Consider the following 288,358-nt stretch of genomic DNA (forward strand, 5'->3'; position numbering starts at 1 on the left):
CCTCTTCAAACGTGAGTCCGACAAGGCGAGGAAGGGCCTCTGGACGTTTAGCAGCCCAAGACCGTTTTCTTAGCAGTCTATTGGGGGCGCCTCCCACTAGGAAGAAGACATAAACCCGGACAGGGGACAGGGCCCTGGTGACGGCCACGGGGGATCGTACCGACCCCGACTGCTCGGAGGCTGCAGTGTAGACATCGGCTCCCAGGAGGTGTCGTCCAGAGCACCACATGGGTCCCTGAGGCGTTCACCTGTGGTGACAGGAGCTGCCCTAAGCGGGACAGTGCGCGTGCGCAGACGCCACCGCGCACAGAGGACACGCGGTCCGCTCCGGGCTGTCAGCCGCGTCCCCGCAGCCGCCGGTGCGCGGCGCTCAGAGCCGAGGACGGGAAGCCGCGGTCGCGGGGTGCGCTCTCCGTGGCGCCTGCTGGTGGCCCTGCCTGCAGCTGCCGCCCACAGGCCGCCCGTCCCGCCCGGGGACAGGAGCGCACGACCGCCTGCTCTCCACTCCCTGCTCCCGCCCCTCTGCGGCCGATGACAGCGGGTTCCAGCGACACGACGGATTCCCACGGGCGCTCCAGGTCGGTGCAAGGGGTCCGCGCTGACGAGGCGCCGAGCACAGCCGTGAGGGGGACCCGCGTGGGCTGTCGTCGGCCGACGGTCCTGGCGGTTCCTCGGCCCCAGGCTGGCAGGCACAGTCCGCGGCGTGACAGTCCTGACCGCGGAGCCGTGTGCTATTAAAGCCACACGGTCACCACGAGCGACGGTATCTTGTGTACCTTTTCAAAACTGAGTTTTCTATTCTATGCCTTTACTCAACGGTAGGAAATATAGAATTAGTAATTTATGAAATTGCGTAAAAAATGTCAATTGTTATTTATATATAAACAAAATTTATAGATTTATTTGGAAGAATTTATATATTTTCCCTACTTCTTTTCTCATCTATGAACATGTACATCTCTTCATTGTCTTCAGTTTGTTCGTTTTTTCAATAACATTTTACACTCAGTGTTTAGAAATCATGATTGTAAAAGTGCACCCTAATTATTCATGCAAACCTTATGAATGAAAATTTGGGGAGTTTCCAACCCTTAGTAATAGGTATTGTCATATTACCAATCTTGTCGACACCTCACCTTATAATTTTTCAAGGATACATTTGATATAGATTCCTGAATATTGGGTTACAGTGTAAAATAGTAAATATACAAGTATAATTTTGCTAAATTTTGCGAGTTTCTGCTCCTTATGGGCTCTACCATTGGCATTCCACCACAGTGTATTATAATACCTGTATCCCCACAGTCTCACTAACAAGTTTGTTATCAAAAAATTAAATTTTGCAAATCTAATAGGTGAAGTCTTGTATTTCAATATATTTTAAATGTCTAGTTCTCTATGAGGGATTTTAAGCACCTAATTAAGTATTGATGCCAATTTAAATTTCCTTTTGTGTTATTAGATTGTTCATATATTTTGTTCATTTTTATTTCATTTTGTTGGTCATTTTCATCTCATTTTTTCACACATCATTGTATTAGTGATATTATCCTATTTTAAGAGGTTTTTTGTTTTTCTGTTTTTTTAAAATTGAAACATTATTGATCATCCATTTTAAGTATTATAGCTTGTAATTACTTTTTGTCGTGTCCTTTTGACCTAGTTAGTGGCATTTACCTTTTGTTGGAGTTTCTTTGCTTTCTTAATTGCTGCTATGCCATCCATGTTAACTGCTGCTACATTAGTAGCAGCATATTTTCACCAGTGATTTGAAATGCTATCTTTCTTAAATACTAAATTTCTATAAATCTTGGGTATCTCTTTGAATTCTCCATTCTTTTTCATTAGGTTTTATATTTACTTATAAACAAATTCCATATGGTCTTGATAATGAAGTATTTATAAAAAAAAATTTTCGATCTCTGGTAGACTTACCCCTCCCTTTTGATTTGTTTCCTCATTTGTTTCTGGTGAACGATTAATGTTTCATCAACATTTTATAATCATCTTATTTTGTTCTAGGTGAAGAAACAAATGAGACTATTTTTAATGTGATCATGACACACGTATAAAGTAATTTAGGAGAAAATAAAATCCTTAGAATCATGTGGCATTCTGGCCAAGAAAATATCTCTGGCATTTCTCTATCGTTTGTGGATGTATGTTTTAAGAGTGTTCTAATGCATAAATCACATAGTTAAACAGGCTTTGTCGAGTTCTTGTTAGCTGTATGCCAAATATTTTAACAATTTTGTGGCTATTGAAAATGGAATCTTGATTTGTGTAATGGAATCTAGATAGTTATTGTTATTACATAAGACATTTATTAATTTTATAAGTGAATTTTTCTAAATCGCAGCATGTAAATTTTATTTTAGTAAGTCGTCTTGTTTGTAATAGGTTTTTAATTAATTCTTTTTGATTTTCTAAATTCACAATACATACACATAACCCATTTTTCTCCATCTTGAGATATACAAATACGTATGGTCAAATCTTATTTTATCTAGTGTTTTGATATTTATGAGTCTTACATTTTATCAAAAGTAGTTTTGGCTTCTGTGAAAATTATTATGTGTTTTTCTTTCTTCTAATGCTTAATACTTTTGCAAAATATTGAAGTTAGTAATTCATCTCAAATTTAATTTTGTGAACGGTACCTAGCAAAAGCATAACTGGATTCACTTTCCAAATAAATAATATTTCAATCTCTGTAATGATGAAGTGCTTTCCCCTAAGTAATCTGAATCCTTTCCACATATACCCGAATTTGTTTCAAAATTCAAACTTTTACTCCACTGAACTATTCGCTTATTCTTTGCCAATCTCATTCACTTTCAAGTATGTTCCTTTGCAATACATTTTATTAGACGGAGCAAATTTCCTCTTTGTTTTTATTATTATTGTTCTTCTTATGTCTGGAACATTTGGGGGCCATTTTTGCACGTAATTTTTTTTCATATTGACTTTGAGGTTATTTGACAAGTCCCCTAAACATCACTCTTTGGAATTTTTCAAGTTTAGATTTATTGAATCTATTGATTAACATAGGTAGAATACATATATATGTGGCGTAACTTCCTAGCACCAGTGCTGCCCGGCACATGGACACACGTGGGCTGTTTGGGAGGAGCTTCTGCGTGGCTCCTGCGACTGGGGTATCAATGAACACTTCTCCTGGGGCATCCGCTGGGACCTCTTCTTCCTTCATTCTCACAAGAGCTGGTCGTCATCAGACATACAGACCTGCCCATCTGATGGGGCAAATGCTATCTAAATAGTGAGCAAATTTCTGTGCATAATCATTAGGGAGGCCGCGGATGTCTGACATTTACTGGCCATATGAATTGTTTCCCTGTGGAACTGCAGGAATATGTCCTTTGTCCCTATGGATAAATGAGAACTCTTTGTACAACTAGGATGCATACTACCCTTTCTCTGCCCATGGAGAATTTTCCAGTCAGGGGTTTGTCTTTTCACCTGTTGACATTATTCTGGTTTTTGTTTGGACCAGGAAAAGTCAGCATTTTCCTCAGTGGCTTCTGGCTCTCTGGTCTTTCAAAAGTAGTTCCTATTTCAAGATTATGGCAATAATAACTATCAGGGCTTTGTGTTTCCACATAGAGTCTTTGATTTTTCTGTAATTTTCCTCTTACTAAAAACATAAAATGAAAATTAATCAGATCTTTCTCATATTATGAGGCCAGGTACAAAAGGCCACATAACATATAACTTTAATGATAGGTACAATCCACGATAGGTACATTCACACACACAGAAAATGGAGTGGTAGTCAGGGACAGGGAGAGGCGGGATGGGGAGTGACAGCTTAATGGCTACAGATTCGATGAAGCTGTTCGATCACTAGATGGTGGTAAGGGTGGCGCCATATTAAAAATGTACTTAATGCCACTGAATGGTAATTTTGAAAATATTAAAAACACTTTATTTTATACAAGGGATATTATTGAAAATAAAAGACGAAAAAATTTGAGGAGATGCAGGACTCAGACAAAAATGAGGAGAAGCACAGCGTCAAGGAAGGGCAAGAACAGATCTGGAGTGGGGACTGGTGAGGGTGTTTGTCGGAGCTCTGGAGCCAGGGCTTCCCTGGGTGCTGTTGTTTCTTCTAATTCTTCTGATGTTTCAGGAACGGTTATGTCAGGTTGCTCTAGCTCTACCTCTGGATCTTGATCTTTCTCCTCCTCTTTCTCTTGCTCTTTCTCCTGATCTTTCTCTTGATCTTTCTGTTGCTCCTGCTCTGGATCTTGCGTCTGATCTACCACTTGCTCTGGATCTTGTTCCTGCTCTACCTCTTGCTCTGGATCTTGTTCCTGCTCTACCTCTTGCTCTGGCTTGGGCTCTGGATCTTGCTCTCGCTCTGCCTCTGGCAGTGGAGGTGGAGCTGGAGCTGGAACTCAAGCCGAACATGGCAGCAGCTCTTGGGGCAGTTGTTCAGCCTGGGCGGAAGCTGGAACTGGAGAGACAACAATTGAAAATATCAATGTGAGTTTCTATGTCTCATCCAATGACACTGTCTTTCTAGAAGCCCAAGTCCAGAGACCCAGCCTCAGGAAGTCTCCCCACACTGCAGAACACTGTATGATTGTTCTGAGTACTCAGTGCCTCTGTCCCCAGCCTGCTTCTGGAAACTCTGCTCTGTGTGGCCCAGCCCAGGCCCCTCCCCAAACCCGCACGGGCACCCACCCTCTTCCTCCTCACCCTCAGTCTCTGCCTCACTAGGCTGCAGGTGCTCCGGCTTCTCCAGCTGCGCCAGAAGAAGATCAGCCTTACGCTCCACCTCTGAACCTCGCATACTGATATGTACATAGGCCGGAAGAAACTTCAAAGAATGAAATTCAGGAGGCTCATGGAAATCAGTGGAATAGAATTCCAGCCAGATCTTTAAGACAGAGGACATGGCACTGTGGGAGACAGTTGGGCAACAGCATCAGAGGCCTGGCCTATCCCTCTATGCTGCCCTCCCAAGGCTCCCCTGAGTGAGCTGCAGTCTTGTACGCTCTGCCCGTGCCTGTCCATAGACCAGCCCGTCCAATGTCCACCCCCAGTATGGCAGTTCAGGCACAGATGGGCCTGGCAGCCAAGGAGGGGCTGGCAAAAGCCTCCATGGGAGGAGCCTTCAACCACTGATGTGACCACGTTTCCCTTCTTCAGGGAAACCTGACAACCTCCTCTGTCTGTGTCACTGCCCCATCCCTGCTGGAATGACCTGTTCACCCCAGCAGGGTGCTATCTGCTCTGGGCATTACTCACAGTCACACAGGAGGTGTCCAGCAATATCTGATAAATGAGGAAACAGAGGGATTCGCTGCTCCCCTGGCCTACCCAGGGCCCTTGGAAAAGCCCAAACTTGAGCTCACACGTGAATGTACTGCCCAAGTGTCTGCATGAAAATCTGCATATCCTTTTCCCAGTGACAGCAATCTCTTGGCCCTGACCACACTCTGCACCCTCAGCACCAGCTGAGCATCCCCATGGAGGCTCCAGCCCCGAGTGTCAGCGGGATGCTCTGCACACCTCCTGCTCTGGCTCAGCACGGGCTCTGGGGGTGTGGGCAGGGCTGGGTGGGAGGGCGTGGGGATGGATTCTCTCTGGGTTCACTCTGCTCTCCAGCCTCTCGCACACCCTACGGTGCCTGGGACCACATCCCCAGCCGTCTTGACTCCTTTCCCTGCAGGGAAAGCCTTGAGCCCTCAGCCCTGTAGCAGGAATCATAAGATGTGTGAGAGCCAGAGTTCTGCCAGCCCCCCACCCACAGGCCCCCGCAGAACACACGCAGTTGTGTGGAGATGGGAGCCCCTCCTTCTGCACCTAAACTCCACTTACCATTTTAGCTGCTCCAGGGATTCGCCATCCCCGTCACAATCAGAAATCATGTTTCGATACTTAGAAGAGGTAAGGAGTGTGTCAAATCTACCATATGGTGGCACTACTTGCTTCTCATGTCTACTGTGACTGTCTCACCTCTGACTGGAATGGAAGCCCAAGAGGGCAAGGAATGCAGTCTCCTCGCTTCATTGGATTATGGTCAGTGCCCAGAAAGTGACTGCACATAGTGTGGCTTCACGTATCATTGTTGAAGGAATGAACCCCAACCAACTCCTCCCAAGATATCTGGGTGCACCTGAAGTCGCTCTGCCCCCCTCTGGTCTCCCTGCTTTGAATACACCCAGAAGCCTACAGATAGAATCTCATATTTCCTGTAAAAAAGTGAAAACAGTGAAGCCCAAGTCAACGAGGTCAGTGAGGGGGTGACAGAGACTTCCTCGTGGGGGTGTCAGGAATCCTGAATGAGGACGACCGTGGCCCCTCCAGCAGACCTTCCACAGGGCTGGACTCAGGAGCAGCACTTTCCATGGGGGACCCACTGGAGCTTGTTCCTGTGACCACCCACTGAACACAGGAGGACACTGAGGCTCAGAGGGGTGTGGTGACAGTCCTAAGACTCACAGCTTGGAGGCGGCCAGTGACACTGTGTGAACCATGGCCTGAGTGCTCACCTGAGGAAAAGCAGGTGCAGCACATGCCGGGGACTTGCAAAGTTCTTGTAGCTTGACAGAAACAGGTGGACATAAGATTGGTCACCACCCAAGACAGCAGGCACCAGGTGCTCCACCCGCTTCTTCAGGGTGCGTGCCGGGACAGGCCACACCATGTGGGTGGCATCCGAGCTTAATGAAGATGTGTCTTCACTCTAGGACAGGACAGGGGAGAGATTCACAGTGACAGCACCATGAATCCCAAGGAGGGCAGGGGCTGGAGGCCAGTCTTAACCCCAGGGAGGACATGAGAAGACAGACTGAGGGCCCAGGGTTAATGTACAGGGTGGTTGTTGCCACCCCGGCAGTCCCCGTTCACCCTTCTGCCAGACCTGAGGTGTGAACACACCAGGACCAGCAGGTTTATAAACCCCCCACCCTCTGCCCCTGCCCTGGGAGGGTGTCCCATGTCCCCGTTTCCACACACTCAGGAGGAGGGGGTGCGGTCAACCAGGGAGGCTCATAGTGCTTGCCTGGCCTTGCCCAACCTCCTCTGGGCCACCTGATATTACCTTTGGGGACCTCTTCCCAGACGGCCACAGGGGTCGAGGGCGAGGGCTGAACCAGGGCCAGAAGCATTGGACAAGCCTCCCAGCACAGGGCTTCCTGGGGTTACGGCCCCGGGACCTCGGGATACACCACAACATCTCACTCTGCCTGTGGCCAAGCGAGCTGGGGAAGGGGCTGTGTATAGAATGTGAGTGCCAGGTTACCGAGTTCCGAGTTCTGTTGGGGTCTGTCATCAAGGAAGTGAAGTCACTTCCTGATACCTCATTTCCTGAGCCCATCCTCTGTGTACAAGACTGCAAATGCCCCTCTGGGTACCTGTCTGCTGACCCTCCTTCCCCATGAACTCTCTCTATTGCCCACCCTTCCACCAACACTGCCTGACCACACCCCTGTGCAAGGCCTGGGTGCAGCCAGCGTCACAGCATTGAGGAGATACACGTAGGTTCATCCCCAGCTCCTGCTTCTTATCACTTTATGTGACCCTGGACAAGCCATTGTCACTCTCATGACCTCCCCAGTCTCCCCTTTTGCACAGTGGGGATCTTTCTAGCATCTTCTTCCTAGGGATGGCATCAGACATGTGTGTGAAAACATCTCTGAAACCTATGGCCGGTGTCACATGCAGCGAATAAACAAGAGTAGAGATAAAATCCACGACGGTGTGGAAGGTAGCATGGAATACGACCAACGACAGGTCTGGTTCCTGTCATATAATCTTGAAAATGTCACTTTTGCTCTTGGTCTGTTTTCCCTGTCTGCACCATGCGACAGTTGGAATTTCGTGCATTCACATACTGCTTTCCTCCATAAAACCTCACAATGGCTTCGTGTGTATTTAGGTTTGGACTCAAGTGCCACATCTCTGTCTGTGTGGTTGGGGACTCCTCAGGGGCTCCCAGTGGTCCCCACCATCTGCTGCACACATCCTCACGTAATCCCCTGCCCTGCAGTGTGGACTGGACTTAGTGACTCACTTCTAACCAATACAGGATCAAAAGTGAGAAGGTGTCACTTTCTAAATGTCATTGTAACACGCCTGTCTCTAGAGTCTTGTGCTCTGTCTCCTCTGTTCTCTCTGTTTGTATCCACCATATGCCAAGCATGGTGCCGAGAGCTGGAGAAAGAGCTGATTCAGCTGCACCCTGGCTTGGGAGATGATCCCAGGATAAGAAAGAGGAGAAGACGTGCTATCGAGTGCCTGACATTCTAAGAGAGGAAAGTGATCTACGAGGCCATCAGAATATTCTAGATTAGGAAACTACCTGAAGATGGTAGGAAATGAACACCATTTGCAGAGAAGAACCAGAGGCGTTTGGCTCATTATGATGACAGCAACATGTAACTGATGTGTAAGATGTAAGTAAGTAACAAATATTATTGACAAATTCAAATCCTATTTTCAAAATCATTGAATGGCCAGGATAAGTGCTCATGTTCAATGCAAACATAACTAGAATTGAGGAAGATTCCATTTTTGGAATAACTTTATATCTCCATTAGATGAAAGTATGCAGATATGTTCAGCAATTCTTTTCAAATGGAATAAAATATCCATTGTTGACACAATCAGGATTCCACCCCCATACTTTGGCTTCACACCCCATTTTCTTTACACCAGACACACATCCATTGCTGTGATGTAGATCCATTGCTGTCAACACTATCCCAGCCCACAGCCTACTGGTCCTGGGAGACAGCAACTCTATCACTATATTGTGTGCAGAATCCAGGAAGGGCCTAACACGGGGGCTCCATAAATACTCCCTGAAGTGCTGCACTTGAGAAGAGTCTATGATTTGATTACCTGGTGCTCTACCTACACATGTTATCACTCTGCATTATGTCATGATCCTTAGTCCCCCTCACCTGACAGTCAGCAACCCAGGAGCAGAGTCTACACCTCGGTCTGCCCCTATTCCAGGCCTCCAGCGCAGCACCTGCAAGTAATAGTTGCCAAGTACTGATGAATGAATTGTCTGGAAACATGTGAAACAGGATTCATCAAGAATACCCAGATGGAAGGTCACCATGAACATGCTGCCTGATAACCTGCCAGCCCTTCAATTCTGTCTGCCGACCACTTCCTTCAGCCAGGAACTGCCTGGGCACAAAGATTTCCCAGAGTCACCATCCTGCCTTGACTTCTGCTGTTCACTTTATCTTCCTTGATTATCCTACTTACTGTGGATTTCTTCACTCTCAGTCTCAGGGGACACCTCTGAACCTCTAAGGTAGCCCACTGGGTCTTCCTTCTCTGGCCAACACATTCCTCTTGCTTCTGTGCATGGCCTTGATAGCAGTGTCACAGGCAATCCCAGGAAACTGACACCCCAGCATGCTGACCTTGGGCACCCGCACTAGTCAAGGGAGCCCTCTCCCCTCATCTTTTGCAGAATCCCCCTAGGAATAGGGGATGCAGATACGTACACATGTGTAGGGAGGAAAGGGGGTCTCATGACATCTTAGCTAGAAGATGATTACAAATTTCTTTAACATTAGTAGAGAATTATGGTTCATTTGTCCTGGCATGAAACTGAATGAGAAAAAAATCTGTGAAAAATTCTGACACCCATAACAAAAGAAATGATCCAAAGAATATGACCATCGAGGTGCTTTTCTTTTATGTTTAGGACTATCATTTAAAAATGTGGTATAGAGGAGAATGTCAACAATATTGGGGGAGGCTCTGGAATGAGGCTGAGTAGAAAATGGACAATAGATTCCTTTTTTGAGAATTGATAGAAGCTATTTTGCAGAAAGTGTCAAATGAGCTTGACTTTTAAAAACGAAGAGCATTAAAGCTAGTAAGTTTAGTGGAAAGTAGATGATATTTGGGAGAGGGGTGACGTGTTAAGTTACAAGAGGCAAAGAAATGGAAAGAACACATGTTTTGCAAAGGGATAAATCATTCCTGTAAAACATCAGAATTGGAGTTTTCTTGCTGTTCTTTTTGTGCCTATGTAGTATCTTCTTTCTGCTGTAACTTCCAACTTGGGTTCTAGGCACTCTGTGTATGTGTGTGTTTACAAGAGAGAAATTGATAAACCTTAGTAAGCCCTAGAAAATTCTAGAGGTCTGAAAGAAACAGATATTTTTCAAGATTATTTAATTAAAAAGCAAAACAAAACAAAAACAGTGTCATCTGCTGCTAGTAGGTAAAATATATGATCATATTGGAATCTTTGTGTGTGTGTGTGGCTGGCCAATATAGGGATCCACACCCTTGACCTTGGTGATACGAGGCTGTGCTCTAACCAGCTGAGCTAACAGCCAGCCTATACATGATCATATTGGAATAATATGCAACAGAGAGATACTCTGCTGCTATGGAGAATAAGCTGATTGCAAGGATAAAAGATGCTCACAGATAAGGCAAGGGTAGGCTTTTTGTCCCCCATTGTGGAATAGTACAGGGAACAATGCAAATGTATTGAGGCTGTTAATTCCAAGTCATGGGAGGGAAATTAAAATGATGACTCTGGAAGAATAGTTTCAAATATCAAGGAGTTTGAGGCAGGTGATCAATTTAGTGAAATGACAATTGCTTTAGGAGAGGCTGCTTCTTTGAAAGGATTGATACATACAGCAGGGCAAGGGAGGTGACTTTGCTGCTAAGTTTTTAATATTGCTATGAGTTTTAACTTTAAATATATTTGTGACTTTGCATGTAGCTCTGAATTTTGAGTGTCATAATTACTTAAGAATCTTTTATGGATTTGATTACTATAGCTATCACTGTAATTTGATGAGGTTTTAGAACTACATTCCATTTCTAATTTTGGTTTTATTATTTCCAAGTGCCAAAATACTTAACACAGAACCACCTCTTATTCTATAATAAAAAGGAATGGAGACAAGTTATTCAGTTGAAAAAAAATGACTTTTTTTTTTTTTTAAAGAAGACCGGTAAGGGGATCCTATCCCTTGATGTGGTGCTGTCAGCACCGCACTCTCCAAGTGCGCACGGGCCGGCCCTGCTCCATGGTAGTTTTAGCTGCTTCCCTCCTTTCTTCTCAGAATTTTCATTTTCCCATGTTCTCCTGGAAAACGTCAACCCTGCTAACGATTAAAACCCTTCACATCTGTCTGTCATGGTGTGGATTGGCTCCCAAGCAGAAGACTCAGGGCCTCTTTGAACTAGGACTTGCATTGACTTCAACTCAACCAAGCTGAGGCGCCGATCTTGTGATTACACTTAGCCTGTGCTAGCAATGGAGAGAAATGAAGTGAAAAGTGCCTATGAGATGCGAAGTCAAACTTGTCACGTTCCTAGTCCCCTCTCTGGGCTTCTCTCCATCTTCAGCTCCACCTCACTGTTTACCCCTTAAAGAAGCCAGATGCTCTCTAATTCGTATATCCACGAAACACTTTGTTTCAAATAACGGGTATTAAATGACTATTTGTTGGAAGTTCTGTATCCTAAATTTGTAGGTGTCCTTTATGTGACTGACGATGGCATGAATACCTAGTGTTAACAGTCTTTGGTGTGCTCAGCATTAAGATCTGTTAGGATTTGTCATGGAAACTTGTAAAATTAAAAAAAAATCCAAATGCATGTCATCTGGCCTTGGAGTCCAGTTCTTCAGTACACACTCTGCTGATTTGGGCACCTCAGTCAAGAACCCAGTCAAAGAATCTCACAGAGTCACCCACAGGCCACGAAGCCACAGCACACGAGCAAGACTTTCCCGTGCTGCCCTGTTTACCATGAGCAGATGCCAGGGGCCCCAGATGTTTCAGCAAATCCTCTAGTTTCAGCAAATCCTCTAATATGAAAAAGGCCAAAGCAAACAAACAAAAAAGGAAAAAGCGAATTGGAAGTAATAGAGATCATGCAAGGGAAACAGAAAATACCATTAACTTCCTCAGAGTTATAGGAGAGAAACTGTTGGACTTACTGAAGAAGAACAGACATTGTTAAAGTAGAAGAGGGAGAAGATGAATCAAATAACCAGGAGGTCATTTAGAAATTAAAAATATAACTGTTGAAATTTTTGTTTGTTTGTTTTGTGTGTGTGTGAGTGACAGTTAAGGGGGTTGTAACCCTAGGGGTGGTGTCGCCCACACCGCGCTCAGCCAGTGAGCACACCGGCCATCCCTATGTGGGATCCGAACCAATGGAAGCGCCGCTGCGCTCCCACCGCCGCTCTCTCCCGAGTGCCGCACAGGGCGGCTCATAAGTGTTGAAATTTAAATTAGAAAACAACTCACTAGAAAGATGAGAAAATAACACAAGGGAAGCCTGATTAGATCAAAAAAACAAAAGGATAACAAGAAAGATACAATTGAAAGAAAAGCATATAAAAGTAAAAAGAGTAAAAGGGAAAGAGAGAGAGAAAACGGAAGTGCGAGTCCGGCAGAGCCAGTGTCTGAACAACACGCGCTCCAGGAAGAGCCGCGGAGTTGGGCAGGAGGAGAGAACCGTGGGAGAAAGGAGGAAGGGACAGGTCCCGGAAGTCCCCAGAGGTCCCCACGTGGAGAGTGACGATGGGTCCACACGCCGCCCCCACACTGGGGAAGCACAGGGGACACCGTGTCAACTCTGCGTGTGGGGGTACAGGGGACGGATCCTGCGGAAGAGCCTCAAGAGGGAGATGACAGGGGAGTCCGGCCTTCAGCGTCTCGTGCAGAGTCGGTACCGATCTCCGCTTTTCCTCTTCAAACGTGAGTCCGACAAGGCGAGGAAGGGCCTCTGGACGTTTAGCAGCCCAAGACCGTTTTCTTAGCAGTCTATTGGGGGCGCCTCCCACTAGGAAGAAGACATAAACCCGGACAGGGGACAGGGCCCTGGTGACGGCCACGGGGGATCGTACCGACCCCGACTGCTCGGAGGCTGCAGTGTAGACATCGGCTCCCAGGAGGTGTCGTCCAGAGCACCACATGGGTCCCTGAGGCGTTCACCTGTGGTGACAGGAGCTGCCCTAAGCGGGACAGTGCGCGTGCGCAGACGCCACCGCGCACAGAGGACACGCGGTCCGCTCCGGGCTGTCAGCCGCGTCCCCGCAGCCGCCGGTGCGCGGCGCTCAGAGCCGAGGACGGGAAGCCGCGGTCGCGGGGTGCGCTCTCCGTGGCGCCTGCTGGTGGCCCTGCCTGCAGCTGCCGCCCACAGGCCGCCCGTCCCGCCCGGGGACAGGAGCGCACGACCGCCTGCTCTCCACTCCCTGCTCCCGCCCCTCTGCGGCCGATGACAGCGGGTTCCAGCGACACGACGGATTCCCACGGGCGCTCCAGGTCGGTGCAAGGGGTCCGCGCTGACGAGGCGCCGAGCACAGCCGTGAGGGGGACCCGCGTGGGCTGTCGTCGGCCGACGGTCCTGGCGGTTCCTCGGCCCCAGGCTGGCAGGCACAGTCCGCGGCGTGACAGTCCTGACCGCGGAGCCGTGTGCTATTAAAGCCACACGGTCACCACGAGCGACGGTATCTTGTGTACCTTTTCAAAACTGAGTTTTCTATTCTATGCCTTTACTCAACGGTAGGAAATATAGAATTAGTAATTTATGAAATTGCGTAAAAAATGTCAATTGTTATTTATATATAAACAAAATTTATAGATTTATTTGGAAGAATTGATATATTTTCCCTACTTATTTTCTCCTCTATGAACATGTACATCTCTTCATTGTCTTCAGTTTGTTCGTTTTTTCAATAACATTTTACACTCAGTGTTTAGAAATCATGATTGTAAAAGTGCACCCTAATTATTCATGCAAACCTTATGAATGAAAATTTGGGGAGTTTCCAACCCTTAGTAATAGGTATTGTCATATTACCAATCTTGTCGACACCTCACCTTATAATTTTTCAAGGATACATTTGATATAGATTCCTGAATATTGGGTTACAGTGTAAAATAGTAAATATACAAGTATAATTTTGCTAAATTTTGCGAGTTTCTGCTCCTTATGGGCTCTACCATTTGCATTCCACCACAGTGTATTATAATACCTGTATCCCCACAGTCTCACTAACAAGTTTGTTATCAAAAAATTAAATTTTGCAAATCTAATAGGTGAAGTCTTGTATTTCAATATATTTTAAATGTCTAGTTCTCTATGAGGGATTTTAAGCACCTAATTAAGTATTGATGCCAATTTAAATTTCCTTTTGTGTTATTAGATTGTTCATATATTTTGTTCATTTTTATTTCATTTTGTTGGTCATTTTCATCTCATTTTTTCACACATCATTGTATTAGTGATATTATCCTATTTTAAGAGGTTTTTTGTTTTTCTGTTTTTTTAAAATTGAAACATTATTGATCATCCATTTTAAGTATTATAGCTTGTAATTACTTTTTGTCGTGTCCTTTTGACCTAGTTAGTGGCATTTACCTTTTGTTGGAGTTTCTTTGCTTTCTTAATTGCTGCTATGCCATCCATGTTAACTGCTGCTACATTAGTAGCAGCATATTTTCACCAGTGATTTGAAATGCTATCTTTCTTAAATACTAAATTTCTATAAATCTTGGGTATCTCTTTGAATTCTCCATTCTTTTTCATTAGGTTTTATATTTACTTATAAACAAATTCCATATGGTCTTGATAATGAAGTATTTATAAAAAAAAATTTTCGATCTCTGGTAGACTTACCCCTCCCTTTTGATTTGTTTCCTCATTTGTTTCTGGTGAACGATTAATGTTTCATCAACATTTTATAATCATCTTATTTTGTTCTAGGTGAAGAAACAAATGAGACTATTTTTAATGTGATCATGACACACGTATAAAGTAATTTAGGAGAAAATAAAATCCTTAGAATCATGTGGCATTCTGGCCAAGAAAATATCTCTGGCATTTCTCTATCGTTTGTGGATGTATGTTTTAAGAGTGTTCTAATGCATAAATCACATAGTTAAACAGGCTTTGTCGAGTTCTTGTTAGCTGTATGCCAAATATTTTAACAATTTTGTGGCTATTGAAAATGGAATCTTGATTTGTGTAATGGAATCTAGATAGTTATTGTTATTACATAAGACATTTATTAATTTTATAAGTGAATTTTTCTAAATCGCAGCATGTAAATTTTATTTTAGTAAGTCGTCTTGTTTGTAATAGGTTTTTAATTAATTCTTTTTGATTTTCTAAATTCACAATACATACACATAACCCATTTTTCTCCATCTTGAGATATACAAATACGTATGGTCAAATCTTATTTTATCTAGTGTTTTGATATTTATGAGTCTTACATTTTATCAAAAGTAGTTTTGGCTTCTGTGAAAATTATTATGTGTTTTTCTTTCTTCTAATGCTTAATACTTTTGCAAAATATTGAAGTTAGTAATTCATCTCAAATTTAATTTTGTGAACGGTACCTAGCAAAAGCATAACTGGATTCACTTTCCAAATAAATAATATTTCAATCTCTGTAATGATGAAGTGCTTTCCCCTAAGTAATCTGAATCCTTTCCACATATACCCGAATTTGTTTCAAAATTCAAACTTTTACTCCACTGAACTATTCGCTTATTCTTTGCCAATCTCATTCACTTTCAAGTATGTTCCTTTGCAATACATTTTATTAGACGGAGCAAATTTCCTCTTTGTTTTTATTATTATTGTTCTTCTTATGTCTGGAACATTTGGGGGCCATTTTTGCACGTAATTTTTTTTCATATTGACTTTGAGGTTATTTGACAAGTCCCCTAAACATCACTCTTTGGAATTTTTCAAGTTTAGATTTATTGAATCTATTGATTAACATAGGTAGAATACATATATATGTGGCGTAACTTCCTAGCACCAGTGCTGCCCGGCACATGGACACACGTGGGCTGTTTGGTAGGAGCTTCTGCGTGGCTCCTGCGACTGGGGTATCAATGAACACTTCTCCTGGGGCATCCGCTGGGACCTCTTCTTCCTTCATTCTCACAAGAGCTGGTCGTCATCAGACATACAGACCTGCCCATCTGATGGGGCAAATGCTATCTAAATAGTGAGCAAATTTCTGTGCATAATCATTAGGGAGGCCGCGGATGTCTGACATTTACTGGCCATATGAATTGTTTCCCTGTGGAACTGCAGGAATATGTCCTTTGTCCCTATGGATAAATGAGAACTCTTTGTACAACTAGGATGCATACTACCCTTTCTCTGCCCATGGAGAATTTTCCAGTCAGGGGTTTGTCTTTTCACCTGTTGACATTATTCTGGTTTTTGTTTGGACCAGGAAAAGTCAGCATTTTCCTCAGTGGCTTCTGGCTCTCTGGTCTTTCAAAAGTAGTTCCTATTTCAAGATTATGGCAATAATAACTATCAGGGCTTTGTGTTTCCACATAGAGTCTTTGATTTTTCTGTAATTTTCCTCTTACTAAAAACATAAAATGAAAATTAATCAGATCTTTCTCATATTATGAGGCCAGGTACAAAAGGCCACATAACATATAACTTTAATGATAGGTACAATCCACGATAGGTACATTCACACACACAGAAAATGGAGTGGTAGTCAGGGACAGGGAGAGGCGGGATGGGGAGTGACAGCTTAATGGCTACAGATTCGATGAAGCTGTTCGATCACTAGATGGTGGTAAGGGTGGCGCCATATTAAAAATGTACTTAATGCCACTGAATGGTAATTTTGAAAATATTAAAAACACTTTATTTTATACAAGGGATATTATTGAAAATAAAAGACGAAAAAATTTGAGGAGATGCAGGACTCAGACAAAAATGAGGAGAAGCACAGCGTCAAGGAAGGGCAAGAACAGATCTGGAGTGGGGACTGGTGAGGGTGTTTGTCGGAGCTCTGGAGCCAGGGCTTCCCTGGGTGCTGTTGTTTCTTCTAATTCTTCTGATGTTTCAGGAACGGTTATGTCAGGTTGCTCTAGCTCTACCTCTGGATCTTGATCTTTCTCCTCCTCTTTCTCTTGCTCTTTCTCCTGATCTTTCTCTTGATCTTTCTGTTGCTCCTGCTCTGGATCTTGCGTCTGATCTACCACTTGCTCTGGATCTTGTTCCTGCTCTACCTCTTGCTCTGGATCTTGTTCCTGCTCTACCTCTTGCTCTGGCTTGGGCTCTGGATCTTGCTCTCGCTCTGCCTCTGGCAGTGGAGGTGGAGCTGGAGCTGGAACTCAAGGCGAACATGGCAGCAGCTCTTGGGGCAGTTGTTCAGCCTGGGCGGAAGCTGGAACTGGAGAGACAACAATTGAAAATATCAATGTGAGTTTCTATGTCTCATCCAATGACACTGTCTTTCTAGAAGCCCAAGTCCAGAGACCCAGCCTCAGGAAGTCTCCCCACACTGCAGAACACTGTATGATTGTTCTGAGTACTCAGTGCCCCTGTCCCCAGCCTGCTCCTGGAAACTCTGCTCTGTGTGGCCCAGCCCAGGCCCCTCCCCAAACCCGCACGGGCACCCACCCTCTTCCTCCTCACCCTCAGTCTCCGCCTCACTAGGCTGCAGGTGCTCCGGCTTCTCCAGCTGCGCCAGAAGAAGATCAGCCTTACGCTCCACCTCTGAACCTCGCATACTGATATGTACATAGGCCGAAAGAAACTTCAAAGAATGAAATTCAGGAGGCTCATGGAAATCAGTGGAATAGAATTCCAGCCAGATCTTTAAGACAGAGGACATGGCACTGTGGGAGACAGTTGGGCAACAGCATCAGAGTCCTGGCCTATCCCTCTATGCTGCCCTCCCAAGGCTCCCCTGAGTGAGCTGCAGTCTTGTACGCTCTGCCCGTGCCTGTCCATAGACCAGCCCGTCCAATGTCCACCCCCAGTATGGCAGTTCAGGCACAGATGGGCCTGGCAGCCAAGGAGGGGCTGGCAAAAGCCTCCATGGGAGGAGCCTTCAACCACTGATGTGACCACGTTTCCCTTCTTCAGGGAAACCTGACAAACTCCTCTGTCTGTGTCACTGCCCCATCCCTGCTGGAATGACCTGTTCACCCCAGCAGGGTGCTATCTGCTCTGGGCATTACTCACAGTCACACAGGAGGTGTCCAGCAATATCTGATAAATGAGGAAACAGAGGGATTCGCTGCTCCCCTGGCCTACCCAGGGCCCTTGGAAAAGCCCAAACTTGAGCTCACACGTGAATGTACTGCCCAAGTGTCTGCATGAAAATCTGCATATCCTTTTCCCAGTGACAGCAATCTCTTGGCCCTGACCACACTCTGCACCCTCAGCACCAGCTGAGCATCCCCATGGAGGCTCCAGCCCCGAGTGTCAGCGGGATGCTCTGCACACCTCCTGCTCTGGCTCAGCACGGGCTCTGGGGGTGTGGGCAGGGCTGGGTGGGAGGGCGTGGGGATGGATTCTCTCTGGGTTCACTCTGCTCTCCAGCCTCCCGCACACCCTACGGTGCCTGGGACCACATCCCCAGCCGTCTTGACTCCTTTCCCTGCAGGGAAAGCCTTGAGCCCTCAGACCTCTAGCAGGGATCATAAGATGTGTGAGAGCCAGAGTTCTGCCAGCCCCCCACCCACAGGCCCCCGCAGACCACACGCAGTTGTGTGGAGATGGGAGCCCCTCCTTCTGCACCTAAACTCCACTTACCATTTTAGCTGCTCCAGGGATTCGCCATCCCCGTCCCAATCAGAAATCATGTTTCCATACCTAGAAGAGGTCAGGAGTGTGTCAAATCTACCATATGGTGGCACTACTTGCTTCTCATGTCTACTGTGACTGTCTCACCTCTGACTGGAATGGAAGCCCAGGAGGGCAGGGAATGCAGTCTCCTCGCTTCATTGGATTATGGTCAGTGCCCAGAAAGTGACTGCACATAGTGTGGCTTCACGTATCATTGTTGACGGAATGAACCCCAACCAACTCCTCCCAAGATATCTGGGTGCACCTGAAGTCGCTCTGCCCCCTTCTGGTCTCCCTGCTTTGAATACACCCAGAAGCCTACAGATAGAATCTCATATTTCCTGTAAAAATGTGAAAACAGTGAAGCCCAAGTCAACGAGGTCAGTGAGGGGGTGACAGAGACTTCCTCGTGGGGGTGTCAGGAATCCTGAATGAGGACGACCGTGGCCCCTCCAGCAGACCTTCCACAGGGCTGGACTCAGGAGCAGCACTTTCCATGGGGGACCCACTGGAGCTTGTTCCTGTGACCACCCACTGAACACAGGAGGACACTGAGGCTCAGAGGGGTGTGGTGACAGTCCTAAGACTCACAGCTGGGAGGCGGCCTAGTGACACTGTGTGATCCAGGGCCTGAGTGCTCACCTGAGGAAAAGCAGGTGCAGCACATGCCGGGGACTGGAAAAGTTCTTGTAGCTTGACAGAAACAGGTGGACATAAGATCGGTCACCACCCAAGACAGCAGGCACCAGGTGCTCCACCCGCTTCTTCAGGGTGCGTGCCGGGACAGGCCACACCATGTGGGTGGCATCCGAGCTTAATGAAGATGTGTCTTCACTCTAGGACAGGACAGGGGAGAGATACACAGTGACAGCACCGTGAATCCCAAGGAGGGCAGGGGCTGGAGGCCAGTCTTAACCCCAGGGAGGACATGAGAAGACAGACTGAGGGCCCAGGGTTAATGTACAGGGTGGTTGTTGCCACCTCGGCAGTCCCCGTTCACCCTCCAGCCAGTCCTGAGGTGTGAACACACCAGGACCAGCAGGTTTATAAAACCCCACCCTCTGCCCCTGCCCTGGGAGGGTGTCCCATGTCCCCGTTCCCCACACACTCAGGAGGAGGGGCTGCGCTCACCCAGGGAGGCTCATAGTGCTTGCCTGGCCTTGCCCAACCTCCTCTGGGCCACCTGACATTACCTTTGGGGACCTCCTCCCAGACTGCCACAGGGGTCGAGGGCGAGGGTTGAACCAGCGCCGGAAGCATTGGACAAGCCTCTCAGCACAGGGCTTCCTGGGGCTACGGCCCCGGGACCTCGGGACACAGCACAACATCTCACTCTGCCTGTGGCCAAGTGAGCTGGGGAAGGGGCTGTGTATAGAATGTGGGTGCCAGGTTACCGAGTTCCGAGTTCTGTTGGGGTCTGTCGTCAAGGAAGTGAAGTCACTTCCTGATACCTCATTTCCTGAGCCCCTCCTCTGTGTACAAGACTGCAAATGCCCCTCTGGGTTCCTGTCTGCTGACCCTCCATCCCCATGAACTCTCTCTATTGCCCACCCTTCCACCAACACTGCCTGACCACACCCGTGTGCAAGGCCTGGGTGCAGCCAGCGTCACAGCTCAGAGGAGATACACGTAGTTTCATCCCCAGCTCCTGCTTCTTATCACTTTATGTGACCCTGGACAAGCCATTGTCACTCTCATGACCTCCCCAGTCTCCCCTTTTGCACAGTGGGGATCTTTCTAGCATCTTCTTCCTAGGGATGGCATCAGGCATGTGTGAGAAAACATCTCTGAAACCTATGGCCGGTGTCACATGCAGCGAATAAACAAGAGTAGAGATAAAATCCACGACGGTGTGGAAGGTAGCATGGAATACGACCAACGACAGGTCTGGTTCCTGTCATACAATCTTGAAAATGTCACTTTTGCTCTTGGTCTGTTTTCCCTGTCTGCACCATGCGACAGTTGGAATTTCGTGCATTCACATACTGCTTTCCTCCATAAAACCTCACAATGGCTTCGTGTGTATTTAGGTTTGGACTCAAGTGCCACATCTCTGTCTGTGTGGTTGGGGACTCCTCAGGGGCTCCCAGTGGTCCCCACCATCTGCTGCACACATCCTCACGTAATCCCCTGCCCTGCAGTGTGGACTGGACTTAGTGACTCACTTCTAACCAATACAGGATCAAAAGTGAGAAGGTGTCACTTTCTAAATGTCATTGTAACACGCCTGTCTCTAGAGTCTTGTGCTCTGTCTCCTCTGTTCTCTCTGTTTGTATCCACCATATGCCAAGCATGGTGCCGAGAGCTGGAGAAAGAGCTGATTCAGCTGCACCCTGGCTTGGGAGATGATCCCAGGATAAGAAAGAGGAGAAGACGTGCTATCGAGTGCCTGACATTCTAAGAGAGGAAAGTGATCTAGGAGGCCATCAGAATATTCTAGGTTAGGAATCTACCTGAAGATGGTAGGAAATGAACACCACTTGCAGAGAAGAACCAGAGGCGTTTGTCCATTAAGATGACGGCAACATGTAACTGATGTGTAAGAGGTAAGTAAGTAAGAAATACTATTCACAAATTCCAATCCTATTTTCAAAATCATTGAATGGCAGGGATAAGTGCTCATGTTCAATGCAAACATAACTAGAATTGAGGAAGATTCCATTTATGGAATAACTTTATATCCCCATTAGATGAAAGTATGCAGATATATGTTCAGCAATTCTTTTCAAATTGTATAAAATATCCATTGTTGACACAATCAGGATTCCACCCCCATACTTTGGCTTCACACCCCATTTTCTTTACACCAGACACACATCCATTGCTGTGATGTAGATCCACTGCTGTCAACACTATCCCAGCCCACAGCCTACTGGTCCTGGGAGACAGCAACTCTATCACTATATTGTGTGCAGAATCCAGGAAGGGCCTAACACGGGGGCTCCATAAATACTCCCTGAAGTGCTGCACTTGAGAAGAGTCTATGATTTGATTACCTGGTGCTCTACCTACACATGTTATCACTCTGCATTATGTCATGATCCTTAGCCCCACTCACCTGAGAGTCAGCAACCCAGGAGCAGAGTCTACACCTCGGTCTGGCCCTATTCCAGGCCTCCAGCCCAGCACCTGGCAAGTAATAGGTGCCACATACTGATGAATGAATTGTCTGGAAACATGTGAAACAGGATTCATCAAGAATACCCAGATGGAAGGTCACCATGAACATGCTGCCTGATAACCTGCCAGCCCTTGAATTCTGTCTGCCGACCACTTCCTTCAGCCAGGAACTGCCTGGGCACAAAGATTTCCCAGAGTCACCATCCTGCCTTGACTTCTGCTGTTCACTTTAGCCTCCTTGATTGTCCTACTTACTGTGGGTTTCTTCACGCTCAGTCTCAGGGGACACCTCTGAACCCCTAAGGTAGCCCACTGGGTCTTCCTTCTCTGGCCAACACATTCCTCTTGCTTCTGTGCATGGCCTTGATAGCAGTGTCACAGGCAATCCCAGGAAACTGACACCCCAGCATGCTGACCTTGGACACCCGCACTAGTCAAGGGAGCCCTCTCACTTCATCTCCTGCAGAATGCCCCTAGGAATAGGGGATGCAGATACGTACACATGTGTAGGGAGGAAAGGGCGTCTCATGACATCTTAGTTAGAAGATGATTACAAATTTCGTAAACATTAGTAGAAAATTATGGTTCATTTGTCCTGGCATGCAACTGAATGAGAAAAATCTGTGAAAAATTCTGACACCCATGACAAAAGAAATGATCCAAACAATATGACCATCGAGGTGCTTTTCTTTTATGTTTAGGACTATCATTTAAAGATGTGGTATTGACGAGAATGTCAACAATATTGGGGGAGGCTCTGGAACGATGCTGAGTAGAAAATGGACAATAGATTACTTTTTGGAGAATTGAGAGAAGCTATTTTGCAGAAAGTGGCAAATGAGCTTGACTTTTAAAAAAGAAGAGCATTAAAGCAAGTAAGTTTAGTGGAAAGTAGATGATATTTGGGAGAGGGGTGACGTGTTAAGTTACAAGAGGCAAAGAAATGGAAAGAACACATGTTTTGCAAAGGGAAATATCATTCCTGTAAAACATCAGAATTGGAGTTTTCTTGCTGTTCTTTTTGTGCCTATGTAGTATCTTCTTTCTGCTGTAACTTCCAACTTGGGTTCTAGGCACTCTGTGTATGTGTGTGTTTACAAGAGAGAAATTGATAAACCTTAGTAAGCCCTAGAAAATTCTAGAGGTCTGAAAGAAACAGATATTTTTCAAGTTTATTTAATTAAAAAGCAAAACAAAACAAAAACAGTGTCATCTGCTCCTATTAGGTAAAATATATGATCATATTGGAATCTTTGTGTGTGTGGCTGGCCAATATAGGGATCCACACCCTTGACCTTGGTGATACGTGGCTGTGCTCTAACCAGCTGAGCTACCAGCCGGACTCTACATGATCATATTGGAATAATATGCAACAGAGAGATACTCTGCTGCTATGGAGAATAAGCTGATTGCAAGGAAAAAAGATGCTCACAGATAAGGCAAGGGTAGGCTTTTTGTCCCCCATTGTGGAATAGTACAGGGAACAATGCAAATGTATTGAGGCTGGTGATTCCAAGTCATGGGAGGGAAATTAAAATGATGACTCTGGAAGAATAGCTTCAAATGTCAAGGAGTTTGAGGCAGGTGATCAATTTAGTGAAATGACAATTGCTTTAGGAGAGGCTGCTTCTTTGAAAGGATTGATACATACAGCAAGGCAAGGGAGGTGACTGTGCTGCTAAGTTTTTAATATTGCTATGAGTTTTAACTTTAAATATATTTGTGACTTGCATGTAGCTCTGAATTTTGAGTGTCATAATTACTTAAGAATCTTTTATGGATTTGATTACTATAGCTATCACTGTAATTTGATGAGGTTTTAGAACTACATTCCATTTCTAATTTTGGTTTTATTATTTCCAAGTGCCAAAATACTTAACACAGAACCACCTCTTATTCTATAATAAAAAGGAATGGAGACAAGTTATTCAGTTGAAAAAAAATGACTTTTTTTTTTTTTTAAAGAAGACCGGTAAGGGGATCCTATCCCTTGATGTGGTGCTGTCAGCACCGCACTCTCCAAGTGCGCACGGGCCGGCCCTGCTCCATGGTAGTTTTAGCTGCTTCCCTCCTTTCTTCTCAGAATTTTCATTTTCCCATGTTCTCCTGGACAACTTCAACCCTGCTAACGATTAAAACCCATCACATCTGTCTGTCATGGTGTGGATTGGCTCCCAAGCAGAAGACTCAGGGCCTTGTGGGGAGCCGCCCACACTATGCTGTAACCGCCATTACAACATGGCGCTGACTTCCGACAAGTCACTAGACTAGAGCGCGCGCTGGGAATTCCCCTACCTCCGATCTCTTCCTCTCCCGTGGCGTCATCTGGGCTGATGGCGCCACGCCAATCAGGGAAGGACACGTCCTAAGCGAGGGACTGAATGCTATATAAGGGGATGGGTTTTCGTTGTTCGGGGTCTCCGCCCTAGTTGCTTGTGCACTGCCTCTCAAGTTGCATTAAAGCTTTACTGCAGAAGGATCCTGTGTGTACCGCGTCTTTCTTGCTGGCGAGAGAGCTGCGCGGGACATCTGGTGCCGAAACCCGGGAACTTGTGTCATCTTCAGCACCCTCGGAGACCCCTTGGCAACGAGGAGGATTCAGAACTGCAGGGAGGTAAGCTCAGAAAGGTATGCTTGTCCCCAGCTTGGGATTGGACCCGTCACTTCTGTGAAAGAAGCGGTTTGTGTTACGATAAGCCGCGGTGCCTCTCCAGTAAATTAAGTTCCCCCTGTAGATAAAGGGGCATTATGGGATCCACACAGTCCACTATTTCTGCTTTGGATGCAGTACTGAGTCAACGTGGAATTAAGGTGGGGAACTGCGTCCTTAAGAATTTTGTGAAAGAGGTCGACCGGGTAGCTCCATGGTATGCTTGTTCTGGCTCCCTAACCCTGACCTCCTGGAACAAACTGGGCAGAGACCTCGATCGCAAATATCTCGAAGGGGACCTGAGACCTGGCACCAAGACAATATGGAAGTTTGTTAAGAACTGCTTAGAAGATGAGGGCTGTAGGCTGGTGGTGACGGAGGGACAAAATACTTTAGAGGAAGTTCAGGACAGCATGTCAGAATCTGAGCGAAGTGAGAGGATGGGTACCCGCAAGAGGAGAGACGTCTCCTACAAGGAAAAGGACCCTCCCGGTGAGTCTACAGACAAGGGAGTGAAAACGGAAAAAGGACCTCCCGGTAAGTCCGCAGACGAGGGAGTGATTTATAACCCGAGTGAGGTTCAAAAGAAAAGGGGGGGCCCTTACCCTGTGGAGGATTTAGAGGCCTTGAACATAGGGGAATCAGACTCTGACTCCCTCGACTCTAGTGAGGAATCAGATCTAGAGGAGGAAGCCGCTAGATATGAGGAGGAAAGGTATCACCCCGATGGGTGGAGGAGGCCCTTTAGGAAGCAGGAGAAGCGGCCGCCCCCAATGGCTCCCGCACGAGCTGCGCCTTCAGCACCTCCACCTCCTCCCTATGAGGGGCGCTCCAATCCTCTTTCTTTTCTTCCTGATAAAGTGAGGAGAAAGGTGCAAGCCGCCTTCCCAGTTTTTGAGGTGGAAGGCGGAGGGCGAATCCATGCCCCTGTTGAGTACAGCCAAATCAAAGATCTTGCCGAGGCAGTTAGAAAGTATGGGGTAAATGCCAATTTCACTGTAGTAATGTTAGAAAGATTTGCCGGCGCCGCCATGACACCTGCGGATTGGCAAATGCTGGCTAAAGCTGCCCTTCCTACAATGGGCCAATACATGGAATGGAAGGCGCTATGGCATGAGGCGGCACAGGCTCAAGCCAGGGCAAACGCTGTCGCGTTGACCCCTGAGCAGCAGACTTGGACTTTTGATATGTTAACAGGCCAGGGCCAATTTGCCGCTGATCAGACAGCCTTCCCATGGGGTGCTTATGTTCAAATTTCTAGCACTGCCATCAAGGCTTGGAAGACGCTCCCCAAGAAAGGGGAAGCCTCTGGGCAGCTCACAAAAATTATCCAGGGACCTCAAGAACCATTTTCAGATTTTGTAGCTCGCATGACAGAGGCAGCAGGGCGTATTTTTGGAGACCCTGACCAAGCTGCACCTCTTGTTGAACAACTTATTTTTGAACAGGCTACACAAGAATGTCGAGCAGCTATAGCCCCGAGAAAAAATAAAGGGTTACAGGATTGGCTCAGAGCATGCCGAGAACTTGGAGGTCCCCTTACCAATGCAGGGCTGGCTGCCGCCATCCTACAGTCACAGAGACCATTGAGGCAGGGGATGAACAGGAGAACCTGCTTCAAGTGCGGCCAGGTGGGACATTTAAAGAAAGATTGTCCCGCCCCAGATAAGGACAGGGTGTCCCTTTGCTCCCGTTGTAGCAAGGGGTATCATAAAGCTAGTCAGTGCCGCTCCGTCAGGGACATCAAGGGGCGACTCCTCCCGCCACCTGAGGACCAACACAAGATGGATTCAAAAAACGTGAGGGTGGGCCCACGTTCTCAGGGCCCTCAAAAGTATGGGAACAAGGTGGACAGAGGCCAGGGGAAAGGGGAGAAAGTCCAGTCAGAAGACACACAAGAATGGACCTGCACGCCTCCTCCGACTTCTTATTAATGTCCCATATGGGCATTCAGCCGGTCCCCGTTCAACCTATTGATCCTTTGCCAACTGGGACAATGGGCCTCATACTAGGCAGAGGCTCACTTACCTTAAAAGGTTTAGCTGTTCATCCAGGTGTGGTCGACAATGACCACTCTGAGGTTCAAGTCTTGTGCTCATGTCCAGAGGGGGTTTTTTCCATAAGTGAGGGAGACAGAATTGCACAGCTTGTCCTTCTCCCTGATGATACTCCCCCCGGGATTGATAGGGGGAAGATGGGCTCCTCTGGAACAGACTCTGCTTATCTGGTTCTCTCCCTCAAAGATAGGCCTAAATTAAAGCTAAAAGTAAACGGGAAAGAATTTGAGGGCATCCTAGATACGGGGGCTGACAAGAGTATCGTGTCCTCTTTCTGGTGGCCACGGTCCTGGCCCACCACAGCATCTTCACATACTTTACAAGGCCTCGGGTATCGATCCAGCCCCATAATCAGTTCTACCGCCTTGTCTTGGGAGACGCCAGAAGGACAAAAGGGACGGTTTACCCCCTATGTATTGCCTCTCCCAGTTAATCTCTGGGGAAGAGATGTTTTGCAAAACATGGGCTTTGTATTGTCAAATGAATATTCCCCACAGGCCCAACAGATGATGCAAAACATGGGTTATAAGCAGGGAGGAGGCTTGGGACGCAGAGAACAAGGCAGGATCGAGCCGATTTCCCCCTCCGGTAATCCCGGCAGACAGGGCTTGGGTTTTTCCTAGGGGCCATTGAGGGCTCGATGCCCATACCGTGGCTTACAGAGGAGGCGGTGTGGGTTCCTCAATGGCCTCTGTCCTCTGAAAAACTGGAAGCTGCCACGAGATTGGTGGAGGAACAATTACAGCTCGGTCATCTAGAGCCTTCTGTCTCCCCCTGGAATACCCCTGTTTTTGTCATCAAGAAAAAATCAGGGAAGTGGAGACTCCTCCATGACTTGCGAGCCATTAATTCGCAAATGCGCCTGTTTGGTTCAGTACAACGAGGTTTGCCCTTACTCTCCGCCTTGCCAAAGTCATGGAGAACAATAATTATAGATATTAAGGATTGTTTCTTTTCCATTCCCTTGTGTCCAAAAGATAGACAGAGGTTCGCATTTACTCTGCCAGCCACTAATCATTTGGAACCTGATAGAAGATTTCAATGGAGAGTTTTGCCACAAGGCATGGCCAACAGCCCCACTATGTGTCAATTATATGTTCAGTTGGCACTTGAACCCATTAGGGAACAATTCCCAACTTTGATTCTAATCCACTATATGGATGATCTTTTAATGTGTCATAAGGATTTAGAAGTTTTACAGGCCGCATATCCCCTTCTTTTTAAGACTTTAGGATGCTGGGGGCTTCAAGTTGCCACAGAAAAGGTTCAGTTTGCGGAGATTGGCTCGTTTCTAGGAACGGTCATCTACCCTGATAAAATAGTTCCTCAGAAGCTGGAAATCCGTAGGGATAATTTGCATACCTTAAATGATTTTCAAAAATTATTGGGAGATATAAATTGGCTGCGGCCATTTTTAAAGATCCCTTCTGCTGAGTTAAAACCTTTATTTGATGTCCTGGAGGGGGATCCACATATTTCCTCTCCGAGGAGTTTGACTCCAGCAGCTATTCAAGCCTTACAAATTGTTGAGAGTGCCTTACAAAATGCTCAATTACAGCGCATAGATGATGCCAAGCCCTTTGATTTATGCATTTTTAAAACATTTCAATTGCCCACTGCAGTTTTGTGGCAAGATGGACCCTTGCTATGGGTTCATCCCAATGTGTCGCCAGCCAGAGTTATCTCTTGGTTCCCAGATGCAATTGCTCAGCTTGCACTCCGTGGGTTGAAGGTAGCCCTTACCCATTTTGGAAGGGAACCCAAAATTTTAATAGTGCCTTATACAATGAATCAGGTCCAAGTGTTAGCTGCCACTTCTAACGACTGGGCGGTGTTGGTCACTTCCTTTGCTGGGCTGATTGACAATCATTATCCACGACATCCGATTTTACAGTTTGCCTTGAATCAACCTATTGTGTTCCCACGCATAGTGTCTCAAGAACCACTTGCGAATGGGACTGTAGTGTATACAGATGGATCAAAGACGGGCGTAGGTGCCTATGTGGTTAATAATGAGGCTTTTTCTAAACAGTATAATGAAAAATCACCTCAAGTTGTAGAGTGCTTAGTGGTGCTCGAGGTCCTTATCACCTTCCCAGGCCCGATTAATATTGTATCAGATTCCTCCTATGTGGTTAATGCAGTTAAGATTCTTGAGGTGGCGGGATTAATTAAGCCCTCCAGCAAGCCTGCCCGAATTTTTCAACAAATTCAACACATTCTTCTCAACAGAAAATTCCCTGTGTTTATAACACATATTAGAGCTCATTCGGGCCTGCCTGGTCCGATGACTCAGGGAAATGAGCTAGCAGATCGGGCTACTAGAATGGTTGCGGTTGCCCTATCATCCAGGCTAGATGCAGCCACAAATTTTCATTCAAAATTTCATGTGACGGCCGAAACTTTACGCCGTCGATTTGCCTTAACCAGAAAAGAGGCTAGGGAGATTGTTACTCAATGTCAAAATTGTTGTCAGTTTCTGCCCACCCCGCATGTTGGCATTAATCCACGTGGGATCCAGCCACTGCAAGTTTGGCAGATGGATGTGACACATGTCCCCTCCTTTGGGAGGCTTCAGAATCTGCATGTCTCGGTAGACACATGTTCAGGTGTTCTTTTTGCTACTCCATTAACAGGAGAGAAAGCCTCACATGTTATCCAACATTGTCTGGAGGCATGGAGCGCTTGGGGCAAGCCCAGGGTGCTAAAAACAGATAATGGACCGGCCTACACTTCTCAAAAGTTTAAACAGTTTTGTCATCAAATGAATGTGACCCACTTGACTGGTTTGCCTTATAATCCTCAAGGACAAGGCATTGTGGAGCGTGCTCACCGCACGCTCAAATCCTACCTCATAAAACAAAAAGGGGGACTTGAGGAGTCATTGCCCCCAGTCCCGAGAGTCGCTGTTTCTATGGCGCTCTTTACCCTTAACTTCCTAAATCTTGATGCACACGGCCATGCGGCCGCTGATCGTCATTGTTCAGATCCTGACCGACCTAAAGAACTGGTAAAGTGGAAGGATGTTTTAACGGGACAATGGAGAGGACCGGATCCTATCTTGATAAGATCCAGGGGAGCTGTTTGTGTTTTTAAACAGGAAGAAGAAAACCCCTTCTGGGCTCCAGAAAGACTTACCAGGACAATTCTGGGACCGACACAGGATGACAAGACCAGAGAGATGGGAGCCCCCCCTGATCCTGTTGATATTGACCCTGACCTTGTTTGCGACGGGGGAACCACGCTGGGGAATCCTGTCGGTGTTCCCTCTACCGATGCCAATTCACCATGATGCAAAATTGTTCCCTCGATTTTTTAGTACCAATAGAACCTTAGATTTGCCTTATTTACCTATGGATGAGGAGATAGCTAGTATTGGGGGGAATAGGAATTTTACTCTTGATGGCAGCCTATGTTTTTTGATCGTTTCTAACCGATCTACAGACGAGGCTCCTTGTATAAAACTGTATAACCAAACTGCAGCATGGTTTGATTTCCCAACACAGTCAGCCTCAGCCAATGCCACCTGGATATCAGGAATTTGGCCCGCCTTCGAGCCAAAGGGGAACAGCAGTAGCGTTCCCTCACAGGCAAAATGGGCCCCATATTGCTTGGGATCCAGAGTAGCAGGGGACACCCCGCCCTGGACGGGCTGCCAGTCTAAAAAGACGGGGTGGGCAAGAAAAGATAAATTTACCTTTTCACCTTATATGGGTACTATGTATAATGAGACCTCTCCAGGCTACAATTGGACATATCAAAATCCCTTGATGGCGACCCATACCAACCCATTTGATGTATGGTTGTTGTGTGGGGTGAATGGTAGTTGCACGGATCTTTCCCCGTTTGCCTTTGTTAAGGGGGGAAGTTGGGGGAATGCTACCTTTAAATTCAATACTTCTGACATCTTTGAATCCTCTGTGTCCATCATAGAGTCTGGGAAAAATGTGTCTGTGCCGCCAACACCAGTCTGCCTTTATCCCCCCTTTGTGTTTATTCTAGTCAATATAACGGTGGAGGAGAGTCAAATTGCTTGCAACAATGATACCTGTTTCTATGCACAATGCTGGAATGCTACGCTGTCTAATCAGTTGTCTCAGTATCTTTCAGGAAATTGGACAGGAGACTTTGATGCGCTGATGGACCAGCTACGTTCTGCCATTGTGTCCGTGAATTCAACAAGAGTGGATGCCTCCTTCGCTGATGGACTGTCCTCCTGGATTGGAGCCGCCGTGTCCCACTTCAAGGAGTGGGCGGGAGTAATTGGGGTTGGCATGCTTCTTTGTGGTGGAATTGTGCTCTTACTATGGTTGGTCTGCAGATTGACAACCCAGATACGGAGAGACAAGGTGGTTATAGCCCAAGCGCTTGTAGCTCTAGAGCAGGGAGCCAATCCCGATATTTGGCTATCCATGCTCAGGAAATAAATTTTACCAACTCCCCCTTTTTTGTTTTTCTTCCTTTGGCTGGCCTCCCTGAAAGTTGATCAGCGAAGTTCGCCCTTGCTCGTATTGGCCTCATCTTTCAAAGTCCACTCCAGTAGATCCCGAGACGGGCAACTTCCCCCAGAAGTGTACCGACCTAAGACATGGTGCCCGGTGGCGATAGGGTTAACCTGTGACGGGTAAGGTCATAGTCTGAGACGGGTCGACCTAAGACAGGACTGCTGGTGAAACAATTTTGTGGCCATTAAGCTTGTACCAGCCTCTTTATAATAAAGAAGGGGGAGGTGTGGGGAGCCGCCCACACTATGCTGTAACCGCCATTACAACATGGCGCTGACTTCCGACAAGTCACTAGACTAGAGCGCGCGCTGGGAATTCCCCTACCTCCGATCTCTTCCTCTCCCGTGGCGTCATCTGGGCTGATGGCGCCACGCCAATCAGGGAAGGACACGTCCTAAGCGAGGGACTGAATGCTATATAAGGGGATGGGTTTTCGTTGTTCGGGGTCTCCGCCCTAGTAGCTTGTGCACTGCCTCTCAAGTTGCATTAAAGCTTTACTGCAGAAGGATCCTGTGTGTACCGCGTCTTTCTTGCTGGCGAGAGAGCAGCGCGGGACAGGGCCTCTTTGAACTAGGACTTGCATTGACTTCAACTCAACCAAGCTGAGGCGCCGATCTTGTGATTACACTTAGCCTTTGCTAGGAATGGAGAGAAATGAAGTGAAAAGTGCCTATGAGATGCGAAGTCAAACTTGTCACGTTCCTAGTCCCCTCTCTGGGCTTCTCTCCATCTTCAGCTCCACCTCACTGTTTACCCCTTAAAGAAGCCAGATGCTCTCTAATTCGTATATCCACGAAACACTTTGTTTCAAATAACGGGTATTAAATGACTATTTGTTGGAAGTTCTGTATCCTAAATTTGTAGGTGTCCTTTATGTGACTGACGATGGCATGAATACCTAGTGTTAACAGTCTTTGGTGTTCTCAGCATTAAGATCCGTTAGGAATTGTCATGGAAACTTGTAAAATTAAAAAAAAAATCCAAATGCATGTCATCTGGCCTTGGAGTCCAGTTCTTCAGTACACACTCTGCTGATTTGGGCACCTCAGTCAAGAACCCAGTCAAAGAATCTCACAGAGTCACCCACAGGCCACGAAGCCACAGCACATGAGCAAGACTTTCCCGTGCTGCCCTGTTTACCATGAGCAGATGCCAGGGGCCCCAGATGTTTCAGCAAATCCTCTAGTTTCAGCAAATCCTCTAATATGAAAAAGGCCAAAGCAAACAAACAAAAAAGGAAAAAGCGAATTGGAAGTAATAGAGATCATGCAAGGGAAACAGAAAATACCATTAACTTCCTCAGAGTTATAGGAGAGAAACTGTTGGACTTACTGAAGAAGAACAGACATTGTTAAAGTAGAAGAGGGAGAAGATGGATCAAATAACCATGAGGTCATTTAGAAATTAAAAATATAACTGTTGAAATTTTTGTTTGTTTGTTTTGTGTGTGTGTGAGTGACAGTTAAGGGGGTTGTAACCCTAGGGGTGGTGTCGCCCGCACCGCGCTCAGCCAGTGAGCACACCGGCCATCCCTATGTGGGATCCGAACCAATGGAAGCGCCGCTGCGCTCCCACCGCCGCTCTCTCCCGAGTGCCGCACGGGGCGGCTCATAAGTGTTGAAATTTAAATTAGAAAACAACTCACTAGAAAGATGAGAAAATAACACAAGGGAAGCCTGATTAGATCAAAAAAACAAAAGGATAACAAGAAAGATACAATTGAAAGAAAAGCATATAAAAGTAAAAAGAGTAAAAGGGAAAGAGAGAGAGAAAACGGAAGTGCGAGTCCGGCAGAGCCAGTGTCTGAACAACACGCGCTCCAGGAAGAGCCGCGGAGATGGGCAGGAGGAGAGAACCGTGGGAGAAAGGAGGAAGGGACAGGTCCCGGAGGTCCCCAGAGGTCCCCACGTGGAGAGTGACGATGGGTCCACACGCCGCCCCCACACTGGGGAAGCACAGGGGACACCGTGTCAACTCTGCGTGTGGGGGTACAGGGGACGGATCCTGTGGAAGAGCCTCAAGAGGGAGATGACAGGGGAGCCCGGCCTTCAGAGTCTCGTGTAGAGTCGGTTCCGATCTCCGCTTTTCCTCTTCAAACGTGAGTCCGACAAGGCGAGGAAGGGCCTCTGGACGTTTAGCAGCCCAAGACCGTTTTCTTAGCAGTCTATTGGGGGCGCCTCCCACTAGGAAGAAGACATAAACCCGGACAGGGGACAGGGCCCTGGTGACGGCCACGGGGGATCGTACCGACCCCGACTGCTCGGAGGCTGCAGTGTAGACATCGGCTCCCAGGAGGTGTCCTCCAGAGCACCACATGGGTCCCTGAGGCGTTCACCTGTGGTGACAGGAGCTGCCCTAAGCGGGACAGTGCGCGTGCGCAGACGCCACCGCGCACAGAAGACACGCGGTCCGCGCCAGGCTGTCAGCCGCGTCCCCGCAGCCGCCGGTGCGCGGCTCTCAGAGCCGAGGACAGGAAGCCGCGGTCGCGGCGTGCGCTCTCCGTGGCGCCTGCTGGTGGCCCTGCCTGCAGCTGCCGCCCACAGGCCGCCCGTCCCGCCCGGGGACAGGAGCGCACGACCGCCTGCTCTCCACTCCCTGCTCCCGCCCCTCTGCGGCCGATGACAGCGGGTTCCAGCGACACGACGGATTCCCACGGGCGCTCCAGGTCGGTGCAAGGGGTCCGCGCTGACGAGGCGCCGAGCACAGCCTTGAGGGGGACCCGCGTGGACTGTCGTCGGCCGACGGTCCTGGCGGTTCCTCGGCCCCAGGCTGGCAGGCACAGTCCGCGGCGTGACAGTCCTGACCGCGGAGCCGTGTGCTATTAAAGCCACACGGTCACCACGAGCGACTGTATCTTGTGTACTTTTTCAAAACTGAGTTTACTTTTCTGTGCCTTTACTCAACCGTATGAAATATAGAATTAGTAATTTATCAAATTGCGTTAAAAATGTCAATTGTTATTTATATATAAACAAAATTTATAGATTTATTTGGAAGAATTGATATATTTTCCCTACTTATTTTCTCATCCATGAACATGTACATCTCTTCATTGTCTTCAGTTTGTTCGTTTTTTCAATAACATTTTACACTCAGTGTTTAGAAATCATGATTGTAAAAATGCACCCTAATTATTCATGCAAACCTTATGAATGAAAATTTGGGGTGTTTCCAACCCTAAGTAATAGGTATTGTCATATTAACAATCTTGTCGACACCTCACCTTATAATTTTTCAAGGTTACATATGATATAGATTCCTGAATATTGGGTTACAGTATAAAAGAGTAAATATACAAGTATAATTTTGCTAAATTTTGCGAGTTTCTGCTCCTTATGGGCTCTACCATTGGCATTCCACCACAGTGTATTATAATACCTGTATCCCCACAGTCTCACTAACAAGTTTGTTATCAAAAAATTAAATTTTGCAAATCTAATAGGTGAAGTCTTGTATTTCAATATATTTTAAATGTCTAGTTCTCTATGAGGGATTTTAAGCACCTAATTAAGTATTGATGACAATTTAAATTTCCTTTTATGTTATTAGATTGTTCATATATTTTGTTCATTTTTATTTCATTTTGTTGGTCATTTCCATCTCATTTTTTCACACATCATTGTATTAGTGATATTATCCTAGTTTAAGAGGTTTTTTGTTTTTTTGCTTTTTTTAAAATTGAAACATTATTGATCACCCATTTGAAGTATTATAGCTTGTAATTACTTTTTGTCGTGTCCTTTTGACCTAGTTGGTGGCATTTACCTTTTGTTTGAGTTTGCTTTGCTTTATTAATTGCTGCTATGCCATCCATGTTAACTGCTGCTACATTAGTAGCAGCATATTTTCACCAGTGATTTGAAATGCTATCTTTCTTAAATACTAAATTTCTATAAATCTTGGGTATCTCTTTGAATTCTCCATTCTTTTTCATGAGGTTTTATATTTACTTATAAACAAATTCCATATGGTCTTGATAATGAAGAATTTATAAAAAAAAAATTTTCGATCTCTGGTAGACTTACCCCTCCCTTTTGATTTGTTTCCTCATTTGTTTCTGATGAACGATTAATGTTTCATCAACATTTTATAATCATCTTATTTTGTTCTAGGTGAAGAAACAAATGAGACTATTTTTAATGTGATCATGACACACGTATAAAGTAACTTAGGAGAAAATAAAATCCTTAGGATCATGTGGCTTTCTGGCCAAGAAAATATCTCTGACATTTCTCGATCGTTTGTGTATGTATGTTTTAAGAGTGTTCTAATGCTTAAATCACATAGTTAAACAGGCTTTGTTGAGTTATTGTTAGCTTTATGCCAAATATTTTAACAATTTTGTGGCTATTGAAAATGGAATCTTGATTTGCGTAATGGAATCTAGATAGTTATTGTTATTACATAAGACCTTTATTAATTTTATATGTGAATTTTTCTAAATCGCAACATGTAAATTTTATTTTAGTAAGTCGTCTTGTTTGTAATAGGTTTTTAATTAATTCTTTTTGATTTTCTAAATTCAAAATACATACACATAACCCATTTTTCTCCATCTTGAGATATACAAATACGTATGGTCAAACCTTATTTTATCTAGTGTTTTGATATTTATGAGTCTTACATTTTCCCAAAAGTACTTTTGACTTCTGTGGAAATTATTATGTGTTTTTCTTTCTTCTAATGCTTAATACTTTTGCAAAATATTGAAGTTAGTCATTCATCTCAAATTTGATTTTGGGAACGGTACCTAGCAAAAGCATAACTGGATTCAATTTCCAAATAAATAATATTTCAATCCCTGTAATGATGAAGTGCTTTCCCCTAAGTAATCTGAATCCTTTCCACATATAAAAGGAATCTGTTTCAAAATTCAAACTTTTACTCCACTGAACTATTCGCTTATTCTTGGCCAATCTCATGCACTTTCAACTATGTTCCTTTGCAATACTTTTTATTAGATGGAGCAAATTTCCTCTTTCTTTTTATTATTATTGTTCTTCTTATGTCTTAAACATTTTGGGGGCCATTTTTGCACATAATCTTTTTTCATATTAACTTTGAGGTTATTTGACATGTCCCCTAAACATCACTCTTTGGAATTTTTCAAGTTTAGATTTATTGAATCTATTGATTAACATAGGTAGAATACATATATATGTGGCGTAACTTCCTAGCATCACTGCTGCCTGGCACATGGACACACGTGGGCATTTTGGTAGGAGCTGCTGAGTGGCACCTGCGACAGGGGTATGTATGAACACATCTCCTGGGGCATCTGCTGGGACTTCTTCTTCCTTCATTCTAACAAGAGCTGGTCGTCACCAGACATACAGACCTGCCCATCTGATGGGGCAAATGCTATCTAAATAGTGAGCAAATTTCTGTGCATAATCATTAGGGAGGCCGCGGATGTCTGACATTTACTGGCCATGTGAATTGCTTCCCTGTGGAACTGCACGGATATGTCCTTTGTCCCTATGGATAAATGAGAACTCTTTGTACATCTAGGATGCATACTATCATTTCTCTGCCCATGAAGAATTTTCCAGTCTGGGGTTTGTCTTTTCACCTTTTGACATTATTCTGGTTTTTGTTTGGACCAGGAAAAGTCAGCATTTTCCTCAGTGGCTTCTGGCTTTCTGGTCATTCAAAAGTAGTTCCTATTTCAAGATTATGGCAATAATAACTATCAGGGCTTTGTGTCTCTACATAGAGTCTTGATTTTTCTGTAATTTTCCTCTTACTAAAAACATAAAATGAAAATTAATCAGATCTTTCTCATATTATGCGGCCAGATACAAAAGGCCACATAACATATAACTGTACTGATAGGAACAATCCACGATAGGTACATTCACACACACAGAAAATGGAGTGGTAGTCAGGGACAGGGAGAGGCGGGATGGGGAGTGACAGCTTAATGGCTACAGAGTCGATGAAGCTGTTCGATCACTAGATGGTGGTAAGGGTGGCGCCATATTAAAAATGTACTTAATGCCACTGAATGGTAATTTTGAAAATATAAAAAAACACTTTATTTTATACAAGGGATATTATTGAAAATAAAAGACGAAAAAATTTGAGGAGATGCAGGACACAGACAAAAATGAGGAGAAGCACAGCGTCAAGGAAGGGCAAGAACAGAACTGGAGTGGGGACTGGTGAGGGTGTTTGTGGGAGCTCTGGAGCCAGGGCTCCCCTGGGTGCTGGTGTTTCTTCGAATTCTTCTGATGTTTCAGGAACGGTTATGTCAGGTTGCTCGAGCTCTACCTCTGGATCTTGATCTTTCTCCTGCTCTTTCTCTTGCTCTTTCTCCTGATCTTTCTCTTGATCTTTCTGTTGCTCCTGCTCTGGAACTTGCGTCTGATCTACCACTTGCTCTGGATCTTGTTCCTGCTCTACCTCTTGCTCTGGATCTTGCTCCTGCTCAACCTCTTGCTCTGGATCTTGCTCCTCCTCTACTTCTTGCTCTGGCTTGGGCTCTGGATCTTACTCTCGCTCTGCCTCTGGCAGTGGAGGTGGAGCTGGAGCTGGAACTCGAGCCAAACATGGCAGCAGCTCTTGGGACAGTTGTTCAGCCTGGGCGGAAGCTGGAACTGGAGAGACAACAATTGAAAATATCAATGTGAGTTTCTATGTCTCATCCAATGACACTGTCTTTCTAGAAGCCCAAGTCCAGAGGCCCAGCCTCAGGAAGTCTCCCCAAACTGCAGGACACTGTATGATTGTTCTGAGTACTCAGTGCCCCTGTCCCCAGCCTGCTTCTGGAAACTCTGCTCTGTGTGGCCCAGCCCAGGCCCCTCCCCAAACCCGCACAGGCACCCACCCTCTTCCTCCTCACCCTCAGTCTCCGCCTCACTAGGCTCCAGGTGCTCCGGCTTCTCCAGCTGCGCCAGAAGAAGATCAGCCTTACGCTCCACCTCTGAACCTCGCATACTGATATGTACATAGTCCAGAAGAAACTTCAAAGAATGAAATTCAGGAGGCTCGTGGAAATCGGTGGAATAGAATTCCAGCCAGATCTTTAAGACAGAGGACATGGCACTGTGGGAGACAGGTGGGCAACAGCATCAGAGGCCTGGCCTATCCCTCTATGCTGCCGTCCCAAGGCTCCCCTGAGTGAGCTGCAGTCTTGTACCCTCTGCCCGTGCCTGTCCATAGACCAGCCCATCCAATGTCCACCCCAAGTATGGCAGTTCTGGCACAGATGGGCCTGGCAGCCAAGGAGGGCCTGGCAAAAGCCTCCATGGGAGGAGCCTTCAACCACTGATGTGACCACGTTTCCTTTCTTCAGGGAAACCTGACAACCTCCTCTGTCTGTGTCACTGCCCCATCCCTGCTGGAATGACCTGTCCACCCCAGGAGGGTGCTGTCTGCTCTGGGCATTACTCATTGGCACACAGGAGGTGTCCAGCAATATCTGATAAATGAGGAAACAGAGGGAGGCGCTGCTCCCCTGGCCTACCCAGGGCCCTTGGAAAAGCCCAAACTTGAGCTCACACGTGAATGTGCTGCCCAAGTGTCTGCATGAAAATCTGCATATCCTTTTCCCAGTGACAGCAATCTCTTGGCCCTGACCACACTCTGCACCCTCAGCACCAGCTGAGCATCCCCATGGAGGCTCCAGCCCCGAGTGTCAGCGGGATGCTCTGCACACCTCCTGCTCTGGCTCAGCACGGGCCCTGGGGGTGTGGGCAGGGCTGGGTGGGAGGGCGTGGGGATGGATTCTCTCTGGGTTCACTCTGCTCTCCAGCCTCTCGCACACCCTACGGTGCCTGGGACCACATCCCCAGCCGTCTTGACTCCTGTCCCTGCAGGGAAAGCCTTGAGCCCTCAGCCCTGTAGCAGGAATCATAAGATGTGTGAGAGCCAGAGTTCTGCCAGCACCCCACCCACAGGCCCCCGCAAACCACACGCAGTTGTGTGGAGATGGGAGCCCCTCCTTCTGCACCTAAACCCCACTTACCATTTTAGCTGCTCCAGGGATTCGCCATCCCCGTGACAATCAGTAGTCATGTTTCCATACCTAGAGGAGGTCAGGTGTGTGTCAAATCTACCATATGGTGGCACTACCTGCTTCTCATGTCTACTGTGACTGTCTCACCTCTGACTAGAATGGAAGCCCTGGAGGGCAGGGAATGTAGTCTCCTCGGTTCATTGGATTATGGTCAGTGCCCAGAAAGTGACTGCACATAGTGTGGCTTCACGTGTGATTGTTGAAGGAATGAACCCCAACCAACTCCTCCCAAGATATCTGGGTGCACCTGAAGCCGCTCTGCCCGCCTCTGGTCTCCCTGCTTTGAATACACCCAGAAGCCTACAGATAGAATCTCAAATTTCCTGTAATAATTTGAAAACAGTGAAGCCCAAGTCAACGAGGTCAGTGAGGGGGTGACAGAGACTTCCTCGTGGGGGTGTCAGGAATCCTGAATGAGGACGACCGTGGCCCCTCCAGCAGACCTTCCACAGGTGCTGGACTCAGGAGCAGCACTTTCCATGGGGGACCCACTGGAGCTTGTTCCTGTGACCACCCACTGAACACAGGAGGACACTGAGGCTCAGAGGGGTGTGGTGACAGTCCTAAGACTCACAGCTGGGAGGCGGCCTAGTGACACTGTGTGATCCAGGGCCTGAGTGCTCACCTGAGGAAAAGCAGATGCAGCACATGCCGGGGACTGGCAAAGTTCTTGTAGCTTGACAGAAACAGGTGGACATAAGATTGGTCACCACCCAAGACAGCAGGCACCAGGTGCTCCACCCGCTTCTTCAGGGTGCGTGCCGGGACAGGTCACACCATGTGGGTGGCATCCGAGCTCAATGAAGATGTTTATACACTCTAGGACAGGACAGGGGAGAGTTACACAGTGACAGCACCGTGAACCCCAAGGCGGGCAGGGGCTGGAGGCCAGTCTTAACCCCAGGGAGGACATGAGAAGACTGCCTGTGGGCCCAGGGTTAATGTACAGGGTGGTGGTTGCCACCCCGGCAGTCCCCGTTCACCCTCCAGCCAGACCTGAGGTGTGAACACACCAGGACCAGCAGGTTTATAAAACCCCCACCCTCTGCCCCTGCCCTGGGAGGGTGTCCCATGTCCCCGTTCCCCACACACTCAGGAGGAGGTGCTGCGGTCACCCAGGGAGGCTCATAGTGCTTGCCTGGCCTTGCCCAACCTCCTCTGGGCCACCTGACATTACCTTTGGGGACCTCCTCCCAGACTGCCACAGGGGTCGAGGGCGAGGGTTGAACCAGCGCCGGAAGCATTGGACAAGCCTCTCAGCACAGGGCTTCCTGGGGCTACGGCCCCAGGACCTCGGGACACAGCACAACATCTCACTCTGCCTGTGGCCAAGTGAGCTGTGGAAGGGGCTGTGTATAGAATGTGGGTGCCAGGTTACCGAGTTCCGAGTTCTCTTGGGGTCTGTCGTCAAGGAAGTGAAGTCACTTCCTGATACCTCATTTCCTGAGCCCCTCCTCTGTGTACAAGACTGCAAATGCCCCTCTGGGTTCCTGTCTGCTGACCCTCCATCCCCATGAACTCTCTCTATTGCCCACACTTCCACCAACATTGCCTGACCACACGCGTGTGCAAGGCCTGGGTGCAGCCAGCGTCACAGCTCAGAGGAGATACACGTAGGTTCATCCCCAGCTCCTGCTTCTTATCACTTTATGTGACCCTGGACAAGCCATTGTCACTCTCATGACCTCCCCAGTCTCCCCTTTTGCACAGTGGGGATCTTTCTAGCATCTTCTTCCTAGGGATGGCATCAGGCATGTGTGAGAAAACATCTCTGAAACCTATGGCCGGTGTCACATGCAGCGAATAAACAAGAGTAGAGATAAAATCCACGACGGTGTTTAAGGTAGCATGGAATACGACGAACGACAGGTCTGGTTCCTGTCATACAATCTTGAAAATGTCACTTTTGCTCTTGGTCTGTTTTCCCTGTCTGCACCATGCGACAGTTGGAATTTCGTGCATTCACATACTGCTTTCCTCCATAAAACCTCACAATGGCTTCGTGTGTATTTAGGTTTGGACTCAAGTGCCACATCTCTGTCTGTGTGGTTGGCGACTCCTCAGGGGCTCCCAGTGGTCCCCACCATCTGCTGCACACATCCTCACGTAATCCCCTGCCCTGCAGCGTGGACTGGACTTAGTGACTCACTTCTAACCAATACAGGATCAAAAGTGAGAAGGTGTCACTTTCTAAATGTCATTGTAACACGCCTGTCTCTAGAGTCTTGTGCTCTGTCTCCTCTGTTCTCTCTGTTTGTATCCACCATATGCCAAGCATGGTGCCGAGAGCTGGAGAAAGAGCTGATTCAGCTGCACCCTGGCTTGGGAGATGATCCCAGGATAAGAAAGAGGAGAAGACGTGCTATCGAGTGCCTGACATTCTAAGAGAGGAAAGTGATCTAGGAGGCCATCAGAATATTCTAGGTTAGGAATCTACCTGAAGATGGTAGGAAATGAACACCACTTGCAGAGAAGAACCAGAGGCGTTTGTCCATTAAGATGACGGCAACATGTAACTGATGTGTAAGAGGTAAGTAAGTAAGAAATACTATTCACAAATTCCAATCCTATTTTCAAAATCATTGAATGGCAGGGATAAGTGCTCATGTTCAATGCAAACATAACTAGAATTGAGGAAGATTCCATTTATGGAATAACTTTATATCTCCATTAGATGAAAGTATGCAGATAAATGTTCAGCAATTCTTTTCAAATTGTATAAAATATCCATTGTTGACACAATCAGGATTTCACCCCCATACTTTGGCTTCACACCCCATTTTCTTTACACCAGACACACATCCATTGCTGTGATGTAGATCCATTGCTGTCAACACTATCCCAGCCCACAGCCTACTGGTCCTGGGAGACAGCAACTCTATCACTATATTGTGTGCAGAATCCAGGAAGGGCCTAACACGGGGGCTCCATAAATACTCCCTGAAGTGCTGCACTTGAGAAGAGTCTATGATTTGATTACCTGGTGCTCTACCTACACATGTTATCACTCTGCATTATGTCATGATCCTTAGCCCCACTCACCTGAGAGTCAGCAACCCAGGAGCAGAGTCTACACCTCGGTCTGGCCCTATTCCAGGCCCCCAGCCCAGCACCTGGCAAGTAATAGGTGCCACGTACTGATGAATGAATTGTCTGGAAACATGTGAAACAGGATTCATCAAGAATACCCAGATGGAAGGTCACCATGAACATGCTGCCTGATAACCTGCCAGCCCTTCAATTCTGTCTGCCGACCACTTCCTTCAGCCAGGAACTGCCTGGGCACAAAGATTTCCCAGAGTCACCATCCTGCCTTGACTTCTGCCGTTCACTTTAGCCTCCTTGATTGTCCTACTTACTGTGGGTTTCTTCACGCTCAGTCTCAGGGGACACCTCTGAACCCCTAAGGTAGCCCACTGGGTCTTCCTTCTCTGGCCAACACATTCCTCTTGCTTCTGTGCATGGCCTTGATAGCAGTGTCACAGGCAATCCCAGGAAACTGACACCCCAGCATGCTGACCTTGGGCACCCGCACTAGTCAAGGGAGCCCTCTCCCCTCATCTTTTGCAGAATCCCCCTAGGAATAGGGGATGCAGATACGTACACATGTGTAGGGAGGAAAGGGGGTCTCATGACATCTTAGCTAGAAGATGATTACAAATTTCGTAAACATTAGTAGAGAATTATGGTTCATTTGTCCTGGCATGCAACTGAATGAGAAAAAATCTGTGAAAAATTCTGACACCCATGACAAAAGAAATGATCCAAACAATATGACCATCGAGGTGCTTTTCTTTTATGTTTAGGACTATCATTTAAAGATGTGGTATTGAGGAGAATGTCAACAATATTGGGGGAGGCTCTGGAACGATGCTGAGTAGAAAATGGACAATAGATTACTTTTTGGAGAATTGAGAGAAGCTATTTTGCAGAAAGTGGCAAATGAGCTTGACTTTTAAAAACGAAGAGCATTAAAGCAAGTAAGTTTAGTGGAAAGTAGATGATATTTGGGAGAGGGGTGACGTGTTAAGTTACAAGAGGCAAAGAAATGGAAAGAACACATGTTTTGCAAAGGGAAAAATCATTCCTGTAAAACATCAGAATTGGAGTTTTCTTGCTGTTCTTTCTGTGCCTATGTAGTATCTTCTTTCTGCTGTAACTTCCAACTTGGGTTCTAGGCACTCTGTGTATGTGTGTGTTTACAAGAGAGAAATTGATAAACCTTAGTAAGCCCTAGAAAATTCTAGAGGTCTGAAAGAAACAGATATTTTTCAAGTTTATTTAATTAAAAAGCAAAACAAAACAAAAACAGTGTCATCTGCTCCTATTAGGTAAAATATATGATCATATTGGAATCTTTGTGTGTGTGTGTGGCTGGCCAATATAGGGATCCACACCCTTGACCTTGGTGATACGTGGCTGTGCTCTAACCAGCTGAGCTACCAGCCAGACTCTACATGATCATATTGGAATAATATGCAACAGAGAGATACTCTGCTGCTATGGAGAATAAGCTGATTGCAAGGAAAAAAGATGCTCACAGATAAGGCAAGTGTAGGCTTTTTGTCCCCCATTGTGGAATAGTACAGGGAACAATGCAAATGTATTGAGGCTGGTGATTCCAAATCATGGGAGGGAAATTAAAATGATGACTCTGGAAGAATAGTTTCAAATGTCAAGGAGTTTGAGGCAGGTGATCAATTTAGTGAAATGACAATTGCTTTAGGAGAGGCTGCTTCTTTGAAAGGATTGATACATACAGCAAGGCAAGGGAGGTGACTGTGCTGCTAAGTTTTTAATATTGCTATGAGTTTGAACTTTAAATATATTTGTGACTTTGCATGTAGCTCTGAATTTTGAGTGTCATAATTACTTAAGAATCTTTTATGGATTTGATTACTATAGCTATCACTGTAATTTGATGAGGTTTTAGAACTACATTCCATTTCTAATTTTGGTTTTATTATTTCCAAGTGCCAAAATACTTAACACAGAACCACCTCTTATTCTATAATAAAAAGGAATGGAGACAAGTTATTCAGTTGAAAAAAAATGACTTTTTTTTTTTTTTAAAGAAGACCGGTAAGGGGATCCTATCCCTTCATGTGGTGCTGTCCGCACCGCACTCTCCAAGTGCGCACGGGCCGGCCCTGCTCCATGGTAGTTTTAGCTGCTTCCCTCCTTTCTTCTCAGAATTTTCATTTTCCCATGTTCTCCTGGACAACTTCAACCCTGCTAACGATTAAAACCCTTCACATCTGTCTGTCATGGTGTGGATTGGCTCCCAAGCAGAAGACTCAGGGCCTCTTTGAACTAGGACTTGCATTGACTTCAACTCAACCAAGCTGAGACGCCGATCTTGTGATTACACTTAGCCTGTGCTAGCAATGGAGAGAAATGAAGTGAAAAGTGCCTATGAGATGCGAAGTCAAACTTGTCACGTTCCTAGTCCCCTCTCTGGGCTTCTCTCCATCTTCAGCTCCACCTCACTGTTTACCCCTTAAAGAAGCCAGATGCTCTCTAATTCGTATATCCACGAAACACTTTGTTTCAAATAACGGGTATTAAATGACTATTTGTTGGAAGTTCTGTATCCTAAATTTGTAGGTGTCCTTTATGTGACTGACGATGGCATGAATACCTAGTGTTAACAGTCTTTGGTGTGCTCAGCATTAAGATCCGTTAGGAATTGTCATGGAAACTTGTAAAATTAAAAAAAAATCCAAATGCATGTCATCTGGCCTTGGAGTCCAGTTCTTCAGTACACACTCTGCTGATTTGGGCACCTCAGTCAAGAACCCAGTCAAAGAATCTCACAGAGTCACCCACAGGCCACGAAGCCACAGCACACGAGCAAGACTTTCCCGTGCTGCCCTGTTTACCATGAGCAGATGCCAGGGGCCCCAGATGTTTCAGCAAATCCTCTAGTTTCAGCAAATCCTCTAATATGAAAAAGGCCAAAGCAAACAAACAAAAAAGGAAAAAGCGAATTGGAAGTAATAGAGATCATGCAAGGGAAACAGAAAATACCATTAACTTCCTCAGAGTTATAGGAGAGAAACTGTTGGACTTACTGAAGAAGAACAGACATTGTTAAAGTAGAAGAGGGAGAAGATGAATCAAATAACCAGGAGGTCATTTAGAAATTAAAAATATAACTGTTGAAATTTTTGTTTGTTTGTTTTGTGTGTGTGTGAGTGACAGTTAAGGGGGTTGTAACCCTAGGGGTGGTGTCGCCCGCACCGCGCTCAGCCAGTGAGCACACCGGCCATCCCTATGTGGGATCCGAACCCGTGGCAGCGCCGCTGCGCTCCCACCGCCGCTCTCTCCCGAGTGCCGCACGGGGCGGCTCATAAGTGTTGAAATTTAAATTAGAAAACAACTCACTAGAAAGATGAGAAAATAACACAAGGGAAGCCTGATTAGATCAAAAAAACAAAAGGATAACAAGAAAGATACAATTGAAAGAAAAGCATATAAAAGTAAAAAGAGTAAAAGGGAAAGAGAGAGAGAAAACGGAAGTGCGAGTCCGGCAGAGCCAGTGTCTGAACAACACGCGCTCCAGGAAGAGCCGCGGAGTTGGGCAGGAGGAGAGAACCGTGGGAGAAAGGAGGAAGGGACAGGTCCCGGAGGTCCCCAGAGGTCCCCACGTGGAGAGTGACGATGGGTCCACACGCCGCCCCCACACTGGGGAAGCACAGGGGACACCGTGTCAACTCTGCGTGTGGGGGTACAGGGGACGGATCCTGCGGAAGAGCCTCAAGAGGGAGATGACAGGGGAGTCCGGCCTTCAGCGTCTCGTGCAGAGTCGGTACCGATCTCCGCTTTTCCTCTTCAAACGTGAGTCCGACAAGGCGAGGACGGGCCTCTGGACGTTTAGCAGCCCAAGACCGTTTTCTTAGCAGTCTATTGGGGGCGCCTCCCACTAGGAAGAAGACATAAACCCGGACAGGGGACAGGGCCCTGGTGACGGCCACGGGGGATCGTACCGACCCCGACTGCTCGGAGACTGCAGTGTAGACATCGGCTCCCAGGAGGTGTCGTCCAGAGCACCACATGGGTCCCTGAGGCGTTCACCTGTGGTGACAGGAGCTGCCCTAAGCGGGACAGTGCGCGTGCGCAGACGCCACCGCGCACAGAGGACACGCGGTCCGCTCCGGGCTGTCAGCCGTCCCCGCAGCCGCCGGTGCGCGGCGCTCAGAGCCGAGGACGGGAAGCCGCGGTCGCGGGGTGCGCTCTCCGTGGCGCCTGCTGGTGGCCCTGCCTGCAGCTGCCGCCCACAGGCCGCCCGTCCCGCCCGGGGACAGGAGCGCACGACCGCCTGCTCTCCGCTCCCTGCTCCCGCCCCTCTGCGGCCGATGACAGCGTGTTCCAGCGACACGACGGATTCCCACGGGCGCTCCAGGTCGGTGCAAGGGGTCCGCGCTGACGAGGCGCCGAGCACAGCCGTGAGGGGGACCCGCGTGGGCTGTCGTCGGCCGACGGTCCTGGCGGTTCCTCGGCCCCAGGCTGGCAGGCACAGTCCGCGGCGTGACAGTCCTGACCGCGGAGCCGTGTGCTATTAAAGCCACACGGTCACCACGAGCGACGGTATCTTGTGTACCTTTTCAAAACTGAGTTTTCTATTCTATGCCTTTACTCAATGGTAGGAAATATAGAATTAGTAATTTATGAAATTGCGTAAAAAATGTCAATTGTTATTTATATATAAACAAAATTTATAGATTTATTTGGAAGAATTGATATATTTTCCCTACTTCTTTTCTCATCTATGAACATGTACATCTCTTCATTGTCTTCAGTTTGTTCGTTTTTTCAATAACATTTTACACTCAGTGTTTAGAAATCATGATTATAAAAGTGCACCCTAATTATTCATGCAAACCTTATGAATGAAAATTTGGGGAGTTTCCAACCCTTAGTAATAGGTATTGTCATATTACCAATCTTGTCGACACCTCACCTTATAATTTTTCAAGGATACATTTGATATAGATTCCTGAATATTGGGTTACAGTGTAAAATAGTAAATATACAAGTATAATTTTGCTAAATTTTGCGAGTTTCTGCTCCTTATGGGCTCTACCATTTGCATTCCACCACAGTGTATTATAATACCTGTATCCCCACAGTCTCACTAACAAGTTTGTTATCAAAAAATTAAATTTTGCAAATCTAATAGGTGAAGTCTTGTATTTCAATATATTTTAAATGTCTAGTTCTCTATGAGGGATTTTAAGCACCTAATTAAGTATTGATGCCAATTTAAATTTCCTTTTGTGTTATTAGATTGTTCATATATTTTGTTCATTTTTATTTCATTTTGTTGGTCATTTTCATCTCATTTTTTCACACATCATTGTATTAGTGATATTATCCTATTTTAAGAGGTTTTTTGTTTTTTTGTTTTTTTAAAATTGAAACATTATTGATCATCCATTTTAAGTATTATAGCTTGTAATTACTTTTTGTCGTGTCCTTTTGACCTAGTTAGTGGCATTTACCTTTTGTTGGAGTTTCTTTGCTTTCTTAATTGCTGCTATGCCATCCATGTTAACTGCTGCTACATTAGTAGCAGCATATTTTCACCAGTGATTTGAAATGCTATCTTTCTTAAATACTAAATTTCTAGAAATCTTGGGTATCTCTTTGAATTCTCCATTCTTTTTCATTAGGTTTTATATTTACTTATAAACAAATTCCATATGGTCTTGATAATGAAGAATTTATAAAAAAAAATTTTCGATCTCTGGTAGACTTACCCCTCCCTTTTGATTTGTTTCCTCATTTGTTTCTGATGAACGATTAATGTTTCATCAACATTTTATAATCATCTTATTTTGTTCTAGGTGAAGAAACAAATGAGACTATTTTTAATGTGATCATGACACACGTATAAAGTAATTTAGGATAAAATAAAATCCTTAGGATCATGTGGCTTTCTGGCCAAGAAAATATCTCTGGCATTTCTCTATCGTTTGTGGATGTACGTTTTAAGAGTGTTCTAATGCATAAATCACATAGTTAAACAGGCTTTGTCGAGTTCTTGTTAGCTGTATGCCAAATATTTTAACAATTTTGTGGCTATTGAAAATGGAATCTTGATTTGTGTAATGGAATCTAGATAGTTATTGTTATTACATAAGACATTTATTAATTTTATATGTGAATTTTTCTAAATCGCAGCATGTAAATTTTATTTTAGTAAGTCGTCTTGTTTGTAATAGGTTTTTAATTAATTCTTTTTGATTTTCTAAATTCACAATACATACACATAACCCATTTTTCTCCATCTTGAGATATACAAATACGTATGGTCAAATCTTATTTTATCTAGTGTTTTGATATTTATGAGTCTTACATTTTATCAAAAGTAGTTTTGGCTTCTGTGAAAATTATTATGTGTTTTTCTTTCTTCTAATGCTTAATACTTTTGCAAAATATTGAAGTTAGTAATTCATCTCAAATTTAATTTTGTGAACGGTACCTAGCAAAAGCATAACTGGATTCAATTTCCAAATAAATAACATTTCAATCTCTGTAATGATGAAGTGCTTTCCCCTAAGTAATCTGAATCCTTTCCACATATACCCGAATTTGTTTCAAAATTCAAACTTTTACTCCACTGAACTATTCGCTTATTCTTTGCCAATCTCATTCACTTTCAAGTATGTTCCTTTGCAATACATTTTATTAGACGGAGCAAATTTCCTCTTTGTTTTTATTATTATTGTTCTTCTTATGTCTGGAACATTTTGGGGCCATTTTTGCACGTAATTTTTTTTCATATTGACTTTGAGGTTATTTGACAAGTCCCCTAAACATCACTCTTTGGAATTTTTCAAGTTTAGATTTATTGAATCTATTGATTAACATAGGCAGAATACATATATATGTGGCGTAACTTCCTAGCATCACTGCTGCCTGGCACATGGACACACGTGGGCATTTCGGTAGGAGCTGCTTTGTGGCTCCTTCGACAGGGGTATCTATGAACACATCTCCTGGGGCATCTGCTGGGACCTCTTCTTCCTTCATTCTCACAAGAGCTGGTCGTCACCAGACATACAGACCTGCCCATCTGATGGGGCAAATGCTATCTGAATAGTGAGCAAATTTCTGTGCATAATCATTAGGGAGGCCGCGGATGTCTGACATTTACTGGCCATGTGAATTGCTTCCCTGTGGAACTGAAGGAATATGTCCTTTGTCCCTATGGATAAATGAGAACTCTTTGTACAACTAGGATGCATACTACCCTTTCTCTGCCCTTGAAGAATTTTCCAGTCTGGGGTTTGTCTTTTCACCTTTTGACATTATTCTGGTTTTTGTTTGGTCCAGGAAAAGTCAGCATTTTCCTCAGTGGCTTCTGGCTCTCTGGTCATTCAACAGTAGTTCCTATTTCAAGATTATGGCAATAATAACTATCAGGGCTTTGTGTTTCTACATAGAGTCTTTGGTTTTTCTGTAATTTTCCTCTTACTAAAAACATAAAATGAAAATTAATCAGATCTTTCTCATATTATGCGGCCAGATACAAAAGGCCACATAACATATAACTGTACTGATAGGAACAATCCACGATAGGTAAATTCACACACACAGAAAATGGAGTGGTAGTCAGGCACAGGGAGAGGCGGGATGGGGAGTGACAGCTTAATGACTACAGAGTCGATGAAGCTGTTCGATCACTAGATGGTGGTAAGGGTTGCGCCATATTAAAAATGTACTTAATGCCACTTAATGGTAATTTTGAAAATATTAGAAACACTTTTTTTCTACAAGGGATATTATTGAAAATAAAAGATGAAAAAATTTGAGGAGATGCAGGACACAGACAAAAATGAGGAGAAGCACAGCGTCAAGGAAGGGCAAGAACAGATCTGGAGTGGGGACTGGTGAGGGTGTTTGTGGGAGCTCTGGAGCCAGGGCTCCCCTGGGTGCTGGTGTTTCTTCTAATTCTTCTGATGTTTCAGGAACGGTTATGTCAGGTTGCTCTAGCTCTACCTCTGGATCTTGATCTTTCTCCTGCTCTTTCTCTTGCTCTTTCTCCTGAACTTTCTCTTCATCTTTCTGTTGCTCCTGCTCTGGATCTTGCGTCTGATCTACCACTTGCTCTGGATCTTGTTCCTGCTCTACCTCTTGCTCTGGATCTTGTTCCTGCTCTACCTCTTGCTCTGGCTCTTGCTCCTGCTCTACGTCTTGCTCTGGCTTGGGCTCTGGATCTTGATCTCGCTCTGCCTCTGGCAGTGGAGGTGGAGCTGGAGCTGGAACTCGAGCCAAACATGGCAGCAGCTCTTGGGACAGTTGTTCAGCCTGGGCGGAATCTGGAACTGGAGAGACAACAATTGAAAATATCAATGTGAGTTTCTATGTCTCATCCAATGACACTGTCTTTCTAGAAGCCCAAGTCCAGAGTCCCAGCCTCAGGAAGTCTCCCCAAACTGCAGGACACTGTATGATTGTTCTGAGTACTCAGTGCCCCTGTCCCCAGCCTGCTTCTGGAAACTCTGCTCTGTGTGGCCCAGCCCAGGCCCCTCCCCAAACCCGCACGGGCACCCACCCTCTTCCTCCTCACCCTCAGTCTCCGCCTCACTAGGCTCCAGGTGCTCTGGCTTCTCCAGCTGCGCCAGAAGAAGATCAGCCTTACGCTCCACCTCTGAACCTCTCATACTGATATGTACATAGGCCGAAAGAAACTTCGAAGTATGAAATTCAGGAGGCTCGTGGAAATCGGTGGAATAGAATTCCAGCCAGATCTTTAAGACAGAGGACATGGCACTGTGGGAGACAGGTGGGCAACAGCATCAGAGGCCTGGCCTATCCCTTTATGCTGCCCTCCCAAGGCTCCCCTGAATGAGCTGCAGTCTTGTACCCTCTGCCTGTGCCTGTCCATAGACCAGCCCATCCAATGTCCACCCCCAGTATGGCAGTTCTGGCACAGATGGGTCTGGCAGCCAAGGAGGGGCTGGCAAAAGCCTCCATGGGAGGAGCCTTCAACCACTGATGTGAGCACGTTTCCCTTCTTCAGGGAAACCTGACAACCTCCTCTGTCTGTGTCACTGCCCCATCCCTGCTGGAATGACCTGTCCACCCCAGGAGGGTGCTGTCTGCTCTGGGCATTACTCACTGGCACACAGGAGGTGTCCAGCAATATCTGATAAATGAGGAAACAGAGGGAGGCGCTGCTCCCCTGGCCTACCCAGGGCCCTTGGAAAAGCCCAAACTTGAGCTCACACGTGAATGTACTGCCCAAGTGTCTGCATGAAAATCTGCATATCCTTTTCCCAGTGACAGCAATCCCTTGGCCCTGATCACACTCTGCACCCTCAGCACCAGCTGAGCATCCCCATGGAGGCTCCAGCCCCGAGTGTGAGCGGGATGCTCTGCACACCTCCTGCTCTGGCTCAGCACGGGCTCTGGGTGTGTGGGCAGGGCTGGGTGGGAGGGCGTGGGGATGGATTCTCTCTGGGCTCCCTCTGCTTTCCAGGCTCTCGCACACCCTATGTTGCCTGAGACCACATCCCCAGCCGTCTTGACTCCTGTCCCTGCAGGGAAAGCCTTGAGCCCTCAGCCCTGTAGCAGGAATCATAAGATGTGTGAGAGCCAGAGTTCTGCCAGCCCCCCACCCACAGGCCCCCGCAGACCACACGCAGTTGTGTGGAGATGGGAGCCCCTCCTTCTGCACCTAAACCCCACTTACCATTTTAGCTGCTCCAGGGATTCGCCATCCCCGTCACAATCAGAAATCATGTTTCCATACCTAGAGGAGGTCAGGAGTGTGTCAAATCTACCATATGGTGGCACTACTTGCTTCTCATGTCTACTCTGACTGTCTCACCTCTGACTAGAATGGAAGCCCAGGAGGGCAGGGAATGCAGTCTCCTCGGTTCATTGGATTATGGTCAGTGCCCAGAAAGCGACTGCACATAGTGTGGTTTCCCGTATGATTGTTGAAGGAATGAACCCCAACCAACTCCTCCCAAGATATCTGGGTGCACCTGAAGCCGCTCAGCCCGCCTCTGGTCTCCCTGCTTTGAATACACCCAGAAGCCTACAGATAGAATCTCAAATTTCCTGTAAAAATGTGAAAACAGTGAAGCCCAAGTCAATGAGGTCAGTGAGGGGGTGACAGAGACTTCCTCGTGGGGGTGTCAGGAATCCTGAATGAGGACGACCGTGGCCCCTCCAGCAGACCTTCCACAGGGCTGGACTCAGGAGCAGCACTTTCCATGGGGGACCCACTGGAGCTTGTTCCTGTGACCACCCACTGAACACAGGAGGAAACTGAGGCTCAGAGGGGTGTGGTGACAGTCCTAAGACTCACAGCTGGGAGGCGGCCTAGTGACACTGTGTGATCCAGGGCCTGAGTGCTCACCTGAGGAAAAGCAGGTGCAGCAAATGCCGGGGACTGGCAAAGTTCTTGTAGCTTGACAGAAACAGGTGGACATAAGATCGGTAACCACCCAAGACAGCAGGCACCAGGTGCTCCACCCGCTTCTTCAGGGTGCGTGCCGGGACAGGAGAAACCATGTGGGTGGCATCCGAGCTCAATGAAGATGTGTCTTCACTCTAGGACAGGACAGGGGAGAGACACACAGTGACAGCACCGTGAACCCCAAGGAGGGCAGGGGCTGGAGTCCAGTCTTAACCTCAGGGAGGACATGAGAAGACAGCCTGAGGGCCAAGGATTAATGTACAGGGTGGTGGTTGCCACCCCGGCAGTCCCCGTTCACCCTCCAGCCAGACCTGAGGTGTGAACACACCAGGACCAGCAGGTTTATAAACCCCCCACCCTCTGCCCCTGCCCTGGGAGGGTGTCCCATGTCCCCGTTCCCCACACACTCAGGAGGAGGGGCTGCGGTCACCCAGGGAGGCTCATAGTGCTGGCCTGGCCTTGCGCAGCCTCCTCTGGGCCACCTGACATTACCTTTGGGGACCTCCTCCCAGACGGCCACAGGGGTCGAGGGCGAGGGCTGAACCAGCGCTGGAAGCATTGGACAAGCCTCTCAGCACAGGGCTTCCTGGGGCTACGGCCCCGGGACCTCGGGGTACAGCACAACATCTCACTCTGCCTGTGGCCAAGTGAGCTGGGGAAGGGGCTGTGTATAGAATGTGGGTGCCAGGTTACCGAGTTCCGAGTTCTGTTGGGGTCTGTCGTCAAGGAAGTGAAGTCACTTCCTGATACCTCATTTCCTGAGCCCCTCCTCTGTGTACAAGACTGCAAATGCCCCTCTGGGTACCTGTCTGCTGACCCTCCTTCCCCATGAACTCTCTCTATTGCCCACACTTCCACCAACACTGCCTGACCACACCCCTGTGCAAGGCCTGGGTGCAGCCAGCGTCACAGCTCGGAGGAGATACACGTAGGTTCATCCCCAGCTCCTGCTTCTTATCACTTTATGTGACCCTGGACAAGCCATTGTCACTCTCAAGACCTCCCCAGTCTCCCCTTTTGCACAGTGGGGCTGTTTCTAGCATCTTCTTCCTAGGGATGGCATCAGGCATGTGTGAGAAAACATCTCTGAAACCTATGGCCGGTGTCACATGCAGCTAATAAACAAGACTAGAGATAAAATCCACGACGGTGTGGAAGGTAGCATGGAATACGACGAACGACAGGTCTGGTTCCTGTCATATAATCTTGAAAATGTCACTTTTGCTCTTGGTCTGTTTTCCCTGTCTGCACCATGCGACAGTTGGAATTTCATGCATTCACATACTGCTTTCCTCCATAACACCTCACAATGGCTTCATGTGTATTTAGGTTTGGACTCAAGTGCCACATCTCTGTCTGTGTGGTTGGCGACTCCTCAGGGGCTCCCAGTGGTCCCCACCATCTGCTGCACACATCCTCACGTAATCCCCTGCCCTGCAGTGTGGACTGGACTTAGTGACTCACTTCTAACCAATACAGGATCAAAAGTGAGAAGGTGTCACTTTCTAAATGTCATTGTAACACGCCTGTCTCTAGAGTCTTGTGCTCTGTGTCCTCAGTTCTCTCTGTTTGTATCCACCATATGCCAAGCATGGTGCCGAGAGCTGGAGAAAGAGCTGATTCAGCTGCACCCTGGCTTGGGAGATGATCCCAGGATAAGAAAGAGGAGAAGACGTGCTATCGAGTGCCTGACATTCTAAGAGAGGAAAGTGATCTAGCAGGCCATCAGAATATTCTAGATTAGGAAGCTACCTGAAGATGGAAGGAAATGAACACCATTTGCAGAGAAGAACCAGAGCCGTTTGGTCCATTCTATGCCTGTACTCAACCTTATGAAATATAGAATTAGTAGTTTATCAAATTGCGTAAAAAATGTCCATTTTTATTTATATATAAACAAAATTTATAGATTTATTTGGAAGAATTGATATATTTTCCCTACTTATTTTCTCCTCTATGAACATGTACATCTCTTCATTGTCTTCAGTTTGTTCGTTTTTTCAATAACATTTTACACTCAGTGTTTAGAAATCATGATTGTAAAAATGCACCCTAATTATTCATGCAAACCTTATGAATGAAAATTTGGGGTGTTTCCAACCCTTAGTAATAGGTATTGTCATATTAACAATCTTGTCGACACCTCACCTTATAATTTTTCAAGGTTACATATGATATAGATTCCTGAATATTGGGTTACAGTATTAAATAGTAAATATACAAGTATAATTTTGCTAAATTTTGCGAGTTTCTGCTCCTTATGGGCTCTACCATTGGCATTCCACCACAGTGTATTATAATACCTGTATCCCCACAGTCTCACTAACAAGTGTGTTATCAAAAAATTAAATTTTGCAAATCTAATAGGTGAAGTCTTGTATTTCAATATATTTTAAATGTCTAGTTCTCTATGAGGGATTTTAAGCACCTAATTAAGTATTGATGCCAATTTAAATTTCCTTTTGTGTTATTAGATTGTTCATATATTTTGTTCACTTTTATTTCATTTTGTTGGTCATTTCCATCTCATTTTTTCACACATCATTGTATTAGTGATATTATCCTAGTTTAAGAGGTTTTTTGTTTTTTTGCTTTTTTAAAAATTGAAACATTATTGATCACCCATTTGAAGTATTATAGCTTGTAATTACTTTTTGTCGTGTCCTTTTGACCTAGTTGGTGGCATTTACCTTTTGTTTGAGTTTGCTTTGCTTTATTAATTGCTGCTATGCCATCCATGTTAACTGCTGCTACATTAGTAGCAGCATATTTTCACCAGTGATTTGAAATGCTATCTTTCTTAAATACTAAATTTCTAGGAATCTTGGGTATCTCTTTGAATTCTCCATTCTTTTTCATTAGGTTTTATATTTACTTATAAACAAATTCCATATGGTCTTGATAATGAAGAATTTATAAAAAAAAATTTTTCGATCTCTGGTAGACTTACCCCTCCCTTTTGATTTGTTTCCTCATTTTTTTCTGATGAACGATTAATGTTTCATCAACATTTTATAATCATCTTATTTTGTTCTAGGTGAAGAAACAAATGAGACTATTTTTAATGTGATCATGACACACGTATAAAGTAACTTAGGAGAAAATAAAATCCTTAGGATCATGTGGCTTTCTGGCCAAGAAAATATCTCTGACATTTCTCTATCGTTTGTGTATGTATGTTTTAAGAGTGTCCTAATGCTTAAGTCGCATAGTTAAACAGGCTTTGTTGAGTTCTTGTTAGCTTTATGCCAAATAATTTAACAATTTTGTGGCTATTGAAAATGGAATCTTGATTTGTGTAATGTAATCTAGATAGTTATTGTTATTACATAAGACATTTATTAATTTTATATGTGAATTTTTCTAAATCGCAACATGTAAATTTTATTTTATTAAGTCGTCTTGTTTGTAATAGGCTTTTAATTAATTCTTTTTGATTTTCTAAATTCACAATACATACACATAACACATTTTTCTCCATCTTGAGATATACAAATACGTATGGTCAAACCTTATTTTATCTAGTGTTTTGATATTTATGAGTCTCACATTTTCTAAAAAGTAGTTTTGGCTTCTGTGGAAATTATTATGTGTTTTTCTTTCTCCTAATGCTTAAAGCTTTTGCAAAATATTGAAGTTAGTAATTCATCTCAAATTTAATTTTGTGAATGGTACCTAGCAAAAGCATAACTGGATTTTATTTCCAAATAAATAATATTTCAATCCCTGTAATGATGAAGTGCTTTCCCCTAAGTAATCTGAATCCTTTCCACACATACCAGAATCTGTTTCAAAATTCAAACTTTTACTCCACTGAACTATTCGCTTATTCTTTGCCAATCTCATGCACTTTCAAGTATGTTCCTTTGCAATACATTTTATTGGGCGGAGTAAATTTCCTCTTTGTTTTTATTATTATTGTTCTTCTTATGTCTTGAATATATTGGGGGCCATTTTTGCACTTAATTTTTTTTTTCATATTAACCTTGAGGTTATTTGACAAGTCCCCAAAACATCACTCTTTGGAATTTTTCAAGTTTAGATTTATTGAATCTATTGGTTATCATAGATAGAATACATATATATGTGGCGTAACTTCCTAGCATCACTGCTGCCCGGCACATGGACACACGTGGGCATTTTGGTAGGAGCTGCTGTGTGGCTCCTGCGACAGGGGTATCTATGAACACATCTCCTGGGGCATCTGCTGGGACCTCTTCTTCCTTCATTCTCACAAGAGCTGGTCGTCACCAGACATACAGACCTGCCCATCTGATGGGGCAAATGCTATCTGAATAGTGAGCAAATTTCTGTGCATAATCATTAGGGAGGCCGCGGATGTCTGACATTTACTGGCCATGTGAATTGCTTCCCTGTGGAACTGCAGGAATATGTCCTTTGTCCCTATGGATAAATGAGAACTCTTTGTACAACTAGGATGCATACTACCCTTTCTCTGCCCTTGAAGAATTTTCCAGTCTGGGGTTTGTCTTTTCACCTTTTGACATTATTCTGGTTTTTGTTTGGACCAGGAAAAGTCAGCATTTTCCTCAGTGGCTTCTGGCTCTCTGGTCATTCAACAGTAGTTCCTATTTCAAGATTATGGCAATAATCACTATCAGGGCTTTGTGTTTCTACATAGAGTCTTTGGTTTTTCTGTAATTTTCCTCTTACTAAAAACATAAAATGAAAATTAATCAGATCTTTCTCATATTATGCAGCCAGATACAAAAGGCCACATAACATATAACTGTACTGATAGGAACAATCCACGATAGGTAAATTCACACACACAGAAAATGGAGTGGTAGTCAGGCACAGGGAGAGGCGGGATGGGGAGTGACAGCTTAATGACTACAGAGTCGATGAAGCTGTTCGATCACTAGATGGTGGTAAGGGTTGCGCCATATTAAAAATGTACTTAATGCCACTGAATGGTAATTTTGAAAATATTAGAAACACTTTTTTTCTACAAGGGATATTATTGAAAATAAAAGATGAAAAAATTTGAGGAGATGCAGGACACAGACAAAAATGAGGAGAAGCACAGCGTCAAGGAAGGGCAAGAACAGATCTGGAGTGGGGACTGGTGAGGGTGTTTGTGGGAGCTCTGGAGCCAGGGCTCCCCTGGGTGCTGGTGTTTCTTCTAATTCTTCTGATGTTTCAGGAACGGTTATGTCAGGTTGCTCTAGCTCTACCTCTGCATCTTGATCTTTCTCCTGATCTTTCTCTTGCTCTTTCTCCTGATCTTTCTCTTGATCTTTCTGTTGCTCCTGCTCTGGATCTTGCGTCTGATCTACCACTTGCTCTGGATCTTGTTCCTGCTCTACCTCTTGCTCTGGATCTTGTTCCTGCTCTACCTCTTGCTCTGGATCTTGCTCCTGCTCTACGTCTTGCTCTGGCTTGGGCTCTGGATCTTGATCTCGCTCTGCCTCTGGCAGTGGAGGTGGAGCTGGAGCTGGAACTCGAGCCAAACATGGCAGCAGCTCTTGGGACAGTTGTTCAGCCTGGGCGGAATCTGGAACTGGAGAGACAACAATTGAAAATATCAATGTGAGTTTCTATGTCTCATCCAATGACACTGTCTTTCTAGAAGCCCAAGTCCAGAGTCCCAGCCTCAGGAAGTCTCCCCAAACTGCAGGACACTGTATGATTGTTCTGAGTACTCAGTGCCCCTGTCCCCAGCCTGCTTCTGGAAACTCTGCTGTGTGTGGCCCAGCCCAGGCCCCTCCCCAAACCCGCACAGGCACCCACCCTCTTCCTCCTCACCCTCAGTCTCCGCCTCACTAGGCTCCAGGTGCTCCGGCTTCTCCAGCTGCGCCAGAAGAAGATCAGCCTTACGCTCCACCTCTGAACCTCTCATACTGATATGTACATAGGCCGAAAGAAACTTCAAAGAATGAAATTCAGGAGGCTCGTGGAAATCGGTGGAATAGAATTCCAGCCAGATCTTTAAGACAGAGGACATGGCACTGTGGGAGACAGGTGGGCAACAGCATCAGAGGCCTGGCCTATCCCTTTATGCTGCCCTCCCAAGGCTCCCCTGAATGAGCTGCAGTCTTGTACCCTCTGCCTGTGCCTGTCCATAGACCAGCCCATCCAATGTCCACCCCCAGTATGGCAGTTCTGGCACAGATAGGCCTGGCAGCCAAGGAGGGGCTCGCAAAAGCCTCCATGGGAGGAGCCTTCAACCACTGATGTGAGCACGTTTCCCTTCTTCAGGGAAACCTGACAACCTCCTCTGTCTGTGTCACTGCCCCATCCCTGCTTGAATGACCTGTCCACCCCAGGAGGGTGCTGTCTGCTCTGGCCATTACTCACTGGCACACAGGAGGTGTCCAGCAATATCTGATAAATGAGGAAACAGAGGGAGGCGCTGCTCCCCTGGCCTACCCAGGGCCCTTGGAAAAGCCCAAACTTGAGCTCACACGTGAATGTGCTGCCCAAGTGTCTGCATGAAAATCTGCATATCCTTTTCCCAGTGACAGCAATCTCTTGGCCCTGACCACACTCTGCACCCTCAGCACCAGCCAAGCATCCCCATGGAGGCTCCAGCCCCGAGTGTGAGCGGGATGCTCTGCACACCTCCTGCTCTGGCTCAGCACGGGCTCTGGAAGTGTCGGCAGGGCTGGGTGGGAGGGCGTAGGGATGGATTCTCTCTGGACTCCCTCTGCTCTCCAGGCTCTCGCACACCCTATGTTGCCTGAGACCACATCCCCAGCCGTCTTGACTCCTGTCCCTGCAGGGAAAGCCTTGAGCCCTCAGCCCTGTAGCAGGAATCATAAGATGTGTGAGAGCCAGAGTTCTGCCAGCCCCCCACCCACAGGCCCCCGCAGACCACACGCAGTTGTGTGGAGATGGGAGCCCCTCCTTCTGCACCTAAACCCCACTTACCATTTTAGCTGCTCCAGGGATTCGCCATCCCCGTCACAATCAGAAATCATGTTTCCATACCTAGAGGAGGTCAGGAGTGTGTCAAATCTACCATATGGTGGCACTACTTGCTTCTCATGTCTACTCTGACTGTCTCACCTCTGACTAGAATGGAAGCCCAGGAGGGCAGGGAATGCAGTCTCCTCGGTTCATTGGATTATGGTCAGTGCCCAGAAAGCGACTGCACATAGTGTGGCTTCACGTATGATTGTTGAAGGAATGAACCCCAACCAACTCCTCCCAAGATATCTGGGTGCACCTGAAGCCGCTCTGCCCGCCTCTGGTCTCCCTGCTTTGAATACACCCAGAAGCCTACAGATAGAATCTCAAATTTCCTGTAAAAATGTGAAAACAGTGAAGCCCAAGTCAATGAGGTCAGAGTGAGGGGGTGACAGAGACTTCCTCGTGGGGGTGTCAGGAATCCTGAATGAGGACGACCGTGGCCCCTCCAGCAGACCTTCCACAGGGCTGGACTCAGGAGCAGCACTTTCCATGGGGGACCCACTGGAGCTTGTTCCTGTGACCACCCACTGAACACAGGAGGAAACTGAGGCTCAGAGGGGTGTGGTGACAGTCCTAAGACTCACAGCTGGGAGGCGGCCAAGTGACACTGTGTGATCCAGGGCCTGAGTGCTCACCTGAGGAAAAGCAGGTGCAGCACATGCCGGGGACTGGCAAAGTTCTTGTAGCTTGACAGAAACAGGTGGACATAAGATCGGTAACCACCCAAGACAGCAGGCACCAGGTGCTCCACCCGCTTCTTCAGGGTGCGTGCCGGGACAGGAGACACCATGTGGGTGGCATCCGAGCTCAATGAAGATGTGTCTTCACTCTAGGACAGGACAGGGGAGAGATACACAGTGACAGCACCGTGAACCCCAAGGAGGGCAGGGGCTGAAGGCCAGTCTTAACCCCAGGGAAGACATGAGAAGACAGCCTGTGGGCCCAGGATTAATGTACAGGGTGGTGGTTGCCACCCCGGCATTCCCCGTTCACCCTCCAGCCTGACCTGAGGTGTGAACACACCAGGACCAGCAGGTTTATAAACCCCCCACCCTCTGAACCTGCCCTGGGAGGGTGTCCCATGTCCCGGTTCCCCACACACTCAGGAGGAGGGGCTGCGGTCACCCAGGGAGGCTCATAGTGCTGGCCTGGCCTTGCGCAGCCTCCTCTGGGCCACCTGACATTACCTTTGGGGACCTCCTCCCAGACGGCCACAGGGGTCGAGGGCGAGGGCTGAACCAGCGCTGGAAGCATTGGACAAGCCTCTCAGCACAGGGCTTCCTGGGGCTACGGCCCCGGGACCTCGGGGTACAGCACAACATCTCACTCTGCCTGTGGCCAAGTGAGCTGGGGAAGGGGCTGTGTATAGAATGTGGGTGCCAGGTTACCGAGTTCCGAGTTCTGTTGGGGTCTGTCGTCAAGGAAGTGAAGTCACTTCCTGATACCTCATTTCCTGAGCCCCTCCTCTGTGTACAAGACTGCAAATGCCCCTCTGGGTACCTGTCTGCTGATCCTCCTTCCCCATGAACTCTCTCTATTGCCCACACTTCCACCAACACTGCCTGACCACACCCCTGTGCAAGGCCTGGGTGCAGCCAGCGTCACAGCTCGCAGGAGATACACGTAGGTTCATCCCCAGCTCCTGCTTCTTATCACTTTATGTGACCCTGGACAAGCCATTGTCACTCTCAAGACCTCCCCAGTCTCCCCTTTTGCACAGTGGGGCTGTTTCTAGCATCTTCTTCCTAGGGATGGCATCAGGCATGTGTGAGAAAACATCTCTGAAACCTATGGCCGGTGTCACATGCAGCTAATAAACAAGACTAGAGATAAAATCCACGACGGTGTGGAAGGTAGCATGGAATACGACTAACGACAGGTCTGGTTCCTGTCATATAATCTTGAAAATGTCACTTTTGCTCTTGGTCTGTTTTCCCTGTCTGCACCATGCGACAGTTGGAATTTCATGCATTCACATACTGCTTTCCTCCATAAAACCTCACAATGGCTTCATGTGTATTTAGGTTTGGACTCAAGTGCCACATCTCTGTCTGTGTGGTTGGCGACTCCTCAGGGGCTCCCAGTGGTCCCCACCATCTGCTGCACACATCCTCACGTAATCCCCTGCCCTGCAGTGTGGACTGGACTTAGTGACTCACTTCTAACCAATACAGGATCAAAAGTGAGAAGGTGTCACTTTCTAAATGTCATTGTAACACGCCTGTCTCTAGAGTCTTGTGCTCTGTGTCCTCAGTTCTCTCTGTTTGTATCCACCATATGCCAAGCATGGTGCCGAGAGCTGGAGAAAGAGCTGATTCAGCTGCACCCTGGCTTGGGAGATGATCCCAGGATAAGAAAGAGGAGAAGACGTGCTATCGAGTGCCTGACATTCTAAGAGAGGAAAGTGATCTAGCAGGCCATCAGAATATTCTAGATTAGGAAGCTACCTGAAGATGGAAGGAAATGAACACCATTTGCAGAGAAGAACCAGAGCCGTTTGGTCCATTCTATGCCTGTACTCAACCTTATGAAATATAGAATTAGTAGTTTATCAAATTGCGTAAAAAATGTCCATTTTTATTTATATATAAACAAAATTTATAGATTTATTTGGAAGAATTGATATATTTTCCCTACTTATTTTCTCCTCTATGAACATGTACATCTCTTCATTGTCTTCAGTTTGTTCGTTTTTTCAATAACATTTTACACTCAGTGTTTAGAAATCATGATTGTAAAAATGCACCCTAATTATTCATGCAAACCTTATGAATGAAAATTTGGGGTGTTTCCAACCCTTAGTAATAGGTATTGTCATATTAACAATCTTGTCGACACCTCACCTTATAATTTTTCAAGGTTACATATGATATAGATTCCTGAATATTGGGTTACAGTATTAAATAGTAAATATACAAGTATAATTTTGCTAAATTTTGCGAGTTTCTGCTCCTTATGGGCTCTACCATTGGCATTCCACCACAGTGTATTATAATACCTGTATCCCCACAGTCTCACTAACAAGTTTGTTATCAAAAAATTAAATTTTGCAAATCTAATAGGTGAAGTCTTGTATTTCAATATATTTTAAATGCATAGTTCTCTATGAGGGATTTTAAGCACCTAATTAAGTATTGATGCCAATTTAAATTTCCTTTTGTGTTATTAGATTGTTCATATATTTTGTTCACTTTTATTTCATTTTGTTGGTCATTTCCATCTCATTTTTTCACACATCATTGTATTAGTGATATTATCCTAGTTTAAGAGGTTTTTTGTTTTTTTGCTTTTTTAAAAATTGAAACATTATTGATCACCCATTTGAAGTATTATAGCTTGTAATTACTTTTTGTCGTGTCCTTTTGACCTAGTTGGTGGCATTTACCTTTTGTTTGAGTTTGCTTTGCTTTATTAATTGCTGCTATGCCATCCATGTTAACTGCTGCTACATTAGTAGCAGCATATTTTCACCAGTGATTTGAAATGCTATCTTTCTTAAATACTAAATTGCTAGAAATCTTGGGTATCTCTTTGAATTCTCCATTCTTTTTCATGAGGTTTTATATTTACTTATAAACAAATTCCATATGGTCTTGATAATGAAGAATTTATAAAAAAAAATTTTCGATCTCTGGTAGACTTACCCCTCCCTTTTGATTTGTTTCCTCATTTTTTTCTGATGAACGATTAATGTTTCATCAACATTTTATAATCATCTTATTTTGTTCTAGGTGAAGAAACAAATGAGACTATTTTTAATGTGATCATGACACACGTATAAAGTAACTTAGGAGAAAATAAAATCCTTAGGATCATGTGGCTTTCTGGCCAAGAAAATATCTCTGACATTTCTCTATCGTTTGTGTATGTATGTTTTAAGAGTGTTCTAATGCTTAAATCGCATAGTTAAACAGGCTTTGTTGAGTTCTTGTTAGCTTTATGCCAAATAATTTAACAATTTTGTGGCTATTGAAAATGGAATCTTGATTTGTGTAATGTAATCTAGATAGTTATTGTTATTACATAAGACATTTATTAATTTTATATGTGAATTTTTCTAAATCGCAACATGTAAATTTTATTTTATTAAGTCGTCTTGTTTGTAATAGGCTTTTAATTAATTCTTTTTGATTTTCTAAATTCACAATACATACACATAACACATTTTTCTCCATCTTGAGATATACAAATACGTATGGTCAAACCTTATTTTATCTAGTGTTTTGATATTTATGAGTCTCACATTTTCTCAAAAGTAGTTTTGGCTTCTGTGGAAATTATTATGTGTTTTTCTTTCTCCTAATGCTTAAAGCTTTTGCAAAATATTGAAGTTAGTAATTCATCTCAAATTTAATTTTGTGAATGGTACCTAGCAAAAGCATAACTGGATTTTATTTCCAAATAAATAATATTTCAATCCCTGTAATGATGAAGTGCTTTCCCCTAAGTAATCTGAATCCTTTCCACACATACCAGAATCTGTTTCAAAATTCAAACTTTTACTCCACTGAACTATTCGCTTATTCTTTGCCAATCTCATGCACTTTCAAGTATGTTCCTTTGCAATACATTTTATTGGGCGGAGTAAATTTCCTCTTTGTTTTTATTATTATTGTTCTTCTTATGTCTTGAATATATTGGGGGCCATTTTTGCACTTAATTTTTTTTTCATATTAACCTTGAGGTTATTTGACAAGTCCCCAAAACATCACTCTTTGGAATTTTTCAAGTTTAGATTTATTGAATCTATTGGTTATCATAGATAGAATACATATATATGTGGCGTAACTTCCTAGCATCACTGCTGCCCGGCACATGGACACACGTGGGCATTTTGGTAGGAGCTGCTGTGTGGCTCCTGCGACAGGGGTATCTATGAACACATCTCCTGGGGCATCTGCTGGGACCTCTTCTTCCTTCATTCTCACAAGAGCTGGTCGTCACCAGACATACAGACCTGCCCATCTGATGGGGCAAATGCTATCTGAATAGTGAGCAAATTTCTGTGCATAATCATTAGGGAGGCCGCGGATGTCTGACATTTACTGGCCATGTGAATTGCTTCCCTGTGGAACTGCAGGAATATGTCCTTTGTCCCTATGGATAAATGAGAACTCTTTGTACAACTAGGATGCATACTACCCTTTCTCTGCCCTTGAAGAATTTTCCAGTCTGGGGTTTGTCTTTTCACCTTTTGACATTATTCTGGTTTTTGTTTGGACCAGGAAAAGTCAGCATTTTCCTCAGTGGCTTCTGGCTCTCTGGTCATTCAACAGTAGTTCCTATTTCAAGATTATGGCAATAATCACTATCAGGGCTTTGTGTTTCTACATAGAGTCTTTGGTTTTTCTGTAATTTTCCTCTTACTAAAAACATAAAATGAAAATTAATCAGATCTTTCTCATATTATGCGGCCAGATACAAAAGGCCACATAACATATAACTGTACTGATAGGAACAATCCACGATAGGTAAATTCACACACACAGAAAATGGAGTGGTAGTCAGGCACAGGGAGAGGCGGGATGGGGAGTGACAGCTTAATGACTACAGAGTCGATGAAGCTGTTCGATCACTAGATGGTGGTAAGGGTTGCGCCATATTAAAAATGTACTTAATGCCACTGAATGGTAATTTTGAAAATATTAAAAACACTTTATTTTCTACAAGGGATATTATTGAAAATAAAAGATGAAAAAATTTGAGGAGATGCATGACACAGACAAAAATGAGGAGAAGCACAGCGTCAAGGAAGGGCAAGAACAGATCTGGAGTGGGGACTGGTGAGGGTGTTTGTGGGAGCTCTGGAGCCAGGGCTCCCCTGGGTGCTGGTGTTTCTTCTAATTCTTCTGATGTTTCAGGAACGGTTATGTCAGGTTGCTCTAGCTCTACCTCTGGATCTTGATATTTCTCCTGCTCTTTCTCTTGCTCTTTCTCCTGATCTTTCTCTTGATCTTTCTGTTGCTCCTGCTCTGGATCTTGCGTCTGATCTACCACTTGCTCTGGATCTTGTTCCTGCTCTACCTCTAGCTCTGGATCTTGTTCCTGCTCTACCTCTTGCTCTGGATCTTGCTCCTGCTCTACCTCTTGCTCTGGCTCTTGCTCCTGCTCTACGTCTTGCTCTGGCTTGGGCTCTGGATCTTGATCTCGCTCTGCCTCTGGCAGTGGAGGTGGAGCTGGAGCTGGAACTCGAGCCAAACATGGCAGCAGCTCTTGGGACAGTTGTTCAGCCTGGGCGGAAGCTGGAACTGGAGAGACAACAATTGAAAATATCAATGTGAGTTTCTATGTCTCATCCAATGACACTGTCTTTCTAAAGCCCAAGTCCAGAGTCCCAGCCTCAGGAAGTCTCCCCAAACTGCAGGACACTGTATGATTGTTCTGAGTACTCAGTGCCCCTGTCCCCAGCCTGCTTCTGGAAACTCTGCTGTGTGTGGCCCAGCCCAGGCCCCTCCCCAAACCCGCACAGGCACCCACCCTCTTCCTCCTCACCCTCAGTCTCCGCCTCACTAGGCTCCAGGTGCTCCGGCTTCTCCAGCTGCGCCAGAAGAAGATCAGCCTTACGCTCCACCTCTGAACCTCTCATACTGATATGTACATAGGCCGAAAGAAACTTCAAAGTATGAAATTCAGGAGGCTCGTGGAAATCGGTGGAATAGAATTCCAGCCAGATCTTTAAGACAGAGGACATGGCACTGTGGGAGACAGGTGGGCAACAGCATCAGAGGCCTGGCCTATCCCTTTATGCTGCCCTCCCAAGGCTCCCCTGAATGAGCTGCAGTCTTGTACCCTCTGCCTGTGCCTGTCCATAGACCAGCCCATCCAATGTCCACCCCCAGTATGGCAGTTCTGGCACAGATGGGCCTGGCAGCCAAGGAGGGGCTCGCAAAAGCCTCCATGGGAGGAGCCTTCAACCACTGATGTGAGCACGTTTCCCTTCTTCAGGGAAACCTGACAACCTCCTCTGTCTGTGTCACTGCCCCATCCCTGCTTGAATGACCTGTCCACCCCAGGAGGGTGCTGTCTGCTCTGGGCATTACTCACTGGCACACAGGAGGTGTCCAGCAATATCTGATAAATGAGGAAACAGAGGGAGGCGCTGCTCCCCTGGCCTACCCAGGGCCCTTGGAAAAGCCCAAACTTGAGCTCACACGTGAATGTGCTGCCCAAGTGTCTGCATGAAAATCTGCATATCCTTTTCCCAGTGACAGCAATCTCTTGGCCCTGACCACACTCTGCACCCTCAGCACCAGCCTAGCATCCCCATGGAGGCTCCAGCCCCGAGTGTGAGCGGGATGCTCTGCACACCTCCTGCTCTGGCTCAGCACGGGCTCTGGAAGTGTCGGCAGGGCTGGGTGGGAGGGCGTAGGGATGGATTCTCTCTGGACTCCCTCTGCTCTCCAGGCTCTCGCACACCCTATGTTGCCTGAGACCACATCCCCAGCCGTCTTGACTCCTGTCCCTGCAGGGAAAGCCTTGAGCCCTCAGCCCTGTAGCAGGAATCATAAGATGTGTGAGAGCCAGAGTTCTGCCAGCCCCCCACCCACAGGCCCCCGCAGACCACACGCAGTTGTGTGGAGATGGGAGCCCCTCCTTCTGCACCTAAACCCCACTTACCATTTTAGCTGCTCCAGGGATTCGCCATCCCCGTCACAATCAGAAATCATGTTTCCATACCTAGAGGAGGTCAGGAGTGTGTCAAATCTACCATATGGTGGCACTACTTGCTTCTCATGTCTACTCTGACTGTCTCACCTCTGACTAGAATGGAAGCCCAGGAGGGCAGGGAATGCAGTCTCCTCGGTTCATTGGATTATGGTCAGTGCCCAGAAAGCGACTGCACATAGTGTGGCTTCACGTATGATTGTTGAAGGAATGAACCCCAACCAACTCCTCCCAAGATATCTGGGTGCACCTGAAGCCGCTCTGCCCGCCTCTGGTCTCCCTGCTTTGAATACACCCAGAAGCCTACAGATAGAATCTCAAATTTCCTGTAAAAATGTGAAAACAGTGAAGCCCAAGTCAATGAGGTCAGAGTGAGGGGGTGACAGAGACTTCCTCGTGGGGGTGTCAGGAATCCTGAATGAGGACGACCGTGGCCCCTCCAGCAGACCTTCCACAGGGCTGGACTCAGGAGCAGCACTTTCCATGGGGGACCCACTGGAGCTTGTTCCTGTGGACACCCACTGAACACAGGAGGAAACTGAGGCTCAGAGGGGTGTGGTGACAGTCCTAAGACTCACAGCTGGGAGGCGGCCTAGTGACACTGTGTGATCCAGGGCCTGAGTGCTCACCTGAGGAAAAGCAGGTGCAGCACATGCCGGGGACTGGCAAAGTTCTTGTAGCTTGACAGAAACAGGTGGACATAAGATCGGTAACCACCCAAGACAGCAGGCACCAGGTGCTCCACCCGCTTCTTCAGGGTGCGTGCCGGGACAGGAGACACCATGTGGGTGGCATCCGAGCTCAATGAAGATGTGTCTTCACTCTAGGACAGGACAGGGGAGAGATACACAGTGACAGCACCGTGAACCCCAAGGAGGGCAGGGGCTGAAGGCCAGTCTTAACCCCAGGGAGGACATGAGAAGACAGCCTGTGGGCCCAGGGTTAATGTACAGGGTGGTGGTTGCCACCCCGGCAGTCCCCGTTCACCCTCCAGCCAGACCTGAGGTGTGAACACACCAGGACCAGCAGGTTTATAAACCCCCCACCCTCTGAACCTGCCCTGGGAGGGTGTCCCATGTCCCGGTTCCCCACACACTCAGGAGGAGGGGCTGCGGTCACCCAGGGAGGCTCATAGTGCTGGCCTGGCCTTGCGCAGCCTCCTCTGGGCCACCTGACATTACCTTTGGGGACCTCCTCCCAGACGGCCACAGGGGTCGAGGGCGAGGGCTGAACCAGCGCTGGAAGCATTGGACAAGCCTCTCAGCACAGGGCTTCCTGGGGCTACGGCCCCGGGACCTCGGGGTACAGCACAACATCTCACTCTGCCTGTGGCCTAGTGAGCTGGGGAAGGGGCTGTGTATAGAATGTGGGTGCCAGGTTACCGAGTTCCGAGTTCTGTTGGGGTCTGTCGTCAAGGAAGTGAAGTCACTTCCTGATACCTCATTTCCTGAGCCCCTCCTCTGTGTACAAGACTGCAAATGCCCCTCTGGGTACCTGTCTGCTGATCCTCCTTCCCCATGAACTCTCTCTATTGCCCACACTTCCACCAACACTGCCTGACCACACCCCTGTGCAAGGCCTGGGTGCAGCCAGCGTCACAGCTCGCAGGAGATACACGTAGGTTCATCCCCAGCTCCTGCTTCTTATCACTTTATGTGACCCTGGACAAGCCATTGTCACTCTCAAGACCTCCCCAGTCTCCCCTTTTGCACAGTGGGGCTGTTTCTAGCATCTTCTTCCTAGGGATGGCATCAGGCATGTGTGAGAAAACATCTCTGAAACCTATGGCCGGTGTCACATGCAGCTAATAAACAAGACTAGAGATAAAATCCACGACGGTGTGGAAGGTAGCATGGAATACGACTAACGACAGGTCTGGTTCCTGTCATATAATCTTGAAAATGTCACTTTTGCTCTTGGTCTGTTTTCCCTGTCTGCACCATGCGACAGTTGGAATTTCATGCATTCACATACTGCTTTCCTCCATAAAACCTCACAATGGCTTCATGTGTATTTAGGTTTGGACTCAAGTGCCACATCTCTGTCTGTGTGGTTGGCGACTCCTCAGGGGCTCCCAGTGGTCCCCACCATCTGCTGCACACATCCTCACGTAATCCCCTGCCCTGCAGTGTGGACTGGACTTAGTGACTCACTTCTAACCAATACAGGATCAAAAGTGAGAAGGTGTCACTTTCTAAATGTCATTGTAACACGCCTGTCTCTAGAGTCTTGTGCTCTGTGTCCTCAGTTCTCTCTGTTTGTATCCACCATATGCCAAGCATGGTGCCGAGAGCTGGAGAAAGAGCTGATTCAGCTGCACCCTGGCTTGGGAGATGATCCCAGGATAAGAAAGAGGAGAAGACGTGCTATCGAGTGCCTGACATTCTAAGAGAGGAAAGTGATCTAGGAGGCCATCAGAATATTCTAGATTAGGAAGCTACCTGAAGATGGAAGGAAATGAACACCATTTGCAGAGAAGAACCAGAGCCGTTTGGTCCATTCTATGCCTGTACTCAACCTTATGAAATATAGAATTAGTAGTTTATCAAATTGCGTAAAAAATGTCCATTTTTATTTATATATAAACAAAATTTATAGATTTATTTGGAAGAATTGATATATTTTCCCTACTTATTTTCTCCTCTATGAACATGTACATCTCTTCATTGTCTTCAGTTTGTTCGTTTTTTCAATAACATTTTACACTCAGTGTTTAGAAATCATGATTGTAAAAATGCACCCTAATTATTCATGCAAACCTTATGAATGAAAATTTGGGGTGTTTCCAACCCTTAGTAATAGGTATTGTCATATTAACAATCTTGTCGACACCTCACCTTATAATTTTTCAAGGTTACATATGATATAGATTCCTGAATATTGGGTTACAGTATTAAATAGTAAATATACAAGTATAATTTTGCTAAATTTTGCGAGTTTCTGCTCCTTATGGGCTCTACCATTGGCATTCCACCACAGTGTATTATAATACCTGTATCCCCACAGTCTCACTAACAAGTTTGTTATCAAAAAATTAAATTTTGCAAATCTAATAGGTGAAGTCTTGTATTTCAATATATTTTAAATGCATAGTTCTCTATGAGGGATTTTAAGCACCTAATTAAGTATTGATGCCAATTTAAATTTCCTTTTGTGTTATTAGATTGTTCATATATTTTGTTCACTTTTATTTCATTTTGTTGGTCATTTCCATCTCATTTTTTCACACATCATTGTATTAGTGATATTATCCTAGTTTAAGAGGTTTTTTGTTTTTTTGCTTTTTTAAAAATTGAAACATTATTGATCACCCATTTGAAGTATTATAGCTTGTAATTACTTTTTGTCGTGTCCTTTTGACCTAGTTGGTGGCATTTACTTTTGTTTGAGTTTGCTTTGCTTTATTAATTGCTGCTATGCCATCCATGTTAACTGCTGCTACATTAGTAGCAGCATATTTTCACCAGTGATTTGAAATGCTATCTTTCTTAAATACTAAATTGCTAGAAATCTTGGGTATCTCTTTGAATTCTCCATTCTTTTTCATGAGGTTTTATATTTACTTATAAACAAATTCCATATGGTCTTGATAATGAAGAATTTATAAAAAAAAATTTTCGATCTCTGGTAGACTTACCCCTCCCTTTTGATTTGTTTCCTCATTTTTTTCTGATGAACGATTAATGTTTCATCAACATTTTATAATCATCTTATTTTGTTCTAGGTGAAGAAACAAATGAGACTATTTTTAATGTGATCATGACACACGTATAAAGTAACTTAGGAGAAAATAAAATCCTTAGGATCATGTGGCTTTCTGGCCAAGAAAATATCTCTGACATTTCTCTATCGTTTGTGTATGTATGTTTTAAGAGTGTTCTAATGCTTAAATCGCATAGTTAAACAGGCTTTGTTGAGTTCTTGTTAGCTTTATGCCAAATAATTTAACAATTTTGTGGCTATTGAAAATGGAATCTTGATTTGTGTAATGTAATCTAGATAGTTATTGTTATTACATAAGACATTTATTAATTTTATATGTGAATTTTTCTAAATCGCAACATGTAAATTTTATTTTATTAAGTCGTCTTGTTTGTAATAGGCTTTTAATTAATTCTTTTGGATTTTCTAAATTCACAATACATACACATAACACATTTTTCTCCATCTTGAGATATACAAATACGTATGGTCAAACCTTATTTTATCTAGTGTTTTGATATTTATGAGTCTCACATTTTCTCAAAAGTAGTTTTGGCTTCTGTGGAAATTATTATGTGTTTTTCTTTCTCCTAATGCTTAAAGCTTTTGCAAAATATTGAAGTTAGTAATTCATCTCAAATTTAATTTTGTGAATGGTACCTAGCAAAAGCATAACTGGATTTTATTTCCAAATAAATAATATTTCAATCCCTGTAATGATGAAGTGCTTTCCCCTAAGTAATCTGAATCCTTTCCACACATACCAGAATCTGTTTCAAAATTCAAACTTTTACTCCACTGAACTATTCGCTTATTCTTTGCCAATCTCATGCACTTTCAAGTATGTTCCTTTGCAATACATTTTATTGGGCGGAGTAAATTTCCTCTTTGTTTTTATTATTATTGTTCTTCTTATGTCTTGAATATATTGGGGGCCATTTTTGCACTTAATTTTTTTTTCATATTAACCTTGAGGTTATTTGACAAGTCCCCAAAACATCACTCTTTGGAATTTTTCAAGTTTAGATTTATTGAATCTATTGGTTATCATAGATAGAATACATATATATGTGGCGTAACTTCCTAGCATCACTGCTGCCCGGCACATGGACACACGTGGGCATTTCGGTAGGAGCTGCTGTGTGGCTCCTGCGACAGGGGTATCTATGAACACATCTCCTGGGGCATCTGCTGGGACCTCTTCTTCCTTCATTCTCACAAGAGCTGGTCGTCACCAGACATACAGACCTGCCCATCTGATGGGGCAAATGCTATCTGAATAGTGAGCAAATTTCTGTGCATAATCATTAGGGAGGCCGCGGATGTCTGACATTTACTGGCCATGTGAATTGCTTCCCTGTGGAACTGCAGGAATATGTCCTTTGTCCCTATGGATAAATGAGAACTCTTTGTACAACTAGGATGCATACTACCCTTTCTCTGCCCTTGAAGAATTTTCCAGTCTGGGGTTTGTCTTTTCACCTTTTGACATTATTCTGGTTTTTGTTTGGACCAGGAAAAGTCAGCATTTTCCTCAGTGGCTTCTGGCTCTCTGGTCATTCAACAGTAGTTCCTATTTCAAGATTATGGCAATAATCACTATCAGGGCTTTGTGTTTCTACATAGAGTCTTTGGTTTTTCTGTAATTTTCCTCTTACTAAAAACATAAAATGAAAATTAATCAGATCTTTCTCATATTATGCGGCCAGATACAAAAGGCCACATAACATATAACTGTACTGATAGGAACAATCCACGATAGGTAAATTCACACACACAGAAAATGGAGTGGTAGTCAGGCACAGGGAGAGGCGGGATGGGGAGTGACAGCTTAATGACTACAGAGTCGATGAAGCTGTTCGATCACTAGATGGTGGTAAGGGTTGCGCCATATTAAAAATGTACTTAATGCCACTGAATGGTAATTTTGAAAATATTAAAAACACTTTATTTTCTACAAGGGATATTATTGAAAATAAAAGATGAAAAAATTTGAGGAGATGCATGACACAGACAAAAATGAGGAGAAGCACAGCGTCAAGGAAGGGCAAGAACAGATCTGGAGTGGGGACTGGTGAGGGTGTTTGTGGGAGCTCTGGAGCCAGGGCTCCCCTGGGTGCTGGTGTTTCTTCTAATTCTTCTGATGTTTCAGGAACGGTTATGTCAGGTTGCTCTAGCTCTACCTCTGGATCTTGATATTTCTCCTGCTCTTTCTCTTGCTCTTTCTCCTGATCTTTCTCTTGATCTTTCTGTTGCTCCTGCTCTGGATCTTGCGTCTGATCTACCACTTGCTCTGGATCTTGTTCCTGCTCTACCTCTAGCTCTGGATCTTGTTCCTGCTCTACCTCTTGCTCTGGATCTTGCTCCTGCTCTACCTCTTGCTCTGGCTCTTGCTCCTGCTCTACGTCTTGCTCTGGCTTGGGCTCTGGATCTTGATCTCGCTCTGCCTCTGGCAGTGGAGGTGGAGCTGGAGCTGGAACTCGAGCCAAACATGGCAGCAGCTCTTGGGACAGTTGTTCAGCCTGGGCGGAATCTGGAACTCGAGAGACAACAATTGAAAATATCAATGTGAGTTTCTATGTCTCATCCAATGACACTGTCTTTCTAGAAGCCCAAGTCCAGAGGCCCAGCCTCAGGAAGTCTCCCCAAACTGCAGGACACTGTATGATTGTTCTGAGTACTCAGTGCCCCTGTCCCCAGCCTGCTTCTGGAAACTCTGCTGTGTGTGGCCCAGCCCAGGCCCCTCCCCAAACCCGCACAGGCACCCACCCTCTTCCTCCTCACCCTCAGTCTCCGCCTCACTAGGCTCCAGGTGCTCCGGCTTCTCCAGCTGCGCCAGAAGAAGATCAGCCTTACGCTCCACCTCTGAACCTCTCATACTGATATGTACATAGGCCGAAAGAAACTTCAAAGTATGAAATTCAGGAGGCTCGTGGAAATCGGTGGAATAGAATTCCAGCCAGATCTTTAAGACAGAGGACATGGCACTGTGGGAGACAGGTGGGCAACAGCATCAGAGGCCTGGCCTATCCCTTTATGCTGCCCTCCCAAGGCTCCCCTGAATGAGCTGCAGTCTTGTACCCTCTGCCTGTGCCTGTCCATAGACCAGCCCATCCAATGTCCACCCCCAGTATGGCAGTTCTGGCACAGATGGGTCTGGCAGCCAAGGAGGGGCTGGCAAAAGCCTCCATGGGAGGAGCCTTCAACCACTGATGTGAGCACGTTTCCCTTCTTCAGGGAAACCTGACAACCTCCTCTGTCTGTGTCACTGCCCCATCCCTGCTGGAATGACCTGTCCACCCCAGGAGGGTGCTGTCTGCTCTGGGCATTACTCACTGGCACACAGGAGGTGTCCAGCAATATCTGATAAATGAGGAAACAGAGGGAGGCGCTGCTCCCCTGGCCTACCCAGGGCCCTTGGAATAGCCCAAACTTCAGCTCACACGTGAATGTACTGCCCAAGTGTCTGCATGAAAATCTGCATATCCTTTTCCCAGTGACAGCAATCTCTTGGCCCTGATCACACTCTGCACCCTCAGCACCAGCTGAGCATCCCCATGGAGGCTCCAGCCCCGAGTGTGAGCGGGATGCTCTGCACACCTCCTGCTCTGGCTCAGCACGGGCTCTGGGTGTGTGGGCAGGGCTGGGTGGGAGGGCGTGGGGATGGATTCTCTCTGGGCTCCCTCTGCTCTCCAGGCTCTCGCACACCCTATGTTGCCTGAGACCACATCCCCAGCCGTCTTGACTCCTGTCCCTGCAGGGAAAGCCTTGAGCCCTCAGCCCTGTAGCAGGAATCATAAGATGTGTGAGAGCCAGAGTTCTGCCAGCCCCCCACCCACAGGCCCCCGCAGACCACACGCAGTTGTGTGGAGATGGGAGCCCCTCCTTCTGCACCTAAACCCCACTTACCATTTTAGCTGCTCCAGGGATTCGCCATCCCCGTCACAATCAGAAATCATGTTTCCATACCTAGAGGAGGTCAGGAGTGTGTCAAATCTACCATATGGTGGCACTACTTGCTTCTCATGTCTACTCTGACTGTCTCACCTCTGACTAGAATGGAAGCCCAGGAGGGCAGGGAATGCAGTCTCCTCGGTTCATTGGATTATGGTCAGTGCCCAGAAAGCGACTGCACATAGTGTGGTTTCCCGTATGATTGTTGAAGGAATGAACCCCAACCAACTCCTCCCAAGATATCTGGGTGCACCTGAAGCCGCTCTGCCCGCCTCTGGTCTCCCTGCTTTGAATACACCCAGAAGCCTACAGATAGAATCTCAAATTTCCTGTAAAAATGTGAAAACAGTGAAGCCCAAGTCAACGAGGTCAGTGAGGGGGTGACAGAGACTTCCTCGTGGGGGTGTCAGGAATCCTGAATGAGGACGACCGTGGCCCCTCCAGCAGACCTTCCACAGGGCTGGACTCAGGAGCAGCACTTTCCATGGGGGACCCACTGGAGCTTGTTCCTGTGACCACCCACTGAACACAGGAGGAAACTGAGGCTCAGAGGGGTGTGGTGACAGTCCTAAGACTCACAGCTGGGAGGCGGCCTAGTGACACTGTGTGATCCAGGGCCCGAGTGCTCACCTGAGGAAAAGCAGGTGCAGCACATGCCGGGGACTGGCAAAGTTCTTGTAGCTTGACAGAAACAGGTGGACATAAGATCGGTAACCACCCAAGACAGCAGGCACCAGGTGCTCCACCCGCTTCTTCAGGGTGCGTGCCGGGACAGGAGACACCATGTGGGTGGCATCCGAGCTCAATGAAGATGTGTCTTCACTCTAGGACAGGACAGGGGAGAGATACACAGTGACAGCACCGTGAACCCCAAGGAGGGCAGGGGCTGGAGGCCAGTCTTAACCCCAGGGAGGACATGAGAAGACAGCCTGTGGGCCCAGGGTTAATGTACAGGGTGGTGGTTGCCACCCCGGCAGTCCCCGTTCACCCTCCAGCCAGACCTGAGGTGTGAACACACCAGGTCCAGCAGGTTTATAAACCCCCCACCCTCTGCCCCTGCCCTGGGAGGGTGTCCCATGTCCCCGTTCCCCACACACTCAGGAGGAGGGGCTGCGGTCACCCAGGGAGGCTCATAGTGCTGGCCTGGCCTTGCACCGCCTCCTCTGGGCCACCTGACATTACCTTTGGGGACCTCCTCCCAGACGGCCACAGGGGTCGAGGGCGAGGGCTGAACCAGCGCTGGAAGCATTGGACAAGCCTCTCAGCACAGGGCTTCCTGGGGCTACGGCCCCGGGACCTCGGGGTACAGCACAACATCTCACTCTGCCTGTGGCCAAGTGAGCTGGGGAAGGGGCTGTGTATAGAATGTGGGTGCCAGGTTACCGAGTTCCGAGTTCTGTTGGGGTCTGTCGTCAAGGAAGTGAAGTCACTTCCTGATACCTCATTTCCTGAGCCCCTCCTCTGTGTACAAGACTGCAAATGCCCCTCTGGGTACCTGTCTGCTGACCCTCCTTCCCCATGAACTCTCTCTATTGCCCACACTTCCACCAACACTGCCTGACCACACCCCTGTGCAAGGCCTGGGTGCAGCCAGCGTCCCAGCTCGCAGGAGATACACGTAGGTTCATCCCCAGCTCCTGCTTCTTATCACTTTATGTGACCCTGGACAAGCCATTGTCACTCTCAAGACCTCCCCAGTCTCCCCTTTTGCACAGTGGGGCTGTTTCTAGCATCTTCTTCCTAGGGATGGCATCAGGCATGTGTGAGAAAACATCTCTGAAACCTATGGCCGGTGTCACATGCAGCTAATAAACAAGACTAGAGATAAAATCCACGACGGTGTGGAAGGTAGCATGGAATACGACGAACGACAGGTCTGGTTCCTGTCATATAATCTTGAAAATGTCACTTTTGCTCTTGGTCTGTTTTCCCTGTCTGCACCATGCGACAGTTGGAATTGCATGCATTCACATACTGCTTTCCTCCATAAAACCTCACAATGGCTTCGTGTGTATTTAGGTTTGGACTCAAGTGCCACATCTCTGTCTGTGTGGTTGGCGACTCCTCAGGGGCTCCCAGTGGTCCCCACCATCTGCTGCACACATCCTCACGTAATCCCCTGCCCTGCAGTGTGGACTGGACTTAGTGACTCACTTCTAACCAATACAGGATCAAAAGTGAGATGGTGTCACTTTCTAAATGTCATTGTAACACGCCTGTCTCTAGAGTCTTGTGCTCTGTGTCCTCAGTTCTCTCTGTTTGTATCCACCATATGCCAAGCATGGTGCCGAGAGCTGGAGAAAGAGCTGATTCAGCTGCACCCTGGCTTGGGAGATGATCCCAGGATAAGAAAGAGGAGAAGACGTGCTATCGAGTGCCTCACATTCTAAGAGAGGAAAGTGATCTAGGAGGCCATCAGAATATTCTAGATTAGGAAGCTACCTGAAGATGGAAGGAAATGAACACCATTTGCAGAGAAGAACCAGAGCCGTTTGGTCCATTCTATGCCTGTACTCAACCTTATGAAATATAGAATTAGTAGTTTATCAAATTGCGTAAAAAATGTCCATTTTTATTTATATATAAACAAAATTTATAGATTTATTTGGAAGAATTGATATATTTTCCCTACTTATTTTCTCCTCTATGAACATGTACATCTCTTCATTGTCTTCAGTTTGTTCGTTTTTTCAATAACATTTTACACTCAGTGTTTAGAAATCATGATTGTAAAAATGCACCCTAATTATTCATGCAAACCTTATGAATGAAAATTTGGGGTGTTTCCAACCCTTAGTAATAGGTATTGTCATATTAACAATCTTGTCGACACCTCACCTTATAATTTTTCAAGGTTACATATGATATAGATTCCTGAATATTGGGTTACAGTATTAAATAGTAAATATACAAGTATAATTTTGCTAAATTTTGCGAGTTTCTGCTCCTTATGGGCTCTACCATTTGCATTCCACCACAGTGTATTATAATACCTGTATCCCCACAGTCTCACTAACAAGTGTGTTATCAAAAAATTAAATTTTGCAAATCTAATAGGTGAAGTCTTGTATTTCAATATATTTTAAATGCATAGTTCTCTATGAGGGATTTTAAGCACCTAATTAAGTATTGATGCCAATTTAAATTTCCTTTTGTGTTATTAGATTGTTCATATATTTTGTTCATTTTTATTTCATTTTGTTGGTCATTTCCATCTCATTTTTTCACACATCATTGTATTAGTGATATTATCCTAGTTTAAGAGGTTTTTTGTTTTTTTGCTTTTTTAAAAATTGAAACATTATTGATCACCCATTTGAAGTATTATAGCTTGTAATTACTTTTTGTCGTGTCCTTTTGACCTAGTTGGTGGCATTTACCTTTTGTTTGAGTTTGCTTTGCTTTATTAATTGCTGCTATGCCATCCATGTTAACTGCTGCTACATTAGTAGCAGCATATTTTCACCAGTGATTTGAAATGCTATCTTTCTTAAATACTAAATTTCTAGGAATCTTGGGTATCTCTTTGAATTCTCCATTCTTTTTCATTAGGTTTTATATTTACTTATAAAAAAATTCCATATGGTCTTGATAATGAAGAATTTATAAAAAAAAAATTTCGATCTCTGGTAGACTTACCCCTCCCTTTTGATTTGTTTCCTCATTTTTTTCTGATGAACGATTAATGTTTCATCAACATTTTATAATCATCTTATTTTGTTCTAGGTGAAGAAACAAATGAGACTATTTTTAATGTGATCATGACACACGTATAAAGTAACTTAGGAGAAAATAAAATCCTTAGGATCATGTGGCTTTCTGGCCAAGAAAATATCTCTGACATTTCTCTATCGTTTGTGTATGTATGTTTTAAGAGTGTTCTAATGCTTAAATCGCATAGTTAAACAGGCTTTGTTGAGTTCTTGTTAGCTTTATGCCAAATAATTTAACAATTTTGTGGCTATTGAAAATGGAATCTTGATTCGTGTAATGTAATCTAGATAGTTATTGTTATTACATAAGACATTTATTAATTTTATATGTGAATTTTTCTAAATCGCAACATGTAAATTTTATTTTATTAAGTCGTCTTGTTTGTAATAGGCTTTTAATTAATTCTTTTGGATTTTCTAAATTCACAATACATACACATAACACATTTTTCTCCATCTTGAGATATACAAATACGTATGGTCAAACCTTATTTTATCTAGTGTTTTGATATTTATGAGTCTCACATTTTCTCAAAAGTAGTTTTGGCTTCTGTGGAAATTATTATGTGTTTTTCTTTCTCCTAATGCTTAAAGCTTTTGCAAAATATTGAAGTTAGTAATTCATCTCAAATTTAATTTTGTGAATGGTACCTAGCAAAAGCATAACTGGATTTTATTTCCAAATAAATAATATTTCAATCCCTGTAATGATGAAGTGCTTTCCCCTAAGTAATCTGAATCCTTTCCACACATACCAGAATCTGTTTCAAAATTCAAACTTTTACTCCACTGAACTATTCGCTTATTCTTTGCCAATCTCATGCACTTTCAAGTATGTTCCTTTGCAATACATTTTATTGGGCGGAGTAAATTTCCTCTTTGTTTTTATTATTATTGTTCTTCTTATGTCTTGAATATATTGGGGGCCATTTTTGCACTTAATTTTTTTTCATATTAACCTTGAGGTCATTTGACAAGTCCCCTAAACATCACTCTTTGGAATTTTTCAAGTTTAGATTTATTGAATCTATTGGTTATCATAGATAGAATACATATATATGTGGCGTAACTTCCTAGCATCACTGCTGCCCGGCACATGGACACACGTGGGCATTTCGGTAGGAGCTGCTTTGTGGCTCCTGCGACAGGGGTATCTATGAACACATCTCCTGGGGCATCTGCTGGGACCTCTTCTTCCTTCATTCTCACAAGAGCTGGTCGTCACCAGACATACAGACCTGCCCATCTGATGGGGCAAATGCTATCTGAATAGTGAGCAAATTTCTGTGCATAATCATTAGGGAGGCCGCGGATGTCTGACATTTACTGGCCATGTGAATTGCTTCCCTGTGGAACTGCAGGAATATGTCCTTTGTCCCTATGGATAAATGAGAACTCTTTGTACAACTAGGATGCATACTACCCTTTCTCTGCCCTTGAAGAATTTTCCAGTCTGGGGTTTGTCTTTTCACCTTTTGACATTATTCTGGTTTTTGTTTGGACCAGGAAAAGTCAGCATTTTCCTCAGTGGCTTCTGGCTCTCTGGTCATTCAACAGTAGTTCCTATTTCAAGATTATGGCAATAATCACTATCAGGGCTTTGTGTTTCTACATAGAGTCTTTGGTTTTTCTGTAATTTTCCTCTTACTAAAAACATAAAATGAAAATTAATCAGATCTTTCTCATATTATGCGGCCAGATACAAAAGGCCACATAACATATAACTGTACTGATAGGAACAATCCACGATAGGTAAATTCACACACACAGAAAATGGAGTGGTAGTCAGGCACAGGGAGAGGCGGGATGGGGAGTGACAGCTTAATGACTACAGAGTCGATGAAGCTGTTCGATCACTAGATGGTGGTAAGGGTTGCGCCATATTAAAAATGTACTTAATGCCACTGAATGGTAATTTTGAAAATATTAGAAACACTTTATTTTCTACAAGGGATATTATTGAAAATAAAAGATGAAAAAATTTGAGGAGATACAGGACACAGACAAAAATGAGGAGAAGCACAGCGTCAAGGAAGGGCAAGAACAGATCTGGAGTGGGGACTGGTGAGGGTGTTTGTGGGAGCTCTGGAGCCAGGGCTCCCCTGGGTGCTGGTGTTTCTTCTAATTCTTCTGATGTTTCAGGAACGGTTATGTCAGGTTGCTCTAGCTCTACCTCTGGATCTTGATCTTTCTCCTGCTCTTTCTCTTGCTCTTTCTCCTGAACTTTCTCTTGATCTTTCTGTTGCTCCTGCTCTGGATCTTGCGTCTGATCTACCACTTGCTCTGGATCTTGTTCCTGCTCTACCTCTTGCTCTGGATCTTGTTCCTGCTCTACCTCTTTCTCTGGCTCTTGCTCCTGCTCTACGTCTTGCTCTGGCTTGGGCTCTGGATCTTGATCTCGCTCTGCCTCTGGCAGTGGAGGTGGAGCTGGAGCTGGAACTCGAGCCGAACATGGCAGCAGCTCTTGGGACAGTTGTTCAGCCTGGGCGGAATCTGGAACTGGAGAGACAACAATTGAAAATATCAATGTGAGTTTCTATGTCTCATCCAATGACACTGTCTTTCTAGAAGCCCAAGTCCAGAGTCCCAGCCTCAGGAAGTCTCCCCAAACTGCAGGACACTGTATGATTGTTCTGAGTACTCAGTGCCCCTGTCCCCAGCCTGCTTCTGGAAACTCTGCTCTGTGTGGCCCAGCCCAGGCCCCTCCCCAAACCCGCACAGGCACCCACCCTCTTCCTCCTCACCCTCAGTCTCCGCCTCACTAGGCTCCAGGTGCTCCGGCTTCTCCAGCTGCGCCAGAAGAAGATCAGCCTTACGCTCCACCGCTGAACCTCTCATACTGATATGTACATAGGCCGAAAGAAACTTCAAAGTATGAAATTCAGGAGGCTCGTGGAAATCGGTGGAATAGAATTCCAGCCAGATCTTTAAGACAGAGGACATGGCACTGTGGGAGACAGGTGGGCAACTGCATCAGAGGCCTGGCCTATCCCTTTATGCTGCCCTCCCAAGGCTCCCCTGAATGAGCTGCAGTCTTGTACCCTCTGCCTGTGCCTGTCCATAGACCAGCCCATCCAATGTCCACCCCCAGTATGGCAGTTCTGGCACAGATGGGTCTGGCAGCCAAGGAGGGGCTGGCAAAAGCCTCCATGGGAGGAGCCTTCAACCACTGATGTGAGCACGTTTCCCTTCTTCAGGGAAACCTGACAACCTCCTCTGTCTGTGTCACTGCCCCATCCCTGCTGGAATGACCTGTCCACCCCAGGAGGGTGCTGTCTGCTCTGGGCATTACTCACTGGCACACAGGAGGTGTCCAGCAATATCTGATAAATGAGGAAACAGAGGGAGGCGCTGCTCCCCTGGCCTACCCAGGGCCCTTGGAAAAGCCCAAACTTGAGCTCACACGTGAATGTACTGCCCAAGTGTCTGCATGAAAATCTGCATATCCTTTTCCCAGTGACAGCAATCTCTTGGCCCTGATCACACTCTGCACCCTCAGCACCAGCTGAGCATCCCCATGGAGGCTCCAGCCCCGAGTGTGAGCGGGATGCTCTGCACACCTCCTGCTCTGGCTCAGCACGGGCTCTGGGTGTGTGGGCAGGGCTGGGTGGGAGGGCGTGGGGATGGATTCTCTCTGGGCTCCCTCTGCTCTCCAGGCTCTCGCACACCCTATGTTGCCTGAGACCACATCCCCAGCCGTCTTGACTCCTGTCCCTGCAGGGAAAGCCTTGAGCCCTCAGCCCTGTAGCAGGAATCATAAGATGTGTGAGAGCCAGAGTTCTGCCAGCCCCCCACCCACAGGCCCCCGCAGACCACACGCAGTTGTGTGGAGATGGGAGCCCCTCCTTCTGCACCTAAACCCCACTTACCATTTTAGCTGCTCCAGGGATTCGCCATCCCCGTCACAATCAGAAATCATGTTTCCATACCTAGAGGAGGTCAGGAGTGTGTCAAATCTACCATATGGTGGCACTACTTGCTTCTCATGTCTACTCTGACTGTCTCACCTCTGACTAGAATGGAAGCCCAGGAGGGCAGGGAATGCAGTCTCCTCGGTTCATTGGATTATGGTCAGTGCCCAGAAAGCGACTGCACATAGTGTGGTTTCCCGTATGATTGTTGAAGGAATGAACCCCAACCAACTCCTCCCAAGATATCTGGGTGCACCTGAAGCCGCTCTGCCCGCCTCTGGTCTCCCTGCTTTGAATACACCCAGAAGCCTACAGATAGAATCTCAAATTTCCTGTAAAAATGTGAAAACAGTGAAGCCCAAGTCAACGAGGTCAGTGAGGGGGTGACAGAGACTTCCTCGTGGGGGTGTCAGGAATCCTGAATGAGGACGACCGTGGCCCCTCCAGCAGACCTTCCACAGGGCTGGACTCAGGAGCAGCACTTTCCATGGGGGACCCACTGGAGCTTGTTCCTGTGACCACCCACTGAACACAGGAGGAAACTGAGGCTCAGAGGGGTGTGGTGACAGTCCTAAGACTCACAGCTGGGAGGCGGCCTAGTGACACTGTGTGATCCAGGGCCTGAGTGCTCACCTGAGGAAAAGCAGGTGCAGCACATGCCGGGGACTGGCAAAGTTCTTGTAGCTTGACAGAAACAGGTGGACATAAGATCGGTAACCACCCAAGACAGCAGGCACCAGGTGCTCCACCCGCTTCTTCAGGGTGCGTGCCGGGACAGGAGACACCATGTGGGTGGCATCTGAGCTCAATGAAGATGTGTCTTCACTCTAGGACAGGACAGGGGAGAGATACACAGTGACAGCACCGTGAACCCCAAGGAGGGCAGGGGCTGGAGGCCAGTCTTAACCCCAGGGAGGACATGAGAAGACAGCCTGTGGGCCCAGGGTTAATGTACAGGGTGGTGGTTGCCACCCCGGCAGTCCCCGTTCACCCTCCAGCCAGACCTGAGGTGTGAACACACCAGGTCCAGCAGGTTTATAAACCCCCCACCCTCTGCCCCTGCCCTGGGAGGGTGTCCCATGTCCCCGTTCCCCACACACTCAGGAGGAGGGGCTGCGGTCACCCAGGGAGGCTCATAGTGCTGGCCTGGCCTTGCACCGCCTCCTCTGGGCCACCTGACATTACCTTTGGGGACCTCCTCCCAGACGGCCACAGGGGTCGAGGGCGAGGGCTGAACCAGCGCTGGAAGCATTGGACAAGCCTCTCAGCACAGGGCTTCCTGGGGCTACGGCCCCGGGACCTCGGGGTACAGCACAACATCTCACTCTGCCTGTGGCCAAGTGAGCTGGGGAAGGGGCTGTGTATAGAATGTGGGTGCCAGGTTACCGAGTTCCGAGTTCTGTTGGGGTCTGTCGTCAAGGAAGTGAAGTCACTTCCTGATACCTCATTTCCTGAGCCCCTCCTCTGTGTACAAGACTGCAAATGCCCCTCTGGGTACCTGTCTGCTGACCCTCCTTCCCCATGAACTCTCTCTATTGCCCACACTTCCACCAACACTGCCTGACCACACCCCTGTGCAAGGCCTGGGTGCAGCCAGCGTCACAGCTCGCAGGAGATACACGCAGGTTCATCCCCAGCTCCTGCTTCTTATCACTTTATGTGACCCTGGACAAGCCATTGTCACTCTCAAGACCTCCCCAGTCTCCCCTTTTGCACAGTGGGGCTGTTTCTAGCATCTTCTTCCTAGGGATGGCATCAGGCATGTGTGAGAAAACATCTCTGAAACCTATGGCCGGTGTCACATGCAGCTAATAAACAAGACTAGAGATAAAATCCACGACGGTGTGGAAGGTAGCATGGAATACGACGAACGACAGGTCTGGTTCCTGTCATATAATCTTGAAAATGTCACTTTTGCTCTTGGTCTGTTTTCCCTGTCTGCACCATGCGACAGTTGGAATTGCATGCATTCACATACTGCTTTCCTCCATAAAACCTCACAATGGCTTCGTGTGTATTTAGGTTTGGACTCAAGTGCCACATCTCTGTCTGTGTGGTTGGCGACTCCTCAGGGGCTCCCAGTGGTCCCCACCATCTGCTGCACACATCCTCACGTAATCCCCTGCCCTGCAGTGTGGACTGGACTTAGTGACTCACTTCTAACCAATACAGGATCAAAAGTGAGATGGTGTCACTTTCTAAATGTCATTGTAACACGCCTGTCTCTAGAGTCTTGTGCTCTGTGTCCTCAGTTCTCTCTGTTTGTATCCACCATATGCCAAGCATGGTGCCGAGAGCTGGAGAAAGAGCTGATTCAGCTGCACCCTGGCTTGGGAGATGATCCCAGGATAAGAAAGAGGAGAAGACGTGCTATCGAGTGCCTCACATTCTAAGAGAGGAAAGTGATCTAGGAGGCCATCAGAATATTCTAGATTAGGAAGCTACCTGAAGATGGAAGGAAATGAACACCATTTGCAGAGAAGAACCAGAGCCGTTTGGTCCATTCTATGCCTGTACTCAACCTTATGAAATATAGAATTAGTAGTTTATCAAATTGCGTAAAAAATGTCCATTTTTATTTATATATAAACAAAATTTATAGATTTATTTGGAAGAATTGATATATTTTCCCTACTTATTTTCTCCTCTATGAACATGTACATCTCTTCATTGTCTTCAGTTTGTTCGTTTTTTCAATAACATTTTACACTCAGTGTTTAGAAATCATGATTGTAAAAATGCACCCTAATTATTCATGCAAACCTTATGAATGAAAATTTGGGGTGTTTCCAACCCTTAGTAATAGGTATTGTCATATTAACAATCTTGTCGACACCTCACCTTATAATTTTTCAAGGTTACATATGATATAGATTCCTGAATATTGGGTTACAGTATTAAATAGTAAATATACAAGTATAATTTTGCTAAATTTTGCGAGTTTCTGCTCCTTATGGGCTCTACCATTTGCATTCCACCACAGTGTATTATAATACCTGTATCCCCACAGTCTCACTAACAAGTGTGTTATCAAAAAATTAAATTTTGCAAATCTAATAGGTGAAGTCTTGTATTTCAATATATTTTAAATGCATAGTTCTCTATGAGGGATTTTAAGCACCTAATTAAGTATTGATGCCAATTTAAATTTCCTTTTGTGTTATTAGATTGTTCATATATTTTGTTCATTTTTATTTCATTTTGTTGGTCATTTCCATCTCATTTTTTCACACATCATTGTATTAGTGATATTATCCTAGTTTAAGAGGTTTTTTGTTTTTTTGCTTTTTTAAAAATTGAAACATTATTGATCACCCATTTGAAGTATTATAGCTTGTAATTACTTTTTGTCGTGTCCTTTTGACCTAGTTGGTGGCATTTACCTTTTGTTTGAGTTTGCTTTGCTTTATTAATTGCTGCTATGCCATCCATGTTAACTGCTGCTACATTAGTAGCAGCATATTTTCACCAGTGATTTGAAATGCTATCTTTCTTAAATACTAAATTTCTAGGAATCTTGGGTATCTCTTTGAATTCTCCATTCTTTTTCATTAGGTTTTATATTTACTTATAAACAAATTCCATATGGTCTTGATAATGAAGAATTTATAAAAAAAAATTTCGATCTCTGGTAGACTTACCCCTCCCTTTTGATTTGTTTCCTCATTTTTTTCTGATGAACGATTAATGTTTCATCAACATTTTATAATCATCTTATTTTGTTCTAGGTGAAGAAACAAATGAGACTATTTTTAATGTGATCATGACACACGTATAAAGTAACTTAGGAGAAAATAAAATCCTTAGGATCATGTGGCTTTCTGGCCAAGAAAATATCTCTGACATTTCTCTATCGTTTGTGTATGTATGTTTTAAGAGTGTTCTAATGCTTAAATCGCATAGTTAAACAGGCTTTGTTGAGTTCTTGTTAGCTTTATGCCAAATAATTTAACAATTTTGTGGCTATTGAAAATGGAATCTTGATTTGTGTAATGTAATCTAGATAGTTATTGTTATTACATAAGACATTTATTAATTTTATATGTGAATTTTTCTAAATCGCAACATGTAAATTTTATTTTATTAAGTCGTCTTGTTTGTAATAGGCTTTTAATTAATTCTTTTGGATTTTCTAAATTCACAATACATACACATAACACATTTTTCTCCATCTTGAGATATACAAATACGTATGGTCAAACCTTATTTTATCTAGTGTTTTGATATTTATGAGTCTCACATTTTCTCAAAAGTAGTTTTGGCTTCTGTGGAAATTATTATGTGTTTTTCTTTCTCCTAATGCTTAAAGCTTTTGCAAAATATTGAAGTTAGTAATTCATCTCAAATTTAATTTTGTGAATGGTACCTAGCAAAAGCATAACTGGATTTTATTTCCAAATAAATAATATTTCAATCCCTGTAATGATGAAGTGCTTTCCCCTAAGTAATCTGAATCCTTTCCACACATACCAGAATCTGTTTCAAAATTCAAACTTTTACTCCACTGAACTATTCGCTTATTCTTTGCCAATCTCATGCACTTTCAAGTATGTTCCTTTGCAATACATTTTATTGGGCGGAGTAAATTTCCTCTTTGTTTTTATTATTATTGTTCTTCTTATGTCTTGAATATATTGGGGGCCATTTTTGCACTTAATTTTTTTTCATATTAACCTTGAGGTCATTTGTCAAGTCCCCTAAACATCACTCTTTGGAATTTTTCAAGTTTAGATTTATTGAATCTATTGGTTATCATAGATAGAATACATATATATGTGGCGTAACTTCCTAGCATCACTGCTGCCCGGCACATGGACACACGTGGGCATTTCGGTAGGAGCTGCTTTGTGGCTCCTGCGACAGGGGTATCTATGAACACATCTCCTGGGGCATCTGCTGGGACCTCTTCTTCCTTCATTCTCACAAGAGCTGGTCGTCACCAGACATACAGACCTGCCCATCTGATGGGGCAAATGCTATCTGAATAGTGAGCAAATTTCTGTGCATAATCATTAGGGAGGCCGCGGATGTCTGACATTTACTGGCCATGTGAATTGCTTCCCTGTGGAACTGCAGGAATATGTCCTTTGTCCCTATGGATAAATGAGAACTCTTTGTACAACTAGGATGCATACTACCCTTTCTCTGCCCTTGAAGAATTTTCCAGTCTGGGGTTTGTCTTTTCACCTTTTGACATTATTCTGGTTTTTGTTTGGACCAGGAAAAGTCAGCATTTTCCTCAGTGGCTTCTGGCTCTCTGGTCATTCAACAGTAGTTCCTATTTCAAGATTATGGCAATAATCACTATCAGGGCTTTGTGTTTCTACATAGAGTCTTTGGTTTTTCTGTAATTTTCCTCTTACTAAAAACATAAAATGAAAATTAATCAGATCTTTCTCATATTATGCGGCCAGATACAAAAGGCCACATAACATATAACTGTACTGATAGGAACAATCCACGATAGGTAAATTCACACACACAGAAAATGGAGTGGTAGTCAGGCACAGGGAGAGGCGGGATGGGGAGTGACAGCTTAATGACTACAGAGTCGATGAAGCTGTTCGATCACTAGATGGTGGTAAGGGTTGCGCCATATTAAAAATGTACTTAATGCCACTGAATGGTAATTTTGAAAATATTAAAAACACTTTATTTTCTACAAGGGATATTATTGAAAATAAAAGATGAAAAAATTTGAGGAGATGCATGACACAGACAAAAATGAGGAGAAGCACAGCGTCAAGGAAGGGCAAGAACAGATCTGGAGTGGGGACTGGTGAGGGTGTTTGTGGGAGCTCTGGAGCCAGGGCTCCCCTGGGTGCTGGTGTTTCTTCTAATTCTTCTGATGTTTCAGGAACGGTTATGTCAGGTTGCTCTAGCTCTACCTCTGGATCTTGATATTTCTCCTGCTCTTTCTCTTGCTCTTTCTCCTGATCTTTCTCTTGATCTTTCTGTTGCTCCTGCTCTGGATCTTGCGTCTGATCTACCACTTGCTCTGGATCTTGTTCCTGCTCTACCTCTAGCTCTGGATCTTGTTCCTGCTCTACCTCTTGCTCTGGATCTTGCTCCTGCTCTACCTCTTGCTCTGGCTCTTGCTCCTGCTCTACGTCTTGCTCTGGCTTGGGCTCTGGATCTTGATCTCGCTCTGCCTCTGGCAGTGGAGGTGGAGCTGGAGCTGGAACTCGAGCCGAACATGGCAGCAGCTCTTGGGACAGTTGTTCAGCCTGGGCGGAATCTGGAACTGGAGAGACAACAATTGAAAGTATCAATGTGAGTTTCTATGTCTCATCCAATGACACTGTCTTTCTAGAAGCCCAAGTCCAGAGGCCCAGCCTCAGGAAGTCTCCCCAAACTGCAGGACACTGTATGATTGTTCTGAGTACTCAGTGCCCCTGTCCCCAGCCTGCTTCTGGAAACTCTGCTCTGTGTGGCCCAGCCCAGGCCCCTCCCCAAACCCGCACATGCACCCACCCTCTTCCTCCTCACCCTCAGTCTCCTCCTCACTAGGCTCCAGGTGCTCCGGCTTCTCCAGCTGCGCCAGAAGAAGATCAGCCTTACGCTCCACCTCTGAACCTCGCATACTGATATGTACATAGGCCGAAAGAAACTTCAAAGAATGAAATTCAGGAGGCTCGTGGAAATCGGTGGAATAGAATTCCAGCCAGATCTTTAAGACAGAGGACATGGCACTGTGGGAGACAGGTGGGCAACAGCATCAGAGGCCTGGCCTATCCCTTTATGCTGCCCTCCCAAGGCTCCCCTGAATGAGCTGCAGTCTTGTACCCTCTGCCTGTGCCTGTCCATAGACCAGCCCATCCAATGTCCACCCCCAGTATGGCAGTTCTGGCACAGATGGGCCTGGCAGCCAAGGAGGGGCTGGCAAAAGCCTCCATGGGAGGAGCCTTCAACCACTGATGTGAGCACGTTTCCCTTCTTCAGGGAAACCTGACAACCTCCTCTGTCTGTGTCACTGCCCCATCCCTGCTGGAATGACCTGTCCACCCCAGGAGGGTGCTGTCTGCTCTGGGCATTACTCACTGGCACACAGGAGGTGTCCAGCAATATCTGATAAATGAGGAAACAGAGGGAGGCGCTGCTCCCCTGGCCTACCCAGGGCCCTTGGAAAAGCCCAAACTTGAGCTCACACGTGAATGTACTGCCCAAGTGTCTGCATGAAAATCTGCATATCCTTTTCCCAGTGACAGCAATCTCTTGGCCCTGACCACACTCTGCACCCTCAGCACCAGCTGAGCATCCCCATGGAGGCTCCAGCCCCGAGTGTGAGCGGGATGCTCTGCACACCTCCTGCTCTGGCTCAGCACGGGCTCTGGGGGTGTGGGCAGGGCTGGGTGGGAGGGCGTGGGGATGGATTCTCTCTGGGCTCCCTCTGCTCTCCAGGCTCTCGCACACCCTATGTTGCCTGAGACCACATCCCCAGCCGTCTTGACTCCTGTCCCTGCAGGGAAAGCCTTGAGCCCTCAGCCCTGTAGCAGGAATCATAAGATGTGTGAGAGCCAGAGTTCTGCCAGCCTCCCACCCACAGGCCCCCGCAGACCACACGCAGTTGTGTGGAGATGGGAGCCCCTCCTTCTGCACCTAAACCCCACTTACCATTTTAGCTGCTCCAGGGATTCGCCATCCCCGTCACAATCAGAAATCATGTTTCCATACCTAGAGGAGGTCAGGAGTGTGTCAAATCTACCATATGGTGGCACTACTTGCTTCTCATGTCTACTCTGACTGTCTCACCTCTGACTAGAATGGAAGCCCAGGAGGGCAGGGAATGCAGTCTCCTCGGTTCATTGGATTATGGTCAGTGCCCAGAAAGCGACTGCACATAGTGTGGTTTCCCGTATGATTGTTGAAGGAATGAACCCCAACCAACTCCTCCCAAGATATCTGGGTGCACCTGAAGCCGCTCTGCCCGCCTCTGGTCTCCCTGCTTTGAATACACCCAGAAGCCTACAGATAGAATCTCAAATTTCCTGTAAAAATGTGAAAACAGTGAAGCCCAAGTCAACGAGGTCAGTGAGGGGGTGACAGAGACTTCCTCGTGGGGGTGTCAGGAATCCTGAATGAGGACGACCGTGGCCCCTCCAGCAGACCTTCCACAGGGCTGGACTCAGGAGCAGCACTTTCCATGGGGGACCCACTGGAGCTTGTTCCTGTGACCACCCACTGAACACAGGAGGAAACTGAGGCTCAGAGGGGTGTGGTGACAGTCCTAAGACTCACAGCTGGGAGGCGGCCTAGTGACACTGTGTGATCCAGGGCCCGAGTGCTCACCTGAGGAAAAGCAGGTGCAGCACATGCCGGGGACTGGCAAAGTTCTTGTAGCTTGACAGAAACAGGTGGACATAAGATCGGTAACCACCCAAGACAGCAGGCACCAGGTGCTCCACCCGCTTCTTCAGGGTGCGTGCCGGGACAGGAGACACCATGTGGGTGGCATCCGAGCTCAATGAAGATGTGTCTTCACTCTAGGACAGGACAGGGGAGAGATACACAGTGACAGCACCGTGAACCCCAAGGAGGGCAGGGGCTGGAGGCCAGTCTTAACCCCAGGGAGGACATGAGAAGACAGCCTGTGGGCCCAGGGTTAATGTACAGGGTGGTGGTTGCCACCCCGGCAGTCCCCGTTCACCCTCCAGCCAGACCTGAGGTGTGAACACACCAGGTCCAGCAGGTTTATAAACCCCCCACCCTCTGCCCCTGCCCTGGGAGGGTGTCCCATGTCCCCGTTCCCCACACACTCAGGAGGAGGGGCTGCGGTCACCCAGGGAGGCTCATAGTGCTGGCCTGGCCTTGCACCGCCTCCTCTGGGCCACCTGACATTACCTTTGGGGACCTCCTCCCAGACGGCCACAGGGGTCGAGGGCGAGGGCTGAACCAGCGCTGGAAGCATTGGACAAGCCTCTCAGCACAGGGCTTCCTGGGGCTACGGCCCCGGGACCTCGGGGTACAGCACAACATCTCACTCTGCCTGTGGCCAAGTGAGCTGGGGAAGGGGCTGTGTATAGAATGTGGGTGCCAGGTTACCGAGTTCCGAGTTCTGTTGGGGTCTGTCGTCAAGGAAGTGAAGTCACTTCCTGATACCTCATTTCCTGAGCCCCTCCTCTGTGTACAAGACTGCAAATGCCCCTCTGGGTACCTGTCTGCTGACCCTCCTTCCCCATGAACTATCTCTATTGCCCACACTTCCACCAACACTGCCTGACCACACCCCTGTGCAAGGCCTGGGTGCAGCCAGCGTCCCAGCTCGCAGGAGATACACGTAGGTTCATCCCCAGCTCCTGCTTCTTATCACTTTATGTGACCCTGGACAAGCCATTGTCACTCTCAAGACCTCCCCAGTCTCCCCTTTTGCACAGTGGGGCTGTTTCTAGCATCTTCTTCCTAGGGATGGCATCAGGCATGTGTGAGAAAACATCTCTGAAACCTATGGCCGGTGTCACATGCAGCTAATAAACAAGACTAGAGATAAAATCCACGACGGTGTGGAAGGTAGCATGGAATACGACGAACGACAGGTCTGGTTCCTGTCATATAATCTTGAAAATGTCACTTTTGCTCTTGGTCTGTTTTCCCTGTCTGCACCATGCGACAGTTGGAATTGCATGCATTCACATACTGCTTTCCTCCATAAAACCTCACAATGGCTTCGTGTGTATTTAGGTTTGGACTCAAGTGCCACATCTCTGTCTGTGTGGTTGGCGACTCCTCAGGGGCTCCCAGTGGTCCCCACCATCTGCTGCACACATCCTCACGTAATCCCCTGCCCTGCAGTGTGGACTGGACTTAGTGACTCACTTCTAACCAATACAGGATCAAAAGTGAGATGGTGTCACTTTCTAAATGTCATTGTAACACGCCTGTCTCTAGAGTCTTGTGCTCTGTGTCCTCAGTTCTCTCTGTTTGTATCCACCATATGCCAAGCATGGTGCCGAGAGCTGGAGAAAGAGCTGATTCAGCTGCACCCTGGCTTGGGAGATGATCCCAGGATAAGAAAGAGGAGAAGACGTGCTATCGAGTGCCTCACATTCTAAGAGAGGAAAGTGATCTAGGAGGCCATCAGAATATTCTAGATTAGGAAGCTACCTGAAGATGGAAGGAAATGAACACCATTTGCAGAGAAGAACCAGAGCCGTTTGGTCCATTCTATGCCTGTACTCAACCTTATGAAATATAGAATTAGTAGTTTATCAAATTGCGTAAAAAATGTCCATTTTTATTTATATATAAACAAAATTTATAGATTTATTTGGAAGAATTGATATATTTTCCCTACTTATTTTCTCCTCTATGAACATGTACATCTCTTCATTGTCTTCAGTTTGTTCGTTTTTTCAATAACATTTTACACTCAGTGTTTAGAAATCATGATTGTAAAAATGCACCCTAATTATTCATGCAAACCTTATGAATGAAAATTTGGGGTGTTTCCAACACTTAGTAATAGGTATCGTCATATTAACAATCTTGTCGACACCTCACCTTATAATTTTTCAAGGTTACATATGATATAGATTCCTGAATATTGGGTTACAGTATTAAATAGTAAATATACAAGTATAATTTTGCTAAATTTTGCGAGTTTCTGCTCCTTATGGGCTCTACCATTTGCATTCCACCACAGTGTATTATAATACCTGTATCCCCACAGTCTCACTAACAAGTGTGTTATCAAAAAATTAAATTTTGCAAATCTAATAGGTGAAGTCTTGTATTTCAATATATTTTAAATGCATAGTTCTCTATGAGGGATTTTAAGCACCTAATTAAGTATTGATGCCAATTTAAATTTCCTTTTGTGTTATTAGATTGTTCATATATTTTGTTCATTTTTATTTCATTTTGTTGGTCATTTCCATCTCATTTTTTCACACATCATTGTATTAGTGATATTATCCTAGTTTAAGAGGTTTTTTGTTTTTTTGCTTTTTTAAAAATCGAAACATTATTGATCACCCATTTGAAGTATTATAGCTTGTAATTACTTTTTGTCGTGTCCTTTTGACCTAGTTGGTGGCATTTACATTTTGTTTGAGTTTGCTTTGCTTTATTAATTGCTGCTATGCCATCCATGTTAACTGCTGCTACATTAGTAGCAGCATATTTTCACCAGTGATTTGAAATGCTATCTTTCTTAAATACTAAATTTCTAGAAATCTTGGGTATCTCTTTGAATTCTCCATTCTTTTTCATTAGGTTTTATATTTACTTATAAACAAATTCCATATGGTCTTGATAATGAAGAATTTATAAAAAAAAAATTTCGATCTCTGGTAGACTTACCCCTCCCTTTTGATTTGTTTCCTCATTTTTTTCTGATGAACGATTAATGTTTCATCAACATTTTATAATCATCTTATTTTGTTCTAGGTGAAGAAACAAATGAGACTATTTTTAATGTGATCATGACACACGTATAAAGTAACTTAGGAGAAAATAAAATCCTTAGGATCATGTGGCTTTCTGGCCAAGAAAATATCTCTGACATTTCTCTATCGTTTGTGTATGTATGTTTTAAGAGTGTTCTAATGCTTAAATCGCATAGTTAAACAGGCTTTGTTGAGTTCTTGTTAGCTTTATGCCAAATAATTTAACAATTTTGTGGCTATTGAAAATGGAATCTTGATTCGTGTAATGTAATCTAGATAGTTATTGTTATTACATAAGACATTTATTAATTTTATATGTGAATTTTTCTAAATCGCAACATGTAAATTTTATTTTATTAAGTCGTCTTGTTTGTAATAGGCTTTTAATTAATTCTTTTGGATTTTCTAAATTCACAATACATACACATAACACATTTTTCTCCATCTTGAGATATACAAATACGTATGGTCAAACCTTATTTTATCTAGTGTTTTGATATTTATGAGTCTCACATTTTCTCAAAAGTAGTTTTGGCTTCTGTGGAAATTATTATGTGTTTTTCTTTCTCCTAATGCTTAAAGCTTTTGCAAAATATTGAAGTTAGTAATTCATCTCAAATTTAATTTTGTGAATGGTACCTAGCAAAAGCATAACTGGATTTTATTTCCAAATAAATAATATTTCAATCCCTGTAATGATGAAGTGCTTTCCCCTAAGTAATCTGAATCCTTTCCACACATACCAGAATCTGTTTCAAAATTCAAACTTTTACTCCACTGAACTATTCGCTTATTCTTTGCCAATCTCATGCACTTTCAAGTATGTTCCTTTGCAATACATTTTATTGGGCGGAGTAAATTTCCTCTTTGTTTTTATTATTATTGTTCTTCTTATGTCTTGAATATATTGGGGGCCATTTTTGCACTTAATTTTTTTTCATATTAACCTTGAGGTCATTTGACAAGTCCCCTAAACATCACTCTTTGGAATTTTTCAAGTTTAGATTTATTGAATGTATTGGTTATCATAGATAGAATACATATATATGTGGCGTAACTTCCTAGCATCACTGCTGCCCGGCACATGGACACACGTGGGCATTTCGGTAGGAGCTGCTTTGTGGCTCCTGCGACAGGGGTATCTATGAACACATCTCCTGGGGCATCTGCTGGGACCTCTTCTTCCTTCATTCTCACAAGAGCTGGTCGTCACCAGACATACAGACCTGCCCATCTGATGGGGCAAATGCTATCTGAATAGTGAGCAAATTTCTGTGCATAATCATTAGGGAGGCCGCGGATGTCTGACATTTACTGGCCATGTGAATTGCTTCCCTGTGGAACTGCAGGAATATGTCCTTTGTCCCTATGGATAAATGAGAACTCTTTGTACAACTAGGATGCATACTACCCTTTCTCTGCCCTTGAAGAATTTTCCAGTCTGGGGTTTGTCTTTTCACCTTTTGACATTATTCTGGTTTTTGTTTGGACCAGGAAGTCAGCATTTTCCTCAGTGGCTTCTGGCTCTCTGGTCATTCAACAGTAGTTCCTATTTCAAGATTATGGCAATAATCACTATCAGGGCTTTGTGTTTCTACATAGAGTCTTTGGTTTTTCTGTAATTTTCCTCTTACTAAAAACATAAAATGAAAATTAATCAGATCTTTCTCATATTATGTGGCCAGATACAAAAGGCCACATAACATATAACTGTACTGATAGGAACAATCCACGATAGGTAAATTCACACACACAGAAAATGGAGTGGTAGTCAGGCACAGGGAGAGGCGGGATGGTGAGTGACAGCTTAATGACTACAGAGTCGATGAAGCTGTTCGATCACTAGATGGTGGTAAGGGTTGCGCCATATTAAAAATGTACTTAATGCCACTGAATGGTAATTTTGAAAATATTAGAAACACTTTATTTTCTACAAGGGATATTATTGAAAATAAAAGATGAAAAAATTTGAGGAGATGCAGGACACAGACAAAAATGAGGAGAAGCACAGCGTCAAGGAAGGGCAAGAACAGATCTGGAGTGGGGACTGGTGAGGGTGTTTGTGGGAGCTCTGGAGCCAGGGCTCCCCTGGGTGCTGGTGTTTCTTCTAATTCTTCTGATGTTTCAGGAACGGTTATGTCAGGTTGCTCTAGCTCTACCTCTGGATCTTGATCTTTCTCCTGCTCTTTCTCTTGCTCTTTCTCCTGATCTTTCTCTTGATCTTTCTGTTGTTCCTGCTCTGGATCTTGCGTCTGATCTACCACGTGCTCTGGATCTTGTTCCTGCTCTACCTCTTGCTCTGGATCTTGTTCCTGCTCTACCTCTTGCTCTGGATCTTGCTCCTGCTCTACTTCTTGCTCTGGCTCTTGCTCCTGCTCTACGTCTTGCTCTGGCTTGGGCTCTGGATCTTGATCTCGCTTTGCCTCTGGCAGTGGAGGTGGAGCTGGAGCTGGAACTCGAGCCGAACATGGCAGCAGCTCTTGGGACAGTTGTTCAGCCTGGGCGGAATCTGGAACTGGAGAGACAACAATTGAAAATATCAATGTGAGTTTCTATGTCTCATCCAATGACACTGTCTTTCTAGAAGCCCGAGTCCAGAGGCCCAGCCTCAGGAAGTCTCCCCAAACTGCAGGACACTGTATGATTGTTCTGTGTACTCAGTGCCCCTGTCCCCAGCCTGCTTCTGGAAACTCTGCTCTGTGTGGCCCAGCCCAGGCCCCTCCCCAAACCCACACAGGCACCCACCCTCTTCCTCCTCACCCTCAGTCTCCGCCTCACTAGGCTCCAGGTGCTCCGGCTTCTCCAGCTGCGCCAGAAGAAGATCAGCCTTAGGCTCCACCTCTGAACCTCTCATACTGATATGTACATAGGCCAAAAGAAACTTCAAAGAATGAAATTCAGGAGGCTCGTGGAAATCGGTGGAATAGAATTCCAGCCAGATCTTTAAGACAGAGGACATGGCACTGTGGGAGACAGGTGGGCAACAGCATCAGAGGCCTGGCCTATCCCTTTATGCTGCCCTCCCAAGGCTCCCCTGAATGAGCTGCAGTCTTGTACCCTCTGCCTGTGCCTGTCCATAGACCAGCCCATCCAATGTCCACTCCCAGTATGGCAGTTCTGGCACAGATGGGTCTGGCAGCCAAGGAGGGGCTGGCAAAAGCCTCCATGGGAGGAGCCTTCAACCACTGATGTGAGCACGTTTCCCTTCTTCAGGGAAACCTGACAACCTCCTCTGTCTGTGTCACTGCCCCATCCCTGTTGGAATGACATGTCCACCCCAGGAGGGTGCTGTCTGCTCTGGGCATTACTCACTGGCACACATGAGGTGTCCAGCAATATCTGATAAATGAGGAAACAGAGGGAGGCGCTGCTCCCCTGGCCTACCCAGGGCCCTTGGAAAAGACCAAACTTGAGCTCACACGTGAATGTACTGCCCAAGGGTCTGCATGAAAATCTGCATATCCTTTTCCCAGTGACAGCAATCTCTTGGCCCTGATCACACTCTGCACCCTCAGCACCAGCTGAGCATCCCCATGGAGGCTCCAGCCCCGAGTGTGAGCGGGATGCTCTGCACACCTCCTGCTCTGGCTCAGCACGGGCTCTGGGGGTGTGGGCAGGGCTGGGTGGGAGGGCGTGGGGATGGATTCTCTCTGGGCTCCCTCTGCTCTCCAGGCTCTCGCACACCCTATGTTGCCTGAGACCACATCCCCAGCCGTCTTGACTTCTACTTGCTTCTCATGTCTACTCTGACTGTCTCACCTCTGACTAGAATGGAAGCCCAGGAGGGCAGGGAATGCAGTCTCCTCGGTTCATTGGATTATGGTCAGTGCCCAGAAAGCGACTGCACATAGTGTGGCTTCACGTATGATTGTTGAAGGAATGAACCCCAACCAACTCCTCCCAAGATATCTGGGTGCACCTGAAGCCGCTCTGCCCGCCTCTGGTCTCCCTGCTTTGAATACACCCAGAAGCCTACAGATAGAATCTCAAATTTCCTGTAAAATTGTGAAAACAGTGAAGCCCAATTCAACGAGGTCAGTGAGGGGGTGACAGATACTTCCTCGTGGGGGTGTCAGGAATCCTGAATGAGGACGACCGTGGCCCCTCCAGCAGACCTTCCACAGGGCTGGACTCAGGAGCAGCACTTTCCATGGGGGACCCACTGGAGCTTGTTCCTGTGACCACCCACTGAACACAGGAGGAAACTGAGGCTCAGAGGGGTGTGGTGACAGTCCTAAGACTCACAGCTGGGAGGCGGCCTAGTGACACTGTTTGATCCAGGGCCCGAGTGCTCACCTGAGGAAAAGCAGGTGCAGCACATGCCGGGGACTGGCAAAGTTCATGTAGCTTGACAGAAACAGGTGGACATAAGATCGGAAACCACCCAAGACAGCAGGCAACAGGTGCTCCATCCGCTTCTTCAGGGTGCATGCCGGGACAGGCCACACCATGTGTGTGGCATCCGAGCTCAATGAAGATGTGTCTTCACTCTAGGACAGGAAAGGGGAGAGATACACAGTGACAGCACCGTGAACCCCAAGGAGGGCAGGGGCTGGGGACCAGTCTTAACCCCAGGGAGGACATGAGAAGACAGCCTGTGGGCCCAGGGTTAATGTACAGGGTGGTGGTTGCCACCCCGGCAGTCCCCGTTCACCCTCCAGCCAGACCTGAGGTGTGAACACACCAGGACCAGCAGGTTTATAAACCCCCCACCCTCTGCCCCTGCCCTGGGAGCGTGTCCCATGTCCCCGTTCTCCACACACTCAGGAGGAGGGGCTGCGGTCACCCAGGGAGGCTCATAGTGCTGGCCTGGCCTTGCGCAGCCTCCTCTGGGCCACCTGACATTACCTTTGGGGACCTCCTCCCAGACGGCCACAGGGGTCGAGGGCGAGGGCTGAACCAGCGCCGGAAGCATTGGACAAGCCTCTCAGCACAGGGCTTCCTGGGGCTACGGCCCCGGGACCTCGGGGTACAGCACAACATCTCACTCTGCCTGTGGCCAAGTCAGCTGGGAAAGGGGCTGAGTATAGAATGTGGGTGCCAGGTTACCGAGTTCCGAGATCTGTTGGGGTCTGTCGTCAAGGAGGTGAAGTCACTTCCTGATACCTCATTTCCTGAGCCCCTCCTCTGTGTTCAAGACTGCAAATGCCCCTCTGGGTACCTGTCTGCTGAAACTCCTTCCCCGTGAACTCTCTCTATTGCCCACACTTCCACCAACACTGCCTGACCACACCCCTGTGCAAGGCCTGGGTGCAGCCAGCGTCACAGCTCGCAGGAGATACACGTACGTTCATCCCCAGCTCCTGCTTCTTATCACTTTATGTGACCCTGGACAAGCCATTGTCACTCTCATGACCTCTCCAGTCTCCCCTTTTGCACAGTGGGGATCTTTCTAGCATCTTCTTCCTAGGGATGGCATCAGGCATGTGTGAGAAAACATCTCTGAAACCTATGGCCGGTGTCACATGCAGCTAATAAACAAGACTAGAGATAAAATCCACGACGGTGTGGAAGGTAGCATGGAATACGACTAACGACAGGTCTGGTTCCTGTCATATAATCTTGAAAATGTCACTTTTGCTCTTGGTCTGTTTTCCCTGTCTGCACCATGCGACAGTTGGAATTGCATGCATTCACATACTGCTTTCCTCCATAAAACCTCACAATGGCTTCGTGTGTATTTAGGTTTGGACTCAAGTGCCACATCTCTGTCTGTGTGGTTGGCGACTCCTCAGGGGCTCCCAGTGGTCCCCACCGTCTGCTGCACACATCCTCACGTAATCCCCTTCCCTGCAGTGTGGATTGGACTTAGTGACTCACTTCTCACCAATACGGGATCAAAAGTGAGAAGGTGTCACTTTCTAAATGTCATTGTAACACGCCTGTCTCTAGAGTCTTGTGCTCTGTCTCCTCTGTTCTCTCTGTTTGTATCCACCATATGCCAAGCATGGTCCCGAGAGCTGGAGAAAGAGCTGATTCAGCTGCACCCTGGCTTGGGAGATGATCCCAGGATAAGAAAGAGGAGAAGACGTGCTATCGAGTGCCTGACATTCTAAGAGAGGAAAGTGATCTAGGAGGCCATCAGAATATTCTAGATTAGGAAGCTACCTGAAGATGGAAGGAAATGAACACCATTTGCAGAGAAGAACCAGAGCCATTTGGTCCATTCTATGCCTGTACTCAACCTTATGAAATATAGAATTAGTAGTTTCTCAAATTGCGTAAATAATTTCAATTTTTATTTATATATAAACAAAATTTATAGATTTATTTGGAAGAATTGATATATTTTCCCTACTTATTTTCTCCTCTATGAACATGTACATCTCTTCATTGTCTTCAGTTTGTTCGTTTTTTCAATAACATTTTACACTCAGTGTTTAGAAATCATGATTGTAAAAATGCACCCTAATTATTCATGCAAACCTTATGAATGAAAATTTGGGGTGTTTCCAACCCTTAGTAATAGGTATTGTCATATTAACAATCTTGTCGACACCTCACCTTATAATTTTTCAAGGTTACATATGATATAGATTCCTGAATATTGGGTTACAGTATTAAATAGTAAATATACAAGTATAATTTTGCTAAATTTTGCGAGTTTCTGCTCCTTATGGGCTCTACCATTGGCATTCCCCCACAGTGTATTATAATACCTGTATCCCCACAGTCTCACTAACAAGTTTGTTATCAAAAAATTAAATTTTGCAAATCTAATAGGTGAAGTCTTGTATTTCAATATATTTTAAATGCATAGTTCTCTATGAGGGATTTTAAGCACCTAATTAAGTATTGATGCCAATTTAAATTTCCTTTTGTGTTATTAGATTGTTCATATATTTTGTTCATTTTTATTTCATTTTGTTGGTCATTTCCATCTCATTTTTTCACACATCATTGTAGTAGTGATATTATCCTAGTTTAAGAGGTTTTTTGTTTTTTTGCTTTTTTAAAAATTGAAACATTATTGATCACCCATTTGAAGTATTATAGCTTGTAATTACTTTTTGTCGTGTCCTTTTGACCTAGTTGGTGGCATTTACCTTTTGTTTGAGTTTGCTTTGCTTTATTAATTGCTGCTATGCCATCCATGTTAACTGCTGCTACATTAGTAGCAGCATATTTTCACCAGTGATTTGAAATGCTATCTTTCTTAAATACTAAATTTCTAGGAATCTTGGGTATCTCTTTGAATTCTCCATTCTTTTTCATTAGGTTTTATATTTACTTATAAACAAATTCCATATGGTCTTGATAATGAAGAATTTATAAAAAAAAAAATTTCGATCTCTGGTAGACTTACCCCTCCCTTTTGATTTGTTTCCTCATTTTTTTCTGATGAACGATTAATGTTTCATCAACATTTTATAATCATCTTATTTTGTTCTAGGTGAAGAAACAAATGAGACTATTTTTAATGTGATCATGACACACGTATAAAGTAACTTAGGAGAAAATAAAATCCTTAGGATCATGTGGCTTTCTGGCCAAGAAAATATCTCTGACATTTCTCTATCGTTTGTGTATGTATGTTTTAAGAGTGTTCTAATGCTTAAATCGCATAGTTAAACAGGCTTTGTTGAGTTCTTGTTAGCTTTATGCCAAATAATTTAACAATTTTGTGGCTATTGAAAATGGAATCTTGATTTGTGTAATGGAATCTAGATAGTTATTGTTATTACATAAGACATTTATTAATTTTATATGTGAATTTTTCTAAATCGCAACATGTAAATTTTATTTTATTAAGTCGTCTTGTTTGTAATAGGCTTTTAATTAATTCTTTTTGATTTTCTAAATTCACAATACATACACATAACACATTTTTCTCCATCTTGAGATATACAAATACGTATGGTCAAACCTTATTTTATCTAGTGTTTTGATATTTATGAGTCTTACATTTTCTCAAAAGTAGTTTTGGCTTCTGTGGAAATTATTATGTGTTTTTCTTTCTCCTAATGCTTAAAGCTTTTGCAAAATATTGAAGTTAGTAATTCATCTCAAATTTAATTTTGTGAATGGTACCTAGCAAAAGCATAACTGGATTTTATTTCCAAATAAATAATATTTCAATCCCTGTAATGATGAAGTGCTTTCCCCTAAGTAATCTGAATCCTTTCCACACATACCAGAATCTGTTTCAAAATTCAAACTTTTACTCCACTGAACTATTCGCTTATTCTTTGCCAATCTCATGCACTTTCAAGTATGTTCCTTTGCAATACATTTTATTGGGTGGAGTAAATTTCCTCTTTGTTTTTATTATTATTGTTCTTCTTATGTCTTGAATATATTGGGGGCCATTTTTGCACATAATTTTTTTTCATATTAACCTTGAGGTTATTTGACAAGTCCCCTAAACATCACTCTTTGGAATTTTTCAAGTTTAGATTTATTGAATCTATTGGTTATCATAGATAGAATACATATATATGTGGCGTAACTTCCTAGCATCACTGCTGCCCGGCACATGGACACACGTGGGCATTTCGGTAGGAGCCGCTGTGTGGCTCCTGCGACAGGGGTATCTATGAACACATCTCCTGGGGCATCTGCTGGGACCTCTTCTTCCTTCATTCTCACAAGAGCTGGTCGTCACCAGACATACAGACCTGCCCATCTGATGGGGCAAATGCTATCTGAATAGTGAGCAAATTTCTGTGCATAATCATTAGGGAGGCCGCGGATGTCTGACATTTACTGGCCATGTGAATTGCTTCCCTGTGGAACTGCAGGAATATGTCCTTTGTCCCTATGGATAAATGAGAACTCTTTGTACAACTAGGATGCATAGTACCCTTTCTCTGCCCTTGAAGAATTTTCCAGTCTGGGGTTTGTCTTTTCACCTTTTGACATTATTCTGGTTTTTGTTTGGACCAAGAAAAGTCAGCATTTTCCTCAGTGGCTTCTGGCTCTCTGGTCATTCAACAGTAGTTCCTATTTCAAGATTATGGCAATAATAACTATCAGGGCTTTGTGTTTCTACATAGAGTCTTTGGTTTTTTCTGTAATTTTCCTCTTACTAAAAACATAAAATGAAAATTAATCAGATCTTTCTCATATTATGCGGCCAGATACAAAAGGCCACATAACATATAACTGTACTGATAGGAACAATCCACGATAGGTAAATTCACACACACAGAAAATGGAGTGGTAGTCAGGCACAGGGAGAGGCGGGATGGGGAGTGACAGCTTAATGACTACAGAGTCGATGAAGCTGTTCGATCACTAGATGGTGGTAAGGGTTGCGCCATATTAAAAATGTACTTAATGCCACTGAATGGTAATTTTGAAAATATTAAAAACACTTTATTTTCTACAAGGGATATTATTGAAAATAAAAGATGAAAAAATTTGAGGAGATGCAGGACACAGACAAAAATGAGGAGAAGCACAGCGTCAAGGAAGGGCAAGAACAGATCTGGAGTGGGGACTGGTGAGGGGGTTTGTGGGAGCTCTGGAGCCAGGGCTCCCCTGGGTGCTGGTGTTTCTTCTAATTCTTCTGATGTTTCAGGAACGGTTATGTCAGGTTGCTCTAGCTCTACCTCTGGATCTTGATCTTTCTCCTGCTCTTTCTCTTGCTCTTTCTCCTGATCTTTCTCTTGATCTTTCTGTTGCTCCTGCTCTGAATCTTGCGTCTGATCTACCACTTGCTCTGGATCTTGTTCCTGCTCTACCTCTTGCTCTGGATCTTGTTCCTGCTCTACCTCTTGCTCTGGATCTTGCTCCTGCTCTACGTCTTGTTCTGGCTTGGGCTCTGGATCTTGCTCTCGCTCTGCCTCAGGCAGTGGTGGTGGAGCTGGAGCTGGAACTCGAGCCGAACATGGCAGCAGCTCTTGGGACAGGTGTTCAGCCTTGGCGGAATCTGGAACTGGAGAGACAACAATTTAAAATATCAATGTGAGTTTCTATCCAATGACACTGTCTTTCTAAAAGCCCAAGTCCAGAGACCCAGCCGCAGGAAGTCTCCCCACACCACAGAACACTGTATGATTGTTCTGAGTACTCAGTGCCCCTGTCCCCAGCCTGCTTCTGGAAACTCTGCTCTGTGTGGCCCAGCCCAGGCCCCTCCCCAAACCCGCACAGGCACCCACCCTCTTCCTCCTCAACCTCAGTCTCCGCCTCACTAGGCTCCAGGTGCTCCGGCTTCTCCAGCTGTGCCAGAAGAAGATCAGCCTTACGCTCTACCTCTGAACCTCGCATACTGATATGTACATAGGCCGAAAGAAACTTCAAAGAATGAAATTCAGGAGGCTCGTGGAAATCGGTGGAATAGAATTCCAGCCAGATCTTTAAGACAGAGGACATGGCACTGTGGGAGACAGGTGGGCAACAGCATCAGAGGCCTGGCCTATCCCTCTATGCTGCCCTCCCAAGGCTCCCCTGAGTGAGCTGCAGTCTTGTACCCTCTGCCTGTGCCTGTCCATAGACCAGCCCATCCAATGTCCACCCCCACTATGGCAGTTCTGGCACAGATGGGTCTGGCAGCCAAGGAGGGGCTGGCAAAAGCCTCCATGGGAGGAGCCTTCAACCACTGATGTGAGCACGTTTCCCTTCTTCAGGGAAACCTGACAACCTCCTCTGTCTGTGTCACTGCCCCATCCCTGCTGGAATGACCTGTCCACCCCAGGAGGGTGCTGTCTGCTCTGGGCATTACTCACTGGCACACAGGAGGTGTCCAGCAATATCTGATAAATGAGGAAACAGAGGGAGGCGCTGCTCCCCTGGCCTACCCAGGGCCCTTGGAAAAGCCCAAACTTGAGCTCACACGTGAATGTACTGCCCAAGTGTCTGCATGAAAATCTGCATATCCTTTTCCCAGTGACAGCAATCTCTTGGCCCTGACCACACTCTGCACCCTCAGCACCAGCTGAGCATCCCCATGGAGGCTCCAGCCCCGAGTGTGAGCGGGATGCTCTGCACACCTCCTGCTCTGGCTCAGCACGGGATCTGGGGGTGTGGGCAGGGCTGGGTGGGAGGGCGTGGGGATGGATTCTCTCTGGGCTCCCTCTGCTCTCCAGGCTCTCGCACACCCTATGGTGCCTGAGACCTCATCCCCAGACGTCTTGACTCCTGTCCCTGCAGGGAAAGCCTTGAGCCCTCAGCCCTGTAGCAGGAATCATAAGATGTGTGAGAGCCAGAGTTCTGCCAGCCCCCCACCCACAGGCCCCCGCAGACCACACGCAGTTGTGTGGAGATGGGAGCCCCTCCTTCTGCACCTAAACCCCACTTACCATTTTAGCTGCTCCAGGGATTCGCCATCCCCGTCACAATCAGAAATCATGTTTCCATACCTAGAGGAGGTCAGGAGTGTGTCAAATCTACCATATGGTGGTACTACTTGCTTCTCATGTCTACTCTGACTGTCTCACCTCTGACTAGAATGGAAGCCCAGGAGGGCAGGGAATGCAGTCTCCTCGGTTCATTGGATTATGGTCAGTGCCCAGAAAGCGACTGCACATAGTGTGGCTTCACGTATGATTGTTGAAGGAATGAACCCCAACCAACTCCTCCCAAGATATCTGGGTGCACCTGAAGCCGCTCTGCCCGCCTCTGGTCTCCCTGCTTTGAATACACCCAGAAGCCTACAGATAGAATCTCAAATTTCCTGTAAAAATGTGAAAACAGTGAAGCCCAAGTCAACGAGGTCAGTGAGGGGGTGACAGAGACTTCCTCGTGGGGGTGTCAGGAATCCTGAATGAGGACGACCGTGGCCCCTCCAGCAGACCTTCCACAGGGCTGGACTCAGGAGCAGCACTTTCCATGGGGGACCCACTGGAGCATGTTCCTTTGACCACCCACTGAACACAGGAGGAAACTGAGGCTCAGAGGGGTGTGGTGACAGTCCTAAGACTCACAGCTGGGAGGCGGCCTAGTGACACTGTTTGATCCAGGGCCCGAGTGCTCACCTGAGGAAAAGCAGGTGCAGCACATGCCGGGGACTGGCAAAGTTCTTGTAGCTTGACAGAAACAGGTGGACATAAGATCGGTAACCACCCAAGACAGCAGGCACCAGGTGCTCCACCCGCTTCTTCAGGGTGCGTGCCGGGACAGGCCACACAATGTGGGTGGCATCCGAGCTCAATGAAGATGTGTCTTCACTCTAGGACAGGACAGGGGAGAGATACACAGTGACAGCACCGTGAACCCCAAGGAGGGCAGGGGCTGGAGGCCAGTCTTAACCCCAGGGAGGACATGAGAAGACAGCCTGTGGGCCCAGGGTTAATGTACAGGGTGGTGGTTGCCACCCCGGCAGTCCCCGTTCACCCTCCAGCCAGACCTGAGGTGTGAACACACCAGGACCAGCAGGTTTATAAACCCCCCACCCTCTGCCCCTGCCCTGGGAGCGTGTCCCATGTCCACGTTCCCCACACACTCAGGAGGAGGGGCTGCGGTCACCCAGGGAGGCTCATAGTGCTGGCCTGGCCTTGCCCAACCTCCTCTGGGCCACCTGACATTACCTTTGGGGACCTCCTCCCAGACGGCCACAGGGGTCGAGGGCGAGCGCTGAACCAGCGCCGGAAGCATTGGACAAGCCTCTCAGCACAGGGCTTCCTGGGGCTACGGCCCCGGGACCTCGGGATACAGCACAACATCTCACTCTGCCTGTGGCCAAGTGAGCTGGGGAAGGGGCTGTGTATAGAATGTGGGTGCCAGGTTACCGAGTTCCGAGATCTGTTGGGGTCTGTCGTCAAGGAAGTGAAGTCACTTCCTGATACCTCATTTCCTGAGCCCCTCCTCTGTGTTCAAGACTGCAAATGCCCCTCTGGGTACCTGTCTGCTGACCCTCCTTCCCCATGAACTCTCTCTATTGCCCACACTTCCACCAACACTGCCTGACCACACCCCTGTGCAAGGCCTGGGTGCAGCCAGCGTCACAGCTCGCAGGAGATACACGTAGGTTCATCCCCAGCTCCTGCTTCTTATCACTTTATGTGACCCTGGACAAGCCATTGTCACTCTCATGACCTCTCCAGTCTCCCCTTTTGCACAGTGGGGATCTTTCTAGCATCTTCTTCCTAGGGATGGCATCAGGCATGTGTGAGAAAACATCTCTGAAACCTATGGCCGGTGTCACATGCAGCTAATAAACAAGACTAGAGATAAAATCCACGACGGTGTGGAAGGTAGCATGGAATACGACTAACGACAGGTCTGGTTCCTGTCATATAATCTTGAAAATGTCACTTTTGCTCTTGGTCTGTTTTCCCTGTCTGCACCATGCGACAGTTGGAATTGCATGCATTCACATACTGCTTTCCTCCATAAAACCTCACAATGGCTTCGTGTGTATTTAGGTTTGGACTCAAGTGCCACATCTCTGTCTGTGTGGTTGGCGACTCCTCAGGGGCTCCCAGTGGTCCCCACCGTCTGCTGCACACATCCTCACGTAATCCCCTTCCCTGCAGTGTGGATTGGACTTAGTGACTCACTTCTCACCAATACAGGATCAAAAGTGAGAAGGTGTCACTTTCTAAATGTCATTGTAACACGCCTGTCTCTAGAGTCTTGTGCTCTGTCTCCTCTGTTCTCTCTGTTTGTATCCACCATATGCCAAGCATGGTGCCGAGAGCTGGAGAAAGAGCTGATTCAGCTGCACCCTGGCTTGGGAGATGATCCCAGGATAAGAAAGAGGAGAAGACGTGCTATCGAGTGCCTGACATTCTAAGAGAGGAAAGTGATCTAGGAGGCCATCAGAATATTCTAGATTAGGAAGCTACCTGAAGATGGAAGGAAATGAACACCATTTGCAGAGAAGAACCAGAGCCATTTGGTCCATTCTATGCCTGTACTCAACCTTATGAAATATAGAATTAGTAGTTTCTCAAATTGCGTAAATAATTTCAATTTTTATTTATATATAAACAAAATTTATAGATTTATTTGGAAGAATTGATATATTTTCCCTACTTATTTTCTCCTCTATGAACATGTACATCTCTTCATTGTCTTCAGTTTGTTCGTTTTTTCAATAACATTTTACACTCAGTGTTTAGAAATCATGATTGTAAAAATGCACCCTAATTATTCATGCAAACCTTATGAATGAAAATTTGGGGTGTTTCCAACCCTTAGTAATAGGTATTGTCATATTAACAATCTTGTCGACACCTCACCTTATAATTTTTCAAGGTTACATATGATATAGATTCCTGAATATTGGGTTACAGTATTAAATTGTAAATATACAAGTATAATTTTGCTAAATTTTGCGAGTTTCTGCTCCTTATGGGCTCTACCATTGGCATTCCCCCACAGTGTATTATAATACCTGTATCCCCACAGTCTCACTAACAAGTTTGTTATCAAAAAATTAAATTTTGCAAATCTAATAGGTGAAGTCTTGTATTTCAATATATTTTAAATGCATAGTTCTCTATGAGGGATTTTAAGCACCTAATTAAGTGTTGATGCCAATTTAAATTTCCTTTTGTGTTATTAGATTGTTCATATATTTTGTTCATTTTTATTTCATTTTGTTGGTCATTTCCATCTCATTTTTTCACACATCATTGTATTAGTGATATTATCCTAGTTTAAGAGGTTTTTTGTTTTTTTGCTTTTTTAAAAATTGAAACATTATTGATCACCCATTTGAAGTATTATAGCTTGTAATTACTTTTTGTCGTGTCCTTTTGACCTAGTTGGTGGCATTTACCTTTTGTTTGAGTTTGCTTTGCTTTCTTAATTGCTGCTATGCCATCCATGTTAACTGCTGCTACATTAGTAGCAGCATATTTTCACCAGTGATTTGAAATGCTATCTTTCTTAAATACTAAATTTCTAGAAATCTTGGGTATCTCTTTGAATTCTCCATTCTTTTTCATTAGGTTTTATATTTACTTATAAACAAATTCCATATGGTCTTGATAATGAAGAATTTATAAAAAAAAAATTTTCGATCTCTGGTAGACTTACCCCTCCCTTTTGATTTGTTTCCTCATTTTTTTCTGATGAACGATTAATGTTTCATCAACATTTTATAATCATCTTATTTTGTTCTAGGTGAAGAAACAAATGAGACTATTTTTAATGTGATCATGACACACGTATAAAGTAACTTAGGAGAAAATAAAATCCTTAGGATCATGTGGCTTTCTGGCCAAGAAAATATCTCTGACATTTCTCTATCGTTTGTGTATGTATGTTTTAAGAGTGTTCTAATGCTTAAATCGCATAGTTAAACAGGCTTTGTTGAGTTCTTGTTAGCTTTATGCCAAATAATTTAACAATTTTGTGGCTATTGAAAATGGAATCTTGATTTGTGTAATGTAATCTAGATAGTTATTGTTATTACATAAGACATTTATTAATTTTATATGTGAATTTTTCTAAATCGCAACATGTAAATTTTATTTTATTAAGTCGTCTTGTTTGTAATAGGCTTTTAATTAATTCTTTTTGATTTTCTAAATTCACAATACATACACATAACACATTTTTCTCCATCTTGAGATATACAAATACGTATGGTCAAACCTTATTTTATCTAGTGTTTTGATATTTATGAGTCTTACATTTTCTCAAAAGTAGTTTTGGCTTCTGTGGAAATTATTATGTGTTTTTCTTTCTCCTAATGCTTAAAGCTTTTGCAAAATATTGAAGTTAGTAATTCATCTCAAATTTAATTTTGTGAATGGTACCTAGCAAAAGCATAACTGGATTTTATTTCCAAATAAATAATATTTCAATCCCTGTAATGATGAAGTGCTTTCCCCTAAGTAATCTGAATCCTTTCCACACATACCAGAATCTGTTTCAAAATTCAAACTTTTACTCCACTGAACTATTCGCTTATTCTTTGCCAATCTCATGCACTTTCAAGTATGTTCCTTTGCAATACATTTTATTGGGTGGAGTAAATTTCCTCTTTGTTTTTATTATTATTGTTCTTCTTATGTCTTGAATATATTGGGGGCCATTTTTGCACATAATTTTTTTTCATATTAACCTTGAGGTTATTTGACAAGTCCCCTAAACATCACTCTTTGGAATTTTTCAAGTTTAGATTTATTGAATCTATTGGTTATCATAGATAGAATACATATATATGTGGCGTAACTTCCTAGCATCACTGCTGCCCGGCACATGGACACACGTGGGCATTTCGGTAGGAGCCGCTGTGTGGCTCCTGCGACAGGGGTATCTATGAACACATCTCCTGGGCATCTGCTGGGACCTCTTCTTCCTTCATTCTCACAAGAGCTGGTCGTCACCAGACATACAGACCTGCCCATCTGATGGGGCAAATGCTATCTGAATAGTGAGCAAATTTCTGTGCATAATCATTAGGGAGGCCGCGGATGTCTGACATTTACTGGCCATGTGAATTGCTTCCCTGTGGAACTGCAGGAATATGTCCTTTGTCCCTATGGATAAATGAGAACTCTTTGTACAACTAGGATGCATACTACCCTTTCTCTGCCCTTGAAGAATTTTCCAGTCTGGGGTTTGTCTTTTCACCTTTTGACATTATTCTGGTTTTTGTTTGGACCAAGAAAAGTCAGCATTTTCCTCAGTGGCTTCTGGCTCTCTGGTCATTCAACAGTAGTTCCTATTTCAAGATTATGGCAATAATAACTATCAGGGCTTTGTGTTTCTACATAGAGTCTTTGGTTTTTTCTGTAATTTTCCTCTTACTAAAAACATAAAATGAAAATTAATCAGATCTTTCTCATATTATGCGGCCAGATACAAAAGGCCACATAACATATAACTGTACTGATAGGAACAATCCACGATAGGTAAATTCACACACACAGAAAATGGAGTGGTAGTCAGGCACAGGGAGAGGCGGGATGGGGAGTGACAGCTTAATGACTACAGAGTCGATGAAGCTGTTCGATCACTAGATGGTGGTAAGGGTTGCGCCATATTAAAAATGTACTTAATGCCACTGAATGGTAATTTTGAAAATATTAAAAACACTTTATTTTCTACAAGGGATATTATTGAAAATAAAAGATGAAAAAACTTGAGGAGATGCAGGACACAGACAAAAATGAGGAGAAGCACAGCGTCAAGGAAGGGCAAGAACAGATCTGGAGTGGGGACTGGTGAGGGGGTTTGTGGGAGCTCTGGAGCCAGGGCTCCCCTGGGTGCTGGTGTTTCTTCTAATTCTTCTGATGTTTCAGGAACGGTTATGTCAGGTTGCTCTAGCTCTACCTCTGGATATTGATCTTTCTCCTGCTCTTTCTCTTGCTCTTTCTCCTGATCTTTCTCTTGATCTTTCTGTTGCTCCTGCTCTGGATCTTGCGTCTGATCTACCACTTGCTCTGGATCTTGTTCCTGCTCTACCTCTTGCTCTGGATCTTGTTCCTGCTCTACCTCTTGCTCTGGATCTTGCTCCTGCTCTACGTCTTGTTCTGGCTTGGGCTCTGGATCTTGCTCTCGCTCTGCCTCAGGCAGTGGTGGTGGAGCTGGAGCTGGAACTCGAGCCGAACATGGCAGCAGCTCTTGGGACAGGTGTTCAGCCTTGGCGGAAGCTGGAACTGGAGAGACAACAATTTAAAATATCAATGTGAGTTTCTATCCAATGACACTGTCTTTCTAAAAGCCCAAGTCCAGAGACCCAGCCGCAGGAAGTCTCCCCACACCACAGAACACTGTATGATTGTTCTGAGTACTCAGTGCCCCTGTCCCCAGCCTGCTTCTGGAAACTCTGCTCTGTGTGGCCCAGCCCAGGCCCCTCCCCAAACCCGCACAGGCACCCACCCTCTTCCTCCTCAACCTCAGTCTCCGCCTCACTAGGCTCCAGGTGCTCCGGCTTCTCCAGCTGTGCCAGAAGAAGATCAGCCTTACGCTCTACCTCTGAACCTCGCATACTGATATGTACATAGGCCGAAAGAAACTTCAAAGAATGAAATTCAGGAGGCTCGTGGAAATCGGTGGAATAGAATTCCAGCCAGATCTTTAAGACAGAGGACATGGCACTGTGGGAGACAGGTGGGCAACAGCATCAGAGGCCTGGCCTATCCCTCTATGCTGCCCTCCCAAGGCTCCCCTGAGTGAGCTGCAGTCTTGTACCCTCTGCCTGTGCCTGTCCATAGACCAGCCCATCCAATGTCCACCCCCACTATGGCAGTTCTGGCACAGATGGGTCTGGCAGCCAAGGAGGGGCTGGCAAAAGCCTCCATGGGAGGAGCCTTCAACCACTGATGTGAGCACGTTTCCCTTCTTCAGGGAAACCTGACAACCTCCTCTGTCTGTGTCACTGCCCCATCCCTGCTGGAATGACCTGTCCACCCCAGGAGGGTGCTGTCTGCTCTGGGCATTACTCACTGGCACACAGGAGGTGTCCAGCAATATCTGATAAATGAGGAAACAGAGGGAGGCGCTGCTCCCCTGGCCTACCCAGGGCCCTTGGAAAAGCCCAAACTTGAGCTCACACGTGAATGTACTGCCCAAGTGTCTGCATGAAAATCTGCATATCCTTTTCCCAGTGACAGCAATCTCTTGGCCCTGACCACACTCTGCACCCTCAGCACCAGCTGAGCATCCCCATGGAGGCTCCAGCCCCGAGTGTGAGCGGGATGCTCTGCACACCTCCTGCTCTGGCTCAGCACGGGCTCTGGGGGTGTGGGCAGGGCTGGGTGGGAGGGCGTGGGGATGGATTCTCTCTGGGCTCCCTCTGCTCTCCAGGCTCTCGCACACCCTATGGTGCCTGAGACCTCATCCCCAGACGTCTTGACTCCTGTCCCTGCAGGGAAAGCCTTGAGCCCTCAGCCCTGTAGCAGGAATCATAAGATGTGTGAGAGCCAGAGTTCTGCCAGCCCCCCACCCACAGGCCCCCGCAGACCACACGCAGTTGTGTGGAGATGGGAGCCCCTCCTTCTGCACCTAAACCCCACTTACCATTTTAGCTGCTCCAGGGATTCGCCATCCCCGTCACAATCAGAAATCATGTTTCCATACCTAGAGGAGGTCAGGAGTGTGTCAAATCTACCATATGGTGGTACTACTTGCTTCTCATGTCTACTCTGACTGTCTCACCTCTGACTAGAATGGAAGCCCAGGAGGGCAGGGAATGCAGTCTCCTCGGTTCATTGGATTATGGTCAGTGCCCAGAAAGCGACTGCACATAGTGTGGCTTCACGTATGATTGTTGAAGGAATGAACCCCAACCAACTCCTCCCAAGATATCTGGGTGCACCTGAAGCCGCTCTGCCCGCCTCTGGTCTCCCTGCTTTGAATACACCCAGAAGCCTACAGATAGAATCTCAAATTTCCTGTAAAAATGTGAAAACAGTGAAGCCCAAGTCAACGAGGTCAGTGAGGGGGTGACAGAGACTTCCTCGTGGGGGTGTCAGGAATCCTGAATGAGGACGACCGTGGCCCCTCCAGCAGACCTTCCACAGGGCTGGACTCAGGAGCAGCACTTTCCATGGGGGACCCACTGGAGCATGTTCCTTTGACCACCCACTGAACACAGGAGGAAACTGAGGCTCAGAGGGGTGTGGTGACAGTCCTAAGACTCACAGCTGGGAGGCGGCCTAGTGACACTGATTGATCCAGGGACTGAGTGCTCACCTGAGGAAAAGCAGGTGCAGCACATGCCAGGGACTGGCAAAGTTCTTGTAGCTTGACAGAAACAGGTGGACATAAGATCGGTAACCACCCAAGACAGCAGGCACCAGGTGCTCCACCCGCTTCTTCAGGGTGCGTGCCGGGACAGGCCACACAATGTGGGTGGCATCCGAGCTCAATGAAGATGTGTCTTCACTCTAGGACAGGACAGGGGAGAGATACACAGTGACAGCACCGTGAACCCCAAGGAGGGCAGGGGCTGGAGGCCAGTCTTAACCCCAGGGAGGACATGAGAAGACAGCCTGTGGGCCCAGGGTTAATGTACAGGGTGGTGGTTGCCACCCCGGCAGTCCCCGTTCACCCTCCAGCCAGACCTGAGGTGTGAACACACCAGGACCAGCAGGTTTATAAACCCCCCACCCTCTGCCCCTGCCCTGGGAGCGTGTCCCATGTCCACGTTCCCCACACACTCAGGAGGAGGGGCTGCGGTCACCCAGGGAGGCTCATAGTGCTGGCCTGGCCTTGCCCAACCTCCTCTGGGCCACCTGACATTACCTTTGGGGACCTCCTCCCAGACGGCCACAGGGGTCGAGGGCGAGCGCTGAACCAGCGCCGGAAGCATTGGACAAGCCTCTCAGCACAGGGCTTCCTGGGGCTACGGCCCCGGGACCTCGGGATACAGCACAACATCTCACTCTGCCTGTGGCCAAGTGAGCTGGGGAAGGGGCTGTGTATAGAATGTGGGTGCCAGGTTACCGAGTTCCGAGATCTGTTGGGGTCTGTCGTCAAGGAAGTGAAGTCACTTCCTGATACCTCATTTCCTGAGCCCCTCCTCTGTGTTCAAGACTGCAAATGCCCCTCTGGGTACCTGTCTGCTGACCCTCCTTCCCCATGAACTCTCTCTATTGCCCACACTTCCACCAACACTGCCTGACCACACCCCTGTGCAAGGCCTGGGTGCAGCCAGCGTCACAGCTCGCAGGAGATACACGTAGGTTCATCCCCAGCTCCTGCTTCTTATCACTTTATGTGACCCTGGACAAGCCATTGTCACTCTCATGACCTCTCCAGTCTCCCCTTTTGCACAGTGGGGATCTTTCTAGCATCTTCTTCCTAGGGATGGCATCAGGCATGTGTGAGAAAACATCTCTGAAACCTATGGCCGGTGTCACATGCAGCTAATAAACAAGACTAGAGATAAAATCCACGACGGTGTGGAAGGTAGCATGGAATACGACTAACGACAGGTCTGGTTCCTGTCATATAATCTTGAAAATGTCACTTTTGCTCTTGGTCTGTTTTCCCTGTCTGCACCATGCGACAGTTGGAATTGCATGCATTCACATACTGCTTTCCTCCATAAAACCTCACAATGGCTTCATGTGTATTTAGGTTTCGACTCAAGTGCCACATCTCTGTCTGTGTGGTTGGCGACTCCTCAGGGGCTCCCAGTGGTCCCCACCATCTGCTGCACACATCCTCACGTAATCCCCTGCCCTGCAGTGTGGATTGGACTTAGTGACTCACTTCTCACCAATACAGGATCAAAAGTGAGAAGGTGTCACTTTCTAAATGTCATTGTAACACGCCTGTCTCTAGAGTCTTGTGCTCTGTCTCCTCTGTTCTCTCTGTTTGTATCCACCATATGCCAAGCATGGTGCCGAGAGCTGGAGAAAGAGCTGATTCAGCTGCACCCTGGCTTGGGAGATGATCCCAGGATAAGAAAGAGGAGAAGACGTGCTATCGAGTGCCTGACATTCTAAGAGAGGAAAGTGATCTAGGAGGCCATCAGAATATTCTAGATTAGGAAGCTACCTGAAGATGGAAGGAAATGAAGACCATTTGCAGAGAAGAACCAGAGCCATTTGGTCCATTCTATGCTTGTACTCAACCTTATGAAATATAGAATTAGTAGTTTATCAAATTGCGTAAAAAATGTCAATTTTTATTTATATATAAACAAAATTTATAGATTTATTTGGAAGAATTGATATATTTTCCCTACTTATTTTCTCATCTATGAACATGTACATCTCTTCATTGTCTTCAGTTTGTTCGTTTCTTGAATAACATTTTACACTCAGTGTTTAGAAATCATGATTGTAAAAATGAACCCTAATTTTTCATGCAAACCTTATGAATGAAAATTTGGGGTGTTTCCAACCCTTAGTAATAGGTATTGTCATATTAACAATCTTGTCGACACCTCACCTTATAATTTTTCAAGGTTACATATGATATAGATTCCTGAATATTGGGTTACAGTATTAAATAGTAAATATACAAGTATAATTTTGCTAAATTTTGCGAGTTTCTGCTCCTTATGGGCTCTACCATTGGCATTCCACCACAGTGTATTATAATACCTGTATCCCCACAGTCTCACTAACAAGTTTGTTATCAAAAAATTAAATTTTGCAAATCTAATAGGTGAAGTCTTGTATTTCAATATATTTTAAATGCATAGTTCTCTATGAGGGATTTTAAGCACCTAATTAAGTATTGATGCCAATTTAAATTTCCTTTTGTGTTATTAGATTGTTCATATATTTTGTTCACTTTTATTTCATTTTGTTGGTCATTTCCATCTCATTTTTTCACACATCATTGTATTAGTGATATTATCCTAGTTTAAGAGGTTTTTTGTTTTTTTGCTTTTTTAAAAATTGAAACATTATTGATCACCCATTTGAAGTATTATAGCTTGTAATTACTTTTTGTCGTGTCCTTTTGACCTAGTTGGTGGCATTTACTTTTGTTTGAGTTTGCTTTGCTTTATTAATTGCTGCTATGCCATCCATGTTAACTGCTGCTACATTAGTAGCAGCATATTTTCACCAGTGATTTGAAATGCTATCTTTCTTAAATACTAAATTGCTAGAAATCTTGGGTATCTCTTTGAATTCTCCATTCTTTTTCATGAGGTTTTATATTTACTTATAAACAAATTCCATATGGTCTTGATAATGAAGAATTTATAAAAAAAAATTTTCGATCTCTGGTAGACTTACCCCTCCCTTTTGATTTGTTTCCTCATTTTTTTCTGATGAACGATTAATGTTTCATCAACATTTTATAATCATCTTATTTTGTTCTAGGTGAAGAAACAAATGAGACTATTTTTAATGTGATCATGACACACGTATAAAGTAACTTAGGAGAAAATAAAATCCTTAGAATCATGTGGCTTTCTGGCCAAGAAAATATCTCTGACATTTCTCTATCGTTTGTGTATGTATGTTTTAAGAGTGTTCTAATGCTTAAATCGCATAGTTAAACAGGCTTTGTTGAGATCTTGTTAGCTTTATGCCAAATAATTTAACAATTTTGTGGCTATTGAAAATGGAATCTTGATTTGTGTAATGGAATCTAGATAGTTATTGTTATTACATAAGACATTTATTAATTTTATATGTGAATTTTTCTAAATCGCAACATGTAAATTTTATTTTATTAAGTCGTCTTGTTTGTAATAGTCTTTTAATTAATTCATTTTGATTTTCTAAATTCACAATACATACACATAACACATTTTTCTCCATCTTGAGATATACAAATACGTATGGTCAAACCTTATTTTATCTAGTGTTTTGATATTTATGAGTCTTACATTTTCTCAAAAGTAGTTTTGGCTTCTGTGGAAATTATTATGTGTTTTTCTTTCTCCTAATGCTTAAAGCTTTTGCAAAATATTGAAGTTAGTAATTCATCTCAAATTTAATTTTGTGAATGGTACCTAGCAAAAGCATAACTGGATTTAATTTCCAAATAAATAATATTTCAATCCCTGTAATGATGAAGTGCTTTCCCCTAAGTAATCTGAATCCTTTCCACACATACCAGAATCTGTTTCAAAATTCAAACTTTTACTCCACTGAACTATTCGCTTATTCTTTGCCAATCTCATGCACTTTCAAGTATGTTCCTTTGCAATACATTTTATTGGGTGGAGTAAATTTCCTCTTTGTTTTTATTATTATTGTTCTTCTTATGTCTTCTTATGTCTTCTTATATATTGGGGGCCATTTTTGCACATAATTTTTTTTCATATTAACCTTGAGGTTATTTGACAAGTCCCCTAAACATCACTCTTTGGAATTTTTCAAGTTTAGATTTATTGAATCTATTGGTTATCATAGATAGAATACATATATATGTGGCGTAACTTCCTAGCATCACTGCTGCCCGGCACATGGACACACGTGGGCATTTCGGTAGGAGCTGCTCTGTGGCTCCTGCGACAGGGGTATCTATGAACACATCTCCTGGGGCATCTGCTGGGACCTCTTCTTCCTTCATTCTCACAAGAGCTGGTCTTCACCAGACATACAGACCTGCCCATCTGATGGGGCAAATGCTATCTGAATAGTGAGCAAATTTCTGTGCATAATCATTAGGGAGGCCGCGGATGTCTGACATTTACTGGCCATGTGAATTGCTTCCCTGTGGAACTGCAGGAATATGTCCTTTGTCCCTATGGATAAATGAGAACTCTTTGTACAACTAGGATGCATACTACCCTTTCTCTGCCCTTGAAGAATTTTCCAGTCTGGGGTTTGTCTTTTCACCTTTTGACATTATTCTGGTTTTTGTTTGGACAAGGAAAAGTCAGCATTTTCCTCAGTGGCTTCTGGCTCTCTGGTCATTCAACAGTAGTTCCTATTTCAAGATTATGGCAATAATAACTATCAGGGCTTTGTGTTTCTACATAGAGTCTTTGGTTTTTTTCTGTAATTTTCCTCTTACTAAAAACATAAAATGAAAATTAATCAGATCTTTCTCATATTATGCGGCCAGATACAAAAGGCCACATAACATATAACTGTACTGATAGGAACAATCCACGATAGGTAAATTCACACACACAGAAAATGGAGTGGTAGTCAGGCACAGGGAGAGGCGGGATGGGGAGTGACAGCTTAATGACTACAGAGTCGATGAAGCTGTTCGATCACTAGATGGTGGTAAGGGTTGCGCCATATTAAAAATGTACTTAATGCCACTGACTGGTAATTTTGAAAATATTAAAAACACTTTATTTTCTACAAGGGATATTATTGAAAATAAAAGATGAAAAAATTTGAGGAGATGCAGGACACAGACAAAAATGAGGAGAAGCACAGCGTCAAGGAAGGGCAAGAACAGATCTGGAGTGGGGACTGGTGAGGGTGTTTGTGGGAGCTCTGGAGCCAGGGCTCCCCTGGGTGCTGGTGTTTCTTCTAATTCTTCTGATGTTTCAGGAACGGTTATGTCAGGTTGCTCTAGCTCTACCTCTGGATCTTGATCTTTCTCCTGCTCTTTCTCTTGCTCTTTCTCCTGATCTTTCTCTTGATCTTTCTGTTGCTCCTGCTCTGGATCTTGCGTCTGATCTACCACGTGCTCTGGATCTTGTTCCTGCTCTACCTCTTGCTCTGGATCTTGTTCCTGCTCTACCTCTTGCTCTGGATCTTGCTCCTGCTCTACCTCTTGCTCTGGCTCTTGCTCCTGCTCTACGTCTTGCTCTGGCTTGGGCTCTGGATCTTGATCTCGCTTTGCCTCTGGCAGTGGAGGTGGAGCTGGAGCTGGTACTCGAGCCGAACATGGCAGCAGCTCTTGGGACAGTTGTTCAGCCTGGGCGGAATCTGGAACTGGAGAGACAACAATTGAAAATATCAATGTGAGTTTCTATGTCTCATCCAATGACACTGTCTTTCTAGAAGCCCGAGTCCAGAGGCCCAGCCTCAGGAAGTCTCCCCAAACTGCAGGACACTGTATGATTGTTCTGTGTACTCAGTGCCCCTGTCCCCAGCCTGCTTCTGGAAACTCTGCTCTGTGTGGCCCAGCCCAGGCCCCTCCCCAAACCCGCACATGCACCCACCCTCTTCCTCCTCACCCTCAGTCTCCGCCTCACTAGGCTCCAGGTGCTCCGGCTTCTCCAGCCGCGCCAGAAGAAGATCAGCCTTACGCTCCACCTCTGAACCTCTCATACTGATATGTACATAGGCCGAAAGAAACTTCAAAGAATGAAATTCAGGAGGCTCGTGGAAATTGGTGGAATAGAATTCCAGCCAGATCTTTAAGACAGAGGACATGGCACTGTGGGAGACAGGTGGGCAACAGCATCAGAGGCCTGGCCTATCCCTTTATGCTGCCCTCCCAAGGCTCCCCTGAATGAGCTGCAGTCGTGTACCCTCTGCCTGTGCCTGTCCATAGACCAGTCCATCCAATGTCCACTCCCAGTATGGCAGTTCTGGCACAGATGGGTCTGGCAGCCAAGGAGGGGCTGGCAAAAGCCTCCATGGGAGGAGCCTTCAACCACTGATGTGAGCACGTTTCCCTTCTTCAGGGAAACCTGACAACCTCCTCTGTCTGTGTCACTGCCCCATCCCTGTTGGAATGACATGTCCACCCCAGGAGGGTGCTGTCTGCTCTGAGCATTACTCACTGGCACACAGGAGGTGTCCAGCATTATCTGATAAATGAGGAAACAGAGGGAGGCGCTGCTCCCCTGGCCTACCCAGGGCCCTTGGAAAAGACCAAACTTGAGCTCACACGTGAATGTACTGCCCAAGGGTCTGCATGAAAATCTGCATATCCTTTTCCCAGTGACAGCAATCTCTTGGCCCTGATCACACTCTGCACCCTCAGCACCAGCTGAGCATCCCCATGGAGGCTCCAGCCCCGAGTGTGAGCGGGATGCTCTGCACACCTCCTGCTCTGGCTCAGCACGGGCTCTGGGGGTGTGGGCAGGGCTGGGTGGGAGGGCGTGGGGATGGATTCTCTCTGGGCTCCCTCTGCTCTCCAGGCTCTCGCACACCCTATGTTGCCTGAGACCACATCCCCAGACGTCTTGACTTCTACTTGCTTCTCATGTCTACTCTGACTGTCTCACCTCTGACTAGAATGGAAGCCCAGGAGGGCAGGGAATGCAGTCTCTTCGGTTCATTGGATTATGGTCAGTGCCCAGAAAGCGACTGCACATAGTGTGGCTTCACGTATGATTGTTGAAGGAATGAACCCCAACCAACTCCTCCCAAGATATCTGGGTGCACCTGAAGCCGCTCTGCCCGCCTCTGGTCTCCCTGCTTTGAATACACCCAGAAGCCTACAGATAGAATCTCAAATTTCCTGTAAAATTGTGAAAACAGTGAAGCCCAAGTCAACGAGGTCAGTGAGGGGGTGACAGAGACTTCCTCGTGGGGGTGTCAGGAATCCTGAATGAGGACGACCGTGGCCCCTCCAGCAGACCTTCCACAGGGCTGGACTCAGGAGCAGCACTTTCCATGGGGGACCCATTGGAGCTTGTTCCTGTGACCACCCACTGAACACAGGAGGAAACTGAGGCTCAGAGGGGTGTGGTGACAGTCCTAAGACTCACAGCTGGGAGGCGGCCTAGTGAAACTGTTTGATCCAGGGCCCGAGTGCTCACCTGAGGAAAAGCAGGTGCAGCACATGCCGGGGACTGGCAAAGTTCTTGTAGCTTGACAGAAACAGGTGGACATAAGATCGGTAACCACCCAAGACAGCAGGCACCAGGTGCTCCACCCGCTTCTTCAGGGTGCGTGCCGGGACAGGCCACACCATGTGGGTGGCATCCGAGCTCAATGAAGATGTGTCTTCACTCTAGGACAGGACAGGGGAGAGATACACAGTGACAGCACCGTGAACCCCAAGGAGGGCAGGGGCTGGAGGCCAGTCTTAACCCCAGGGAGGACATGAGAAGACAGCCTGTGGGCCCAGGGTTAATGTACAGGGTGGTGGTTGCCACCCCGGCAGTCCCCGTTCACCCTCCAGCCAGACCTGAGGTGTGAACACACCAGGACCAGCAGGTTTATAAACCCCCCACCCTCTGCCCCTGCCCTGGGAGGGTGTCCCATGTCCCCGTTCTCCACACACTCAGGAGGAGGGGCTGCGGTCACCCAGGGAGGCTCATAGTGCTGGCCTGGCCTTGCCCAACCTCCTCTGGGCCACCTGACATTACCTTTGGAGACCTCCTTCCAGACGGCCACAGGGGTTGAGGGCGAGGGCTGAACCAGCGCCGGAAGCATTGGACAAGCCTCTCAGCACAGGGCTTCCTTGGGCTACGGCCCCGGGACCTCGGGATACAGCACAACATCTCACTCTGCCTGTGGCCAAGTGAGCTGGGGAAGGGGCTGTGTATAGAATGTGGGTGCCAGGTTACCGAGTTCCGAGATCTGTTGGGGTCTGTCGTCAAGGAGGTGAAGTCACTTCCTGATACCTCATTTCCTGAGCCCCTCCTCTGTGTTCAAGACTGCAAATGCCCCTCTGGGTACCTGTCTGCTGACCCTCCTTCCCCATGAACTCTCTCTATTGCCCACACTTCCACCAACACTGCCTGACCACACCCCTGTGCAAGGCCTGGGTGCCGCCAGCGTCAAAGCTCGCAGGAGATACACGTAGGTTCATCCCCAGCTCCTGCTTCTTATCACTTTATGTGACCCTGGACAAGCCATTGTCACTCTCATGACCTCTCCAGTCTCCCCTTTTGCACAGTGGGGATCTTTCTAGCATCTTCTTCCTAGGGATGGCATCAGGCATGTGTGAGAAAACATCTCTGAAACCTATGGCCGGTGTCACATGCAGCTAATAAACAAGACTAGAGATAAAATCCACGACGGTGTGGAAGGTAGCATGGAATACGACTAACGACAGGTCTGGTTCCTGTCATATAATCTTGAAAATGTCACTTTTGCTCTTGGTCTGTTTTCCCTGTCTGCACCATGCGACAGTTGGAATTGCATGCATTCACATACTGCTTTCCTCCATAAAACCTCACAATGGCTTCGTGTGTATTTAGGTTTGGACTCAAGTGCCACATCTCTGTCTGTGTGGTTGGCGACTCCTCAGGGGCTCCCAGTGGTCCCCACCGTCTGCTGCACACATCCTCACGTAATCCCCTTCCCTGCAGTGTGGATTGGACTTAGTGACTCACTTCTCACCAATACAGGATCAAAAGTGAGAAGGTGTCACTTTCTAAATGTCATTGTAACACGCCTGTCTCTAGAGTCTTTTGCTCTGTCTCCTCTGTTCTCTCTGTTTGTATCCACCATATGCCAAGCATGGTGCCGAGAGCTGGAGAAAGAGCTGATTCAGCTGCACCCTGGCTTGGGAGATGATCCCAGGATAAGAAAGAGGAGAAGACGTGCTATCGAGTGCCTGACATTCTAAGAGAGGAAAGTGATCTAGGAGGCCATCAGAATATTCTAGATTAGGAAGCTACCTGAAGATGGAAGGAAATGAACACCATTTGCAGAGAAGAACCAGAGCCATTTGGTCCATTCTATGCCTGTACTCAACCTTATGAAATATAGAATTAGTAGTTTATCAAATTGCGTAAAAAATGTCAATTTTTATTTATATACAAACAAAATTTATAGATTTATTTGGAAGAATTGATATATTTTCCCTACTTATTTTCTCATCTATGAACATGTACATCTCTTCATTGTCTTCAGTTTGTTCGTTTTTTCAATAACATTTTACACTCAGTGTTTAGAAATCATGATTGTAAAAATGCACCCTAATTATTCATGCAAACCTTATGAATGAAAATTTGGGGTGTTTCCAACCCTTAGTAATAGGTATTGTCATATTAACAATCTTGTCGACACCTCACCTTATAATTTTTCAAGGTTACATATGATATAGATTCCTGAATATTGGGTTACAGTATTAAATAGTAAATATACAAGTATAATTTTGCTAAATTTTGCGAGTTTCTGCTCCTTATGGGCTCTACCATTGGCATTCCACCACAGTGTATTATAATACCTGTATCCCCACAGTCTCACTAACAAGTTTGTTATCAAAAAATTAAATTTTGCAAATCTAATAGGTGACGTCTTGTATTTCAATATATTTTAAATGCATAGTTCTCTATGAGGGATTTTAAGCACCTAATTAAGTGTTGATGCCAATTTAAATTTCCTTTTGTGTTATTAGATTGTTCATATATTTTGTTCATTTTTATTTCATTTTGTTGGTCATTTCCATCTCATTTTTTCACACATCATTGTATTAGTGATATTATCCTAGTTTAAGAGGTTTTTTGTTTTTTTGCTTTTTTAAAAATTGAAACATTATTGATCACCCATTTGAAGTATTATAGCTTGTAATTACTTTTTGTCGTGTCCTTTTGACCTAGTTGGTGGCATTTACCTTTTGTTTGAGTTTGCTTTGCTTTATTAATTGCTGCTATGCCATCCATGTTAACTGCTGCTACATTAGTAGCAGCATATTTTCACCAGTGATTTGAAATGCTATCTTTCTTAAATACTAAATTTCTAGAAATCTTGGGTATCTCTTTGAATTCTCCATTCTTTTTCATTAGGTTTTATATTTACTTATAAACAAATTCCATATGGTCTTGATAATGAAGAATTTATAAAAAAAAAATTTTCGATCTCTGGTAGACTTACCCCTCCCTTTTGATTTGTTTCCTCATTTTTTTCTGATGAACGATTAATGTTTCATCAACATTTTATAATCATCTTATTTTGTTCTAGGTGAAGAAACAAATGAGACTATTTTTAATGTGATCATGACACACGTTTAAAGTAACTTAGGAGAAAATAAAATCCTTAGGATCATGTGGCTTTCTGGCCAAGAAAATATCTCTGACATTTCTCTATCGTTTGTGTATGTATGTTTTAAGAGTGTTCTAATGCTTAAATCGCATAGTTAAACAGGCTTTGTTGAGTTCTTGTTAGCTTTATGCCAAATAATTTAACAATTTTGTGGCTATTGAAAATGGAATCTTGATTTGTGTAATGGAATCTAGATAGTTATTGTTATTACATAAGACATTTATTAATTTTATATGTGAATTTTTCTAAATCGCAACATGTAAATTTTATTTTATTAAGTCGTCTTGTTTGTAATAGGCTTTTAATTAATTCTTTTTGATTTTCTAAATTCACAATACATACACATAACACATTTTTCTCCATCTTGAGATATACAAATACGTATGGTCAAACCTTATTTTATCTAGTGTTTTGATATTTATGAGTCTTACATTTTCTCAAAAGTAGTTTTGGCTTCTGTGGAAATTATTATGTGTTTTTCTTTCTCCTAATGCTTAAAGCTTTTGCAAAATATTGAAGTTAGTAATTCATCTCAAATTTAATTTTGTGAATGGTACCTAGCAAAAGCATAACTGGATTTAATTTCCAAATAAATAATATTTCAATCCCTGTAATGATGAAGTGCTTTCCCCTAAGTAATCTGAATCCTTTCCACACATACCAGAATCTGTTTCAAAATTCAAACTTTTACTCCACTGAACTATTCGCTTATTCTTTGCCAATCTCATGCACTTTCAAGTATGTTCCTTTGCAATACATTTTATTGGGTGGAGTAAATTTCCTCTTTGTTTTTATTATTATTGTTCTTCTTATGTCTTGAATATATTGGGGGCCATTTTTGCACATAATTTTTTTTCATATTAACCTTGAGGTTATTTGACAAGTCCCCTAAACATCACTCTTTGGAATTTTTCAAGTTTAGATTTATTGAATCTATTGGTTATCATAGATAGAATACATATATATGTGGCGTAACTTCCTAGCATCACTGCTGCCCGGCACATGGACACACGTGGGCATTTCGGTAGGAGCTGCTGTGTGGCTCCTGCGACAGGGGTATCTATGAACACATCTCCTGGGGCATCTGCTGGGACCTCTTCTTCCTTCACTCTCACAAGAGCTGGTCGTCACCAGACATACAGACCTGCCCATCTGATGGGGCAAATGCTATCTGAATAGTGAGCAAATTTCTGTGCATAATCATTAGGGAGGCCGCGGATGTCTGACATTTACTGGCCATGTGAATTGCTTCCCTGTGGAACTGCAGGAATATGTCCTTTGTCCCTATGGATAAATGAGAACTCTTTGTACAACTAGGATGCATACTACCCTTTCTCTGCCCTTGAAGAATTTTCCAGTCTGGGGTTTGTCTTTTCACCTTTTGACATTATTCTGGTTTTTGTTTGGACCAAGAAAAGTCAGCATTTTCCTCAGTGGCTTCTGGCTCTCTGGTCATTCAACAGTAGTTCCTATTTCAAGATTATGGCAATAATAACTATCAGGGCTTTGTGTTTCTACATAGAGTCTTTGGTTTCTTCTGTAATTTTCCTCTTACTAAAAACATAAAATGAAAATTAATCAGATCTTTCTCATATTATGCGGCCAGATACAAAAGGCCACATAACATATAACTGTACTGATAGGAACAATCCACGATAGGTAAATTCACACACACAGAAAATGGAGTGGTAGTCAGGCACAGGGAGAGGCGGGATGGGGAGTGACAGCTTAATGACTACAGAGTCGATGAAGCTGTTCGATCACTAGATGGTGGTAAGGGTTGCGCCATATTAAAAATGTACTTAATGCCACTGAATGGTAATTTTGAAAATATTAAAAACACTTTATTTTCTACAAGGGATATTATTGAAAATAAAAGATGAAAAAATTTGAGGAGATGCAGGACACAGACAAAAATGAGGAGAAGCACAGCGTCAAGGAAGGGCAAGAACAGATCTGGAGTGGGGACTGGTGAGGGGGTTTGTGGGAGCTCTGGAGCCAGGGCTCCCCTGGGTGCTGGTGTTTCTTCTAATTCTTCTGATGTTTCAGGAACGGTTATGTCAGGTTGCTCTAGCTCTACCTCTGGATCTTGATCTTTCTCCTGCTCTTTCTCTTGCTCTTTCTCCTGATCTTTCTCATGATCTTTCTGTTGCTCCTGCTCTGGATCTTGCGTCTGATCTACCACTTGCTCTGGATCTTGTTCCTGCTCTACCTCTTGCTCTGGATCTTGTTCCTGCTCTACCTCTTGCTCTGGATCTTGCTCCTGCTCTAAGTCTTGTTCTGGCTTGGGCTCTGGATCTTGCTCTCGCTCTGCCTCAGGCAGTGGTGGTGGAGCTGGAGCTGGAACTCGAGCCGAACATGGCAGCAGCTCTTGGGACAGGTGTTCAGCCTTGGCGGAAGCTGGAACTGGAGAGACAACAATTTAAAATATCAATGTGTGTTTCTATCCAATGACACTGTCTTTCTAAAAGCCCAAGTCCAGAGACCCAGCCGCAGGAAGTCTCCCCACACCACAGAACTCTGTATGATTGTTCTGAGTACTCAGTGCCCCTGTCCCCAGCCTGCTTCTGGAAACTCTGCTCTGTGTGGCCCAGCCCAGGCCCCTCCCCAAACCCGCACAGGCACCCACCCTCTTCCTCCTCAACCTCAGTCTCCGCCTCACTAGGCTCCAGGTGCTCCGGCTTCTCCAGCTGTGCCAGAAGAAGATCAGCCTTACGCTCTACCTCTGAACCTCGCATACTGATATGTACATAGGCCGAAAGAAACTTCAAAGAATGAAATTCAGGAGGCTCGTGGAAATCGGTGGAATAGAATTCCAGCCAGATCTTTAAGACAGAGGACATGGCACTGTGGGAGACAGGTGGGCAACAGCATCAGAGGCCTGGCCTATCCCTCTATGCTGCCCTCCCAAGGCTCCCCTGAGTGAGCTGCAGTCTTGTACCCTCTGCCTGTGCCTGTCCATAGACCAGCCCATCCAATGTCCACCCCCACTATGGCAGTTCTGGCACAGATGGGTCTGGCAGCCAAGGAGGGGCTGGCAAAAGCCTCCATGGGAGGAGCCTTCAACCACTGATGTGAGCACGTTTCCCTTCTTCAGGGAAACCTGACAACCTCCTCTGTCTGTGTCACTGCCCCATCCCTGCTGGAATGACCTGTCCACCCCAGGAGGGTGCTGTCTGCTCTGGGCATTACTCACTGGCACACAGGAGGTGTCCAGCAATATCTGATAAATGAGGAAACAGAGGGAGGCGCTGCTCCCCTGGCCTACCCAGGGCCCTTGGAAAAGCCCAAACTTGAGCTCACACGTGAATGTACTGCCCAAGTGTCTGCATGAAAATCTGCATATCCTTTTCCCAGTGACAGCAATCTCTTGGCCCTGACCACACTCTGCACCCTCAGCACCAGCTGAGCATCCCCATGGAGGCTCCAGCCCCGAGTGTGAGCGGGATGCTCTGCACACCTCCTGCTCTGGCTCAGCACGGGCTCTGGGGGTGTGGGCAGGGCTGGGTGGGAGGGCGTGGGGATGGATTCTCTCTGGGCTCCCTCTGCTCTCCAGGCTCTCGCACACCCTATGTTGCCTGAGACCTCACCCCCAGCCGTCTTGACTCCTGTCCCTGCAGGGAAAGCCTTGAGCCCTCAGCCCTGTAGCAGGAATCATAAGATGTGTGAGAGCCAGAGTTCTGCCAGCCCCCCACCCACAGGCCCCCGCAGACCACACGCAGTTGTGTGGAGATGGGAGCCCCTCCTTCTGCACCTAAACCCCACTTACAATTTTAGCTGCTCCAGGGATTCGCCATCCCCGTCACAATCAGAAATCATGTTTCCATACCTAGAGGAGGTCAGGAGTGTGTCAAATCTACCATATGGTGGTACTACTTGCTTCTCATGTCTACTCTGACTGTCTCACCTCTAACTAGAATGGAAGCCCAGGAGGGCAGGGAATGCAGTCTCCTCGGTTCATTGGATTATGGTCAGTGCCCAGAAAGCGACTGCACATAGTGTGGCTTCACGTATGATTGTTGAAGGAATGAACCCCAACCAACTCCTCCCAAGATATCTGGGTGCACCTGAAGCCGCTCTGCCCGCCTCTGGTCTCCCTGCTTTGAATACACCCAGAAGCCTACAGATAGAATCTCAAATTTCCTGTAAAAATGTGAAAACAGTGAAGCCCAAGTCAACGAGGTCAGTGAGGGGGTGACAGAGACTTCCTCGAGGGGGTGTCAGGAATCCTGAATGAGGACGACCGTGGCCCCTCCAGCAGACCTTCCACAGGGCTGGACTCAGGAGCAGCACTTTCCATGGGGGACCCACTGGAGCATGTTCCTTTGACCACCCACTGAACACAGGAGGAAACTGAGGCTCAGAGGGGTGTGGTGACAGTCCTAAGACTCACAGCTGGGAGGCGGCCTAGTGACACTGTTTGATCCAGGGCCCGAGTGCTCACCTGAGGAAAAGCAGGTGCAGCACATGCCGGGGACTGGCAAAGTTCTTGTAGCTTGACAGAAACAGGTGGACATAAGATCGGTAACCACCCAAGACAGCAGGCACCAGGTGCTCCACCCGCTTCTTCAGGGTGCGTGCCGGGACAGGCCACACAATGTGGGTGGCATCCGAGCTCAATGAAGATGTGTCTTCACTCTAGGACAGGACAGGGGAGAGATACACAGTGACAGCACCGTGAACCCCAAGGAGGGCAGGGGCTGGAGGCCAGTCTTAACCCCAGGGAGGACATGAGAAGACAGCCTGTGGGCCCAGGGTTAATGTACAGGGTGGTGGTTGCCACCCCGGCAGTCCCCGTTCACCCTCCAGCCAGACCTGAGGTGTGAACACACCAGGACCAGCAGGTTTATAAACCCCCCACCCTCTGCCCCTGCCCTGGGAGCGTGTCCCATGTCCACGTTCCCCACACACTCAGGAGGAGGGGCTGCGGTCACCCAGGGAGGCTCATAGTGCTGGCCTGGCCTTGCCCAAACTCCTCTGGGCCACCTGACATTACCTTTGGGGACCTCCTCCCAGACGGCCACAGGGGTCGAGGGCGAGCGCTGAACCAGCGCAGGAAGCATTGGACAAGCCTCTCAGCACAGGGCTTCCTGGGGCTACGGCCCCGGGACCTCGGGATACAGCACAACATCTCACTCTGCCTGTGGCCAAGTGAGCTGGGGAAGGGGCTGTGTATAGAATGTGGGTGCCAGGTTACCGAGTTCCGAGATCTGTTGGGGTCTGTCGTCAAGGAAGTGAAGTCACTTCCTGATACCTCATTTCCTGAGCCCCTCCTCTGTGTTCAAGACTGCAAATGCCCCTCTGGGTACCTGTCTGCTGACCCTCCTTCCCCATGAACTCTCTCTATTGCCCACACTTCCACCAACACTGCCTGACCACACCCCTGTGCAAGGCCTGGGTGCAGCCAGCGTCACAGCTCGCAGGAGATACACGTAGGTTCATCCCCAGCTCCTGCTTCTTATCACTTTATGTGACCCTGGACAAGCCATTGTCACTCTCATGACCTCTCCAGTCTCCCCTTTTGCACAGTGGGGATCTTTCTAGCATCTTCTTCCTAGGGATGGCATCAGGCCTGTGTGAGAAAACATCTCTGAAACCTATGGCCGGTGTCACATGCAGCTAATAAACAAGACTAGAGATAAAATCCACGACGGTGTGGAAGGTAGCATGGAATACGACTAACGACAGGTCTGGTTCCTGTCATATAATCTTGAAAATGTCACTTTTGCTCTTGGTCTGTTTTCCCTCTCTGCACCATGCGACAGTTGGAATTGCATGCATTCACATACTGCTTTCCTCCATAAAACCTCACAATGGCTTCGTGTGTATTTAGGTTTCGACTCAAGTGCCACATCTCTGTCTGTGTGGTTGGCGACTCCTCAGGGGCTCCCAGTGGTCCCCACCATCTGCTGCACACATCCTCACGTAATCCCCTGCCCTGCAGTGTGGATTGGACTTAGTGACTCACTTCTCACCAATACAGGATCAAAAGTGAGAAGGTGTCACTTTCTAAATGTCATTGTAACACGCCTGTCTCTAGAGTCTTGTGCTCTGTCTCCTCTCTTCTCTCTGTTTGTATCCACCATATGCCAAGCATGGTGCCGAGAGCTGGAGAAAGAGCTGATTCAGCTGCACCCTGGCTTGGGAGATGATCCCAGGATAAGAAAGAGGAGAAGACGTGCTATCGAGTGCCTGACATTCTAAGAGAGGAAAGTGATCTAGGAGGCCATCAGAATATTCTAGATTAGGAAGCTACCTGAAGATGGAAGGAAATGAACACCATTTGCAGAGAAGAACCAGAGCCATTTGGTCCATTCTATGCCTGTACTCAACCTTATGAAATATAGAATTAGTAGTTTATCAAATTGCGTAAAAAATGTCAATTTTTATTTATATATAAACAAAATTTATAGATTTATTTGGAAGAATTGATATATTTTCCCTACTTATTTTCTCATCTATGAACATGTACATCTCTTCATTGTCTTCAGTTTGTTCGTTTTTTCAATAACATTTTACACTCAGTGTTTAGAAATCATGATTGTAAAAATGCACCCTAATTATTCATGCAAACCTTATGAATGAAAATTTGGGGTGTTTCCAACCCTTAGTAATAGGTATTGTCATATTAACAATCTTGTCGACACCTCACCTTATAATTTTTCAAGGTTACATATGATATAGATTCCTGAATATTGGGTTACAGTATTAAATAGTAAATATACAAGTATAATTTTGCTAAATTTTGCGAGTTTCTGCTCCTTATGGGCTCTACCATTGGCATTCCACCACAGTGTATTATAATACCTGTATCCCCACAGTCTCACTAACAAGTTTGTTATCAAAAAATTAAATTTTGCAAATCTAATAGGTGACGTCTTGTATTTCAATATATTTTAAATGCATAGTTCTCTATGAGGGATTTTAAGCACCTAATTAAGTGTTGATGCCAATTTAAATTTCCTTTTGTGTTATTAGATTGTTCATATATTTTGTTCATTTTTATTTCATTTTGTTGGTCATTTCCATCTCATTTTTTCACACATCATTGTATTAGTGATATTATCCTAGTTTAAGAGGTTTTTTGTTTTTTTGCTTTTTTAAAAATTGAAACATTATTGATCACCCATTTGAAGTATTATAGCTTGTAATTACTTTTTGTCGTGTCCTTTTGACCTAGTTGGTGGCATTTACCTTTTGTTTGAGTTTGCTTTGCTTTATTAATTGCTGCTATGCCATCCATGTTAACTGCTGCTACATTAGTAGCAGCATATTTTCACCAGTGATTTGAAATGCTATCTTTCTTAAATACTAAATTTCTAGAAATCTTGGGTATCTCTTTGAATTCTCCATTCTTTTTCATTAGGTTTTATATTTACTTATAAACAAATTCCATATGGTCTTGATAATGAAGAATTTATAAAAAAAAATTTTCGATCTCTGGTAGACTTACCCCTCCCTTTTGATTTGTTTCCTCATTTTTTTCTGATGAACGATTAATGTTTCATCAACATTTTATAATCATCTTATTTTGTTCTAGGTGAAGAAACAAATGAGACTATTTTTAATGTGATCATGACACACGTATAAAGTAACTTAGGAGAAAATAAAATCCTTAGGATCATGTGGCTTTCTGGCCAAGAAAATATCTCTGACATTTCTCTATCGTTTGTTTATGTATGTTTTAAGAGTGTTCTAATGCTTAAATCGCATAGTTAAACAGGCTTTGTTGAGTTCTTGTTAGCTTTATGCCAAATAATTTAACAATTTTGTGGCTATTGAAAATGGAATCTTGATTTGTGTAATGGAATCTAGATAGTTATTGTTATTACATAAGACATTTATTAATTTTATATGTGAATTTTTCTAAATCGCAACATGTAAATTTTATTTTATTAAGTCGTCTTGTTTGTAATAGGCTTTTAATTAATTCTTTTTGATTTTCTAAATTCACAATACATACACATAACACATTTTTCTCCATCTTGAGATATACAAATACGTATGGTCAAACCTTATTTTATCTAGTGTTTTGATATTTATGAGTCTTACATTTTCTCAAAAGTAGTTTTGGCTTCTGTGGAAATTATTATGTGTTTTTCTTTCTCCTAATGCTTAAAGCTTTTGCAAAATATTGAAGTTAGTAATTCATCTCAAATTTAATTTTGTGAATGGTACCTAGCAAAAGCATAACTGGATTTTATTTCCAAATAAATAATATTTCAATCCCTGTAATGATGAAGTGCTTTCCCCTAAGTAATCTGAATCCTTTCCACACATACCAGAATCTGTTTCAAAATTCAAACTTTTACTCCACTGAACTATTCGCTTATTCTTTGCCAATCTCGTGCACTTTCAAGTATGTTCCTTTGCAATACATTTTATTGGGTGGAGTAAATTTCCTCTTTGTTTTTATTATTATTGTTCTTCTTCTTATGTCTTGAATATATTGGGGGCCATTTTTGCACATAATTTTTTTTCATATTAACCTTGAGGTTATTTGACAAGTCCCCTAAACATCACTCTTTGGAATCTTTCAAGTTTAGATTTATTGAATCTATTGGTTATCATAGATAGAATGCATATATATGTGGCGTAACTTCCTAGCATCACTGCTGCCCGGCACATGGACACACGTGGGCATTTCGGTAGGAGCTGCTGTGTGGCTCCTGCGACAGGGGTATCTATGAACACATCTCCTGGGGCATCTGCTGGGACCTCTTCTTCCTTCATTCTCACAAGAGCTGGTCGTCACCAGACATACAGACCTGCCCATCTGATGGGGCAAATGCTATCTGAATAGTGAGCAAATTTCTGTGCATAATCATTAGGGAGGCCGCGGATGTCTGACATTTACTGGCCATGTGAATTGCTTCCCTGTGGAACTGCGGGAATATGTCCTTTGTCCCTATGGATAAATGAGAACTCTTTGTACAACTAGGATGCATACTACCCTTTTTCTGCCCTTGAAGAATTTTCCAGTCTGGGGTTTGTCTTTTCACCTTTTGACATTATTCTGGTTTTTGTTTGGACCAAGAAAAGTCAGCATTTTCCTCAGTGGCTTCTGGCTCTCTGGTCATTCAACAGTAGTTCCTATTTCAAGATTATGGCAATAATAACTATCAGGGCTTTGTGTTTCTACATAGAGTCTTTGGTTTTTTCTGTAATTTTCCTCTTACTAAAAACATAAAATGAAAATTAATCAGATCTTTCTCATATTATGCGGCCAGATACAAAAGGCCACATAACATATAACTGTACTGATAGGAACAATCCACGATAGGTAAATTCACACACACAGAAAATGGAGTGGTAGTCAGGCACAGGGAGAGGCGGGATGGGGAGTGACAGCTTAATGACTACAGAGTCGATGAAGCTGTTCGATCACTAGATGGTGGTAAGGGTTGCGCCATATTAAAAATGTACTTAATGCCACTGAATGGTAATTTTGAAAATATTAAAAACACTTTATTTTCTACAAGGGATATTATTGAAAATAAAAGATGAAAAACTTGAGGAGATGCAGGACACAGACAAAAATGAGGAGAAGCACAGCGTCAAGGAAGGGCAAGAACAGATCTGGAGTGGGGACTGGTGAGGGGGTTTGTGGGAGCTCTGGAGCCAGGGCTCCCCTGGGTGCTGGTGTTTCTTCTAATTCTTCTGATGTTTCAGGAACGGTTATGTCAGGTTGCTCTAGCTCTACCTCTGGATCTTGATCTTTCTCCTGCTCTTTCTCTTGCTCTTTCTCCTGATCTTTCTCTTGATCTTTCTGTTGCTCCTGCTCTGGATCTTGCGTCTGATCTACCACTTGCTCTGGATCTTGTTCCTGCTCTACCTCTTGCTCTGGATCTTGTTCCTGCTCTACCTCTTGCTCTGGATCTTGCTCCTGCTCTACCTCTTGCTCTGGCTCTTGCTCCTGCTCTACGTCTTGCTCTGGCTTGGGCTCTGGATCTTGATCTCGCTTTGCCTCTGGCAGTGGAGGTGGAGCTGGAGCTGGAACTCGAGCCGAACATGGCAGCAGCTCTTGGGACAGTTGTTCAGCCTGGGCGGAATCTGGAACTGGAGAGACAACAATTGAAAATATCAATGTGAGTTTCTATGTCTCATCCAATGACACTGTCTTTCTAGAAGCCCGAGTCCAGAGGCCCAGCCTCAGGAAGTCTCCCCAAACTGCAGGACACTGTATGATTGTTCTGTGTACTCAGTGCCCCTGTCCCCAGCCTGCTTCTGGAAACTCTGCTCTGTGTGGCCCAGCCCAGGCCCCTCCCCAAACCCGCACAGGCACCCACCCTCTTCCTCCTCACCCTCAGTCTCCGCCTCACTAGGCTCCAGGTGCTCCGGCTTCTCCAGCCGCGCCAGAAGAAGATCAGCCTTACGCTCCACCTCTGAACCTCTCATACTGATATGTACATAGGCCGAAAGAAACTTCAAAGAATGAAATTCAGGAGGCTCGTGGAAATCGGTGGAATAGAATTCCAGCCAGATCTTTAAGACAGAGGACATGGCACTGTGGGAGACAGGTGGGCAACAGCATCAGAGGCCTGGCCTATCCCTTTATGCTGCCCTCCCAAGGCTCCCCTGAATGAGCTGCAGTCTTGTACCCTCTGCCTGTGCCTGTCCATAGACCAGCCCATCCAATGTCCACTCCCAGTATGGCAGTTCTGGCACAGATGGGTCTGGCAGCCAAGGAGGGGCTGGCAAAAGCCTCCATGGGAGGAGCCTTCAACCACTGATGTGAGCACGTTTCCCTTCTTCAGGGAAACCTGACAACCTCCTCTGTCTGTGTCACTGCCCCATCCCTGTTGGAATGACATGTCCACCCCAGGAGGGTGCTGTCTGCTCTGGGCATTACTCACTGGCACACAGGAGGTGTCCAGCAATATCTGATAAATGAGGAAACAGAGGGAGGCGCTGCTCCCCTGGCCTACCCAGGGCCCTTGGAAAAGACCAAACTTGAGCTCACACGTGAATGTACTGCCCAAGGGTCTGCATGAAAATCTGCATATCCTTTTCCCAGTGACAGCAATCTCTTGGCCCTGATCACACTCTGCACCCTCAGCACCAGCTGAGCATCCCCATGGAGGCTCCAGCCCCGAGTGTGAGCGGGATGCTCTGCACACCTCCTGCTCTGGCTCAGCACGGGCTCTGGGGGTGTGGGCAGGGCTGGGTGGGAGGGCGTGGGGATGGATTCTCTCTGGGCTCCCTCTGCTCTCCAGGCTCTCGCACACCCTATGTTGCCTGAGACCACATCCCCAGCCGTCTTGACTTCTACTTGCTTCTCATGTCTACTCTGACTGTCTCACCTCTGACTAGAATGGAAGCCCAGGAGGGCAGGGAATGCAGTCTCCTCGGTTCATTGGATTATGGTCAGTGCCCAGAAAGCGACTGCACATAGTGTGGCTTCACGTATGATTGTTGAAGGAATGAACCCCAACCAACTCCTCCCAAGATATCTGGGTGCACCTGAAGCCGCTCTGCCCGCCTCTGGTCTCCCTGCTTTGAATACACCCAGAAGCCTACAGATAGAATCTCAAATTTCCTGTAAAATTGTGAAAACAGTGAAGCCCAATTCAACGAGGTCAGTGAGGGGGTGACAGAGACTTCCTCGTGGGGGTGTCAGGAATCCTGAATGAGGACGACCGTGGCCCCTCCAGCAGACCTTCCACAGGGCTGGACTCAGGAGCAGCACTTTCCATGGGGGACCCACTGGAGCTTGTTCCTGTGACCACCCACTGAACACAGGAGGAAACTGAGGCTCAGAGGGGTGTGGTGACAGTCCTAAGACTCACAGCTGGGAGGCGGCCTAGTGACACTGTTTGATCCAGGGCCCGAGTGCTCACCTGAGGAAAAGCAGGTGCAGCACATGCCGGGGACTGGCAAAGTTCTTGTAGCTTGACAGAAACAGGTGGACATAAGATCGGTAACCACCCAAGACAGCAGGCACCAGGTGCTCCACCCGCTTCTTCAGGGTGCGTGCCGGGACAGGCCACACCATGTGGGTGGCATCCGAGCTCAATGAAGATGTGTCTTCACTCTAGGACAGGACAGGGGAGAGATACACAGTGACAGCACCGTGAACCCCAAGGAGGGCAGGGGCTGGAGGCCAGTCTTAACCCCAGGGAGGACATGAGAAGACAGCCTGTGGGCCCAGGGTTAATGTACAGGGTGGTGGTTGCCACCCCGGCAGTCCCCGTTCACCCTCCAGCCAGACCTGAGGTGTGAACACACCAGGACCAGCAGGTTTATAAACCCCCCACCCTCTGCCCCTGCCCTGGGAGGGTGTCCCATGTCCCCGTTCTCCACACACTCAGGAGGAGGGGCTGCGGTCACCCAGGGAGGCTCATAGTGCTGGCCTGGCCTTGCCCAACCTCCTCTGGGCCACCTGACATTACCTTTGGGGACCTCCTCCCAGACGGCCACAGGGGTCGAGGGCGAGCGCTGAACCAGCGCCGGAAGCATTGGACAAGCCTCTCAGCACAGGGCTTCCTGGGGCTACGGCCCCGGGACCTCGGGATACAGCACAACATCTCACTCTGCCTGTGGCCAAGTGAGCTGGGGAAGGGGCTGTGTATAGAATGTGGGTGCCAGGTTACCGAGTTCCGAGATCTGTTGGGGTCTGTCGTCAAGGAGGTGAAGTCACTTCCTGATACCTCATTTCCTGAGCCCCTCCTCTGTGTTCAAGACTGCAAATGCCCCTCTGGGTACCTGTCTGCTGACCCTCCTTCCCCATGAACTCTCTCTATTGCCCACACTTCCACCAACACTGCCTGACCACACCCCTGTGCAAGGCCTGGGTGCAGCCAGCGTCACAGCTCGCAGGAGATACACGTAGGTTCATCCCCAGCTCCTGCTTCTTATCACTTTATGTGACCCTGGACAAGCCATTGTCACTCTCATGACGTCCCCAGTCTCCCCTTTTGCACAGTGGGGATCTTTCTAGCATCTTCTTCCTAGGGATGGCATCAGGCCTGTGTGAGAAAACATCTCTGAAACCTATGGCCGGTGTCACATGCAGCTAATAAACAAGACTAGAGATAAAATCCACGACGGTGTGGAAGGTAGCATGGAATACGACGAACGACAGGTCTGGTTCCTGTCATATAATCTTGAAAATGTCACTTTTGCTCTTGGTCTGTTTTCCCTGTCTGCACCATGCGACAGTTGGAATTGCATGCATTCACATACTGCTTTCCTCCATAAAACCTCACAATGGCTTCGTGTGTATTTAGGTTTGGACTCAAGTGCCACATCTCTGTCTGTGTGGTTGGCGACTCCTCAGGGGCTCCCAGTGGTCCCCACCGTCTGCTGCACACATCCTCACGTAATCCCCTGCCCTGCAGTGTGGATTGGACTTAGTGACTCACTTCTCACCAATACAGGATCAAAAGTGAGAAGGTGTCACTTTCTAAATGTCATTGTAACACGCCTGTCTCTAGAGTCTTGTGCTCTGTCTCCTCTGTTCTCTCTGTTTGTATCCACCATATGCCAAGCATGGTGCCGAGAGCTGGAGAAAGAGCTGATTCAGCTGCACCCTGGCTTGGGAGATGATCCCAGGATAAGAAAGAGGAGAAGACGTGCTATCGAGTGCCTGACATTCTAAGAGAGGAAAGTGATCTAGGAGGCCATCAGAATATTCTAGATTAGGAAGCTACCTGAAGATGGAAGGAAATGAACACCATTTGCAGAGAAGAACCAGAGCCGTTTGGTCCATTCTATGCCTGTACTCAACCTTATGAAATATAGAATTAGTAGTTTATCAAATTGCGTAAAAAATGTCAATTTTTATTTATATATAAACAAAATTTATAGATTTATTTGGAAGAATTGATATATTTTCCCTACTTATTTTCTCATCTATGAACATGTACATCTCTTCATTGTCTTCAGTTTGTTCGTTTTTTCAATAACATTTTACACTCAGTGTTTAGAAATCATGATTGTAAAAATGCACCCTAATTATTCATGCAAACCTTATGAATGAAAATTTGGGGTGTTTCCAACCCTTAGTAATAGGTATTGTCATATTAACAATCTTGTCGACACCTCACCTTATAATTTTTCAAGGTTACATATGATATAGATTCCTGAATATTGGGTTACAGTATTAAATAGTAAATATACAAGTATAATTTTGCTAAATTTTGCGAGTTTCTGCTCCTTATGGGCTCTACCATTGGCATTCCCCCACAGTGTATTATAATACCTGTATCCCCACAGTCTCACTAACAAGTTTGTTATCAAAAAATTAAACTTTGCAAATCTAATAGGTGAAGTCTTGTATTTCAATATATTTTAAATGCATAGTTCTCTACGAGGGATTTTCAGCACCTAATTAAGTATTGATGCCAATTTAAATTTCCTTTTGTGTTATTAGATTGTTCATATATTTTGTTCATTTTTATTTCATTTTGTTGGTCATTTCCATCTCATTTTTTCACACATCATTGTAGTAGTGATATTATCCTAGTTTAAGAGGTTTTTTGTTTTTTTGCTTTTTTAAAAATTGAAACATTATTGATCACCCATTTGAAGTATTATAGCTTGTAATTACTTTTTGTCGTGTCCTTTTGACCTAGTTGGTGGCATTTACCTTTTGTTTGAGTTTGCTTTGCTTTATTAATTGCTGCTATGCCATCCATGTTAACTGCTGCTACATTAGTAGCAGCATATTTTCACCAGTGATTTGAAATGCTATCTTTCTTAAATACTAAATTTCTAGAAATCTTGGGTATCTCTTTGAATTCTCCATTCTTTTTCATTAGGTTTTATATTTACTTATAAACAAATTCCATATGGTCTTGATAATGAAGAATTTATAAAAAAAAAATTTTCGATCTCTGGTAGACTTACCCCTCCCTTTTGATTTGTTTCCTCATTTTTTTCTGATGAACGATTAATGTTTCATCAACATTTTATAATCATCTTATTTTGTTCTAGGTGAAGAAACAAATGAGACTATTTTTAATGTGATCATGACACACGTATAAAGTAACTTAGGAGAAAATAAAATCCTTAGGATCATGTGGCTTTCTGGCCAAGAAAATATCTCTGACATTTCTCTATCGTTTGTGTATGTATGTTTTAAGAGTGTTCTAATGCTTAAATCGCATAGTTAAACAGGCTTTGTTGAGTTCTTGTTAGCTTTATGCCAAATAATTTAACAATTTTGTGGCTATTGAAAATGGAATCTTGATTTGTGTAATGGAATCTAGATAGTTATTGTTATTACATAAGACATTTATTAATTTTATATGTGAATTTTTCTAAATCGCAACATGTAAATTTTATTTTAGTAAGTCGTCTTGTTTGTAATAGGTTTTTAATTAATTCTTTTTGATTTTCTAAATTCACAATACATACACATAACACATTTTTCTCCATCTTGAGATATACAAATACGTATGGTCAAACCTTATTTTATCTAGTGTTTTGATATTTATGAGTCTTACATTTTCTCAAAAGTAGTTTTGGCTTCTGTGGAAATTATTATGTGTTTTTCTTTCTCCTAATGCTTAAAGCTTTTGCAAAATATTGAAGTTAGTAATTCATCTCAAATTTAATTTTGTGAATGGTACCTAGCAAAAGCATAACTGGATTTTATTTCCAAATAAATAATATTTCAATCCCTGTAATGATGAAGTGCTTTCCCCTAAGTAATCTGAATCCTTTCCACACATACCAGAATCTGTTTCAAAATTCAAACTTTTACTCCACTGAACTATTCGCTTATTCTTTGCCAATCTCGTGCACTTTCAAGTATGTTCCTTTGCAATACATTTTATTGGGTTGAGTAAATTTCCTCTTTGTTTTTATTATTATTGTTCTTCTTCTTATGTCTTGAATATATTGGGGGCCATTTTTGCACATAATTTTTTTTCATATTAACCTTGAGGTTATTTGACAAGTCCCCTAAACATCACTCTTTGGAATCTTTCAAGTTTAGATTTATTGAATCTATTGGTTATCATAGATAGAATGCATATATATGTTGCGTAACTTCCTAGCATCACTGCTGCCCGGCACATGGACACACGTGGGCATTTCGGTAGGAGCTGCTGTGTGGCTCCTGCGACAGGGGTATCTATGAACACATCTCCTGGGGCATCTGCTGGGACCTCTTCTTCCTTCATTCTCACAAGAGCTGGTCGTCACCAGACATACAGACCTGCCCATCTGATGGGGCAAATGCTATCTGAATAGTGAGCAAATTTCTGTGCATAATCATTAGGGAGGCCGCGGATGTCTGACATTTACTGGCCATGTGAATTGCTTCCCTGTGGAACTGCGGGAATATGTCCTTTGTCCCTATGGATAAATGAGAACTCTTTGTACAACTAGGATGCATACTACCCTTTTTCTGCCCATGAAGAATTTTCCAGTCTGGGGTTTGTCTTTTCACCTTTTGACATTATTCTGGTTTATGTTTGGACCAGGAAAAGTCAGCATTTTCCTCAGTGGCTTCTGGCTCTCTGGTCATTCAAAAGTAGTTCCTATTTCAAGATTATGGCAATAATAACTATCAGGGCTTTGTGTTTCTACATAGAGTCTTTGGTTTTTTCTGTAATTTTCCTCTTACTAAAAACATAAAATGAAAATTAATCAGATCTTTCTCATATTATGCGGCCAGATACAAAAGGCCACATAACATATAACTGTACTGATAGGAACAATCCACGATAGGTAAATTCACACACACAGAAAATGGAGTGGTAGTCAGGCACAGGGAGAGGCGGGATGGGGAGTGACAGCTTAATGACTACAGAGTCGATGAAGCTGTTCGATCACTAGATGGTGGTAAGGGTTGCGCCATATTAAAAATGTACTTAATGCCACTGAATGGTAATTTTGAAAATATTAAAAACACTTTATTTTCTACAAGGGATATTATTGAAAATAAAAGATGAAAAAACTTGAGGAGATGCAGGACACAGACAAAAATGAGGAGAAGCACAGCGTCAAGGAAGGGCAAGAACAGATCTGGAGTGGGGACTGGTGAGGGGGTTTGTGGGAGCTCTGGAGCCAGGGCTCCCCTGGGTGCTGGTGTTTCTTCTAATTCTTCTGATGTTTCAGGAACGGTTATGTCAGGTTGCTCTAGCTCTACCTCTGGATCTTGATCTTTCTCCTGCTCTTTCTCTTGCTCTTTCTCCTGATCTTTCTCTTGATCTTTCTGTTGCTCCTGCTCTGGATCTTGCGTCTGATCTACCACTTGCTCTGGATCTTGTTCCTGCTCTACCTCTTGCTCTGGATCTTGTTCCTGCTCTACCTCTTGCTCTGGATCTTGCTCCTGCTCTACCTCTTGCTCTGGCTCTTGCTCCTGCTCTACGTCTTGCTCTGGCTTGGGCTCTGGATCTTGATCTCGCTTTGCCTCTGGCAGTGGAGTTGGAGCTGGAGCTGGAACTCGAGCCGAACATGGCAGCAGCTCTTGGGACAGTTGTTCAGCCTGGGCGGAATCTGGAACTGGAGAGACAACAATTGAAAATATCAATGTGAGTTTCTATGTCTCATCCAATGACACTGTCTTTCTAGAAGCCCGAGTCCAGAGGCCCAGCCTCAGGAAGTCTCCCCAAACTGCAGGACACTGTATGATTGTTCTGTGTACTCAGTGCCCCTGTCCCCAGCCTGCTTCTGGAAACTCTGCTCTGTGTGGCCCAGCCCAGGCCCCTCCCCAAACCCGCACAGGCACCCACCCTCTTCCTCCTCACCCTCAGTCTCCGCCTCACTAGGCTCCAGGTGCTCCGGCTTCTCCAGCCGCGCCAGAAGAAGATCAGCCTTACGCTCCACCTCTGAACCTCTCATACTGATATGTACATAGGCCGAAAGAAACTTCAAAGAATGAAATTCAGGAGGCTCGTGGAAATCGGTGGAATAGAATTCCAGCCAGATCTTTAAGACAGAGGACATGGCACTGTGGGAGACAGGTGGGCAACAGCATCAGAGGCCTGGCCTATCCCTTTATGCTGCCCTCCCAAGGCTCCCCTGAATGAGCTGCAGTCTTGTACCCTCTGCCTGTGCCTGTCCATAGACCAGCCCATCCAATGTCCACTCCCAGTATGGCAGTTCTGGCACAGATGGGTCTGGCAGCCAAGGAGGGGCTGGCAAAAGCCTCCATGGGAGGAGCCTTCAACCACTGATGTGAGCACGTTTCCCTTCTTCAGGGAAACCTGACAACCTCCTCTGTCTGTGTCACTGCCCCATCCCTGTTGGAATGACATGTCCACCCCAGGAGGGTGCTGTCTGCTCTGGGCATTACTCACTGGCACACAGGAGGTGTCCAGCAATATCTGATAAATGAGGAAACAGAGGGAGGCGCTGCTCCCCTGGCCTACCCAGGGCCCTTGGAAAAGACCAAACTTGAGCTCACACGTGAATGTACTGCCCAAGGGTCTGCATGAAAATCTGCATATCCTTTTCCCAGTGACAGCAATCTCTTGGCCCTGATCACACTCTGCACCCTCAGCACCAGCTGAGCATCCCCATGGAGGCTCCAGCCCCGAGTGTGAGCGGGATGCTCTGCACACCTCCTGCTCTGGCTCAGCACGGGCTCTGGGGGTGTGGGCAGGGCTGGGTGGGAGGGCGTGGGGATGGATTCTCTCTGGGCTCCCTCTGCTCTCCAGGCTCTCGCACACCCTATGTTGCCTGAGACCACATCCCCAGCCGTCTTGACATCTACTTGCTTCTCATGTCTACTCTGACTGTCTCACCTCTGACTAGAATGGAAGCCCAGGAGGGCAGGGAATGCAGTCTCCTCGGTTCATTGGATTATGGTCAGTGCCCAGAAAGCGACTGCACATAGTGTGGCTTCACGTATGATTGTTGAAGGAATGAACCCCAACCAACTCCTCCCAAGATATCTGGGTGCACCTGAAGCCGCTCTGCCCGCCTCTGGTCTCCCTGCTTTGAATACACCCAGAAGCCTACAGATAGAATCTCAAATTTCCTGTAAAATTGTGAAAACAGTGAAGCCCAATTCAACGAGGTCAGTGAGGGGGTGACAGAGACTTCCTCGTGGGGGTGTCAGGAATCCTGAATGAGGACGACCGTGGCCCCTCCAGCAGACCTTCCACAGGGCTGGACTCAGGAGCAGCACTTTCCATGGGGGACCCACTGGAGCTTGTTCCTGTGACCACCCACTGAACACAGGAGGAAACTGAGGCTCAGAGGGGTGTGGTGACAGTCCTAAGACTCACAGCTGGGAGGCGGCCTAGTGACACTGTTTGATCCAGGGCCCGAGTGCTCACCTGAGGAAAAGCAGGTGCAGCACATGCCGGGGACTGGCAAAGTTCTTGTAGCTTGACAGAAACAGGTGGACATAAGATCGGTAACCACCCAAGACAGCAGGCACCAGGTGCTCCACCCGCTTCTTCAGGGTGCGTGCCGGGACAGGCCACACCATGTGGGTGGCATCCGAGCTCAATGAAGATGTGTCTTCACTCTAGGACAGGACAGGGGAGAGATACACAGTGACAGCACCGTGAACCCCAAGGAGGGCAGGGGCTGGAGGCCAGTCTTAACCCCAGGGAGGACATGAGAAGACAGCCTGTGGGCCCAGGGTTAATGTACAGGGTGGTGGTTGCCACCCCGGCAGTCCCCGTTCACCCTCCAGCCAGACCTGAGGTGTGAACACACCAGGACCAGCAGGTTTATAAACCCCCCACCCTCTGCCCCTGCCCTGGGAGGGTGTCCCATGTCCCCGTTCTCCACACACTCAGGAGGAGGGGCTGCGGTCACCCAGGGAGGCTCATAGTGCTGGCCTGGCCTTGCCCAACCTCCTCTGGGCCACCTGACATTACCTTTGGGGACCTCCTCCCAGACGGCCACAGGGGTCGAGGGCGAGCGCTGAACCAGCGCCGGAAGCATTGGACAAGCCTCTCAGCACAGGGCTTCCTGGGGCTACGGCCCCGGGACCTCGGGATACAGCACAACATCTCACTCTGCCTGAGGCCAAGTGAGCTGGGGAAGGGGCTGTGTATAGAATGTGGGTGCCAGGTTACCGAGTTCCGAGATCTGTTGGGGTCTGTCGTCAAGGAGGTGAAGTCACTTCCTGATACCTCATTTCCTGAGCCCCTCCTCTGTGTTCAAGACTGCAAATGCCCCTCTGGGTACCTGTCTGCTGACCCTCCTTCCCCATGAACTCTCTCTATTGCCCACACTTCCACCAACACTGCCTGACCACACCCCTGTGCAAGGCCTGGGTGCAGCCAGCGTCACAGCTCGCAGGAGATACACGTAGGTTCATCCCCAGCTCCTGCTTCTTAACACTTTATGTGACCCTGGACAAGCCATTGTCACTCTCAAGACCTCCCCAGTCTCCCCTTTTGCACAGTGGGGCTGTTTCTAGCATCTTCTTCCTAGGGATGGCATCAGGCATGTGTGAGAAAACATCTCTGAAACCTATGGCCGGTGTCACATGCAGCTAATAAACAAGACTAGAGATAAAATCCACGACGGTGTGGAAGGTAGCATGGAATACGACGAACGACAGGTCTGGTTCCTGTCATATAATCTTGAAAATGTCACTTTTGCTCTTGGTCTGTTTTCCCTGTCTGCACCATGCGACAGTTGGAATTGCATGCATTCACATACTGCTTTCCTCCATAAAACCTCACAATGGCTTCGTGTGTATTTAGGTTTGGACTCAAGTGCCACATCTCTGTCTGTGTGGTTGGCGACTCCTCAGGGGCTCCCAGTGGTCCCCACCGTCTGCTGCACACATCCTCACGTAATCCCCTGCCCTGCAGTGTGGATTGGACTTAGTGACTCACTTCTCACCAATACAGGATCAAAAGTGAGAAGGTGTCACTTTCTAAATGTCATTGTAACACGCCTGTCTCTAGAGTCTTGTGCTCTGTCTCCTCTCTTCTCTCTGTTTGTATCCACCATATGCCAAGCATGGTGCCGAGAGCTGGAGAAAGAGCTGATTCAGCTGCACCCTGGCTTGGGAGATGATCCCAGGATAAGAAAGAGGAGAAGACGTGCTATCGAGTGCCTGACATTCTAAGAGAGGAAAGTGATCTAGGAGGCCATCAGAATATTCTAGATTAGGAAGCTACCTGAAGATGGAAGGAAATGAACACCATTTGCAGAGAAGAACCAGAGCCGTTTGGTCCATTCTATGCCTGTACTCAACCTTATGAAATATAGAATTAGTAGTTTATCAAATTGCGTAAAAAATGTCAATTTTTATTTATATATAAACAAAATTTATACATTTATTTGGAAGAATAATTGATATATTTTCCCTACTTATTTTCTCCTCTATGAACATGTACATCTCTTCATTGTCTTCAGTTTGTTCGTTTTTTCAATAACATTTTACACTCAGTGTTTAGAAATCATGATTGTAAAAATGCACCCTAATTATTCATGCAAACCTTATGAATGAAAATTTGGGGTGTTTCCAACCCTTAGTAATAGGTATTGTCATATTAACAATCTTGTCGACACCTCACCTTATAATTTTTCAAGGTTACATATGATATAGATTCCTGAATATTGGGTTACAGTATTAAATAGTAAATATACAAGTATAATTTTGCTAAATTTTGCGAGTTTCTGCTCCTTATGGGCTCTACCATTGGCATTCCCCCACAGTGTATTATAATACCTGTATCCCCACAGTCTCACTAACAAGTTTGTTATCAAAAAATTAAATTTTGCAAATCTAATAGGTGAAGTCTTGTATTTCAATATATTTTAAATGCATAGTTCTCTACGAGGGATTTTCAGCACCTAATTAAGTATTGATGCCAATTTAAATTTCCTTTTGTGTTATTAGATTGTTCATATATTTTGTTCATTTTTATTTCATTTTGTTGGTCATTTCCATCTCATTTTTTCACACATCATTGTATTAGTGATATTATCCTAGTTTAAGAGGTTTTTTGTTTTTTTGCTTTTTTAAAAATTGAAACATTATTGATCACCCATTTGAAGTATTATAGCTTGTAATTACTTTTTGTCGTGTCCTTTTGACCTAGTTGGTGGCATTTACCTTTTGTTTGAGTTTGCTTTGCTTTATTAATTGCTGCTATGCCATCCATGTTAACTGCTGCTACATTAGTAGCAGCATATTTTCACCAGTGATTTGAAATGCTATCTTTCTTAAATACTAAATTTCTAGAAATCTTGGGTATCTCTTTGAATTCTCCATTCTTTTTCATTAGGTTTTATATTTACTTATAAACAAATTCCATATGGTCTTGATAATGAAGAATTTATAAAAAAAAAATTTTCGATCTCTGGTAGACTTACCCCTCCCTTTTGATTTGTTTCCTCATTTTTTTCTGATGAACGATTAATGTTTCATCAACATTTTATAATCATCTTATTTTGTTCTAGGTGAAGAAACAAATGAGACTATTTTTAATGTGATCATGACACACGTATAAAGTAACTTAGGAGAAAATAAAATCCTTAGGATCATGTGGCTTTCTGGCCAAGAAAATATCTCTGACATTTCTCTATCGTTTGTGTATGTATGTTTTAAGAGTGTTCTAATGCTTAAATCGCATAGTTAAACAGGCTTTGTCGAGTTCTTGTTAGCTTTATGCCAAATATTTTAACAATTTTGTGGCTATTGAAAATGGAATCTTGATTTGTGTAATGGAATCTACATAGTCATTGTTATTACATAAGACATTTATTAATTTTATATGTGAATTTTTCTAAATCGCAACATATAAATTTTATTTTATTAAGTCGTCTTGTTTGTAATAGGCTTTTAATTAATTCTTTTTGATTTTCTAAATTCACAATACATACACATAACACATTTTTCTCCATCTTGAGATATACAAATACGTATGGTCAAACCTTATTTTATCTAGTGTTTTGATATTTATGAGTCTTACATTTTCTCAAAAGTAGTTTTGGCTTCTGTGGAAATTATTATGTGTTTTTCTTTCTCCTAATGCTTAATACTTTTGCAAAATATTGAAGTTAGTAATTCATCTCAAATTTAATTTTGTGAACGGTACCTAGCAAAAGCATAACTGGATTTTATTTCCAAATAAATAATATTTCAATCCCTGTAATGATGAAGTGCTTTCCCCTAAGTAATCTGAATCCTTTCCACACATACCAGAATCTGTTTCAAAATTCAAACTTTTACTCCACTGAACTATTCGCTTATTCTTTGCCAATCTCGTGCACTTTCAAGTATGTTCCTTTGCAATACATTTTATTGGGCGGAGTAAATTTCCTCTTTGTTTTTATTATTATTGTTCTTCTTCTTATGTCTTGAATATATTGGGGGCCATTTTTGCACATAATTTTTTTTCATATTAACCTTGAGGTTATTTGACAAGTCCCCTAAACATCACTCTTTGGAATCTTTCAAGTTTAGATTTATTGAATCTATTGGTTATCATAGATAGAATACATATATATGTGGCGTAACTTCCTAGCATCACTGCTGCCCGGCACATGGACACACGTGGGCATTTCGGTAGGAGCTGCTGTGTGGCTCCTGCGACAGGGGTATCTATGAACACATCTCCTGGGGCATCTGCTGGGACCTCTTCTTCCTTCATTCTCACAAGAGCTGGTCGTCACCAGACATACAGACCTGCCCATCTGATGGGGCAAATGCTATCTGAATAGTGAGCAAATTTCTGTGCATAATCATTAGGGAGGCCGCGGATGTCTGACATTTACTGGCCATGTGAATTGCTTCCCTGTGGAACTGCAGGAATATGTCCTTTGTCCCTATGGATAAATGAGAACTCTTTGTACAACTAGGATGCATACTACCCTTTTTCTGCCCTTGAAGAATTTTCCAGTCTGGGGTTTGTCTTTTCACCTTTTGACATTATTCTGGTTTTTGTTTGGACCAAGAAAAGTCAGCATTTTCCTCAGTGGCTTCTGGCTCTCTGGTCATTCAAAAGTAGTTCCTATTTCAAGATTATGGCAATAATAACTATCAGGGCTTTGTGTTTCTACATAGAGTCTTTGGTTTTTTCTGTAATTTTCCTCTTACTAAAAACATAAAATGAAAATTAATCAGATCTTTCTCATATTATGCGGCCAGATACAAAAGGCCACATAACATATAACTGTACTGATAGGAACAATCCACGATAGGTAAATTCACACACACAGAAAATGGAGTGGTAGTCAGGCACAGGGAGAGGCGGGATGGGGAGTGACAGCTTAATGACTAACAGAGTCGATGAAGCTGTTCGATCACTAGATGGTGGTAAGGGTTGCGCCATATTAAAAATGTACTTAATGCCACTGAATGGTAATTTTGAAAATATTAAAAACACTTTATTTTCTACAAGGGATATTATTGAAAATAAAAGATGAAAAAACTTGAGGAGATGCAGGACACAGACAAAAATGAGGAGAAGCACAGCGTCAAGGAAGGGCAAGAACAGATCTGGAGTGGGGACTGGTGAGGGTGTTTGTGGGAGCTCTGGAGCCAGGGCTCCCCTGGGTGCTGGTGTTTCTTCTAATTCTTCTGATGTTTCAGGAACGGTTATGTCAGGTTGCTCTAGCTCTACCTCTGGATCTTGATCTTTCTCCTGCTCTTTCTCTTGCTCTTTCTCCTGATCTTTCTCTTGATCTTTCTGTTGCTCCTGCTCTGGATCTTGCGTCTGATCTACCACTTGCTCTGGATCTTGTTCCTGCTCTACCTCTTGCTCTGGATCTTGTTCCTGCTCTACCTCTTGCTCTGGATCTTGCTCCTGCTCTACCTCTTGCTCTGGCTCTTGCTCCTGCTCTACGTCTTGCTCTGGCTTGGGCTCTGGATCTTGATCTCGCTTTGCCTCTGGCAGTGGAGGTGGAGCTGGAGCTGGAACTCGAGCCGAACATGGCAGCAGCTCTTGGGACAGTTGTTCAGCCTGGGCGGAATCTGGAACTGGAGAGACAACAATTGAAAATATCAATGTGAGTTTCTATGTCTCATCCAATGACACTGTCTTTCTAGAAGCCCGAGTCCAGAGGCCCAGCCTCAGGAAGTCTCCCAAACTGCAGGACACTGTATGATTGTTCTGTGTACTCAGTGCCCCTGTCCCCAGCCTGCTTCTGGAAACTCTGCTCTGTGTGGCCCAGCCCAGGCCCCTCCCCAAACCCGCACAGGCACCCACCCTCTTCCTCCTCACCCTCAGTCTCCGCCTCACTAGGCTCCAGGTGCTCCGGCTTCTCCAGCCGCGCCAGAAGAAGATCAGCCTTACGCTCCACCTCTGAACCTCTCATACTGATATGTACATAGGCCGAAAGAAACTTCAAAGAATGAAATTCAGGAGGCTCGTGGAAATCGGTGGAATAGAATTCCAGCCAGATCTTTAAGACAGAGGACATGGCACTGTGGGAGACAGGTGGGCAACAGCATCAGAGGCCTGGCCTATCCCTTTATGCTGCCCTCCCAAGGCTCCCCTGAATGAGCTGCAGTCTTGTACCCTCTGCCTGTGCCTGTCCATAGACCAGCCCATCCAATGTCCACTCCCAGTATGGCAGTTCTGGCACAGATGGGTCTGGCAGCCAAGGAGGGGCTGGCAAAAGCCTCCATGGGAGGAGCCTTCAACCACTGATGTGAGCACGTTTCCCTTCTTCAGGGAAACCTGACAACCTCCTCTGTCTGTGTCACTGCCCCATCCCTGTTGGAATGACATGTCCACCCCAGGAGGGTGCTGTCTGCTCTGGGCATTACTCACTGGCACACAGGAGGTGTCCAGCAATATCTGATAAATGAGGAAACAGAGGGAGGCGCTGCTCCCCTGGCCTACCCAGGGCCCTTGGAAAAGACCAAACTTGAGCTCACACGTGAATGTACTGCCCAAGGGTCTGCATGAAAATCTGCATATCCTTTTCCCAGTGACAGCAATCTCTTGGCCCTGATCACACTCTGCACCCTCAGCACCAGCTGAGCATCCCCATGGAGGCTCCAGCCCCGAGTGTGAGCGGGATGCTCTGCACACCTCCTGCTCTGGCTCAGCACGGGCTCTGGGGGTGTGGGCAGGGCTGGGTGGGAGGGCGTGGGGATGGATTCTCTCTGGGCTCCCTCTGCTCTCCAGGCTCTCGCACACCCTATGTTGCCTGAGACCACATCCCCAGCCGTCTTGACATCTACTTGCTTCTCATGTCTACTCTGACTGTCTCACCTCTGACTAGAATGGAAGCCCAGGAGGGCAGGGAATGCAGTCTCCTCGGTTCATTGGATTATGGTCAGTGCCCAGAAAGCGACTGCACATAGTGTGGCTTCACGTATGATTGTTGAAGGAATGAACCCCAACCAACTCCTCCCAAGATATCTGGGTGCACCTGAAGCCGCTCTGCCCGCCTCTGGTCTCCCTGCTTTGAATACACCCAGAAGCCTACAGATAGAATCTCAAATTTCCTGTAAAATTGTGAAAACAGTGAAGCCCAATTCAACGAGGTCAGTGAGGGGGTGACAGAGACTTCCTCGTGGGGGTGTCAGGAATCCTGAATGAGGACGACCGTGGCCCCTCCAGCAGACCTTCCACAGGGCTGGACTCAGGAGCAGCACTTTCCATGGGGGACCCACTGGAGCTTGTTCCTGTGACCACCCACTGAACACAGGAGGAAACTGAGGCTCAGAGGGGTGTGGTGACAGTCCTAAGACTCACAGCTGGGAGGCGGCCTAGTGACACTGTTTGATCCAGGGCCCGAGTGCTCACCTGAGGAAAAGCAGGTGCAGCACATGCCGGGGACTGGCAAAGTTCTTGTAGCTTGACAGAAACAGGTGGACATAAGATCGGTAACCACCCAAGACAGCAGGCACCAGGTGCTCCACCCGCTTCTTCAGGGTGCGTGCCGGGACAGGCCACACCATGTGGGTGGCATCCGAGCTCAATGAAGATGTGTCTTCACTCTAGGACAGGACAGGGGAGAGATACACAGTGACAGCACCGTGAACCCCAAGGAGGGCAGGGGCTGGAGGCCAGTCTTAACCCCAGGGAGGACATGAGAAGACAGCCTGTGGGCCCAGGGTTAATGTACAGGGTGGTGGTTGCCACCCCGGCAGTCCCCGTTCACCCTCCAGCCAGACCTGAGGTGTGAACACACCAGGACCAGCAGGTTTATAAACCCCCCACCCTCTGCCCCTGCCCTGGGAGGGTGTCCCATGTCCCCGTTCTCCACACACTCAGGAGGAGGGGCTGCGGTCACCCAGGGAGGCTCATAGTGCTGGCCTGGCCTTGCCCAACCTCCTCTGGGCCACCTGACATTACCTTTGGGGACCTCCTCCCAGACGGCCACAGGGGTCGAGGGCGAGCGCTGAACCAGCGCCGGAAGCATTGGACAAGCCTCTCAGCACAGGGCTTCCTGGGGCTACGGCCCCGGGACCTCGGGATACAGCACAACATCTCACTCTGCCTGAGGCCAAGTGAGCTGGGGAAGGGGCTGTGTATAGAATGTGGGTGCCAGGTTACCGAGTTCCGAGATCTGTTGGGGTCTGTCGTCAAGGAGGTGAAGTCACTTCCTGATACCTCATTTCCTGAGCCCCTCCTCTGTGTTCAAGACTGCAAATGCCCCTCTGGGTACCTGTCTGCTGACCCTCCTTCCCCATGAACTCTCTCTATTGCCCACACTTCCACCAACACTGCCTGACCACACCCCTGTGCAAGGCCTGGGTGCAGCCAGCGTCACAGCTCGCAGGAGATACACGTAGGTTCATCCCCAGCTCCTGCTTCTTAACACTTTATGTGACCCTGGACAAGCCATTGTCACTCTCAAGACCTCCCCAGTCTCCCCTTTTGCACAGTGGGGCTGTTTCTAGCATCTTCTTCCTAGGGATGGCATCAGGCATGTGTGAGAAAACATCTCTGAAACCTATGGCCGGTGTCACATGCAGCTAATAAACAAGACTAGAGATAAAATCCACGACGGTGTGGAAGGTAGCATGGAATACGACGAACGACAGGTCTGGTTCCTGTCATATAATCTTGAAAATGTCACTTTTGCTCTTGGTCTGTTTTCCCTGTCTGCACCATGCGACAGTTGGAATTGCATGCATTCACATACTGCTTTCCTCCATAAAACCTCACAATGGCTTCGTGTGTATTTAGGTTTGGACTCAAGTGCCACATCTCTGTCTGTGTGGTTGGCGACTCCTCAGGGGCTCCCAGTGGTCCCCACCGTCTGCTGCACACATCCTCACGTAATCCCCTGCCCTGCAGTGTGGATTGGACTTAGTGACTCACTTCTCACCAATACAGGATCAAAAGTGAGAAGGTGTCACTTTCTAAATGTCATTGTAACACGCCTGTCTCTAGAGTCTTGTGCTCTGTCTCCTCTCTTCTCTCTGTTTGTATCCACCATATGCCAAGCATGGTGCCGAGAGCTGGAGAAAGAGCTGATTCAGCTGCACCCTGGCTTGGGAGATGATCCCAGGATAAGAAAGAGGAGAAGACGTGCTATCGAGTGCCTGACATTCTAAGAGAGGAAAGTGATCTAGGAGGCCATCAGAATATTCTAGATTAGGAAGCTACCTGAAGATGGAAGGAAATGAACACCATTTGCAGAGAAGAACCAGAGCCGTTTGGTCCATTCTATGCCTGTACTCAACCTTATGAAATATAGAATTAGTAGTTTATCAAATTGCGTAAAAAATGTCAATTTTTATTTATATATAAACAAAATTTATACATTTATTTGGAAGAATAATTGATATATTTTCCCTACTTATTTTCTCCTCTATGAACATGTACATCTCTTCATTGTCTTCAGTTTGTTCGTTTTTTCAATAACATTTTACACTCAGTGTTTAGAAATCATGATTGTAAAAATGCACCCTAATTATTCATGCAAACCTTATGAATGAAAATTTGGGGTGTTTCCAACCCTTAGTAATAGGTATTGTCATATTAACAATCTTGTCGACACCTCACCTTATAATTTTTCAAGGTTACATATGATATAGATTCCTGAATATTGGGTTACAGTATTAAATAGTAAATATACAAGTATAATTTTGCTAAATTTTGCGAGTTTCTGCTCCTTATGGGCTCTACCATTGGCATTCCACCACAGTGTATTATAATACCTGTATCCCCACAGTCTCACTAACAAGTTTGTTATCAAAAAATTAAATTTTGCAAATCTAATAGGTGAAGTCTTGTATTTCAATATATTTTAAATGCATAGTTCTCTACGAGGGATTTTCAGCACCTAATTAAGTATTGATGCCAATTTAAATTTCCTTTTGTGTTATTAGATTGTTCATATATTTTGTTCATTTTTATTTCATTTTGTTGGTCATTTCCATCTCATTTTTTCACACATCATTGTATTAGTGATATTATCCTAGTTTAAGAGGTTTTTTGTTTTTTTGCTTTTTTAAAAATTGAAACATTATTGATCACCCATTTGAAGTATTATAGCTTGTAATTACTTTTTGTCGTGTCCTTTTGACCTAGTTGGTGGCATTTACCTTTTGTTTGAGTTTGCTTTGCTTTATTAATTGCTGCTATGCCATCCATGTTAACTGCTGCTACATTAGTAGCAGCATATTTTCACCAGTGATTTGAAATGCTATCTTTCTTAAATACTAAATTTCTAGAAATCTTGGGTATCTCTTTGAATTCTCCATTCTTTTTCATTAGGTTTTATATTTACTTATAAACAAATTCCATATGGTCTTGATAATGAAGAATTTATAAAAAAAAAAATTGCGATCTCTGGTAGACTTACCCCTCCCTTTTGATTTGTTTCCTCATTTTTTTCTGATGAACGATTAATGTTTCATCAACATTTTATAATCATCTTATTTTGTTCTAGGTGAAGAAACAAATGAGACTATTTTTAATGTGATCATGACACACGTATAAAGTAACTTAGGAGAAAATAAAATCCTTAGGATCATGTGGCTTTCTGGCCAAGAAAATATCTCTGACATTTCTCTATCGTTTGTGTATGTATGTTTTAAGAGTGTTCTAATGCTTAAATCGCATAGTTAAACAGGCTTTGTCGAGTTCTTGTTAGCTTTATGCCAAATATTTTAACAATTTTGTGGCTATTGAAAATGGAATCTTGATTTGTGTAATGGAATCTACATAGTCATTGTTATTACATAAGACATTTATTAATTTTATATGTGAATTTTTCTAAATCGCAACATATAAATTTTATTTTATTAAGTCGTCTTGTTTGTAATAGGCTTTTAATTAATTCTTTTTGATTTTCTAAATTCACAATACATACACATAACACATTTTTCTCCATCTTGAGATATACAAATACGTATGGTCAAACCTTATTTTATCTAGTGTTTTGATATTTATGAGTCTTACATTTTCTCAAAAGTAGTTTTGGCTTCTGTGGAAATTATTATGTGTTTTTCTTTCTCCTAATGCTTAATACTTTTGCAAAATATTGAAGTTAGTAATTCATCTCAAATTTAATTTTGTGAACGGTACCTAGCAAAAGCATAACTGGATTTTATTTCCAAATAAATAATATTTCAATCCCTGTAATGATGAAGTGCTTTCCCCTAAGTAATCTGAATCCTTTCCACACATACCAGAATCTGTTTCAAAATTCAAACTTTTACTCCACTGAACTATTCGCTTATTCTTTGCCAATCTCGTGCACTTTCAAGTATGTTCCTTTGCAATACATTTTATTGGGTGGAGTAAATTTCCTCTTTGTTTTTATTATTATTGTTCTTCTTATGTCTTGAATATATTGGGGGCCATTTTTGCACATAATTTTTTTTCATATTAACCTTGAGGTTATTTGACAAGTCCCCTAAACATCACTCTTTGGAATCTTTCAAGTTTAGATTTATTGAATCTATTGGTTATCATAGATAGAATACATATATATGTGGCGTAACTTCCTAGCATCACTGCTGCCCGGCACATGGACACACGTGGGCATTTCGGTAGGAGCTGCTGTGTGGCTCCTGCGACAGGGGTATCTATGAACACATCTCCTGGGGCATCTGCTGGGACCTCTTCTTCCTTCATTCTCACAAGAGCTGGTCGTCACCAGACATACAGACCTGCCCATCTGATGGGGCAAATGCTATCTGAATAGTGAGCAAATTTCTGTGCATAATCATTAGGGAGGCCGCGGATGTCTGACATTTACTGGCCATGTGAATTGCTTCCCTGTGGAACTGCAGGAATATGTCCTTTGTCCCTATGGATAAATGAGAACTCTTTGTACAACTAGGATGCATACTACCCTTTTTCTGCCCTTGAAGAATTTTCCAGTCTGGGGTTTGTCTTTTCACCTTTTGACATTATTCTGGTTTTTGTTTGGACCAAGAAAAGTCAGCATTTTCCTCAGTGGCTTCTGGCTCTCTGGTCATTCAAAAGTAGTTCCTATTTCAAGATTATGGCAATAATAACTATCAGGGCTTTGTGTTTCTACATAGAGTCTTTGGTTTTTTCTGTAATTTTCCTCTTACTAAAAACATAAAATGAAAATTAATCAGATCTTTCTCATATTATGCGGCCAGATACAAAAGGCCACATAACATATAACTGTACTGATAGGAACAATCCACGATAGGTAAATTCACACACACAGAAAATGGAGTGGTAGTCAGGCACAGGGAGAGGCGGGATGGGGAGTGACAGCTTAATGACTACAGAGTCGATGAAGCTGTTCGATCACTAGATGGTGGTAAGGGTTGCGCCATATTAAAAATGTACTTAATGCCACTGAATGGTAATTTTGAAAATATTAAAAACACTTTATTTTCTACAAGGGATATTATTGAAAATAAAAGATGAAAAAACTTGAGGAGATGCAGGACACAGACAAAAATGAGGAGAAGCACAGCGTCAAGGAAGGGCAAGAACAGATCTGGAGTGGGGACTGGTGAGGGTGTTTGTGGGAGCTCTGGAGCCAGGGCTCCCCTGGGTGCTGGTGTTTCTTCTAATTCTTCTGATGTTTCAGGAACGGTTATGTCAGGTTGCTCTAGCTCTACCTCTGGATCTTGATCTTTCTCCTGCTCTTTCTCTTGCTCTTTCTCCTGATCTTTCTCTTGATCTTTCTGTTGCTCCTGCTCTGGATCTTGCGTCTGATCTACCACTTGCTCTGGATCTTGTTCCTGCTCTACCTCTTGCTCTGGATCTTGTTCCTGCTCTACCTCTTGCTCTGGATCTTGCTCCTGCTCTACCTCTTGCTCTGGCTCTTGCTCCTGCTCTACGTCTTGCTCTGGCTTGGGCTCTGGATCTTGATCTCGCTTTGCCTCTGGCAGTGGAGGTGGAGCTGGAGCTGGAACTCGAGCCGAACATGGCAGCAGCTCTTGGGACAGTTGTTCAGCCTGGGCGGAATCTGGAACTGGAGAGACAACAATTGAAAATATCAATGTGAGTTTCTATGTCTCATCCAATGACACTGTCTTTCTAGAAGCCCGAGTCCAGAGGCCCAGCCTCAGGAAGTCTCCCCAAACTGCAGGACACTGTATGATTGTTCTGTGTACTCAGTGCCCCTGTCCCCAGCCTGCTTCTGGAAACTCTGCTCTGTGTGGCCCAGCCCAGGCCCCTCCCCAAACCCGCACAGGCACCCACCCTCTTCCTCCTCACCCTCAGTCTCCGCCTCACTAGGCTCCAGGTGCTCCGGCTTCTCCAGCCGCGCCAGAAGAAGATCAGCCTTACGCTCCACCTCTGAACCTCTCATACTGATATGTACATAGGCCGAAAGAAACTTCAAAGAATGAAATTCAGGAGGCTCGTGGAAATCGGTGGAATAGAATTCCAGCCAGATCTTTAAGACAGAGGACATGGCACTGTGGGAGACAGGTGGGCAACAGCATCAGAGGCCTGGCCTATCCCTTTATGCTGCCCTCCCAAGGCTCCCCTGAATGAGCTGCAGTCTTGTACCCTCTGCCTGTGCCTGTCCATAGACCAGCCCATCCAATGTCCACTCCCAGTATGGCAGTTCTGGCACAGATGGGTCTGGCAGCCAAGGAGGGGCTGGCAAAAGCCTCCATGGGAGGAGCCTTCAACCACTGATGTGAGCACGTTTCCCTTCTTCAGGGAAACCTGACAACCTCCTCTGTCTGTGTCACTGCCCCATCCCTGTTGGAATGACATGTCCACCCCAGGAGGGTGCTGTCTGCTCTGGGCATTACTCACTGGCACACAGGAGGTGTCCAGCAATATCTGATAAATGAGGAAACAGAGGGAGGCGCTGCTCCCCTGGCCTACCCAGGGCCCTTGGAAAAGACCAAACTTGAGCTCACACGTGAATGTACTGCCCAAGGGTCTGCATGAAAATCTGCATATCCTTTTCCCAGTGACAGCAATCTCTTGGCCCTGATCACACTCTGCACCCTCAGCACCAGCTGAGCATCCCCATGGAGGCTCCAGCCCCGAGTGTGAGCGGGATGCTCTGCACACCTCCTGCTCTGGCTCAGCACGGGCTCTGGGGGTGTGGGCAGGGCTGGGTGGGAGGGCGTGGGGATGGATTCTCTCTGGGCTCCCTCTGCTCTCCAGGCTCTCGCACACCCTATGTTGCCTGAGACCACATCCCCAGCCGTCTTGACTTCTACTTGCTTCTCATGTCTACTCTGACTGTCTCACCTCTGACTAGAATGGAAGCCCAGGAGGGCAGGGAATGCAGTCTCCTCGGTTCATTGGATTATGGTCAGTGCCCAGAAAGCGACTGCACATAGTGTGGCTTCACGTATGATTGTTGAAGGAATGAACCCCAACCAACTCCTCCCAAGATATCTGGGTGCACCTGAAGCCGCTCTGCCCGCCTCTGGTCTCCCTGCTTTGAATACACCCAGAAGCCTACAGATAGAATCTCAAATTTCCTGTAAAATTGTGAAAACAGTGAAGCCCAATTCAACGAGGTCAGTGAGGGGGTGACAGAGACTTCCTCGTGGGGGTGTCAGGAATCCTGAATGAGGACGACCGTGGCCCCTCCAGCAGACCTTCCACAGGGCTGGACTCAGGAGCAGCACTTTCCATGGGGGACCCACTGGAGCTTGTTCCTGTGACCACCCACTGAACACAGGAGGAAACTGAGGCTCAGAGGGGTGTGGTGACAGTCCTAAGACTCACAGCTGGGAGGCGGCCTAGTGACACTGTTTGATCCAGGGCCCGAGTGCTCACCTGAGGAAAAGCAGGTGCAGCACATGCCGGGGACTGGCAAAGTTCTTGTAGCTTGACAGAAACAGGTGGACATAAGATCGGTAACCACCCAAGACAGCAGGCACCAGGTGCTCCACCCGCTTCTTCAGGGTGCGTGCCGGGACAGGCCACACCATGTGGGTGGCATCCGAGCTCAATGAAGATGTGTCTTCACTCTAGGACAGGACAGGGGAGAGATACACAGTGACAGCACCGTGAACCCCAAGGAGGGCAGGGGCTGGAGGCCAGTCTTAACCCCAGGGAGGACATGAGAAGACAGCCTGTGGGCCCAGGGTTAATGTACAGGGTGGTGGTTGCCACCCCGGCAGTCCCCGTTCACCCTCCAGCCAGACCTGAGGTGTGAACACACCAGGACCAGCAGGTTTATAAACCCCCCACCCTCTGCCCCTGCCCTGGGAGGGTGTCCCATGTCCCCGTTCTCCACACACTCAGGAGGAGGGGCTGCGGTCACCCAGGGAGGCTCATAGTGCTGGCCTGGCCTTGCCCAACCTCCTCTGGGCCACCTGACATTACCTTTGGGGACCTCCTCCCAGACGGCCACAGGGGTCGAGGGCGAGCGCTGAACCAGCGCCGGAAGCATTGGACAAGCCTCTCAGCACAGGGCTTCCTGGGGCTACGGCCCCGGGACCTCGGGATACAGCACAACATCTCACTCTGCCTGTGGCCAAGTGAGCTGGGGAAGGGGCTGTGTATAGAATGTGGGTGCCAGGTTACCGAGTTCCGAGATCTGTTGGGGTCTGTCGTCAAGGAGGTGAAGTCACTTCCTGATACCTCATTTCCTGAGCCCCTCCTCTGTGTTCAAGACTGCAAATGCCCCTCTGGGTACCTGTCTGCTGACCCTCCTTCCCCATGAACTCTCTCTATTGCCCACACTTCCACCAACACTGCCTGACCACACCCCTGTGCAAGGCCTGGGTGCAGCCAGCGTCACAGCTCGCAGGAGATACACGTAGGTTCATCCCCAGCTCCTGCTTCTTAACACTTTATGTGACCCTGGACAAGCCATTGTCACTCTCAAGACCTCCCCAGTCTCCCCTTTTGCACAGTGGGGCTGTTTCTAGCATCTTCTTCCTAGGGATGGCATCAGGCATGTGTGAGAAAACATCTCTGAAACCTATGGCCGGTGTCACATGCAGCTAATAAACAAGACTAGAGATAAAATCCACGACGGTGTGGAAGGTAGCATGGAATACGACGAACGACAGGTCTGGTTCCTGTCATATAATCTTGAAAATGTCACTTTTGCTCTTGGTCTGTTTTCCCTGTCTGCACCATGCGACAGTTGGAATTGCATGCATTCACATACTGCTTTCCTCCATAAAACCTCACAATGGCTTCGTGTGTATTTAGGTTTGGACTCAAGTGCCACATCTCTGTCTGTGTGGTTGGCGACTCCTCAGGGGCTCCCAGTGGTCCCCACCGTCTGCTGCACACATCCTCACGTAATCCCCTGCCCTGCAGTGTGGATTGGACTTAGTGACTCACTTCTCACCAATACAGGATCAAAAGTGAGAAGGTGTCACTTTCTAAATGTCATTGTAACACGCCTGTCTCTAGAGTCTTGTGCTCTGTCTCCTCTGTTCTCTCTGTTTGTATCCACCATATGCCAAGCATGGTGCCGAGAGCTGGAGAAAGAGCTGATTCAGCTGCACCCTGGCTTGGGAGATGATCCCAGGATAAGAAAGAGGAGAAGACGTGCTATCGAGTGCCTGACATTCTAAGAGAGGAAAGTGATCTAGGAGGCCATCAGAATATTCTAGATTAGGAAGCTACCTGAAGATGGAAGGAAATGAACACCATTTGCAGAGAAGAACCAGAGCCGTTTGGTCCATTCTATGCCTGTACTCAACCTTATGAAATATAGAATTAGTAGTTTATCAAATTGCGTAAAAAATGTCAATTTTTATTTATATATAAACAAAATTTATACATTTATTTGGAAGAATAATTGATATATTTTCCCTACTTATTTTCTCCTCTATGAACATGTACATCTCTTCATTGTCTTCAGTTTGTTCGTTTTTTCAATAACATTTTACACTCAGTGTTTAGAAATCATGATTGTAAAAATGCACCCTAATTATTCATGCAAACCTTATGAATGAAAATTTGGGGTGTTTCCAACCCTTAGTAATAGGTATTGTCATATTAACAATCTTGTCGACACCTCACCTTATAATTTTTCAAGGTTACATATGATATAGATTCCTGAATATTGGGTTACAGTATTAAATAGTAAATATACAAGTATAATTTTGCTAAATTTTGCGAGTTTCTGCTCCTTATGGGCTCTACCATTGGCATTCCACCACAGTGTATTATAATACCTGTATCCCCACAGTCTCACTAACAAGTTTGTTATCAAAAAATTAAATTTTGCAAATCTAATAGGTGAAGTCTTGTATTTCAATATATTTTAAATGCATAGTTCTCTACGAGGGATTTTCAGCACCTAATTAAGTATTGATGCCAATTTAAATTTCCTTTTGTGTTATTAGATTGTTCATATATTTTGTTCATTTTTATTTCATTTTGTTGGTCATTTCCATCTCATTTTTTCACACATCATTGTATTAGTGATATTATCCTAGTTTAAGAGGTTTTTTGTTTTTTTGCTTTTTTAAAAATTGAAACATTATTGATCACCCATTTGAAGTATTATAGCTTGTAATTACTTTTTGTCGTGTCCTTTTGACCTAGTTGGTGGCATTTACCTTTTGTTTGAGTTTGCTTTGCTTTATTAATTGCTGCTATGCCATCCATGTTAACTGCTGCTACATTAGTAGCAGCATATTTTCACCAGTGATTTGAAATGCTATCTTTCTTAAATACTAAATTTCTAGAAATCTTGGGTATCTCTTTGAATTCTCCATTCTTTTTCATTAGGTTTTATATTTACTTATAAACAAATTCCATATGGTCTTGATAATGAAGAATTTATAAAAAAAAAAATTGCGATCTCTGGTAGACTTACCCCTCCCTTTTGATTTGTTTCCTCATTTTTTTCTGATGAACGATTAATGTTTCATCAACATTTTATAATCATCTTATTTTGTTCTAGGTGAAGAAACAAATGAGACTATTTTTAATGTGATCATGACACACGTATAAAGTAACTTAGGAGAAAATAAAATCCTTAGGATCATGTGGCTTTCTGGCCAAGAAAATATCTCTGACATTTCTCTATCGTTTGTGTATGTATGTTTTAAGAGTGTTCTAATGCTTAAATCGCATAGTTAAACAGGCTTTGTCGAGTTCTTGTTAGCTTTATGCCAAATATTTTAACAATTTTGTGGCTATTGAAAATGGAATCTTGATTTGTGTAATGGAATCTACATAGTCATTGTTATTACATAAGACATTTATTAATTTTATATGTGAATTTTTCTAAATCGCAACATATAAATTTTATTTTATTAAGTCGTCTTGTTTGTAATAGGCTTTTAATTAATTCTTTTTGATTTTCTAAATTCACAATACATACACATAACACATTTTTCTCCATCTTGAGATATACAAATACGTATGGTCAAACCTTATTTTATCTAGTGTTTTGATATTTATGAGTCTTACATTTTCTCAAAAGTAGTTTTGGCTTCTGTGGAAATTATTATGTGTTTTTCTTTCTCCTAATGCTTAATACTTTTGCAAAATATTGAAGTTAGTAATTCATCTCAACTTTAATTTTGTGAACGGTACCTAGCAAAAGCATAACTGGATTTAATTTCCAAATAAATAATATTTCAATCCCTGTAATGATGAATTGCTTTCCCCTAAGTAATCTGAATCCTTTCCACATATACCAGAATCTGTTTCAAAATTCAAACTTTTACTCCACTGAACTATTCGCTTATTCTTTGCCAATCTCATGCACTTTCAAGTATGTTCCTTTGCAATACATTTTATTGGGCGGAGCAAATTTCCTCTTTGTTTTTATTATTATTGTTCTTCTTATGTCTTGAATATATTGGGGGCCATTTTTGCACATAATTTTTTTTCATATTAACCTTGAGGTTATTTGACAAGTCCCCTAAACATCACTCTTTGGAATTTTTCAAGTTTAGATTTATTGAATCTATTGGTTATCATAGATAGAATACATATATATGTGGCGTAACTTCCTAGCATCACTGCTGCCCGGCACATGGACACACGTGGGCATTTCGGTAGGAGCTGCTGTGTGGCTCCTGCGACAGGGGTATCTATGAACACATCTCCTGGGGCATCTGCTGGGACCTCTTCTTCCTTCATTCTCACAAGAGCTGGTCGTCACCAGACATACAGACCTGCCCATCTGATGGGGCAAATGCTATCTGAATAGTGAGCAAATTTCTGTGCATAATCATTAGGGAGGCCGCGGATGTCTGACATTTACTGGCCATGTGAATTGCTTCCCTGTGGAACTGCAGGAATATGTCCTTTGTCCCTATGGATAAATGAGAACTCTTTGTACAACTAGGATGCATACTACCCTTTCTCTGCCCTTGAAGAATTTTCCAGTCTGGGGTTTGTCTTTTCACCTTTTGACATTATTCTGGTTTTTGTTTGGACCAGGAAAAGTCAGCATTTTCCTCAGTGGCTTCTGGCTCTCTGGTCATTCAACAGTAGTTCCTATTTCAAGATTATGGCAATAATAACTATCAGGGCTTTGTGTTTCTACATAGAGTCTTTGGTTTTTTCTGTAATTTTCCTCTTACTAAAAACATAAAATGAAAATTAATCAGATCTTTCTCATATTATGCGGCCAGATACAAAAGGCCACATAACATATAACTGTACTGATAGGAACAATCCACGATAGGTAAATTCACACACACAGAAAATGGAGTGGTAGTCAGGCACAGGGAGAGGCGGGATGGGGAGTGACAGCTTAATGACTACAGAGTCGATGAAGCTGTTCGATCACTAGATGGTGGTAAGGGTTGCGCCATATTAAAAATGTACTTAATGCCACTGAATGGTAATTTTGAAAATATTAAAAACACTTTATTTTCTACAAGGGATATTATTGAAAATAAAAGATGAAAAAACTTGAGGAGATGCAGGACACAGACAAAAATGAGGAGAAGCACAGCGTCAAGGAAGGGCAAGAACAGATCTGGAGTGGGGACTGGTGAGGGGGTTTGTGGGAGCTCTGGAGCCAGGGCTCCCCTGGGTGCTGGTGTTTCTTCTAATTCTTCTGATGTTTCAGGAACGGTTATGTCAGGTTGCTCTAGCTCTACCTCTGGATCTTGATCTTTCTCCTGCTCTTTCTCTTGCTCTTTCTCCTGATCTTTCTCTTGATCTTTCTGTTGCTCCTGCTCTGGATCTTGCGTCTGATCTACCACGTGCTCTGGATCTTGTTCCTGCTCTACCTCTTGCTCTGGATCTTGTTCCTGCTCTACCTCTTGCTCTGGATCTTGCTCCTGCTCTACCTCTTGCTCTGGCTCTTGCTCCTGCTCTACGTCTTGCTCTGGCTTGGGCTCTGGATCTTGATCTCGCTTTGCCTCTGGCAGTGGAGTTGGAGCTGGAGCTGGAACTCGAGCCGAACATGGCAGCAGCTCTTGGGACAGTTGTTCAGCCTGGGCGGAATCTGGAACTGGAGAGACAACAATTGAAAATATCAATGTGAGTTTCTATGTCTCATCCAATGACACTGTCTTTCTAGAAGCCCGAGTCCAGAGGCCCAGCCTCAGGAAGTCTCCCCAAACTGCAGGACACTGTATGATTGTTCTGTGTACTCAGTGCCCCTGTCCCCAGCCTGCTTCTGGAAACTCTGCTCTGTGTGGCCCAGCCCAGGCCCCTCCCCAAACCCGCACAGGCACCCACCCTCTTCCTCCTCACCCTCAGTCTCCGCCTCACTAGGCTCCAGGTGCTCCGGCTTCTCCAGCCGCGCCAGAAGAAGATCAGCCTTACGCTCCACCTCTGAACCTCTCATACTGATATGTACATAGGCCGAAAGAAACTTCAAAGAATGAAATTCAGGAGGCTCGTGGAAATCGGTGGAATAGAATTCCAGCCAGATCTTTAAGACAGAGGACATGGCACTGTGGGAGACAGGTGGGCAACAGCATCAGAGGCCTGGCCTATCCCTTTATGCTGCCCTCCCAAGGCTCCCCTGAATGAGCTGCAGTCTTGTACCCTCTGCCTGTGCCTGTCCATAGACCAGCCCATCCAATGTCCACTCCCAGTATGGCAGTTCTGGCACAGATGGGTCTGGCAGCCAAGGAGGGGCTGGCAAAAGCCTCCATGGGAGGAGCCTTCAACCACTGATGTGAGCACGTTTCCCTTCTTCAGGGAAACCTGACAACCTCCTCTGTCTGTGTCACTGCCCCATCCCTGTTGGAATGACATGTCCACCCCAGGAGGGTGCTGTCTGCTCTGGGCATTACTCACTGGCACACAGGAGGTGTCCAGCAATATCTGATAAATGAGGAAACAGAGGGAGGCGCTGCTCCCCTGGCCTACCCAGGGCCCTTGGAAAAGACCAAACTTGAGCTCACACGTGAATGTACTGCCCAAGGGTCTGCATGAAAATCTGCATATCCTTTTCCCAGTGACAGCAATCTCTTGGCCCTGATCACACTCTGCACCCTCAGCACCAGCTGAGCATCCCCATGGAGGCTCCAGCCCCGAGTGTGAGCGGGATGCTCTGCACACCTCCTGCTCTGGCTCAGCACGGGCTCTGGGGGTGTGGGCAGGGCTGGGTGGGAGGGCGTGGGGATGGATTCTCTCTGGGCTCCCTCTGCTCTCCAGGCTCTCGCACACCCTATGTTGCCTGAGACCACATCCCCAGCCGTCTTGACTTCTACTTGCTTCTCATGTCTACTCTGACTGTCTCACCTCTGACTAGAATGGAAGCCCAGGAGGGCAGGGAATGCAGTCTCCTCGGTTCATTGGATTATGGTCAGTGCCCAGAAAGCGACTGCACATAGTGTGGCTTCACGTATGATTGTTGAAGGAATGAACCCCAACCAACTCCTCCCAAGATATCTGGGTGCACCTGAAGCCGCTCTGCCCGCCTCTGGTCTCCCTGCTTTGAATACACCCAGAAGCCTACAGATAGAATCTCAAATTTCCTGTAAAATTGTGAAAACAGTGAAGCCCAATTCAACGAGGTCAGTGAGGGGGTGACAGAGACTTCCTCGTGGGGGTGTCAGGAATCCTGAATGAGGACGACCGTGGCCCCTCCAGCAGACCTTCCACAGGGCTGGACTCAGGAGCAGCACTTTCCATGGGGGACCCACTGGAGCTTGTTCCTGTGACCACCCACTGAACACAGGAGGAAACTGAGGCTCAGAGGGGTGTGGTGACAGTCCTAAGACTCACAGCTGGGAGGCGGCCTAGTGACACTGTTTGATCCAGGGCCCGAGTGCTCACCTGAGGAAAAGCAGGTGCAGCACATGCCGGGGACTGGCAAAGTTCTTGTAGCTTGACAGAAACAGGTGGACATAAGATCGGTAACCACCCAAGACAGCAGGCACCAGGTGCTCCACCCGCTTCTTCAGGGTGCGTGCCGGGACAGGCCACACCATGTGGGTGGCATCCGAGCTCAATGAAGATGTGTCTTCACTCTAGGACAGGACAGGGGAGAGATACACAGTGACAGCACCGTGAACCCCAAGGAGGGCAGGGGCTGGAGGCCAGTCTTAACCCCAGGGAGGACATGAGAAGACAGCCTGTGGGCCCAGGGTTAATGTACAGGGTGGTGGTTGCCACCCCGGCAGTCCCCGTTCACCCTCCAGCCAGACCTGAGGTGTGAACACACCAGGACCAGCAGGTTTATAAACCCCCCACCCTCTGCCCCTGCCCTGGGAGGGTGTCCCATGTCCCCGTTCTCCACACACTCAGGAGGAGGGGCTGCGGTCACCCAGGGAGGCTCATAGTGCTGGCCTGGCCTTGCCCAACCTCCTCTGGGCCACCTGACATTACCTTTGGGGACCTCCTCCCAGACGGCCACAGGGGTCGAGGGCGAGCGCTGAACCAGCGCCGGAAGCATTGGACAAGCCTCTCAGCACAGGGCTTCCTGGGGCTACGGCCCCGGGACCTCGGGATACAGCACAACATCTCACTCTGCCTGTGGCCAAGTGAGCTGGGGAAGGGGCTGTGTATAGAATGTGGGTGCCAGGTTACCGAGTTCCGAGATCTGTTGGGGTCTGTCGTCAAGGAGGTGAAGTCACTTCCTGATACCTCATTTCCTGAGCCCCTCCTCTGTGTTCAAGACTGCAAATGCCCCTCTGGGTACCTGTCTGCTGACCCTCCTTCCCCATGAACTCTCTCTATTGCCCACACTTCCACCAACACTGCCTGACCACACCCCTGTGCAAGGCCTGGGTGCAGCCAGCGTCACAGCTCGCAGGAGATACACGTAGGTTCATCCCCAGCTCCTGCTTCTTAACACTTTATGTGACCCTGGACAAGCCATTGTCACTCTCAAGACCTCCCCAGTCTCCCCTTTTGCACAGTGGGGCTGTTTCTAGCATCTTCTTCCTAGGGATGGCATCAGGCATGTGTGAGAAAACATCTCTGAAACCTATGGCCGGTGTCACATGCAGCTAATAAACAAGACTAGAGATAAAATCCACGACGGTGTGGAAGGTAGCATGGAATACGACGAACGACAGGTCTGGTTCCTGTCATATAATCTTGAAAATGTCACTTTTGCTCTTGGTCTGTTTTCCCTGTCTGCACCATGCGACAGTTGGAATTGCATGCATTCACATACTGCTTTCCTCCATAAAACCTCACAATGGCTTCGTGTGTATTTAGGTTTGGACTCAAGTGCCACATCTCTGTCTGTGTGGTTGGCGACTCCTCAGGGGCTCCCAGTGGTCCCCACCGTCTGCTGCACACATCCTCACGTAATCCCCTGCCCTGCAGTGTGGATTGGACTTAGTGACTCACTTCTCACCAATACAGGATCAAAAGTGAGAAGGTGTCACTTTCTAAATGTCATTGTAACACGCCTGTCTCTAGAGTCTTGTGCTCTGTCTCCTCTGTTCTCTCTGTTTGTATCCACCATATGCCAAGCATGGTGCCGAGAGCTGGAGAAAGAGCTGATTCAGCTGCACCCTGGCTTGGGAGATGATCCCAGGATAAGAAAGAGGAGAAGACGTGCTATCGAGTGCCTGACATTCTAAGAGAGGAAAGTGATCTAGGAGGCCATCAGAATATTCTAGATTAGGAAGCTACCTGAAGATGGAAGGAAATGAACACCATTTGCAGAGAAGAACCAGAGCCGTTTGGTCCATTCTATGCCTGTACTCAACCTTATGAAATATAGAATTAGTAGTTTATCAAATTGCGTAAAAAATGTCAATTTTTATTTATATATAAACAAAATTTATACATTTATTTGGAAGAATAATTGATATATTTTCCCTACTTATTTTCTCCTCTATGAACATGTACATCTCTTCATTGTCTTCAGTTTGTTCGTTTTTTCAATAACATTTTACACTCAGTGTTTAGAAATCATGATTGTAAAAATGCACCCTAATTATTCATGCAAACCTTATGAATGAAAATTTGGGGTGTTTCCAACCCTTAGTAATAGGTATTGTCATATTAACAATCTTGTCGACACCTCACCTTATAATTTTTCAAGGTTACATATGATATAGATTCCTGAATATTGGGTTACAGTATTAAATAGTAAATATACAAGTATAATTTTGCTAAATTTTGCGAGTTTCTGCTCCTTATGGGCTCTACCATTGGCATTCCACCACAGTGTATTATAATACCTGTATCCCCACAGTCTCACTAACAAGTTTGTTATCAAAAAATTAAATTTTGCAAATCTAATAGGTGAAGTCTTGTATTTCAATATATTTTAAATGCATAGTTCTCTACGAGGGATTTTCAGCACCTAATTAAGTATTGATGCCAATTTAAATTTCCTTTTGTGTTATTAGATTGTTCATATATTTTGTTCATTTTTATTTCATTTTGTTGGTCATTTCCATCTCATTTTTTCACACATCATTGTATTAGTGATATTATCCTAGTTTAAGAGGTTTTTTGTTTTTTTGCTTTTTTAAAAATTGAAACATTATTGATCACCCATTTGAAGTATTATAGCTTGTAATTACTTTTTGTCGTGTCCTTTTGACCTAGTTGGTGGCATTTACCTTTTGTTTGAGTTTGCTTTGCTTTATTAATTGCTGCTATGCCATCCATGTTAACTGCTGCTACATTAGTAGCAGCATATTTTCACCAGTGATTTGAAATGCTATCTTTCTTAAATACTAAATTTCTAGAAATCTTGGGTATCTCTTTGAATTCTCCATTCTTTTTCATTAGGTTTTATATTTACTTATAAACAAATTCCATATGGTCTTGATAATGAAGAATTTATAAAAAAAAAAATTGCGATCTCTGGTAGACTTACCCCTCCCTTTTGATTTGTTTCCTCATTTTTTTCTGATGAACGATTAATGTTTCATCAACATTTTATAATCATCTTATTTTGTTCTAGGTGAAGAAACAAATGAGACTATTTTTAATGTGATCATGACACACGTATAAAGTAACTTAGGAGAAAATAAAATCCTTAGGATCATGTGGCTTTCTGGCCAAGAAAATATCTCTGACATTTCTCTATCGTTTGTGTATGTATGTTTTAAGAGTGTTCTAATGCTTAAATCGCATAGTTAAACAGGCTTTGTCGAGTTCTTGTTAGCTTTATGCCAAATATTTTAACAATTTTGTGGCTATTGAAAATGGAATCTTGATTTGTGTAATGGAATCTACATAGTCATTGTTATTACATAAGACATTTATTAATTTTATATGTGAATTTTTCTAAATCGCAACATATAAATTTTATTTTATTAAGTCGTCTTGTTTGTAATAGGCTTTTAATTAATTCTTTTTGATTTTCTAAATTCACAATACATACACATAACACATTTTTCTCCATCTTGAGATATACAAATACGTATGGTCAAACCTTATTTTATCTAGTGTTTTGATATTTATGAGTCTTACATTTTCTCAAAAGTAGTTTTGGCTTCTGTGGAAATTATTATGTGTTTTTCTTTCTCCTAATGCTTAATACTTTTGCAAAATATTGAAGTTAGTAATTCATCTCAACTTTAATTTTGTGAACGGTACCTAGCAAAAGCATAACTGGATTTAATTTCCAAATAAATAATATTTCAATCCCTGTAATGATGAATTGCTTTCCCCTAAGTAATCTGAATCCTTTCCACATATACCAGAATCTGTTTCAAAATTCAAACTTTTACTCCACTGAACTATTCGCTTATTCTTTGCCAATCTCATGCACTTTCAAGTATGTTCCTTTGCAATACATTTTATTGGGCGGAGCAAATTTCCTCTTTGTTTTTATTATTATTGTTCTTCTTATGTCTTGAATATATTGGGGGCCATTTTTGCACATAATTTTTTTTCATATTAACCTTGAGGTTATTTGACAAGTCCCCTAAACATCACTCTTTGGAATTTTTCAAGTTTAGATTTATTGAATCTATTGGTTATCATAGATAGAATACATATATATGTGGCGTAACTTCCTAGCATCACTGCTGCCCGGCACATGGACACACGTGGGCATTTCGGTAGGAGCTGCTGTGTGGCTCCTGCGACAGGGGTATCTATGAACACATCTCCTGGGGCATCTGCTGGGACCTCTTCTTCCTTCATTCTCACAAGAGCTGGTCGTCACCAGACATACAGACCTGCCCATCTGATGGGGCAAATGCTATCTGAATAGTGAGCAAATTTCTGTGCATAATCATTAGGGAGGCCGCGGATGTCTGACATTTACTGGCCATGTGAATTGCTTCCCTGTGGAACTGCAGGAATATGTCCTTTGTCCCTATGGATAAATGAGAACTCTTTGTACAACTAGGATGCATACTACCCTTTCTCTGCCCTTGAAGAATTTTCCAGTCTGGGGTTTGTCTTTTCACCTTTTGACATTATTCTGGTTTTTGTTTGGACCAGGAAAAGTCAGCATTTTCCTCAGTGGCTTCTGGCTCTCTGGTCATTCAACAGTAGTTCCTATTTCAAGATTATGGCAATAATAACTATCAGGGCTTTGTGTTTCTACATAGAGTCTTTGGTTTTTTCTGTAATTTTCCTCTTACTAAAAACATAAAATGAAAATTAATCAGATCTTTCTCATATTATGCGGCCAGATACAAAAGGCCACATAACATATAACTGTACTGATAGGAACAATCCACGATAGGTAAATTCACACACACAGAAAATGGAGTGGTAGTCAGGCACAGGGAGAGGCGGGATGGGGAGTGACAGCTTAATGACTACAGAGTCGATGAAGCTGTTCGATCACTAGATGGTGGTAAGGGTTGCGCCATATTAAAAATGTACTTAATGCCACTGAATGGTAATTTTGAAAATATTAAAAACACTTTATTTTCTACAAGGGATATTATTGAAAATAAAAGATGAAAAAACTTGAGGAGATGCAGGACACAGACAAAAATGAGGAGAAGCACAGCGTCAAGGAAGGGCAAGAACAGATCTGGAGTGGGGACTGGTGAGGGGGTTTGTGGGAGCTCTGGAGCCAGGGCTCCCCTGGGTGCTGGTGTTTCTTCTAATTCTTCTGATGTTTCAGGAACGGTTATGTCAGGTTGCTCTAGCTCTACCTCTGGATCTTGATCTTTCTCCTGCTCTTTCTCTTGCTCTTTCTCCTGATCTTTCTCTTGATCTTTCTGTTGCTCCTGCTCTGGATCTTGCGTCTGATCTACCACGTGCTCTGGATCTTGTTCCTGCTCTACCTCTTGCTCTGGATCTTGTTCCTGCTCTACCTCTTGCTCTGGATCTTGCTCCTGCTCTACCTCTTGCTCTGGCTCTTGCTCCTGCTCTACGTCTTGCTCTGGCTTGGGCTCTGGATCTTGATCTCGCTTTGCCTCTGGCAGTGGAGTTGGAGCTGGAGCTGGAACTCGAGCCGAACATGGCAGCAGCTCTTGGGACAGTTGTTCAGCCTGGGCGGAATCTGGAACTGGAGAGACAACAATTGAAAATATCAATGTGAGTTTCTATGTCTCATCCAATGACACTGTCTTTCTAGAAGCCCGAGTCCAGAGGCCCAGCCTCAGGAAGTCTCCCCAAACTGCAGGACACTGTATGATTGTTCTGTGTACTCAGTGCCCCTGTCCCCAGCCTGCTTCTGGAAACTCTGCTCTGTGTGGCCCAGCCCAGGCCCCTCCCCAAACCCGCACAGGCACCCACCCTCTTCCTCCTCACCCTCAGTCTCCGCCTCACTAGGCTCCAGGTGCTCCGGCTTCTCCAGCCGCGCCAGAAGAAGATCAGCCTTACGCTCCACCTCTGAACCTCTCATACTGATATGTACATAGGCCGAAAGAAACTTCAAAGAATGAAATTCAGGAGGCTCGTGGAAATCGGTGGAATAGAATTCCAGCCAGATCTTTAAGACAGAGGACATGGCACTGTGGGAGACAGGTGGGCAACAGCATCAGAGGCCTGGCCTATCCCTTTATGCTGCCCTCCCAAGGCTCCCCTGAATGAGCTGCAGTCTTGTACCCTCTGCCTGTGCCTGTCCATAGACCAGCCCATCCAATGTCCACTCCCAGTATGGCAGTTCTGGCACAGATGGGTCTGGCAGCCAAGGAGGGGCTGGCAAAAGCCTCCATGGGAGGAGCCTTCAACCACTGATGTGAGCACGTTTCCCTTCTTCAGGGAAACCTGACAACCTCCTCTGTCTGTGTCACTGCCCCATCCCTGTTGGAATGACATGTCCACCCCAGGAGGGTGCTGTCTGCTCTGGGCATTACTCACTGGCACACAGGAGGTGTCCAGCAATATCTGATAAATGAGGAAACAGAGGGAGGCGCTGCTCCCCTGGCCTACCCAGGGCCCTTGGAAAAGACCAAACTTGAGCTCACACGTGAATGTACTGCCCAAGGGTCTGCATGAAAATCTGCATATCCTTTTCCCAGTGACAGCAATCTCTTGGCCCTGATCACACTCTGCACCCTCAGCACCAGCTGAGCATCCCCATGGAGGCTCCAGCCCCGAGTGTGAGCGGGATGCTCTGCACACCTCCTGCTCTGGCTCAGCACGGGCTCTGGGGGTGTGGGCAGGGCTGGGTGGGAGGGCGTGGGGATGGATTCTCTCTGGGCTCCCTCTGCTCTCCAGGCTCTCGCACACCCTATGTTGCCTGAGACCACATCCCCAGCCGTCTTGACTTCTACTTGCTTCTCATGTCTACTCTGACTGTCTCACCTCTGACTAGAATGGAAGCCCAGGAGGGCAGGGAATGCAGTCTCCTCGGTTCATTGGATTATGGTCAGTGCCCAGAAAGCGACTGCACATAGTGTGGCTTCACGTATGATTGTTGAAGGAATGAACCCCAACCAACTCCTCCCAAGATATCTGGGTGCACCTGAAGCCGCTCTGCCCGCCTCTGGTCTCCCTGCTTTGAATACACCCAGAAGCCTACAGATAGAATCTCAAATTTCCTGTAAAATTGTGAAAACAGTGAAGCCCAATTCAACGAGGTCAGTGAGGGGGTGACAGAGACTTCCTCGTGGGGGTGTCAGGAATCCTGAATGAGGACGACCGTGGCCCCTCCAGCAGACCTTCCACAGGGCTGGACTCAGGAGCAGCACTTTCCATGGGGGACCCACTGGAGCTTGTTCCTGTGACCACCCACTGAACACAGGAGGAAACTGAGGCTCAGAGGGGTGTGGTGACAGTCCTAAGACTCACAGCTGGGAGGCGGCCTAGTGACACTGTTTGATCCAGGGCCCGAGTGCTCACCTGAGGAAAAGCAGGTGCAGCACATGCCGGGGACTGGCAAAGTTCTTGTAGCTTGACAGAAACAGGTGGACATAAGATCGGTAACCACCCAAGACAGCAGGCACCAGGTGCTCCACCCGCTTCTTCAGGGTGCGTGCCGGGACAGGCCACACCATGTGGGTGGCATCCGAGCTCAATGAAGATGTGTCTTCACTCTAGGACAGGACAGGGGAGAGATACACAGTGACAGCACCGTGAACCCCAAGGAGGGCAGGGGCTGGAGGCCAGTCTTAACCCCAGGGAGGACATGAGAAGACAGCCTGTGGGCCCAGGGTTAATGTACAGGGTGGTGGTTGCCACCCCGGCAGTCCCCGTTCACCCTCCAGCCAGACCTGAGGTGTGAACACACCAGGACCAGCAGGTTTATAAACCCCCCACCCTCTGCCCCTGCCCTGGGAGGGTGTCCCATGTCCCCGTTCTCCACACACTCAGGAGGAGGGGCTGCGGTCACCCAGGGAGGCTCATAGTGCTGGCCTGGCCTTGCCCAACCTCCTCTGGGCCACCTGACATTACCTTTGGGGACCTCCTCCCAGACGGCCACAGGGGTCGAGGGCGAGCGCTGAACCAGCGCCGGAAGCATTGGACAAGCCTCTCAGCACAGGGCTTCCTGGGGCTACGGCCCCGGGACCTCGGGATACAGCACAACATCTCACTCTGCCTGTGGCCAAGTGAGCTGGGGAAGGGGCTGTGTATAGAATGTGGGTGCCAGGTTACCGAGTTCCGAGATCTGTTGGGGTCTGTCGTCAAGGAGGTGAAGTCACTTCCTGATACCTCATTTCCTGAGCCCCTCCTCTGTGTTCAAGACTGCAAATGCCCCTCTGGGTACCTGTCTGCTGACCCTCCTTCCCCATGAACTCTCTCTATTGCCCACACTTCCACCAACACTGCCTGACCACACCCCTGTGCAAGGCCTGGGTGCAGCCAGCGTCACAGCTCGCAGGAGATACACGTAGGTTCATCCCCAGCTCCTGCTTCTTATCACTTTATGTGACCCTGGACAAGCCATTGTCACTCTCATGACGTCCCCAGTCTCCCCTTTTGCACAGTGGGGATCTTTCTAGCATCTTCTTCCTAGGGATGGCATCAGGCCTGTGTGAGAAAACATCTCTGAAACCTATGGCCGGTGTCACATGCAGCTAATAAACAAGACTAGAGATAAAATCCACGACGGTGTGGAAGGTAGCATGGAATACGACGAACGACAGGTCTGGTTCCTGTCATATAATCTTGAAAATGTCACTTTTGCTCTTGGTCTGTTTTCCCTGTCTGCACCATGCGACAGTTGGAATTGCATGCATTCACATACTGCTTTCCTCCATAAAACCTCACAATGGCTTCGTGTGTATTTAGGTTTGGACTCAAGTGCCACATCTCTGTCTGTGTGGTTGGCGACTCCTCAGGGGCTCCCAGTGGTCCCCACCGTCTGCTGCACACATCCTCACGTAATCCCCTGCCCTGCAGTGTGGATTGGACTTAGTGACTCACTTCTCACCAATACAGGATCAAAAGTGAGAAGGTGTCACTTTCTAAATGTCATTGTAACACGCCTGTCTCTAGAGTCTTGTGCTCTGTCTCCTCTCTTCTCTCTGTTTGTATCCACCATATGCCAAGCATGGTGCCGAGAGCTGGAGAAAGAGCTGATTCAGCTGCACCCTGGCTTGGGAGATGATCCCAGGATAAGAAAGAGGAGAAGACGTGCTATCGAGTGCCTGACATTCTAAGAGAGGAAAGTGATCTAGGAGGCCATCAGAATATTCTAGATTAGGAAGCTACCTGAAGATGGAAGGAAATGAACACCATTTGCAGAGAAGAACCAGAGCCGTTTGGTCCATTCTATGCCTGTACTCAACCTTATGAAATATAGAATTAGTAGTTTATCAAATTGCGTAAAAAATGTCAATTTTTATTTATATATAAACAAAATTTATAGATTTATTTGGAAGAATTGATATATTTTCCCTACTTATTTTCTCATCTATGAACATGTACATCTCTTCATTGTCTTCAGTTTGTTCGTTTTTTCAATAACATTTTACACTCAGTGTTTAGAAATCATGATTGTAAAAATGCACCCTAATTATTCATGCAAACCTTATGAATGAAAATTTGGGGTGTTTCCAACCCTTAGTAATAGGTATTGTCATATTAACAATCTTGTCGACACCTCACCTTATAATTTTTCAAGGTTACATATGATATAGATTCCTGAATATTGGGTTACAGTATTAAATAGTAAATATACAAGTATAATTTTGCTAAATTTTGCGAGTTTCTGCTCCTTATGGGCTCTACCATTGGCATTCCCCCACAGTGTATTATAATACCTGTATCCCCACAGTCTCACTAACAAGTTTGTTATCAAAAAATTAAACTTTGCAAATCTAATAGGTGACGTCTTGTATTTCAATATATTTTAAATGCATAGTTCTCTACGAGGGATTTTCAGCACCTAATTAAGTATTGATGCCAATTTAAATTTCCTTTTGTGTTATTAGATTGTTCATATATTTTGTTCATTTTTATTTCATTTTGTTGGTCATTTCCATCTCATTTTTTCACACATCATTGTAGTAGTGATATTATCCTAGTTTAAGAGGTTTTTTGTTTTTTTGCTTTTTTAAAAATTGAAACATTATTGATCACCCATTTGAAGTATTATAGCTTGTAATTACTTTTTGTCGTGTCCTTTTGACCTAGTTGGTGGCATTTACCTTTTGTTTGAGTTTGCTTTGCTTTATTAATTGCTGCTATGCCATCCATGTTAACTGCTGCTACATTAGTAGCAGCATATTTTCACCAGTGATTTGAAATGCTATCTTTCTTAAATACTAAATTTCTAGAAATCTTGGGTATCTCTTTGAATTCTCCATTCTTTTTCATTAGGTTTTATATTTACTTATAAACAAATTCCATATGGTCTTGATAATGAAGAATTTATAAAAAAAAAATTGCGATCTCTGGTAGACTTACCCCTCCCTTTTGATTTGTTTCCTCATTTTTTTCTGATGAACGATTAATGTTTCATCAACATTTTATAATCATCTTATTTTGTTCTAGGTGAAGAAACAAATGAGACTATTTTTAATGTGATCATGACACACGTATAAAGTAACTTAGGAGAAAATAAAATCCTTAGGATCATGTGGCTTTCTGGCCAAGAAAATATCTCTGACATTTCTCTATCGTTTGTGTATGTATGTTTTAAGAGTGTTCTAATGCTTAAATCGCATAGTTAAACAGGCTTTGTCGAGTTCTTGTTAGCTTTATGCCAAATATTTTAACAATTTTGTGGCTATTGAAAATGGAATCTTGATTTGTGTAATGGAATCTACATAGTCATTGTTATTACATAAGACATTTATTAATTTTATATGTGAATTTTTCTAAATCGCAACATATAAATTTTATTTTATTAAGTCGTCTTGTTTGTAATAGGCTTTTAATTAATTCTTTTTGATTTTCTAAATTCACAATACATACACATAACACATTTTTCTCCATCTTGAGATATACAAATACGTATGGTCAAACCTTATTTTATCTAGTGTTTTGATATTTATGAGTCTTACATTTTCTCAAAAGTAGTTTTGGCTTCTGTGGAAATTATTATGTGTTTTTCTTTCTCCTAATGCTTAATACTTTTGCAAAATATTGAAGTTAGTAATTCATCTCAACTTTAATTTTGTGAACGGTACCTAGCAAAAGCATAACTGGATTTAATTTCCAAATAAATAATATTTCAATCCCTGTAATGATGAATTGCTTTCCCCTAAGTAATCTGAATCCTTTCCACATATACCAGAATCTGTTTCAAAATTCAAACTTTTACTCCACTGAACTATTCGCTTATTCTTTGCCAATCTCATGCACTTTCAAGTATGTTCCTTTGCAATACATTTTATTGGGCGGAGCAAATTTCCTCTTTGTTTTTATTATTATTGTTCTTCTTATGTCTTGAATATATTGGGGGCCATTTTTGCACATAATTTTTTTCATATTAACCTTGAGGTTATTTGACAAGTCCCCTAAACATCACTCTTTGGAATTTTTCAAGTTTAGATTTATTGAATCTATTGATTAACATAGATAGAATGCATATATATGTTGCGTAACTTCCTAGCATCACTGCTGCCCGGCACATGGACACACGTGGGCATTTCGGTAGGAGCTGCTGTGTGGCTCCTGCGACAGGGGTATCTATGAACACATCTCCTGGGGCATCTGCTGGGACCTCTTCTTCCTTCATTCTCACAAGAGCTGGTCGTCACCAGACATACAGACCTGCCCATCTGATGGGGCAAATGCTATCTGAATAGTGAGCAAATTTCTGTGCATAATCATTAGGGAGGCCGCGGATGTCTGACATTTACTGGCCATGTGAATTGCTTCCCTGTGGAACTGCGGGAATATGTCCTTTGTCCCTATGGATAAATGAGAACTCTTTGTACAACTAGGATGCATACTACCCTTTCTCTGCCCATGAAGAATTTCCCAGTCTGGGGTTTGTCTTTTCACCTTTTGACATTATTCTGGTTTATGTTTGGACCAGGAAAAGTCAGCATTTTCCTCAGTGGCTTCTGGCTCTCTGGTCATTCAAAAGTAGTTCCTATTTCAAGATTATGGCAATAATAACTATCAGGGCTTTGTGTTTCTACATAGAGTCTTTGGTTTTTTCTGTAATTTTCCTCTTACTAAAAACATAAAATGAAAATTAATCAGATCTTTCTCATATTATGCGGCCAGATACAAAAGGCCACATAACATATAACTGTACTGATAGGAACAATCCACGATAGGTAAATTCACACACACAGAAAATGGAGTGGTAGTCAGGCACAGGGAGAGGCGGGATGGGGAGTGACAGCTTAATGACTACAGAGTCGATGAAGCTGTTCGATCACTAGATGGTGGTAAGGGTTGCGCCATATTAAAAATGTACTTAATGCCACTGAATGGTAATTTTGAAAATATTAAAAACACTTTATTTTCTACAAGGGATATTATTGAAAATAAAAGATGAAAAAACTTGAGGAGATGCAGGACACAGACAAAAATGAGGAGAAGCACAGCGTCAAGGAAGGGCAAGAACAGATCTGGAGTGGGGACTGGTGAGGGGGTTTGTGGGAGCTCTGGAGCCAGGGCTCCCCTGGGTGCTGGTGTTTCTTCTAATTCTTCTGATGTTTCAGGAACGGTTATGTCAGGTTGCTCTAGCTCTACCTCTGGATCTTGATCTTTCTCCTGCTCTTTCTCTTGCTCTTTCTCCTGATCTTTCTCTTGATCTTTCTGTTGCTCCTGCTCTGGATCTTGCGTCTGATCTACCACTTGCTCTGGATCTTGTTCCTGCTCTACCTCTTGCTCTGGATCTTGTTCCTGCTCTACCTCTTGCTCTGGATCTTGCTCCTGCTCTACCTCTTGCTCTGGCTCTTGCTCCTGCTCTACGTCTTGCTCTGGCTTGGGCTCTGGATCTTGATCTCGCTTTGCCTCTGGCAGTGGAGGTGGAGCTGGAGCTGGAACTCGAGCCGAACATGGCAGCAGCTCTTGGGACAGTTGTTCAGCCTGGGCGGAATCTGGAACTGGAGAGACAACAATTGAAAATATCAATGTGAGTTTCTATGTCTCATCCAATGACACTGTCTTTCTAGAAGCCCGAGTCCAGAGGCCCAGCCTCAGGAAGTCTCCCCAAACTGCAGGACACTGTATGATTGTTCTGTGTACTCAGTGCCCCTGTCCCCAGCCTGCTTCTGGAAACTCTGCTCTGTGTGGCCCAGCCCAGGCCCCTCCCCAAACCCGCACAGGCACCCACCCTCTTCCTCCTCACCCTCAGTCTCCGCCTCACTAGGCTCCAGGTGCTCCGGCTTCTCCAGCCGCGCCAGAAGAAGATCAGCCTTACGCTCCACCTCTGAACCTCTCATACTGATATGTACATAGGCCGAAAGAAACTTCAAAGAATGAAATTCAGGAGGCTCGTGGAAATCGGTGGAATAGAATTCCAGCCAGATCTTTAAGACAGAGGACATGGCACTGTGGGAGACAGGTGGGCAACAGCATCAGAGGCCTGGCCTATCCCTTTATGCTGCCCTCCCAAGGCTCCCCTGAATGAGCTGCAGTCTTGTACCCTCTGCCTGTGCCTGTCCATAGACCAGCCCATCCAATGTCCACTCCCAGTATGGCAGTTCTGGCACAGATGGGTCTGGCAGCCAAGGAGGGGCTGGCAAAAGCCTCCATGGGAGGAGCCTTCAACCACTGATGTGAGCACGTTTCCCTTCTTCAGGGAAACCTGACAACCTCCTCTGTCTGTGTCACTGCCCCATCCCTGTTGGAATGACATGTCCACCCCAGGAGGGTGCTGTCTGCTCTGGGCATTACTCACTGGCACACAGGAGGTGTCCAGCAATATCTGATAAATGAGGAAACAGAGGGAGGCGCTGCTCCCCTGGCCTACCCAGGGCCCTTGGAAAAGACCAAACTTGAGCTCACACGTGAATGTACTGCCCAAGGGTCTGCATGAAAATCTGCATATCCTTTTCCCAGTGACAGCAATCTCTTGGCCCTGATCACACTCTGCACCCTCAGCACCAGCTGAGCATCCCCATGGAGGCTCCAGCCCCGAGTGTGAGCGGGATGCTCTGCACACCTCCTGCTCTGGCTCAGCACGGGCTCTGGGGGTGTGGGCAGGGCTGGGTGGGAGGGCGTGGGGATGGATTCTCTCTGGGCTCCCTCTGCTCTCCAGGCTCTCGCACACCCTATGTTGCCTGAGACCACATCCCCAGCCGTCTTGACATCTACTTGCTTCTCATGTCTACTCTGACTGTCTCACCTCTGACTAGAATGGAAGCCCAGGAGGGCAGGGAATGCAGTCTCCTCGGTTCATTGGATTATGGTCAGTGCCCAGAAAGCGACTGCACATAGTGTGGCTTCACGTATGATTGTTGAAGGAATGAACCCCAACCAACTCCTCCCAAGATATCTGGGTGCACCTGAAGCCGCTCTGCCCGCCTCTGGTCTCCCTGCTTTGAATACACCCAGAAGCCTACAGATAGAATCTCAAATTTCCTGTAAAATTGTGAAAACAGTGAAGCCCAATTCAACGAGGTCAGTGAGGGGGTGACAGAGACTTCCTCGTGGGGGTGTCAGGAATCCTGAATGAGGACGACCGTGGCCCCTCCAGCAGACCTTCCACAGGGCTGGACTCAGGAGCAGCACTTTCCATGGGGGACCCACTGGAGCTTGTTCCTGTGACCACCCACTGAACACAGGAGGAAACTGAGGCTCAGAGGGGTGTGGTGACAGTCCTAAGACTCACAGCTGGGAGGCGGCCTAGTGACACTGTTTGATCCAGGGCCCGAGTGCTCACCTGAGGAAAAGCAGGTGCAGCACATGCCGGGGACTGGCAAAGTTCTTGTAGCTTGACAGAAACAGGTGGACATAAGATCGGTAACCACCCAAGACAGCAGGCACCAGGTGCTCCACCCGCTTCTTCAGGGTGCGTGCCGGGACAGGCCACACCATGTGGGTGGCATCCGAGCTCAATGAAGATGTGTCTTCACTCTAGGACAGGACAGGGGAGAGATACACAGTGACAGCACCGTGAACCCCAAGGAGGGCAGGGGCTGGAGGCCAGTCTTAACCCCAGGGAGGACATGAGAAGACAGCCTGTGGGCCCAGGGTTAATGTACAGGGTGGTGGTTGCCACCCCGGCAGTCCCCGTTCACCCTCCAGCCAGACCTGAGGTGTGAACACACCAGGACCAGCAGGTTTATAAACCCCCCACCCTCTGCCCCTGCCCTGGGAGGGTGTCCCATGTCCCCGTTCTCCACACACTCAGGAGGAGGGGCTGCGGTCACCCAGGGAGGCTCATAGTGCTGGCCTGGCCTTGCCCAACCTCCTCTGGGCCACCTGACATTACCTTTGGGGACCTCCTCCCAGACGGCCACAGGGGTCGAGGGCGAGCGCTGAACCAGCGCCGGAAGCATTGGACAAGCCTCTCAGCACAGGGCTTCCTGGGGCTACGGCCCCGGGACCTCGGGATACAGCACAACATCTCACTCTGCCTGAGGCCAAGTGAGCTGGGGAAGGGGCTGTGTATAGAATGTGGGTGCCAGGTTACCGAGTTCCGAGATCTGTTGGGGTCTGTCGTCAAGGAGGTGAAGTCACTTCCTGATACCTCATTTCCTGAGCCCCTCCTCTGTGTTCAAGACTGCAAATGCCCCTCTGGGTACCTGTCTGCTGACCCTCCTTCCCCATGAACTCTCTCTATTGCCCACACTTCCACCAACACTGCCTGACCACACCCCTGTGCAAGGCCTGGGTGCAGCCAGCGTCACAGCTCGCAGGAGATACACGTAGGTTCATCCCCAGCTCCTGCTTCTTAACACTTTATGTGACCCTGGACAAGCCATTGTCACTCTCAAGACCTCCCCAGTCTCCCCTTTTGCACAGTGGGGCTGTTTCTAGCATCTTCTTCCTAGGGATGGCATCAGGCATGTGTGAGAAAACATCTCTGAAACCTATGGCCGGTGTCACATGCAGCTAATAAACAAGACTAGAGATAAAATCCACGACGGTGTGGAAGGTAGCATGGAATACGACGAACGACAGGTCTGGTTCCTGTCATATAATCTTGAAAATGTCACTTTTGCTCTTGGTCTGTTTTCCCTGTCTGCACCATGCGACAGTTGGAATTGCATGCATTCACATACTGCTTTCCTCCATAAAACCTCACAATGGCTTCGTGTGTATTTAGGTTTGGACTCAAGTGCCACATCTCTGTCTGTGTGGTTGGCGACTCCTCAGGGGCTCCCAGTGGTCCCCACCGTCTGCTGCACACATCCTCACGTAATCCCCTGCCCTGCAGTGTGGATTGGACTTAGTGACTCACTTCTCACCAATACAGGATCAAAAGTGAGAAGGTGTCACTTTCTAAATGTCATTGTAACACGCCTGTCTCTAGAGTCTTGTGCTCTGTCTCCTCTCTTCTCTCTGTTTGTATCCACCATATGCCAAGCATGGTGCCGAGAGCTGGAGAAAGAGCTGATTCAGCTGCACCCTGGCTTGGGAGATGATCCCAGGATAAGAAAGAGGAGAAGACGTGCTATCGAGTGCCTGACATTCTAAGAGAGGAAAGTGATCTAGGAGGCCATCAGAATATTCTAGATTAGGAAGCTACCTGAAGATGGAAGGAAATGAACACCATTTGCAGAGAAGAACCAGAGCCGTTTGGTCCATTCTATGCCTGTACTCAACCTTATGAAATATAGAATTAGTAGTTTATCAAATTGCGTAAAAAATGTCAATTTTTATTTATATATAAACAAAATTTATACATTTATTTGGAAGAATAATTGATATATTTTCCCTACTTATTTTCTCCTCTATGAACATGTACATCTCTTCATTGTCTTCAGTTTGTTCGTTTTTTCAATAACATTTTACACTCAGTGTTTAGAAATCATGATTGTAAAAATGCACCCTAATTATTCATGCAAACCTTATGAATGAAAATTTGGGGTGTTTCCAACCCTTAGTAATAGGTATTGTCATATTAACAATCTTGTCGACACCTCACCTTATAATTTTTCAAGGTTACATATGATATAGATTCCTGAATATTGGGTTACAGTATTAAATAGTAAATATACAAGTATAATTTTGCTAAATTTTGCGAGTTTCTGCTCCTTATGGGCTCTACCATTGGCATTCCACCACAGTGTATTATAATACCTGTATCCCCACAGTCTCACTAACAAGTTTGTTATCAAAAAATTAAATTTTGCAAATCTAATAGGTGAAGTCTTGTATTTCAATATATTTTAAATGCATAGTTCTCTACGAGGGATTTTCAGCACCTAATTAAGTATTGATGCCAATTTAAATTTCCTTTTGTGTTATTAGATTGTTCATATATTTTGTTCATTTTTATTTCATTTTGTTGGTCATTTCCATCTCATTTTTTCACACATCATTGTATTAGTGATATTATCCTAGTTTAAGAGGTTTTTTGTTTTTTTGCTTTTTTAAAAATTGAAACATTATTGATCACCCATTTGAAGTATTATAGCTTGTAATTACTTTTTGTCGTGTCCTTTTGACCTAGTTGGTGGCATTTACCTTTTGTTTGAGTTTGCTTTGCTTTATTAATTGCTGCTATGCCATCCATGTTAACTGCTGCTACATTAGTAGCAGCATATTTTCACCAGTGATTTGAAATGCTATCTTTCTTAAATACTAAATTTCTAGAAATCTTGGGTATCTCTTTGAATTCTCCATTCTTTTTCATTAGGTTTTATATTTACTTATAAACAAATTCCATATGGTCTTGATAATGAAGAATTTATAAAAAAAAAAATTGCGATCTCTGGTAGACTTACCCCTCCCTTTTGATTTGTTTCCTCATTTTTTTCTGATGAACGATTAATGTTTCATCAACATTTTATAATCATCTTATTTTGTTCTAGGTGAAGAAACAAATGAGACTATTTTTAATGTGATCATGACACACGTATAAAGTAACTTAGGAGAAAATAAAATCCTTAGGATCATGTGGCTTTCTGGCCAAGAAAATATCTCTGACATTTCTCTATCGTTTGTGTATGTATGTTTTAAGAGTGTTCTAATGCTTAAATCGCATAGTTAAACAGGCTTTGTCGAGTTCTTGTTAGCTTTATGCCAAATATTTTAACAATTTTGTGGCTATTGAAAATGGAATCTTGATTTGTGTAATGGAATCTACATAGTCATTGTTATTACATAAGACATTTATTAATTTTATATGTGAATTTTTCTAAATCGCAACATATAAATTTTATTTTATTAAGTCGTCTTGTTTGTAATAGGCTTTTAATTAATTCTTTTTGATTTTCTAAATTCACAATACATACACATAACACATTTTTCTCCATCTTGAGATATACAAATACGTATGGTCAAACCTTATTTTATCTAGTGTTTTGATATTTATGAGTCTTACATTTTCTCAAAAGTAGTTTTGGCTTCTGTGGAAATTATTATGTGTTTTTCTTTCTCCTAATGCTTAATACTTTTGCAAAATATTGAAGTTAGTAATTCATCTCAACTTTAATTTTGTGAACGGTACCTAGCAAAAGCATAACTGGATTTAATTTCCAAATAAATAATATTTCAATCCCTGTAATGATGAATTGCTTTCCCCTAAGTAATCTGAATCCTTTCCACATATACCAGAATCTGTTTCAAAATTCAAACTTTTACTCCACTGAACTATTCGCTTATTCTTTGCCAATCTCATGCACTTTCAAGTATGTTCCTTTGCAATACATTTTATTGGGCGGAGCAAATTTCCTCTTTGTTTTTATTATTATTGTTCTTCTTATGTCTTGAATATATTGGGGGCCATTTTTGCACATAATTTTTTTTCATATTAACCTTGAGGTTATTTGACAAGTCCCCTAAACATCACTCTTTGGAATTTTTCAAGTTTAGATTTATTGAATCTATTGGTTATCATAGATAGAATACATATATATGTGGCGTAACTTCCTAGCATCACTGCTGCCCGGCACATGGACACACGTGGGCATTTCGGTAGGAGCTGCTGTGTGGCTCCTGCGACAGGGGTATCTATGAACACATCTCCTGGGGCATCTGCTGGGACCTCTTCTTCCTTCATTCTCACAAGAGCTGGTCGTCACCAGACATACAGACCTGCCCATCTGATGGGGCAAATGCTATCTGAATAGTGAGCAAATTTCTGTGCATAATCATTAGGGAGGCCGCGGATGTCTGACATTTACTGGCCATGTGAATTGCTTCCCTGTGGAACTGCAGGAATATGTCCTTTGTCCCTATGGATAAATGAGAACTCTTTGTACAACTAGGATGCATACTACCCTTTCTCTGCCCTTGAAGAATTTTCCAGTCTGGGGTTTGTCTTTTCACCTTTTGACATTATTCTGGTTTTTGTTTGGACCAGGAAAAGTCAGCATTTTCCTCAGTGGCTTCTGGCTCTCTGGTCATTCAACAGTAGTTCCTATTTCAAGATTATGGCAATAATAACTATCAGGGCTTTGTGTTTCTACATAGAGTCTTTGGTTTTTTCTGTAATTTTCCTCTTACTAAAAACATAAAATGAAAATTAATCAGATCTTTCTCATATTATGCGGCCAGATACAAAAGGCCACATAACATATAACTGTACTGATAGGAACAATCCACGATAGGTAAATTCACACACACAGAAAATGGAGTGGTAGTCAGGCACAGGGAGAGGCGGGATGGGGAGTGACAGCTTAATGACTACAGAGTCGATGAAGCTGTTCGATCACTAGATGGTGGTAAGGGTTGCGCCATATTAAAAATGTACTTAATGCCACTGAATGGTAATTTTGAAAATATTAAAAACACTTTATTTTCTACAAGGGATATTATTGAAAATAAAAGATGAAAAAACTTGAGGAGATGCAGGACACAGACAAAAATGAGGAGAAGCACAGCGTCAAGGAAGGGCAAGAACAGATCTGGAGTGGGGACTGGTGAGGGGGTTTGTGGGAGCTCTGGAGCCAGGGCTCCCCTGGGTGCTGGTGTTTCTTCTAATTCTTCTGATGTTTCAGGAACGGTTATGTCAGGTTGCTCTAGCTCTACCTCTGGATCTTGATCTTTCTCCTGCTCTTTCTCTTGCTCTTTCTCCTGATCTTTCTCTTGATCTTTCTGTTGCTCCTGCTCTGGATCTTGCGTCTGATCTACCACGTGCTCTGGATCTTGTTCCTGCTCTACCTCTTGCTCTGGATCTTGCTCCTGCTCTACCTCTTGCTCTGGCTCTTGCTCCTGCTCTACGTCTTGCTCTGGCTTGGGCTCTGGATCTTGATCTCGCTTTGCCTCTGGCAGTGGAGTTGGAGCTGGAGCTGGAACTCGAGCCGAACATGGCAGCAGCTCTTGGGACAGTTGTTCAGCCTGGGCGGAATCTGGAACTGGAGAGACAACAATTGAAAATATCAATGTGAGTTTCTATGTCTCATCCAATGACACTGTCTTTCTAGAAGCCCGAGTCCAGAGGCCCAGCCTCAGGAAGTCTCCCCAAACTGCAGGACACTGTATGATTGTTCTGTGTACTCAGTGCCCCTGTCCCCAGCCTGCTTCTGGAAACTCTGCTCTGTGTGGCCCAGCCCAGGCCCCTCCCCAAACCCGCACAGGCACCCACCCTCTTCCTCCTCACCCTCAGTCTCCGCCTCACTAGGCTCCAGGTGCTCCGGCTTCTCCAGCCGCGCCAGAAGAAGATCAGCCTTACGCTCCACCTCTGAACCTCTCATACTGATATGTACATAGGCCGAAAGAAACTTCAAAGAATGAAATTCAGGAGGCTCGTGGAAATCGGTGGAATAGAATTCCAGCCAGATCTTTAAGACAGAGGACATGGCACTGTGGGAGACAGGTGGGCAACAGCATCAGAGGCCTGGCCTATCCCTTTATGCTGCCCTCCCAAGGCTCCCCTGAATGAGCTGCAGTCTTGTACCCTCTGCCTGTGCCTGTCCATAGACCAGCCCATCCAATGTCCACTCCCAGTATGGCAGTTCTGGCACAGATGGGTCTGGCAGCCAAGGAGGGGCTGGCAAAAGCCTCCATGGGAGGAGCCTTCAACCACTGATGTGAGCACGTTTCCCTTCTTCAGGGAAACCTGACAACCTCCTCTGTCTGTGTCACTGCCCCATCCCTGTTGGAATGACATGTCCACCCCAGGAGGGTGCTGTCTGCTCTGGGCATTACTCACTGGCACACAGGAGGTGTCCAGCAATATCTGATAAATGAGGAAACAGAGGGAGGCGCTGCTCCCCTGGCCTACCCAGGGCCCTTGGAAAAGACCAAACTTGAGCTCACACGTGAATGTACTGCCCAAGGGTCTGCATGAAAATCTGCATATCCTTTTCCCAGTGACAGCAATCTCTTGGCCCTGATCACACTCTGCACCCTCAGCACCAGCTGAGCATCCCCATGGAGGCTCCAGCCCCGAGTGTGAGCGGGATGCTCTGCACACCTCCTGCTCTGGCTCAGCACGGGCTCTGGGGGTGTGGGCAGGGCTGGGTGGGAGGGCGTGGGGATGGATTCTCTCTGGGCTCCCTCTGCTCTCCAGGCTCTCGCACACCCTATGTTGCCTGAGACCACATCCCCAGCCGTCTTGACTTCTACTTGCTTCTCATGTCTACTCTGACTGTCTCACCTCTGACTAGAATGGAAGCCCAGGAGGGCAGGGAATGCAGTCTCCTCGGTTCATTGGATTATGGTCAGTGCCCAGAAAGCGACTGCACATAGTGTGGCTTCACGTATGATTGTTGAAGGAATGAACCCCAACCAACTCCTCCCAAGATATCTGGGTGCACCTGAAGCCGCTCTGCCCGCCTCTGGTCTCCCTGCTTTGAATACACCCAGAAGCCTACAGATAGAATCTCAAATTTCCTGTAAAATTGTGAAAACAGTGAAGCCCAATTCAACGAGGTCAGTGAGGGGGTGACAGAGACTTCCTCGTGGGGGTGTCAGGAATCCTGAATGAGGACGACCGTGGCCCCTCCAGCAGACCTTCCACAGGGCTGGACTCAGGAGCAGCACTTTCCATGGGGGACCCACTGGAGCTTGTTCCTGTGACCACCCACTGAACACAGGAGGAAACTGAGGCTCAGAGGGGTGTGGTGACAGTCCTAAGACTCACAGCTGGGAGGCGGCCTAGTGACACTGTTTGATCCAGGGCCCGAGTGCTCACCTGAGGAAAAGCAGGTGCAGCACATGCCGGGGACTGGCAAAGTTCTTGTAGCTTGACAGAAACAGGTGGACATAAGATCGGTAACCACCCAAGACAGCAGGCACCAGGTGCTCCACCCGCTTCTTCAGGGTGCGTGCCGGGACAGGCCACACCATGTGGGTGGCATCCGAGCTCAATGAAGATGTGTCTTCACTCTAGGACAGGACAGGGGAGAGATACACAGTGACAGCACCGTGAACCCCAAGGAGGGCAGGGGCTGGAGGCCAGTCTTAACCCCAGGGAGGACATGAGAAGACAGCCTGTGGGCCCAGGGTTAATGTACAGGGTGGTGGTTGCCACCCCGGCAGTCCCCGTTCACCCTCCAGCCAGACCTGAGGTGTGAACACACCAGGACCAGCAGGTTTATAAACCCCCCACCCTCTGCCCCTGCCCTGGGAGGGTGTCCCATGTCCCCGTTCTCCACACACTCAGGAGGAGGGGCTGCGGTCACCCAGGGAGGCTCATAGTGCTGGCCTGGCCTTGCCCAACCTCCTCTGGGCCACCTGACATTACCTTTGGGGACCTCCTCCCAGACGGCCACAGGGGTCGAGGGCGAGCGCTGAACCAGCGCCGGAAGCATTGGACAAGCCTCTCAGCACAGGGCTTCCTGGGGCTACGGCCCCGGGACCTCGGGATACAGCACAACATCTCACTCTGCCTGTGGCCAAGTGAGCTGGGGAAGGGGCTGTGTATAGAATGTGGGTGCCAGGTTACCGAGTTCCGAGATCTGTTGGGGTCTGTCGTCAAGGAGGTGAAGTCACTTCCTGATACCTCATTTCCTGAGCCCCTCCTCTGTGTTCAAGACTGCAAATGCCCCTCTGGGTACCTGTCTGCTGACCCTCCTTCCCCATGAACTCTCTCTATTGCCCACACTTCCACCAACACTGCCTGACCACACCCCTGTGCAAGGCCTGGGTGCAGCCAGCGTCACAGCTCGCAGGAGATACACGTAGGTTCATCCCCAGCTCCTGCTTCTTATCACTTTATGTGACCCTGGACAAGCCATTGTCACTCTCATGACGTCCCCAGTCTCCCCTTTTGCACAGTGGGGATCTTTCTAGCATCTTCTTCCTAGGGATGGCATCAGGCCTGTGTGAGAAAACATCTCTGAAACCTATGGCCGGTGTCACATGCAGCTAATAAACAAGACTAGAGATAAAATCCACGACGGTGTGGAAGGTAGCATGGAATACGACGAACGACAGGTCTGGTTCCTGTCATATAATCTTGAAAATGTCACTTTTGCTCTTGGTCTGTTTTCCCTGTCTGCACCATGCGACAGTTGGAATTGCATGCATTCACATACTGCTTTCCTCCATAAAACCTCACAATGGCTTCGTGTGTATTTAGGTTTGGACTCAAGTGCCACATCTCTGTCTGTGTGGTTGGCGACTCCTCAGGGGCTCCCAGTGGTCCCCACCGTCTGCTGCACACATCCTCACGTAATCCCCTGCCCTGCAGTGTGGATTGGACTTAGTGACTCACTTCTCACCAATACAGGATCAAAAGTGAGAAGGTGTCACTTTCTAAATGTCATTGTAACACGCCTGTCTCTAGAGTCTTGTGCTCTGTCTCCTCTGTTCTCTCTGTTTGTATCCACCATATGCCAAGCATGGTGCCGAGAGCTGGAGAAAGAGCTGATTCAGCTGCACCCTGGCTTGGGAGATGATCCCAGGATAAGAAAGAGGAGAAGACGTGCTATCGAGTGCCTGACATTCTAAGAGAGGAAAGTGATCTAGGAGGCCATCAGAATATTCTAGATTAGGAAGCTACCTGAAGATGGAAGGAAATGAACACCATTTGCAGAGAAGAACCAGAGCCGTTTGGTCCATTCTATGCCTGTACTCAACCTTATGAAATATAGAATTAGTAGTTTATCAAATTGCGTAAAAAATGTCAATTTTTATTTATATATAAACAAAATTTATAGATTTATTTGGAAGAATTGATATATTTTCCCTACTTATTTTCTCATCTATGAACATGTACATCTCTTCATTGTCTTCAGTTTGTTCGTTTTTTCAATAACATTTTACACTCAGTGTTTAGAAATCATGATTGTAAAAATGCACCCTAATTATTCATGCAAACCTTATGAATGAAAATTTGGGGTGTTTCCAACCCTTAGTAATAGGTATTGTCATATTAACAATCTTGTCGACACCTCACCTTATAATTTTTCAAGGTTACATATGATATAGATTCCTGAATATTGGGTTACAGTATTAAATAGTAAATATACAAGTATAATTTTGCTAAATTTTGCGAGTTTCTGCTCCTTATGGGCTCTACCATTGGCATTCCCCCACAGTGTATTATAATACCTGTATCCCCACAGTCTCACTAACAAGTTTGTTATCAAAAAATTAAACTTTGCAAATCTAATAGGTGACGTCTTGTATTTCAATATATTTTAAATGCATAGTTCTCTACGAGGGATTTTCAGCACCTAATTAAGTATTGATGCCAATTTAAATTTCCTTTTGTGTTATTAGATTGTTCATATATTTTGTTCATTTTTATTTCATTTTGTTGGTCATTTCCATCTCATTTTTTCACACATCATTGTAGTAGTGATATTATCCTAGTTTAAGAGGTTTTTTGTTTTTTTGCTTTTTTAAAAATTGAAACATTATTGATCACCCATTTGAAGTATTATAGCTTGTAATTACTTTTTGTCGTGTCCTTTTGACCTAGTTGGTGGCATTTACCTTTTGTTTGAGTTTGCTTTGCTTTATTAATTGCTGCTATGCCATCCATGTTAACTGCTGCTACATTAGTAGCAGCATATTTTCACCAGTGATTTGAAATGCTATCTTTCTTAAATACTAAATTTCTAGAAATCTTGGGTATCTCTTTGAATTCTCCATTCTTTTTCATTAGGTTTTATATTTACTTATAAACAAATTCCATATGGTCTTGATAATGAAGAATTTATAAAAAAAAAATTGCGATCTCTGGTAGACTTACCCCTCCCTTTTGATTTGTTTCCTCATTTTTTTCTGATGAACGATTAATGTTTCATCAACATTTTATAATCATCTTATTTTGTTCTAGGTGAAGAAACAAATGAGACTATTTTTAATGTGATCATGACACACGTATAAAGTAACTTAGGAGAAAATAAAATCCTTAGGATCATGTGGCTTTCTGGCCAAGAAAATATCTCTGACATTTCTCTATCGTTTGTGTATGTATGTTTTAAGAGTGTTCTAATGCTTAAATCGCATAGTTAAACAGGCTTTGTCGAGTTCTTGTTAGCTTTATGCCAAATATTTTAACAATTTTGTGGCTATTGAAAATGGAATCTTGATTTGTGTAATGGAATCTACATAGTCATTGTTATTACATAAGACATTTATTAATTTTATATGTGAATTTTTCTAAATCGCAACATATAAATTTTATTTTATTAAGTCGTCTTGTTTGTAATAGGCTTTTAATTAATTCTTTTTGATTTTCTAAATTCACAATACATACACATAACACATTTTTCTCCATCTTGAGATATACAAATACGTATGGTCAAACCTTATTTTATCTAGTGTTTTGATATTTATGAGTCTTACATTTTCTCAAAAGTAGTTTTGGCTTCTGTGGAAATTATTATGTGTTTTTCTTTCTCCTAATGCTTAATACTTTTGCAAAATATTGAAGTTAGTAATTCATCTCAACTTTAATTTTGTGAACGGTACCTAGCAAAAGCATAACTGGATTTAATTTCCAAATAAATAATATTTCAATCCCTGTAATGATGAATTGCTTTCCCCTAAGTAATCTGAATCCTTTCCACATATACCAGAATCTGTTTCAAAATTCAAACTTTTACTCCACTGAACTATTCGCTTATTCTTTGCCAATCTCATGCACTTTCAAGTATGTTCCTTTGCAATACATTTTATTGGGCGGAGCAAATTTCCTCTTTGTTTTTATTATTATTGTTCTTCTTATGTCTTGAATATATTGGGGGCCATTTTTGCACATAATTTTTTTCATATTAACCTTGAGGTTATTTGACAAGTCCCCTAAACATCACTCTTTGGAATTTTTCAAGTTTAGATTTATTGAATCTATTGATTAACATAGATAGAATGCATATATATGTTGCGTAACTTCCTAGCATCACTGCTGCCCGGCACATGGACACACGTGGGCATTTCGGTAGGAGCTGCTGTGTGGCTCCTGCGACAGGGGTATCTATGAACACATCTCCTGGGGCATCTGCTGGGACCTCTTCTTCCTTCATTCTCACAAGAGCTGGTCGTCACCAGACATACAGACCTGCCCATCTGATGGGGCAAATGCTATCTGAATAGTGAGCAAATTTCTGTGCATAATCATTAGGGAGGCCGCGGATGTCTGACATTTACTGGCCATGTGAATTGCTTCCCTGTGGAACTGCGGGAATATGTCCTTTGTCCCTATGGATAAATGAGAACTCTTTGTACAACTAGGATGCATACTACCCTTTCTCTGCCCATGAAGAATTTCCCAGTCTGGGGTTTGTCTTTTCACCTTTTGACATTATTCTGGTTTATGTTTGGACCAGGAAAAGTCAGCATTTTCCTCAGTGGCTTCTGGCTCTCTGGTCATTCAAAAGTAGTTCCTATTTCAAGATTATGGCAATAATAACTATCAGGGCTTTGTGTTTCTACATAGAGTCTTTGGTTTTTTCTGTAATTTTCCTCTTACTAAAAACATAAAATGAAAATTAATCAGATCTTTCTCATATTATGCGGCCAGATACAAAAGGCCACATAACATATAACTGTACTGATAGGAACAATCCACGATAGGTAAATTCACACACACAGAAAATGGAGTGGTAGTCAGGCACAGGGAGAGGCGGGATGGGGAGTGACAGCTTAATGACTACAGAGTCGATGAAGCTGTTCGATCACTAGATGGTGGTAAGGGTTGCGCCATATTAAAAATGTACTTAATGCCACTGAATGGTAATTTTGAAAATATTAAAAACACTTTATTTTCTACAAGGGATATTATTGAAAATAAAAGATGAAAAAACTTGAGGAGATGCAGGACACAGACAAAAATGAGGAGAAGCACAGCGTCAAGGAAGGGCAAGAACAGATCTGGAGTGGGGACTGGTGAGGGGGTTTGTGGGAGCTCTGGAGCCAGGGCTCCCCTGGGTGCTGGTGTTTCTTCTAATTCTTCTGATGTTTCAGGAACGGTTATGTCAGGTTGCTCTAGCTCTACCTCTGGATCTTGATCTTTCTCCTGCTCTTTCTCTTGCTCTTTCTCCTGATCTTTCTCTTGATCTTTCTGTTGCTCCTGCTCTGGATCTTGCGTCTGATCTACCACTTGCTCTGGATCTTGTTCCTGCTCTACCTCTTGCTCTGGATCTTGTTCCTGCTCTACCTCTTGCTCTGGATCTTGCTCCTGCTCTACCTCTTGCTCTGGCTCTTGCTCCTGCTCTACGTCTTGCTCTGGCTTGGGCTCTGGATCTTGATCTCGCTTTGCCTCTGGCAGTGGAGGTGGAGCTGGAGCTGGAACTCGAGCCGAACATGGCAGCAGCTCTTGGGACAGTTGTTCAGCCTGGGCGGAATCTGGAACTGGAGAGACAACAATTGAAAATATCAATGTGAGTTTCTATGTCTCATCCAATGACACTGTCTTTCTAGAAGCCCGAGTCCAGAGGCCCAGCCTCAGGAAGTCTCCCCAAACTGCAGGACACTGTATGATTGTTCTGTGTACTCAGTGCCCCTGTCCCCAGCCTGCTTCTGGAAACTCTGCTCTGTGTGGCCCAGCCCAGGCCCCTCCCCAAACCCGCACAGGCACCCACCCTCTTCCTCCTCACCCTCAGTCTCCGCCTCACTAGGCTCCAGGTGCTCCGGCTTCTCCAGCCGCGCCAGAAGAAGATCAGCCTTACGCTCCACCTCTGAACCTCTCATACTGATATGTACATAGGCCGAAAGAAACTTCAAAGAATGAAATTCAGGAGGCTCGTGGAAATCGGTGGAATAGAATTCCAGCCAGATCTTTAAGACAGAGGACATGGCACTGTGGGAGACAGGTGGGCAACAGCATCAGAGGCCTGGCCTATCCCTTTATGCTGCCCTCCCAAGGCTCCCCTGAATGAGCTGCAGTCTTGTACCCTCTGCCTGTGCCTGTCCATAGACCAGCCCATCCAATGTCCACTCCCAGTATGGCAGTTCTGGCACAGATGGGTCTGGCAGCCAAGGAGGGGCTGGCAAAAGCCTCCATGGGAGGAGCCTTCAACCACTGATGTGAGCACGTTTCCCTTCTTCAGGGAAACCTGACAACCTCCTCTGTCTGTGTCACTGCCCCATCCCTGTTGGAATGACATGTCCACCCCAGGAGGGTGCTGTCTGCTCTGGGCATTACTCACTGGCACACAGGAGGTGTCCAGCAATATCTGATAAATGAGGAAACAGAGGGAGGCGCTGCTCCCCTGGCCTACCCAGGGCCCTTGGAAAAGACCAAACTTGAGCTCACACGTGAATGTACTGCCCAAGGGTCTGCATGAAAATCTGCATATCCTTTTCCCAGTGACAGCAATCTCTTGGCCCTGATCACACTCTGCACCCTCAGCACCAGCTGAGCATCCCCATGGAGGCTCCAGCCCCGAGTGTGAGCGGGATGCTCTGCACACCTCCTGCTCTGGCTCAGCACGGGCTCTGGGGGTGTGGGCAGGGCTGGGTGGGAGGGCGTGGGGATGGATTCTCTCTGGGCTCCCTCTGCTCTCCAGGCTCTCGCACACCCTATGTTGCCTGAGACCACATCCCCAGCCGTCTTGACATCTACTTGCTTCTCATGTCTACTCTGACTGTCTCACCTCTGACTAGAATGGAAGCCCAGGAGGGCAGGGAATGCAGTCTCCTCGGTTCATTGGATTATGGTCAGTGCCCAGAAAGCGACTGCACATAGTGTGGCTTCACGTATGATTGTTGAAGGAATGAACCCCAACCAACTCCTCCCAAGATATCTGGGTGCACCTGAAGCCGCTCTGCCCGCCTCTGGTCTCCCTGCTTTGAATACACCCAGAAGCCTACAGATAGAATCTCAAATTTCCTGTAAAATTGTGAAAACAGTGAAGCCCAATTCAACGAGGTCAGTGAGGGGGTGACAGAGACTTCCTCGTGGGGGTGTCAGGAATCCTGAATGAGGACGACCGTGGCCCCTCCAGCAGACCTTCCACAGGGCTGGACTCAGGAGCAGCACTTTCCATGGGGGACCCACTGGAGCTTGTTCCTGTGACCACCCACTGAACACAGGAGGAAACTGAGGCTCAGAGGGGTGTGGTGACAGTCCTAAGACTCACAGCTGGGAGGCGGCCTAGTGACACTGTTTGATCCAGGGCCCGAGTGCTCACCTGAGGAAAAGCAGGTGCAGCACATGCCGGGGACTGGCAAAGTTCTTGTAGCTTGACAGAAACAGGTGGACATAAGATCGGTAACCACCCAAGACAGCAGGCACCAGGTGCTCCACCCGCTTCTTCAGGGTGCGTGCCGGGACAGGCCACACCATGTGGGTGGCATCCGAGCTCAATGAAGATGTGTCTTCACTCTAGGACAGGACAGGGGAGAGATACACAGTGACAGCACCGTGAACCCCAAGGAGGGCAGGGGCTGGAGGCCAGTCTTAACCCCAGGGAGGACATGAGAAGACAGCCTGTGGGCCCAGGGTTAATGTACAGGGTGGTGGTTGCCACCCCGGCAGTCCCCGTTCACCCTCCAGCCAGACCTGAGGTGTGAACACACCAGGACCAGCAGGTTTATAAACCCCCCACCCTCTGCCCCTGCCCTGGGAGGGTGTCCCATGTCCCCGTTCTCCACACACTCAGGAGGAGGGGCTGCGGTCACCCAGGGAGGCTCATAGTGCTGGCCTGGCCTTGCCCAACCTCCTCTGGGCCACCTGACATTACCTTTGGGGACCTCCTCCCAGACGGCCACAGGGGTCGAGGGCGAGCGCTGAACCAGCGCCGGAAGCATTGGACAAGCCTCTCAGCACAGGGCTTCCTGGGGCTACGGCCCCGGGACCTCGGGATACAGCACAACATCTCACTCTGCCTGAGGCCAAGTGAGCTGGGGAAGGGGCTGTGTATAGAATGTGGGTGCCAGGTTACCGAGTTCCGAGATCTGTTGGGGTCTGTCGTCAAGGAGGTGAAGTCACTTCCTGATACCTCATTTCCTGAGCCCCTCCTCTGTGTTCAAGACTGCAAATGCCCCTCTGGGTACCTGTCTGCTGACCCTCCTTCCCCATGAACTCTCTCTATTGCCCACACTTCCACCAACACTGCCTGACCACACCCCTGTGCAAGGCCTGGGTGCAGCCAGCGTCACAGCTCGCAGGAGATACACGTAGGTTCATCCCCAGCTCCTGCTTCTTAACACTTTATGTGACCCTGGACAAGCCATTGTCACTCTCAAGACCTCCCCAGTCTCCCCTTTTGCACAGTGGGGCTGTTTCTAGCATCTTCTTCCTAGGGATGGCATCAGGCATGTGTGAGAAAACATCTCTGAAACCTATGGCCGGTGTCACATGCAGCTAATAAACAAGACTAGAGATAAAATCCACGACGGTGTGGAAGGTAGCATGGAATACGACGAACGACAGGTCTGGTTCCTGTCATATAATCTTGAAAATGTCACTTTTGCTCTTGGTCTGTTTTCCCTGTCTGCACCATGCGACAGTTGGAATTGCATGCATTCACATACTGCTTTCCTCCATAAAACCTCACAATGGCTTCGTGTGTATTTAGGTTTGGACTCAAGTGCCACATCTCTGTCTGTGTGGTTGGCGACTCCTCAGGGGCTCCCAGTGGTCCCCACCGTCTGCTGCACACATCCTCACGTAATCCCCTGCCCTGCAGTGTGGATTGGACTTAGTGACTCACTTCTCACCAATACAGGATCAAAAGTGAGAAGGTGTCACTTTCTAAATGTCATTGTAACACGCCTGTCTCTAGAGTCTTGTGCTCTGTCTCCTCTCTTCTCTCTGTTTGTATCCACCATATGCCAAGCATGGTGCCGAGAGCTGGAGAAAGAGCTGATTCAGCTGCACCCTGGCTTGGGAGATGATCCCAGGATAAGAAAGAGGAGAAGACGTGCTATCGAGTGCCTGACATTCTAAGAGAGGAAAGTGATCTAGGAGGCCATCAGAATATTCTAGATTAGGAAGCTACCTGAAGATGGAAGGAAATGAACACCATTTGCAGAGAAGAACCAGAGCCGTTTGGTCCATTCTATGCCTGTACTCAACCTTATGAAATATAGAATTAGTAGTTTATCAAATTGCGTAAAAAATGTCAATTTTTATTTATATATAAACAAAATTTATACATTTATTTGGAAGAATAATTGATATATTTTCCCTACTTATTTTCTCCTCTATGAACATGTACATCTCTTCATTGTCTTCAGTTTGTTCGTTTTTTCAATAACATTTTACACTCAGTGTTTAGAAATCATGATTGTAAAAATGCACCCTAATTATTCATGCAAACCTTATGAATGAAAATTTGGGGTGTTTCCAACCCTTAGTAATAGGTATTGTCATATTAACAATCTTGTCGACACCTCACCTTATAATTTTTCAAGGTTACATATGATATAGATTCCTGAATATTGGGTTACAGTATTAAATAGTAAATATACAAGTATAATTTTGCTAAATTTTGCGAGTTTCTGCTCCTTATGGGCTCTACCATTGGCATTCCACCACAGTGTATTATAATACCTGTATCCCCACAGTCTCACTAACAAGTTTGTTATCAAAAAATTAAATTTTGCAAATCTAATAGGTGAAGTCTTGTATTTCAATATATTTTAAATGCATAGTTCTCTACGAGGGATTTTCAGCACCTAATTAAGTATTGATGCCAATTTAAATTTCCTTTTGTGTTATTAGATTGTTCATATATTTTGTTCATTTTTATTTCATTTTGTTGGTCATTTCCATCTCATTTTTTCACACATCATTGTATTAGTGATATTATCCTAGTTTAAGAGGTTTTTTGTTTTTTTGCTTTTTTAAAAATTGAAACATTATTGATCACCCATTTGAAGTATTATAGCTTGTAATTACTTTTTGTCGTGTCCTTTTGACCTAGTTGGTGGCATTTACCTTTTGTTTGAGTTTGCTTTGCTTTATTAATTGCTGCTATGCCATCCATGTTAACTGCTGCTACATTAGTAGCAGCATATTTTCACCAGTGATTTGAAATGCTATCTTTCTTAAATACTAAATTTCTAGAAATCTTGGGTATCTCTTTGAATTCTCCATTCTTTTTCATTAGGTTTTATATTTACTTATAAACAAATTCCATATGGTCTTGATAATGAAGAATTTATAAAAAAAAAATTGCGATCTCTGGTAGACTTACCCCTCCCTTTTGATTTGTTTCCTCATTTTTTTCTGATGAACGATTAATGTTTCATCAACATTTTATAATCATCTTATTTTGTTCTAGGTGAAGAAACAAATGAAACTATTTTTAATGTGATCATGACACACGTATAAAGTAACTTAGGAGAAAATAAAATCCTTAGGATCATGTGGCTTTCTGGCCAAGAAAATATCTCTGACATTTCTCTATCGTTTGTGTATGTATGTTTTAAGAGTGTTCTAATGCTTAAATCGCATAGTTAAACAGGCTTTGTCGAGTTCTTGTTAGCTTTATGCCAAATATTTTAACAATTTTGTGGCTATTGAAAATGGAATCTTGATTTGTGTAATGGAATCTACATAGTCATTGTTATTACATAAGACATTTATTAATTTTATATGTGAATTTTTCTAAATCGCAACATATAAATTTTATTTTATTAAGTCGTCTTGTTTGTAATAGGCTTTTAATTAATTCTTTTTGATTTTCTAAATTCACAATACATACACATAACACATTTTTCTCCATCTTGAGATATACAAATACGTATGGTCAAACCTTATTTTATCTAGTGTTTTGATATTTATGAGTCTTACATTTTCTCAAAAGTAGTTTTGGCTTCTGTGGAAATTATTATGTGTTTTTCTTTCTCCTAATGCTTAATACTTTTGCAAAATATTGAAGTTAGTAATTCATCTCAACTTTAATTTTGTGAACGGTACCTAGCAAAAGCATAACTGGATTTAATTTCCAAATAAATAATATTTCAATCCCTGTAATGATGAATTGCTTTCCCCTAAGTAATCTGAATCCTTTCCACATATACCAGAATCTGTTTCAAAATTCAAACTTTTACTCCACTGAACTATTCGCTTATTCTTTGCCAATCTCATGCACTTTCAAGTATGTTCCTTTGCAATACATTTTATTGGGCGGAGCAAATTTCCTCTTTGTTTTTATTATTATTGTTCTTCTTATGTCTTGAATATATTGGGGGCCATTTTTGCACATAATTTTTTTTCATATTAACCTTGAGGTTATTTGACAAGTCCCCTAAACATCACTCTTTGGAATTTTTCAAGTTTAGATTTATTGAATCTATTGATTAACATAGATAGAATGCATATATATGTTGCGTAACTTCCTAGCATCACTGCTGCCCGGCACATGGACACACGTGGGCATTTCGGTAGGAGCTGCTGTGTGGCTCCTGCGACAGGGGTATCTATGAACACATCTCCTGGGGCATCTGCTGGGACCTCTTCTTCCTTCATTCTCACAAGAGCTGGTCGTCACCAGACATACAGACCTGCCCATCTGATGGGGCAAATGCTATCTGAATAGTGAGCAAATTTCTGTGCATAATCATTAGGGAGGCCGCGGATGTCTGACATTTACTGGCCATGTGAATTGCTTCCCTGTGGAACTGCGGGAATATGTCCTTTGTCCCTATGGATAAATGAGAACTCTTTGTACAACTAGGATGCATACTACCCTTTCTCTGCCCATGAAGAATTTCCCAGTCTGGGGTTTGTCTTTTCACCTTTTGACATTATTCTGGTTTATGTTTGGACCAGGAAAAGTCAGCATTTTCCTCAGTGGCTTCTGGCTCTCTGGTCATTCAAAAGTAGTTCCTATTTCAAGATTATGGCAATAATAACTATCAGGGCTTTGTGTTTCTACATAGAGTCTTTGGTTTTTTCTGTAATTTTCCTCTTACTAAAAACATAAAATGAAAATTAATCAGATCTTTCTCATATTATGCGGCCAGATACAAAAGGCCACATAACATATAACTGTACTGATAGGAACAATCCACGATAGGTAAATTCACACACACAGAAAATGGAGTGGTAGTCAGGCACAGGGAGAGGCGGGATGGGGAGTGACAGCTTAATGACTACAGAGTCGATGAAGCTGTTCGATCACTAGATGGTGGTAAGGGTTGCGCCATATTAAAAATGTACTTAATGCCACTGAATGGTAATTTTGAAAATATTAAAAACACTTTATTTTCTACAAGGGATATTATTGAAAATAAAAGATGAAAAAACTTGAGGAGATGCAGGACACAGACAAAAATGAGGAGAAGCACAGCGTCAAGGAAGGGCAAGAACAGATCTGGAGTGGGGACTGGTGAGGGGGTTTGTGGGAGCTCTGGAGCCAGGGCTCCCCTGGGTGCTGGTGTTTCTTCTAATTCTTCTGATGTATCAGGAACGGTTATGTCAGGTTGCTCTAGCTCTACCTCTGGATCTTGATCTTTCTCCTGCTCTTTCTCTTGCTCTTTCTCCTGATCTTTCTCTTGATCTTTCTGTTGCTCCTGCTCTGGATCTTGCGTCTGATCTACCACTTGCTCTGGATCTTGTTCCTGCTCTACCTCTTGCTCTGGATCTTGTTCCTGCTCTACCTCTTGCTCTGGATCTTGCTCCTGCTCTACCTCTTGCTCTGGCTCTTGCTCCTGCTCTACGTCTTGCTCTGGCTTGGGGTCTGGATCTTGATCTCGCTTTGCCTCTGGCAGTGGAGGTGGAGCTGGAGCTGGAACTCGAGCCGAACATGGCAGCAGCTCTTGGGACAGTTGTTCAGCCTGGGCGGAATCTGGAACTGGAGAGACAACAATTGAAAATATCAATGTGAGTTTCTATGTCTCATCCAATGACACTGTCTTTCTAGAAGCCCGAGTCCAGAGGCCCAGCCTCAGGAAGTCTCCCCAAACTGCAGGACACTGTATGATTGTTCTGTGTACTCAGTGCCCCTGTCCCCAGCCTGCTTCTGGAAACTCTGCTCTGTGTGGCCCAGCCCAGGCCCCTCCCCAAACCCGCACAGGCACCCACCCTCTTCCTCCTCACCCTCAGTCTCCGCCTCACTAGGCTCCAGGTGCTCCGGCTTCTCCAGCCGCGCCAGAAGAAGATCAGCCTTACGCTCCACCTCTGAACCTCTCATACTGATATGTACATAGGCCGAAAGAAACTTCAAAGAATGAAATTCAGGAGGCTCGTGGAAATCGGTGGAATAGAATTCCAGCCAGATCTTTAAGACAGAGGACATGGCACTGTGGGAGACAGGTGGGCAACAGCATCAGAGGCCTGGCCTATCCCTTTATGCTGCCCTCCCAAGGCTCCCCTGAATGAGCTGCAGTCTTGTACCCTCTGCCTGTGCCTGTCCATAGACCAGCCCATCCAATGTCCACTCCCAGTATGGCAGTTCTGGCACAGATGGGTCTGGCAGCCAAGGAGGGGCTGGCAAAAGCCTCCATGGGAGGAGCCTTCAACCACTGATGTGAGCACGTTTCCCTTCTTCAGGGAAACCTGACAACCTCCTCTGTCTGTGTCACTGCCCCATCCCTGTTGGAATGACATGTCCACCCCAGGAGGGTGCTGTCTGCTCTGGGCATTACTCACTGGCACACAGGAGGTGTCCAGCAATATCTGATAAATGAGGAAACAGAGGGAGGCGCTGCTCCCCTGGCCTACCCAGGGCCCTTGGAAAAGACTAAACTTGAGCTCACACGTGAATGTACTGCCCAAGGGTCTGCATGAAAATCTGCATATCCTTTTCCCAGTGACAGCAATCTCTTGGCCCTGATCACACTCTGCACCCTCAGCACCAGCTGAGCATCCCCATGGAGGCTCCAGCCCCGAGTGTGAGCGGGATGCTCTGCACACCTCCTGCTCTGGCTCAGCACGGGCTCTGGGGGTGTGGGCAGGGCTGGGTGGGAGGGCGTGGGGATGGATTCTCTCTGGGCTCCCTCTGCTCTCCAGGCTCTCGCACACCCTATGTTGCCTGAGACCACATCCCCAGCCGTCTTGACATCTACTTGCTTCTCATGTCTACTCTGACTGTCTCACCTCTGACTAGAATGGAAGCCCAGGAGGGCAGGGAATGCAGTCTCCTCGGTTCATTGGATTATGGTCAGTGCCCAGAAAGCGACTGCACATAGTGTGGCTTCACGTATGATTGTTGAAGGAATGAACCCCAACCAACTCCTCCCAAGATATCTGGGTGCACCTGAAGCCGCTCTGCCCGCCTCTGGTCTCCCTGCTTTGAATACACCCAGAAGCCTACAGATAGAATCTCAAATTTCCTGTAAAATTGTGAAAACAGTGAAGCCCAATTCAACGAGGTCAGTGAGGGGGTGACAGAGACTTCCTCGTGGGGGTGTCAGGAATCCTGAATGAGGACGACCGTGGCCCCTCCAGCAGACCTTCCACAGGGCTGGACTCAGGAGCAGCACTTTCCATGGGGGACCCACTGGAGCTTGTTCCTGTGACCACCCACTGAACACAGGAGGAAACTGAGGCTCAGAGGGGTGTGGTGACAGTCCTAAGACTCACAGCTGGGAGGCGGCCTAGTGACACTGTTTGATCCAGGGCCCGAGTGCTCACCTGAGGAAAAGCAGGTGCAGCACATGCCGGGGACTGGCAAAGTTCTTGTAGCTTGACAGAAACAGGTGGACATAAGATCGGTAACCACCCAAGACAGCAGGCACCAGGTGCTCCACCCGCTTCTTCAGGGTGCGTGCCGGGACAGGCCACACCATGTGGGTGGCATCCGAGCTCAATGAAGATGTGTCTTCACTCTAGGACAGGACAGGGGAGAGATACACAGTGACAGCACCGTGAACCCCAAGGAGGGCAGGGGCTGGAGGCCAGTCTTAACCCCAGGGAGGACATGAGAAGACAGCCTGTGGGCCCAGGGTTAATGTACAGGGTGGTGGTTGCCACCCCGGCAGTCCCCGTTCACCCTCCAGCCAGACCTGAGGTGTGAACACACCAGGACCAGCAGGTTTATAAACCCCCCACCCTCTGCCCCTGCCCTGGGAGGGTGTCCCATGTCCCCGTTCTCCACACACTCAGGAGGAGGGGCTGCGGTCACCCAGGGAGGCTCATAGTGCTGGCCTGGCCTTGCCCAACCTCCTCTGGGCCACCTGACATTACCTTTGGGGACCTCCTCCCAGACGGCCACAGGGGTCGAGGGCGAGCGCTGAACCAGCGCCGGAAGCATTGGACAAGCCTCTCAGCACAGGGCTTCCTGGGGCTACGGCCCCGGGACCTCGGGATACAGCACAACATCTCACTCTGCCTGAGGCCAAGTGAGCTGGGGAAGGGGCTGTGTATAGAATGTGGGTGCCAGGTTACCGAGTTCCGAGATCTGTTGGGGTCTGTCGTCAAGGAGGTGAAGTCACTTCCTGATACCTCATTTCCTGAGCCCCTCCTCTGTGTTCAAGACTGCAAATGCCCCTCTGGGTACCTGTCTGCTGACCCTCCTTCCCCATGAACTCTCTCTATTGCCCACACTTCCACCAACACTGCCTGACCACACCCCTGTGCAAGGCCTGGGTGCAGCCAGCGTCACAGCTCGCAGGAGATACACGTAGGTTCATCCCCAGCTCCTGCTTCTTAACACTTTATGTGACCCTGGACAAGCCATTGTCACTCTCAAGACCTCCCCAGTCTCCCCTTTTGCACAGTGGGGCTGTTTCTAGCATCTTCTTCCTAGGGATGGCATCAGGCATGTGTGAGAAAACATCTCTGAAACCTATGGCCGGTGTCACATGCAGCTAATAAACAAGACTAGAGATAAAATCCACGACGGTGTGGAAGGTAGCATGGAATACGACGAACGACAGGTCTGGTTCCTGTCATATAATCTTGAAAATGTCACTTTTGCTCTTGGTCTGTTTTCCCTGTCTGCACCATGCGACAGTTGGAATTGCATGCATTCACATACTGCTTTCCTCCATAAAACCTCACAATGGCTTCGTGTGTATTTAGGTTTGGACTCAAGTGCCACATCTCTGTCTGTGTGGTTGGCGACTCCTCAGGGGCTCCCAGTGGTCCCCACCGTCTGCTGCACACATCCTCACGTAATCCCCTGCCCTGCAGTGTGGATTGGACTTAGTGACTCACTTCTCACCAATACAGGATCAAAAGTGAGAAGGTGTCACTTTCTAAATGTCATTGTAACACGCCTGTCTCTAGAGTCTTGTGCTCTGTCTCCTCTCTTCTCTCTGTTTGTATCCACCATATGCCAAGCATGGTGCCGAGAGCTGGAGAAAGAGCTGATTCAGCTGCACCCTGGCTTGGGAGATGATCCCAGGATAAGAAAGAGGAGAAGACGTGCTATCGAGTGCCTGACATTCTAAGAGAGGAAAGTGATCTAGGAGGCCATCAGAATATTCTAGATTAGGAAGCTACCTGAAGATGGAAGGAAATGAACACCATTTGCAGAGAAGAACCAGAGCCGTTTGGTCCATTCTATGCCTGTACTCAACCTTATGAAATATAGAATTAGTAGTTTATCAAATTGCGTAAAAAATGTCAATTTTTATTTATATATAAACAAAATTTATACATTTATTTGGAAGAATAATTGATATATTTTCCCTACTTATTTTCTCCTCTATGAACATGTACATCTCTTCATTGTCTTCAGTTTGTTCGTTTTTTCAATAACATTTTACACTCAGTGTTTAGAAATCATGATTGTAAAAATGCACCCTAATTATTCATGCAAACCTTATGAATGAAAATTTGGGGTGTTTCCAACCCTTAGTAATAGGTATTGTCATATTAACAATCTTGTCGACACCTCACCTTATAATTTTTCAAGGTTACATATGATATAGATTCCTGAATATTGGGTTACAGTATTAAATAGTAAATATACAAGTATAATTTTGCTAAATTTTGCGAGTTTCTGCTCCTTATGGGCTCTACCATTGGCATTCCACCACAGTGTATTATAATACCTGTATCCCCACAGTCTCACTAACAAGTTTGTTATCAAAAAATTAAATTTTGCAAATCTAATAGGTGAAGTCTTGTATTTCAATATATTTTAAATGCATAGTTCTCTACGAGGGATTTTCAGCACCTAATTAAGTATTGATGCCAATTTAAATTTCCTTTTGTGTTATTAGATTGTTCATATATTTTGTTCATTTTTATTTCATTTTGTTGGTCATTTCCATCTCATTTTTTCACACATCATTGTATTAGTGATATTATCCTAGTTTAAGAGGTTTTTTGTTTTTTTGCTTTTTTAAAAATTGAAACATTATTGATCACCCATTTGAAGTATTATAGCTTGTAATTACTTTTTGTCGTGTCCTTTTGACCTAGTTGGTGGCATTTACCTTTTGTTTGAGTTTGCTTTGCTTTATTAATTGCTGCTATGCCATCCATGTTAACTGCTGCTACATTAGTAGCAGCATATTTTCACCAGTGATTTGAAATGCTATCTTTCTTAAATACTAAATTTCTAGAAATCTTGGGTATCTCTTTGAATTCTCCATTCTTTTTCATTAGGTTTTATATTTACTTATAAACAAATTCCATATGGTCTTGATAATGAAGAATTTATAAAAAAAAAAATTGCGATCTCTGGTAGACTTACCCCTCCCTTTTGATTTGTTTCCTCATTTTTTTCTGATGAACGATTAATGTTTCATCAACATTTTATAATCATCTTATTTTGTTCTAGGTGAAGAAACAAATGAGACTATTTTTAATGTGATCATGACACACGTATAAAGTAACTTAGGAGAAAATAAAATCCTTAGGATCATGTGGCTTTCTGGCCAAGAAAATATCTCTGACATTTCTCTATCGTTTGTGTATGTATGTTTTAAGAGTGTTCTAATGCTTAAATCGCATAGTTAAACAGGCTTTGTCGAGTTCTTGTTAGCTTTATGCCAAATATTTTAACAATTTTGTGGCTATTGAAAATGGAATCTTGATTTGTGTAATGGAATCTACATAGTCATTGTTATTACATAAGACATTTATTAATTTTATATGTGAATTTTTCTAAATCGCAACATATAAATTTTATTTTATTAAGTCGTCTTGTTTGTAATAGGCTTTTAATTAATTCTTTTTGATTTTCTAAATTCACAATACATACACATAACACATTTTTCTCCATCTTGAGATATACAAATACGTATGGTCAAACCTTATTTTATCTAGTGTTTTGATATTTATGAGTCTTACATTTTCTCAAAAGTAGTTTTGGCTTCTGTGGAAATTATTATGTGTTTTTCTTTCTCCTAATGCTTAATACTTTTGCAAAATATTGAAGTTAGTAATTCATCTCAACTTTAATTTTGTGAACGGTACCTAGCAAAAGCATAACTGGATTTAATTTCCAAATAAATAATATTTCAATCCCTGTAATGATGAATTGCTTTCCCCTAAGTAATCTGAATCCTTTCCACATATACCAGAATCTGTTTCAAAATTCAAACTTTTACTCCACTGAACTATTCGCTTATTCTTTGCCAATCTCATGCACTTTCAAGTATGTTCCTTTGCAATACATTTTATTGGGCGGAGCAAATTTCCTCTTTGTTTTTATTATTATTGTTCTTCTTATGTCTTGAATATATTGGGGGCCATTTTTGCACATAATTTTTTTTCATATTAACCTTGAGGTTATTTGACAAGTCCCCTAAACATCACTCTTTGGAATTTTTCAAGTTTAGATTTATTGAATCTATTGATTAACATAGATAGAATGCATATATATGTTGCGTAACTTCCTAGCATCACTGCTGCCCGGCACATGGACACACGTGGGCATTTCGGTAGGAGCTGCTGTGTGGCTCCTGCGACAGGGGTATCTATGAACACATCTCCTGGGGCATCTGCTGGGACCTCTTCTTCCTTCATTCTCACAAGAGCTGGTCGTCACCAGACATACAGACCTGCCCATCTGATGGGGCAAATGCTATCTGAATAGTGAGCAAATTTCTGTGCATAATCATTAGGGAGGCCGCGGATGTCTGACATTTACTGGCCATGTGAATTGCTTCCCTGTGGAACTGCGGGAATATGTCCTTTGTCCCTATGGATAAATGAGAACTCTTTGTACAACTAGGATGCATACTACCCTTTCTCTGCCCATGAAGAATTTCCCAGTCTGGGGTTTGTCTTTTCACCTTTTGACATTATTCTGGTTTATGTTTGGACCAGGAAAAGTCAGCATTTTCCTCAGTGGCTTCTGGCTCTCTGGTCATTCAAAAGTAGTTCCTATTTCAAGATTATGGCAATAATAACTATCAGGGCTTTGTGTTTCTACATAGAGTCTTTGGTTTTTTCTGTAATTTTCCTCTTACTAAAAACATAAAATGAAAATTAATCAGATCTTTCTCATATTATGCGGCCAGATACAAAAGGCCACATAACATATAACTGTACTGATAGGAACAATCCACGATAGGTAAATTCACACACACAGAAAATGGAGTGGTAGTCAGGCACAGGGAGAGGCGGGATGGGGAGTGACAGCTTAATGACTACAGAGTCGATGAAGCTGTTCGATCACTAGATGGTGGTAAGGGTTGCGCCATATTAAAAATGTACTTAATGCCACTGAATGGTAATTTTGAAAATATTAAAAACACTTTATTTTCTACAAGGGATATTATTGAAAATAAAAGATGAAAAAACTTGAGGAGATGCAGGACACAGACAAAAATGAGGAGAAGCACAGCGTCAAGGAAGGGCAAGAACAGATCTGGAGTGGGGACTGGTGAGGGGGTTTGTGGGAGCTCTGGAGCCAGGGCTCCCCTGGGTGCTGGTGTTTCTTCTAATTCTTCTGATGTTTCAGGAACGGTTATGTCAGGTTGCTCTAGCTCTACCTCTGGATCTTGATCTTTCTCCTGCTCTTTCTCTTGCTCTTTCTCCTGATCTTTCTCTTGATCTTTCTGTTGCTCCTGCTCTGGATCTTGCGTCTGATCTACCACTTGCTCTGGATCTTGTTCCTGCTCTACCTCTTGCTCTGGATCTTGTTCCTGCTCTACCTCTTGCTCTGGATCTTGCTCCTGCTCTACCTCTTGCTCTGGCTCTTGCTCCTGCTCTACGTTTTGCTCTGGCTTGGGGTCTGGATCTTGATCTCGCTTTGCCTCTGGCAGTGGAGGTGGAGCTGGAGCTGGAACTCGAGCCGAACATGGCAGCAGCTCTTGGGACAGTTGTTCAGCCTGGGCGGAATCTGGAACTGGAGAGACAACAATTGAAAATATCAATGTGAGTTTCTATGTCTCATCCAATGACACTGTCTTTCTAGAAGCCCGAGTCCAGAGGCCCAGCCTCAGGAAGTCTCCCCAAACTGCAGGACACTGTATGATTGTTCTGTGTACTCAGTGCCCCTGTCCCCAGCCTGCTTCTGGAAACTCTGCTCTGTGTGGCCCAGCCCAGGCCCCTCCCCAAACCCGCACAGGCACCCACCCTCTTCCTCCTCACCCTCAGTCTCCGCCTCACTAGGCTCCAGGTGCTCCGGCTTCTCCAGCCGCGCCAGAAGAAGATCAGCCTTACGCTCCACCTCTGAACCTCTCATACTGATATGTACATAGGCCGAAAGAAACTTCAAAGAATGAAATTCAGGAGGCTCGTGGAAATCGGTGGAATAGAATTCCAGCCAGATCTTTAAGACAGAGGACATGGCACTGTGGGAGACAGGTGGGCAACAGCATCAGAGGCCTGGCCTATCCCTTTATGCTGCCCTCCCAAGGCTCCCCTGAATGAGCTGCAGTCTTGTACCCTCTGCCTGTGCCTGTCCATAGACCAGCCCATCCAATGTCCACTCCCAGTATGGCAGTTCTGGCACAGATGGGTCTGGCAGCCAAGGAGGGGCTGGCAAAAGCCTCCATGGGAGGAGCCTTCAACCACTGATGTGAGCACGTTTCCCTTCTTCAGGGAAACCTGACAACCTCCTCTGTCTGTGTCACTGCCCCATCCCTGTTGGAATGACATGTCCACCCCAGGAGGGTGCTGTCTGCTCTGGGCATTACTCACTGGCACACAGGAGGTGTCCAGCAATATCTGATAAATGAGGAAACAGAGGGAGGCGCTGCTCCCCTGGCCTACCCAGGGCCCTTGGAAAAGACCAAACTTGAGCTCACACGTGAATGTACTGCCCAAGGGTCTGCATGAAAATCTGCATATCCTTTTCCCAGTGACAGCAATCTCTTGGCCCTGATCACACTCTGCACCCTCAGCACCAGCTGAGCATCCCCATGGAGGCTCCAGCCCCGAGTGTGAGCGGGATGCTCTGCACACCTCCTGCTCTGGCTCAGCACGGGCTCTGGGGGTGTGGGCAGGGCTGGGTGGGAGGGCGTGGGGATGGATTCTCTCTGGGCTCCCTCTGCTCTCCAGGCTCTCGCACACCCTATGTTGCCTGAGACCACATCCCCAGCCGTCTTGACATCTACTTGCTTCTCATGTCTACTCTGACTGTCTCACCTCTGACTAGAATGGAAGCCCAGGAGGGCAGGGAATGCAGTCTCCTCGGTTCATTGGATTATGGTCAGTGCCCAGAAAGCGACTGCACATAGTGTGGCTTCACGTATGATTGTTGAAGGAATGAACCCCAACCAACTCCTCCCAAGATATCTGGGTGCACCTGAAGCCGCTCTGCCCGCCTCTGGTCTCCCTGCTTTGAATACACCCAGAAGCCTACAGATAGAATCTCAAATTTCCTGTAAAATTGTGAAAACAGTGAAGCCCAATTCAACGAGGTCAGTGAGGGGGTGACAGAGACTTCCTCGTGGGGGTGTCAGGAATCCTGAATGAGGACGACCGTGGCCCCTCCAGCAGACCTTCCACAGGGCTGGACTCAGGAGCAGCACTTTCCATGGGGGACCCACTGGAGCTTGTTCCTGTGACCACCCACTGAACACAGGAGGAAACTGAGGCTCAGAGGGGTGTGGTGACAGTCCTAAGACTCACAGCTGGGAGGCGGCCTAGTGACACTGTTTGATCCAGGGCCCGAGTGCTCACCTGAGGAAAAGCAGGTGCAGCACATGCCGGGGACTGGCAAAGTTCTTGTAGCTTGACAGAAACAGGTGGACATAAGATCGGTAACCACCCAAGACAGCAGGCACCAGGTGCTCCACCCGCTTCTTCAGGGTGCGTGCCGGGACAGGCCACACCATGTGGGTGGCATCCGAGCTCAATGAAGATGTGTCTTCACTCTAGGACAGGACAGGGGAGAGATACACAGTGACAGCACCGTGAACCCCAAGGAGGGCAGGGGCTGGAGGCCAGTCTTAACCCCAGGGAGGACATGAGAAGACAGCCTGTGGGCCCAGGGTTAATGTACAGGGTGGTGGTTGCCACCCCGGCAGTCCCCGTTCACCCTCCAGCCAGACCTGAGGTGTGAACACACCAGGACCAGCAGGTTTATAAACCCCCCACCCTCTGCCCCTGCCCTGGGAGGGTGTCCCATGTCCCCGTTCTCCACACACTCAGGAGGAGGGGCTGCGGTCACCCAGGGAGGCTCATAGTGCTGGCCTGGCCTTGCCCAACCTCCTCTGGGCCACCTGACATTACCTTTGGGGACCTCCTCCCAGACGGCCACAGGGGTCGAGGGCGAGCGCTGAACCAGCGCCGGAAGCATTGGACAAGCCTCTCAGCACAGGGCTTCCTGGGGCTACGGCCCCGGGACCTCGGGATACAGCACAACATCTCACTCTGCCTGAGGCCAAGTGAGCTGGGGAAGGGGCTGTGTATAGAATGTGGGTGCCAGGTTACCGAGTTCCGAGATCTGTTGGGGTCTGTCGTCAAGGAGGTGAAGTCACTTCCTGATACCTCATTTCCTGAGCCCCTCCTCTGTGTTCAAGACTGCAAATGCCCCTCTGGGTACCTGTCTGCTGACCCTCCTTCCCCATGAACTCTCTCTATTGCCCACACTTCCACCAACACTGCCTGACCACACCCCTGTGCAAGGCCTGGGTGCAGCCAGCGTCACAGCTCGCAGGAGATACACGTAGGTTCATCCCCAGCTCCTGCTTCTTAACACTTTATGTGACCCTGGACAAGCCATTGTCACTCTCAAGACCTCCCCAGTCTCCCCTTTTGCACAGTGGGGCTGTTTCTAGCATCTTCTTCCTAGGGATGGCATCAGGCATGTGTGAGAAAACATCTCTGAAACCTATGGCCGGTGTCACATGCAGCTAATAAACAAGACTAGAGATAAAATCCACGACGGTGTGGAAGGTAGCATGGAATACGACGAACGACAGGTCTGGTTCCTGTCATATAATCTTGAAAATGTCACTTTTGCTCTTGGTCTGTTTTCCCTGTCTGCACCATGCGACAGTTGGAATTGCATATATTCACATACTGCTTTCCTCCATAAAACCTCACAATGGCTTCGTGTGTATTTAGGTTTGGACTCAAGTGCCACATCTCTGTCTGTGTGGTTGGCGACTCCTCAGGGGCTCCCAGTGGTCCCCACCGTCTGCTGCACACATCCTCACGTAATCCCCTGCCCTGCAGTGTGGATTGGACTTAGTGACTCACTTCTCACCAATACAGGATCAAAAGTGAGAAGGTGTCACTTTCTAAATGTCATTGTAACACGCCTGTCTCTAGAGTCTTGTGCTCTGTCTCCTCTCTTCTCTCTGTTTGTATCCACCATATGCCAAGCATGGTGCCGAGAGCTGGAGAAAGAGCTGATTCAGCTGCACCCTGGCTTGGGAGATGATCCCAGGATAAGAAAGAGGAGAAGACGTGCTATCGAGTGCCTGACATTCTAAGAGAGGAAAGTGATCTAGGAGGCCATCAGAATATTCTAGATTAGGAAGCTACCTGAAGATGGAAGGAAATGAACACCATTTGCAGAGAAGAACCAGAGCCGTTTGGTCCATTCTATGCCTGTACTCAACCTTATGAAATATAGAATTAGTAGTTTATCAAATTGCGTAAAAAATGTCAATTTTTATTTATATATAAACAAAATTTATACATTTATTTGGAAGAATTGATATATTTTCCCTACTTATTTTCTCCTCTATGAACATGTACATCTCTTCATTGTCTTCAGTTTGTTCGTTTTTTCAATAACATTTTACACTCAGTGTTTAGAAATCATGATTGTAAAAATGCACCCTAATTATTCATGCAAACCTTATGAATGAAAATTTGGGGTGTTTCCAACCCTTAGTAATAGGTATTGTCATATTAACAATCTTGTCGACACCTCACCTTATAATTTTTCAAGGTTACATATGATATAGATTCCTGAATATTGGGTTACAGTATTAAATAGTAAATATACAAGTATAATTTTGCTAAATTTTGCGAGTTTCTGCTCCTTATGGGCTCTACCATTGGCATTCCACCACAGTGTATTATAATACCTGTATCCCCACAGTCTCACTAACAAGTTTGTTATCAAAAAATTAAATTTTGCAAATCTAATAGGTGAAGTCTTGTATTTCAATATATTTTAAATGCATAGTTCTCTATGAGGGATTTTCAGCACCTAATTAAGTATTGATGCCAATTTAAATTTCCTTTTGTGTTATTAGATTGTTCATATATTTTGTTCATTTTTATTTCATTTTGTTGGTCATTTCCATCTCATTTTTTCACACATCATTGTATTAGTGATATTATCCTAGTTTAAGAGGTTTTTTGTTTTTTTGCTTTTTTAAAAATTGAAACATTATTGATCACCCATTTGAAGTATTATAGCTTGTAATTACTTTTTGTCGTGTCCTTTTGACCTAGTTGGTGGCATTTACCTTTTGTTTGAGTTTGCTTTGCTTTATTAATTGCTGCTATGCCATCCATGTTAACTGCTGCTACATTAGTAGCAGCATATTTTCACCAGTGATTTGAAATGCTATCTTTCTTAAATACTAAATTTCTAGAAATCTTGGGTATCTCTTTGAATTCTCCATTCTTTTTCATTAGGTTTTATATTTACTTATAAACAAATTCCATATGGTCTTGATAATGAAGAATTTATAAAAAAAAAATTGCGATCTCTGGTAGACTTACCCCTCCCTTTTGATTTGTTTCCTCATTTTTTTCTGATGAACGATTAATGTTTCATCAACATTTTATAATCATCTTATTTTGTTCTAGGTGAAGAAACAAATGAGACTATTTTTAATGTGATCATGACACACGTATAAAGTAACTTAGGAGAAAATAAAATCCTTAGGATCATGTGGCTTTCTGGCCAAGAAAATATCTCTGACATTTCTCTATCGTTTGTGTATGTATGTTTTAAGAGTGTTCTAATGCTTAAATCGCATAGTTAAACAGGCTTTGTCGAGTTCTTGTTAGCTTTATGCCAAATATTTTAACAATTTTGTGGCTATTGAAAATGGAATCTTGATTTGTGTAATGGAATCTACATAGTCATTGTTATTACATAAGACATTTATTAATTTTATATGTGAATTTTTCTAAATCGCAACATATAAATTTTATTTTATTAAGTCGTCTTGTTTGTAATAGGCTTTTAATTAATTCTTTTTGATTTTCTAAATTCACAATACATACACATAACACATTTTTCTCCATCTTGAGATATACAAATACGTATGGTCAAACCTTATTTTATCTAGTGTTTTGATATTTATGAGTCTTACATTTTCTCAAAAGTAGTTTTGGCTTCTGTGGAAATTATTATGTGTTTTTCTTTCTCCTAATGCTTAATACTTTTGCAAAATATTGAAGTTAGTAATTCATCTCAACTTTAATTTTGTGAACGGTACCTAGCAAAAGCATAACTGGATTTAATTTCCAAATAAATAATATTTCAATCCCTGTAATGATGAATTGCTTTCCCCTAAGTAATCTGAATCCTTTCCACATATACCAGAATCTGTTTCAAAATTCAAACTTTTACTCCACTGAACTATTCGCTTATTCTTTGCCAATCTCATGCACTTTCAAGTATGTTCCTTTGCAATACATTTTATTGGGCGGAGCAAATTTCCTCTTTGTTTTTATTATTATTGTTCTTCTTATGTCTTGAATATATTGGGGGCCATTTTTGCACATAATTTTTTTTCATATTAACCTTGAGGTTATTTGACAAGTCCCCTAAACATCACTCTTTGGAATTTTTCAAGTTTAGATTTATTGAATCTATTGATTAACATAGATAGAATGCATATATATGTTGCGTAACTTCCTAGCATCACTGCTGCCCGGCACATGGACACACGTGGGCATTTCGGTAGGAGCTGCTGTGTGGCTCCTGCGACAGGGGTATCTATGAACACATCTCCTGGGGCATCTGCTGGGACCTCTTCTTCCTTCATTCTCACAAGAGCTGGTCGTCACCAGACATACAGACCTGCCCATCTGATGGGGCAAATGCTATCTGAATAGTGAGCAAATTTCTGTGCATAATCATTAGGGAGGCCGCGGATGTCTGACATTTACTGGCCATGTGAATTGCTTCCCTGTGGAACTGCGGGAATATGTCCTTTGTCCCTATGGATAAATGAGAACTCTTTGTACAACTAGGATGCATACTACCCTTTCTCTGCCCATGAAGAATTTCCCAGTCTGGGGTTTGTCTTTTCACCTTTTGACATTATTCTGGTTTATGTTTGGACCAGGAAAAGTCAGCATTTTCCTCAGTGGCTTCTGGCTCTCTGGTCATTCAAAAGTAGTTCCTATTTCAAGATTATGGCAATAATAACTATCAGGGCTTTGTGTTTCTACATAGAGTCTTTGGTTTTTTCTGTAATTTTCCTCTTACTAAAAACATAAAATGAAAATTAATCAGATCTTTCTCATATTATGCGGCCAGATACAAAAGGCCACATAACATATAACTGTACTGATAGGAACAATCCACGATAGGTAAATTCACACACACAGAAAATGGAGTGGTAGTCAGGCACAGGGAGAGGCGGGATGGGGAGTGACAGCTTAATGACTACAGAGTCGATGAAGCTGTTCGATCACTAGATGGTGGTAAGGGTTGCGCCATATTAAAAATGTACTTAATGCCACTGAATGGTAATTTTGAAAATATTAAAAACACTTTATTTTCTACAAGGGATATTATTGAAAATAAAAGATGAAAAAATTTGAGGAGATGCAGGACACAGACAAAAATGAGGAGAAGCACAGCGTCAAGGAAGGGCAAGAACAGATCTGGAGTGGGGACTGGTGAGGGGGTTTGTGGGAGCTCTGGAGCCAGGGCTCCCCTGGGTGCTGGTGTTTCTTCTAATTCTTCTGATGTTTCAGGAACGGTTATGTCAGGTTGCTCTAGCTCTACCTCTGGATCTTGATCTTTCTCCTGCTCTTTCTCTTGCTCTTTCTCCTGATCTTTCTCTTGATCTTTCTGTTGCTCCTGCTCTGGATCTTGCGTCTGATCTATCACTTGCTCTGGATCTTGTTCCTGCTCTACCTCTTGCTCTGGATCTTGTTCCTGCTCTACCTCTTGCTCTGGATCTTGCTCCTGCTCTACGTCTTGTTCTGGCTTGGGCTCTGGATCTTGCTCTCGCTCTGCCTCAGGCAGTGGTGGTGGAGCTGGAGCTGGAACTCGAGCCGAACATGGCAGCAGCTCTTGGGACAGGTGTTCAGCCTTGGCGGAAGCTGGAACTGGAGAGACAACAATTTAAAATATCAATGTGAGTTTCTATCCAATGACACTGTCTTTCTAAAAGCCCACGTCCAGAGACCCAGCCTCAGGAAGTCTCCCCACACCACAGAACACTGTATGATTGTTCTGAGTACTCAGTGCCCCTGTCCCCAGCCTGCTTCTGGAAACTCTGCTCTGTGTGGCCCAGCCCAGGCCCCTCCCCAAACCCGCACAGGCACCCACCCTCTTCCTCCTCACCCTCAGTCTCCGCCTCACTAGGCTCCAGGTGCTCCGGCTTCTCCAGCTGCGCCAGAAGAAAATCAGCCTTACGCTCTACCTCTGAACCTCGCATACTGATATGTACATAGGCCGAAAGAAACTTCAAAGAATGAAATTCAGGATAAATGAGAACTCTTTGTACAAGTATGCATGTTTTCATACATTTTGCTGTTGATGAAGCTGGGGTTTACATATGCTAAGGATCGCTTCTCGGGCAGCAAATGCTGTTGTCTGGTGAGACCAATCCATCTCTGTAGAACAAAAGTGATGGTAGTAAATTAGCTCCAAAGGGAGGATGCAAATTCGAATTCTTGCACCTTTTCTGTTTATTCTTTCTGACTCTGAGAGAGAGTGTGAGCGTGTATTTCCGTGTGTGTTTTCTCCTTGGCTATCTGGCCCAGCTCCCACTATATCTCCACAGCCCTCTCCCATCTTTATTTTGATCAGTACCCTCCACCACCTTGAGTCACCTTGGCCCCAACCTTGAGAACAGAGCAGGCACCGTTCCAGGCAACTGCAGTTCTGCTGGAAAACCTTTGAGGGCAGTCTAGTATTTCATGGTTCATGACTTCCTGCCACCTCCTGCAAGAACAGAAACTCAGAGCAAAGTGTTATGACCTGTTTACTTTCTCTTTTGGGCTTCTAAGTGGTGGTAAGCGCCCGGGCGTTTAGGAGACACTAGACCCTATGTTACAAATGGTTTCCTTCCTCTTTTAAGAGGATGCCATCTTGAGTCATCAAAGGTTTAAAAGCACATTTCAGTAGTGTATGGTGTGTGGGTTAAGAGCATGGATTCAAGGGTCAGTTGGATGTTTGCTAGCTGCGTACCCTCAAGGAATCACATAACCACTTCATGACTCAGTTTCCTCATCTGCAACATGAATTTAACTGGACCAATTCGTAAGTTGTCAGATCTCTCTGACTTAATTCATGAAAAGGGCTGATGCACATAGTAAGCACCCACTGTCATTAGCTTTACTGTTGCTGTTTATAAATATTTCCAAATAATTAATTGTTTTTTGATTCAGGTATAGATTTATGGCTGAAAGTTTTCTGACTGGCACCCTTGTCTAAAAACTCAGTTTCCTAACTGTTGTGCAGTTGTGCCTAAATACTCAAGTCTTGCCTGTCTCCTTGAAAGTCCTTTGTTATGACAATAGTGACAGTCACTTCCTGTCACACTGGGGTGTAGAAAGGACTCCAGGATGTGGCCATAATTACCCAGAAGGAAAAGGTGTCCACAGGGGTGAGATCACGGTTTCTAAACCTTTGCACTCTTGAAATGTTGTTCCGGATCATTCTTTGTTGAGGTGGACTGTCTTGTGAGTGGTAGATGTTTAGCAGCATCCCTGGTCTGTTCCTTCCAGATGCCTACAGCATACGAACACACACACACCCATTATGACAACCAAAGATACTTCCAGGTACAAGTTGAGCATCCCTAATTCAAAAGTTTGAAATCCACTATGCTCCAAAATCCAAATCTTTTGAGCACTGACATGATATCAAAAGAGGAAAATCCCACACCTGACCTCATATGACAGGTCATGGATTTCATGCACAAAATTATTAAACATATTGTATAAATTGCCTTCAGACTGTCTGTGTAAGGTATATATGAAAGATAAATGAATTTCTTGTTTAGACTTGGGTTGCGTCCCGAAGATATCTCATTATATATATGCAAATATTTCAAAATGTGAAATCCCAAATCTGTAGCATTTCCAATAAGGGATAGTCAACATGTATTGCCAAGTGTCTTCTTCTGGGGAACACAACTGCCCTCCTTTGAGAAACTGCTGACCTAGACTGAGAGACCAGAGTGAGCCAAGTCATCCTGCCGGAAAGGAGGCATGTGCTTGGAGCAAGGCACGGGAGAGATGACAGCGGAGGTTTGGAAGGCTATGCTGAGGCTGGGGGTTTGCCCAGGCAGGAAGGAGCACAGTAGGCTGCTTGCGGTGAAACAGCAAAGTTGCTGTGATGGTTTTGTGTTGCATCACGTTATTATCAGGACTGTTAGAAACAGAGGAATGAAAGAGGGGTTGGGAGGGAGTAAGGATCCAGGATCAGAGTAGTGGCAAAGAGAAGAGAAAAGTCTGGTGGCTAGCATGGATACGGAGAGAAGAGTGGATCTGGGAGGCTTAGTGATACCATGGATATATGTGTGTGTATATAATTGGGTTAGCATACTCTTCATGTAAGGCAGCAGATAGTAAATATCTTCAGCCTCGGTGTGGGCAGTATGGTCTCTTTTGCAACTACTCAGCTCTGCCCTTGTATCATGAAAACAGCCATAGACAATACACCAAGTCATGGGTGTGACCATGTCCCAATAAAACTTTGTTTATACATACAGTCACTGGGCCAGATATGGCCTGCGGGCCTCACTTTGCCAAGCGCCAGTCTAGACCATTTTGAAATAAACAGACTGTGCCCACTGGATAGCTGTCAGTATGTAAGTCTGTTAAATACTCAATACAGGTTCTGTTTTTACTGCCACAATATGGTGCCCTTGGTATTTGTTTCAGCTGAAGATGCAAAACTAACCTCAGAGCTGCCTGAGTATTAAATGTCTGCTTTTCTCTGTCAAATAAGCAGTATTTTGGGCTGAGCCCGTGGCGCACTCGGGAGAGTGTGGTGCTGGGAGCGAGGCAACACTCCCGCCGCGAGTTCGGATCCTATATAGGAATGGCCGGTGCACTCACTGGCTGAGTGCCGGTCACGAAAAAGCCAAAAAAAAAAAAAAAAAAGCAGTATTTCTAAGGGCTGGAGGGTGATAATTTAGCAAAGTTTGCTGATAAATCAGGTCTGCATTAACTGGGCATAATGGGTCAGTGTACAACTGAAATGGTTTGTGAAGCCATTTGTGAAAGAGGTAGAGGTAGGCAGTATTCTAATTTTAAGAAACAAAGTGTGTACTTGGTTTGTTTTGGGTGTGTTTTTATTCCCTAGTGAGGTGAGACAAACTCATGCACAGATGGTTTCCTCTCTTGTGAGACCAAGGCAATTTTCTCTTCAAATGGACAGGACTCTCCTTTTGAAGATCCGACCGTTCTTCATAGCATGTGGTCCTTATTTTAAGCCTTCCTCAGTTTATCTTGATTGTGTCTTTTTTTCCTTGGGAATAATTTTGCCTCACCTGGTGGTTGTCTGTTACTTCATATTCTCTAAAGTTTGTGATCAATTGCATGTAGACAGGGACTTGCTTTTCATTGGCAACAATCCAGAAACAAGCAGAAAGACGAGTAGAATAGAGCTGTGGATAGTGGTCTTTTGGGGGGTCAATTCCTCTGTGTCATTGGTTTTCAACCACAGCAGTGTCGACTGGATAATGTTTGGAGACATTTTTGGTTGTCCCAGTTGGAGTGGATGCTACTGGCATCTAGTGGAAAGAAGCTGGGGACGCTGCTCAACAGGCTGCAAAAGCACATGACAGCTCCCACAGCAAAGAATGATCCAGCCCAAAGGTCAGCCATGCTGCTGCTGTGGAGATGCATCAGGGATACAGTTGCTAAGTGCTGGCAAGACTGCTGGCTTCCGTAATGCCTTCTGGGTAGCTGAGCAGCAGGCACCAAGGACACTGACTCGTTGCCCTCACATGGATCTTTCATGCATCCACCACCACGCTTTCTGTACTTCTCCCTTTTAACTACTCCTGCACCTGCTGCTGGGGCAGTCCTGAGTGTTGCATCTGCCAATGACATTCTGATCTTTGTGCCTACCTTTGTCTTGTTGGGTAGAAGAGATGTGTTGAATGTTGTGGGACAGCTGAGAGGTACAAGGTACAGAAGTCTCACCATGCCAGCAGACTGTGAGCGGATGTGCTCATGAGCCTTGGGGTCCCATTGGAGGGGAGGGACGCTGGCAGTGGTGGAGGTCGGCTCACCCTGGAAGAGAAGTGTCCTTCCTGGAAGTACACGTCTTCCAGGACAGCACCTTAAACAGCACCTGGCCGTGGCCACAATCTAGCAACTGTGGCCTAAGAGGAAGTAGTTGAGCAGGCCTCAATTACATAGTCCTTGGGCATTGTCTTAGTCTGTACAGGCTGCTATAACAAAATACGTTAGACTGGGTCATTTATAAACAACAGAAATTTATTGCTTACAGTTCTGGAGGCTGGAAGTCCAAGATCAAGGTGTGGCAGATGCCGTGTCTGGTGAGGACCTGCTTTATGGTTCACAGACAGTGTCTTCTCACTGTGTCCTCACATGGTGGAACAGGCGAGGGGGCTCTCTGGGGTCTCTTGTATAAGGACACAATCCCATTCATGAGCATGGAGAACACGTGACTTAATCACTTCCCGGAGGCCCCACCTCTTAATACTGTCACAATGGGTATTAGTTCCCAACATGAAATTTGGGGAGACACCATCATTCAGACCATAGCAGACACCTCCCTGATCCAGAATGAATACCAGAACTGGAAAGAGTCCTAGCAGCCGTTTCATCCAACATCTTCATTGTACCAACAAAGAAATGCAAAAATTGATGTTTCCTCTAGCTCGTGGTCTTCTGTCCTGACCCATAAGTGTCTGGGGTCTGGCTGCTCTTGCATCTGGCTCTTCTGCCGGCTCCTTGAGGTGCCGTTTATTGCCACAGTACAGAAGAGGAAACAGAGGCCCAGGCACAGTGAGTGACATGGCTCAGATGCTCGATGACAGGGCACACATAGAAGCCAGCAATCGTGACTGTCCCCAATGTCTTCCCCATCGAGCCCCCCTCCGGTCTCGATGACATCAGACTGGCCAGGACTCAGCGAGAAAGTCTTACAAGTTAATGGACTGAAAAATCATTGATTTAGAGTTCGTATACAGATCCATCCAAAGAGATGCAACTAATATGAATTTAAGCAACTAGGAGAACTTCTTTGAATAGGGATGTGGAACGTACAGACTGCGAGTCTTTATGGAGGTGCCTAATTTCCAGTCATGATTACCCGCTGTCTCCAGTAGAAGACCCAGGCTAATCAAAAATGTTCAAGGTAATGGTACCCTGTAGATCTTTATCCTGCCTTTTCCTCGTCATTCGGATGCCATGGGGAAACTCGTTCTAGCAGAGAGTTTTCAGCTCAGACTCCTAGACCCTCAGCCCATTTTATTGCTCCGTCCCTTTTCCAAGAAGACTCAACTCAGTACAGTCATCAATGCAGTCTAGAGTTGGAATCCCCACAAAAGAGCATCATCCCGTAAACGTAAGAAAGTGATGCAGTCAAACAATATACTCAATACTTAAAACCCCAGAGCAAGAGAGAAATAAGGGGCGTACTCAGGTCTGTGGTTAGAAATAGAAATGGGCTCTGCATCCGTTTCCATGTTATCTGGCCCTGCAATGATGCTGCAGCTCTGAGCTGCCAGCCGTGCAGCCGGGCAGCAGGTGGGAGTGCCATCTGCGTCAGCCTAGAGGGTGCAGGAATTCTGCTTCCTGTGCCTGCGGGTCTTACAATGTAGGGTAAAAGGATGAATCTTGGAATCACGTGGTCTAGGGTTCAAATTCTAGATCAGCCTCTCATCACAGGTGTGAACCTTGGGCAAGTTACCTAATTTCTCCAATATTTTTCCTTCTTATGTGTAAAACAAAGACAGTACCGGCTCTGAACAGCTGATGTAAAGATCTAGGTAATGAGTACAAAGCTCCCAGATTTGGCTAAAGGTAGCAATGCAGTCAGGATCAGCTGTGCTTCTCGGAGCATGCATCCTTAAACATTAGTTCTGTGGCCCGGTGTTGCTTGAGAGAACGTTTGAATGAATGAGTGAGTGAATGAGTGAAATACAGACAGTCCCTGGCTTGCTATGGTTCAATTTATGACTTTTTGACTTTACGGTGGTGCAAATGTGATTCAGTAGAAATCGTACTTTGAGTTCTCATACAGCCATTCTGATTTTTCTTTAAATATGATTTTCAGTAAATGACGTGAGATGTTCAACACTGTATTATAAAACAAGCTTTTCATGAGGTGATTTTGCCCACCTGTAGGCTAAAGTAGTTGTTCTGAGCACATTTAAGGCAGGCGAGGCTAAGCTGTGATGTTTGGTGGTTTAGGTGTATTAAACGCACTTTGGGCTTTCAGTATTTTAACACGCGATGTTTTATCAGGATATGACATCATTGTAAGTCGAGGAGCATCTGCACACCAGAAGCCGGACTTCTCTTGCACAATTGCTCCAGCAGTTACTGAGATTTGTTTGTCAGGAGCCCTCATCAGCAGTAAATGCTGTGCTCTGAAGCATTTAGTAGATGTTTCTCAACAGTGTTTTACAGTGACTAAGCACAGTGTCCCATTGCCGGGGTGTGGAGCTCAGCCCCACCCCTACCAGCTCAGCGATGTGTGCCCATCAGTCACCCTTGATAGATCTCGGGGACTTGTTCTGTGAATGGGGAAGCAGAGGAATAAGGGAAAGATGGCAGAGGGAACGACTGCCAGGAGGCTTGAGTGAATTCGAATAAAGCCCCAGAAGCAGTGCCAGGCGGAGAGTGGGTGCCCTGTGAAGGCTGGCTGTCATTATTATTATGACTGCAGTGTCATAGCCCTGCATGAGGTCTTTTCAGGATACCAGGAGGGTGAGACATAGCCCTCCATCCATTGATCAGCATTGCTGGAAACCTGGACGAGGAAAGCCTGGAGCTATAACGCTGCAGAGCATGGTGGAGATACAGGGGAGTCACTGGTTGAACGCAGGAGTGGCTTGTTTTGTTTTGCTAGGAGTGGGTCAGTAAAAGGAAGGTGGGTAAAGAGAAAGAAAACAGGGGAGAAGGGAAAGGTAATGTCTACTGTAAAGGGCCTGTGCTTGTATCCTCTAAAAACGCAGAAGAGAGGAAGCCTTGCAACCTAATTTATGTATGGTTTTGTAAAGAATTACAGGGCTGTATGCAACTAAGTGCAGAATTAATGACATCTACCACGTTTGTTCCGTCCCGTCAATAGAAACTACCTATTTTACACATACGTTATTACCAGGAGATGAGGGAGGGACGGGGTGGGTTGGGGAGGAGCGAGTGGATAGGGAAGTGAGAAGGGAACGGGGCAGGAGAGCAAAGACACAGACTCCTCCTTGCATGGAGTTGTGCTCCCATCGAGTGAGACTTTGGTTTATTGCAAAGTCAGTTCGATTTGTGTAACGGGAAGCAGCAGGGCTGATGATATTGCATCTGATGAGAGCCAAGCCCTCACGGTCCTGATCCCGCTGCCTCTGTTCGGGTGACTGAGGGAGGGTGGAAGGGAAGCAATCGCCAGGCCAGGTGGAAAGGCTCCCACCTGCTCTGGTAACCAGGGACTAAGCCTGCAAACCGGCAACGTCGCCATAAACAGTGGGCAGAACCAAGTCAGGAGGAGTGGTCACTTTGAGAACCCTTGCTGCCCGATCAGCAGACAATAGAAACGGAGTGAGAGGCCCTGCCCCACCTCTGGCCGGGGAGCCGAGCATGGAGGTCCAGGTTACTCGGATGCCCCTACAGCATTCACCTCCCTGGGTTTACGAGCCCTTGAGCACCCCAGGGCCGCCTGTGGTCCACACGGGGCGATCAAGCCCCACCAGACTGGGCTGCCTGTTTTACCTGCAGCTGCAGAGATCCCCCCACCGACAGCAGGGGGCCACTTTCCTTTCCTTGAGTAGGGGGTGTTGCCGCTTCCCCACTGCCCTCAGACCCCTACGTGGACCCCCAGCACCTCCTTCCATGCCTCATGCCACTGCCTTCTTTTCGCAACGCGGCTGTCAATCACAAGCAGTAGCCGTCCTGGCTCTCCTGAACTTTTCCTTAAAAACCTTCATCCAAAATTCCTTTGAGTTGCCAAGCAGCTTCCCACACAGGCAGTAACGGAGACACATTGGGGGAGGAAGGGGACACAGAGAGGCTGCGGCACTGAGCTCCCGCAAAGAATATGTGAACCGAGGGGTCGGGGGACTCCCAGAGTGGATTTCTGCAAGAGACAGCCATCCAGGGCACGTGGGGCAGCCTCCACTCTGTTCCCTTTTGCTTCTTAATAGCACTGAAAGGGTCCTCCCATGAAGGAACCTCATCCCTTCCCCAGTCTTCCTTGATCTCACACTCGTCTCTCTCCCCCTGCCCTTTCCTGCCTGCCTGACCCCACATCGGAAGCCGCAGTCCTGCAGCAGTGTCCACCCCGTTAATGAAGCGTGGTTGAAATCCGCGCTGCCCCCTTCAGAGCTTGCTGGCTCTGCCCGCTCTTCCTGCTCTGGTCTCACCTGCCTGGCCTCCCTCTCGCGGCAGATTTTTCCCACTCAGCCTTCACGTTTGGGATCGAGAGCCACATCAGCCAGTCCAACATCAACGGGACGCTGGTGCCGCCCGCCGCCCTCATCTCCATCTTGCAGAAGGGGCTGCAGTACGTGGAGGCTGAGATCAGCATCAACGAGGTACGTTATGTTTGCGGGGCTGGGCTTCCCAGCAGCGGGGTCTCGGGACCCCAGTCCAAAGCCCGCGTGTGCTTCCTGCAGGCGTCTGAGAGCAAGCTGGGGTTGTTTGTTTGGTTTTTGTTACACTTTGAGCATCCCAAATCCGAAGTCCTAAATGTTCCAAAATCTGAAGTTTTTGAGCATCAATGTGATCCTCAGAGGAAATGCTCACTTGAGCATTTCAGTTTTTGGATTTTCAGATTTGGGGTGCATAACCAGTAAGTATAATGCAAGTATTCCAAACTCAGAAAAAATTTCACACTGTGAAACGCTTCTGGTCCCAAGCATTCCTGGGAGCCTGACAGAGGGCATAACCAGAGGGACAGTCAGGGACAGAGAGATGATGGCCCTGTGTTAAAGTGACTTCAGGTGCTGGTTTCACGACTGTGCTCTTTGTGGAGCTGATCCGGGGAAGGATGGAACAAAAACCATCAATTAAAATCATACAGATTCTCTTGTATCCCCTGCCACCTTCTAGATTGGGGCTGTGCCGATTTGATAGAAATTTTGAAAGTCAGTTATTTGGGATTTAAACAGATCCCTTCTCCTCCCTGGCCCCTTCATCTGTGCTCTCAGGATTCAGCTGAGTCCCACACGGATGAGTCCACGTGTCCCAGTTCTATCCTGCCTTCCTCAAGTTCAGAGCACACAAAAATGTGTTTGTCCGTCCACGAGGCAGCACCCGGAGCACTGAGGGTTTCATGTGATTCGAGTATTTAGAAAGCACGTCTTACTTTTAAGTGTGTACAGAAATTTTTTTGATAGTAACAGAGAATCAAAAGATGTTCAGACAAAAATGTGAATCAGAAGCACAGACTGGAGCTCCCTCAGTACAGCGTGGTGTTGACAACACCAAGTCAAGGGTGATCCCCTTACCGGTCATCTTTAAAAAAAAAAACAGAAAAATATGAATCAGAAGTAAACGAGGTCATTGTCGGTTGTATCGTGGCTATATTCTGTCTAAACCCTGAACCCAGGGCATCGTTTCAAGTAGCTGCAAGTGCTTAATTTATTAGATCAGATGGGCACGTGCACCAGGAAGGAAATCCTGAATGTTGCAGGCATCTCTAAATCGGGGCCGATGCTTCCAAAGAGTTACTCCTCCCACAAAAGTGGGTACTAAGAGATTCCACACTTGCCGTGGCACCAGACGGGGTTTCTCCTGTTCAGCACTATGTACATTTGTGGCTGGACCCTGCTCTGTAGTGGGGACTGTCCTGTGCACTGGAGGATGTGGACCAGCATCCCTGGTCTCCACCCACCAGCTGCCAGTAGACCCCCTGCCAAGTGGTGACAATGAAAAATGTCTCCAGTCATTCCCTGATGTCCTCCAAGGAGACAAAATTACTCCCCCCATACACACACCCCTGCCCCTGTTGAGAATCCTTGCATCAGGGATATAGCACTTTTGTCTAGGAATAAAGGAGACACGTTCACATATCCTTAATGCCCCAGTTCAGGTTGACACTTACCAAATATCAGGTCTCCCTCAGGACAGCCACCATACCTAGTTATTCATCGATGATTCCCCTTGTCCACCTCCCGGTCCTTGGCCCACCATGGAGTCCCTCTGCCCTGCCCCTACAGTCCGGGCACCTGCTTGATGCCGCCGACCCCCGACCCCAGCCCCTGAGCTCCCAGGCGTCTCTGTTTCTGGGCCACCTTCTTGCACCTCTTCCACCTGGAAGGCAGAGTCTGGTCCTCGATGTCCTCTTTTGCGGTTGCTGACGGCTGCCCTTGGCTTACTTTCTCAGGATGGCACGGTGTTTGACAGCAGCCCCATAGAGTCCCTGTCCCTGATAGACGCTGTGATGCCCGACGTGGTGCAGACGCGGCAGCAGGCGTTCCGCGAGAAGCTCGCGCAGCAGCAGGCCAGTGCGGCGGCCGCAGCGGCAGCAGCAGCGGCTGCAGCAGCAGCCACGGCAGACACGGCAGCCCCGGCAGCGGTTTCCCAGCAAAATCCACCAAAGAACGGAGAGGCCACGGTCAACGGGGAGGAGAACGAGCACACGCAATAATTAAGTGTGGGGCTTCTGGCGCTTTATTGTGCTTCTAAAGCTGGGCGAATGCAACGACTTCTTAGAGATCTGCCTGCTGTCAACTTCTCACCAGTTGCTTTCCAGTGCTTGCTTACTGTACGGCCGGAAGACCTTCACATTCCCCGTTTGTCACCTAAATCCTTAGACCTGACCTTCTCGACACACATCCTGGATTTTATGAAATCCTGCTGCCCTGCTCCTGAAGGCTCGCGTGTAACAGGGACAAGTACCAGATGATCACTGTCCAACATAAGCAAGTATCTCTGTCAGCCTTCCATGCAGAGGGTTTTCAGCCAAATTATGGTCTAGTAGTCGAGCCCATCGTCAGTGCAAGGGCACCACGCCCTGAACACCAGACATCATCTTACTTGGTCATTGTAAAACCCCGGGAGGTTAGACCTGTTAGCTAATCGCCCAAGAGTATGCAGCAGATGAGTCAGAGCTCGACAATCATATCACAAAACTTGCTCAGGCCCGGTGCACCTTCCACCAACTAACTCCCACATCAGAAAATCTATTTAAAACTAGAACAACAGAGACAAAAGAGGTGCCATGTCCTGGGACCCAAAGTCAGAATGCAAGGCATGCCTGTGCTCCATCAAGGACCTGAGCCATTCTGCCACCCCTCTGGTCTGAGGTCGGCTCCTTACCCGTTCCCCATCTCTGGTCGTTTCCTCTGGAGGCTGTTCCCTGCTGTGGCCGTGGGAGTGGGAGTTCTTCTACCCAGGCTGCGTCTGGGCACTGACCCCTGCCCCAGGGAGCCCAGCCTCCTTCTCTTGCTGGTGCACGTGGCTAACACACCCTCGCTCACTACTCTTAATTTCTGCAGCAGCCAGCTCAACCCCCTTCTCAGCACCTCACGCCTGGTCTGCAGACCAGCCTGTTGGGGCTGCAGCATGCCACGGCCGCCTGTGGATAAGTGAGCAGGTGACAGCCTACTCTGCACGCCTCTACAGAGTCCCAGGCCCCCACTGCACGGCTGGCTAGGACGCCAGCTGTCCTCTCGCCATCACCAGGGGATGGATCCACCAAACATGGAAGATCATTTTGCTTACCTTCATCTTCTCCCAGCCACATGGGAACTTGGGAAGCATAAAAGAAGTAGGGTTTTTTCACAGCCCCACTGTTCCTGAGGGTAGGCTGTGAAGATTTTGTGTCAGGCTTCTCAATCCAAGCAAGGGTCACCAGGCATTTTCATATTTTTATGTGTTGACCCAGAAGCAGTGGATCTTAGGTTACCTGCCACTGAGAAGTGAGTCCTTCTCTTGCTGGGGTTTTCCACCAAAATACCTGAACAAGAAGATGTAACAGCAGACTCAACTCTACACAGCATTACAAAACTGTCAGCTGCTGCTGACTCTGTGCTAGTTAGATCGGACCTCTGCCTTCTCTTTCCCGTAAAGCAGGGGCTACTAAACTTTCCCTAAGGGGCCAGACAGTGGCTGTCACAGGCTTTCAGGGCCAGGCAGTCTCTGTCACAGTGACCCAACTCTGTCTTGAAATGCAGAAGCAGTTGTCCTCTTCTGCTCGGGCTGGGGTGACAGAGCACTGCAGATCTGCGGCAGAAACAGCAGACATTTCTCCCTGCAGGCCTGGAGGCTGCAAGTCTGAGCTCCATGTGAGGCAGGCTGGTTCCTCCTGAGTACTCTCTCCTTGGCTATTAGACACCATCATCTCCCTGTGTCCTCACATGGTCGTCCGTCTGTGTGTGTCTCTGTCCTAATCTCCTCTCCTTATAAGGACATCAGTCGTATTGGATTATAACCCACTCTAGCAACCTCATTTTACCTTAATCAACTCTTTAAAGACCCAGTCCCCAAATACAGTCACAGTCTGAGGTACTGGGGTCACGGTTCAACCCATATCAGTCGCTGCAGGTAATGCATAAATATATGGGAGTCGGTAAATAACTTAAACGTTATTTATGAGGAGAGGCTGCAGCAGGCTAGATTTTGGCCCATGGGTCATAGTTGACTGGCCCCAGTTTTATGGAATAAATTAGTGTATTCCTCACTCAAGTTTGAAGACTGGCAAAATACAAAGAGACATAAAATACCCAATCACACAAAGCCATGATTTAGTTATAATCATCAGAGATGGTATCGCCTAGTACATAAAAACAAGGTGTTCCTAAAACAGAAGCCCCCTGAGAATGAGTTTCCTTTTTATTGATAAGCCACATGCCTTTTTGTGTTTCCGACAACAGATAATCACTCAAAACCCATGCAAATTGACTGGGACGTTGAGATTCCACCCAACAAAGCCACAGTCCTTCGGGGCCATGAGTCCGAGGTGTTCATTTGTACCTGGAACCCTGTCAGCGATCTGCTGGCTTCTGGGTGAGGATGTCAGGGGCGGGACGCTCCAGGGTCAGGGGAACCCCTGCTCGCCTCTGGCATTCTGCCTCAAGGGACACGTGCTGTTGTCTGATCTCGTGTGTCACGTCTTCCCGACATGAGCAGATCCCGAGCAGGTCCTGTTAACTCCACAGCTCTGTGTGTCTCGGATTGTGAAGTCGACATTCCTCGCCGTGTTCTCCATGGGATGGGGATCAAAGACATTTAAAACTGATAAATGCGCAGGTGGGGAGGAGAGGAGGGGGGATGGATGGGAGGGGGGGAAAGAGCTGTTCCCACCAAGAGCCGACGTGCGTGTGTTTTTATTCTGCAGGTCTGGAGACTCGACGGCCAGGATATGGAACCTTAATGAACGCAGCAACGGGGACTCTACGCAGCTTGTACTGAGGCAATGTATACGAGAGGGGGGACACGATGTCCCCAGTAACAAAGATGTCACCTCACTGGACTGGAACGTAAGCATCTTCCACCCCCCGGGCCCCTTGAAATGTGTGGTGGCCCTGCCCTGAGCTGTGGGCTCACAGGTGCTCTCCATCTCCAAGAGATCCTGCTGAGGCCATGGCGGGCACAGAATGAGCTGGGTGTTGGGTGGCCGTGCCTTCCCATGGTCAGCACACATGAGCGAGTCAAGCCTGATGGCGCTGAGAGGGGGACCTCACAGCGTGAAGGTGGGACCCCCGGAAGGCTCAGCTGGGGAGCTGTGACAAGCAGCCAGGAAAGAAAACTTTCCGCCTGGAGAGCTCAGGACCAGCAGCTAAGTGCATTTATACGTGGGACACATGCCGTTCAACTTCTTTTTGCTTTCTGCATAGTCTTAGGATGACTTTCTGTAGGTATTTTAAATTCTGTCCTTAATTAGACAGCACACATGTTGAGTGGTTCCAGTGTGGCTTTCTCACTTACTGGTCCACATGCCTTGCATTTAATTTAACAGCAGTGTGTGCTGAAGTAGTCAGAGATGACCCGTTAGTCTCTTAATGTGGCATCAGTTATCGGCTTAGGAATATTCTAGACTTGGGATCCTGGCGATTTCTGTGTGCTTTTCTGGTGCCACCACTACTAAGCTGCTTCTGTGGGTTTGTGTCTCTTTCTGGCCCGCAGAGCAATGGGACGCTTCTGGCCACAGGTTCATATGACCGTTTTGCAAGGATATGGATGGAAGACGGTAGTCCTGTGTCTGTCGTGTTGAGGTTGGACAGGACCTTCTTCTGTATGTAACCGTGAAGTGAACAGACCATGACTTTGAAGTCAACATGTTTGTCTGTATTTTTTTTACATAACAGGTAATCTGGCCAGCACCTTAGGCCAACATAGAGACCCCATCTTTGCCTTGAAATGGAACAAAAAGGGGAATTATATTTTGAGTGCTGGTGTAGACAAAGTGAGTATTAACTTAAAACAAATACTTTCGATCTATACATGTTTATTTTCATTCTCCAGATAACACGATGTTTTCTTTGAATTCTTAGGCTTTCTCCTTCCCCTTAAGAAATCAAAAGGACCTGTATAGGTTTTGTTTTTGTAATTTTGATCTTCGTGTTAATTTTACCATGTAATCTCTGTCAGTATATTCCACTGTTCTACAGACCTCTGTGCAAAGTGTCTCTTCTTTTGAGGTTCATAGTTTAATGATAAAGAGAGAAAAATCTCCAGACTGTGTTTATCAATGGCTGGACAGAGCAGGGGGTGTGGGTGTGCTCTGTGTAAACTTTCACCCCTACAGTGATGTTAGTGACACAGACTGTTCTCTTAGCAGACTTCTGCTCTCCTAATTTGATAAGCTCCTTTTTCCCACTGTAGACTGCACAGTTCCTGAGCAGGAGAAAAACGGACCCAGGGACAGGGCACTGTCCCCTGACAGGCCACGGAGCCAAAGTGGGACTCCCTTACTCTGCACTTGGACAGGGCTGCCAGAGAGATGTGATGGCTTTAGAGCCAGGTGCCTCTCAAAGCCATCATGGGGTGGAAGATCCCAGAACAAAGAGGAAGGAGACATAGAACCATTCCCCCACAGAAACTACACTGGTTTCATGATAGTTTGAAAACTTTACTCTGTTACTGCTTTCTGTTCATTCAAGGTGTAAAATTTAATATAAAATAATAAACGAACTCTAAACATCATCACATTCTTGGAGAAGTCATGGGTGCACTTGGCAGGGTACAGCCCACACAGGCGATAACTGGCCCATCACCTGTTCTTCTAAATAAAGTTTTATTGATACACAGCCACTCTCATTTGTTGAGAATTGTCGGTAGCCGCTTTCACGCCTTAGTGGCCGAGTTGAGGAGTTGCAATAGAAGACCATTGGACCTCAAAGTTTAAGGTATTTACCAGGGGCCCCATGACAGAAAGAGTGCCAGCGCCTGTATGTGGATATAACTTTGTAGGTCAGTGAATCATTTGTTCCTTTTCTCTATATTTAAGCCAAGAAACTCTTCATTCAGACTTGGGAGCCTAATTTATTATAATATAAGAAAAGATAAGCTGCTGTGGTTGACACACTAAATGTGTCGTGTAACTACCATCAAATTTTTCGCAAGATGTTCTAGTTCAATTAATACGCATACACAGCACTCTGTCATGCCTTCAGTAGGCCATTGGTAACTGCCACTTGAATTATGAAAATAATTCATGAAAATGATCGCTAACATTTACAGCAAGCAGGCATTAGTATGTTCAATTCCATTTTACAGAGGAAGAATTGGAGCGCCAGAGAGGTTTATTACCTTGTCTAGTGACACACAGCTGGTGCAGCGTGGAGGAGGATCAGTCCCTGGTTACCAGTAACTCTGCCCTCCGACTTGCCGAGCATTCTAAATCGTTTCCTGGCCACCTTCCCACCTGGCGGATCTTTATTGTACATTCATTTGTGTGTTTCTCACCGGTTATTTATTTTGACTCTACCAGGTGACGGACTGTACGATCAGTAAAAATGCGTATTTGGAATCATGTTAGTCTTTTGGGTCATGTATGTCCCTCTTTACTCCTTAGTCAATCATGGCAGGAATAATAACAGTGTCCTTGAACATAATACCCATGGAGAAAATGTAAATTATGATGATGCTGGTGTGACCTTCAGTGTATGCTTAACCCAAAGTGACAAAAATATATTTCACATTCTCAAAGCTTTTGTGAAATGTTTTCTTTGGTTCAATGTATATTTAACATAAACGTCAACTAAATGTTAGAGTGACTGATTGTAGTATGTGAAAATGTATCAGACATTTGTGAGTTTACTTACAGTTTGACCCTTGAACAGCACAGGTCCACTTATACATGGTACTTTTTTGGTCTGGTAAATACTGCACAATGCTATAAATGTCTTTTTCTCTTCCTTATGATTTTCTTAATAACATTTTCTTTTCTCTAGCTTTTTTTATTGTAAGAATACAGTATATAATATATATATAACACAGAAAACATGTTTTAATTGAACGTTAATGTTATTGGTAACAAGTCAGATCAATAGTCGGCTATTAGTAGTTACGTTTTGGGGAAGGCAAGAGTTACACGTGGATTTTCAACTGTGTCCTGGTAGGTAACCTAACCCGCACATTATTAAAGGACCTATTATACTCACAATATATAATCCACATTCGTTTGTGCTTGAGAAATTAAGAAAACAGTTGCAGACAAACAGTGACAGGTGGTCTAGAGCTGATCCCAAATGTAGGAATACCATGTTTAAAAGACACTTGCTGCTCTGAGTGATCCCTCTGAATGTTTCTACAATCAACCCAAAACATAACCAGCTCTTAAAATGAAATCTTTATGAAGTCCCACTGACAGACAGGTGTAAAGTTTCCAATGTCGTTGAAAATTCCAGTTAATGAAGACTTAATTCCAATGGTATTTATGGAGCTGCCCCTGGCTGCTGCTTTAAGTATGTTCCTAGCATCAGTAAGTTCATCAGAATTCATGATTTACTTTGTGTTCCGAGTTGCCGATCACCTTTTTCCTTACTGTAGACCCATAAATCAGAGCCTGACCAGGGCATAATCCGATGGCTTTGCCACATCGCGTGGTCCTGGTTCATGGATGGTCGGTCAGGGGAATTTCCAGAAATGTCTGTTTGTGCAGCTCTTCATTTGGAAAACTGCTGGAAAGACATTTAGATATGTTTTGGTACAGGTTTTTTAGCGTTTTGGGATGTGGGGGGGATCACCACTGATTTGGGTAATTTTCTCAGTTATCAGTTAAGGCTGCTGTGTCCGCTGCAGTAGGCACCAGCTCATGTGGCTGTAGGTCATCACATGTGGCCGTCCAAACTACTGTGTGTAAAACACGCTGTGATTCCAAGCTCTAGGATGGGGGGCAAGAAAGAATGTCAGATACCTCATTAATATTTTTCTATACTGATTACATGTTGAAACAATAGTATTTTGGCACTATTGGAGTGAAATAAAATACACTGTTAATGAATTGTACCAGTTTCTTTTTTTCTTTTTAATGTGGTGACTGTAAAATTAAAAATTAGTGTAGTGACTCACATGATACCTCTATGGGACACTGCTAGGCAGTTAGCTTATTTGGGGAGAGCACGGTGTCACACCAAGGTCAAGGTTCAGATCCCCTTACCAGCCAGCCACTAAAAACCCCCAAACTACAGAGAAAAGAACACTCCCCTCTGCTTCCCCTTCTCCTACTAATATGACCTGTCCTCATCCTGAACTTCCTACAGCTTCCCGGAAAAATTAAAGGAATAGCTCTATTGGACTGTGATGGTTTAGAAGGAATAAGGGCCCACTGTCTTTTCTTGTATGATGCACTTTTCATGAGAAAACTTTGCAAGAAGAATAATTACTAATTTTTCCTTTGTTTGTGGCGTGCAGACAACAATCATTTGGGATGCCCACACAGGAGAAGCCAAACAAGTTTCCTTTCCTTTCAGGTTAGTTTTGTTTTGATTTTGTAATTTAAAAGGAATGATTCAGAGTTCTGTGAAATGTCCCTTAAAGTAATTGTGAATGCACAGAGGGAGCAGCCTGTGGAACCTCGCTGGTGGGAAGGAGACCCATTTTATGTTAAGTGTTGTCGTTCAGGTTTGCAAGGTACAGACGCCTCAACACCCACCTGCTCCCGAGTCTGGAAACACCAGCCAAAGAGCCAGGGCAGGCTTCTCTGTCCTGCTGCTCCGGGAGGGCTGCTGTGTTGGGGTCCCCGACACCACTCCGTGTTTGGCAGTCTGCTGGGTGGACACACAGGACTCAGCATACACACCTAAACTTCTTGTGGGAACGGATACAAAGCAACATCAGCAAAGGGAAGAGGCATGAGGGATGAAGTCCCAGGGAGAACAGACGTGAGCTCGCCGGGGAGTCGCACGGGATCTGCTTAATTCCCCCAGAAGTCAGCTGTCTTCCAGGGAAGCCCGTTAGAGACTTGGTGCTGAGGGTTTTCATTTGGGGCTGGTCACATGGAGGCACCCATTGCCGACCCCATGCCCGATTCTAGACTCCCAGAGTCAAGCAGGTGCTCAGCACAAACTGCACTGTTTGCACAGACAGCACAGGCAGGGGCCGTTCCCATCAGTGAAGGAATGGTGAGAGCTCGTATCATAAGAGGTTGGTCAGACCTTGATGGCTAAGCCTCAAAGCACTGAGCTCCTGGCCCTTGAAGACATTACCTGGTTACAATGGCCCGAAACGCTATGTAGGCAGCACCCTGTTCTCTGTGTGACGTGTGCTCTAGTGAGGCACTGTTCACAGCCCTCAGGCCATGAGCTTTCCCAGTCAGGGTTCTGTGAGCACAGGGCACAATTCCAGAGCTTCTCTTTCTCAGAAGCAGCCTGTGATGATCCTGAATAAAAGGGACTCGCTGAGATTCCTAAGGAGAAGGGGCACATCACGTGAGCAGCTCCCTCTCCCCCTTGCTGTTCCTTCCCGAGCCCCCCGCCTCCGGCCGTCACCTCTCACTTGATGCGTAAATGCCTCTAGGGAGTGTTCCAGTGGGAGTGCCTCAGGGGAGCAGAGACTATACAGACATGAGCAGTGCCTGGCCATGAGGTCCCCGGAGTGCCAAGTGATCACTTGAGCAAGTGGGTGCCTGAGAGGAGGTGGGAGCAGCCGCCCTCAGCCGCAGACCCGCTCCTTGTAAGTGGACAGGCACGAGGCTTGGAGGCCACAGGTACAACAGCCATGGGGACTAACACATCTGTACCCCTTCTCTGGCTGGTAGCTGTGCTGACGGCCTGAGATGGCTTGTCTCACTCCATGCTCAGCGTCCCCTGAGGGCTTATCAGAACATCCTTGTGTGCAGCTGAGACCCCAGGACCTGACTGATGGACAGAACAAGGATGGAGTCTGGACGCTCTGCCTTCACTACCTGGTCTTTACGTGTTCTTCCAACATCTTGGGGCACTGGCTCTGAGGACAGAACGAGGGCTGGGCTTTTAACAATGGCCCTGGGCATTTCGGTGCATTGGAAATTGTCTGGATTTCCTGCTGCTGTCTCAGCAAAGAACCCAGAAAGTAGAGAATGAGAACGTAACTAAAGTGCAGCATTAGTTAACCTTTGTATTGTTCCCATCGTCGTTACTTCTGAGGTCCCTTCAGGGGCAGGGCTCACACTAGATCAAAGAGTTGGGAAAGCTGGGACATGGAGAGGTCTAGCGGGGAGTGACCAGAGGGCAGTCACCTCAAAACCCTCAGCAGAGCCGAGGGTCTCTTGGACTCAGGGAGGGTGTTCCTCACGAGTCCTGAACCTTTCACCCAATTTCATCCCTAATATGGGATTCTTGTTGACTCTAATTATCCCCGAATCCATGGGATGCATTAATGTGTTGCAGGATTTTTTTTTTTTTAAATTGGGGTGTCTTGAGCAAAGGCTATGAAATCTTTTTCCTCTTCGTTTTCCTCCTCTCTCTGTGAAAGCAAGTCTAACAGGCCCACCATGGTGATACTGCTCAAGCAGGAAGGTGCGGGGGCAGGCAGCCAGCACACCTCACCTGCCCTTTCTCACCTGTGCCGTGGGAGCAAGAGATGCTGCATGCCGTGGGGCTCAGAAAGGGCCACGGGGCCTCTCTCCAGAGGCATCTTGTCGTCCCTGCAAATGTGGGAGGAGAGGGTCTTTAAGGTCTTTAAACCTAAGAGTCGGTTCACGAGGGAATATGTTTTATCGTGTTACTAGATATGGCTTCTCCACCATGCTGTCAATTGTTCTAAGTCAGTTGAGCTCTGTGCACAGCTGATAAATGTCAGCGTCCTCCCTGTCTTTCCTGCTCCACAGCCCCTGCTCTTGATGTGGACTGGCAGCACAACACTACCTTTGCCTCCTGTAACACAGACATGTGTATTCATGTATGCAGACTTGGCTGTGACCGCCCAGTCAAAACCTTCCAAGGACACACAGTAAGTGGGACTTCTGAGTTTCAGACTTGAGTTCATGAGAATGTGATGTGGGAGCCTTTTTATATATATTTTTTTTACCTAGAATCAAAGGATGCCATGACAGCAGACCAGTTCCTCTGCAGACCTTTGCTCTTGAACTGTTGCAGCTACCCTAGGCAGCTGGATTAAATCAGTGACGGGAAGGCAGTGAGAAAAAGTGACCCTGAGGTGATCTAGATGTTGGACTTTGTGGCAAAGGCTATGAAAAAAAATGTACGAGGATATAAAGGAAAAGATGCTTGTAATAAGTGAATAGATGGGGAGTGTCAGCAGAGAATTGAAATACTATGTTTGGGGAGTAATAAGTGAATAGATGGGGAGTGTCAGCAGAGAATAGAAATACTATGTTTGGGGATCCCCTGTTAAAGCAGAGGGGTCTGATCAAAGCCCCTGGGGAGTTCCCATCATGCCCCCAATTTAAGGGAATTCAATTCCATTGTCCTCAGTGCCTTTGCCTTTCATTACTACCCACCAGTCTCAGCTCCCAGCCCAATACGTTCCTGCTTCCAAAAGAAGGTTCTTTGGAGCACAGGTATCCATTGCCCCATGAATATCTGGCTGTGGTTACAAAGGGACACTTGCGTTTTCTGGTCTAAACTTGTTTCACCACTAATCCTGGATGATCTGCGATCTTTTAATAGTGCTGCCCGCAGTCTGTGTGTGCCGTAGGGTACAAGGTCACATAGCTATGTGATTTCCAGCTGCCGTGCCCGGGATTTTACCACCGTGCCACCACTTGGCTCTTTAAATGGCTCTCCTTGTGGCTAATCGTAGGAACAAGACTCAAGCTAAATGTGGCTGAGCCTACTTCTTCCTGAGACTTTTGAGCCACTTCTCGATGCTTCCTAGTAATTGTGACTTGGGCTGAGAGTGGCGGGTGGGTGGAGGTGGCGCTCCATTCCCAGGAGGGTTCAGCTTGAGACAGTTCATGGTGACTGGCTCCAAATTCCTGGGCCCCAAGAAACCTACCCATCGATTCTCCTGTCAGCATCCGCAGCCAGAACCAGCTACCCTTGTGCACATTGACACACGCCCACGCTCCCACACATGCATGCACACACTCACACCTCCAGACTCGAGCACATGCACGCACACACATACATGCATACACACTCGCACACACGCAGGCACACTCAAGCGTACTCGCACGCACACTCACATGCCTGGACATTCATGTATGTGTATGAAAACCCACACACAGCCACATGCTGACACACTTATGCAGACTTGTGCACATGCACACAAAATCATGCATGCTCAAAATGCGTGCACGCATACGTCTGCACGCTCACACACAGGTCCACACGTTATCCCCTCTCCAGTCTGACCCCTTCATCCTCCCCTGGCTCACAGGTGCCCATTCCTTGGACTCACATTCATGCCCACTCACACTCCTGGACACTCACATCTACATATGCACACCAGCATACATGGCCACTTGCTTAGACACATGTCCATGTATTCATACACATCCATGCACTTAAACACGTCTGCACACTTACACACCCCTGGGCAATCACAGGCACCTCTGTGCACATGCCACTCTCCAATCTGACCCTTTCATCCTCCCCTTGCTCACACAGGAGCCCACTCCCTGGACTCCAGGCTTTCTTCCTCCCTTTTCCCAGGCCATCCGTGCCATGTGGAACACTGATGTGGCCCTGCCACTTCTTTGCTTCACACCCTTCACAACTCAGTTTCCTTAAAAAGTAGTGTGACCATATAATTTATCCTCCAAACCAGAGTTCTTAGGTGTGTGAAATTATTTAGAAAATGAATTATGAGTGTGAAGTTAGTTAATTGTTGGGCTGGACAGCAGGCATAATATTGTGGGATTGTCCTGAGCAGATGGGGCCCTACAGTCACCCTATGGAAAAGACCCTTGTGGGTGCACCTTCTCCTTGGTCTCCATGTGCGGCACAGTGTTCCTCTGCCACAGGCTGTTCCTTTGTAGAACCGTGTTCCCTGTGTGTCCCCCTCTCCCTTGCCTGCCGGGTACATTTGCCTTTGTCCCCCGGGGCTTAGCTTCGGGATCTCGGGGCCCTGGTGGCCCTCAGGAACACTCCTGTTCCTTTGTGCACCCAGCATGCTGAGCTGCCTGGTAGAACTCCCCTGCCCTTTGTATTTCCAGGCTGTTTGCACTGGAGGGCAAGCCCCTTGGGTGGGTTTTGTTTCTCCTGTGTGTTCATACAGAGCCACCCTCTGGGCTCTGGCATGTGCTCGTGCACTTGGGGCACACGGGCCTCCTGTTCCCCGTGGAACCGCACCGTGGCTGAGGGGTTTCATTTGTCTGCATTGACCCCCGGCCACTGCCACTCGCCAGAAAAAGGTAGCAGATTTAGATAGAAGCAGTAGCTGTAGCATTAAAAATGCACAGGGAAGTGATTTCCATGTCCAGTTTTAAAACAGCTGTGGTTTTGGTGTTTTTATTTGCTACCTATACTGTATGTGAATTCTTCATTTGCTTCCTTCCTAGTATGGAATTTTTTCCCTTCAAGAAATATTGATGAGGGTGGCTGCTCATTTGTGGTATATGGCTGTGCTTTTATATAAATGAACAAGGCAAAGTGACAAAAAAGGAAAACGCATAGCCTCCCAGGCTCTTTGCTTTGCTTTTGGGGAAAGTCCCAGGTGGCCGGTCAGCAGGATGACAGAATCTTGCTTCCCCTGGAGGATGGCCAGCAGGATGACAGAAGGCTACTGCCCCCAACAGCAGTCTCTGGTGGACGGTAGGCAGGATGAGAGAGTGCTACTGCCCACTTGTGTACAGCTGCTGGGGTGACAGGGTGCTACTACCCCCTTGTGGACAGCCACTGGGATGACAGAGCACTATTGCCCCCTGGTGGATGGCAGGATGACAGAGCACTACTGGCCCCTGGTGAACCGTAGTCAGGATGAGAGAGTGCTACTGCCACCTTGAGGACAGTCACTGGGATGACATCGCACTACTGCCCCCTGGTGGACGGTAGGCAGGAAGAGAGTGTGCTACTGCCCCCTTGTGGACAGTCACTGGGATGACATCGCACTACTGCCCCCTGATGGACGGTAGGCAGGATGAGAGAGTGCTACTGCTCCCTTGAGGATAGGCAGGGGGGTTACAGAGCAACATAGCCCCTGATGGATGGTCGGCCGGGTGACAGAGCACTGTTGCCCCCTGGTGGATGGCTGGGTGAGAGCGTGCTACTGCCTCCTGCTGGATGGCAGGGTGACAGAGTGCTACTGCCCCCTGGTGGACGGCCACCATGATGACAGAGCACTTCTGATCCCTGTTGAACGGTAGGCAGGATGAGAGAATGCTACTGCCCACTTGAGGACAGCCACTGGGATTATAGAGTACTATTGCCCCCTGGTGGACAGTGGCTGGGATGACAATGCACTATTGCCCTGTGGTGGATGGTCGGCCAGATGACAGAGCGCTTCTGCCCCCTGCTGGATGGTTAGCAGGATGAGAAACTACTGCTGCCCACTTGTGGACAGCTGCTGGGATTACAGAGCACTATTGGCCCCGGTTGACCATAGGGAAGTTGAGAGAGTGCTACTGCCCCCTGGTGGAGGGTAGCCAGGAAGAGAGGGTGCTACTGCCCCCTTGTGGACAGCCCCTGGGATGACAGAGCACTACTGCCCCCTGGTGGACAGTAGGCAGGATGAGAGAGTGCTACTGCTCCCATGAGGACAGCCAGAGTGGTTACAGAGCACTATTGCCCCTGGTGGACAGCGGCTGGGATGACAGAGCACTATTGTCCCCTGGTGGATGGTTGGCCAGCCAGATGACAGAGGGCTTCTGCCCCCTGCTGGACGGTAAGCAGGATGAGAAAGTACTGCTGCCCACTTGTGGACAGCTGCTGGGATAACAGAGCACTATTGCCCCTAGTGGATGGTCGTCCGGATGACAGAGCACTGTTGTCTCCTGGTGGACGGCAGGGTGACAGAGTGCTACTGCCCCCTGGTGGACGGCCACCATGATGACAGAGCGCTACTGCCCCCTGGTGGACAGCCACTGGGTCTGTTCTCAGGCCTTGATATCCTTTCCAAACCCGTTCTATCTTTCAGAATGAGGTCAATGCTATTAAATGGGATCCTTCTTGTATGTTGCTAGCATCCTACTCTGATGACATGACATTCAAGGTAAAGTTGGCATCTGTAGGGATGAGCTCTTTTACCCTAAACAGCCCACAGTACTGAACGCAAGTCTCACATGTGGGGGTTATCTGTACTGAGTCCTCTTCCTTCCTCTATAATTTGTCCCATTACTGACTGTCAGATTAGCTCTCGCCCAGTGAACTCTGATGTACCAGTCAAGGGTCCTGCTAGGAGTCCCAGCCCTTCCTGGGCAATGACCTGCAGTTTTTTCCAGTGGGACACTCCAATGGCTTGTGTACAGTTCACAGCCAGCAGTCTCTTGGCTCACTGGAGGGACATAGCTTGCTCATATTGTTACCACTGAGTTTTCTAGATCTGGAGCATGAAGCAGGACACGTGTGTGCACGACCTGCAAGCTCACAGCAAAGAGATATACACCATCAAGTGGAGTCCCACCAGGCAGGCCACCAGCAACCCCAACTCCAACATCATGCTGGCGAGGTAAGGACAGGACGCCTGCACAGCCCAGCCTCGGCTCCTGAACTCAGCCTGGCCCGCTGTCACTGAGGCAGCAGCACAGCAGCAGAACTTCCTCATACGCAGAGAGAACAGGACGTTTTGCTGGAGCATTGAACGTCGTAGCTCCGTTTTGAAGGGGCCGAGATAGAACTTTTAAGTGAGACTGGGAGAAGGCACGTGTTGAGATGGCTTCAGGCACTTGGCTTTGCTGAAGGTTTTCCTGACAGCAGAGAAAGGAAAGGGAAAGAGTTCACCTTGGACCTTGGGCTGGGTTTATTCGTTCAACTCAGGGCTTACATGGGCAGGAATTTCAAGCAGGGATAAAGGTTCCCCCAGCCACAGCCAGACTTGACCTGACATTGTATATAGTGAGTCCCTTAAGACACCAGCTTCGGAGGTAGTGGAGTGGCCAGCCAGTCACCGCCAGAATTGGGAAGAGGGGTTATAAGTGACAAAGGTGGCCTCCCACAAACCACGTGGCTTTAGGCTTCATTCAAGAGCATTATTTTGCCAGAAGCTCGCCAGACCCAGTTAAGAGTAGAATGTTCCACTCCTGTTATTTCAGGAAGAACTCTTAGAAGAAAAAGCTAAAGAGATTCTGAGACCGAATGCTGTGTTTGCAGTGACCTGACTTGATGTTAACGCTCTGAAGATTGAGGCCTTGGTTAGGAATATAGTTGTCCTCCAGCAGAAGGTACTTTTTCAGAGACACTCAGGACAGTAGCTGGGTGTATACATCCTACCATCACTGCACAGTCGTAGACGGTGACGATGATGGTGATATCTTACTCTGTACTGGGGGAGATGAGTAGACTTAAAGCTTTTGATGGTGTGACAACTAAACTGGCTGATAAAATGGCCAGTAAATTAAAGTCAGATGGGATCTGTCTCATGGTCACAGTTTCATCTTTAGAGCCAGACTCCCCTCTGTCACAGCCTCATCCTCACAGACCAGCCCAGACTCCTGGCTATATGTCCCACTTCCTGCTCTCCCTGAAGAGAGAACGTCCCTCCTGCAGTTGTCCCTCCATCCCACTATCATCATCGTGTTCCCTCCACGGGATCATTCCCCTCAGCATCTCAACGTGCTCTAACGTCGGTCATCGCGAAAACAATAACAAAACAAGCCTCCTGTGACTTTACTGCCCCTGCAGCAACGAGGCTTCCAAAGAAATGGCCCCAAGCCAATTATCTCATTTCTTCCTTTGCTTGCTCAATCATTGTCTCCTTGTTCCCTAGATCGACTTTGTACACGACGTCTCTGATGTGCATTTCTCCATGCCCAGTGAGTGTCGAGTTGCTGTGAGAAGGTGTCCGCTCACCCTCTTCCTCTCGCAGCTCACCCCAGTCAAAAGCATCATGCTCTGGGCGTACGCTGGTGATGCTCAGTGTCCTGTCTTGGAGGGGTCCCTTTCACTGCATAATCAGATAAGTCGGGGTTCTGATTTGCAAGCTGCAGAAACTGACTGGCTAACGGAAACCAAAAAGTATTGAGAGGGATTGCGGCAGCCTGAGAATCTCTGGGAAACAATATGGCAGCTACACAGAACTGCCAACATCAGGCTGCAAATCTTGGCCAAGAAGATGACAAAGAAAGCAGTGGATACTGCCCACACCCTGAAACTGGACCCTGGACCCTCCCCTCAAAGCACTCAATGCTCCTCCCAGCACAGACCTGCCTGCTGCCACTACTGCTGCCACTGCTCCTTCAGAACCGCTTCTCTGCCACCCATTCCGTTGGGCACTCACTTCTAACTCAGAGACTCGGGAGACATATCTGACTGGCACTGTCAAGTCATGCACCCTGCTCTAGCTGCAAGAGAGGAAGTAAAAGCAAGTAGCTAGCCTCTCTGCTTCTAGAATGAGAGGTGGAGCTGTGCCTCATCAGGTTGGAGAGAATGCTCAAGGAGAGATTAAGAAGGTACAGCAATAACTATCAGAGACCCCTGGGCAACCCAGATACCAAGGTCACAGGGTGCTCTAAGTGCATCTGCAGCTTTGTGACTCCAAAAGTCCAAATCCAGATGCTTTCTGGAACAGCTCTTCTAGAATGAAAGGGATACTTAATCTTGATGTGAAAGGAAATGTCACATGGCTGAGCTGTCCACAGGGTCCTGAGAAAATCGTGTCTGTCTTTTCTATTTTATACCTGGGTGTCTTGTGACCTCAATGCATGCTGCAACAATTTTTGAAAAAAGGAAAAAATACACAAACACACACGTATATTCATGCTCTGCATAACAACATTTCATCCAACAATGAGCAGCATACACGACAGCGGTCCCATCAGATTATAATGACTATACCATATAGCCTAAGTGTGTACTAGGCTATACCATCTACGTTCGTGTAGGTGCTCTCTATGATGTTCACGCAGTGATGACACCACCTAATGACACATTTCATGGAACAGATCCTCAACATTAAGTGACACATAACTGTGTGGAGATATGGATAAGGATCTGAGCAAAGTCAGGTTCCAAGGATTCCTTTGACTATGTCATCGGTTAGCCCAGCACGGGAACACAGGCTAAATTAGTGAAAAAACCATGCCCCTTATCCACTCACTAGCGGGCATATTGAGGACATGCTGTGCAGCTGCTCTGTGACACCCCCATTTCCTGTTCATCCAGCTGGATCACTACCTTGCCTCTGGCCCTATCCATACCCTACTCAACAGCATTTGCTAGAATGAACAAGATAAACTTAGAAACTATACAAATACTTTGAAATTAAACAATACCCTCCTAAACAACCAATGGGTTAATGAAGAAATTAAAAGGGAAATTAAAAAGTTTTATGACACACATGAGAATGGAAACATATCATACAAAAACCTATGGGACACAGCAAAAGCAGTTTGGAGAGGAAAGTTTACAGCAATAAATTCCTTTATAGAAAGAGAAAGTTTTCTAATAAACAACCTAAAGGCACTAGAGAAAGAACAACAAATTAAACCCGAAATTGGCAGAAGGAAAGAAGTTAGTAAGCTCAGAGTAGAAATAAATGAAATAGAAATTTAAACAATTGAAAAGGTCAATTAAACGAAGAGTTGTTTTTTCCAAATATAAACAAACTTGGCCCAACTTTAGCCAGATTAACCAAGAAAAAAAGAGAAGATTCAAATAAATAAAATGAGAAATAAAAAATGACACATTATAGGTGATGCCACAAAAATTCAAAAGATCATAAGGGTCTATTATGAATAACTATACACCAACAAATATGATAACAGAGGAAATGAATAAATTCCTGAAGAAATACAGTTATGAAAAAATAGAAAATCTGAACAGACCAAAAACAAGTGAGGAAATGGAATCAGTTATATAAAATCGTCCATTAAAAGGAATTCCAGGACCTGATGGCTTCACTGCTCAATTCTACCAAGCTTTTGAAGAAGAGTTGATACCACTTATCTTCAGATTATTCTAGACATTGAGGAGGAATACTTCCGAACGCATTTTATGAGGCCAGCATTACTCTGATCGAAAACCAGACAAGGACACACACACAAAATAAAATTGTGGATCCTCACTGATCCACCTGGTTGGCTGCCTTTGGTTTTGACCATCTTCTCTGGAGGACTTTCACAGCCAGGCATATCTGTGTTCTATACAGATGTGTAAGAATTTGGTATATAAGTTAAAAAAAAAGGAAGGAAAAACCATAAATAATGAAGTAAGCACTAAAAGAAAGGCGAGAGGGATCAAAGATAATGATGATGTGACACATATAAGTGACGTCAATGATTTTAGAACAGGGATCTAGCTAGACTACTCAATATATTCTACAATCTGCATATAATCTCTATTTGTTTACTGATGTTTGTTTTAAAAGTGAATTTATCCAAAAAGTGGTGCTGGAACAAAGGGAAACCCATATGCAATAGAATAACGATGTACCCATTCCTCACTTGTACACAAAAATTAACTCAAAATAGACCTAAATAGACTTTGTAATGCATTGAATTATGTCCCCCCAAAATTCACTGAAGCTTGAAATGTGTCCCCCAAGTTTCATGTATTAGAAACTTGGCGCCCACTGTGACCGTTATGCAGTAGGAAGTCCTATTATGGTAATTGGAAGGTGGGGACTTGAAGAGGTGATTAGATTGTAGGACCGTGCAGTAGTGAATGCATTAGTAATGGTGGTCAGAGACGTGGTTCTGAGGGCGTTAAAAGGAGAGAGAATGAGGAAGTTGGTCTCTGTCTCTTGTTTTCTCTGCTCTGCTATTCCACAAGGTGATACCCCACGTCACTGAAGTCACCACCATGATCCTCACCAGATGTGTTCCCTGGACTTTGGATGTCCCAGGCTCAGAAACTGTAAGCAATAAATTTCGTGTTCTTTATAAATTGCCCAGTTCTGTGGATTTTGTTATAAGCAGCAGAAATAGACTAATGCAGACCGAATGGAAGTTTTTGAACCATAAGAAAACATAGGTATAACTCTTTGTGACCTTGGGTTAGGCAATGGTTTCTTAAATACGACCGCAAGAGCATAATAAACCAAAGAAAAACAATTTTAAATTGGACTTCATGAAAATGAAAAGCTCTTGTGCTTCAAACGATACCATGAAGTAAGTGGAAAAACAACACACAGAATGGGAGAAAAACTTTGCAAATCACACATCTAATAAGGTACTTGTATCTAGAATATATAATGGACCCTTACAACTCCATAATAAAAAGACAAATAATCCAATTTAAAAATGGGCAAAACAGTTGAATAGACATTTCTACAAGAAGGTATGCAAATGGCCAGCAAGCACACAAAAAGATGATCAACATTATTAGGAACTGCTGAAATCAAAAGCACAATGAGTTACCACCTCACCCACCCTAGGACAGCTAAAATTAAAACAAATGAACAGATAAGAAGTGTTAGCGAGGCTGGGGAGAAACTGGATCTCTCATACACTGCGGGCAAAATGGCTCAGTCACTTTGGAGGGCAGTTTAGCAGTTTCTTACAAGATTATACCTAGAGTTACCATGTGGTTCAGCAACTCCACTCCCAGGTGTATATCCAGGAGTATATGATGAAAACATGTTCACACAAACACTAGTAGACAAATATTCATTGAAGCAGTATTCCTAATACTAAGCACAATGGAAACACCCTAAATGCTCATCAACTGATAAATGAAAAAAACAAAATATAGCATATTCATACACCGGAATGCTATTCAGCAATAAAAAGGAATTGTCTTAGCCTATTTGGGCTGCTGTAACAAAATACCAAAAACTGGGTGGCTTATCAACAACAGATGTTATATTTATCACAGTTCTGGAGGCTGGAGGTGCAAAATCAAGGTGCTGGCAGATTCAGTGTCTGCTGAGGGACCATTCTGGATCACAGATGACACTTTCTGTCTCCTCACACAGTGGAAGGGACAAGACTACTCTCTGGGGTCTCGTTTATAAAAGCACTAACCACATTCACAAGGACTCCACCTTCCTGATCTAATCACCTCCCAAAAAGCCCCACCTCCTAACACCATTTCAACATACAAATTTGGGGGGACACAAATATTCAGACCATAGTAGGAATAAAGTACTGACACTTGCTACAACATGGATAAACCTTGAAAATATTATGCTGTTTAAAAAGCCACACACACAAGGTCACATATTTTATGATTCTATTTAAATGAAATGTCCAGAACATGCAAATCCGTGGTGACAGATAGTAGATTTGTGGTTGCCAGAGGCTGGAAGGTTGGTAGAATGGTGAGTGACTGGTAACTGGCACAGCGATTCTTCTGGGGATGTTTAGAACATCATAAAATTAAATGATGGTGATGGTTGCATAACAGTGGGAATATACTAAAAAGTGCTGGATTTTACCCTTTTTAACGTGTGAACTTTGTAAAATTGTTGATAGAAAGCACGCAGGGGCTCCATCCAAAGGGGCCCTGATTCGAGCAGACCCTGAACTTGGTGGGGGACAAATGCTTCCTGGACTTGGAGCCAGAAGACCTGGATGCTCGCCCTGCCCTTCTGCGTCCAGCATGTCTGTCACACAAGTTCTCTTGTGTGTTGCTGTTTCCTCAACACACATTCACATCCCAGCTACAGTAGCAGCGACTCCTACGGAGAGCCTACTACGTGCCAGGCACTGTCCATGTACATATTTCACTGCATTTACTTGCTCCTGCCAGTGGCCTTAAGAGGTGGGTACCATTTAACAGCTGAGAAAACAGAGGTCTAGAGAGGTTAAGCAATTTGCCAACAGTCACACAGCTACCGAGCACTTGGGCAGGAGTTCAAAGCCACCAGTGCCCAACTTATTAGCCACTGTGTGATCCCATCCAGACAGCCACCTGAAACTCCAGTGTCTCAATTCTGTGTTTAGCATAAAGTGTCAATATATTATCAGAAGAATATTTTTCCTCCGACCTTTATATACAATCAAAAATTGCTTATATTTGCACTAATCGTTTTTTAGTATTTCTTCAGTTCCAAATATTTAATTTCTTGAATTACTTATTTTCAAGGTTTTGAACTCCTCAATATTTTGAATCTGCCTTTGGCCTCTGACACAAATGAGCTATCCTAGATATTTCTGGGTGGAGGGGCCAAATGATAGTTTGACTGAGGGCACCTGCCTTAACACATTCAAATGCTCGGTGGTAGCTCCACACTTCCCTCATGAGATGGAACTAGGGCAGAAATCCCAGCTCATTCTGGCAGCACATTCCTCAGTCCTGCCCATCTCCATATCACCAGGTAGGCATCCACTGCGTAGCAGAACAGCCACCAGAAGCAGGCGCTGTACAGCAGCTGGATCCACATCTGCAACCAGGAAGAGCCCAGCATCAAAGCTCAGTGAGACAGGCAGGAGATGTCCAGACCATCCGTGAGATAACAGGCAACACAGGAAGGCTCCTGGCACACATTTGGCGTAGGTCTGGAACTGAGGGCAGGCTGTGGCCTCTATCCTCTGTCTGCTCAGCTGGACCTGACTGACAAACCCACTTTCTGGCACACTTTCAGGCACAGTAGACAAGGCTCTAAGAAGTGCAGTTTAAACTGCCATGAGGGTTCTAGGGGCTGGGAAGTAGAAGCTTTTTCTCTGGGAATGAATGAGTTCAGGCAGAAAAGACTCAGAAAGTCGTTCCAAATACAAGGGGATAGAAGGGGGCTCAGGGTGTTGGAAGATCAGTAAGCCTTGCCGTTGGGGGCTGAGACAGATGCTTCATCAGGAGGCCATGGAAGGGAAGGAAGGAAGCGGGCAATTCTGCTCCAGGACAGAGAATCAGCACCACCTGGGTAAGCTTTACATCACTCCCTTGAGCATCCACTTGGTGAACAGAGCATAACGTGTGCATGTGTATTATACATATTTATTTATTTCATGGTTTATAAACCATGAATATGTTTAGTATATGTTATTATTATATGTAACATAATATGTTTGAATATTAAATGTTTGTGTGATATAAGTTAAATATAAAATGTTTATATGTTACCATTATGTATATTTAAATATATTTCCTTAACTTAATTGATAATATTGTTGTGTGCTTGTGGCTCCGTTTAGGGTAAGTATGGTAAGGGCACACACTTGTGCTTCCAGGGCTGCGGGTGGAGAAGCCACACTTGCGTGTGCATTAGCATGCTCTGGAGGGTTTATTAAAACATAGACCTGGCAGGGCTCGTGTCAGAGTTCCTGATCAGTAGGTCTGGGGCATGGCCTGAGACTTTGCATTTCTAGCAGATGCCCAGGGGCTGCTGGGGCTGCACTTCGAGGACAGCAGTGTGACAAGAACGCAAGTAGGGTGGAGAGGGGAACAAAGGTGGGCGCACCTACCGCACTCCCCATGCAGAAAGAGGCAGGCCAGATGTCTGTTCCGTTCACATCGGAGATGTTCTCAACAAAATCTGGGAGTCCGAACAACACCGAAGAACGTATTATGATACCTACGTGAGAATTAAATGATGCTTGGTGTCTGATTCTAATTCAAATCTAAAGCTGACTTTAGTTGCTTTGTACAGATAACAGATAGATAGATGGACAGATATAGACAGACAGACAGACAGACAGATAGATTAACAGACAGACAGACAGACAGACAACAGATATGATAGTAAGGAAGCTAGGTAGATATGCTAGATAGAAGATAAGCATGACACATAGAGATAGATGATAGAAAGGAAGGGAGGAAGAGAGGGGAAGGGGAGGGGAGAGGATGGAAGGGAAGAGAAGGGAATTGAAGGAAGTTAGAAAAATCTACACATATTGGAGTGTGCAGAGAGAGAGAAAGAAAATATACTGCATAACTCAGGAAATAACTCTTATGATAGCAAGGCAATCCCATGCACTTTGATTTCAAATTGAACCATCTTTGGCTACAGTCTCATCCCTATTTTTTTTTTTTTTTTATTGTTTGCTTGGCATTGCAACGTGATGTTGTGAAGAGCAATCTGTATTTCTCAGCTGCAATTTGTATTTCTCAGCTGCAATTTTAATGTCCATGTTAATTATACCTCATTTGAAAACGAATTATTCATAAAGCACAGTTTGGAAATTTGAATATATAAATCCTTCATTCTTTTTAAAAAAAAATACATTTAAGATTTTCACAAATTAGCTCTCAATAATTTGCTTTTTACATTTGTTATTTGTGAGTTTCCCTTGTTATTAGACCCAAATATCTAATGCTACATAAAACAGCGCACACACTTACGGTACATATTATGGTTTTTTCATTAGGTAATACAATACCCTTTGTTTAAACATACACTATGTAATACACTACTAAAGGAGAACTGGGGACACTAAGACATACTATTTCTCATTATCAAGCCACTGCTAATAAAAATAATGCCTTTCTTCTGTACATAATTTTTGGCACATAGCACTCCTTTGAGCTCAATAAAAGCCCAATGAGGTAGGCATCGTATTTCTTATTTTTCTGTAAGGGGACAGGTCACCAGCTTTCTTCTGACTTCTGCTTTCTCCTCATTTCCTCACAACACTATCCACCACCCTTTCTAACGCTAAAGGATGTACGCATAATAATTCACTAACCCTCAAAAGATGTCTGGGTACACATTTACTTCCAGATATTCAAGTTATAGAAACTAAGTTACTATTAAGATGCTTTTCCAAAACGACATAGTAGAATCAGGAAGAAAAGCAGTTTTGATTGAATTAGCCTGCACGCAAGTGATTTTACGCCAAATAAAAAGGAAATATTGCTTCCCTGTCTTATTCCTCAAGTCTGATAAAGTAACTTGAGGTTGCAAAGCATTTATTTGAAGTCAAGTTTCTTGAGCGCCTTCAGTCACGTTTTTGGCAATGTGGGTAAGAGGACAGAATAGCTGGGCCCTAGACACACAGCCCTGTGCCCAGAAACTTGCACAAGGTGGGGTATGGATGGCAGTTAGCAAATACCTAACAGCCTTCAAGGACAAACATTCTGCAGATACATGATTCCAAAATGGTCAGCCCCTATCACCCAATTGCCAGTGTGGACAGTATTTTGACCTGATTCAAAGAAATCTATTGTACAAAACAAAAACAAAAAACAACAAAAACACATATGATACAACTAAACATACACTGATGACATTAAAGAATTGGTTTTAATCATTTTAAAGTGATAATGATATTAAGGTTATATATGTTTAAGAGTCTTTGTCTTCTAGAGCTGTACACTGGAATCCGTAGGGATGAAATGATAAAAGTTCTGGAATTTGCTTAAAATTAATCCAGTGAGGAGGATGAGGGGGTGTGTAGATGAGCTGAATGAAGGGTAAGAGGAATTTATTTTATTCATTTATATATCATTTATTACATTCACATATGCTGGAAATTTTCCAACATAAAAAGTTAAACAAAATGGCAAAATCTAGCTTAGATATCTGTAAAAAGTGTCATCCTATAATTTAAAGCAGATGTTGGCAAACTTGTTCTGTAAAGGGCCAGATAGTAAATATTTCTGGCTTTGTCTGTCCAGAACTTAACTTTGCATTTGCAGGGCAAAGGCAGCCCTAGACAACGCACAAACGCACAGCATAGCTGCGTTCCCATCAACTTTACTCATGGGCACTGACAATTAAACGTCATGTGACAGTCACATGGCAACATATACTATTCCTCTTTCGATTTAAAAAAAAAAAAACATTTAAAGATGTACACCCACTCTTAGCTCATGGGCCATAGGAAATGAGCAGCAAGCCGGATTCCGACGTGGAGAGCAGCTTGCGCACCTGTGGTGTAAAATCCAAACCTGAAAAACCGGGACAGAGGAAGGATTTCAGGTTTCAGATTTAAAAACACGCGAGACAAAATATATGGTGCAAAACAGAAAAGAATACACACACCACCTGGTGGGTTAAGTAGAGATCCAATACATTTTTTTGCACTTTGCTTAACTGCAGTGAAGTTTTCCGAGTAAGCAAACGCCAAACACCATAAACTGAATTTTTAAAACCAACGTCCCTCGGACACGAATTTTACCAACCATAGTATTTGCAGAATACCCTAGGAAAGCACTCCTGGATGACCCCCTTTATCTGTGCTCAGATATCCCGCCCAACCAGCGACTGAGAGCCCTAACCGGGACACCAGTACAGTCTGGAGCATTCAGCCCACACAAAGCACGGCCCCCAGCCGGGTGCGCGCCCTCACTATGCACCAAGCAGGACCTCTGCGAGGTGTACGCCCACACCCTGACACGGATAAGGTCTGGAGCTCTCGCCCCACACGGAGCAGGTCACCCTGACTCGGCAAACACGCTCTTATCCCACACAAAGCAGGAACTCCCGAGGGCCGCGCACCCTCCAACCAAAAGAAGCTAATGCCGTGCCCGGCGACACGCAAGCCACGCTCTTCATGGAGCACGTACCCACAGTGGGCCTCGCACCATCACACGGCAGGGGAACATCACCACCTCCCCACTCTCGCAGAACGCGGGCCCACACCCCTCAAGAGCAGGTCACCGACAGCGGACCGCAGGCCCCCACCCCACAGAGAGCAGGACCCACGCGGGCCGTGTGCTCTGAACCAGAATGGAGTATGATCCCACACCGCGCGACGTGCGACCTCAGTCTAAACTGAGCAGTTCCCTTCTGTGGAATGCGCACTTCAAGCAGACACCGATAAAGTCTGTAGTCTTCAAAAGCACGAAGCATGTCTCCCAACCAGCTGCATGTCCTCACCCTGGACGCACGGAGCATGTCCCCGCGAGGATCATGTGATGTCACCAACGCGGGTCCCACGCCTTTAGCCCTGACGGAGCAGGTACCAGAAGCCAGTGGAATGCCCTCACCCAACACGGCGCAGCAGTTCCTCGCGCTGGCCTTATACCGTTATAGCGCACTGAGAACGTCTCACCAAGGGCCGTGAACCCTCACACCGTATGCTTGGCCCACGTTCCCGCGAGTGTCACATCATCTCACTTCACAGGGAACAAGACTCCCGCGGGTCGTATGACCTCCTTCCGAATGGAGTATGCTCGTCTACCGCGGGAAGCACGCCCTGCCTCTGCACTGAGCAGGTCCCTACGCGGTAGGGACTCACGCCACACCTGGACACCTACTTGGAAGGCCTAGAGACCTCACTTCGAAAGGCGCAGGTCCGCACCGTGGGCCGCGGGCCCTCACCAGGACACGTATAAGATTTGGAGCCCTCACACTTCACGGACCAGATCCGTCCCCGCGGAACGAGTGCCTTCACACTTTAAGAACATGTCGTCCCCAACGGACCGTGCGACCTCACCCCACAGGGAGCAGGACCTCCGCAGGCCGATCGCCCTCACCCTTCAAGATCACGTCTTCCCCATCAGAGCGAGGGACATCACCCCTCAGGGAGCAGGATGCCCGCGTTCCACGCGCCCTGCACCCTAATGGAGCATGATCCCCAACTGCGGGACGTGCGACCTCCCTCTACACTAAGCGGGTCCCTACGGATGGACGCACGCCTCAAGGGCACACTGATAAAGTCTGTAGTCCTCAAAAGCACTAAGGAGGACTCCAAAATGCCGGGCGCCCTCTCGCCGCACGGGCTGAGCACGTCCCCGCGAGGGTCAGGTCACCTCACCACGCTTAAGCAGATAACCACCGCCGCACACGCACTGGCACCCGGACACCTACAAGACTTAGACACCTCGATCCGCAAGGAGCATGTACCACGGCGTGACGCGCACCCGTACCCAGAACCAAGGAAATACCCCCGCGGTCCACAGGCCCTCAACTCACAGGAACACGTCCCCCGCTGTGCCTCAGACCGCATGCCCTCAGCGCGCAGGAGCAGGTCGACAACGGGGTGCTGCGCCTTTATCCCTCACGCAGGAGGTCCCAGAAGCCAGTGGAATGCCCTCACTCCAGATGGCGCAGTTCCCCACGCTGGCCTTTTCCCCTTATGGCGCGCTGAGAACGTCACACCAAGGGCCGTGAGCCCTCATCCCCGTAAGCTTGGCCCACGTTCCCGCGAGTGTCACATGATCTCACATGACAGGGAACAAGACTCCCGTGGGCCATATGCCATCCCACTAAACGGAGTATGCTCGCTTACCACGGGAAGCACTTCTTCCCTCTGTACTGACCGGGTCCCTACCGTGGGATGCATGCCTCACCTGGACACCTGTAAGGACTAGAGACCTCACTCCGAAAGGCACAGCTCCGCACCGTTGGCCAGGCGCCCTCTCCCGGACATGTATAAGATTTGCAGCCCTCCCACTTCAAGGACCAGGTCCGTCCCCGCGGGCCGAGTGCCTTCACCCTTCAAGAACATGTCCTCTCCACAGACCGTGGGACCTCACCCACAGGCAGCAGGACACCAGCGGGATGCGTGCCCCACTCCTGAAGAACATGTCGCCTCCAGCCGTCCGCGAGACCTCAGCCCACAGGATGCTGGACACCCGTTGCGCGTTTTCACCTCTGAAGATCTGGTCGCCCCAAGCTGACCGCAGGACCTCACGCCAAAGGGAGCAGGACCCCAGGGGGGCACGCGACCCGCGCTTGAAGAGCATGTCGCCCCTAGGGGACAGCGAGACTTCACCCCACAGAAAGCAGGAACCCGTGGGTCCCGCTCCATAACCCCTGAAGAGGAGGTCGCCCAGAGCGGAACGTTGGACCTCACCCTACAGGGAGCAGGACCCCCGCGGGACAGGCGCCCTCACCACTAGAGTATGTGGTCCCCAGCGAACCACCGAACCTCATCCCGCAGGGAGCAGAACACCCGCGGGTCGAGCGCCCTCACCCCTCAGGAGCAGGTCGCCCCCAGCGGACCGCGGGATCTCACCCCACAGGGAGCAGGACACACGCGGGACGCGGGCCCTGCAGCCGAATGGTGCATGACACCCCACTGCGGGACGTGCAACCTAATTCTACCATTAACGGGTCCCTAGGGTGGGACTTGTGCCTCAAGGGGACACCGATGAAGTCTCTAGTCCCCCAACGCAGTAAGCAGGTATCCAAATCAGCCACGCACACTCACCCCGCACGCAGGGAACATGTCTGCGCTAGGGTCACGTGATGTCACCAAAGCGGGTCCCGCGCCTTTAGCCCTGACGGAGCAGGTCCCAGAAGCCAGTGGAATGTCCTCACCCAACACGGTGCAGCAGTTCCCCGCGCTGGCCTTATACCCTGACGCACTGAGAACGTCACGACAAGGGCCGAGAGCCCTCACACCATACGCTTGGCCCACGTTCCCGCGAGTGTCACATCATCTCACTTCACAGGGAACAAGACTCCCGCGGGCCGTATGCCCTCCCTCCGAATGGAGTGTGCTCGTCTACCGCGGGAAGCACGCCCTGCCTCTGCACTGAGCAGGTCCCTACGCGGTAGAGACGCACGCTTCACCTGGACACCTACCTGTAAGGCCTAGAGACCTCACTTCGAAAGGCGCAGGTCCGCACCGTGGGCCGCGCACCCTCACCAGGACACGTATAAGATTTGGAGCCCTCAAACTTCACGGACGAGGTCCGTCCCCGAAGGCCGAGCACCTTCACCCTTTAAGTACATGTCTTCCCCATCAGAGCGAAGGACATCACCCCTCAGGTAGCAGGATGCCCGCGGGCCATGTGGCCTGCACCCTAATGGAGCATGATCCCTAACTGAGGTTCACGTGACCTCCCTCTACTCACAGGAATACGTCCCCCGCCTAAATCTCTGACAACCACTAACTGTTTTTCCATCTCCCCTACGGAGGGACGCACGCCTCAAGGTCACACCGATAAAGTTTGTATTCCTCAAAAGCACTAAGCAGGTCTCCAAATTATCGGGCGCCCTCACGCCGCACGCACGAAGCATGTCCCCGCGAGGGTCAGGTGACCTCACCACGCTTAAGCAGATACCCCCTGCAGCACACACACTGGCACCCAGACACCTACATGACCATCTTGTAACCACAATTAAATCCTGAGTTGCACAAAAAGCCTTCCCCAGAGAATCAGCAGCAAAGCAGCAATTTAGGTCAACCACAGAGCTCGAGTGCTGGTCCTCACAGGAAGTTCCCCCATTTCAGAAGTAAGCAAAGGACAACAAACTAGTTCCAGTGCAGAGTTTAAGTGGTAGGAACAGTGAATACTCTAACACAGAAGTGACAAAGTTCTGATATTAACCAGTAAAGGTCTAATGCCACCAAAGAATACCTAGAAGGACTGGAAGAGTATGAGCCTGTCTGCAGCGAGGCTGTGCCAGTACGAGACACATGATGGCACTGCTGCCTTAGGCTCAATGGGACTGAAATGGATGTTTAAAACAAGGAAAGCTCAGGCAGTTGCAAAGAGTGGCTGTACAGGAAACTGAGCAGGCTGCACGGTTTCAGAGAAGCCTCTCCTGAAAGCAGACAGCAGAGTTGGGGGAGGCTGGACCCGAGGGTTCTTCCCGAGGGCATGCCTTTAAGCACCGTCGCGTGAGTAATGGTCTTGAGACACATCTCTGCAGCGTGGGCTGTGGTTGAGGAAGTGTGAGCTACATTAAGTCTCATTTTCTGTTACCACTGGGGAGGGGTTTGCAAAGCACCTTTGTGTTTAGGGAAACGTCGAGGTTACAAAGAGTCCCGATGCACCAGGGGCTGGAAGGAGGAGGCGTCCGTTCCCTCATGTCAGCATCTAGGGATGCAAGTGGACAGCTCTGCTGCCGCGGTGACTCGGGCCCAGGCTGTGTCCTCCTGGCTTCTCACTTTCCTCCTTGGTGGAGGGCCAGTAGCAGGGCAGGTGGGTGGTGGTGTGGAGTGACCACGAGGCACAGCGTCCTTCGTTCCTCCTCACACCAGGCCAGCTCGGATACACCTCACCTCCACCCACTTCCCACTGGAAACTTGGGACATTGCGCCCAAGCTGCAGGGCAGGGCGGGTGGGAGACGTTGTTTGGACACAATCTCAGGACAAAGGAAAGCACACTGTGGCGGGCAGCCAGGTGGCTCCAGCACTGCGGGGTGAGCTGGGCTCTGGCCACGGTGATGCCTGGGCTGCAGGTCAGTGCAGACCAGACCCCGAAGCAGAGTGGCTGTGGGAATCCTGTTAGAGGGGTGTGTGGCAGCTTCCAGCCTGACGCTAACAGTGGAGGTGATCACGCCAAACTGCAGTTCTGCATCAAGTGTGCGAGTGGGTGCCCTGGAGAAGATTGCAGGAATAAACTTGCCTTCTGAGAGTGTGTATAGCTGTGTTCAACACGGATGCAGTCGTGTTATGCACAACATTTCTCCTATTGCTTCCTCTATTTGTCTGCATATTACACACCCTTGTCTATCCTGTTGAATAATCCAGCTAAGTCCATGCAGATGGCTGTGGGCCACCGTGCTGGGCCCTGCTGTAGCAAGTGGCTGGTCCACACTCAGTCGGGTCTAGGCCCCCAGGGATGTTGCCATTCTCTTGGTGTGTCAGAGCGCTTGTGGTACGTCGCTGCTTTGTAGAGAGCGCTCGGGTGAATGTGCTTGCAATGTAAACATTTTCAGGGTTTACGAGGGAGGGTGGCACTTTATCTGCAGCCCAGCCTCCCAGGGAGCCTGTGAGTGGGACAGCCGTACTTACAGAAAGCCGGCCTTGTTTAACAGCACAAATCAGCAAATTCACTGTAATTGCAGACACTTGGTAGAGAATGGCCAATAGCATGTCTGACATCAACCGGCATAGTTAAAACTCCCAGGCGCCGTAAGTCTCTGTTACACGGAAAATATCCACCACTATCATTTGAGAGGCATTAATTGCTCTTAGCTCCCCAGGCAGCATTAGGGTCTCACCTTGTGTTCACGGGGCAGCTTCAGGCTGGGGCCACATGTGTGACACAGTCTTTTACAAAAGGGCACCGTGTATGCAGAAGGCCAGCTAGAGGTGCCTGGTATCTCTGATGAGATCTGCAGAACTGATTCTGTTTCACTGTCCCTAGGGAGGTCACTGAGGCCCAAAGATGCCAGCAGACCCCAGGCACCACTTCATGGCCTGACAGGTAGATTCCCGGTCAGGGGCCTACACAGAGCATACGTCTGAGCAGATAGTGGCCGCCTTGGGCAGAGAACACACTAATCTTTGGAGCCCAAGGGACACACCTGGAAGTCCCAAGTGGGGACCACTACTGGATCCATGAGGCCCAAAGTGAGTTTGGCGTCATGGTTGAAATTAGTAGCACGGATACAACTGTCCAGAAGGGCACAGCTGGGCCTGAGCACACTCAGGTGAGGACACCTGGAGTCCCATGCCTGTGTGGTGAATTGGGCGCGGGACCAGGCCAAGGCTGAGGCATGGGCACAATGGTTTCTACCCTGGTTCTCCACATGTCAGATGTTCTATGAGCCCAGCGTCCCTCCCCAATGAACCAGCTGCCCCTGGAGAACAGCAGCATCCCTGCTCCAAGGCTGAAATCCCTTCATCTTGTGGGAGATGTCGCTGGGCAGTGCAGGGAGCATGGAGCTGGAGGCAGAGTTGTGTGGAGGATCCAGTTTCACCATTGACAGCGTGCACCCTGGGACAGCGGCCCCCTGCTACATGCGCACCCAGGGCAGCCCCTCCCTGCTCAGCGGCACAGCCGCGAGGCTGCCAGTTAGGGTTAGAAAAGTCCCAGTCTAAGTATGGCTGTGACGCTCAGTGCAGTCAATTATGCACAGTGTCAAGTAGTCGAGAGCACTCACACATCGAGCACATGTCGCAGCCAGGCCAGACAGACTGTGACAGAGGGAGCAAGAGGCTGCTTCCTGAAGGTTATGTACATCAAGGCACAGCCCTCTGCTCAGGACGCCCCCGGGTCCCTGGGGACCCTGTAAAGTTACAGGGGACATACAAGGGGTGTGCGTGGGCTCCTTGAGTCTGGGATCTGATTTTACTCTGTGTGAGCCTGCCAGGGCCACCATAACAATATCCTACAGCCTGGGCAGCTTAAACGACAGACATGTATCACTTCCAGTCCTGGAGGCTTCAAGTCTGAGATCAAGATGTGGCAGGGCCGGTTCTTCCTGAGGCCTCTGTCCTTGTAGACCCTGTCATCTCCCTGTGTCCTCACATGGTCATCCCTCTATGTGTGTCTTTGTCCTAATCTTCTCTTCTTATAAGGACATCAATCCTATTGGATTAGGGCCCACCCTTGTGACCTCATTTTATCTTAATCACCTCTTTAAAGACCCCATCTCCAAACACAGTTGCATTCTGAGTCACATTCTGGGGTCAGGACTCCAACACATAAGCTTTGGGGAGACTTGTTGTAGCCCATGCACCCTTCTTAGGGCTAAGATGTGTGCTAGTCCCTCTCACCTCAAGTCCCATGGGGTGATGTGGTGGCTTGGGGGACACTCCATGTGCAGGGATTGGAGTTCCAGCTGGGAAATCCACTGACACTACTAATCCCATGGTGAGGGGGCCAGTCCCCTCCTGAGTTGAGCAGTTCTGGCGTGTCTTCCATCAGGCTGTGTCACCTTGACCTACTGGGGTGCCCATGTGACCCGCCCAGGAGTGCTTGGCGTCAGGAAGCTAAGGGGAAGCCAGAGGAGGACCTCAGGGTCGTGTGACGTCCCCCCCAACAGACGCTCAGCAAACATGGGGACCCTCAGGAGCTGGGAGTTAGGGTGCCCTAGTCTGACATTTGATCCGGGAAGCCTCATGGGCCTGGGTATGCGATGCTGGGGGTGAGGAGTGTGTTGGGCAGTGACACAGGTGGGGGCTTGATGGGGCTGTGGCTTCAGGTGATGTGAGTGGTGGGATTAGATTCTGGAGGAGGAACCGTCAGGAGCACTAACGTGCAGAGCTGGGGCATGAAGGGGAGTGGGGGGTGGGGGACAGTACCTATGTCTGGCTCAGAGTGACGCCCCGGGATAGGCACAGCAGACCCCATCTCTGTTGTCTGGACACCCCTTAGCCCCCAGGGGAGGTGGCCACTTGATGGCTGCATAGATGCACCTGGCACTGGGGAGAGGAGCCCAGGCTGGAGGCGGCACTGCTGGTGTCATCAGCATAGCGATGACAAGGAAGGGACGAGGGGACGTCTGTCACCAGCAGACCCCGAGGGTGGTCAGGGGCCATCCTGGCTGAGGCCGGTTCTGAGCTACACACGGCAGCGGCCTCGGTGGCTCGAGCCTCTCAGTTCAGACGCGTCACGCCTCTAAATCCAGCTGCTGTGAAGTTGCCATGGCGCAGGCTGGTGGCTCAGAGGGCTGCTCTGCTGTGCATCGCTGGGGTGGGGGGCAGCAGAGGCGCTCTGCCCTAGGGAGGGTCTAGCGGTGTCAGCACTGCCTCCTGGCTGTGGGACTTTCCGCACGTGCTGCGGTTTCCACGGTTCCCACTCTGCATGGCACTGTGTATGGAGGAGGCCGCCCCCTACCTCCAAGGTGTCCACGGCCTGTTTGGATGACAGAAGCAGGGCAGAGAAGCTGCTGCTTGAGCTATCCAGGGGAGCAGCTGGATCCCAGCCCTCTTCTCAGCCCCTGAGCCCACACCGGTGCTGCTGCAAACGGCCTGTTTATCTGACTCTCCAAAAACTAAATAGCAGGTTTTCACCTGTTCCCAGCTGCAACAGGACTTCAGCAAGGCTTGGGGGGAATCCTGATCTCCAGGGACAGGAGAACTGGGATAGATTCTCTCCCCCTCCTCCATTTCCCAGACACCTGCAGAATAAAAGAGTCATAATTTTTTTTTTTTTTTTCCTGGAGGACCTCTTGGGAGAACTTAGGGGAAAAACATCAGGAAAATCATACTTTCAAAAAGAATGAAAGAATTAGTTCATGACTCCAGCACCTTAAATATCATGAAGGAACTTCTGGGAACCAGCAGTGAGTGCTTGATGAGGACACGTGATTTCATCCCAGAGAGACGGTGAAACTTCGCAGCAGACTCAGAACCTACTTACAGCACGCCTGTGGCATCGCCAGGGCTAGACTGGGCTCTAGGTGTTTAGGAGTGTAAAGGGCAGTCTGCGCATGAGTTTCCAGGGGCTGCCACAACAGAGGACCACGGGCCGGGCAGCTCGAACAGCTGAAGCTTGAACAGCAAGGTGTCCTCTCTCACCGTTCTGGGGCACAAGCACAAGATCGAGTGTCAGCAGGACTGGCTCCTTCTGAGGCTGTGGGGAAGAACCTGCCCCATGCTTCTCTCCCAGCTTCCAGAGGCTGCAGCGGCCTTGGCTTGTAGATGGCCGGCTTCCCCCGTGCACGTCTTTCCTATACCCAAACTTCCTCTTTCCGTAAAGACACCAGTCGTATTGGATTATAGGCCCATGATAATGACATCATCTTACCCTGATCGTCTGTAAAGACCCTATCTCCAAACGAGGTCATATTCACAGGTACTGGGGATTATGACTTTTGGGGGAAACACAATTCATGCCATACCAGTCTGCCTTTCAAAGATATACAAGCAATCACAGACATACATAATAATATCAATAGCTAACTTTTACTGAGTACTTACCATGTGCCAGACATGGTGCTAAGCACGTTACACTCATTCATTAACCCTGCAACAGCTCTGTGAGGTAGTACTATGGGCTGAATTGTGCTCCCCCACCACAGTTCATAAGTTGAAACCCTAACCCCCAGTAGCTCAGAATGTGACTGTATGTGGTCTCACAGTGATAAAATGAGGTTGTGTGTTAGGGCTGGCCCTAATTAAATGTCCTGTTCTTATAAGAAGAGGGAATTTGAGCACAAAGAAGGGATGCTTGTGCATAGTGAAAAGACCACGCGAGGACACAGGGAGAAGAGGGCCTCACGAGAAACTGGCCCTGCCACACCTCGATCTTGGCCTGCCAGCCCCCAGGACTGTGAGAGGATAGAGCTCTGCTGCTGAAGCCCTGTTCTTGGTATTTTGTTATGGCAGCCCTGACAAACTCGTACAGGCAGGAACATATACTCTCCCTGTTCTTCTGACAAAGAAACTGAGGCACAGAGTGTTACCAACCGGCCAGGCTTGCCCTGCCCTCTCGCATTAAACAAATGACCTCGAAGTCCAAAAGCTGATGCAAGGATTGGAAGGTTTATTCAGATTACACGTATTCAACTAAATTTCTAACCAAGCAAACAAACAAAGAGAAAAGAGGAGCAGTGGGGTACAGTTCAGCCTAGTTCCAATCTGCGGGGCCAACCTACTCCATTAACAAGAATTGATAAAAGCAGTTCTCCCCTTTGTTTTCAGCATAAAGAAGAAAAGTACCAACTAGATTTAAATCAGAAAAACAAAGCATAGCCAGGAGCCCTCCACGGTGCACCTGTACAGACGTGGATACAATCCAGCAAACAGAAGAGGGCCGGGAAAGTCAGAGAAACGTAAAGAGAATAAATCATTGACTTGTCAGAACTTAGGCCAGGGACTCCAGGAGAGATCTGCCAGCAGCAGAGACATGGGAGCAAAATAGTCCCAGTGGCCACTTGCCTCTTGCAGCTGGAGTCCTCTCCAATGCCCTTCCAATTTTTGCCAGTGATTAAATTAGGCTCTCGGATTCCAAAGTCATAGAAATGAACAATGTACCCAGCAGTAAAGCAAGCAGCGCTTTATTAAAAGAGGAGATGGACTTATTCATGAGGGGGGTAGCAACAGTAAAGCTAGCCCCCCCCCCAGGGGAGCTGCTCAGGGTCTTTTTATAGGAAAGGAGTTAAGGGGTGGCAGGCAGCATCACTGGAGGTGGTCCGTTCTGTTCTTCCTGGTTGTGTCATGGGTGCATGCTCAGTAGGCAGTGCTGTTCATCATTGTCACCCCAGGAGGGTCATTGTAGCAGTCACCTTGATACTTTGTGCACAGGTGGGAATTCCTAAAGAGGTCTTAGGTTAAACTGTAACTTTTACAATTATAGTAAACAAGCCACTCAGGAAATATCTGTTTCCTGTCTTATGTCAGTCTGTTTTGTCAGGGCAGCCCATGGGGTAATCATTTGCATGGAGGGGTCTCATGACTGAGGAGTGGAAAAGTAACAAAGTGTCTTCTGCAGGGAAAATGGAGTCAGTTTGGTTCACAGGCTTAGCCTTACTGATTCAAGAGAGGTTTAGTGACTTGGCTCATGTGGTCAGGACCCGACAGGAACAAGGCCTCTCTCTGCAGCACACACACGCTGGGGTGCTGTGCTGCACTTCCTTAGACTCCCTGGAAAAATGTGATTCCTCAGTGCACCCTCAGTGTGCAGGAGCGTGAGTGTGGAGGTAAAGCCCGTTTCAACCATTTTAAGCAAATGGGCACGAGGCGGAGGAGTATGGGATATGTTGTGGAATGAATGAAGGACCAAGCCCAGGAGCGAGAGGCAGAGCTGGCCGCAGAGATAGCTGGGTGCGGACTGGATGCACTAGGCTTTGTCTCCTGTTCCCCCTACTCCCTCGGAGGAAGACCTGGCTCTTCTCCCATCACAGATCATGTGCCACACCTCACAGTCTGTGATGAGGTAGATTGATTTAGCTAATGCCATTTTTACTGTTCGAAAAGTGTCCTTGTTTGAACCCACCCCCCAACACCTATGGTGAAAATTGAAGCTTAAAAATTGCCCTGTTCTTACAAAAATTTTAAATTCTGCCTGCCTTTGCTGTTTCCCGCCTATGCTGTCCCTGACTAATAAAACTAAGAGCTGTATCTGGATGTATCTAGACAACCTGAGGAGGAAACCACCCTGTGGAAGTTTTTGCTGTCCCTAAGTGATTAACTGGCTTGTCTTGGCTTCTGTAACCAGCTGGCAGGAGGCCTCGCGAAACCCTCTCCCTCCTCACACTAGGAGGAAACGTGTGTGACTATATGATTTTCTTGCCTGTGTGACTATGTGCCTTTAATAGACCCTTTCAATTTAAACTCAGGGCTGTTCTCTTACCAGAATATCTGGAGAGACAGTTGCCGGTAAAGACCCCCTTTTAAAATTCTCATTTGGGCGTTCTGGTTCCTTTTCCGTGCGACAGCCTCACCACAAGTCCAGCTGCGGAGAGACTGGGATCCAGGGTGGTCAGATTCCCACGGGGCAGATTTCCACTGGCTGCTGCCAGCCCAGCACTGTGGGAGTTGGTGTTTAGTGGGTGCAGAGTCTCAGTCTGGGAGATGAGAGAGTTCTGGAGAGAGACAGTGGTGATATTTGCACAGCAGTGTGAACGTGCTCAATACCCCTGACCTGGACACTTAGATGGTCATGATGGTCAGTTCTATGTTACGAATGTTTCACCACAATAAAGATTATTCCTTAGAGAGAGATACTGGCGGGTGCACAGAGAGATGGGCTTAGATGGGCCCCACTTGGGTTGGGCCCCAACCTTAAGCCATGCAGCTTGCGAGGCGCCGTGGCTGGGCGCTCGCAGGGGTCAGTGGCATGGCCAGGGAGGTCAGTCCCCAGCCCAGGATGGCGCAGGCAGCAGAAAGGCGTCCTGGCGAGGGATCATCCCGGGGCTGTCCAGGGCCAGGGGACCCTCGGGCTGCAGCAGCGAGTAGGACTAATGGTCCCAGAGGGAGCGCGGCTGTGAGGGCGTCGTGTCCATCCATACTCGGGTGGCCACACGGCAGAGAGCAGGTGTCCGCGAGAGCCCTCCTGACCGACGGGCGGAGCAGCGGACCCTGGGTCGCGGTGCGTGCGGCCCGTCTCTGGACCCTGCGGGCCGGGTCCACACAGCTGTGGGGCGGCGAATCCTGGAGCCCGGGAGCCCGGGGCTCGCAGCCGCACCGCAGCGTGAGCCCCGGGGGACGTGCGCCAGGCGCGGTCCGGGGCGGGAATCAGGACGGGGAGGGAGCCAAGTAGCGAAAGGGGCAACCGGGGTGCCGCCCAGGGCCAGGCTCTGCCAGAGGCTGCGCGACGGCCGCCGTGAGCCTCGCAGCGCCCGGGCACCGCCGCGCGCCCCAGGCCACCTGCTCGCCGGGGCCCAGCAGCCGCGCCGCTCCCCCCGTCCAACGCCCCGCTCTCTGCCGGCGCCACCCCGCCCACCCGCCACACCCGCCACACCCGCCACACCCGCCACACCCGTCACCGCTCGGCTTCACTCGGCTCCATCCGGCCCACCCGCCACCGCTCGACTTTACTCGCCACCGTCCGGCTCCGCTCGGTCCCATCCGCCAGCATTCGGCTCAGATGCAGCCTGAGGGTGGGGTGCAGGTGTAGGTCCTGCAGAGCGACAGCTGAGGGGCAGGTGTAGGTGCCGCAGAGTGACAGCTGGAGTGCAGGTGTAGGAAGTGGGCAGCTGGCAGACAGGAGGTTTGCCCCTACTTTAGCTGGTTCCCGAGTGTCCCCCTTCTGACTGCATCTTTCACCCTCTCCGCGAGCCAGATGGAGCCTGTCAGCAGGTGGGAAGCTGAGCGTGCAGGGCGTCAGCAGTCCAGGGGATCTGCCATCACCGGACAGGGGCTACCTGAGCAGAGCTTGAGCCACGACGCCAGGTGTAGCGGATTGAATCGTGCCCCCCCAAAACTCATTGCAGCTTGAATTGTGTCCCCCAAGTTTTATGTATTAGAAACTTGGCCCCCACTGTGACTGTTAAGAGGGTGAGAAATCCTATTAGGATAATTGAAAGGAGGAGCCTTAAAGAGGTGATTGGATTGTAGGACCGTGCAGTAGTGAATGGATTAATAATGGTGGTCAGGCGTGTGGTTCTGAGGGCTTTAAAAGAAGAGAGAAAGAGTCTGTCTGTCTGTCTGTCTGTCTGTCTGTCTGTCTGTCTGTCTGTCTGTCTGTCTCTCTCTCTTGCTTCTCACCATGTGATCTGCTTGTACCCACCGGCTGCCTGCCACTTTCCGCCTTGAGTAGAAGCAGCATGAGGCCCGCGTCAGATGCAGCTGTCCCAGAATCCTTAGCCAAATAAACCTCTGTTCTTTATAAATTACCCAGTCTCAGGTATTTCTGTTATAGCAACACAAAAATGGGCTAATACACCAGGGTCTGTGACTAAATTTTGCCACATATTGGCTGAGTTCTTGGGTAATTTGCCAAGAAATGGAGATTTTTATAATAGTGTGCTTATGTACAAATATATCACTCTGTATCTCTCACTGGATAATTCTCTCATTATATGAATATCTTACTATATAAATATCTCAGCACATATAGCTCACTGTATGTATCTCTCACCATATGAATATCTCACTATAACTATGTCACTATATATTTCTCTCACTATATATATCTCTCACTATATATCCCTCACTATATGAATTCCTCACTATATATATATATCTCACTTTATATCTATCACTGTATATCTCACACAATCAAACTCTGCTCTCTTGTTCTTTTCCATCTATCACAGTATTATCAATGTCACTGGCTGCTTCTGAGTTTATGTGGGTTGACACACATGGAGTTTAGGACAAGGTCAGGCAGATGTGCTCAGTGTCAGCTCTCTGAAAATCATCAGCTGGGGGACACTGGGGTGAATTCTGAGATGTGTGATGGTTCCTGCCCACCTCCGGGCACCATGGGTACATTGCTGAGGGTCAGATTGGACAACGGGTAGATTGTGGTGACAAGATCCACCCAGGGGAATGTGGGTGCCCAGACACCTCAATCCCAACACCCAGCATGGTCCTGTGACTGCCATCCCTGGCTGCACTTCAGGCGCTCTGGGGATGCTTTTTTTCATTCTGGCAAGTTGATTTGAAATTCTTATGTGGTCTTCATAGGGTTCAGGGCTACCTGTGATCCATGTGCAGGCCCCTTCTCAGTCTGGCTTCCACTCTCGTCTACTGAAAGGAAATAGGCAATGTAGACAGGGTTGTGATTCCCGGTTGGAAAGCAAGATACAGGAGTTTTGAGAAATGGTTTCAGCTCCAGAGCTGTGTGGCCCCGAGCCCCACCCCAAGACCCCAGGGGGTGGGTTCTGTTGATGGGAACTGCAGGGACAGGGAGGCCAGTATTGCAGGGGTTAGTGTTAGGATTACGCTTCGAGGTTTAGGGCTGGATATCATGGTTGTGGTTAGGGTTGGTTCTCAGGTTACCTCAAACACTTCCTTACCTTGAAAGGGCCCAGGCAAGTGCTTCCTCTACGCAGTCGCATTTTTCTAGGATCCGAATTGGCTCCAGCATTTTGTTTAAGATTCCCCATATGACCTTGTGATGTATCCAATGCAGTCAGTCTCCAGCATGTTGTTTAAATCCTGTAACCCTGAACCAGCAAGTAGATGTTTCGGCAACCTTTGATTTCCTTCCTCAGCATTCTGAGCACAGCAGGACAGCCACGACACTTCTGCAGGGATGACTTTTGGCACTTTTCTTAGAGGACTTAAATGCTGTTTTTGCGACTCTGGGTTTCATCACAACTTCATTGCTTGTGATGCACTTGCCAACTCCAGGTCTGCCTGGCTTTTTCTGTGAACTCACCACCTCTCTGTCTCTCTCTCAACAGCAGAGTCTGATCAGAAATTGGCTCCCACGTTGAATGCTGTATGACAGTCACAGCCCTAAGGGGCACAGGACTTCAAGTCTGGGCCTGTGTCCTGCCCACCTAGCTCCCTTGAGTTGTGCCTAGACAGGGCCTTGAGTCACGTGGGGCACCCAGGCCAGGCAGTGCCCCCGAAGCTCAGAGCCCACCTAGCACAGGATCATCAGCTTTCTCCCCTGTGCCCGCCGGCCTCCCACTGAAGACACACTCAGTCTGTGCAGTGACCTGGTTTTCTTCTCTGTGTGAGGGCTCACTCCCAAGAGGGGACAGGGACAGGAGGAGGAGCAGGGGGTGTAGTGCCATCCCCATCTCCCCCCAGCTCTTCTGTGGAACCCTGGCCCTGGATACCAGCCTTTTATACCCCGTCCTGTGTTCCCCAGCTTCAGACAGGTCACAGTGGAGTCCCCAAAATGTTACTCCCGTGACTCCATCCATCTACGACCTCCTAGAGCATTCTCCTCCTGAGTCCCCGCCAAGGCAGACTTGTCCCATGACTCCTTCCCTTTTCTAGGCCCCGCCTCCCTCTCCCCCATTTCAGAGACTTAATTTTACAGGTGGAAATTTTGGGACTGGGGGAGAGGACCTACGCAGGAGCATACCCTGATTATATGTAGGGCAGCCTCAAATCCAGATCCCAGCAGTCTCCCCCCGCCCCCCTTGCACTGTTTCCCGGAGCTGGAGGAGGAGGGACCAAGAGCCCACAGCTGGTGAGGGCTCTGTCATTAAAGGGTTTGGGACCACCCCACCACTGAAGCCCTGCTCTGTAAACGTGCCCCAGATCCTGGGGCTGCAATTGCCCCCTCTGCTATGATACCTGATACCCAACCTGATGACTGGACCCATAGAGAAGAAGTTGGGGCCTTGGCCAACTGGTTTCCTGACTCCTTTTCCTTTTCTCTTGAGTTCCCACTCGTGTCTGTGCCTGGCTTTCGCCTCTGAGGCTACAGAGATGGGGGTAACGGGAGAGACCATGGGGCGCTGGTGGGGGTGGTCCCCTCCCGACCCATCCCTGTCTCCATCTCCTCCCCTGGTTCTCTCCCTGGGCCCAGGAGGTGATTTAAGTGGGACTTGGTTCCCGTGAGACCCGGCTGAGAGTCTGAGTTCCCGTGGCCTCCCGGACTCTCTCACCTTCGGAACTGGGGACGAGGTACACAGCCCGTGCTGCAGGTTTGTGTGGGAACAACGTTTATTGGAAAAGGAGGCCAGAAGAACATAGAGGGGAGCCATGTGGGACATGGAGGGGATCTGTACCTGTCCATAGCCCGTGAGCCCTAAAGGAATCCCGGCCCCCCCACATTTTCTGCCTCGTCTCTGGTCATGAAAGTGGAGGGTGTGTTTGATCGCTTACATCTTTTTCGACACTCCTGGGGAAGGCAAGAGGTCAAAAGACGTTCTCTGAAGCCCCCTCAGTGCTGGGGCGTGGAGGTGTGTGGTGGCCACCTCTCTCTCTGTTGAGATGTGGTTTTATTGCTGGGGCTTCTCCCTTGTGTGTGTCCTCTGGTGTAGGATGAGGCCTGACTTGTTACTGAAGCCTCTCCCACACTCTCCACACTTGACTTTTGCAATTCTTGAGATTCCTAACCCCACAAATAATTTGCCTGTGTCCTCTGGATGCACTTTCTGGCCTGTTCTGGACTCTTCTTGAGAACTCCCCATTAGTCCTTTGGGTGGGCTGGAAAATGTGTTTGAAATTCTCCTCTGCTTTGTCCTTTTATATAAGGGGTTGGACCCTTCTTAGACCTCTTGACCTTCAGCATTGTCATTCCAGCTGTGTGGATCAGAACGTTGCTGCTCCTGATTCTGACCAACTGGATGGAGATTCCCTGGCTGGAGAAGTTCTCTTGCAGATGTCCCTGGGAAGGTCTGAGAGGAGTGATTGTGTTCCACATGTTGCCTGAGGAATTTCTGACTGGAGAAGGCCAGAGGGCTTGAAGAACATGGGTGGATCTCTGGCTTTTGTTCTGCTGAAAGAGGAAGTTTTTGGTTAGGGGAGGTGTAGACAACACTGTCTGGGACATCTGCTTTGTTGTATGGTAAGGCCTGCTCCCCTAATCATTCCTCATGTGGTAACGCCTGCTGTCTCCCACCGAGTGTTCCTTTACAGTCTTTTTTCATTCCATTTTTGTTCTCTACATCTTCCTCAGAAACCCAGAAATCCTAGGTCAAGGGCCTTGTCTATATATCAGCCAAACCAGGGACCTTCAGTAGCATCAGAGGCAGCTTTAGTCTTTATACAGAAGGAACTGCAGTGACTTTGCCACACACACTACAAGTATCTTCTGGGTCATATCATATCGTCTTCTCCCCCTAATCTCTGGGTACTTTTCCTGATAGAGCATCTGCAGCTATTTTATTCTACTGAGAAATAATAACTGACTTTGGATTACATAGATGGTGATAGATTTTGGATGTGTTGAACCCTCAAAACTCATGTGAAATTCTGATCCCCAATATGGCAGTGTTGGGAGCTGTTTGAGTCATGGGGGGAAGATCCCTCATGAATGAATTAATGTTCTCCCTGGAAGGTGGCAGTAGTGAGTGAGTTCTCACTCTATTAGTTTCCACGAGAGCTGGTTGTTTAAAAGACCCTACCACCTCCCCCATCTCTCTTTCTCATGCTTCCTCTTGCCGCTTGTACCTGCCAGCTGCCTGCCACTTTCCACCATGAGTAGAAGCAGCCTGAGGCTCATGCCAGATGCAGCTGTCCCAGTATCATAAGCCAAATAAACCTCTGTTCTTTATAAACTATCCAGTCGCAGGTATTGTGTTATAGCAACACGAAAAGGGGCTGTTATGGATGGACTCATCCTTAGTGACTTTTCTTATGAGGGGAAAGGGATCTATAAAGTCAGGAACCACTTCGTCTGGAGATGCACAAATGTAGAAGGCAGTGTAGAGTAGTGGTTAAAGAACACTGAATTTGAGTTTCCCCCGTCAAAGACATTTAATTGAGGACTCTTGTGTACCTGGTTCTCCATCAGGAAGTGGGATTCAGAGTGGTCCAGTTCCCCTTGAGTAAAGGACTCTGGTTCCTGCTGCCTAAACTAGATTGTGAATTGCTTCTCTCTCTGTCCACAAATCATAAAATGAAAATATGTCCTTCCTTGGGTGACACGCCAAATATTCCTACTTGAGTTATTTCATTCAGTCTTAGGCCATTTCAAATTTAATAGAAAGTTCTGTTTTAATTATATCCCTAATCAGACTTCTTACCTCCTGACTCCCACCTTTATCCAACCCACCATCCTCTCTTACCTGGAGTCTAAAGTGGACTCTGATGGGATTACCCACTGCAGTTTATTTTCTGAAAATTAACCAAAACTCCACAATTGTTTCCATCTTAGGAAAATCCCCAGTTTCTGGGCAGGAATCATGGGCACTACATGTCCAGGCTTCTGTGTATCTCTCTGACCTCTGCTCTCTTCTCTGCTTCCTTCACCTGGGTGGTCTCAGCCATTTCTCAAACACGCTCACTCTCTCCTGCCTCAGGGCTGTTGCACGAGCTGCTCCCTCTTCCTGGAGTCCTTTGCCCACAACTCTGCACCTCTCAAATGTTATGTCCTGAGAAGAACCTTCCCTGACCGTCCCTTGTCACACCCTCCCTCCCCTCATGATGATCTCTAGGCTCTTTTCTGGATTAGTTTTCTTGAAAGCACGAATCACTGTCTGATATGCACATGCCTGTGCGTGTCTGCGTGTTTCCTTAATTCACGTGTCAGCTGCTCAAGAGCACATATTCTGATCATCCTGTTCTGTGTGTATTTCCTGTTCCTGGACCATCGTCTGGCACAGAGTAGGAAATCACGTGACAACTAATTGAAATAATGAATGAATGAAAAACAACATATGCATGTTATTTAGGAATATGGAAGAAATTAAGAAACAATTAAAAGAGCCAGATGAAACTGCCTTGATAAAAGAGCTGGTAGGTGCTTGAGACTTGTTCTTTGTCTCTAAGCCCGTCAGGACTATATGTTGTTATATATTTTTCATATAAAGAAGTTAAAAAAATAAAATAAGAACAGAAATTTCAAAATATAAATTGTCCCTAAGAGTCAAAGGCAAATGAAATGAATCCTTAATTTCAGAAGCACCTGATTTGAAATTTTTCCATCTTTCGACTGCATTTTACTCTACTTAAGAGTTGTACCATGAAAATTCCCAAGGAGAATTCTTTCTCTTCTGTTCTATTTAGAGAATAATAGTGGTGCCCACCTCTCCCTGCTGTGAGCTCTTTCTTCCACTTGCTGTCCCGCTTGATACCCAGCTCCTGGCCATATTCATCCCCGTACCAGACCAGCAGTTCACAGCCCGGCCTGATGACCTGGCAAGTTCGATAGAAGATCTGCCCGTGGTATTGAAAGGCCACCAGGTTCTGCTCCTCATCATCCCGGGCACAGTTCACATACCTGGGGTTGAGGCAGACAAAGGGACAGAAAATAACAGGCAGTGAGTCTCCACTACCTGCCAGGGCTATGTTGGGCTTGTCACCAGATGGTCAAGGCCCCCATGCTGTGACGGGCCATGCCGTTACCCTCCTCCAGGAACCTGCTGTTCATACCTAAGCCTCTTTCTCCAAGTCCTGCTTATGGTGCTCATCCTGCCTGGAATGCTTTTCCCCCCATTGCCTACTTATCCATTCTTCAAAGCCCAATTACAGACTTACCTCCACCTTGATTGGCCATAAAACACTGACTTCTCACTTCTCTAAACTCTGAATCGATTTCTGCTGATAGCACAGAATTTGGTGTTTGATCAATCATGTACTCCGCTTCTGGATTAGCACACATCACTCTTTACTCAGCCCAAGTCTATCTTCTTTTAAGAGACCTTTCTCTAATCTCCCATAGTTTACCTAGGTGCCATTCACCTGCCTCCCTGGGTTTCCATAGAAACTTAGAGGTCCCTTTGTCCTAGCATGGAAATACGGAATAATAACAGCATGTCCATATTCTTATCTTCTAATAAAATGAGAGTCCCTCATGGAAAGGGGCTGGTCCATGCAGCACAGAGGCCCGTGACCACCCTGCAGCTCACTTCTCAGGCTTCAGGTTTTAATTTCATTGAAGCTGGCAAGATTTCCTGCCCTCACAGATTAAAGGTCCCTTGTTTTAGGTTGTCTTGGCCTTGTGTACTTCTCCTATAATCAAATATTTCACATCTCCGCGCAATAGTCCTCCACGAGGGCATGGGTTGTGTGATCTGTTCATGTGATGTACTCCATTTTCTAAACAAGAATATAGTAAGTGCTTAATAAATGCTGATTAGATCAATTAAATTGCGAATCCAGCATCCCCAATGAATCTAGGCTCCTCAGCGTTTATTCTGGTGCCCCAATTTTGTCTATCATAGAGATTTAGTTTTTTCATAAAAGAAATGGTAATATTTATATTTTATCTCTTTTTTTCCTGGATGTTCATAATATGAAAGAACATTGTAAGGAGAACAGAGAGTGTAAAAACCATCGAGGGAGGCATGCTGAGGAGGAAAGAAGCCGAGCTTGAGAGAGATGAGTGTCCCTGCTGGAACCCGAAACCTATTGGCCTTACCTCATCCAGTTGGCCCGAGATTTGTCCTTTCCATCCACATACTCATAGCAGTTTCTCCCCTTGGTGATCTGAGTTTCAGAAAAATAAGTTAGTCATTTTGGGGTTGAGGGGCAGGTAATAATCAGAATTATTTTATTGTACTGTCATCGATGCATTTTGAGCCTGCATGGATTCAGCCGCCAATGGTGGCACATGCTGTGTACTCCTCAGCATAATCTACACATCTGAGTTGATTTGTCCAGTCAGAGCTGAGGCCCCATAGGGAGAATGCACTTTTTCTGTCTCTGTGCCACTTTTCTCCCACTCACCCTCTGACCTTTAAATAGGAGTTCCAGGTTCATGCAAAGACCACTAAGTACACAGAGCTAACCATGTTGCCAGTATCCATGTTCTAGCATGTAGAAGGTGATGTCCCACCAAAGGCACAGAAGGGATATAGGGAGCCAGAAGATGGGGTAAGATAGGCCCTTCTCACCATCCAGGAGTAGCCACTGTTGGCTGCCTCTTCATCTTCTGTGATCTGGCCCTCAAAGGGGCCAAAGTGCAGACCCAGTGGAAGATCGGATCCCTCATTCCATACTCCAAGCCCGGCCTCAGGGATGCCCGACGGCCCAATTCTCAGCCCAGGGGGCAAAGTGAGGGCTGAGCGGTTGGGATGCCCCTTGTCCACTGCACTGTCCTTTACAAATGTAGGGGGTCCATGAGCCACACAGCTGTCGATGAAGAAGTCCTGGCATTTCTCACAATCTGGAGGCGAGAGCAGCAGGGATTTGGAAAAGTATAGTGCGTGTTCCTGGATATAAAGAGCTTCAGAAAGAGCCCAGCATTTACATAATTCAGCCTCAATCCTGTACTCCAAGCCACCAGAGTAAAGGAATGATTTGGGGTCAAACAACAAGATAAAATTATTCTACCGGGATATAGCCTTCTCCATGAGTGGGCCAAAAGGGTCACTTACACAGGTAGTCATCATCCTGAGGCTCATCGACCTCTTTGTATGACCGACCCTTTCTTTCTCGCAGGCTGTACACCTTCACTTCAATCTCCTTTCTCTCGAGTTCTACATTGGAGAAGAGTAAGTGAGTGAAGTTAGGAGTCTGGAGTGTTTGTTTCTGTTTTTTCAGAAGATGTGAAATCTCTTACCATCAAATTATTATCTATCCTTCTACATACTCTGGCTCCCCACCCCTTCAGTACCTCTTAACTATTATTTCAGAGAGACTAAGACACCACAGTGAGTACAGATGCATAAGTCAATTTTAGTTTCTGGATTCCCATGATCAGATTGAACCTCCCAAACTTTCTACTTACAAAACAGTTCATTCATGCATTTATTTATCCACAAAATATTTGTTGAGGGTGCATTACATATTAGGCATGGATGTACAATAAGAAAATGTGGTCTCTATTATCACAGTTGTATGTATCAGTTCTTTTATATTTAATTTAATGCTTTTAAAATATATATGAGTTTTATGTGTTTATCTTCATTTTACAGATTAGCTTTAAGGAGTGCAGAGAATTTATAATGTCTGCCCAAGTCCCTAATGATTCTGCGTGGATTAAAACAAGCGTGTGACTTCAGAGTTGGTGTTCCCACATGCTATTCAGTACAGTACCTAACTTCTGGTCTCAGCATAGTCGAGCTTAAGTGCAGGCCTATTGAAAGTCTACGCCACATATCTAGACCATACTCATCAACTTTTCTAAAGGACCTAGAGGGGATAAAGTCCCCAAATTATTTTCTCTTACCCAATTTTTGTCTAGAGTGCCGTCTGGAGGTACTTGCTTCTGCAGGAGGGGACACTCGTTTCTGGGCCTTCTCTGAGTCACTTGTGTTCAGGAAATCTGTTGTTCCGGGCAATTTCTTCAAACTAGATTCATTACTTAACAGTGCCCTGGACATTCCCTTTAATGTGAGAGTCACATATTAAAAACCAACATACATTTATTTAGTTTCTTAGGGCTTGGAACATGTTTTCACATGAAGGAGTTTTGTTCAACAGTCCCTTGAAAAACCTGGAGTGTCAGAATACCAGAGAGAAAAGGAAAGGCCTGATTGGGTAGTGACTCCAGGACTAGAACCCATGTCTTAAGGCTCTTTTCTTTCAACTTTCTCTATATAGGTGAGAGTGAGGGAGGGAGAATATTTTGGAATACTAGCAGGAGACTCAACCAGGTCTGTGAAAGAAGGAGGTAGGGGCTTATAGAGAAAAAGAGGGGATCTTCTATGAACTAGTAGACATTTGATGGAAAGAGAAATGTAGAAAAGCACAGAGGGTACAACACACATCTAGAAAATGAACAGTGAGGTTGGGAGGAGAAGAAACAGTTGGTATAAATGTATGCAGACAACTAAGAAAGTGATGCTAAGAGTTGCAAACTGCCATAACCTGGAAGGAATATTTAACTTTGGAATTGAATGAACTGGTTCCTGTACCAATTCTACTTAAGGAAGGGTGTACTATTAGTTAATTCTACTCAGCTTTCTGATCCACAAATTGGCATGCATTCTCATTCTTAATGGTATAGTGAACATGAAATGCAATAATGTTCACCAAAGTGTTTTGCGAGTTGTTAAATACAGTACAAACATGAGATAAATAATTTCTCTTCTAGTCCCGACATCGATTTACCTCCTCAACCATCTCTACAGTTGAAATCTAATTCAAAGATATTATCTTCAGCATTACCTGACCCTGTTACACGTATTTTAATTTGCAAAACTTGGAATCATTCAGAAAACATTCAGGGGGCCCTCAGGGGCTCTAAGCCTCGCCTGGGACTCCTGAGAAAAATCGGGTATGGACCATGCTCTCAAAGAGCTCACAATACAGAAGCAGCATGCTAAATAAATGATTCGAAACAGCATGACATTTGCCTAATTTGGGCCCAGAGAAAGGAGTAGTTACTTCTTCCTACAGGGAGGAGAGTTTAAAATCAGTACCAGGATGCATTTCTACTGGATAGTGTAAAGTACATGAAGTGCTAAGTCATTTTCCTATCTGTTGTTTCTCAGTCAAACCTCAAACTTCTCAGGGCCTGGAGCAACTTTCTCACATCTGAATGCATCCCTTGTGAGAGAGTAGGAACTATCTCCGTCTTCCTCTGGGACCGTGCGCAGTGCAAATTGACTGTATATTTGCAAGTTTCCCTCAGAATGTCTTAGCGTATCTCTCACTTAGCACAGCAGACAAGAATTAGGTTGAAATAATCAGTCCGATGAATAATGTAAAGCTGTCCGGGTAAGGCAGCATGAACTTTACAAAACACGAAAGTTTTAATGAGCTTGTAAGTACTTTAGAGAATGAAGGAGTATTGGATTAGACTGAACCACTACTGACTGTGATCGCAAACATTTCTGTAGCTCAGTTTTTTCATCCACAAAATGGTTATAGTTATAGTTGTAAGATTTGAGTGAGTTTATTCATGTAAAATGCTTAAAATAAAGTCTGAAATATTGCAAAAATAAAACGAGTGGTAGTGATTATTGTTGCTCTACTTATTAACTCTTAAAATGATGATGTCAGACATTGTGCTGAAGAGATCAGAAAAGAAAGGCAGCAGTCCTAGGATACTCTGCACATTCTCCTTCCCTTACATGTGTTTGGATCTTCCATGAGGAAGATTGACTTGTCGATAGGATTTTTCAGTTACTCACCTTCTGGTGTTTACTCTGTCCCACTCTGAAGGCCGCCCGAGGAGGTTTGACTAAAAGGTGATGAGAAATCAGTGTTTTGGTCGGTAAATATTTCCCAGCTCAGAAGATTCTCATTAGGGACAGAGAATTCTGAACTAGAGTGACAATTCCAAGTATTATCCAAGGGTGATTTGAAAACGGTTTCTGAAGTAACATTAAGACCTTTGCTTCTATTGGAGGCATTGCTAATTTTCTTAAAATGTTTTTTTTTTTTTTTTAAATAGAACCCTGTATCTTGGTGTTAACACCACACTCTCACCAACTGAGGTAAATGGTCACCCACCACAAAGCAAAGAAAACAACACCAAACCTCATCTCTGCTTCTTCTTGTGTTCACAAGGTTTCCATTACATTTATCTTTTAAAAAATGAATTGGCTTAACTTTCATGAAAAAACGCTAAACAAAACCACACAATGGAGGAAAGGACAGTCTCTTCAAGAGACGGTATGGGGAAAACTGGATCGCCATATGCAAAAGAATGGAGATTGACCCTTATCTTACACTACATACAAGAATAACATCAAAATAGATTAAAGACCTTAATCTAACACCCAAAAGTATAAAACTCCAAGAAGAAGACATAGGAGAATGCTTCAAGAAATCGAATTTGGCCATGATTCCTTGGAAATGACACCAAAAGCATCAGTGACAAAAGCAAAAATAGACAAAGAGACTATGTAAAGCCTGAAAACTTCTGAGCACTGAAAGAAAAAATCAGTGGAGTGAAAAGGCGACGTACAGAATGAGAGAAAATATTTACAAACCATATGTCTGAAAAAGGGTTAATACCTAGAATATCTAAAGAACTCCTACAACTCAACAACAAAAAAACTCAGTTAAAAAATGGGTGCTATGACTGGATTTTGCTCCTCCAAAATTCATATGTTGAAATTCTAATTCCTGGTGTGATAACATTGGGAGATGGAGCTTTGGGGAAGTAATTAGGGTTAGATGAGTTCATGAGGGTGGGGCCCTCATGATGGGAATAGTGCTTTTACAAGAAGAGGAAGAGAGAGATTCCCCCCAAGAGGTGGAAGCAACCTAAATATCCATCAACAAGTGAATAGATATAGAAAATGTGGTATATAAATACAATGGGCTATTATTCAGCCTTAGAACATAAAGAAACCCTGCCAGTGCTATGACGTGGACAAACCTTGAAGACATTTTGATAAGTTAAAGAAGCCAGTCACAATAAGACAAATATGGCATGGTTCACTTATATGAGGTATCTAAAGTAATCAAATTCATAGAAACAAAGTAGAATTGTTGCCAAGAGCTGGGGCAGGAGGAAATGGTGTGTTGTTGTTCAACGGGTGTAGCTTTAGTCATGCAAGATGAAAAAGTTCTAGCAGTTTCTTGCACATCAGTGTGTATATAGTTAATAATATCAAACACTCAAAAATTGTTAGGAAGGGTAAGTTGCCGCTGTGTGATTGCTCATAAGAAATCTCAAAAGGAAAAAAAAAAATTCTTGTAGAAATCCCACAAGATTTCTCGATAAGAGACGATAAAGTGACTAAGGTGGGGATCAACTGAGTGCAGATAACGATGTATGACAAACCATGGGGTTAGTCATGTCTTCTTCTAAGACCGTTGATCCAATGACTGAACTATTAAGACATTAGGGTTAGAAAGCTTTTTGGTGGATTTACAGTTCAATGAAAGTTTAGTTAATTTCCCGCTGATTAATTAACAATGTCTAGCAAAACCAGTCTTTCTTTTATTACTTTAAAGAATGATAAACTTTAAACATATAGAACAGTGTGGAGAATAATGCTGGAAATCCTATAAATCCATCACCATCCAGTCCTATTTCAACATTCGGACACAGCTGATGGAAATGTTTTCATTTCGACTTTTTATTTCAAAATTCAAAAATAGACATAAAACAGACAAAAGAGCTAACTATGACGCAGTGAAGCCACCTGCCAGCCCTTCCTCCTTCTCTTGTGATAATAACTTCTGAGTTTGGTATTTCTTACTCACATTCAGATTTTTATACGTTTAGCACTTATTACTGTATCTGTAAATAAAATATGTAATTATTTTACAGGTTTAAAACCTTTATATGAATAGCCTCTTACTGTATATACTGTATTGCATCTTGCTTGTTTGTTGAACATTTACGTTTTTGAGAGAACATGGTCTCCTTTGTTAACTCCTGAGATAAAGCCGAGACATCAACCCAGGATGGTTTCAGGAGGTCACCTCTAATTCCTCCTGGCCCCTCACCTTTCTGCCCAGTTGTCCATTCTTCATCAGAATCCTCAGTGTCATCCACATGGTGCTTGGTCTGCCTTTGGTGACACAGGAAAGCTGGTTGAGAGGCTCCGACACCTGGAAAGAAGCCAAATCTTTGTCCTAAAAGGGAAGTGGTGAGAGGAGGAACAAAGGGTGGTGGCAATGGAAAGCACCACAAAGCCACTGTGGCTCAGCGTGTGCTGGGAGAGTCTTGAACAAGGTCAAGATGTGAGCTCTGCATGACTAGTGCCGATACTCGGCTGTGCACTGACAAAAAAAAAAAAAAAAAAAAAAAAAAGATGAAGAAGAACAAAATTTCCCCTCCAGATTTCTCTCCATACAGAAGGGAACTGTGGGCCCATGCAGCTGCCTAAGAGAGAGCCAAAATAACACGGGGACAGAAGACCTGTTTTATATTTCGCAGGCCGGTCTGCAACCAGCACTTGAAGTTACCTAAATTAATCAGCACATTATCGTTCCTTCTCACATTCCTATAGTGAATTTTCTCCAGTTCTCCCATCTCTGCCCATTCTTCCTTGGAGAAGTATATGGGAATGTCTTTGGAAGCATCTTTAGCCTAGAGAAAATAACATAGTTCATCAGTGATTTACTGCACACATCATAAGATCGAGTGGGGCCTTTTCTTCTGCCTTGTAATCTTAACAATCAGAACATAGGCTGGGGTCTTGGGGTGGTCTCTGTGAAACAAGGATAAAGATGTTCGTTACCTCCCTCCCCAGATTGTGTTCTGTTTGAGAGAACACAGCATTTTCCTAGCTCTCCCCAACACAGAGAGTTTGATTCTAGTCTCCTTTTCTCCCTCAAGTCCCAGACAGGACCAATTGTCCCCATTGCATGCGCATGCACAGCCAGGGTCACACAGAGTTGCAGGCCGCAAGTCTGTGGCCCTCCAGACACCAGCTGCTTGTCACTAGTACCCCCTCTCCATCCTTCGTACAAATCCTGCTTGGAGCTTCGCTCGACTTCCCCCACCTCTCACCATGGGCTTCCGCCCTGTTCTCCCTGCATCTCCCTCAGGGTTCTCCTCCGGGGAGCTGTTGGAGCTCATGGTGCTGGGACAGGATGGCAGGCCCTGCTCCACCTCCAAGGTAGAGAAGTTCCCGTGAGTCTCCCAGCTGCAAGGCCAAAGCTCCTGTGGAAAGAGAGGTTGTTGAGAGGGGGCCACAGCCCAGACCACTGCCCAGAGCCAGGCTCTGTCTTCTCCACTTGGCCAGGGTGTCCAGACCAGGAAGATGTGGGGACCCTGCAAGGACTGGAGGGCGTTGGGGAGGTCTGGGGGCTATTGACGGGATGGGGGGGTCTCTGCTGGCCATCACAGACCACCTAATGTAAGCTGTTTTGTTTCAGTTCCCCTGCATCTTGATGCATCTGAGGAAGTGTGGCAAAGGTGACTGAGGGTCAAGGCTAGGGGTCTTCAAGGGGATTCCTGAGGTGTGAGGGCTAGGGGAGTCCCATGGAGACATTGAGGGCCCCTGACTGGTGGGACTCAGGTTACACTGACCAGCGGGGCTCTCCTCCAGCGAGAGGAAATGAACATTTCTCATAGGAAGGCTTCCGGGATCTCCACCAGGAGATTCTGGAAAAGTCTGGGAGTAAAGCAGCCTGGATCTCTAAGGAGCAGCAATCCCTCAGGCTGAGGAGATTGGGGGTCTCCAAGGCCAATGAGATTTGGGGTCTCTCAGGCTGATATTATTTGGGGTTTTTCAGGACAAGATTTTGGGTCTTTCGTGCTGAAGAGATTTGGGATGCTCAGGTTGAGAGGCTTTGGGATTCATCAGGTAAAGTGAATTTGGGGTCTCTCAGGATGAGAGGATGTGGCATTTTTGAGGCTGAGGAAACTCGGGGTCTCTCAGGCTAAGGAGATTTGGGGTCTCTCATTAGGGGGCATTAGGCTCTCTGACACTGACGTTATTTGGGGGTCTTTGAAGCTGAAGGACGTTTCCAGGCTGAGCAGGATCTCTAAGGTTGGGGAAAATTGGTCTCTCTGTGGCTGCGGTATTTAGGGTTTCCCAGGCTGAGGGGGTTGGGGTGCCTTAGGCTGAGGGGAATTGTGATTCCTCAGGCTTAGGGTGTTTGGGCTCTAAGCATTAGAGGATTTGGCGTTCCTGTGGGTGAACGGTAGATTTGAAGGTGTCTGAAGCTGAGGTGCGTCAGTGTCTCAGGCCGAGGGGGTTTGAGGTCAGTCCAGGTTAGCGGATTCGAGGTCTCTTGGGGATCAGGGGATCTGAGGTTTCCCAGGCTGAAATATGAAGGTCTTGGGCTGAAGGTTTACAAGGGTTTCTTACTGCACGGCAAAGACTTCCCGAGTTCCTGTCAGTCTCCCTGGCTTTCTCCTGCCGCGCGGCCCACCCTGGCCTGGCGCCCGCTCGGATCCTCTCAGGAGGGAGACGACCGTTGAAACGGCCACGCAGCCGCCGGTACCACCAAACCGCCAATCCGAGCTCCCGCCAATAAGCGATCAGGAGGGGATAAAGGGGCAGGGAGTAGGGCGGAACCTAAACCTGTCAGTAATAGGAACCACTTCTTTCCCGCCTGGTGGACGATCCTGCCCCAAACCTCAGGCATTCGCCACTCTGGGTACTGCGCATGCGTCAGTCAAGAAGCCTCGAGTCCTGAAGAGCAGTCTCTCAGGTCGTGACCTGCCTTACAGGCTTGTCATGAGGCAAATATCTGGCTCTCAGCACTAGCGTAGCCTTGCCCCGTGGTCCTGTCCACAGGGGATCTCAAAGGGGTTAGGGTTAGGAGTTATGGTTTGGGTGAGGGTTAGGGTTAGGGTGAGGGTGAAAGTTAGGGTGAGGGTGAGGGTTAGGGTGAGGGTGGGGGTTAGGTTTAGGGTTAGGGTTAGGGTGAGGGTTAGGGTGATGGTGAGGGTTAGGGTGATGGTGAGGGTTAGGGTTAGGTTTAGGGTTAGGGTGAGTGTTAGGGTTCGGGTAAGGGTTACGGTGAGGGTGAGGGTTAGGGTTAGGGTTAGGAGTTAGGGTTAGGGTTAGGAGTTAGGGTTAGGGTTAGGGTGAGTGTTAGGATTAGGGTTATGGTGAGGGTTACGGTGAGGGTGAAGGTTAGGGTGAGGGTGAGGGTTATGTTTAGGGTGAGGGATAGTGTGAGGGTTAGGGTTAGGTTAATGGTTAGGGTTAGGGTGAGGGTTAGGGTTAGGGTGGCTCCAGAGGAGGATCCTACCTGCCACTTCCAGCTCCTTCTCAATTATGTTTCTGCAATGGGGAAAAGAGATAAATCTCCTGAAAACAGTGACTGATGTAGCTCCAACCTCTCAAAGAGGTGGACCCTTCCCACCGGTGTGGGCTGTGTTTAGTGATGTCTTCCAAGAAGGACATCATGGGGGAGAGAGTCACTGAACAGGGACACACCTGACAAACACTCTGCAGCCAGGTGGCCAGGATTGGTGTCCCCAATGGAGGGTCAGGTTGGCAGCAAGTGCCTTTGACATGAGGTGCTGAGGGGGACACCCTGCTCTGTGGTCTACCCCCAAAACACTTAACCCCGTGTCAACCTGAGAAAATCTCCAGACAGAGGACATCCTACAACCATTGGAGCAGAAGTACTACACGCAGTCATAGCCAAGGAGCCTGAGACGTGAGGACTTTACGTATTTGTTTCTTCTGGGCATTGGGGCAGGAGGCCTTCAGGGAAAGCTAGTGAAATCAAACGAGGTGAGGAGTGACAAGCATGTAACAGTGTCGGCCCTCCAATGGGACAGGTGCCTACACTCACATCACGGGTGGTCTGTGGAAAAGGTGGCCAAGGGCCAGGGGCTACCCACTCCAACATCTGCAAGTTTTCTGAAAGTCTTAAAGTTTTCCAAAGTGAAAAGATTTTTTAAAAGCTTAAGTAACATCCAAACAAACCCCAAAACCTAGACATGAAGACCCTAATCTGTAAGTGGCACCTGTTTCTGGTGGCAGGATTACACGTGGCTTTTATTTTCCTCTCTTCTGTGTTTTCCAGACTTTGCATAAGGAACCTATGTACAGATACTTTTAAAATGAAGAAAAGCATCCTTTAAAACATGAAATCATTTACAAAAAATTTTTTAAAGATTTTTCAGAAGGATTAAACAGCTGGAAGCTTTGAATGAGGTGTCAGTGGATGGGTGGTCACACCCGGCACTCACCTTGTCCATGGATCTGGAGGGGCAGAGCCGGTACCTGTGGCCCCGGAGACCAGTCAGGCACCGAGTGGTGGTCCCCGTGTCACACAAGCAGTGGCCTAAGCGAGTCACGGCGGGTAGTGGGTGGGATCCGGACGCAGGGGCGATGGGTGGCCTCAGCAGCCCCCGTCCTCAGGTGCCCGTCTGAGACTGCACGCGGGGCAGCTCCTGCCCCCACCGGCCTGCAGTGACCGTGCAGGCCATCCACGGGTGTGGGGTTGGGGTCGGACTCACCTCAGCTCTGACGTGTGGCCCGTCCTGTAGGATCTGATTGTCCATGTGAGGGATGTGAGCCACCCCGAGACGGAGCTGCAGAAAGCCAGCGTGCTGTCTGCCCTGCAGGGCCTAGGCCTGCCCGCCCCGCTCCTGGACTCCATGGTGGAAGTGCACAACAAGGTGGACCTGGTGCCTGGGTGAGCCAAGGACCCAGTGCCGGCTGAGCATCCCGTTCCCCAGGTGTGGCCAGCAGGCGGGCAGGGGTGATCTCAGGACAGTTCCTCGTTCCCAGCCTGGGGTTTGCCTCCGCCTCTGCCACCTCTTTTCACTCTTCCATGTCCTAACCATCCGGTGGGGCTGGTGTCTTCACCTTGCACCAATTAAAGTGTCACAAGCCGGCTGTGGGTGGGTGACAAGGGGACCCTCTTCTCGACAGGTCATCCCTGAGGCTGAGCCGGGTTTGTGTCCTCTCTGGGTCTGTGTCCTACCCTGGCAGGTACAGCCCCACAGAACCAAACGTCCTGGCTGTGTCCACCCTCCTGGGGCATGGGCTGGAGGAACTGAGAACTGAGCTGGAAGAGGCGGTTTTGAGAGCCACCAGGAGATGGGTCCTCACCCTCCGTGTCCGCCTGTCAGGGGCCCAGCTCAGGTGAGCGGCCTTGGCGGGCGGGAAAGGGTGATGACCTGGGTCCCAGCGCCAGGCCCAGAACTGGGCCTTTGGGTGTTTGGGGAGAGCCACAAAACAGGCAGAGCACCCCCAGCTTTAGATGTGCAGGCATCAGCTGGGATTATTTTTTTAATTGATTATGCATATTCATGGAGCACAGAGCTATCCCCTCCTGTGCCCAAGAAGTGATGATCAGATCAATACTCTCAGTGTGCCCCTCACCACAAATTGCAGTTATTCCCTGTGTCCCCACCCAACCTCTCCCCAGCTTCCCTCCCCCTACCCCCCTCCACCCTGGCAACCCTAGGTCTGTTTTCTGACTCTGCAAGTAGCTGGGATGTTTCTGAAAGGACCTGAGCTGTGTTAATGACTCAGCCTGCGTACACCAGGTGCCTAATCTGTGCTCATGGACATTCTTGGGCTACAGGCTGTAGCTCCCTGAGCAACACAAGGAGGTCTGAGCAGGGGCTTGGGGGTGGCTAGGCTGTCCTCCAGGGTATTTATGCTGAAACTGACCAAATGGGTGGAGGGTCCTCACCGTCTTCATGGAACGTGCTTCTCCGTCCCCAGCTGGCTGTAGAAGGAGGCAACTGTGCAGCAGGTGGACGTGATACCTGAGGACGGGGCAGCCGATGTTACAGTCACCATCAGCAACGCCACCTATGGCAAATTCTGGAAGCTCTTTCTGGAATGAAAAGACACCCTCGGCCAGCGAATCACATTTTTCCAGCATCAGAGCAGAGCAGGCCACCTCCGCCTGTGTGTGCCTGGGCGTCTGCTGCCAATGACGACACCACGGTGGGGCTGGTGTCACCTCGGAGTGGGCGGCTGGAGTGTCAGCTCTGAACCATCCAGGCCAGCCATCAGTGCGTGGCAAGAACTGGTTTCCCTCTGGGATGTTTCAGTGATGAGGTATTAAAAGCTTTGTTCTGAGGCGCCTCAACTGGCATTTCTAGTTCTTTCAGCGCGTGCTGGGCACCGGGTGTTCACGGACTCAGAGACTGCCCTGCTGTCCCCTTGCTGGTGTCGAGACACAGCCCAGAAAGCTCCCCACAAAGGTAAAAGAGAAAGAAAACAGTTGTATTATTGGAAAAGCAACAAACCAGGAACACCGCTAAGAGATCGCAGAGACAGAGAGAATCTCACCTTCCTAAATGCAGGTGGATACAGCCCATCACATACACATCCATTGTCTTTACCCAAAAGAAAAGTGAAACTACTTGCATCTTTTCAAGGAGTGGGAAATTACCTCTTAGAGCAAAACTCCAACGAAGGCAGGGAGACAGGGCCCCACTTAATGCTCACGTTGCACAGGAGGCTTCTTGGCTCCTGGGAAGACATTCATGGGATGCACAGCTGGCCCCAGGCTCATTCAGATTTTAAAGTGATCTGCAGAGTCGGAGACACTGAGGGAGCCCTGCGATGGCACGTTTTCCTAAGGAAATGCCTGAGAGAAGTCGGGTAGTGTCCTTTTTCCCTTTTGGCACTAAGGAAAAATCGTATTTTTTTCTTAGGTTTACATTCAACTTATAGTGGTCAGTGTTTTTGAGTTCCAGAATTCAGCATTCAGGGATGAGTTAAAAAAAACAAAAAGAAATCTCTACCCCTTTCCTGAGTGTGTGAATGGGGTGCGTGTGAACTTCTCCAATGGCGGGCCAGGTGGCCCTGCTGTACACACAGCCCTGCCAGACACACGGCCCCTCCTGTTCCTTCCCACTCCCCCCAGCTCAGTACCTGTCCTTCCCACACCTCTCACAGGTGAGGAGAGTAGGCTCCAGGGCTGGGGCCGTGTCCTGGGACCCACAGGTGAGGACAGAGCTTGCGCATGGTCCCAGCTGCACCCTCTGTCTAGCCCTTTGCCCCCAGCCTCACAGGGTGGATGACACGTGCAGGTCGCCCAGGCTTTACTAAGTGGAGCAGAACAGCCCCCTCGTCTGGGACAGGGACCAGTAGGTGAGGAGACCACTGAAGGCCTCAGGACTCGGTGGCTGGAGACGGGTGCTTCCCCCAGCCCATCTGGTTCACTGGGCTCTGCTGTGGAGGAGTCACTTCACCGCAACTTTGGAGACTCTCCTGTGGGCTGTGAAGCATCGTGCTTGGGCAGTGCCTCCTGGGGGCTCGTGGGGTACAGCCCACCGCTTGCCAGCCTGTGGCCATCCAGGGGCTGTGCCCACTGTGCTCCTAGGAGCTCTCCCAGACACCCCCTCCTGGGACTTGCAGGGCCAGATGGATCCCGAGACCTCTCCTCATCTGCAAGGCCAGCTTGTCCTCCCAGGTCTGGCTCCAGACTGTGTCTGGTCCTGTCCAAGTCTTCCCTGTCTGGGTGAAACAGGAATGGCCGCACGGGGTCTGGTCTCCTGGCTGTCCTCCAGCACCCACCTGGCCACTCTCGTGGTCTCCACCCTGACTCAGACACTGAGGGAGAGCGTGGCCCCCACTGCTTCCTCAGGCACAGCCCAGTGAGAGACCCCCTGCAAGGAGCTCGGCAACACAGGGGCCTTCATGTGGGAAGAGAGAGGGTCTCAGGGAGCCCAGAGGGGAGGGTGGGGGCCTCAGGGAACCCAGGGGACAGGGTTGGGTGTCTCAGGGAGCCCAGAGGGGAGAGGGGGGTCTCAGGGAGCCCAGAGGAGAGGGTGGGGCACTCATGAAGCCCAGAGGAAATGGTGGGTGTCTCAGGGAGCCCAGAACAGTGGGTGGTGGGCTTTGTGTGGGATAGGCACAGGTGTAGCACCCCATCCTTCCCAGCTCCCAGTGTCTCCAGTCTCCTTGCTTTGCTGCTGGGCCTGTCCCTTCCCAGTTCCTCAATCTGGCTGTACCAGAGCACTGGGGTCCTGAGAACAAACCCCGTTGGGTGGGAGGAAAGCAGGACTCAGAGGAGGGGGTCTGCGTTGGGCTGATCCCCATGGGGGTCCCTCTCCCGGATCTGTCACGTGACGGGTTGCGAGAGAGCCCGAGGTGCACCCGTGTCACATAGGTCCCCTTGCAAACGTTATCGGGTAGTGACACAGAAGCTGCACTGTCTGCTATGAAGGCGGGAAGGTGGGCCAGACTCAGCCCTGCACGGGGCTGGCGTTCTGTGCACAGAGCAATGGAGTCCCTCCCCGCCGGAAAGTTCTTTCTGACAGAGCATGTCTCTTTGAACTCAAAAGCTTCAGAAGTTCGTCTTTAAAATTCAATACACAATCTTTACTTAATGTCCCCATGGCGGAGCTTAAATCATGCAAAACTCAAAACTTTGACCCAATCCTTGAGTTTCTATGACAAAAGTAACCTGAGGAGGAGAGAGGCAAGATTTTATTGTTTTCTTTTAACTCTGTGATCTGAAAAAAGTGTTCAATCAAGGTAACATTTTCTAGATTCTTCCCATGGATTATTCTGAAATCTACCAAAATTGTCTTGGCTGTTTCCATGGTCACAAAAACCCATAAAGACATTTGACTTTAATTTCTTTTAATCTCTGGAATTAAACGAGTCATGCTGAATAGCACAGACGACGGAATCATGATACGGGTTTAGTGGAAACACTGGCCAGTGTCACAGACTTATCCTTAAACGTGTTCCTTCATCTCCATCGTGCTCTTCCTGAGCATCAAGCTTTGGGCTGCTGGATCCAGGAAAGTCATGGGTCTGAGGTAGCCAGTGGGTGGTGGCCCATGAGTTTGTCCTCCTGGATTTCAGGTACCTTCATAGAATCATCGCAACTGGATACCAAAAGTATAAGCAGATTTTCCTCTGGAGAACGACTAATTGGATTCCAAACAACACACGTCAACGTAGATTAAAGAATTATTTTTAAGACTATCCTAAGAAAACCTGTCTTGTTCCAGAACATGGACAAACAAGAATCCCTAGCTGGGTACCGTCTTACGAGGGAACTGGAAGAAAACTTATATCTGGTATCCATTATGTGGCTGAGAATTTAAACCACCAGCTCTGAAAAACTAGATGTACAGAAGGAGGTATTTCTGTGATTTTGGGATTTGTGAAACCTGGACCCCTCAGTATTGGGAAGTGAAGCAAAAACCCACTTGGAAAATGTCACATCACCCAAGGACGGCAGGCCACAGTGGGGGAGTCTCATTTGTACCCGTTGGCCTTTAAGTTTGGAGGTGACCAACTGCCAACACAGGCCAATGCCACTGAAAGAAGAAATTACTTCATTAATCAAGAGGATGGGCCCGTCACCGCACACGGGGCTGTGGGGAAAGCCCTGGTGTGTGTCAGGAGGCAGGAAGGGGCGACGGAGAGCCTGGGTCACAGCCTTTGCTGGAGCTTCCACAGGAGGGGAAGGCAGGCTGCGTGGACAGCTCGGGGCTGGTGAGTTTGTAAAACCACAGTGGGCTTCTTGCTGGGGGTCCTCTGCTGGCCTGATACCCAGCCCTGAGGTGACTGAGGGCAGGGAGATACTGGCTGGGGGTGTGACAATTAGGAAAAGGGGCTGCACAGGAGCAGGGTGCTCTTGAGCGGGTCGCTGGCTACCTTCAGGAGTTTGCTGGCCCTGGGAAGGGCAGTCTCTTTTCTCATCTGTAAGGCCCCCAAATGCCAGAGCATCCAGAATATGAAATAGGAAAATGTAGTTAATACAGCCGGCCCTGTGATGAAAGGTGCCAAACAGACAAAAATGTAATCTAAGAAAACACAGAACAGGCAGAAACGTTGGAAAACTGACAAACCCACCGTGGCCTTGGAGGAAAGGGAAGAGTTACTGGCAGGCAGAGAGGGTGGGACTGCAGGAAGGACAGGTGGGCTTGCATCTCAGCCGGCAACTGGGGACACCTGGCGGAGGCAGCGCAGCCTCTCACCTGGAGGGAGAGATGGGTGGACAGAGGAGGCCCAGGAAGGTTACTGGAAGTGGCAGGTGAGAGAGAAGACGTGAGAAACAGCTGTGACAGCGAGGTCACAGCATGGCTGTGGCACGGGGGCCCAAAATACCTGTGCTGTGCCGCTCACACCTGTGTTCTTACTCCTGCACATAAGAACAGCACAGGGAGGCCCGGGGGACACGTGAGGAGCGTGTGTTCGACACCGATCTCGTACACGGCCCGTCATCCTCATCTGTGTAAGTCCTCATACATCTCATTGAATTTGTTCCTATGAACAGCTGGAAAAGCCAAAGCAAAATAGCGAGCACCCAAGAATCCCCTTGGCCTAGGGGAACAGTCTGTGATTTCATCAGAATTAAAAATAGGTAACCCTCGTTCTCTTTTAAAAAAATGTGTTTCTCGGTAGGGTTTCAACCCCCTTAGTCCTACTCCGCCAGCATCACAGTCGTGAGCACTTTAAGGAGCGCCTTGTCACTATTCAAACGTCACTGCACTGTGGTGCTCTCGAAAGTGATCAGGTGAAGGACACACTTGAGGGTTGTCATTAGCACCCACGCCACGGCCGCGGTGGTGGGAGAAGCCCACGTTTACAGGTGAGTCGCGTCTTCCTTTGAAGGTGCTGCCGCGTAGTCATCTTTAGCCATCAGCATGTACATTGACTCCATCCCGCGTCGAAACTGGAGGGTAACGAGGGCAGGTGGCAGGAGGCCGTGCTGGCCTCGCCCCAAACTCCCAGACCCCTGCTCTTACCGGTACTTGGCCGAAACAAGAGCGCGATACTTGAAGGATTATGGTTGAATCTTCGACCCGCCCCGTACTGAGCTTCGTCAGCACCAAAGCAGCTTCTCGTTGAGTCTGATGACGTCACTGACGAAACTGTCCGCGCCGATGAAGTCACCCGCGATGACGTTGGTGCACTGTGAGCCCGGCCCCGGGCACTGCGCTCGGACCCAGGTGCTCAGGTACGGCACTTCGGGCACCGTCATCTTCTGCAGGGACTCACACGGATGCACCAGGA

The 288,358-nt window shown here is 46.2% G+C and overlaps 1 protein-coding gene and 2 pseudogenes across 1 annotated transcript in view; 1 reads left to right on the top strand and 2 right to left on the bottom strand.

Moving 5' to 3' along the window:
* Window positions 1-24,471: 24,471 nt before the first annotated feature.
* Window positions 24,472-233,933, top strand: LOC134369036 (F-box-like/WD repeat-containing protein TBL1X; annotated as a pseudogene).
* Window positions 233,934-267,298: 33,365 nt separating this feature from the next.
* Window positions 267,299-278,517, bottom strand: LOC134369037 (histone-lysine N-methyltransferase PRDM7-like; annotated as a pseudogene).
* Window positions 278,518-288,167: 9,650 nt separating this feature from the next.
* Window positions 288,168-288,358, bottom strand: part of LOC134369038 (PI-PLC X domain-containing protein 1-like) — a 6,931-nt gene continuing 6,740 nt past the window's right edge. Inside the window, exon 4 of the mRNA XM_063085247.1 lies at window positions 288,168-288,358. This exon is cut by the window's right edge and continues 48 nt beyond it. Coding sequence (XP_062941317.1) covers window positions 288,168-288,358 — 191 coding nt within the window.

The sequence above is a fragment of the Cynocephalus volans genome, unplaced genomic scaffold (genome assembly GCF_027409185.1).
Source record: "Cynocephalus volans isolate mCynVol1 unplaced genomic scaffold, mCynVol1.pri scaffold_35, whole genome shotgun sequence".
NCBI lineage: Eukaryota > Metazoa > Chordata > Mammalia > Dermoptera > Cynocephalidae > Cynocephalus > Cynocephalus volans.